The following is a 256122-nucleotide window of genomic DNA, read 5'->3' as shown; positions in this document are numbered from 1 at the left end:
TATAGCATAAGAATGTAGGAGAGAATCTAAAGCTGGCAGATGCATTGTTGGCATCCAAGTAGAGCTGCAACATATATATCGTTTGTCAAAACCCTCAAAAAGTGAAATATTTCCACAGCTTACTATAAAAAAAATGCTGTATTTGCCTCAAAGGGCACATCCACACTTTATGCTATGGTCATGGTTTGAGTTCAGTTTTGTCTGGAGTTTAGATTTTTGGCCGGAGCTCGACACTGATTTTTGGGACTGAGTTATGCTCGAGTTTAGTCCTGGTTTAGACCACAGCACGTAGTAGGCCAGGCCACTGTCATAAATTGGGATGGTCAAATCACAGAAGCTAATTTGTAGCTCATGTCTTTCAAATACAACGATTTGTCCAGTTGACAGATTTAATTTCGCATTTTGCTATGGATCAGACCTGGACGACTGAGGGATTATACAGACATGTATTTCAAATGTGGAAGTCACCTCCTCTCAACATTTTTCCTATCATTTAGAACAAAATATATAACTTCTTCAACGTCAGAGTTTAGTTTCTTTACTCATAGAGCCCTATGTGTAGCCTATATATTATCATGTAGAGAATCTTTCTTCTAAATGATGGAAGATTGACTGCTGTATTCATACTAGCTCCAATAAAGAGACATAAATGAATATATAATAATTTCATTAAACTAATAAGACTAATCTAACTTTTAAACAACAGTATAGGAAATGAGTTTATAAGAGTGCACGCAAACTAACCATTGAAGAGAATACAGGCACCCAGGCCACATTAAAAACACTCATACCAACTCCTTAATACTTTCCAGTTTGTTTTTAAGTTAGTACACCTAATAAAGTATCCGTGAGTGTATTCCAACTTACCGTAAACTTTTATATGAGTAAGAACAGTGCTTGTAGTCAGTGCGGTACTTTTTCTCTGCACCACCAACTAATTGCATTCGTCTGTTATGCTCAGACTTACACCTCCACATCTGCATATTATGTAAGTTTCCTGCAGCTGGACCCAATGAAGCCAATGGGTTAGCATCCTGCGGTAATGCTCGCGACGTGCCAAAAGAGCGCTGTTGTTTTCATGTTGTAGCCATTAGCCACATTATCTTTAATAACGCTGCCTTCTCCCGGAGACAGAGAAACAAGCCACACGATTTAAGAGTAGAATAGTACTGGTGAAACACACAGCCATGTTTTAAAAGAACACATATAAATACTTTTTTTTTGGAGCCCTTTAAAGGTCCTGTATTACACTAAATTGACTCTTGTGAGCTTTGAGACATGTTATAATGCTGTTACTTCATCAAAGACATACATGGAGATGAGGAAACAGCATTATAACATAGATCAGTAAACAGAGTAATCAGGGTCCTTTAAAGGTGCACTATGGAACTTTTCTGTAGGAGGGGTCCGCCGTTTGGTTTGCTTAGAATGTTCCACAGTATGCGATTAAACTTATCTATCATACATTTGGTCATTTGCAGGTGCTAAAAATACCTTGCATTCTTGTGAGAGTGAGACGGGTCACTTCTCTACTGATCTGACCACTAACTAGATCAATTTAATGCCATATTATGGGACATTTTCAATATTTTTCTGTCCATTGGCTCTATATTTATTTTACCATTATTATAACTAACTGTATTCTACCTTAAAAATGCTCCCCCTGGCTTCGACATTCATTTCTCACCCACACCTTTCTGTGTTAATTTTTTGTGTTCTAACCTTTGCCGTGTTTATTTTCATCCTTGCAACGTACAAGAAAGACTGAGGCAGATTTAAGCTATACTAAGAAGCAGGAGTACAGCTCATTGTGCTTTGGGAAAACAGGGAAAATGTCTAAAGTCTGAAAAGCAGATGTGTGCATGGATGTGATAAAACCATCTTTCGTCACTTTAGTGTCTTTCATATATTTATTAACCAACTGGAGGCTAGTACTTACTACTACGCAAAATAGGGTACTGTATGGCCTGGACAGGTTGAAGGGCAAACGGTCTCATACGTCTATCATAAACTGTATAAAGAAGTGGACTAAGTGAGTGACGTCACCCATAGCGTTCGGCGCCAATCAAATGAAGTTCATCGAGGCTAGAGCATGGGGCAAATTTGGAGCCGAGTTCCATATTTGGAATTATGACCACGAGTATCGGAGCAACTAAAGGGCCAATCTAAAGTGAGACTGATGAAGGTAACGCCCCTTCCTGTCCACACTGCTGGTTTAGCTGGGAGCGAGCACTTAGCAACTCTGCTAATCAAGGAGGAGAGCCTGATTCGTCTGTTATTAATGTTCATATTTTGAATTACGGATACAAAAGCAAAAAAAAAAAAAAACAGGATCATGTAGAACGGGTTATTAAGACCATTTTAAGATCAAGATGAGGAGGCTCACTGGAGCAATTACAGAGGGAGGTGTGGCATTTTTTCAATGTAAAGTGAATTAGAGCCATGATCGTGTTCTCTCTGGAACCCTGCAGCTAACAGATTAGCTATGTTAATTTATACTCACTGTCCATGATATCTGTTTACAATTATTTAACATTCATTCACATAGGTCCATTTAGTTCTACTTATTTAATTGAAAACACATCATCCAGTTGAATAGTGAATGAAAGTGTTATTTCACCCACAGTAATATGAACCATGTGCACATAGTCCCTGGTAGTCACACACTGAACAATACTTTTTGCTAGGGATTTGACTGTAAGTAATAATTACTATAACAAAAAAGTGCAAAGTTTAGGACTAATTACTTGTTAGCGGCATGGTGGCTAGAAGCCACTGGCATTGACTGAAGGATGGGTCAAATGCAGTTTCTCAATTTTGTTACTTAAGATGTAAAAGTGCAGATACAGAGGTAAAACTTACTCAAGTAAAGGAAAACAAAGCAGTAGTATTGTATATTACAAATGAGTATTCAAGTACCTGTTTAAAAGTTACTTTCAGAGTAAAAAGTAAAAGAATTTCAAACAAGTGTTTTCAGTGTCTCATTGATTTAACGTGTTTATTTTTGTTTTCCCAAAGCCGAAACTTGAACTCAAAAGCTTTAGTCGGGATGTTACGAATATGGTAAAAATAACTCCTCAAATCATATAAAAAGTACTTTTTACTTTTCAGTCTACTTACAAAATGTAGTGGAGTAGGAATGTTTCAAATGTAGTTAAGTTAAAGTAAAAAGTACCCACTGTAAAATTTAGTAAAGTACAGATACCTACAAATTCTACTTAAGTACTGTACTTTACTACTTGTACTTCATTACTTACCACCACTGGGATTAGTTAAGTGCATTGTGCAAGTGCACTGATTTACTGGTAGAAGTGGAGGCCACAGGTTTAGAGCACTGATTTCCCCTGAGACCAAGGCCCAAACACAACAGTTTCTTAACTTTTAAACTCAGAAAAACACTATTTTCATTTTAAGAAAACACTGGCAGGTGGACTCTGCTAATCTCAACAGGGCAAAGCTGCACTGCTGCTGACTGTACTACGTTCCAAGACTGTGCTATGTTAGAAGAAAAAAATTGATATTTCCCAAATATTCCATATGAAACACCATACACTTTGGATGCATTTACATGGCTCAAAACTCACTCCTAAGTACTTTATAAAAAACAATATATATTTTTGGCTGAATTAAAGTGTAGCATCGGACATACTATTTTTAACCCTTGCTACCTTGCAATTATTACTAAAATGTTTTTGTCAGAAAATATAGACCTCAACACATGCACTGGTGTGAACAGTCAAACACAAATCAGGTCACTCACACCAGATTCAGTTGTTTAGGTGCAATTTCAGTAATCTGGCAACTCAAGAAATCAGATAATGATCAGATTTTGCATGTGCATATAAACAAATTTCACCTAATCTACTTGCTTCTCTAATTAGGTTTTGAAGATACAATACAGGGACGGCACCATACATTTTTGATTGGAGGAGCTAAGGGTATGCTAAGGTCTCCAATATGTGTGCTCACTTAACATGTAAATATAGAGCCTTTTAATAATGGAAGCGAACCCCCAACCACCTACCAAACAAGTTTAAATGTAGTTAACCCTCTGTGGTAACTTACAAAACCTAATGTGGAATTAATTCTTATTGTAGTCTCATTTTGAACACTCCATGATTGCAATTTGAATAGTTTAGTCAAGCTTGGATGTGCTATGAAAGTGGAATAAAACCTTTGTGGGACCTATGGAGGAGGAGGGAGGCTAGGGCCCCCTCAAGCCCCCCCTCTGGCACCGCACCTGATAAAATACCACATGACCTTGGTATAAATGTGTTTTTCCCAGTTCCAGTCTCTGGGGATATCCTACTACTACCATTACTTCTTTCAGTTGTATGAAAAACAGAAAACGATGTCTTCCTCCTGGGGCTGTCTTGACATGAATGTATTAGGGACCCCCGCCATGCTTTGACCCTCTGCCCCTCCTCCTCCTCCTCCTTTTCTTGTGTGTCTACCCTCAGTCCCAGACAGTTGAGCAGCCTGTGGTTACACCGACTAGGATTATATTATTTGATGGATTAAGTGTCTCTGCCCTCTTGCCTCCAGACTAGTCTCACAGTCATTGGCAAACTGTTCCAAAACTAGAAACCTGTAAATCCTTCGAATAACATGGGCCACTAATAGGACAGCATTTTAAAAGGCTCTCTAATCCTCCGGAACAGCTGGTTTTAGAAATATATGAGTCAAGAGCTACGGTTCATTTTGGTGACTTTTGTGAGAAATGGACTGAAGTAGCTGTGCGCGTTTGTTTTTTTTCTTGTTTTTTTTCTTTTTTTTTTTTCATGAAGTTGAGCAAAACGTGTCTTGCCCCAGTACAAATATATTGTATAAGCAGCTCTTGGGGTCAAAATAAGACTGTTGTGTGCATCTAATTACAAAGCATTTCATCATCTTAGAACCAGAACCTCTGCTGCAGTCTCTGAAAGTTGAGAAAAACACTTATAATCTCATTACGGTGGATGATTAGGATGCATTAGGAAAGGGAGGAATAACTCTGGACTCATGCAAACGATTTAAAATGTGCTAGTTCTGTTTTTCATATTTGTAAAACTGTAAAAATCAGGTACTGTGCCTTTAATAGTCCTTTCTATGCTACGCTTCCTCATGCAAAACTGACTTATTTTTGCCATTTTAATGATGTTGTTTGTGGACCTCAAAGCAACTTGTTCCACTTCATAATGTCATCGGTGGCACTCCAGGAAATGCTCCTCTGTATTTTTAGACTAGACTTCTTCAGAGTTTATGGCTTAAACTACCTTCACTTTGCAGTTGAGCAACTCTGACGCAAGCAGCTATTGCCTTTGGGTTAAGGCAGGATTATGGTGCACTTTATATAAATCTCTTTTAGGAAGTTTTGTGCTCTGCCTTGAAAAAATCCCCGTTGGAAAACCAGCAGCACACAAGAACCCATCACTAGATCTAGAGATATAGGTTTAGTCAGACACTTGCTGAAGAATTTTACGTATTTCCCTTTTTTTCCCCACCCGGTCTATCTAATATAGCCAAACATATGGGATCAAGACATAATATAAGCCAAGTAGTGTCCTTTTTCTCAGCAAAGAGGTTGTGGATCCGATTCCCCAGTCAACTGACCCACAATGGAGTCTGTATACCATCCTATGTACATCTGGTTCTGTCTGGGTACCCCACCTTGTGCCTACCAGCCAAAGTAAGACATCTATGTCTTCTAAACAGAAATTATGGCACATTTTATATTAAATCAGATTTTGGTACCTCAGATCAACAGATGAGTCAGTTATGGAAATGTCCAGCAGTTTTGAGTGAAACGTATAGAAATGGGTGTAATTCCTCATCCACAAACTTGAGGGAGCAGAATATTTTGAAATTTGAAAGTCAAATCAAGACATCAAATAGGTATTTGATTTGATGATGATTAGAAGATGAAAATGTTTTAAAATGAAAATAATATCCAAACATATGATAAATTGCAACGAGGAACGGAGACAAGCTGAGACGATTTGTCCAGTGCCGACCCCAGTGCGTTTATTATCAACAAAAAAGAAGAACATTTACAAAAATAACAGGGACAAATTTAAAACCAACATGGCAAAACAGCCTGTACACACAGCGCCTTTCTCAAGCAGACTGAGGTTGGCTCCTTTTATAGAGCTCCTTCCTCAAGTGGTTACCCCCCACACTCCAGCACAGGTACCAGCAAGTTAACTATATTTTTAAAAGTTAGTCTTGGCAAAAACTATGTTAACCTATATTCAATTAAATTACGAAAATAGAGACTTATATTAATTTACCAGTGGTAAATATAGAAAATGAACTAGACTATTTATTAAAATATTTGGACACTATTTCTCCTCAGAACACAGTTGTCTGCTCCGGACTTTTGACTAAATACCATATTCATTGTTGTAAATAGAGAGACTCTACCCCATGCTTTCAACATTTTATGAATGAATTTAGGCAGTTTTACTCCACCTTGAAATTGCTTAAATCTGTCTGTACTAAGAAAATGTTGTATTCAATGTCTCAGGTCCTTTTGTTTTGATTTTGGTTCTGTGGTCTGGGTATGATGTGCTCCTTTTTTGTGCCTTGCAGAAGCTGTGTTCCCCATGTTGATTGCTTGTTGATTGTTTGTATGTTATTACCTCAACGTGTTTTTGTAATAATAATGTTTAATTTAAAAAAAATTAAAAAACAAGTTGTCTGCCCCGGAACCTTCTTAATGTGTTCCTGCTCCCTGGGGACTCTTTTGGCTGCAACACCCAATATGGCAGACAACACAGGTAAGTGCAAATTCAAACCTTTCAATTAGATGCAGTTAGCCAATGCACTTTTAATAATTTTTGTTATAGGCTGCTTTAACTGTAAGACACTATTTCAGTTAATAAATAAACATTTTAAACTTCTTATGAGTTTGAGGCCTATGTAATGGACTAGCTACGTTACATGAATAATGAAGCTAATGCTAAAAAGTAATTTCACTTTTGCTTATTCGTGCTGACAGACTTTGAACTTTGAAACCGCTTTTGTTTCAGTTTTTGTAATTATAAAGATATTAACTACAAACCAGGACAAAACATCTGCAGTTTGACAGTTAAAAGTCAAATTTCGCAACAAAATTAAAACTGCCCAGCTCAATTTTAAACTTTAGCAATGCTTGTGTTCCCTGGTTTTACTTCTTTTTTATTTATTTCACATGTTTGACATTTCATCATATAGTGCACGAGAGGCCCTCCGAATTGAAGTTGAGTCCAAAACTGGCGATGTGCAAATATTACGAAAGTTTGTGAGGTCAGTGAACGTTGGCTCCATCGCTAATGACGCACGGATGATATAACTCCGGTTAATCCAGATCACCGACAGATAGGAATCTCTCAAATTCAGTACGGATCATATATGCCAAACTAGGTAAACATCAACAACAACATCCTTAAGAAAAAATGTGTGTCCAAAAACTGGGCAACCATACATGTAGCTTCTATTTACCGAGCTTGTTTTATTTGCTTAGCCTATAAAAACAAGAGCGGAGTTTGTCAGCTGCTTTCAGGGTCACGGATCGGGCTTGGCGTCAACAAACCGCAAACACAAGCCCTCAATGCTCACCTCATCTACATGTTTGGCATCCATACATAACGTCCTGATAAATACGAGATGCTAAAATGATAGAGGCACAGTTTGCTCTTGTTAAAATAGTATGTTCTATATAGTGAATGGTGCAGTGTTCTTGTATACAGGTAACATGGCATAAGTCTAGGTTCGTCAGGTGCTCGGATTGCGTTTTTTCTCAACGTAGTGCAGCCACATTTGTTAGAAGATTAAAAAATGAAACTTAAAATAACATCACACCAGAAAAAAAATGTTTTAAAAATGGTTTATGTAAGTATGTATTCATTTTTGGGGCCACAGTAGCTGAAATGTTCCTGCTCTCGACGTACGTGAGCATCATTGTCGGATCCACTGACCACACCGAACCATGGTGTGTTGATGTTGTGATGCCATTAGTGTATGAATATGTGAATGGATGAGTGGTTCCTTCTTTCTTTATCGTAATTTATACAGGGGAACCTAATGAGAGCTCCTTTTCATGGGTGCCCTTTTTAAAATACAATACAAACAGAAAAACAAACAAAACTAATATATAAGTCCATATAAAACATTTAAAAAAACAGTGCAGGTGTGTGTATAAAAGTTTATCACCAGATTATTAAATTGCGTTTGTGTCACCAACATATCCAGTTTTGCTTTTTGTTGAAGTGTATTCCATTTTTGTGAAGCAAAACAGCGAAAAACCCTCTTTCCCGTGTCAGTTTTGGTGCTGCTAGTCCTTAGCCTTTTGCAGTCATGTGATCTGGTATTAAATGTTCAATGTATCAATGATTAACAAGCAGGTGAGGTGTTCTGGCAGTTTTTGAAGTCGTCCTTATAAATACATTTCATACACTGCTGCTATTTTCTCATAGACAGTGATGACCAACCCACTTTTTCATAGACAACACAGTGATGGGCAGAATGAAACAGTGGATCCAACGGTTTCATTGTAAAGTGCTTGGAGTACGTTGAAGCTGGAAAAGCACTATAAAACATGACCATTTATTTTACTTTTATTTTACCAGGAGGTCTTATGAGGTAAATCTTTTTTGAGCGACACCTGCATAGTAAATTTCAGATAGTTTGTCTGAGGTTTTGACAAGCCAATATCTGTTCAAGTAGATGCAGGCTTTTACAGTTTACAGGGTCTGTGAAGAGGACCCTACCCCCTACCCCCATTCACAGTAAGACTCCATGTTTTCCAATGTGTTTTAAACTAGAATAACCCATGTCACTGAATAAATGCAAGATAAATAAGCTTAAAGTCATACTGTGGGACGTTTCAGATAAGTAAATGTAGGTAATAGCATTTGAGCATGTATGTCTGAGTGGGTTTCCCCTTGAACTCACCATTATGCCATTTGTTATCATTAGGTTCTCTACAATACACACACTGCACTGCTTATGATAAGTTGCCCCAGCAGCACTGATGGAGACACAATTGAATGGGAGAAATCAGGTAAGTTTTGGTCGACTCTTTGTTTACTGTGTGTAATTAGATCTCAGTTTGCTGCACTTCGGCTGCTATTCCTCTTGGAGTCCAGGGTAAAATAATGCAATATTAAATACCACTTACACATTCATTCAATATAAGCTGTTAACAATTCAATAAACGTGATTTATTGGCAGTGGACAAAGTGTTACAGCCAAAATTAACCAGACTATCTTATCTACAGGAACACAAAGTCATATATATTGATTTATTACTATATTTTATGATAAGGGCTCTAGTCCTCGATAGTTTCATGTGTCGTTCTGTCTGCCTGCTGCCCATTATCGTATGCTGGTGCAAGAGTTTTGGCTGCTCCAGTATTCCTCTAACCTAGATTAGTCAGACTGTGGTGTTAATATTTGATGTAGTAAAATTATAGTCAGTAGGTTACGCAACACACCGAATACTTGCAAGTGTTAAGTAAACATCATTTTTATATTGACACAATGAAACACTATTTTTTGAAGCAGATATGAATATGTTTGTGCAAAATAAAATAACTTGTGGACCAGTTCTACATATGCGTTCTCCTATAAGCATCTGGTGAACAGAATGGACCAATCATATTTTAATATCAATGTTTGTCTTTTCTTCTAATAAGACAAGTAATGCAAAAAGTGAAGTGTCTCTTACCAGCTGCTGTGGAGTGTGAGACGGAAACATCAGGATGACTAACAAGATCTGAGGAAGAAAAGGGAATGCGGCAATATCTGACCATTGTAAAAGGGAAAATCATGTACTGGGATAAGGCAAAATAGTAGGAACAAAGGAGCATAAGTACAAAGGATACAGGAGGACATTGGAATCAGGGAGCAGGGTGTACAGACCGTCAACAGAGACGAAAGGGCATTTACTTTGACTCACACATAGGACTCATTGTTTCAGAAAAAAAAAAAAAAAAAAAACATCGGGGGAGGCATAGACAGTCTTTTGGAGCAGTTTTATTAGAAGAAAACACAAAAGTTGACAGAATGAACCTGTTTCCTAATGTAAGTAGAGTTGGCCATTGATGCAAGCAGAATTTAGAATATTTCTGAATATGTATGTGTTACAGTGCATAGTGACTAGAGATTGTATATATAAATGGACATAGGTAACCTGCTAGCCACAACGTTCCAAATCGGAAGTGAGAATGGACACGCTTCCAGCTCCATCAACACCAGTTCCAGTTCACTTTACATTAGAAAACTGTCACCCCTCTTTGCATAACTACTACTGTCAGGCTTGTCATTTTGGTTTTAAAATGTTTGGATTGACCCACTCTATATGATCCTTTTTTTTCTTTTTTAAATATCACTATTGTATCAGAAGAGGAAGAGGCATTACCTTCAACATCCAGCTCCGGATTGGCTCTTTGGTTGCTATGACACTCGCGGTCGGAATTCCTAATGTGGAACTTCCTAATGTAGCCTCGATGAGCTTAATTTGTCTGGAGCCAAATACTATGGGTGACACTCCCTCAGTCCACTTCTTTATACAGTCTATGATAGTGACCTTAAGTGCCATAAAAGTACCATTGATGCTGCTCTCCTTGAGTATTATTATTATTAAATCGCCTCTATATGCAAGTTACAGTTCTGGTTCAATTACAGTTACTGCGTGTCTGGAACCTCCTTAACAGTTACTAACAATTCATTTGGGTGAGTGGGCAGAACATATTGCATTTTGCTTAAGTTAAATCCAGTCAAAACATATTATACTTCAGGAACGCATACCATGCAGTAGTCCAAACACGTCTAATAATATTCATCTCTCAGGCTCAGATCTCATCACTGAAGCAGCGCGCATACACATAAACCGTAACTTGGGAAGCCATTAAATCATCCCGTGGCCACTGAGGAATGTATATTAAGGCGAAAGCATTTTTAGATGAGACAGTAGAGCGCAGGATGGGGACATTTTATATGCCTGTTTTGGAGATGGAGTAAAGGCCTTGCTTTGTTTTAGAGGGTCTGTTAATGGTTTGAATTAGCACTGCAAATCCAGGACTTGGATGGTGAATATTCTCAGCAGAGCATGGTAGTCGTCGTGACAGCAAAGCTAAACACAGGAGCCACTGTGCTGGAATAAACAGCAGAAAGTGAAAACAATAGTAAATACATGAGCAGAGTGTTAGTGAGAAGCAAATGTTGTGTCTTGAAAGTTTTAATAAACGTTATGAATCATATTCCAAATAGACTGAGCTCACTTACCTCAGTAACTCCAAAAATAAGGACCAAACCGTACAGTATGGGGATTTCAATAGACTATGCAGCCTGTGTACTGTATGCATGCCAACATGTGCATTTGAGAGCCCAAATTTAGACTTCAAAAAGGATCAAGAATAAACAAGATTAAGTGTGTGTGATAATACAGCTTCAGATATCAGGTAGGAACAGGCTCTAGTTGTCAAATTTATATACAATACAATGCAGTATATATGCAGAGTGTGTAAAGAAAATTAAAATATTGTGTGATTATTTTACCTTTGAGAAATCACGTTGTCTTGTAAATAAAACTCATTTGGTTTGGTAGTCAAAGACAGTGTTAGAAAACATTTCATGTAAACCTTTTTGTTCCCTTTTGGTTGCTAATCGTGTTAAGATGTGTTTGTAATGTAAGTGAAGATGGATGCAATCAGACCATACAGTTGGCTTTCAGATCCCTCTCCTTTGAAATGTATCACACCTTGTATTGTTTTGACTCCACATGTTACATCCAGAGGTGATCAAGATCATGAAGCCTCCAGGAGCTTGTCTGGCCACTCCTCAGTAGGAGTGTCACATCCTTACTTTGAAATGTATGTCCTCTGGTCATCTCAAACTATATAAACCTGGGGATTTCCATCATTCAGGGTCTGACATTCGGGGGAGATGCTGTCAGAACTATTTCTTGCAAGAAATAAGCTCTTGTCTTTGCTTCAACATTCATCAGAGCCTGCAAAAGAGTCTTATTTCCACAACAAGTGTTTACACTGTACATTCTGTATTGCCTTTGTCAGTAATACCACCAATACAATGAAAGCTTTTCAAGGTTATACATTTTCCAATGTAACTATGACTATTGTGAGTTTTTAGCTATGTTAGAATGTTGTTACCTGCTCAGAAACATACTTGGAGTTGTGTTTTGTTTCATTCACACGTTTGAATAACACACATTTACATCGCCAAAGCTCAAAATGCACTGTTCCACCTTGTGATGTCATGAAGTGGTAGTTTTCATATTAACAATTACCTTTTACCTTTTGTTTAGTAGAGATTGGCAGTTCCAGGGCTGAAATCATACAAGCGGTTCTAAGGAAGGATTAAAGGTATATGGAGTGTACTTTATGTATTTTTTTGTATTACCACATGACATCACAAGGTGGAACACAGTGTTTTCCGGTTGAAAGAAGAACTCAACCTAAATATGCAGTTTGTGTGTTAAACATGTGTGAATGAAACAAAACACAAGTCCAAGTATGTTTGTAATGAGGAAACAACATTAAAACATAGAACATGAAATGGTGTAATATGGGCCCTTTACCCACTGTAGTTGCTTTTGGCAGGGCATGGATGTTCAGTGGCTTCTTCTCTCAGACAAACCAAAACACACATGGTGATAGCAACACTATAGGGATATAGCAGTACATTTTAGTGTTACTATTTACAATAGTGAAATCATTAATGCCCTTTCATTACTTATTGTTATCTACAATGTTACAGTATGGGACTACTTTTATGAAATCACACGTTCTGAATAATAAAGATGACATAACCAGGCAAATAAAAAAGCCCCTTACGTGAATTGTACTGTTACGCAAAATTGATTTTTTCAGAGCTTTTAACCATGTTATATTTGTTTCCCCTTCTCATTTACCCTCTCGTTTTCATGGGGATTATTTTAAGTTTGAGCAGTCTTTAATAATTTATTTTCGATTATTATTATTATTGCCAATCATTCACCGTTTTCACTGCCACCACCATACACACTGATACACGTAGGATTCAGCAGTGTTGCATAGTCGTTTTGGTACAATAAAAAAAAAAAAGAAAACGCTACTCGCTATTGTGATCTGCAACTACCCATAGTTGAGGAGGATCCGACAGCTGCATGGCGCTTTGTTGTGATGACATTTACTGCGACGTCAGCCCCCATTGGGCACTGCAATTCCTAACGTAGAAATCAGCAGACATGTTTCTTTAATTATGTCATTTTAGATGAATATTGTAATGTAAAATGTAGAAATCATAACGTAATGATCCACTGGTGTCATAGATTATAACAATGAAGCAGACATAAGCACAACAGGTCTGCTTTAATTTTGCTTTTAAACCTGTCACGATTATTATTTCTTAGTTCTTAGAATAATCGCTGTTTTTTAACCTAATAATCTTGACATCCCTACACTGTAAATACCATTTCAGCTTCTGTCAAGTTACAGGAATCCCAATGTCCTAAGAGCAGTGGTGTATGGAGTTTTTTTTTACAGATTACAGATACAGAGGTAATAATTTACTTAAGTAAAAGTGATGAGATGAAAGTATTTTTGTACACATTTAAAAATGTTCTTTAAGAATAAAAAACAAAAGAATTTCTTGCTAATTTGTTGAAGTGTTAAATGCAGTAGTACTGATTAAAAATTAGCCAGTAGCAATACCTATTTATTTTTGTTTGCTCAAAGCTGAAGCTGGAACTCAAACACTTTAGTCTATATCTTACCACAAACATGGTAAAATAACCCCTCAAATCATATGGAAAAGTACTTTTTACTTTTCAGTCCTGTTCACAAATGTAGTGGAGCAGAAAGTACAGATAGTTTCTCTCAGATGTAGTGAGTAAAGATACCTAAAAATCTTACTTAAGTACAATACTTTACTACTTTGCACTTTGTTACCTTCCATCACGGCCTAAGAGACATCTCACCTCATAGAATATAATACTATAATCTGAGACACATGCTGTATAGAGTAAAGAGGCCGCTGGATAAAACCTGAAACCAGCTGGAGCCATTTGAAATTTGAAATCACAATACAAAAATGTCAGTGATCTCATAACCTATACAAAACAAATGTGTCCCGCTGCTGTTGAACTAGTTTATGCCGTAGCTAATGAAAAGGTACAGCATTAAAAGGCTCTGAGTGCGACTCCCTGGAGAGAGCCTTCCACACAGAGTGCGATTGTACCGGCGCTGGCTCCTCTCTGTGAATGAGTGCGTCCCGAGCCCTCAGCGCTGACAGCAGAACAACAAACAAGTGGACTGTTTTATGGAGCGGCACTGTGGCGGTGAGGTAAGTGGAAAAACAGGGCTACCCACATGTACTGCTACTACTACTGCTACTTTTAATGAGTCTTTAAAACCCAACACTGTTACGTCTGTACTCGTATTTACTCAGCACTTTGGTAGCACAGACAGTGGAATCTGTCAAGTTGAATTAGTATAGGTTTGTAGACCTTTAGTTGTTAAATCGATTATTCGGTCGATGGTGTTTCTGTCGATCAAAATGTGTTTTAGTCAAATAATCACTGTATTTCGTCAACAAGGATTAATATGGGGTAACAGCAGAAAGAAGTTAGTGACGTTAGATGTGGTATTTTTGGTTATTTAAATGTAAAACGGCAGATTAAACTCATGAGGCAGAAGTTTCCTAGTACTTTTTTTCTGCATGAATAGTACTTTTTGCACGAACTCCCATGCAGGTGTAGTCTTGTGAGTGCAGTTTGGGTCAAATACATAGAGATACGTAATAGTTATGACAGTTTTTGACACACTCCCTTTTTAATCATATCTTTAGTCGATCAAGAATTTCTTTAGTTGACTACAGCTCTGTGAATTAGACACTGAGCTCTTTTTTTTTTCTCTCAGCGATCATTTTCGGAAACCCATTTGGATCGCGCTCAAATCGTGCCAAGTTTTTGTTTAGAACAGCTACTGACTTGAAACATGTGAAACTTTCTCCGCTAGCCTCCAAAGTGTCCTGTCTTTCTTTGCCCCTTTTTAGGCTTGAAGGCACCATTTATATTTGTACAAAGTTTCCCTGAGTTAAGCCTGTCTGACCTATTACCCAAAGTCCCACAAAACACGGTTTGTTCAAGTTGCGCTTTTAAAAAACTAGAACACGTTTTTTGCCAGATGTTGTTCCTTGTTTCTTTCCATATAAAAAGTCATGTTTAGATGAAATGGACTGGAGTAATGGCACAGAGGGTTGTTGGTGTCCAGTGAAGCTGTAGACATGTTCTGTTCTGCTGACGTCTGCGGTGGACACTTCTCGGACAGCACGAGGTTTGGTTTCCCTGCCTCGTGTCTGTCTGCTGTGAACCATAAAGAGCTGTTACTGTCTTGTGTGTTAGTCATCACACCGTGTACTGGTACTGGAAGTGGAACAGGACGTACAGGAGAAGTGCTTCTTTCATAAACATTTCAAATGGTAAAGGGTCACATTTATATAGCACTTCTTCTACCTTCAAGACTCTTTATATCAAGGAATCACTTACCTGTTCACTCATCATACACCAGTATACGCAGACATGTAGTATTTCATCACCATCTTCATCGTCATCATCATTGTTGTCAATCCAAAACATGTACAACAGGTACAACCCTCCAGTGAAGGTAGTGCAGACTACGCCTAGCAACGAGGTCACAGAAATGGGTCCCCGAACACGACACTGCGGCGACCGCTGCTTCTGATGAGATGCCCCGGTATCATTGAAGGATAGCTCAAAATTTTCCTACAGGGACAATAAAGAGTATCTTAATCATCAACTTTATCTTCATCACCATCTTCATCATCATTATAAGCTTTATCATCATCTTTTTCATTATCATCTTCATCATCAACCCCATCATTTTCAACATTATCAACCTCATTATAATCATCATCTTCTTCAATATAATCTTCATCAGCAAGTTCATCATCATCTTCATCAACTTCATCATCTTCATCATCATCTTCATCATCAACTTAATGATCTTCATTATCAATGTCATCATCTTCTCCATCATCAACTTCATTGATCGTTAAAATCATCATCAACTTCATCTTCATCATCAACTTTATGTTCTTCATTATAATCATCAACATCTTCTCCATCATCAACTTTATTGATCATTATAAATCATCATCATCGTCGTCATCGTCATCATCAACTTCACCATCATCATCAACTTCACCGTCATCAACTTGATCATCATCATCAACTTCATCATCAGCTTGATCATTGTCATAATCTGTGTCATCAACATCTCATGGTGTTCATTATCACCATCTTCATCATCATTCTTATGAAGTTCATCATTTTCATCTCATCATATCAATACACTACAAAATGCTGCATAAAGAACTCTTGCTTGACTAATGTAAAACTAAACTCTAATAAATGCTCGTATATGTCGTATACCATTACACTGACTTCAACATAAAAAGAAACTGCAATTTATATTAAGCATCTAAATTGTAGGATGACCTAGGGAGGACGTCTGACAAAAACAAACATTAATTATAAACATGTGAGGAAGTTGATTTGCTGCAAAACTATCTGAAAATACAGTTGATCAATCTTTATGGCATATTGGATTTGTTTCACTCCCCCTACTGGCACAATCTGCTATTACAGCCCACTAAGGACATCTCAACCTAATACTTTCTGAATATCTTCATAATACCGTTGCATATACATTGACTTGTGCAAACACTGTCAAAAATAAAACATTCTTACGAGTGTTAACATTAAGCCTTTTATTATATCATTTACTTATACTTAAATGAGCATGATCCTATGTCTTTAAAAGTATAGGTGTATACATTGTAATAACATCAGTATATGGTAATGCCCAATTCTTAGTGACATGTGACACACCTTAATGTATAAAAATACATATCAGCGACGGAACATGTATGTTTTTTTTTATTGACGAAACAAAACTATTGGAAAAATGAAAAACATCTTCTTTAGTTTTAATGCTGGCCACTTTACAATTCCACCCTGTTCTTTTGGCGTCAACCCAAACCATAATTGTGTGTTTGTGAGCGTACACTTATGTAACTCTTTTTGTAATTTAAGCATATATTTTTCTATTTCACACACCCACATGATCTCAGTATTGCTTAAATGGTCACTGTTGGTACATTTGCAGCCACCAAATTGAGGATCAAGACTGGGAGGGCATCCAGCATAGCAGATGTGAATGTCTAATTAAACTTATTATATTGTTCACACCATAGACTGTATAAAGAAGTGGACTGAGTGAGTGTACGTCAAATGAAGCTCATCCAGACTAGCAGTCGTAGGGCAAATTTGGAGCATAGTTGCATATTAGGAATTCTAATCACGAGTATCATAGCAACCAATGAGCCAATCCAGAGCGAGGATGTTGAATGTAACACCCCTTTTGAGTTACGGAAGCAATAGTGAAATAAAAACATCAGGATCATGTAGCGTGGGTTCATACCAACATTTTAAGAACGAAATGACGAGTCTGACAGCAGCAGTTAGACGGAGAGGGGCCACCGTTTTTTAATGTAAAGTGAATTGGAGCCAGAGTTGATGGAGCCGGAAGCGCAACCCATGATCACTTCCTGTTTAGAACATGGCGGCTTCCAGGTTAGCTACAGTATGTCCATTTGTTTATAGAGTCTATGGTTCAGACACTAAGTTTGCTTTAGAATTTGGCACTTTGGTAATAATGTAGTCATTCAAAAGATATGGATGCTTTTCCGTCCAAAACCTGGATAAAGGATTGGACCTAAAACCTTGTGGTTGATGGCAAAGCGCTGGAACCATACGTACGTCTATACCATTGTGTTTGTAACATGTCACTGACCTTTCGGTAATAGTGGCTGCATGACTAAAAACAAACACAAAAATCTGCTACTCTTTATCCTGGTGTCTGAAAGGGCAAATAAGGTCAAAGTTCATGTAGGTACACACATCCAAAGACTCAACATTAAAATGAATGTATTTGCTATATTTGAAAACATACTTACAATAACATATCTTCTATAGAATAAACATTGTGTGAGTCATCTCAAACAAAACAGAGCCTTACACATTTAACCAGCCAAATATTTGACATCTCTGACGTCCAGCAGAGACTCACGTTTATTTTCCAGTCCTCAGTCATGGGCAGTGTTAACACAAGTGTCAGGGCCCCTACACACATACAGGAGCGCTCCGAGGGGCCAAGCCACGGAACAAATATCAAATACACACATTATTCAGAACTGACGGCGGCATGACGTCACAAAGCGGTACCAAACACTGTGAGTAAGGCCTGTATACTCGGACATGCAGGTACAAGTATTCATGTAGTATTTATTGTACACGGGTATAAAAAGACAGCAGAATGGCCCACAAAGCCAGCGACATCACATTAGAAAAGTGACAGTTCACAGTAGATATAGATCACAGAGTAGTGTTTGGAGCAGTGAATGCGATGGAGTCTGGTGAGGACTTGGCTGTGGGTAAACGTCTGGTTTCAAGATGTTCATTTTCATATATACATAATCACTATACTAAAATACTCTTATAGGTCTTATATACCAATACATTGCATCATTTGTTTTCCATTCTCTGTGGTGGTTCTGAAGCTACTTTTAAAGAGTTTCCGCTTCCTGTTATCTGCAATATTTTCAGTAGTTTTCCCCATTCATAAGATATATTTTTTTGTTTAAACGTTTCGCTATGGCAACGGTCCAACTTTGCCACTATTCAAAAATCGCTAAATTGACCAACACGGCTGCCAGTCTCCGGCAATGGGCTCTCCACAAATCACTCTCACATTATTCTGTTTTATTGAATTCATTTATTTCCATAGTTGATGTTAGTTCATTATGTGTATTTAAAATGTGCTATAGAAATAAAGTAGACTGGACACTACATTTGCATTTGGGTAAAGCGGAAAAAAATGTCACAAAAGCAGTATGCGCTGATTGTAGATGAACTGAACCACTAACTAGTTTTACATAATTTATTTTGACACATTTAACTCAAAGCATTACTGTACGTACTGTGTATACACCAAAAAGTGCTACTCACAATTTGATGAAAAACTGTAGTAATCTTAATGCAAAAAGACAATATTAATATATCCCCACAGCGAAAGTCTCACTCCTCAGACTCCATACCGGACTGTTAGCTGTAGCGTATTATTAGCTCTATACACAGCTGAACTTATAGGTTGAACATGTCCAGGACTTCAGTTTCATGCATAATAAAGACACCCTGCAATTCACTGGATCAACACCAGGTGGCGGGCTTGCTCTGCGCTGTACACCACTCCAGCTGTGTGGAGTCAACTGTCAAGTCATGTCAGGGGGAGAAGGGGGGGGACATGCATAGGGCAACGATACACGAGGAATCATATATATGCTCTCTTAAATATGTATTTATATTGCTTTTCGGAATGTGCGCTTCAGTACCGCTCCCTGTTAAAAAATATATCTCCAACTGTACAATATGATTCAGAACAGACATGGGCCTGTGTGCTGCTGTGCTTTTAAAACTCAGGCTCAATCACAATGCGTTTTAAAGATAGAGAGTTGCTTCTTCCCAGCTTTTATTTACTGATTCCGGTGAACAATGTCGTGAAGTAAAAAGTACTAAAAAGAATCAGGGTAATAAGGGACACGACTCTCGATATCTGAATAGCGAAATATACCAAAAAATATAAAATTGGGGTTTCAGAGCTCAAGTTGGGTCTTAAAGAAATCATTTGAAATACTCAGTCAGTGTAAAGAATGTGCCGCCAGAGAGAAATCCTGATGTTTAAATTAAGATGTTTATAATGAGGCAATAATAACAGTTCTCGTGACAAATCCGCTAAATCCACAAAATCACCAGCGTCCATGTTTAAAATGTATTAGCAGCGATTAGCACACATTACATTTTGCATAAGAATTTGTGGATCAATGCTAATCTGTAATATTATAGTCTAAAATATGCATAATGCTTTAATCCTAGGTAATCCTGATTTGGATGCTATTACAACATATGGACATGAGTCTCTGATCTATGTTATAATGTCGTTTCCTCATCACAAATATACCTGGAGTTGTGTTTTGTTTCAATCATATTTGTTTAAAACACACAAATCCTGCATATTGATGATGAGTTTTTCTCAACACCGTGTTCCACCTTGTGATGTCATGTGGTAATACAGGAAGTGCTTGACTGTGTTTTTAAACTCCATACACCTTCAATAGAATCATTTGGATTAATTCAGTTCTGGAAATGCCAAACTCTCCGTAATAAAAAGTAAAAAGCAGCTGTTCGTGACATCAGGTGTCAGGTGTAAACAAACTAATAAAGGATTTCTCAAGTATGTATGAATGAAACAAAACACAGCTCTGGGTATGTTTTTGATGAGGAAACAACATTATAACATATCTTAAAGCTCACAAGAGTAAATTTTGCACAATATAAGACCTGATTACTGTGGAACCTGTCTGGTTGGGGGGGTCAGCCACAAGGAGATGCAATTGTTTCACCTGGAACGCTCCAGAGTATGCCATAAAACTTGTATTGATTTATTTTGTTTATATGGCTCAAAAATACCTTCAAATCTCCTGCATTCTCATTGTGTGCAGTGTCACCTCTCCACAGAAATGACTAGTACATTGGCCATACTCATTTGACTCACTTGATTACTGTATTTTCCGGACTATAAATCACATCTTAGTATAAGTCGCACCCCTGGCCAAACTATGAAAAAAGTGCGACTTATACTCAAATGCAATTTATATGTGGAATATATGTTTTTTTCTTAATTTTTATGCATTTTTTGGCTGGTGCGACTTATACTCCAGTGCAAGTTATACTCCGGAAAATAAGGTTAATGCCATACTTTGAAACATACTAGGGAAAGCAATAACATCTCCATGGAGACAATAATACATTGGCTGACAGTCCACCAAAAACGTATATTATCATGTAAAAATCTGGTAACTGAACGCTTCTGGGTAATGAATATTATGGGGAAAAAAATAAAATAAAATACAAATATGTTCATTCTTTTTTCTTCTTTTTTTCCTTTTTTTTGCTGATTTGATTTAACTCTGCTACAGCCTTTGTGATAAAACCTCTGTTGGCATATGCTTTATAGTCAGTACAATCCAAAAACAACTCCCATCTTTCCCACCTTTGTGATTGAGCCTAACCCAGCCCAGTTAAGAAGCTCCCACTTGTCCTTGGCTGTTTCCTCGCCCTTTCTTCTCCCGTCCCCCCTCCTCTTCTCTTTCCTCTTCCTTCCTTTGGCACCCTCCCTCTCCCCACAGTGTTGCCGGCGAGACTGGCATTTCTCTCGCAGCGGGGGGGACCTTCTGCACCCAGCCCGACCCCCCGCGGTGCAGGAGCGAGCGGGGTGGGTAGCAGCGGTGGAGGGCTGCGCGTTTGACTGGCAGTAATGAACACGTGAGAGGAATCCCTACACCTATACCGCCAACATGGATCACATAACGTACAGTGGCCCAGGAGGATCAGTGTAATAAAAGAGTCACAACATAAATAATTGCAATTTTAAAGCAAGGGGTCTACTGAACGGACTGGGTATCCTGGGGGCTAATATTGCTGATGGACAGGGGAAGTGATTCTGTTGTCTGACATTTGTTTAATACGGGGGCAGGTCGGTTGAGCAAATCGTGTTAAATGTGAATATACAATGAATTGAGAGCGTTTATTTGGGCTGGTCAGGACCTCTAAGACTTGAGGTCAAACATCTATAAGCACAGGTCTGCAAGGAGTAATGAAGGAGTGTTTTAAATATTGATGCACAGAGATCTTTTGACCTTACTCCTCCAGCGCTCAAGAATAAATATTGGTTTATCATAGAAAGTAACTGTAAGACTTAAGTGAGTGAAATCGTTTTGGAAGCTGAAAGTCTCATGATTTTGTGACTAATATTATCATTTGGAAAGTAGTTTTCAGTGGTGGAAGTACAAGGAGTAAAGTACTGTACTTAAGTAGAATTTTTAGGTATCTGTACATTTTTGAATGGATACTTTTTACTTTTACTTCACTACATTTGAGAGAAGGCATCTCTAATTTCTATTCCACTACATGTTTGAGCTTGACTGAAAAGTAAAAAGTACTTTTCATATGATTTGAGGAGTTATTTTTACTATGTTTGTGGTAACATCTTGAATAAAGTTTTTTTAGTTCAAACTTCGGTTTTGAGCAAATAAAATAAATACACAAAATTCATAAGAAAAGTTTTTTAAAAAGTATCCATACTGCTACTGTTGGCCAAAATATGTATAATTTTTAAATCAATATCACCACATTTAACACTTTAACAAATTAACAGCACTTGTGTGAAATACTTTTACTTTTTACTAATTTTTGCATTACTTTTTTTTAAACGGGTACTTAAATCATTTTTGTAGATTTTTCCATGTGATACTTTTACTTTTACTTGAGTAACTTTTTACCTTTGTATCTGCTCTTTTACTTAAGTTACCAAATTGAGTACTTCATCCACCTCTGGTAGTTTCAGTGACAGTGAGAAAAACTATTTTTTAACTGTGATGAAATTCTTCCATTTGACAAAATAATGACTATGGATGTCACAATATTAAATGACAGTTTTCTGATCACTGTGAGAAGAGGTTATTGGCACCATGACCAAACAACCGGAAAATCCTAAATTGACTTTAGAAGCAAAACATACTTATTTTTGCTTCCAAACCATCAAGATTATGTTTTGTTTTGTTTTTGTTTTTACGATTCTAGTAAAATTTTTAGTTTTTCCATTCTTGTTAAATCTGCTAGCAAAACTAGCAAATTGAACCAGAATGGACACTTAGCAGAAACAGTGTTGGTGCTGCTATGGTAACACGCTTTTCCATTAGCATTTCATTCCATACACAATTTTACAATCATGCCACGGAAACTGGACCAATAATTGTAATAGGAAACCATTTCTGTTCATGTTGTGAGGTTTCATGAGCCTTCCGAGCTGCCGTACGTGCATCTCCATAAACCCTCCTCATGTGACTCATTCATCTGTTTGGATTAGACTAATTGTTGCCAGTCTATATTAAATTAGCCTGACATTTGGCAGTGCTTTGCTCATATTATCTCCACTATAATGACTATCCGAAGAATAAATCAAACACCTGTCCCCTCACTGACCAATTACTCTATGAATTACTGCGAGGGGTCTAAAAATACACCCGGACCACCAGATAGAGGCTGGATTAGGCTGAGTCTGGGGCTTCCACTTCAATTAAAGGTAATGTCCCACACTTCCTAGGCCTGCTGCCAAAGTGAGCCGTGTCAAGGACAAGTGGAGAACTTCTGTCTGGCAAAACAAGCCTCGCATCCCTCTGGTGGCATGGTACGGGCTTGGTCATTATGGCATGGTTTGGCTTCTCCACAGTGACACAACAATATTTCTTGATTATTATATTTGGATAAAGATTTAGGTATCTATCCATTTTCTTTGGTACTTGTACCTAAATCAGACATGTTTATAATAATAATTTTTTGTTCCCCTCCAAACCCACTTCTGTATTAATCCACCACAAAAAATAATGGTATAATTCCTTAATTTTTTTTTTATTCAGGGATAAAATTAAATTGTAATAAAACTATAGTAACTCTCCCAGGATCAGTAGGCATCAAAGCTTGCTATCAATATCTTGTAATTGTAGTGGTATCCTCCCCAAGATAAAGCAAACAATACTAGAATCAATACTGAAATGAGCAGTGCTGCAGGTTCCAGTAACATGCATACAAGTAGACAAGTAGACTACACAGTTTGAAGCCCAAATCTTGACAAAAAGTGCTAACCACTCTGCCATCAAAAATTACAAATGAGATTTTATGTTTGGTATCATTTTAGACATGCAAGTTCAGAAACTTTGCTTCAATTTTAGTAATCTAACGTTTCTTTGCGTTACTGTCACTGTAAAATGTGTAAGTACCACTCTTAGCTACAAGTTTTCTGTACCAGACCGTGCCATATTGAGCCAGTAAGTACCATTCCAATGACAGAAGGGTGGAAAAGTTCATCAGTCACTGCGTTTGTCCTACGCTAACACAGACGGTGGGATTCATAGTAATGCTTCACTCATCCTCGCCAGCTCAGGTCCATCTGAAGCTGAGCAGTGGGGCTGTGTACAGGAAAGATGAGCAGGAGGTACGGGGCCTGCAGGGGAACGGGTACGTGGTCACATGTGGGGATGCAGCTCGGGCATGGGGGGCGTGGACATGGCTGGCCGTGGTTCAATTCCCCGGCTCTTCATGAAAGACAGCAGCTGGTCGGGGATCTCGGCCAGGACGTCTTTAGCCAAACGCGCCATGCTCAGGACCTGGTTTCCTGATCGGTCGATGTAGTCTCTGAACGGAACAAACTGTAAAAAATAACATCACAAATTAGATTTTTACTGACTGTTTAAAGGGGACAGAATATATATATTTTTTTGCCTTCTTTGCCTCGATGGTAAGTATAATGTCACCAATTTACATGCAGTTGAAACCAGAAGATTAAATACACTATATGAAAAGACACATGTGCTTTTTGCTTTTTTTTTCTCACTGTCTGACATGAAATCAGACTAAACCTTTACTGTTTTAGGTCAGTTAGGATTACCAAAATTATTTCTATTTGCTAAATGCCAGAATAATGAGAGAGGGATTGTTTTTTTTTAGATAATTATTCATTATTTTCTTCAAAGTAAGATGTTTACATACATTTCATTAATATTTCATTAATATTTGGATCAAATGTTTTAGATATTGTTCCACAATATTTAGCAAATAGAAATAATTTTGGTAATCCTAATGGGTCTACTAATGGCCTACTAATATTTTTTTATTAATTATAGAGTCTATTCCTAATAAAACAAGTCACCAAACATTGGCACATTCAGTTCAATTATCCAGGTAAGTTCCAGAACACACAATACTTTGGTAAAGTATAAGCAAAAAGATAATAAAAGTTTCAGCAGCTGCATTAACAAACTAAGACAATGTGTTCTCATGCATTAGAAGCTGCTTCCTCAAAGTGAATCAAAGTAGACATGTTTGGGCATTGGACTCGAACAGGTTGCTTTGACATAAATTCTTGATCTCGTACGTGCCGTTCCCAGCAATTAAGCCAAAGGAATGATTTTAAACAAAACACAGGCAATGTATTCAAACAGATTCAAATTTATGCTGAACTTTCAAGGTTGATTTTTCTTTGTTTTTTTTAAGTGGAGTATAAATATTTCCACGGGGCTAAAGTATAGTAGCATCAGCCTTAGAAGTGGCGGTGTTTTCATTAATCTCTGCTCCATGGCTAATTGGACATATGGACTGTTCTGCATGTGCATATGTAAGTGTATGGTTTTTAATGAGGTCGTACTCTAAGTTTGGTAACACAGCTTGCTCCAAATTAAAATCCTGACATATATTTCCGAACATTTTTATGTGGGTGTGCTGTTGACCTGCAGAGAATCTTATTAATTTCACAAAACAACGCAACATTATTAATAGTATGTGTTTACGGACATAATATTGGATTTTAATCTTTCTTCCTTTTTCACTTTTTGCAACACTCTGCAGGTGTTGTGGACAAAACGCCAGAAAATGAATTCTGTCTGACAACCACCATTACTCAGACAAGGTTGGCGTATTACCTTAACTATTATATACACTATGCACTCTGGTGGGAGGCTTGTATCCATGGAGATGTTGTGGCTTTGCATGTAACATTCCGCAGTATGGCATCAAACATATTTACATTACAGTCAGTGGAGAGGCGTGCATGAATATATGTTTTTCAAGGTATTTCTCAGCAATAAAAATACCTTGAAAAACATATATTTGTACAGTGAGCGTGCACACCTCTCCACTGATCTAACCTGTAACTTAGCACCTGCTTGAATCCCTAAAAATAAACAAGTTGCATGTCAAACTGTTGAGGAAAACTTCTATGGAAACAGGCAGGTCCATAAAAGTGACATAGTACACTTTAAAGTTAAGTTCTTTCTCTAAACCCATAATGAAAATTGATCTACCATCAAACTGAATATTCATGTTCCCTTTTCTGATCCCTATTGCAGTTCAATCAGCGTTTTCTCCATTGCGACGCTCATTCTCAGATAGAACAGCATAGACTTTTGCCAAATGACACAATTACTTTTTAAGGGTACGACCCACAAGTATATAAAGTTGATTGGTGGTCATAATTGTAACGGAAAGGTGTCTAAGTTCGCATTGAGGTGAGTTGAATTATTTGCGTAATGCGGTGACATAACATCATAACAAGCAGAGAGTGTGCGCTGATAGCAGACAGCTGTAATATGTGGGTGGTGTTTGGATCAATACTAATAAATTGTGCAGTAGGTGGTTTGACTGACTTGCATGAGACATCATTGTATCTGAAAGGCAAACCGCGCATGACCTTAAAGGAGAGAAAACTATGGATAAGGATTGATCACTGAAGACAGCTAACTTCATTGCACACACTAAAACATGACTAATCTTTCTTTTCCTTCTTAAATAGTTGCTTTTATTGAAATTGGAAAACATAAAATAAACAGCCTATTAAAATTCTAAATAATTTAATAAAAGCCTACCAATTATTTGTATATGTAGAATACTCATCTTTAAATATCTATTCATTTTAGCGTGACTGTGTAAAAACCTCATACAGACACAATTGGACAGGAAGTAGTGACGCTAACAGGGAGCCTATTTGTCTGTTACAACGGCTGAATATATAATAGGACATAGCTAACCTGCTAGTCGCCGCGTTCCAAATAGGAAGTGATCATGGGCGCACTTCCAGCTCCATTGACTCTGGCTTCAATTCACTTTACATTGAAAAACTGTCGCCCCTCTTTCTATAACTGCTGCGGTGAACCTCGTCATTTTGGTCTTAAAATGTTTATACTGACCCGCTCTACATGATCCTGGTGTTTTTTATTTCGCTAATTTGTCTGTGACTCAGGATATGAATATTAATGATGCTGAATAATGATACTGCAGTGACATCATGCTGGGGGTGTTCTACATTTGTCTCTGTGGTGGAATTTCAACAGTTAACACGGAAACACAATGCAAACACTGTCAAAAAGATGTAAGATTGTCTGAAAATCAAGTAAAAATACAAGATTTATTGTGTGAGAGCAGTATAAATCATCTCACCTGTTGTAGTCTCAGTTAATTCAATTCTTTATGATCAGATTGTGGTAAAAAAAAAAAAAAAAAAAAAGCCCAGATTACAGTCTAACAGAGCGTCAGACAGAATAGTGCCTACAGTTAGCTTCACACCTCCAGGGAATGTTGATGACATCAGCTGCGAAGTATCAGTAGAAAGATAGTGACCCTCGCTAAGCTGAGTTCTGCAGTTTGGCCTTTATTATATGAGTTAAAGTAATCTTGGCAGAATAAAAACACACATAGTTAAAACTGTAAAGTCAACACTCTTGTATCTTATTATAACAGCACATTCTGTTGTTTCGGGGGCATTTAAATCATGGTTGTGTAGCACTTGTGATACCAGATGTATTAGGAGTCTTTGCAAACTCCAGCATAATATCAAGTTCAATAAGATGCTCTTATCTGCGGCCAGGCGCTTTACTTCCTCTTTCCTTTAAAACGCATTAGAAGATGAATGTTCGGTATTGTTGCCAGATCTGTTTTATCTTTGCTGATGAGAGTTTTGTAAACGTAGTGGATTTTAAATGAAAAGTGCTTACTGATATTTGATAAAAAAAAAAAAGATCTTGTGGGCAAATTCTGAACGCATTTATCTTTATGGAGCAGATGGACTCATTTGACCCATTGACTTTGCGCACAAATAGTTCTGTTGTGGATATATTTTACGCTTCAGTTTTAAAGCGTTAACACTATTACGCATTCCAGTTGTATGACCATGCAATTATCACAGAGTTTTGGAAAGCATACATGTGTAGGGTATTGGGTGTACGCATTTAATATTGTTCATGTGTTTTGACCATAAATTGGATAAAGAAGTGGACTAAGTGAATGTGACGTCACCCATAGCGTTCGGCTTCAGTCAAATGAAGCTCATCAAGGCTATAGTTATAAGTTATAGGGGCGAATCTGGAACAGAGATACATATTTGGACTTCTGGCCGTGAGTATCATAGCAACCAAAGAGCCAATCTGGAGCGAAGTTGTTGAAGGTAATGCTCCTTGCTTAGTAACACTGTCAATCAAACCTACGTGAGCGACGTCGGGGAAAGAAGGAGCCTGATTTATCTGTTATTGATGTTCATATCTTGAGTTATGGACACAATAGCGAAATAGAAATACCAGCATCATGTAGAGTGGGTTAATACGAACATTTTAAGAGCAAAATCAGAGTCAATTCAGCCAGAAGTGTGCCCGTGTTCAGTATAGACCAGTATAGCTCGCCTAGACTTTTATTCTTTTTTTTGCCATAAAAATCATGTTAACGTATCAGAATATACAGCATTTTTTTCACATAACTACCTCTATTTTACATATCCATCCAAATTTTTTCTTTGATGAATCGAATAAGTGACTGGGAAAATCCCCGCGGCACCTACGCTCTCATTCGTCATCTTCGAGAGACAATGGAGGCAGATTACTGTAATGACAGTAAAATATTTAAAGAGCCCCATGCCTCTGCTTTGAGATGCCATTTGAATTTACATGATAGAACAATAGGTTGCGGAGTTACGGTAATGAAAATTTTGCAACTGCGCTCTATCGGCGACGTTAGCATCTGCCACTATAGGGTTAATTTGCTGATTCACTTCTGTAAAAGATAAACACAAAGCGCTCTAGAATCATCAGGCAAGCAAACAAAATACCAGGAAAAACCCAGGTCACTTTGACACCACTTCACAGCCAAGCCACAGAAACTTATTACGGCAAAGCTTAGTGAAACCTACTACTGACACCTTTTGTTGTTAAAGTAACTGCTTTTGTATGTGACACTTGGTTGCTATGCCGACGAGTTGAAGGTTGTATTCGTCCGTCACTGGGGGTTTTGAAAAACTGGCTCGAGGAGTTGAGCCTGCTGTTGTTTTGCTCTTGTTTTGGCGTGGGTTATGGCCTTCAGTAGCCCTTCTGCTCAGAAAATAAACAACCAGGAGAAATTTGGCGTATTTTCTTAAACCAGAACGCTACAGTATGTTATTTTTGCAGTGCGTATTTGAGAATGTGGATGAATGTTATTTTCATGGTGACTAGAAAGCAGATCAGTCTTTGTGATGACCACTGGGGGACATTGGGGATAGTGCTGTTAGTAAATGGGTTAAGTGTCTTGCTCAAGGACAAAATGGGTCTGACCCAAGAGTTCAATTAATGTTTAATGAATCCTGTAATAATATGGTAATGTGATTATATGGAGCCATGCAGAGTACTTAACATTTCTGACCCCCACCCACCATGTTAAAACACAGATTAACTGGTATTTAACCTGGCATTTGGCCTTTATCTTCTTCTGCATTCACTGTAGCAGAGATATCACTACAACAATGTGTCTTTTTATAGTCCAAGCACCGATGACTTTGTTCATTGTCCCCTGGAGACCGCCGCCGCATATTGGCGTTGTTGGCAGGATGTGTACAACAGAGTTATGACGGGTACCTGTACAATATCTCTCTCAGCGAGGCGCCCTCTGGAGGATACTCTCACGTCGTCTCCATCCAGCTCCTCCATGGCTGCGAAGAGGAAAGAGAAGTGACTCAGGAGTGGCTCAAGTACTGGATGTTCTGTTTTCATGGTTCTTAATGAAATCAGAAAGTGTGCAGGGAGTGGGATAGGCATTCACGGTGGGAAAAGTCCCGCACCAAATCTGTCACACTCAGAGCAATCCAATGCAGAATTTCACCCGAGGTCGAGCGGAGTCTAAAAATACTCCCCGACTGGTCATTGGTGGGCACGGTGGTGAATACGTTCAAACATCGCAGTCCCATTGGAGCAGACCCCTTACATGGTCTGAATACATCAGGAAGGAAGGTATAAGGAGCTTTGGAAACGAAACATAAAGGAAATGACAAAAGCTCCTTATAGAAGCTCTAAATCCGAACATTCAACACACTTATCCTACACAGCTGGTCCATTCACTTTCACTCATAAAAAACAAAAAAAAAGGTTGTATAGATATTTTCCTTCTATTTACAGTATGGCTTCATATGCCACACAAAGGAATACACAAATACTACCCCACAGTGAAAGCAACAGAATGTAACTTTCTGAAGGTGGCACATCAACAGCATTATTTCACGGATATAGAAAGTTAAAACCATTCTGTGAAACCTCTGTGGAGATGAGGTTTATGCCATAGTGTTGAATCTATAGCCACAGGAACTCAATTTCCATGGAAAGGAGCAGGAGGAGGTTGTGTAAAAAATACACAGTGGGGCTTTAAAAACAGCAGATGAGGTAGATTTCACAATGTATGTATGATTTATTTTAGTAGTACAATGTTGTATTTCTTAAGAAGGGCAGGTTTGCTATCTTTCCACAACAAATGATAGTGAAAGGAGTAGGTATTGTCACCGGTCGCAAAACAGGAAGTTATTATGGTGCACTTGTTGGTCTAACCCATAAAATATAATGTAAAAAGTAATCTGAAGGTAGAGAAAATGATACTTTCACCATCTGGGACGATGAGAAGAAACAGACAAGAACTCTTCACGTCTTATAGATATCTTATAGACTTGGCGTTGCTCTTATACAGACTCATTGAGCGCTAAAAGCTGTAGCTCTCTGTCGTTTTAGTTGTGTAAAAATAGCTCTCCGGGAAAAAAGGTTGGAAACTCCTGCTTTAGATGGCCTGTGTGATTTGAGGACTTGAAGATTTTCTTGCTGGCAGGGACACTCACAAATACACAAGTGCACACGGGGTTCTACAGAAATCTCAGATAGAAAAGATTGACTCCTATCTACCCACACACTTGATTGCACAACAGGAACTGACATCACAAACATTAAGGGCTGCAAGATATTTTACCATGAAATTGAAATCATGAGTTATGTAGTAACAAAAAGCAAATCGCAAGGAATTATTTTTGCCAACATAATTTATTTTGCAACAAACAAATTACCCATTCTTATTATGTAAAAAAAAACAAAAAACAAACTGCTAATCCTGTAGTTTACACCTCTAAAACACGTTCTAATGTGCATACGATTCTTTTAATAGTTCACTCAAATGTCAAAGCTATTGTGTGTGTGTCAAAATAGAAATGCTCATTATAAAAAAAAAAAAAAAACGTAAAGCAAAATTGTGTGGGACAGTAGAGGCTGAACATTCCTATCCACTATCTGTACTTTAAGCCCATATATCCTATAACTGAGTCTTGAGTATATTTGGTGAACTGATGAGAAAATGATACATGTCTCACTCTCCAAATACTGAAGAACCTAACTGCAGTTATGAGTTACAATATTATCTGCAGAGAACTAATGTTTCAATGTCTCAAGTGCTAATTTTTGTAAATATCCTTAGATTTGTTCTGTCATAAATTCTGTAGATATGTTGCAGTACTGTGATTACTTCACTGTCAATTATTTTTGTAATCTGCTGAGCAATAAAGCACTTGTTACATATTCTGCTGTATTGTCTTACTGCATTTGGTAATTAAAATGCCCATTGGGTCAAAATAAAATCAAAGTAATCAAAGTAAAAAAATCTGTTTTGGGTAAAAATAAAATAAAATAAATAAAAAAAATAAATAAAAAAAAAATGCTTTGGGTTACAGTAAAAAAAATCTGATTTGGGTCAAATAAATACATTAATTAATAAAATCAGTTTTGGGTCAAAAAATAAATACAACAAAAAATGCTTTGGGTTACAGTAAAAAATTTGATTTGGGTCAAAGCAAAAAAAGTCCATTGGATCAAACAAAAAAATCTGTTTTGGGTCCAAGTAAAAAATGTCCATTGGCTCAAAGCAGAAAATCTTGTTTGGGTCAAAGTAAAACACGTGCTTTGGATCACAATAAAACTACTAAAACTTTCAATTAAACTAAAACTTTCAGTTAAAGTAAAAACATCCAACAATCCAAATAATCACATGATGCAAAGTAAACATTCCCCTTTCTCTGTGTTTGATGTTTACTTTGAACTAAATATAAAAAGTATTTTGAAGGGTGAACTCGAATAATTATACGTAAAAAAAACTCTGTGAAGGTTTTTAAGTTTGGTTAAACGAGACACTTTTTTTTACTATGCACACGGTGACTTTCTTACATATGTTTTCAGCTTGGACAAAAATAGCGTATGGGGGTCTGCCTTGTGTCTTGTGGATTGCACTCAGGGTGGAGGTGTCTTCACAAACACCACCTGTACTCCGGACCGGCTCTGGCCAGATCCTTAGACACAAAGTGGCTCAGGCAGCAAGTGCTGTCACTGGAACGGGTGGCTGAGCTTGACGTGGGGTCAAGGCAACACGGCAGCACGGCAGAATACTGAGCAGGGACGGGAGCGATCTGAGAGGGATAATAACATCTACCTTCTGTCCACACATTGTCCGCTGCTTTATTCTGATACATGCTCACACTGCAAAACTGGATGCAGAATAGTCTTCATTTGATCTGTTTTCAATATACTAATGCTAAAATTTGTGCATTATTTTTCCTATACGTCAATGTTTCTCAAACTGTGGTGTGCGTACTACTGGTGGTACATTAGCTTCTTCATGTGGTACTTAGGCAGCTCTTCAGGATGCAGGCTGGCCTAATTCAGAGTTAATTTTATCTACTTTTTGAGCTTGTTTGGGTGATTTCTTGCTTAGAACTATAGTGGGAATTACGTAGCCCACTTTTAGACCTGGTTTAGATTTGGTGGTACTCAGAAAGTGAAATATTTTCCATTGTTACCTCTTGTCATCTTTGTCGGATAACATTCGTTTATGTCATAATCTCAGATGGAGGGGTCCACATAACTTTATGAGAGAGTCACGATTTTTGAAAGAATGTCCCTGAAAATCTGCAGATGTTGAAGATCATGTTTGTTTGTTTTTCATAGGGATTTTTTTGTGAATCTATAAGTCTTTTCAAATAAAAAAATGGGCCTTTTATGACTGAATAATGCCACCAGTGCTTCAGTAAAAGTCCTCTAAGATATTAAACATCATGCACATTTTTGTTTTATATATAGGCCAATGCACAAACAACAAAAACCCTTGCCTCATCTCCACCGTAGAAGCAACAAAATCAGCCACCTCAGCCTCTCGTTCCCTTCTTTTTCCCATCCAAGTATATGTATATTTTTCCTGACAAATATTTCAATGATACTTTGACAGAATCCTCTTATAGTATCTCTAACTGCCAAGCTCCAAGCGCCAAAATCTGCCCAACTTATTTACCAGCTTCAACACTATGCAGTATAATACAGCATGTGGGTTTGAACTACACCCTTATAACTCTATTCTATTCACACACACTCATTATTAAATCCCCAGAGTTTCAATGTGAGGACTCTATAGAATGAAGAAACACAGCCGAGGTCTAACTCAAAACAAAGCCGGAAAAGGCAATTAGGTCTGAAAGTACAAGGTCCAGACACACACAGAGGAGCACCCACAATGCAGCTATTAGCTACAGTGACCCCTTGACCCCTCCACACGACCAAGCCACAATCCCTCTGTTCGATTGCGTAAACTGAGAAAAAAAAAGGGAAAAAAAGCTGGCCCATCCACACAATGATGAGGTGCTAAGTCTCCACGGCTGGCTGGGCAGTGACACAGGCTAACAGCGAGAGGAAGAACATTGATCCATGGACTTGAAGAGGCTGCAGCACTCTTGACTTTGAGCTCTAACTCTTCCTCCAGTCTAACAGCAAGGAGCTGTTATAAAGGCGGTGTTGTAAGTCTTACTGTGGGCTCACATTTGAGTCATGTAAATGTCACTTACATTTGTACTGTGTTGTATACATTTGTACACATTTTTATGTCATGGGAAACAAAGTTTCTCTAGTTAACTTTTAGTTGACATTTCTGGGTTGCAAAAACATTCTTTCCCAGTTAAGTTTAGGGTTAAGGTATACTTTATTGTCCCGTACTATTGATTCATACATCCAGTACTGCTGGGGCAGCTTGTTAGGAACAGTTGGCAGGAGCAGAGCAGTACTCAGGACATAGCTGAAGGATTAGTCTATCTGCTTTTATGCATTTTTAAGGTATACACTTTAAAGAAGTAGCAATCACAAGCAATCCAGTTTTAAAAGATATAAAAGATATAAAGATATAAAACTTCAGTCATACAAAAGTTTACAAAAGGCTATAATTACATAACAACAATACGTTCAATCATATAGACTCATTCAAGCAGAAATACAGACGCAGAATACTTTACTGCTTGCTGTTTTTGTAGCTGGAATATTTTTTCATCGTGATAAGGAATTAAACTCAGTTTCTCAATACCTCAAATGGCAAAGAAGAATATTCATATAATGGAACATTGTTAAAGGCCAGCAGCATCTGCTTCTGTTTATCCAGGGAGGCAAACAAGTGACACCACATGGTCAGGTTACAAGTCAGATCTGTGGTGTTCAGGTTTTTTATTTTGTTTTGTTTTGTTTTTCTTTTGCGTAAAACACACAAAGACAGTATGTTGACTAAAACAAAAGCATTTTTTTGTCTTTTTTCATTTTGGTTGTGTTTATTGCACTAAAAACATGCATGCTTACTTCTTTTTCTATCTATCACAGAGAATGTTTCAAAGTAATGTTTTAACTTCAAATGACCATAGAATCATGCAGGTGCAATGTCACCTACACACTGCACCTTTAATAAATGCAAGTTAAAAAGTCCTATATTACACACAATTAACTCATGTTATAATATTGTTCCCTCCTGAAAAACTGGAGTTGTATTTTGTTTCATTCACATGTGTTTGAGTAACACTTTATTATTAGTCTGTCCACATCTCCAAAGCTCAAAATGCTCTGTTCCACCTTGTGATGTCATGAAGTGGTAGTTTTGAAGTTAACAGCTGCCTTTTACCTTTAGCTCAGTAGAGAACAGAGGCTGAAATAATTTAAAAAACAGCTCTTCCTGTATTACCACATGACATCACAAGGTGGAACAGAGTGTTTTCTGTTTGAGAGAAGAACATAGTCTAAATATAGAGGATTTGTGTGTTAAACATGTGTGAATGAAACTAAACACAACTCCAGGTATGTTTGTGATGAACATAGATCAGAAAATAGCATAATATGGGCCCTTTAATAATTTACAACTGATAAAAGCTGTACTACAAAGCATTTTCACCCATGAACCTTAAATAACTTATAATAACCAGACATGCAAATATCAAACAAATGAATCCAACAAAGCAGAATTCATGTTTTTCTTCACTTTGCAAAGGTTAGGTTAATCACTGTTAAACCTCTTTCTCAAAGTTAAAAGGTCAACAATATCCCACAGCACATCTAACCAAACACAAATCAGCCGTAACACCGCGCATAAAGTTAGCCACTAATTACATACAATTAGAGGAGGAATTCATACACGTCTTATGGGATACGATTCCTACTGTGGTGACATTTTGCATTGGAAAGGTCAACATCTCCGTACAACCTGAACATTTCATTAAAACTGCTCATTCTGTCCACATACAGGGCAGGAATAATAGGGTCCGGGTCAAGTCAAGGGTTTGGACTGAAAGAGCAAGAAATGATGCAAATCTGCAGCTGGGGTTACAGTGGTACAGGGGAATTATGTGAATCAGCGGAAACAAATGAAACAGAACCTTACCGTCGAACTCAGCCGGCCCCACTCCAACTATTATAATGGACAGAGGAAGAGAAGAGGCCTGAGGAAGCATGAAAAATATGTCACTTTGTGTAATACAGAACTGTGCACGCAGAGATATTTTTGCTTTATTTTTTATTTTTTAGTGTATTTGATATCATGGCAGAAACTCGGGAGAAAGTCTATATTTGGTTTGAACGAGGAAGAAAGAATGCTGTTATTAAGAAGTATTCAGGCTTGGGAATTATACTTAATACTTAATAATTAAACAGTTTGGGGGGTTTATTTGTTCCTTATGAAGTAAGCTGTGTTGGATGAAGTACTCAATTTTGTTAAGTAAAAGTACTGATACAGAGGTTAAAAGTTTCTCAAGTAAAAGTATCACATGAAAACAAGTGTTAAATGTAGTGATATTTATTTAAAGAAAAAAAAAAGATACATATTCTGGTAAACCATAATAAAACGAATACATTTTTTAAGCTTTCTTATGAATTTTGTGTTTTTGTGTCGAAGCTTGAACTTGAAAACTTTAATCAAAATGTTACCACAAACGTGGTAAAAATAACTTCTCAAATCATATGAAAAGTACTTTTTACTTTCAGTCCAGTTTAACAATGTAGTGGAAAGTACAGATACTGCTCTCAAATGTAGTGAAAGTAAAAAGTATCCTCTGTAAAATGTACTTAAGTAAAATACAGATACCGAAAAATTCTACTTAAGTACAATACCTTATTACTTTACTTTATTAACGCTAATAGTTGTATCATAATGAAACAGAATAAAAAACAATTAATAAAATACAGTATGTTATTATATTTTTCACTCAGACTAAAACAGTTGCTTAGGCTTAGTTACTTTAAGGAATGTATTTTTGGTTAACTTTTGATGTAAATACATTGTGACATTATATTTAGCTAATTCACTAATTAAGTAATTGATTGTTACGCTAACTACAATCCAAAGCGTCTCATCTTCACAAAACAATTACAAATGCCGGCACAGTGTTGAATGTAAATTGCTCATTTTCACACACGCAGACGGTATAAGCGCTCCCCGTAGGCCCATCGAGAGAATCTTCATACCATAAATGTCTTGTACTTGAGTTATCACCGCTCCATCACTTTTATGTTTACATTTAAGAGAGCCCCGTCTTGTCTGTGGAGTGTCGGCTATTATCATCAAGCATCTCTACATCATTCAGAGCAGAACACTTGTGACAAACCAAGGTGAGGCTATGGGAGGCAAAGTGAATCTGATTGGTTTGTAATATGTTCCCCGCTAATGAATTAATCAAGACTGGCAAGACAGGTTTTTCAAAACGACTGCACCGTGGATTTAATTATGATGGTAAAAATGTAACAAGGGAGTTAATTTAATCCTAAATTTAATAAAGCCAGAGCTGCGATCACATTTTTACACCGCGGGGTAAGCAATGTGACAAAACAACATTAAACTGTGATCTGATTCCACAATGTTCTGCCATTTAAATTTCAGTCCTTTTTGTCACACGACGTCTACTCTTCCCCACATGCTGCTCCTAATGGAGAGCGACAAGTGGATGTAACCAATCATAAATCATAAATCATTGCCTCTAAAAGGACCTGTATCCATAGACTGAATATATAAATGGACATAGCTAACCTGCTAGATGCCACGTTCCAAATAGGAAGTGAGCGTGGGTGTGCTTCCAGCTCCATCAACTCTGGCTATGATTCACTTTCTACTGAAAAACTGTTACCCCTCTTTTTGTAACTGCTGCTGTCAGACTCGTCATTTTGGTCTTAACATGTTCATATTAACCCACTCTACATGATCCTGGTATTTATGTATGTATGTATGTATGTATTTATTTATTTTTATTTTTATTGATGTATTTTTTTAAATTAATTCATTAATTTTTTTTTATTTTTTTTTACAGTGGATACTTTTTACTTTTACTTCACTACATTTGAGAGCAGATATCTGTACTTTCTGCTCCACGACATTTTTGAACTGGACTGAAAAGTAAAAAGTACTTTTCATATGATTTTATTTACAGTAATTACATTTTTTACAGCAAACAAAAATAAATACACAAAATGTATAAGAAAAAAATAACAGATTGATTCACATCGCTACTGTTGACCAAAATCTATATTATTTATTAATGTAATGTAATGTAATGTAATTAAATTTAATTAAATTTTGTTTCATTTTATTTTATTGTGTTCATAAATCAAAATATGAACATTAATAATAATAGATCAATCAGTTGCCTTCTTTCCCCGAGGTCGCAGTGTTAGCAGCAGGTTTGATTGACAATGTTAAAGTAGCGGTATGGACAGGAAGGAGCTTTACCTTCAATAACCTCACTCTGGATTGGCTCTTTGGTTGCTATGATACACGTGGTCAGAATTAATCTCCAAATTCGCCCCTATAACTGCTAGCGTCGATGAACTTCATTTAACCCGACGCTATGGGTGATGTCACACTCGCTTAGTCCACTTCTTTATGCATCTATAACTGTACCAGATTTTTCCCCATGTATTTGAGCAAAACTTGTCTTGCCTCAGTACAAATATAAGCAGCTCTTGAGATCAAAGTGAGTCTGCTGTGTACTGTCTGCATCTATCTACTGCATGCATCTATTATTGTCATTATAAAGTAGCATGCTTGTTGTTGTTAGCTTTCCCATCATAGCAAAACTGCGCACTGGTCTCTGAGAGTTGTGAAAATCTCTTACAATATAATATAATATAATATCTGCATTGAACTGGACACTTTATAATTACTACCTGTCACCTTAATAAGTCATGTTTGCACTGTTGTTCTGATGTTATTGCATATATCTACCTCTATGACCTCTATTTTATTTTTAAGCATATCTTTTTTAACTTTATGCATGCCCTTATTTGTATTTATAATAGCTATATTTCTACTTTTTTATATTATTATTATTATTATTCAGTGTTTTATGTTGCACTTTATCACTGAAGAAAGTCCCTAATATGTGAAGTTGTGTTCACTGACAATGGCAATAAAAGTCTTCTGATTCTGATCATAAACTCATCAAGGTGAATAATTAGGATGTTAAGGTAAGTGAGGAATAACTTTGGACCACTGCAAACCCTTTAAAATGAAATAGTTCTGTTTTTCACCTTTTTAGTCAGGTACAATGTCTTTAAGGTGTGAAAAACAAATGTGCAAGAATAAGGACGAGGAAATGTATTGGATTTTAATCAAATAAATCCAGTCCGTGGTTTAGAGGAGACTTTGGAGGAATAAATCTGACCTATATATATATATTTGTGATAAACGTCACTGATTAACAATGTGCCTAATCCATGTTATTGCATCTTATCTCTTTTATATTATGATATCATTTTGCATTTGTCATGATTTCACTGGTATAAGTCTTTTTTTTTCGTCCATATATTTGAAAGAGCGCACTCACGTTGACCACGGCCTCTTTGGTCTGCACCATGTCTGAGATGACTCCGTCTGTGATCATGAGGAGGACAAAGTACTGCGATCCGTCTGTGATCTCTGCCGCACAGCTGAGCACACACAAAACAACAACACCAGAAGAGAGGTTAGAACAGAAGAGAACATCAGGAGCATGTGGGTTATAGAAAGGACAGCACATGGTTGACTGGCTCAGGGCGAAGTCATGCATAATCAATAGAGCTGTACAGGAGAGCGGGACATTATCACAAAATGTTTAACTGGTGTTATAAGGAAGAAATGAAGTACAAAAAGAAAAATGAAAAAAGTGTGAGTGTCCTTGCCTCACCACAGATTTGTAACTTGGCCTTGTGCTGTCACCTGCTTGACTCCATGGTAATAGGTACAGCAAATGGCATACTGTGGAACATTCACCAAGCAATAACGTTTCCATGGAGCCAAGCAGGTGACAGACCCCCCCATTCACAATAGTTCTCCTGTAAAGCCCCTATATTACGCTGTTTTCTGTTATGTTATAATGTTGTTTTCGCATCAAAAAACTACCCGGAGCTGTGTTTTGTTTTGTTCACACACTCTGTTCCACCTTGTGATGTCATCAGGTAATACAGGAAGTGCTCCACTGTGTTTTTAAACTGCATACTCCTTCGCTAGAATCATTTGGATGATTTCAGCTCCTGGAATTTACAATCTTTACTGAATTAAAAGGTAAAATGCAGCTGTTAACTTGAAAACTACCACTGCATGACATCACAAGGTGGAAGAGAGCATTTTGAGCTTTGGAGATATATAAGTGGAAGTTTGCTCTGTTTTTAATATAGCAAAAGCAACTCTCTCTCAACTTCTGCCGTGGAAGATGGTTAGCTTCGTAGCGAACTTGATTTAAATTCTGAAGTTAAGTTAGCTGTAGAAAATCAATGTATCTATAGGGGACAAGATAATCTACACGGTGTGACTAATAAGCAAAAAACACTTTGCTATACAGTGATTGCTGCAAGTAAAGACAAGCTAAAACTAAATAAATATCAGGGTCCCAGAGATAAGCTCACGGGGGTGTATCTTTACAAATGCATAGGGAGTTTAGTCAGCCAGAAGGGACTTGGAGCTGAGAGTGTTTGAGTATTGAAAATAAAGTTTTGTAGGTCTCACAGGGGAGCTCTGAGCACATGTCCCGGCCTGTCACAGTGAGAGGAGGCTCATGGGAAAACAGAGGGACAGGCTGAAGGGACTGTCTCTTGCCAAACTATATGTAGATCCAATATAACTGATCATTTCACCTTAAAACAAGTACTAACTTTAATTTTAATGGAAGAGTTAACTGCAATATTATTTGACAGAGTCTGGCAAGTCATCATGGAAATTATGTTTTTATGTTCCACAGTACGGCTTTAAATCTGTCTTTAATTCAGGTTTTTTAAGTAGCCAGGCTTGCTAGTGTCTTCTTCGGTGATAGACAGTAGCTTAGTTGGTAGAGTGTTTGTCCACTGCGCTGAAGGTTGGTGGTTCGACTCCTTCTCGACATAAACATCATCAGTTGAGCGATCAGATCCACTAATCCACAGGTTGGCGGTGCAATTCCAGCTCCCACAGATGAATGCTGTCATTGTGTCCTTGGGCAAGATGCTCAACCCACCTGTGTTTGCGTAACCAGGTGTGTGAATGTGTGTGTGAATGAGTGAGTGGTTCCTTCATGTAAAGTACTTTGAGTGCCTTGAAAGTTGAAAAGCGCTATATAAAAACCTGACCATTTACCAGAGATACACTGCCTGTCCAAAAAAAAAAAAGTCGCCACCAAAAAAATGGTCACACACTCTAATATTTGGTTGGACCGCCTTAAACTTTGATTACGCTGTGACATTGTTTCAATTTCGCTTCTGCAGTGTCACAAGATTTATTTCCATCCAGTGTTGCATTAATTTTTCACCAAGATCTTCCATTGATTATGGTAAAGTCTGACCGCTGCACAAAGTCTTCTCCAGCACATCCCAAAGATTCTCAATGGGGTTAAGGTCTGGACTCTGTGGTGGACAATCCATGTGTGAAAATGATGTCTCACGCTCCTGAACCACTCTTTCACAATTTGAGCCCGATGAATCCTGGTATTGTCATCTTAGAATATACCCGTGCCATCAGGGAAGAAAAAATCCATTGATGGAATAACCTGGTCATTCAGTATATTCAGGTGTCAGCTGATCTCATTCTTTGAGCACAGACATTTGCTGAACCTAGACCTGACCAACTGACGGAGACTCGTTCCTATTTGCTTGGTTAAATCCAGGTGGCGACTTTTTTTTGGCCGGGCAGTGTATGTTTTATGCTATATACAGTGGAACGTTTCAGGCAAAACAATAATATATCAATGGAGATAAGCAGATCCTCCATCAGAAAAGTCACATAACGCACCTTTAAATCTAAAATAAATTCATGTTATACTTTACTAACGCATTACATACTGTTACAGCCACCCTATATGCATCAGACCTAAAAGCTTTGTAATACCACATAGAAGTTCAAATGTACTCCCTCCTACATGCCATGGCAACCACTTCTCCTCCAGGACGGGGGAGCATTGAGTTGTTTACCGCCTAAAAATCTCCAACCTTGAGCTACTGAGAGGCCCTTCAAAAATAACAAGCACAGGAAAAAAAAAAAACAGCACTGCTCTCTCCACAGTCCTTACAGAGATCAGCAAAATCTTCGATTCCTTTGTCTGAGAGATATAAGATGGATGAAGCGTCTTTCCACGTCCTTCACCTTATAATGCTGCTGGATAGTTTTAAAAAAGATGGAGTGGAACGGGTAGTGTATTCAATTTCAATATCAAAGCGGTGAAATAAGTAGGTGAAATATATCTTTTTTTTATCTAGTTCACATACACGTAAACAATCTTATATATCGAACATGATCCAGTGGTTTCTTTGGCACAGTCTCTGCACTATTCTTGATAATAAGACAATTTTATGATGTCATTTTTATCTCTGTGTAGTTGTATTTGCATGTCTCTATCTATTCAGTGTGTTAAAAAGACATTTAAAAACAAAACGTTCCAGCTCCCATCCAGAAGCTTTTTTCAGATAAATGCTATGAATCTCAAATGGTTGGTAAATGATCACTGGTCACATTTTTATTTATATATAGCACTTTTCCACCTTCAAGGCACTCAAAGCACTTTACATCAAGGAATCATCCATTCACGCACATGTTCTCACACCAGTGTACACAGATCCTAGGGGCGAGGTGGGCTAAGTGACAGCATTCGCCAGCCTGTGGGTCAATCGATCTGACCAACCAACGATGTTTATGTCGAGAGCTGGATTCGAACCGCCAACCTTCGGATCAGTGGACAAACTACGAAGGGAGTGTTTGTCCACTGTCACATGTCTGTAAACAGTTGTGGTCTTGGTAGAGGCAGAGGTAGATGTCTAAAATCAAAACGTGTTGGCTCCCGTGTCGAAGCCATTTTCAAACGCTACCATTCTCAAATAGCTGGATCCATATTTTCGTTTTTGATTAGAAATTTTGTAGCTTATTGTATTGAAGTCCTATTTTAGGCATATTTTGGACGAATACAGTCTAAATTTAAACCTGAAAAAGTCTTGGTTATAGATTTGGTACTACTCCAACCTTTTTAGACATCTTGAGAGTCGCTAACTAAAACGTAGGCGCAACCTAGGCACAAACGTATTTACAAACTGAAAATCTGAATTCTCCCAAATCAAAATGTAGCAAAAATTCACATCTGAAGCTTTGCCTTTAGAGACTTAAAACATGTACTAACAGAAAGCTTTAGGGACTTTTTTTTTCCTCATGTAGCAATTAATTTCCTAATAAATGCTCCCACGTGAGGCATGGGGGATTTGACTAATAGCCAGCGGGATTTTGAACCTCATCTTTGATCCTACTCGGATTGGCATGCCCCCGTAAATAAACTCTTTAATCTGTCGCTCCAACAAGCTGTGACTCATGCTATTCATTACTGCCTCTCGTTAATCAGGCCTAGTACACAGAAGAACACAGAAGAACACAGAAGAGACGCTGCATCTCGTTTGGATGGGGTTTTGGAGGTGATGGAAACGAAACTCACTTGGCCACTTTGTTGATGACGGGGGCGAAGTTGGTGGGGCCGTACAGCTGGACCGTTCGCAGGCTCTGGAAGTAGGACTCTAGCACGCCCTCGATACCCACGCAGTTTGGGTTCTCACTGTCCCCGTTCTGACAAAAAATACAATATGAAAAGGAAATGAGTCAGATTGGAAGATATGTAGCAGTATTGTGCATTATCTGTATCAATAAATCTATGGGCCCCAATTATAAACTCAAGATTGCTTCAAGGTTGTTTGGTTAACATGATGTACTTTCTTAAACGGGCCGTAACTGAAGAAGCCACTTGGATGAGCGGTGAAAAGTCTTCAAACTTTGTCCCGTTGACACCATAGAATTTTCTTTTGTTATGGAACCTACCTGTACAACTGAGAGATCACTGGATTTTGTAATAAGCTAAACTAAAATCAATATTGTTGGTATCATTTTCTAAATATGTGTCATTATCTCACTTAACATCACTAGACACAACCATTGTTACTATTACCTGACAACTTCAGTCTCATAGAACAAGAACCAGGGGTGGAAGGTAATGAAGCACAAGTAATAAAGTACATTACTTGGTGTAAGTACAATTTTAGTAGTGAAGTAACTTTTTACAGTGGATACTTTTTACTTTTACTTCACTACATTTGAGAGCAGATATCTGTACTTTCTGTTCCATGACATTTTTGAACTGGAATAAAGTAAAAATAACTTTTCATATGATTTTATTTAATTAAAGTTTTTACAGCAAACAAAAATAAATTAACAAAATCCATTAAAAAATCACATTGCTACTGTTGACCAAAATCTGTATTATTTATTTATTTTATTTTATTTTTTTAATTGTATTTTATTTTACTTATTTTTTTCAATATCACTATATTTAACACTTAAAAGAATTAACAACACTTACACTAAAAGTACATTTATTAAACAGCTACTTAATTACTTTAACATGTGATACTTTTACTTGAGTACAAAACTGAGTGATCCACCACTGACAGGGACACAGCACATCTCTCCCCTTACTCACAAGTCCAGTCGACCCTCACCCCCACGCTGTCAACATAAACACATGAGCATGGACATACAGACTAACAAGATCATATTCACACTTTAGAACCACACACGTGAAACGCAGCTAACACGCCACCACACCCAGACTCAAGGACGCAAACAGCATAAAAGAAAAACAAAAGAGATCTGTAAAAGCACTGGACCTGCAGGTGCAGCTGGCATTGAAAATCCTCTTGAAATGCCACTTTATCCATAATCCATTTGTTTATATTCCAGCATCTGTCACAAGTGAGTTTTGTGTCTGTCGGCTATATCTAGGCTGATGACGTACTCTGTTATGTGTTGAGAGGGACGGGGAATTAAACGTTGGCCACTAAAACGCTAAAGTTCTAAAAAGAATAGTTTTTGCATCGTTTTTTTCAACTAAAACTACAAGATGAAAACATTGCAAGAACCATATTCAAATAATCATATAGCATTTCCTATCAAAAAACCCCAAAACATCTCTTAACTCACTTTACAGAAAGGTAAACACAAACTGACATGACAGAGAGCCCTGGAACAGTGGAAGGCTTTGTGTTCACAGATGTCTTTCAAAACAACAATTCTAATAGGAAAGTGAAGGATAAAGTAAAGAAACCAGCAGAGCAAAGTCTTTTTTCGAAAGTTAATTAAACTTTTTCTGCCAATCTGGAGCCATTGTTCTGGTCTAAGATAACAGCGTCTTTATCATGGTATTGAAGAGTGCCCGCTGCATGTCCATTATGGTTCTCATCAGAAACTGCCTCTGGGACGATAGACCTCTGGAATAGTTTAGCACTATCCCCATTACAGCTTGAGTTCAGTCGCTTTCACATCACGGCTACCTTGAGTACAGTAGGAGTGGCAGTGGGAACGCACCCTCAATCTATAAGTAACTTTGTGTCATAGTTTTGGAGAAAAAAACATTTATATTTCAGTTTGCTTGACTTCTATTTATCAAGCCCTGCATTATTAATGGGGGCACAGTTCTCTTGGCAAGCATAAACAAACACAGACACACTGAGATGATGTGGATGAGGAGGGTGTGTCTCCTGCTTGTCTCCTGGAGCAGAATGCCTGGCCTGCGTCTCCCTCAGGAGTCTGAAGGAGGAAGTGAAGGGGATGCTGGGAGATCCCGCTGACAGCAGATGAGACAACTTTTCAACTTGAGAGAGCAGCTGCAGTCACAGCGCCACTCGAGGTTGGACCCCGCCCGGCCCGACCTGATCCCTGTGTGTGTGTGTGTGTGTGTGGAGGTGCCATACACTAGGGGCCAATGGGGGCCGCTGTGTGCCTTACCAGTGGAAACGCATGAGAGATTTTGCCGTCGGGGGGCAGCTTAGCCCCAAAGCCGTAGGCAGGGAAGAGCTTGTCACTGTCGTAGTCCTGGATAATCTCGCCCACTGCTTTCAGGGCCATGGCGTAAGCGTTCATCTGGTACGGGCTCATATAATGCAGAGAGGTGGGCTGTGAAGGATTACCTGGAAAAACAAACATATAAACATGTATGAGAAGTGCATTATGACATTTTTTATCTGCTACGAGATCTGCATGAAACGTACTGGCATTTGGAGCTGGGACATTGCCTCGAGAAACAAGAAAACAACTAACCCATTCATGTTTTTCATTTCAAAGGGGTGAATACAATTACGTAACCAAGCAACACACTGGGATAATGTGATAGAAATCAGTCACTGCCAGATGTGTGGATTTGGAGATATGTTTACTCAGCTATGTGTATTCAATCACTGATACCATGAAATTCATGATGAAAGTCCTCTTCAATCTAATATTGTAACTCAGTAGTATCCAGAAAACTTCAAAACTGTTTACCAGATGTGAAATGTACTTTTTCGTGCAGTTTAGCCAGTGCTGATCACGGCACAATAGGCAAATATCACGTTCATCAAGCTCCCATTTTAACGAACAACTGACATGAACAGTGCGCAATAAGAAAACTCCAGATTTTGTAATAGCTAATCATAGAGACTGAAGCAAATTAACATGTGTTTGTTCCTAAAATTAAAAAGAAAGTTATTTGAAGTAATTAAAACAAATACTAATAGTGATTATTCTGTCGCTCCATTTTCACAGTTAAGGCTAATTAAAAAAGCCCAAGTATAATTATGTTATTATTCTGACTAAAAGTTATGAGCAAAATTATAGATTAAACTATAAAATTATAAAATGAGAGCTTTAAATCTCCAATGCGTAACATTTCAGCCAACATATGCCACTGTGAGAGGACTTGCTTGTCAAAGAGGCTTGTAACTTGTTAGTACGGAGAATGTTTCGAAGTACGCGGCAACTACCAGAAGTACTACATGGTGGGCCCTTAATGCAATACATAAATATGTCATACATTTATTTATTTATTTTTACCACTGTTTGATGGCTGTATTTAATTATAAAGCATTTTATCATCCACAAACAAGGAAGTAATGCTGGTGCGGTGTTAGCATGCTAGTTGTTGCTAACAGTGGCGTGACGGAAAAACTCCAAACCTGTCAAGATCCCAGTTTGCTTCGTGTTTTTGTGCTGTTTTCCCTCTCCCTTCTGTGTCAGAGCCAGGAGCTGGGCGGAGACTCAGGCTCCTCCCATGCACTAATTGCCAATTAAGCTGCACCTGGGGAGGACAAAGGGAGCCAGGACCTGACACTCAGCGCCAGATCGTCTGTGTATTCACAGTGGTACAGCTCTGCTCGGCTCAGTCTCTTGTTTTTGCATTTTGACACTCATTTCTACATTGCATGTTTTTGCTCCTCATCAGATCCCGCTCCCTGGACCTACTCAGCTCCTCTGTCTCTGACCCAGCTCTCCACGACCTGTACAAACCTCACACCCTCTGATCCAGCTCACCTCTACCAGTACTGCTCACCTCATCTCTGACCCTGCTGCCCACGATCTACTCCTTGACTACTGCAAACAACCCCGCTCAACTATCATTGTCAAACTATTCCCCGAGTTCTGTCTCTTTGGTCCCTCATCAGTCATTACAACAAAAACTCACGCTTGAAAACTTAAGTATATATTTTGGGAATCTGTACTTTTACATTTTACTCTTTATGTACATTTTTAAACAGGTACTTTAATACTTTTACTTAACTGGATTTTTTCATTTGATACTTTTACTTTCAGTTGTGTGTTTTGTTTTTTTGTTGGTTTTTTTGCTCTAGTATCTGTACTTTTACTTGAGACAATTGAGTACTTCATCCAACACTGGTGAGGAATAACTTAATATTGCATAATAAAAATCAAATAGTTAGTAGTATCACACATGTCAAAAAGATACAATGTCATTAAAGTATTTTACCTTGAATATAAGGTTAATACCCTGGTGGTGTGAAACTGCTTTAGTTCAAGAAATATCTAATTTAATACTTGACAAGCCATTTTTTATTTTTTATTTTTTTGACCTGCTACTTGCTGTGAAAAGTTTCCGGGATGGCCTAGATTACAAACATCAAAAATCTGACAACAATGTAAATATTCATCATTCTTTTTTTCAAATACATTTCTGCTCCACTTTTATTTATTCTCTCCATCACTAGAACAAAGGATGAAAAAAAACAACACACTCTGATTTGATTATGCTTGATGGCTGCATGCTACAGTCACACCTCCCGCTAATACATTTGAATACTAATCAAAACCCGCTCCCCACAGTGCCACAGGTGCTCCACGTGCTATCGGCCGCCGAAAAAACCCACACATTAACGGGGCCCTGAACGCACCGCACGGCTCACCGCTTCTCTCAGCGGGCGACGCTAACCCACAGCTCTATAGAGAAAAGATAAAAGCAGAGGTGCAAACAATAACATGCACGCAGATGCTAAATGACTGTACACGCCGTCACAGTTATTACAGAAACAAGAGCCGATCCGAAAGAACTCGGAGAATGGGAAAAGGGATGTAAATGAAAACAAAAGAAGTGAAGCATTCAGAGGTAAAGTGGGTGGGAGAATGAATCTTTTATGCTGGCAGGTGGGCTATTAGGTCAGAGATGGAGGACTGCGCACAAAGCGAATCAAACCTGTTGTAGTGAATGTTTGGAGCTGATAGAAGTTTGAAAATTGGAAATGAGTTGGTTTGGGGACATTCGCTTACAGTGTGGCTTCCAACTTTTGCTTTGAAGTTATAATGATTATTGCAGCATGCCAGATGATTTATCTATGATTTATCTTATGAAAAACACTTCTGCACATGTTTATTTTAATTTGATGTATACTTGATGACGAAGCGTGCGTCAGGGATTGAACAGAAACACAGATTTTGAAGTGTTCAATGTAACTTTTGTGCTTATCACTTGGTTTTCCTGGAATATTCTACAGTAAGGCATTAAACGTATCTGTCTTTACAGGTCAGATATGTGGAATTGCGAGCTCATTCACCATTAGAATGCATTTGTTTTTTTAAAGATGTGGAAAAAACTCTAAACATACCCCGTGCTGCCCCTCAAAAAAAGAACGAAAAAGACCAAGGTGGGCCAGCCAATATAAAAACGCCGATGCACTGAGCAATACAACCCCGTACAAGGCCGTCGGAGCTAGAACTGTCCCAGCCCTAACGAAACAAACAACTAGTCAGCACACCAGGGCACACACTATTTAAAAGCTCCTGGGTGCGGGAAACAAAAAGGACCAGGAGCAAAACTACAAAAAGAATACTTCACTAAATATATACAAAAAATTGGCAAAAATTCTAATTCAACTAATGACTAACTAGAAATATGGTGTGAAATTTGATTCACAGCATCCACTGCAGCAGAAACTCGGAGATATGCATACTTTACAACACAGAGCTCAAGTGGTGCCGGCAAACACAGAGTGAAAAGTAAAGGAGGAACAACACGTGGAAAAAGCCCTCTCTGCTTGTGGATAGCCAAAGAGGGCTTCAATAGATCTAAGAGAGCTAAAAAACAGGACAACAGGGAATCTGAACCCAGAAGGAAAGGTGAGAACTATTCCTTACACAGCGGGTGTGTCTGAAAAACTTCAGAGAATTTTCAGACAGCATGAGATTCCTGTCTCTTTCAAACCCACAAACACTTTAAGACAAAAACTGGTTCACCTTAAGGACAAAACCCCGAGCCATAAACAAAGTAATGTAGTCCTTTCCATTCAGTGTAGTGAAGAGTGCAGTGAGCGTTACATTGGAGAAACTAAACAGCTTCTCCATAAGGGGATGTACCTACACTGGCGGGAGAGTTCCTCTGGACCCCAGTCCGCCGTGCATCTCTATGTCAAAGCCACTAACCAGTCCTTTGAAGATAGTGAAGTTCAGATCTTAGCTAGAGAGGGGAGTTAAAGAAGCTATTTTTGTTAGGAAAAAGAATCCTGAGGGGCCTAAGACATCTCTCCCCCATCTACAACTCCACCCTCAGACCCAGAACAATGAGAACAATAGCAGGGTCGTTAAGGGCTGAATAGGTTAGTCTCATCTGAAACTGGAGACAATAGATATTTACAGTTTCAGTGTAGTTAGCTCCTCCCTTCAGATAGATATAAGGCAGTCTCCACCAGCAATCTGACCAGAACTGAAGAAGATGATTGGATGAGCAGCTAAAGTGTCTTAACTCTTACAATGATTTGTCCAGTTGACATATTTAAACTTCATCTTTTGCAAATAGAAATAAGAAAAATATAAGTGAAAATAGGACTAACTTCTATGATCTAAAACTAGGAAAAAAAACACTACCAGAATATGCGCAATTTAAAATATATATACTGTACAGGGGAAAAAGTTGCACCTTTAACTCTCCTCTCAAACCATTTCTTTTTTTTTTTCTTTGGCTAAGATCTGTACCTCACTATCTTCAAAGGAGTGGTTAGTGGCTTTGAGATGGGGAATATACCGGCATTTTTGTTAAGAAAGACAATCTATTTTTGAACAAAGGAGAATGAGGGGCTTAGACATCATTTATCCTCATTTATAACTCAGACCTAAATCAAAAAAGGAAAACAACAGGGCTAACCAGTATGCTAAAACATATGAGGGCAACCATTAGGGGCCTGAATGATTACGCTAAATATGGATCAGTGTTCACCAGTAATCTTACCAGAACTGAAGAAGCGGCTTGGATGAGCATCTTCAATCAATCAATAACTTTTGTCCAGTTAACAGATTTGATTATTTTCTTTTACTATGGATCATACCTGGATGATTGGGGGATTACACAGAGGTAAAAAAGTGTCCAAATGTAACACAGGAGATGGATTACCAACCAGATGTTTTTGCACATTTACTATAAATAATTGCTCTATAAAATCCCTTTAGGAGTTAAGACTAATTTTATACTATCATAATGAAATCTACATGCTAAAGTTCAGACATAAAAACTACACTGGAGCTAAGCGTTACATTCAGCATATTGTTAAACTGAGCAGTGACATGTTGTAACCGCTCCACTCTGTGTTTTTAAAGTTTGACTGCATCTCCAGCTCCAGTTTCAATCTCACATTGAAGAGTTCCCAAAGTCTGATTTTCATTTGATTTGTCTTGTCTTGTGCTGTGACAGTGACAGCTCCCTCAAGTCAGAACATTGCATATGTCCCTGTATGAACTGGTTCTTCTCCATGTCACTATTGCAGCAATCATCCCCATTACCGGAAGCGACAGACATCCGCAGTCACTTACCATTGGATGCTGTGAAGTCAATAGCCACTGTGAAGTTGAGCTGTGTTCTGGAGCAAAGAGAGAATAAAAAATTTAAATGGTTAAAAAAAAAATTACATACCCAGTAAAAAAATCAAATAACTAGCTAAAGTAGATCACAAAAACATCTGATGGCATGTGTTATGTTTTATAATAACTCTAATAACTTTCAAACGCTATTTCCTGATCTGATCTGATGTTATAATGTAGTTTTCTCATCAAAAACATCACTGGAGTTGTGTTTTGTTTCATTCACATATGCTTAACACACAAATCCTGCATATTCTTCTCTCGAAACGCTCTGTTCCATCTTGTGATGCCATGAGGTAATACAGGAAGTGCTCCACCGTGTTTTTAAACTCCATACAGCTTCACTAGAATTATTTGGATCATTTCAGCCCTGGAACTGCCAATCTCTACTGAAAAAACGCTAAAACGTAGCTGAAACTTAAAAACTACCGCTTCACGACATCACAAGGTGGAACAGAGCATTTTGAGCTTTGGAGATGTAAACTAATAATAAGGTAAAGGCATTATAACATGGCTTACAGCTCACAAGAGTCAATTTTGCATAATATAGGACCTTTAAAAAAATCTCTTCCTACATAAATTTCCTCATCAAAACCAGCGCAGTCAGGAACAATCCAAAATGAATCCGATTACTCGATGATGGAACTGTATACATGACATTTCAATAATTTGATAACGCCAGAAATCAGATAATGATCAGGTTTTTGGTGTGCAAGTACAGCAAGTGATGGTACATGATCTATTACACTCTATGTGCTCAGTCCTGAGTCTGTCTACGGGTAGCGGTTCAGTGTCTCATTAGTATGGAAAGCCAATATTTTCCTCGCCATTTTGGAGATCTAATTAGCCAGCGCAAATTAAACCAGTAATTAAAAGTGAGCGCAGTGAATAAATTAGTTATTTACAAACAAGAATGAACAAAAAAAGGCATTATTCCCGACAGAGAACTTATATAAACTGGAATCTCACAATGGGATGTGTGGAAATTGAAATCGTGAACACATTGCACAGACCCAAGCTGCTAGAGATTCTGGGTGTGTAGGAAGTTTGTTAAAATTCCACTCACCCCCCACGGATGAAGTCCACAAAGGTGTATTCTGACTCCACTTTGAAGGACAGGAGTGTCACCTGGAACATAAAAACACTATTGCCAAGAAAGTAAGACAATACAACGTAAACATTTACTTTAATGATTTTGGAACAACGTTGGTGACAACAAAAGAGCAGAGTGGGATAAGACAGAAAAGTACTTGATGTGTGACAGTGTTATTTACGTAGGTTGGGTTCATGTAACATCAAGCTAAACTTTCCAAAGCTACTTGTCAAAGCCTGATCTTGTCAGAACTCAGAAGCTATGGGCAGGGTCTGGATGGTACTTGGATGGGAGATACGGTGGGGCATCTATGGCAAAACTGTTGCTGTGTCCTTAGGCAAGACACTTCATGAGTGCTTACCTCTGCCTAGTATGGACTGAGTGAATAATGCGTGAAACTGTGAAGCGACTTTAAGTGTCTTGAAAAGCACTATATACTGTAAGACTAACGCATTATTGTTATTATTAAACATTTAAAGTTGAGGTGGATGGGCAGTTAACATTTCTATGCAATATTTTTTAAGATCTTTTGACCACGTTTGAAGTGAATATCACCATTTTTGAGCCTATCCAAATGAAACAAAACAGGTATAAAGTCTCTTTCAGCAAAATAAAGTAAAGTTGAATAATTTTCTCCCAATAAAACATTGTTCTCTTGCACAGCATATGATTATTATCTTACAAATTGGATCTGGTCTATGTCACGAAGGTTTGAATATGATGGGTATTTCTTTCAAAAGTAATAATTGCTCATACAGTGACCCCTATCCTTTATCTGAAATTACATTTTCAACCTAAAACTTATGAGTACCAATATGAAATGATTTGGGTTTGTCGTGTTCTATTGTTACAAACTTTATGAAGATTTTTTAGCAATAGGTAAATCCAGATCTTTTTTTTTTTTAGTTAAAAGTTTGGCCTGTTTTGAGCTTAGTCTAAAATTGTGATTCTTAGCCATAAGACTTGGACCATGAGCGCCACCTTGAGGGCCACATAAATAATATAACATTGTTTCCAGGTCACTTTGTATTGAAAAAGTTTGTCCCTGATATAAAAGAGCTAAGAAGCATTAGTCCAAAAATCCCATTCTTTTGAGTACTTTCAAAGCAAACTCATTTAGACCTTTGCGTTTGTGTGTAGTCGTGTTGTCCAAAGATACCAGACATTCGTTAGAAATGCCAGACAGTGTACTCTTTTCACTCTCCATGAGTAGTGCATCAATAATAGAGGTCTTCTAAAACGCAACAAGGTGATTTGATTAAAAATACATTGGCCAAAATGTATCTTTGTATGGCCTTAAATGGACGTATGTAGTTTCACAATAATGGATTACGTTATACAACAAATGATAAGGAAATGAAATAGTTGGAGTTTTATCATGCCTTTTCATCATTATGTCTTTTCATTAGTCACTATTTATTTAGATTTTCCAGTATGCTTGTTGATGAACACATGCGCTGTCATTAACCCAGTGACAATATACATAATTTGCAAAGCACTGCCCAGGCAATTATATATCAAGGGCTCTGGTGCTTCTGAAATCACTGAGTTTCATAATACTAAAAATTAGCTTTATTCTGTTGGAGAGAGTAGTGTGTTTGTGTTTGTTCACTGATCCAAAGCTTGGCAGTTCAAATCCCGCTCGCGACATAAACATCATTAGTGGCGCAGGCAGATCCACTGACCCACAGGTTGGCGGTGCGATTCCAGCTCCCACAGATGAATAGTGTCGTTCTGTCCTTGGGCAAGACACTTAACCCACCTTGCGTCTGTATGAATGGGTGAGTGGTTCCTTTGAGTGTCTTGAAGGTCTAAAAATACAACCATTTACCATTCCTACAAATTCAAAATGTCCAGTTTGTAATAATGTGGTTTTTATTACATTTGTAAACCAGTTTGTTTGGATTAGATTTGGATTTGGGCATTGCTTTTCACACTAGTATGGTCAAACTCCACTTATCCCATGTCTCCAGAGGTATCAGCCCGGTTTCCAATTAGGTTTATTTATAATTGTGGTTCTTGGAGCATCACAGCTTTAACTTTTTCATTTTTTATCTTCTGGCTCCTGCGCAAAATATATACTCAAATGATTTCACCAAAACATGTATTTGTACTGTCAAAAGAAAGAAACAAAGCAAGAACTTATTGAGAGCTTGTTTTGTCAGTTCAACCTTGAATTTAACACAAAAAAAAAAGATCTTATCTAACCAGCAATATTTGTACATCAGAGCGAGCTAATAATTACAAAACTCCCCTCAAAGCTGTCTATTGTCTGATGCCCAAAGTTTACGAAAGCAAAAGTTTGAATCGAATAGACAAAATAAGAACTGACAATCTCAAGAACAACATAATTATCCACTCCAGGGCTCCCCAAATACCTCTGTCAACATAATTAAAGTTACTCACTGTTTGTGCTTCTCTATATAAGAACACACACTGCCAGGAAATTATACCAATCAGAAAAGGTAACATCCAACTCTCTTCACTGTGACACTACACTTATAAGAATAAGAATAATAATGTCATGGATTTATATAGTGCTGTTTTGAACAAGAAAATGACTATATCACTCCACACATTCGGCATAAGTATCAAACTATAGTATCAAACTAAATGATGGATATGGCTAATGATCTGCACCAACTGCCTCTCAAACTACTACCAATCAGTCATGGAAAACATTATAAGGTGGGTTAAGTGTCATGCCCAAGAGCACAACAACGGTGCTCGCTAGCGGAGTAAAAAGGCGCATTAAACCGGGGCGAGGGGGCTTTTTTACTCTCACACACCTGGAATACTGCCTTGAAAAAGTCTGACTGCAGATGGCACTGTCGTCCTGCCTCCACTGGTACGAAAACAGCGCCAAAACTTGTTTAAATCAGCGACCGGACAGCGACCGGACACAGCGCCATCATGTGACCACTCTGAGGAAGACCGCTAGTGAGCAGTTGAAATGTTCAGGTATGAAAACAAACTAAAGCTTGGTCTGAAAAAAATATTCTATTAAAATGATCCGAAGACCAGATGAACCTCTTTGGATTAACAAATTAGTGCCGTTGCCAAAGGGATAAACAATTCCAAACTAAATATTCAGTCTTTGGAAGGGTGAAAAGTACTCAAAACACAGCTTGTACTCAACAGTCGTGCCACTTGTACAGCTGTTATAGCCCTTATATTGTAAATGAAGTTATTTGAACATGAACATTTGACAAGTATAAGAATTTTAGTGAAATGATAAACTAGGAAAAACACCTGGGTTTGGAATTGTTTATCAAATATCTATTAAAAGGTCCATATTACATTGTTTTCTGATCTATGTTATAATGTTTCCTCATCACAAACATACCTGGACACATGTTTAACACACGAACTCTGCATATTTAGGCTGAGCTCTTCTCAAACAGAAAACACTCTGTTCCACCTTGTGATGTCATGTGGTAATACGGGAAGTGCTCTATTGTGTTTTTAAACTCCGTACACCTTCACTAGAATTATTTGGATTATTACAGCCCTGGAATTGCCACTTATCTCTCCTGAACTAAAGGTCAAAGGTAGCTGTTAACTTGAAAACCACCACTTCATGACATCATAAGGTGGAACAGAGCATTTTGAGCTTTGACAGACTAATAATAAGGGGTTACTCTGAGTGAATGAAACAAAACACAACTCCAGGTATGTTTTTGAGGAGGTAACAACATTATAACCTGGCTTAAAGCTTAAAGTTTTGTGTAATATAATAATGTAAATCAAATGTTCAAGCCTTTTTTTAGAATACATTGTGAAAATGCACATAACAGGTGTTCATAACGTTGTGCCTGAAGTCCACGCAAGGCTTCAAACACAGATCTTACTCGCGTCAGCTGCAAAGTGTCCAAAAAATGTCAAAACAAGTTGCAAATATACTCACCGTCCCGGAATTAATATATTTCTTCTTTTTGCCCTTTTTCTTGGGATTCAAAACCTGCGGGGAGACAGAGCAAAGACTGATTGAGTGGGTACTTGTAGAAGCACTTCATACCTTGGCCGGTGTTTAATAATGAGCATGAATAATTCAACAGGTCGTGGAGGATGGCGTTTTGTGTGCAAGAAGGGAGGAGGGGAGCGGAGATGGACCCGGGTGAGCAGATTACACTGTCCCTTCACATTCTTGACTCTATCTGTTTGAAGGGGGGGGGGGGGGGGGGGGGGGGGGCTCATAAACAGCCTCATCAGGGGATCCCATCTTCGTTTGCTCTGATGAAAAAGCAGCTATAGATTTGGTAATTAAAAGCCTATAGAGGGGAATGTATTTTGACTTTCCAGGGGATTAATTAATTAAACGCTTGCTTGCTTGCTGCTGTGATGTTGCATAGAGTACAAATAATGCGTGGCAAATCGCAGCTAGCAAAGAAATGGCATTAATATTACTTTTTTAATAAGTATAAAACTGTTGTGCGGTACAATATTGACACAACATGCAGTACTCTTTTTTCATCTTTGAAGTGGGAAGATTGGTCTCTCACATTTTTTAATTTTAAATGTAACTCCTCGCGGTTTAAATCACATCAGTTTGATTGCATTATCTTACCAGAGATGCAGCAATAATCTCTATTTCATGGTATTACAATATTAGAAGTCCCTTTACACTTTGTTTAAATGATAATACTATTTAAAACCCACTTAAAAACAACAACAACCCCATAAAGTGCGATTAAAACCACAGAGCCTATTATCACAAAAAGGCAGATGAACTCAACATGTGTCACTATTTTCTAAAGGTATTCAAAAAGTAAAGTCAGTACAGAATAGTGTGCGTGTGTGGAGGGGGTCAGAAGAAATAGGGTTTTTCAGATGATAAAGGTTACTCAAGCGTGCGTGAATCACTCAAGATACAATTGCAACTGAGTTAATGAAGAGAAGCCATGGTTAAAAGCTCTTTAAAAAATCGTGCGTACTGTGCAAACACTTAAACACAAAGTAGCATTTCTAACACACCATTATAATGTCATAAAATGCTGATATTGTTAAACACAGGCAGAAAAAACACACCCTATTGGCGTTTTTCAGATTCTAGAGAGTGATGATGACATACTCCCAGATGATTGGCATGAGTCAGTTTTCCTATTAATTGCAATTTTCCATCAACTATCCACAAGGTAGCAAAAGACGAAGTTTAAATCTGTCAGCTGGACAAATCGTTGTAGGAGTGAAGACTTTTCGCTGCTCATCCAAGCCGCTTCTTCAGTTCTGGTCGCTGGTGGACACTGCCTTATATCTATCTGAAGGGAGGAGCTAACTACACTGAAATTGTAAACAGCTATTGTTTCCAGTTTCAACCTTTAATGGCCCTCCTATTGTTCTCTTTTGTTTCTTTTACATACTGTACTTAAAGACTTACTACTTTAGATAGATATGGATGGATATAAGGCAGTGTCCACCAGTAATCTGACCAGAACTGAAGAAGTGATTTGGATGAGCAGCGAAACATCTTCACTCCTACAACGATTTTTCCAGTTGACAGATTTAAACTTTGTCTTTTGCGATGGATCAGACCTGGACAACTGAGGGATTACACAGATATCCATAAGGTATATTTGCACATGTTGAATTTAGTTATTTCTCTTGACCCAAACCCTTGCTACTGCAGCAAAAATCTCCATCTGCATCTGTATAAAACATTATTGCTGCATTTCAGATGACATCACAACATTCTATAGGCCAATAATGTTTAATACAGATGTGGGTAGTTAAAAGGAATATAGCTCAAATGCATATTTTTCTTGTAATATAGTCAGTTTTGGGGTCTAGTCACTAATAGGAATGATCAGGTTCAACATTTGTGCATTTACCTTTCAGATATTTCATGGTAAAGCATAATGTAAGTATAATTAATAGGAAAATCTAGCTCTTGCCCCCATCTGAGAGTGTGACATCACATACTAGAGTCTGAAAAACATCAGTTGACCTATAGAACGTTGTGAAACCCACCAGTACAATCCTGTGTCATCTGGAATGTCTCAGTGTAATAGCTCTGTGGCTTGGATTTTATTTCCATCTAATGACATCCCAGAGGCTTCATAAAGTTCAAAAATCTGGACTTTTAAAAATATATTGAACCACAAAGTTCATGTCCACATTTCTCACATAAGCTTTATATTTTATGACAGCATCTGCCTCTAATCATCTATTCACACCGTGTGGACTCATTTTGGAGGAGAATTTACTAAACAATAAAAGCTTTGATGCAGCTGCCACCTGTCATATGTACTGTACTGGTCTTTTGTCTGAGATCAGGGGAAGTGAAATGCTGGCAGTGAGGATGTTTTGTGACACAAACCTCTCATTTTCTACTTTGAAATGTTCACCTTTGTAAAATAGAAAGGCAGAAAAGGCAAATAATTTGGGCACTTTTTGAAGGAGAAAGCTGCCAGAAGCTGTTAGCGTTTGCAGCAAGTGATGAAGCCACTTTTTAAAACGTGGAAATGATCAAAGTTGAAAATGATGAAAAGGTCTGGGGGAAATTTGTAGAGGTGAGGAAGAAAAAAAAGACAATTTGCATGAAATTATTTGGAGAGAAATGAGATAAAAGGAAATTGGAAGTCTTTTGGTGAAAATGTGCACGATGAACACCTTGTACACATAAGAATATATAAAATATTTCCAAATGTTACCAATTAAGACTTAAGTGATAGTAATGGTTTTGCTGTTTCCTCCATTATATGTATTAATCTCCATATTCCATATATATTTTGCATACTTCCAATAGCTTTAGAATGAGGGCGACATTCTGAAGTAAACAATGGGGCGAGTGTTTGTCCTCTGATCCAAAGACGGTAACTGCTCTCAACGTAAACATCATGGTTTGAGCTGGCAGATCCACTGGCACACAGGTTGGCCGTGCAATTCCAGCTCCCATAGATGAATATTGTCATTGTGTCCTTGGGCTTAATATAGCTGAACTGCTGCTGCGTTCAAAACAGGAAGTCATCATGGGTGCACTTCTGCCTGCATTGACTCGGCCCCTGTCTCTGTAACTGCTGCTGTCAGGTTCATCAGTTTGGTCTTAAAATGTTCATATTAACCCGCTCTACATGATTTTGGTATTTTTGTTTTGCTATTGTGTCCGTAAATCTAAATATGAACATTAATAAGAGACAAATCAGCTGCCTTCTTTCCCTGAGGTCACTCCTGTTAGCATTAGCAACAGGTTTAATTGACCAGCGGTGCAGATGGGCAGGGGTGTTACCTTTAGCACCTTTGCTCTTTGGCTGCTATGATACTCGTGGTCAGAATTCCAAATATGAAACTTCGACCGCTACTATAACTTAAGCCTCGATGTGCTTCATTTGACTGAAGCTGAACGCTATGGGTGACGTCACTTAGTCCACTTCTTTATACAGTCTGTGTCTGAAACCCAGCTATAGCAATGGGTTTATGGGTTCTATTAGTGTCCCTTTCATAATCTCATTTATATTGGCGTGAATGTATCTCAGTTTCTCTAAATATCAGCCCAATGTGTACAGTGAATACATTTACATCATCAGAAAGAATGAGCTGATTAGAACAATCTGTAACCCAGTATTTGTTATTTTGTGTGTGTTACATGCATCAACAGAAATCTGATCATCATAAACACCTGGTGATATGTGTAAGTTATTCAGTGGATTTTAGAGAAACTGCTCTATTTGGAAGACAACTTTAAAACTTTCAAACTTTAACATGTTAATTTTCCTTTTTTGGCACATCAGTTTACCCCATTTTCACATTTATCCTTGTCAAAGTCCAATGAGGTTCATTCTGTCTTCCGTTAATTTATTTTAATAGATTCTTTTTCCAGACCAAGGTTTAGTTTGTTTTGATACCTGTTTTGACAGTTTCGACTGCTCACTTCTTCTTCAGAGTGGTCACGTGATGTTGCTGTGATGTGTCAGCTTATTTAAACAGGTTTTGCATCTGTATTTTAAACTGGGACGAGGGAGCTTTTTTACTCTCACACACCTGGAATACTGTCCTGAAGAAGTTGGACTGCAGAAAACTGTCTAAATCAGCTGAATGGACACGTCACAGCGACATCACGTGACCACTCTGAGAAAGAACCGCTAATGAGCAGTCAGATATGAAAACAAACTAAACCTTGCTCTGGAAAAAGAATCTGTTATGATAAAATTTGAATAATAACTAATGATCAGATTTTGTTGTGCATGTAAACACCGTGTGATTCCCAGTTGCAGAAATTGTTCTAGTCCAAAAATACAAACGTCTGACCTCATACACGTTGAACTGGTTCTGGCCCCGGGATAGTTCTCTGTAGCTGGTGGTGAACTCCCCGATGAAATCATGACTGTAGACACACACACACAAAAACCAAATCAAAACCAAACATATTCAGACAAATCATTTATCTTTTCTCTCTGCATATCTGTCTGTCAGCACCTGCCTACTCCTGTCTCTCTTCCTCATATTCTGCCCAAATTTTCGCCCACTCTGCGTTAGGTAAAAGTCACACTCGAGTGAATCATTCTGTCAGAGCCTGTCCATATACAGGGTCCTACCTTCCATCTCTGTCCCAGTCGTACACGTCCACCTTCACCGTCCTGCAAAACACAAAAGATTCTTATTAAAATTTCTTCATCAGTGACCAGCCAGTCCCTTGTGCATTCAGTTTCAATCCAGAAGAGTATGGAATTGGACTGTACATCGTGAAAAACCTCTATCCAAACTTGGGACAATCCAACCGCAGCAGCTAATTTGTATCACGTTTCTTGTTTCATTAAAATCAAAATATATAAAACTTCTTGACATAGCTCCCATTCTTGGTATTATCACTTTAAATTAATTTCTAAATATTTTTTCCATAATTCAATTCAACTGTGCACAAATATGTATTCCATAAATGACATATAGTTTTAGAATGAAGTCGTGTTTCATTTTTTGGTATTTAACATTTATTTGAGTTTTTTATTTTATTTATTTATTTATTTTTTTCAGAGACAGTTCATAAAGATGTTGGCATAAAAGTAAAATGACACCTTTAACTTTACTTTCAATCTAAAAAATATATATATATATGCAGTTTAATGCTGTAATCCCAAGTGTGTCCTGTGGTGTGACATGAAAAATCTAAAAAGACAGTTATATAGATGAAATGGTTGTTTAATTCTAATGTTTAAAAGTTGGCATCATTTCTATGTAAAGCCTGAAAGAAGCGGCAGATGAGTTTGTTTAAATGAGTTTTTGTAACACACGTTTGGACTATTGTATTTTGTTAATGGTGTTTTATAAGCCCACTAAATTCTCGGCATTCTTTGTATGAAGGACACAATAATAAAGTCTAATTAAAATCAATCAAATATACAAAACACAGAAGGAGCTTGTTGGCCCCGTATGCACCAGGAAGAGCTCTGGGGTTAAGGGTTTAAGCTACAGGTCAAAAGAAACTGATTTTTTTAATTGTCTAGTATATTCTTTAAGATTGGACACTGACATAACTAAACTAACACTATAGACATATTAAGTCATTTATCAGAATTTTTTGACATGGAAAATTTGTAGTGAATGTTGAATGTGATGTTAAAATGTGTCATTTTAAAAGAATTACACAAAAAATGTTACAACCCTTATGATATGGCTTTCTTACAATGGTTGTAGAACGGACTTTTGGATTTTATTACATTGTGTGTCACACGGCAGGACATAAAAAAAAGCATCACACCCCCAAATCTCAAGTATCCATAACTTTTTTAACATGAAAGAAATAAGTTAGAGTTTGGTGTTTTGCTTGTTGATTCTTCCTGCTTGCTTCTTAGGCTTCTGTGTTGTCCATGCATTTTTCTGATTGGCTGAAAGACCTACACGTCGTTGTAAAGTTTTGTAAAGTTTTGTCAAATCGTGTGGTCTTGGCTGGCCAGATAACATGAAACACATACTTGGACGTATGTTTTTATAAGTCCAGTTCCATAGGCTCCAAGTAAAACAATGTGTGTAAATGTCTACACACTTTCCATAACTTAAAACACAATAATTGCACGCTTCCGATCTTGCCCCATAATCAGATTCCTAAAAACTACTGCTAAGATGAGCCAACAGTTCTTTAGAGGAAATCATTAAGGAGAATCATTAACTCAGTAGGGATATAATAATACTATTAGGGCTGATTGTCTTGAGACCTGCGGTTATATGCTTTCATAATGTGTCCAGCTGTTACAGGAAGTTACTCACCAACTTAGTCTCAAGTGCTTTAAAACAAGAGCTGCAATCTTAAAAACTGCACTTCACTTTTTTCACTTTTTTAAGTCTCGCAAGAAACTTTCCAGATTGGATTATTTGTAATGCTGTAATGGTTCTATTATTCATCAAATATGACAAAGTGATGATGGAAAAGTTTTTCTTTTGTTTACATAATGAGTCATATGTCGTAGAACTGCTTTTCTTGGAATTCTTGTGCGTTATGATTAAATAGGGTGAGGTATTATAAGTACATTTTACTTCAGTCTAAACTCATGTTATGTACAACCTTATACAAGTTGAATGTTTGATTTTGAATGTAATGATGGAAAAAAAAAAATAAATAAATAAATACAACATCAAATATCAGTGTTTTAAATAATACGTTTTATATTTTTTGTCTTCTTGTGACAGAGACAAGTATAAATATCTCAGTGTTGTTAGAGGTGACAGGAGAGGCACATGAATCAACTTTGACAATAGAGTTTCAAGTCAAAGGGCCTGTACCTCATTTCAAAACATGCGTCAGGAACATGTTTGAATTAGTGATAGGCATTTCCCCTCTTTTATGGGATTTGTAATTGTGAAGGAAGAGATTCCATCAGGTAGAGAGATGAAGATGATGATGGAGTTACAGACAGCAGGCACATACATGGTGTTTCAAGGATGTTTTTTCCCAGTACTTATAGCCCGAGAAGGGTCCTATATATTAACTCATTTTCCATAGCTGTTTACCATTAGTACACTGAGGTAGAATGCATGAGTAAAAAGATGCTTGCAGTCACTGAAAAGATGTATTATGATGTATCAACCTGAAAATGAAGAGCCGTATCGTGTAACCGAAGTAGCAGGTTCCAGTGTGGACGTCTTAAAATAAGCATCTGTCACCTCAATGCTTAAGACACAAAGTATTCCACACAAGGTTTAAAAGTACAGTAATAAAACTAAAATCATGCTTTCAGGATTTGAATCTTTTGTATCTGTTCATTTCAGAGAGCTGTTCAAAAGACTGGCTCTTTTAATATTTAATTCTATGACAGAAGCCAATGTGAGAACTCAATTAATCGACAAACTAATCACACAGAGGAATGACCACGACTGGGATTTGTTTGAAATGGTTCAAACTGAGAGAGAGTGGGAGAAGGTTAAACTTTGAAATGATACAGAATAGAAGAGTTGACTCATTCACAACCGTCTCATTACTAGTTTTATATTATTATATATTATACTAGAATATTTTTCCTCGCCCACTTTGTCCCGTCCACCACTGTGATATTGCTCCATGACACAGGATAGTGTACTGTCTGGGATAGTACCATGCAGTTGTTTCCTTACAGCTCTCCAATTTCTCGCCATTTGCATTTTTCTTGCAATTGAAAATATACCATGACGGAATCAAGTGTCAAGCAGTTGATTTCCCATGATTCTTAATAACAATGTGCCTGATTGAATGAAAAAAGTGACCCGAAAAACGCTCACTAAAATGAAAACAGTCTCATTTATTCTTTTTTTTTTGTTAATGAAAAGCTTTTATGTTACAATGGTTGCTGTAAAGAACAATTACCTTAACAAAAATTAATTAAAATCAAGTATTAGTGTTGTTGTCGTCTTCATAAGTGATTTTTGGAGTAAATTGATTCCATTTTTGACCTTTTACACTATTTAAGGGCTCACTATACTTCAACAGGAGATCAGTAGCGTTGTCGGTGGAGCTTTTACCCACTGACGAAAAAGTGGGTGGTTTAAACCTAATGTATGCCAGCGTATGGATGTGAATGTACAGTGTAGAATATATATATAATAAAAACCCCTCTATATAACTATGACCAATTACTTTTCACAGTGTATGATAATAGTTCGTAAATGTAGTCTTGATTTTGTGTTTACCCTGTTGCCGTGGGAGACCGGGTCAGTCTCAATAACACCAGTGCTGGTCCTTTACACATCAAGACCGACTGCTGGCATTATTCTGACTGCCCCGGCAACTGATGATGTCACTGCACAAATGACACGTTTGATTGGCTCTCACTGCACACCGCGACCAAGAGGATTCCCCGTTTCTGAATGTAGGCTACGGTCATTAATCATACAACAGTTCATAGTAGAGTGGTGGAGAGTGTTTGCTGCAGGACTCCAGCAGAGAACAGAAGGGCTGTTCATTATATGAAGACTTCAGTGATATGGTGCTATGAATAAAATATGTTACACTTGGACAATTCTGTGGACAATTTTCTCTGCATTTTCTTATATGTCACTCATGCCTCATACGAGCGGATATATGTTACTGGACCGTTACTATTTTTAAATAGCTTTTAAGAGCTTTTAACAATATCATAATGGTTTCTCTTCATAGTTGACTTACCTGCACCTGTATTTTGATTGATTCATGCATGTTGGTGTAATCATGTCTTATCCTGCATTTGAGGCTTGACTACTCCAAAAATGACAAATATACTTGCAATTATTCAAATGATTTAGACTCTGGATCATAAACATATAGTTAAAAATGTAAAATGTTGCATAGGCATTCTTTAAATAAATAAATAAATAAAAATTTGCTGTACTTTGACAACTGCGAGGTTTCACATAATCCAAGATGATCCAAGATAAACCAAAATATAAATTAAAGCAAAAGTCTAACACATTTTTAATAGAAAACTGTATATGTTTGTCAAAGACTTGTTTTGCACTTGGAGTTATTAACGGTGTCAGGCATTTGGTGGGAGTTCAGGGCAGTAGTGGGACGACCATAGACTACTAAGTGGACTGAGTGTGACGTCATAATAGTCACACTCCAGTCAAATGAAGCCCAACAAGCCGAGCTGTTACAGGGAAAAAACGAAATGGAGACCTCTGGCTCCAAATTCACATTACTGGTTTAGCCGGGGGTGAGGCATTTAGCCACGCTGTCGATCTAACCTGTTACTAACGCTAGGGGGAGCGACCTCAGGGAAAGAAGGCAGCGGATTTGTCTTATTAATTCATATCTTGAATTATGGACATAATAGCAAAAATAGAAATACCAGGATCGCGTAGAATGGGGTTAATACAAACATTTATGACCAAAATGGCGAGCCTGACAGCAGCAGTTACAGAGAGAGGGGCACAGTTGTAAAATGATTTGGAGCCAGAGTCAGTGGAGCTGGAAGCACGCCCACGATCACTTCCTAGTTGTAACGTGCCAGCTAGCAGGTACAGTCTATAGGTAGGACTGGACAATTTGGGAAAAATATCTAATTAGATCTAATTAGATTTGTGATTTAGGTTTTAATAATAGGATTCTGTTCAAAGTTAACATTTTAAACAGAAGAACTGACAAAAAGAGAATATGAACTGACAAACTAATACAAGAATCACATTTCAGGACATGTACAGATCTAAACTACTGGGTTTTTATGCAGAATAAGACAAGATATTTTGTTGTTTGTCAAGAAAACAATGGCACTTAAACAATTTCAGCCTTTAATTTTAATAATAAGGATTAATAAGGAACAAAAACAAAAGTATAAATCAGCTGTGATATTTCTGGTTGGACCCGGAAGTGACATAATCTCTTAACAACTGTTTACTGAGTGTGCCCACCTGTCATAGTCTCCATTGCACAGCGCTCGCACTGGGATGGTGAAGGGCTGCCACACTGGGTTCAGCGTGTTCTTGATTACCTCCGTCTTGTGGCAGATGGTGAACCTGTCCACATACGACAAATACCACACAACATACGCATCAGTCTATCCCCGGTGTCCACATGACGACGTGACGAGAAATTATGGACTTTTATTACCAAACGTATTATCGCAGGGTGCAGAGCTCGGGGAAAGTAATAATCCTATAACTTTAGATTGGACTCAATGGGAGGCAGATGTGCTGAGAAACTGACAGTCTACTACACTAAAAAGATACTTTTCTTACTTACTTTTCATTCAAGAGCTCATAAGGCTGGATTTAAAGGCTGAGGAGTGAGCGGGGTGATGGAATAAGAGAATCATTATCAAAGAATGTTACATGCTGTATGTCCAGACATATAAGTCGAATAAAGAGATCTGGAGATATAAAACTAGACCGCACAGTGTTATTAGCAGTCCCAAGGAAATTATAGGCTTTCTTGTGTTGGTTAGCTATACTATTAGGAAGATAATTAAAGCTGCGGTACTGGATTTTTGCAGAAGGAAAAAGTAGGTATTTAAATCTTCCTAACTCGTCCCTAGCTCTCTCAAACCCTTTAGCACATTTTTAATATCCACATGCATACATTTTCGGGTGTGGGCATGGCTTTAGAGCAGCTTTTTTTCAACAAAGTGAAACTGGTGTGAACGGCCCAAGCGCAGCCAATCACGGCGCTGCTTTGGCGCTTACTTATGACTAATTATTCTTAGTGGCAGACAGTGAGCAGCGGTCTCATTTTGTCAGATAAGTTCTGTTTGTACAATATACAATATACTTCTTAGAGGGCGGGAACACAAAATTGACTTGTTTTCATGAAAGGTCAGGTACCCGAGCTCTAAACTGCATAAGAAGTTGTTAATGGGATGGGTATTGATAGAGGGTAGATTACGAGATAAGGTAAGACATGGTGTTACATGTAAGCACTGTTCCATTCTGTGTGCTGCTCCTGCTTCTCCTCTGCTCTTTGTGTGAAGGTGCTGTGGGGCAGGATGTGGTTGGAGATCCCTGATTGGCGAGCTGTCAGCCAATCAGAGCGAGGAGGGGAACTTTCAAAAGAAGAGCTGTGTTCTGCCAGTTTTCTGAAAACTAAAAGGCACTTGGGTGTGTATACTAGTCTACATATCCTTCTTAAACATTTACATGTGTTTTATTTCCAGTAGCTAAATATGTGCTGCCTACATTTGTTTTTGAATCAGGCAGTGGTGTGGACAGCTGGTGTGAAGGACCCCTCCCCTCCAGGTGCACTGTGGGTGTGCTGAGGCAGCAGTTTTACAGACTAAAAGACTAAAAGTTAGTGAAGTTCAGTTTATATAAAGTACAAAACAATGTATGAAGAACCCAGAGGAAGATCGTTTTGGGAACAGGAATTTTTAGGGAGGACCTGAAATATGCCACCATTTTAGACCATTGGATCTGCAGATGAAATAGTGAAACTGGACGTGTATAATTCTGCAGACAGGACACACCTCAGAGAGACAGAGGACAGAGAGGACGCACCTCAGAGGGACAGAGGACAGAGAGGACGCACCTCAGAGGGACAGAGGACAGAGAGGACGCACCTCAGAGGACAGAGAGGACACACCTCAGAGGGACAGCAGGTGAGTCTGTTTATTACTTAGGCTGTTTTTGGTTGTGACTCGTCCTTTTGTCTCTAAACATCAGATGATGTGATTATAGTAGTAAATCTAATTCATTTTGTAGGATATTTTTAATATAGACTATTTTTTTATCGTAGAATACTTTTCTTATCTACTGAAATCAGCTAGGTTGAAGACAAATGCAATTTATTTAGATAAGCACCTGGCTTTAATATTTACCACTTCCTCTGCAGACTGTGCTCTCCAAGCTAACTGCTAACGCGCTAACTGCTAACGCGCTAACTGCTAACGCGCTAACTGCTAACGCGCTAACTGCTAACGCGTTAACTGCTAACGCGCTAACTGCTAAGGAGCCACTCTTAGCATAACAGTGACTGTTATGTTACTTTCACCACGGTCACTCTTTCACACATGTGGACATGCTGTGCCTCTTTTAAAAGCTCTGAACTGCTCTGTTCAGTCGCTAAATGTGTTTGTCAATTATAATAAGTACCAATGCAGCACAAGCAAATAATCATCAGCGCCATTTAGCAACGTTAGCATGCTATTATTGTAAACACAAGCACTGCGCTGGTGTCCTCTGTGAACTATAAACACCTTTAGATTCCTAAATATTTGTATATTTCATGTGACAGTCACATGTGTCACAGCTGAGCTTAATGTGCAGAACAGTGAATGTGCAGCTTTATGTCCAGAGCCACTGCTCTGTGGAGAGATGAGCTGTGAGTCATACAAGAGGCAGCACAGCTACAGTGGTATCGGCTCTTGGTATCGGCAGCCCATTGACGGGTACGTACTGGCACCCGATACTGGTATCAGTATCTGTGCATCCTACTGATTAATATGAGCATTTATGTGAAATCACAGCATCCAAAGTTTGGCCATAAACATAAAAATAATGTGATCCTAAAATCCTCTCTTACTTAATATTCAGTCCTTCCAAATGATCTGATGATTATAAATCTGATTTTATGTTCAGGTTGTTTCTCTTATGCAACTCTTAACTTTTATCACTACTTTGTGCTTCTTGAGTGATGTGATTTTGAAATAAGTGTACTCTTGCTTAAGTACATCGTTTGGCTACTCTATCCAATTCTGCATTTTATGACATAAAAAAACTGAAATGTTAAGCCCACTTCAGTCTACTGGAACAAATTAAAATGCATCAGAATTTTTTTATTTCTCTGGCAGACCCCCCTACCTTACAAGTCTATTTTAGGTTACTTAGCTCAGGCTTTTGATTTCTTTCTTCTCTTAGTCGAGGTTATTCAGTTAGGCTTTGTTTTGTTATACTTTGATTTTGTTCTGTTGGCACAATTGGCACGGGCCTCCTCCTACCATTTTATGTAAAATACACTGTTCCAATATAAAACAACTAGGAACTTGGAAAAGAGTGATAAAACAGTTTGTAACTCACGTTCCATCCTCGTTGCTCCGGTAGAAGACCAGGAAGGGATCAGACTTGCCAAAAAAGTCCTTTTTGTCCAGTTTGTTGGCACACAGTTGCATGGTGGCGATGTCCTGCACCACAAACACACATGCACATGGTTATCTCACATTAGCTCAATCTGCCACTGACGCAACCTCATTATTAACTTTGCAACTTGTTTACTGTTTCCTGCAAACTCTGTATTGTGGTAACAATATATCTTTTGAGCATGTGGGTGCTATTTAAAAATAAGAAGTCATTCGAATTGGGTTGAATTGTTGAGTAATGTGAATTTCCATATAAATAAATGAGTTAATTTGTTCTGGTGGCAAATCTACAGACTGTTCCACTGTTTGTAATGAGGACACAGGGATTCTATAGGGTACCATTCAGTGCAGTAGCTCCAATGCAATTTAAAAAATAGGGTAGATAGCATTAGCCAACAAACATTACAAACTATTTTATTTTTGTTGTCATATTAAATTGAATGGGATAGAATGATGATATCAGCTCGAGGCTGTGTGGGCAGCTGTACTAAACGCATCACTCCTGGAAGGGCCTATTAAGACAGCTTTAGAGTCCAAATGCTGTTTTTGTTTTATTTTTCTAATATATTTTTACTCACACATTGTATAAATAAGTGGACTAAATGACTGTGATCTCCCCCATAGCTATTGGATCCACTCAAATGAAGCTAGCAGTTATAGGGGCGAATTTCGAGACAAGTTCGTTATGTGGAATTCCGACCACAAATATCAAAGCAACCAAAGAGCCAATCCGGAGCAAGGCTGTTGAAGGTAACGCTCCTTCCTGTCCACACCGCTGGTTTAGCAGGCAAATAGCAACACTGTCAATCAAACCTGTTGAGAACGCTAGCAGGAATGACCTTGGGGAAAGAAGGCTACTGATTTGTCTGTTAATAATGCTCATATCTTGATTTATGCACACAATGGCCAAATAAAAATACCAGGATCATGAAGAATGCGTTAATACGAACATTTTAAGACAAGCCTAACAGTTACAGATAGAGGGGTGATAGTTTTTCTGTAGAAAGTAAATTGGAGCCAGAGTCGATTGAGTCGGAAGCACTGGCGGCATTTTGCCACTTATCTTTTATTAGAACATTAGCTTCTTGTAGCTAATAGTAATTAACGTATACTTTTCAGTGTCCTTACTTTTGCCAGTTACAAGATGCTATGTCATTAAACATGCATCTTTGCTGTTTAAGGTACTCTTTTTATACTTTAAAGGCTCAAAGGCATCGTGTTAACACCAGTAAGAGCATAATTTGAACAGCTACCATCCATAAGGGCTCTCCAGCTTTAGATTTAAATTACACTTTATGAGGAAGTGGCTTCTTATGTAAGAGTTGCACAGACGTGGGATTGCCTCATCCATATGTATATAGCTTTGAGTACAGCTGTTAATGAGGACACCACAGAGGACAGACAGACGGGGAGAAGACACAGGGGGAGGAGAGACAGACAGGGCCAGACCACAGACTGTATAAAGAAGTGGACAAAGTGAGTGTGACATCATCCACGGTGTTCGGCTCCAGTCAAATGAAGCTCATCGGGGCTAGCAGTTATAGGGGCGAATGTGGAGCCAAGTTGCGTATTAGGAATTAATCATATCAATCAAAGAGCCAATTCGGAGCGAGGCTGTTGAGGGTGACGCCCCGTCCTGCCTGCACTCCTAGTCTGGCAGGGACTGGGCGCTTAGCAACATTGTCAATCAAACTTGTTGCTAATGCTAGAGAGAGCATGATTTGTCTGTTATTTATGTTCATATCTTGAATTACACGCACAATAGCGAAACAAAAATACCAGGATCATGTAGACATTTTAAGACCAAAACGATGAGCCCGACAGCAGCAGTTGCGGAGAGAGGAGTGACAGTAAAGTGAATTGGAGCCAAAGTAAATGGAGCCGGATCTGGAACATGGTGGCTAGCAGGTTGGCCATGTCCATTTATATATACAGTCTATGGGACAGACAGATTGGAGAAGGAGGGATAGACGGGGAACAGACAAGCTGCCAGGAGGAAGAGACAGATGCGGGGAAATGGAGAGGAGAGACGGAGAAACAGACAGAGGGTGGGGAGACAGGTGGGGATAGACATGGGGTATGCAAGGGGAGGGACAGGCAGGGACAGACATGATGACAGGGGGAGGAGAGAAAGATGGATGGACAGAGGGATAGTAAGAGTCAGAGGAGAGACAAACAAAGGGACAGGTGTAGGAGAGACAGAAGTACAGACACAGAGACAGAAGCAGCACAGACCAACAAACTGCACTAATTATGCATTTTACTCTTAGCCTGGAGTGGATGTGCTCAAGGGAAAGCTAAACTCATCACACAGATCACACTCGTCAAGCGCTTGTCTTAAATGACGGAACGTTAAGATCCTAAGCGCTGAAAATTCCCATAGTCACTGAAGTAAACATGGCTAACACCAGGCTAAGGCAGTTTCATTACATCCATAAATTTGGCTCTGTTTCTGTTATGTAATGAGATTTGAGATTTGGCTTTGTAGTAGTGCCACAACAGGGATTTGGGAAATGCTTAAGATAACACTTTAGTTCAAGTTGCCGGTTTTGTGGTGGTGAGAGGGTAAATGGCCACATGGGTACAGGTCATCTAGGTGAAACTATTTCCTATTATTATGTGTAGAAATATAGACGAAGTGTTTTCTAAATACAAGTAGTATGTCCCTAATGAGGATGAATTTCAGTTTCTTCACAATACCTACCTTTTTCTGCCTCCTCCTTGTCTTTATGGAGATGTTATTGCTTTAATTGGAGCGTTCCACAGTATGCCATTACATTTATTTTTCTTGTATTACAGTTATTAAAAGTCCTATATACTCTGCAAAATTGACTCTTGTGAGCTTTGAGCCATGTCAGAATGTTGTTGCCTCATCAAAAGCATACCTGGAGTTGTGTTTTGTTTCACACATATTTGAGTAACCCACTGTCACGGCCCCATCCTTAGATGTATTGCCGTGCGTTATTATTTTATGCGCAGGTGGAGTTGGTTGGTGCAGTCCCAGTGTGTGCGTCAAGGCCCCGATGCACTGCATCTTTTAAAAGCTTGTGTACGCCAGAAGCTCGTGCTGGTGCATCCTGCTCCCAGCCGGTCACCTGCACGTCCCGCACTTCTTTTTATTACTTTGATTTGCAACATTCAACATTGCAGACATACCTTTCACATCACACACTCGCACTTACACACCTGGACATTTACAGACATTCATACCTCATTAAAATTGCTTTAAAGTTAATTAAGTTGGCAAATAAACACTTTATTTCATTGAATATGTGGTTTTGTGTATTTTCTGTTTCTGTCATGGCTTGGAGCCGGGTTATGACACCCATTATTATTAGTCTGTCTCCATTTCCAAAGCTCAAAGTGCTCTGTTCCACCTTGTGATGTCATGAATCAATAGTTTTCACCTTTACATTTTGTTCAGTAGAGAAGAGTAGAGACTGGAAATTGTGTGAAAGTATCAAAATGATTCTAGTGAAGGTGTTATGTTTTTGATGAGGAAAACATAATATAGACTCTTTAATCAGGCTAGTATTTTATTCAATACAGATCTTAAGTGTAACGTTGTGTGGTAGTATGAACTTCTTGTCTTTATAGTGGTAGACTAGTTTAATGCCATCTGAAAAGTTGTATAGTGTACCTTAATATAACATCGTATTAAGATGACTACATATGTATGCAGGGAAGCAGAGAAGAGAAAGTGTTTTTAATTATTTTTAATGAGGAATGGCTCCAGTAGCCAAAAAATCTCCATAAATTACCAGTGGAGAAGTTCAATTAGATTGGAAGTTAGTTCCAAAAGTTCCCGAAGTGCCTTACAACACCACAAGTTTTAATCTGGTGTGTCCATGTTATTGAAAAGGCCAAAATAATCCATAATGAACAATATTTTTAAACTAATTGCAATGATCTATCGAAACATGTTTTTGAGAGTGCAAATCTATTAGTGAAATAGTTTGACAGTACAGTGAATGTGTGTGTGTGTGTGTGTACGTATACTGACCCGACAATTACTGAGCTCCTCTGCTGTTAAGATAATGACTCCACACTTCTTCCCGGGAATCCCACTATAACAATAGCACAGATGGATAGAGAGATAGACAGAGAGAGAGAAAGAGAGAGACAGAAAGAGAGAGCGTTAGTCAGTGCCACCATTTTCATACATTATTCAAATGCCCGGCAGCTGCCAATCACGGCTCTGAGCTGTTCCGGCAAGAGGTGACATTCCGTGGTGGAAGATTGTCATATTGAGGAAAAATATGTTCTTGGGGAAAAAAATCTCTGCCATTCCATCACAGTGCCATCTGCCTTTTTATAATCATACCAAACAAAAAAGTGATTAGAAAACTGACTTTCAGAAGACATCACAACACAACACTGTATCCAGTTATAGAATGATGAAAGTACAATATAATCAACTGAGAAAACTGGCTCTTGCCCCCCATCTGGGAGTATGACACCATCACATTCACAAATCTAAAAGCGTATTTGTTTACCATGAGTGCTGGAAGGCGTCATTACATTGTATAGTGTAGGCCGCATCATTATGGCAGCTGCGGGATAAGTGACTTGCTCAAGGGCAGCGCAGCAATGTTCATAAAAGAGCTGCATTATTGCCTTGCTCACAGTTATAATATCAATTTACATATGGAGCTCTGTTGTGCAGTGAAATAACAATTGCATCCGACTCGGGTGATATGAGAAGCGGGTCTGGCTGTGCAATGCTATTCTTGAAACTTGAAACAGCTGTGGTACAAATGATGGGTTTTATTTTGTGGATTTCAAACCAACAGTAGACTTATTGTTGAGTATTCATTCAGCTCAATACAGGATGTTTTGAAGTTGTCAGATTTTTAGATTGTATTTTTTCACACTTTGTTCTGGTTTTGTAAGGCTATTTATTTATTTTATTTTGTCGCAACCAGAAATACAACATTGTACAACACCTCACAGTGAAAACAGAAGTAACCACTAACCTTTACTGAGTGAAATAAGAGAATTATGTCAGAAAACTACCCTGAAAAGTAAAATTTTTCAGAAAATTCGCAAGTAAATAACTACTACCTATGCTTAATATACCAAAAATATAAAGTTATTTTCATTAATATTTTGTTCTGTACTATTTTAAAGGTGCACTGTGTAACATTTCTTGTGGATCTGCCACTGTGTTTATGGAAATGTGGTTGTTTTGAAAGGGATGTTTCACAGTATGACATTAAGCTTATTTATCTCCATAGAGACAAGCGTGACGCCACCAGGTCACAAGTCATATCTGTGGAGAGACATTACCAATAACTAAATGCAAGATATAGATATATTTAATGCCATACTGTGACTTTAAGTAGAAGCTAATACATTTCAACCATTTTCAAAACCAAGTTGACTTTCCGTCTTCATTTTATGCTGAAAAACAGTCAAAAAATGTACTTGGCATCCCCAGCCCCAGCAGTCGAGGGCTTTAGACTCTCAGATCTCACTGTCTGAAATGGAATTAGTCGTTTGTTGTTGTTCTATTGTGTGCGACAGTTTGACGGCTGTGATTGATGGCTAGCTGTCAGCTGTACCCCTCTGGACATCTGCTTATTGAATATAAAGTCTTTTAATCATTTAGGGCTAAACTATGATAATAGGCGCATCAAAAGAGTTTTAAAGTTTTGACAATACAAACAAATCTTCAGTCTCTGCTACTTGAGGAAGTACATTTGGCACAGCGCTGGAGAGACGTGCTTTGTTCTATACAAGTGGATTTTTGAAACTTCCTGTTATTCTCTTTCGACACTTCAAAAACTTTTTCTCTCTACAAAGTAATTCAAGGTGCTCAATATTTCAGCTGCTCTTGACCATGAATCCTGGCTCTGAGTTGGAGATATTCTCACATTCTGATCCTGACAAGATGTTTCTGTTGAATTGAAGAACGGGTCAAATGGCATATAGAATTATGGGGCTGATAAATGTGTCTTTAAAGGTAGTGTATGGAGGATTCTGTTTTAAATAAAATATTAACCCCATAGAATAGTAATTGGCTGCAGTTGCAAGGTCTTTCTAGTGCTTTAAAATTACATTAAGGACATGCAAACTGCACAATTGGATATGAGTAAGTCGAGGGACCATGATCAGAAAGAAATCCCATAATTTTGCTATTTACGTTTCATTTAAATATTTTTAGATCAGATTAAAACAGATCATAATTAGATCTGTGTTAGATATCAAAAATGTGATAATAATAATTAGTCATTTTGGTTGGGCATGTGACTATAGTGATAATAACGAATGGGGATCCAGGAAGAAAAAAAATTGACAATGATACACAATTTACACAAAAATTCCCCCCCCAAAAACCCAAAACGATGTTGTTTACATTTAGAGAGAAAAGCCACAACTGCTACAGACCCAAAAGGTTCTCTCTATGGTGTAACATATTCTCAGTATATGAGCGCTAATGGCATCCTAGTTTCAGCAGTGATTCATTACTTTTAAAAGGTACAACTATGGTACAAACTGAATGTACTACCAGTAGTGAAAAACAGTATCTAGAATTGGTTCTCCGAGAACAAGTTTTAATGCTTTATGGATCCTGGGAGGGCATGATGGAGCTGGAACAGTTAGATGTCAAGCCAGCAAGTAGTTTAACATCATATTTGCCCAAAAATTATGAATCAACACTGTATTAGTGTTGTCCCAATACTATCTAACCAAACCGACTGTATATATAAATGGACATAGCTAACTTGCTAAGCCGCCACATTCCTAATAGGAATTGATCATGGACCTAAACTTCAAATTCACCTATTATTACCACCAGCTTCATTTGACTGGAGTTGAACGCTATGGGTGATATCACACTCCCTTAGTCCACTTCTTTATACAGTCTATGAACCAAACTTGATTTTGATACTGAGAAACGGATTTGATATTGATACTAAAGATACTACAAACAATAGACCGTATTTTCCGGACTATACGTTTTTTCATAGTTTGGCCGGGGGTGCGACTTATACTCAGATGTGACTTATATGTGAAATTATTAAAATATATCATTTCATTGTTACTGTTACACAGACAACCGCACAAGGGCACTCTAGGCTTGTGTACTAATATGACAGCCACACAGAAGGGAAAGCGGCACTTCATTTACCTGGTGGAGTTGTTTAGAAGTGACACCGAGGATGAAGTATTCAATGGATTTAGTGATCTGGAGTGAGATTGAGAGTAAACTTATTTATTTTTTATGCGTTAGTTATCTGATTAATTGTTAATATCTTACATTAACATACCAGACCTGTGTTCAGTTCTGTCTATGCTTCATGTAACTGAATAAATATAAATGTGTTATGTTAGCGTGCTGTACTGATATTCAGGCTGTTGTTCTCTATTTTATTGTTATTATAATTTTCCTTTAAAGATAAAATGCTTGTTGTTGGTCTTGGATTTTGTAAAATAAATTTCCCCAAAAATGCAAATTATAGTCCAGTGCAACTTATATATAGGTTTTTTTCTTTATTATTATGTATTTTCTCGCTGGTATGACTTATACTCCAGAGTGACGTGTAGTCTGGAAAATATGGTACTGTAATTTTCATCACAACATCCTTATACTATGTTTACGATGAAAGCTCAAGACCATTCTAAAACTCTAAAAGTCTATTTTGTCCTGTCTATGTGATTATTTTTGCCCAAATGAGTATCTGATTTCTGATACTTTCTTCAATCTTATGTTCAAATCAACTATGAAGCACTTCACTTCGTAATTCAAAAGTGACACGTCATTGTGGACTTCTAAACAACTTTGTCACACTTCGCCGCCGTCAGCAGTTCAAATGAAGACGTTCTGTTGTTATTTGTTAAGGAGAGGTGACATTTGTTCCGCAGCTGAGCAGAGCAGAGCTAATGCACTGTCACTCTCCTCTATCAAACTCCCTTTTAAACACTCAAGGTTAACTTCCTCATGGATGGGCCTTTTTGTTTCTACACTTTCAAGCATTAAATCCCACTTTTCTGGCCTGAAGTGCAGTGAAAGAACCATTCACTGGGCCTTCACAATCAAAAGACAGAGAAATTGGACCGAAAACCTCCTCGGAGATGCTCGGGAGAAAATGAAAGTGCGTGGAAGGAGAGAGGGGAGACTTTAGTGACAGAGAGTGCACAGAGCAACAGCTTTATTACAGGAACAGACTTAAAACTGTGGACCAGAGGGAGGTTAGGGACAGACAGGGGCCAAAACCTGCACATAGGATTACAGCTGTGTGATTGTTGGCTGTCACGCACTATAAAACTTTCCTCCCTATAGAGATGTTGTTGCCGTGCCATGTACTTTCCACAGTACGGCATTCAACGTATCTATCTTGTGTTTATTTAATTACTTGTGTGTATTGCTTAAACATTGCTTGCATTCTTGCTGTGTGCAGATCTGACCTGTAACCTGGCCTTGCTGCGTCACCTGCTTGTCTCAGTGGAGATAGATAAGTTTAATGCCCTATTGTGGAACATTGCAAGAAAGGTAATAACAGCTCCTCCACCAGAAAAGTCACACAGTACAGGTCTAGGTGTAGGTCTTTTTGAATGTGTTCTACCTGTGTAAAGATGTCGTTTCTAGATACTCGACTTCCATATCAGCAAATCTTTGTCTTTATCGTAAAAACAAACATTTGTAACTTAAGTGTCTTGCCCAAGGACACAACGACAGCATTCATCTGAGCTGGAATCGCAACGCCAACCTGTGGGTCAGTGGATCTGGTCGCCCAACCAATGATTTTTATGTCGAGAACTTCGGATCAGTAGCCAAACTCTCTACCAACTGAACCTTAAATGCTATTTAACTAGTAGTTTGTGTAATCCCTCAGTCGTCCAAGTCTGATCCATGGCAAAAGACAAAGTTTAAATCTGTCAACTGGACAAATCGTTGTAGGAGTGAAGATGTTCTGAGCTGAACTGAAGGACTAAAGAAGAACAGAAGAAGCGGCTTGGATGAGCAGCAAAACATCTTCATTCCTGCAACAATTTGTCCATTTCACAGATTTAAACTTCATCTTTTGCCGTTTAACTCGTAGCTTCCACCATTTTGATTTTCCCTCATATTGTTTATATTATATGGCCTGTGGAATGGAAAGTTTCACTGACCACAAAATACTGCATACTTTATGTTTATGCAATGTATGTTTCACTATATATAAAGGTGATTTGAATGGTCACAGAACTAATCCGAAATTCAATTACACAAAGGCTTAACGATAGTGTGAAATGAATATATGTACTATATTTAGACCTTAAAATATTATGGTTATCAGATGCCTCGAGAAAAAAAAAGACTACACACAACATAATGAATTCACCATTTACTGTGAGGATAAAGCACCTAGTGACAGGTTAATTTATACATGCATTAGCAGAGTAGGGCATTTTTCAAACTGTACAATAGAACTGCCAGTGCTCGAACTTTGAGCTTCAGACAGTGAATTATAGGAGTTAAAGGGAGAGCCATAATTATCCCCAAAATGGCTAAGCAAAGGGAAGGAGACAAAACATTTGCTTTTATTCAGAAATCCAAATCTTTTATTATATATCTGAGGAGAAATTTACATACAATTTACCCAAACAAGAAGTGATTAAATACAAAAGACACACATTTATGCCAGGGGAAAAAATGAAATTTGCATCTTTCTGGTTAAACAACACTGAAAAGTTTTGTGCTGCCTCTGCAATTTCAAGTAGTTGGTGACATCACAAAAGACTGCCCTGATTACAGCCAGTTGTTTCTGATTGCAAACACCTGGCTGCAGGGGCGGAGTTTGAAGTGCGGATATCTGTTAAACCAATCACACTATTCCTCATATGTCCAGACCATGCCCCTCCACCCTCCTTCTTTCCCTCCTAGACTTCTGGTGGGAGTGGGAAGTAGGAATCCCATTTATTTCAGTGGAGCATTTGGGAAAAGTTTTGCTGCTAAAATATGTTATAAAGTAGGTTGATTTGGTTAAACTGTTCAGTGTTCATGTGCACCAACAAGTCAACACTGCACTGATTCTCTGGGAGGCTTTAAAACAGCTTTGTTGTCCCTATAGAACTTATTTGCTGTCAAGATCGGCGGCCCCATTGAAAATAATACACCCTGAATGACGATGGCGCTGCCCACGGCAACTTTGGGAATAAGGTGGATAGAGAAAACATATGCGATTTTCTCTTTCGCTCTCTATGGACAGCATATACTGCAGCAGCAAAGGCAGCACTATCAATGATTAATGACAGGCTGCAGGTGCTGGGGCTTAGGTAATGATGATTCAGATCAGAGAGAGTCCTTTTAGGTTTGAAACAACTGGATTTAGTATCTGAACTGGCAACCCAAATGAGAGACTCATGTGAGGCTCATCCAGTTTTCTAATTGGACACTTTGACAATTGTGTTTTGTGTTGTGAACAAGGATATTCCCCTAGGAATTCAGTCCTTCTTTAAATTAAGAAGTAGTCGTTATAACTTATGAGGTTTGCTTGACTTTAAATCTAATAACATAAGAACTAATGTTAGGCAAAGATCTGTGTCTGTTTTAGGAATAAGACTTTGGAATGATCTCAGTGATGAATATAAGTTAATAAAAAAATAATAATAATTAATTCAAATCAATTCATACTTTCACATACATTGCAGTAGGTTATATGAGCCAGGAGATCTGTGTTTAAGATATTGATTTAAGTAAATACATTTTGTTATGTTACTGTATTGTGGAGCTATGTGTTGGTCAGGCTGGTCTTAAGGACGTGGGACATAAGCATGTGGCTTCAGCCCAATCCTTTTTTGGTTGTAATTAATGAAGAAAATGTTTTGTTTTGCCTTGAAAAAATAAAAAATAAAAAATGTAAACAACCAAAATAAAATTTATTAATTCATTTACTTATCTTGAGAACCAAAAAAAATAAAATAAAAAATGTTGTCTAATTAATAATAAAACGCATTACTATTACGACTAGTAAAAGTTATATTTGATTTAAACATGTTTACCTCATATCTAGGGGCACAGGTTTCCTTTAATGTGCTCCTTTAAGGCTTATTCTGTCAGGCTAAATGATCTGGTAAACTGTTTCAGAAAATTAAAATACAATCTTCATAGGGGAAAATAACAGCACTTTCCCACTTTGGTTCTGAACAAAGAAAACAATGATTTGGCAGTGTGTTTTGTCATAGCTCCAGGGGCTCACTCATGTTTGATGCATTTTTCAGCTTCAGCAAAAACTCCCAGAATGTTGCACGAACAAAGTGCAAGCATCCAAGAAACTATATGAAACTCATTCAAACGTTTAGCCAAGAGTGTTCCCATAGCAATAACATGGTTTGATTTAAAGAAGTAGTTTTAGCTAATTTCGGGGAAGGCCAGATGAACCTTTAGGGGCTGTTACTGTGTATTGTAGTTTTCTGAGCCAAAGCTAAAGATAAGACTTCAAACTGCATATTAAAAGAAACACTGGCATACTAGGAACGTTATTTGCCAGAACTGTGCATTTTGTTGCCCAACCCTAAGGTTCTCTTCTGTAAACTGTACATATAAATAGACATAACTAACCTGCTAGCCGCTGCTCTTTAAATAGGAAGTGATCACTTGTGCGCTTCCAGCTACATCGACTCTGGCTACAATTCACTTTGTATTGAAAAACTGTCACCCCTTTCTCCATAACTGCTGCTGTCAGACTCGTCATTTTGGTCTTAAAATTGCCATATTAATCAGCGCTACATGATAATGGTGTTTTTACTTAGCTATTTTGTCCGTAAATCAAGATATGAACACAATAACAGATCAATGAAGTGCATTCATCCCCCGAGGTCACTCCCAGTAGCATTAGCAACAGGTTTGATTGACAGCGCTGCTATGTACCCGCTCCCTGCTAAACCAGCGGTGCGGGCAGGAAGGAACGTTGCCTTCAACAGCCTCGCTCAAGATAGGATACTGACGCAAATAGGGAACATGGCTCTAAATTCGCCCCTGTAACTGCTAACCTCAACAAGCGTGATTTGACTGGAGCCGAACGCTACGGGTGACGTCACACTGACCTTAATTCACTTCTTTATACGCTCTATGTTCTCACCACAAAAAATGCCGAAAACAATACTTTAGACGTTACGGTGGCTTGTGCTCTTACCTCACAGCATAAGTGGTTCCATTCCCAAACCCACCACGAGTTTTCGTGTTCTCCTCATTTCTGGGTAGGTTTTATCCTTTGTGTGACTAACTTTATGAAATCAAACTTCAAGAATGGTTAAGTAAAGTTAACGTGATTCTAACAGCCAAAACTTTACCTTTTAAGTTGACTTTTATGGAGTAACCTTAACCCTAAAATTTCAACTAAGAATCACTCTACTAACGATTCATGATTGTGTCGTCATAGGTCATAGAATTTTCATTTAAATACTAATGTTACTAAAGTATTCTGACACAACATTGAGCTGTTCCACGTCTTCTTTGTTTACATTTTTATTATATTGTTTTAGCATCTCTATGGACGTTGTAGCCATGTTAAGCTTGAAGTTTGATCCTGAGCTCTAAAGCTACAATTATACCTAAAACCCATCCATCAAACCTCACTATTTTGACTGGTGCATGCTATTGCTACTGCCATCACTTTATGCAGTACTCCGTGCTCCAGCTCAGAGTAGAGCCAGACTGACACATCAACATCCGCTCTTTTGTAGAACATGACAACCAGCAGCAAACCAAACAAATCATGCATGACAACTCCTTTATCCCTCAACCTCCTCTGTTCTTCCTCACTCATAAAAACACACTAAAGACACTTAATATGGAGGTACTCATGCTAGTGTCATGTTTTGTTGGTGTCCAGGTAAAGACAGAATTCTGATTTGAAACAAGGATCTCACTGGGATAGTCCGAGATTATTCATCACTCTGCGGCGTGTGGGCAAAGCTTCATTATTTCTCACCGCTGATGCCATTTGTGAACTCAAGAAACAAAAAAATGAACCTTTTAAATGTGTTATTTTATTATATAGCAGTCTATCTATAGTAGTCTGTTAAAGGGTAAGGGAAAAGAAGTCTGTGTAATCCCTCAATTGTCCAAGTATGATCCATAGCAAAAGGAAAATTCAAATCTGGCAGCTGGACTAACGTTTTAGAGCTTAGAGTTTTAGAATGGCAAAATGTCTTCAGTTCTGGTCAAATTGCTGGTGAAAAGTGTCTTATATCTATCTGAAGGGAAGAGCTAACTACACTGACGCTAACACACCTATCTGTATTCAGTTTCTGTTTGTTAGCAGCTGTGGTACAAGTTAGGACAGTTCTTTCGCACCCTCTTTATAGTCCATTTCCAAACCGAATGTAGAAGGAACTGGCTGGTGAGGCAATAGTTTTCCACTAATAATAAAAATAATAATGATGCCTTTTACTGAAGCTACGACAACGCTCTACAGTCCCACGTTTTTATTTGACTATATCTCGTCCCTTTGCAGCTGTAAATCTACAAAAAAGCCATACGTTAGCAAAGTAGCTGAAATGTTCCTTGGTATATCTGTGCCATAGTTGCCATAAGATTCCACTCTAATATCCAGGATACTGTCATTCCCCATATCTTGGTTTCTCTGTGCGCTTGTAAACATCATATCCAGAATACTGTCAAACAGGTTAACACTCAATAAAAAAAAGTCATAAACACGCAAGTCTTTTTCCTCAAATCGGCTGTAGCTGTGACAGTTCTGACAGGTTTAATATGTAATTGCATCTGACGTCCTCCTCAATATACATTTATGTACATATAGTATTTACGCTGTTGTTTATGTGTGCATCTCATTACGGCGGCACGAAAAAAACTAATGTTGATTTACGATGCATTCAGACATTGGAATATTCGGAATAGGCAAGAGAGAATAAATAGATCTTCCGGCTTGGCAATTAGCATGGCAGCAATATCTATCTGTCACACTGCGTCCCTGGAACAGCTTGGGCGTATATATGTTCTCTTCTGCGGTCTTATTTCTCTGTGGGGTTGAAACGTTCTGGGGTTTTGAAAAGGTAGAGGTCTGGGCCATGTGAAACAAGAGATGACCCTGGATATTTCAAGCCTGTCCCACTTGAGGTGCGATTCAAAAATGGGGAGTAAAGGTTATATTCAACCAATGTTCTGAGTCATTTTCAATTTATTACGCGTAGTTCTGAGCTTTATGTAGAGGTACGACTGAGAACTATAACTACGCTAACAAAAGCTGTGGTAATTCTTAAATCCTACGTCGTACAAGGTGAACTATGTAACTTTTGTGGTGGGGGAGCTTGTCTCCATGGAGATGTTATTGCTTTGCTTGAAAAGCTCCCCAGTATGTCATTCATTGTTTCCTTCTTGTCTTTATTCAACAGCAAGTGAATCATTTTTAAAAATATTACTGAGGTTGCCTCTCCACAGATCTACCTCTACCTAAGCCTTGTGGTTTCACTTACTCATTTCCATGATAGATACATTTAATGCACATGTGTCAAACTCAAGGCCCACGTGCCAAATGTGGCCCACTGTGTCATTTTATGTGGCCCACGACAAGGTTATGACTGCCTTAAAATGTCAGTTTATCAGGAGATGCGCAGTTATACAGACATATTTTTTATATTTATGGACATGCATATGACATTTTTAACCCGAATAAGTAATAAATACAGAAACAGTTAATGAACAGGTTAAAAAAGTTGTTAATTTTACATTACATCCGGCCCTTTGAGGGGAACTATTTTGCTGATGTGGCCCTCGGTGAAAATGGGCTTGATACCCCTAGTTTAATGCCTGAAAAGTTCCACATTATGGCATTCATTGTAAGACAGTTTTGTCTCAGTTTACAGGCTGGAAAGTTCAGAGTCCAAAACTTTTTTAGTTTTTTTGTCCTCCTGATCCTTAGCAAACTCGAAGAAAATTTCTACATTCTAACTTTGGGGGTTTAATAAATCCTTTATAGTCCCTGTGAGTGGACTTAAATTGCTTTTATGGCCGATGGGACAAACTTAATACAAAGGACAGCATAGTCAAAAGGGTTATTTTATTCCATATTATTTTCTTTTTAACTGTTCAAACTTCTACCATTCTGAAACACACAAACTAAACATAATAAGGATCGAACAATTGTGGTTTTCATCCAGGGACAGTACGCTAACCCATGTCTTTCTCAGCTTTGTATAATTGGAATATTTTTTTCCGATTAGTGGGATACTGCTTTTTTTCAAAGTGCTTCAAAAAACGTCTTTCTTGTTGAAGCCCAGTTTGAGAGGCACTTGCTTTATACCACCGCTTCATCCATCAGTTCCCTTTTTCTGACACACAAAAGGGGAGAACCAAACCATTTTAACGGGGTTACCTGAATCAAAATGCGCTTGACCCATATCACGCAGCGCATCAGTGCTATCAAACACAACCTCAACCAACTCCTGTCTAATTAGAGGGAGAAGAATGTCGGCTCGTTCATGATTAAAGCAGAAGAGGAACATGTTAGGAACCAAAATGAGGCCATGGCTAAGAGAGGGGGATGAAAGAGTGACGAAACCAGAGCACAATCCACACACATGGCAACCTCAGAACGCGCTTCTCGCTCGCTCTTCCTCACTCTCGCTGCCTCTCTGTTGTGCTCCGAGAGGCGTGACGTAGCGGGGAGAATGCGCTGGATTCTCCACCGGCTGCAGCTCAAGTTGACGAATTATTTATGACTTTATGTGCACAGTGTGTCTAAGAGCCGCGAGTAAAGCCGACGGGCAGCCAACAAGTCTCAACAACAAGCACGACCTGAATTGTAATCAGAACTTTTATTGTTATGACTCACCAAAAGTACAGTGTCTCCCTTGCTCCCACTGTTTAGGTCACTTTGGGATTTACCAATGTAAGTTTTGTAAGAACATTTTGTACATTTTTAGCTTAAAGGTGTAATATGTAACTTTTCTGGTGGGGTATCTGCAGCTGCTCGTCTCTAAAAATGTTCCACAGTATGGTATTAAACATAATCTCCATGGAGACAAGCAAGTGGCATCAGAAAATTTAGATATCGTACCTTTAAAGCTGACTTATTTGGAGTAATTTGTGCATTTTTGAGCAATCTTTAATCTTATTTTCAAGACGTCATGTTGCCGATCAACCTCCATCTTCACCTCCACTGGCATACACCTCTGCTCTGTACTTACTTCTCCAATTAAATATTTTTAATGAGGGATGTACGTAGGATCTGGCAGCATCATTTCAGTACAAATGAAAAGACAACTGTGGCTCGCTGGTGTGACCTGCAAATCGGAGATGCTGAAAGAAGCTACATGGTCCATTGGGCACAGCAAAGAGTCAACGGACTTGTTTCTTTTATTAAGTCATTTTAGGTGAATATTCCAATTTAAAATGTTGAAATTATAACAATGGTCCAAGGGTGTCATAGATTATAACTTTATAGCAGATGCAGGCACAATGTGTGTTCTTTAAATTTTGCTTTCCTTGACTGTTTTACATATCCTGTCAACAATAATTCAACAAACATGTTATGTGCAAATGCAGCGGTGGAAGAAGTACTCGACTGTGTTACTTAAGTAAAAGTACAGATACCACAGTGAAAAAATACTGCTGTGGTGTCTGTACTTTTAAAAATGTACTTAAAGAGCAAAAGTATTTCACATGGATTTTGAGGTCTTACAGAGCTTCAAATGTAGTGATTTTGATAAAGATTTGTGCTGAATTTTGTTCAACAGAAACAATAGAATCAATATTTTTTTCATTTTTTTTTTTTTTTTATATAATTTTGTTTGCTCAAATTATGAACGTGTTAAAAAATAAAATAAAAATCTGACTTTTCAGCAGGTCTCAAACAAAAATGAAAAATATTTTTACTCTACAGTCCAGTCCAAAAATATAGTGAAGTATAAAGTACAAATACCTGCTCTCAAATAGTGTAGTGAAGTAAAAGTAAAAAGTACAAATATCTACAATTTATACTTTACTTTGTTACATTCCACCACTGTGCAAATGCAATCATATGTAAAAGTATTATAAAAGTGGTAGAGGCTTTCAAAAAGTACTACAGCTGAGTTAACTGCATATTTGATAGACCGAATGCGAAACTCTGACAGAAGTTTAAACTTTGAAGTAATTCGAACAATTCTCCGTGGTAAAACTGGTCAATCGTAACATCCTTCTAAAATAACAGTGTGAATAGTAGCAGCGCAATTGAAAAGCGCAGAAGAAAGAGGCTTAAGTGGACATCATTGGACAGAGGCGAGCTTTGTTTCCTGATAGAAGTAAGGCTAAACGCAGGTCAGTCATTTCTAAAGTCAATGTCTGCATTTCTCAGGCTGCTCTGGGAATAAAACCACACTATTTTTTACGGCTTTCTGGTTCATTGATTCAGGGCTTTTTTAAACCCAAGGCTGTATGCAAATGATGAATGTGGTTAAACAAAGTGCAGCAGAACAAAATGGCAGTCATTAGTTTACGCTAGAGTTTGGAACTTAATAATTGGAAAAAGTTCTAAAGTATCTGAGCAAAGTATGTCTTGGTCCTGTATGTATATATTGTACAAGCAGATCTTGAGGTCAAAATAAGTCAGCTGTGCACTGTCTGTATCTAGTCACAAAGCATCCGAGAACCAGGATGTGTGCAGTTAGCATGCTGGTTGCTGTCTCTGAAAGTGGAGTGACAGTAGCTCAATTGGTAGAGCGTTTGCCCTCTGATCTGAAGGTTGGCAGTTCAAATCCTTCACAGTGCAAATCCAGCTCACACAGATGAAGATGATGAGTTGTTGTGTCCTTGGGCAAGACACTTAACCCACCTTGCCCCCAGTATGAATGGAGAGTGGTTCCTTGATGTAAAGCGGGAGCCTCAAACTCACGGCCCGGGAGCCAATTGCGGCCCGCAAGACGATATTTTGTGGCCCGCAGGACAATATGAAAGCTTAATGTGAGTGTGGCATTACCATGTTGAGTGTACTCCAGTCACAAAAGATCCAACAAATAACAATGTATATCCATAAAATCCACAAGAATTGGCATATTTCCTCACGTATGTTGAAAACCGCGATGACTTTTGAGAAGATTTTAACAAAGCTTTTTCTGTGGAATACCTGATGCGGCCCTGCTTCACCCAGACTGTGCCTCCTGCGGCCCCCAGATAATTTGAGTTTGAGAAAAATGTGATTTTTTTAACCAAAATTTCTAGACTAAAACTAGTTCTGTATCATGACCGTTACCACTCTATTGATCGATCAAGATTTGAAATGGTCTGTTTCACTGTTTGATTTTCCAGCTTTCTGTTGGTTAAATCAATGGTCTTGTTAAGCCCCAAGAAGCAACTGGTGTTGTGATTTTGGGCTTTAAAAAAATAAATGGAATTGAACTGAAACTGTTATTCTATATTGTGTATTGAACTGCTTTTGATAAATAGATTCATGAACATAGACTTTAAATATACCTCAGCTTAATTAAACACGTATTTACTGCCACAAGCTGACAGACTTGTCAGTTAGCACAGGCCGATAGCTGCAATCAATTTAAATTAGACTAAGTGCACAGAACGATACAGAGGTTTGAATTGCTCGGCTTATAAGAAAGAAAAAAGAAAAACAAAAGAAACGTAGAGGCTGAACTGAAAGATTATCACTGTAAAAACAAAGATTTAACGACGCCATGTTACGCAACTTTGTGATCTATATTATAATATTGTTTGCTCATCAAAAATACACCTGGAGTTGTGGTTTTTTTGTTTCATTTACACATTTTTAACACACAATCCTCGCATATTCAGCCAGAGTTACCAGTTCATGACATCACAAGGTGGAACAGAGCATTTTTGAGCTTTGGAGATATAGACAAACTAATAAATGAGGGTTACTCAAACATGTGCGAATGAAACAAAACACAACTCCAAGTATGTTTTGGAGGAGGTAATAACATTCTAACATGATTTAAAGCTCACAAGAGTCAATTCCGTGTAATATAAGAACCTTAAGTTACTGTCGTATCCCTAGCACGCTGGATTAAAACTAAACTTGCTCTGGGCTGTGTTGCGATAGCTTCAAGTGCAATAATAATCTCCTAACCCCCATCTAAGTTTAAAGCAGATAGGGGTCGAAAGATTAAATGTTTTCAGAGATATACTCAAATAGATTTTTAGGAAGGTCACAGGTCCCCAGGTATAATTATAGCAGAGGACGACACGATGGGGGGTACCAGCTGAGTTATTACACCGGTGAGCATAAAACATGAGCTCATCAGACTGAACATCAGAGACTGAATAGGACTCATCCATATGCAACGTGTCTCCGTCCTCAGCCCAACTGTCAGTCAGTGCTGCCAACCCGAGCTGTCAGTCATCCTCGTCAGGAGCATCCACACACATGCGCACACAGCTGGATTTGGACACGGGAACTTTAGATAACAGGAACAACAGAAGAGGAAGGGAAGGCTAATAAATCATTATGGTGGACAAAGACTTGGTGATGTGGATACATGCCTGGACTCTGTTTTCTGTTGAGAAAGTCAGCTAAAGTCACTCTTAAACCTCAGTTGCAAGCAGGAATTTGTTGTTGTAATGGTTTTCCTGTATCATTAGCAATAGGCGATGCGATTGGACAAATTTTTGTTAGTGAAAAACAAACGTCTACATTCAGGGAGGGCACAGAATTCATCTCGTAAGTACCATGTTTTAAAAGTGCTATATTCGTCAAACTGTTTTTTTCACTTGCACACTAAGTCTCCCTCGCCTTTGCTCTCTGCTCTAAGTAATAATAATAATAATAATACATTTTATTTATATAGCGCTTTTTAGGACACTCAAAGTCGCTTCACAGTGGATACAATAATAAAATATCACAAAAATTTACAACATAGAAGTCACTCCCCCTTCAGAGCGCTATCCCACTAATGAAACTACTGCACATCACGTTCAAGTTGTTATGTACAGTTTTGTATTTCAATGGAGAATTGTCATGTGGAAGCATGGGTGACGTGGTGACGTGGATAGAATCGCACTGCTAACTGAAAGAGTTCTACAGAGATCGCTAAATTACTAAAACATGCGTGGATGACATCTAAAACTCCTTCAGGCACGTTTTGACAAAGGAATGACGTTTTAACATCGTAGAAAGCTAAAAAATAAAATGACTTTGCATAATACCTTCTTTCATGAGATCCACTTTATGAAAACATCTAAGAATCTTGAGTAGCCAGAAGATTCACACTTTTATCTTGTAGAACTTTTTTTTAGGCAAACACCGGTGTCAAAGCAAACTAAATAAAATATGCACATTTTAAATCTAAGCAACAATTTTAGACACAGTGGGGCCATTTCTTCATTGTTTTGTGTCCAAACACATCCACCGCCTCTTAAGCATATTTAAAACCCTCCAAAAATTACCCCCAAAAGTACTTTAGTAAATGCGTAGTTTGTACAGGCGAGAGAATTGTTCCAGATGCGCTGTTGGCTGAGGACACTGTAGAGGACACATCATGCATCACGATAGCTGTTAGCTGTTTTTGCCTTTATAAAAAGGCCAGACAAATGACAAAGATTAACAAGACCGTGCAAAAAATAGGAATAGTAATAACTTCCTTGATAAATTCAGATCGAGTCAACATTAAACAGTGAAGAACGCTTGAGTAATCCTGGTTTGTCCTGAATTTGACGTATAAATGCTCAGTAAATGTCTGTCCACACCTATCTCATGTTCCCACCTATGGTCAGTCCTATACATAGTGTTGTAGTGCTTTTTTTGTTTAGTTTTTTAAAATAATTTTTGTTGTTTTTTCTTATGAAACCTTCAGGCTCTGTTGAATAATATGCAAACCTGTTATATGCACTTTAAACTTTTTTTGTCCTGCCTGTGAAAAGTGTTCTCTCAAGGCCAAAACTAAAACTTTAAAACAGCCTTATGTATAACCGGCGCGTCTACATGTGCCCTAAATCCACTTTGGTAAACCTGAATATGAACACAGGCCCTCAGTACAAAGTGTGGTTTAATTATTTAGAGCTTTACTTTAGCTGCGGCTCTTGTCTTAAGTATTTTATGTAATTGATGTTGTTAATCTTGGGTAGGTGCACTCCTCCACGCGGTAATGATGACACAGAACAGCTACGGCCGTCCCCGCAGACCAACGCTAATGCTAACTCAACACAGAGAAACACTTAGGCTAGGCTCAGGCTTGCTCACATCTCTGCTAATTGTATCAGATGGAGCGCCTTCCGCGGCTCTCTTGCGATGCTAGGGAGATGATGCCAAAAGCAAACCGGAATACAATTAAACGAGAGCCATAAAGATGAGATATGAGCGCTAACACGAGGAGATTCACTGATACTTTTCGAGCGTGTAGTGCAGCCAAATGAATGCAACTGTCTTCTGTTCCGACGTGGTAGGAGGAACAGCGTATGCTTGCCATTTGGAAAGGATTATGGGATTATTACAATGCTTTTAATATAGAAAACAGGCGTAAATGAAGTTATAAATATACTTGAGATGAAAGTTATATTTGAAGCTGTTTTTAAAGAAGCACTATGTAATTTTTTGTGTTGGAGGGTCCGTCACCTGCTTGTCTCTCTAAAAAAAAATACCTTAAAACATGCATTTGTATTATGAATGGGCTCACATCTCTAAAGTCTCCATAGAAAGAAGTAGTTTAATACCATACTGTGGAATATTCCATTAATCAGAATCAGAATCAGAAGACTTTTATTGCCATAGTCTGTGAACACAGTTCACAGACTAGGAACTTGATACGGTGAAAAAGTGCAACATAAACACACTGAATAAATACAAATACAAATAAGGGCATGCACAAAGTTAAAAAGATATGCTTAAAAAATCAAATGAAATACTTAAAGGGAGAAAATATGTACAATAGCAGCATCAGAACAACAGTGCAAAGTGGCTTTTTAAAGTGACCGGTGTTATAAAGTGTCCAGTTTAGTGCAGATATTATAAAGTGTCCATGAGACAAACAGCAGAGGGGAAGAAACTGTTCTTATGGCGAGAGGTTCTGGTCCCAATGGACCGTAGCCTCCTGCCAGAGGGAAGTGGCTCAAATAGTCCATGTCCAGGGTGAGAAGTGTCAGCTGCTATACGGCAGCTGACACTTCTCAACAAGCAAAACAAGCAAGTGAACATTGCAAAAATCAAAGGTATACTGTCTAAACATCAACTGGAGAGATGTATCCATACGTTTGTCTCCAGTAGGTTAGACTACTATAACACCCTGCTCACTGGCCTCTCCAAACAAGCTTTAAGACAGCTGCAGTAAAACCAGAATGCTGCTGCTTGGGTCCTGAGTCGAACTGTGAAGTATGAGCACATAAGTCCTGTGCTTAGGTCTCTGCACTGGCTTCCTGTGGCTCAGAGAATAGACTTTAAAGCAGCTCTGCTTCTGAACAACTTTATCCATGGCCTTGCACCAAAGTACATCTCTGACATGTTAGTGCAATATGAACCATCTCACACTCTGAGGACTTCAGGGACCGACCTTCTGCCGGTGCCCAGAGTCAGGACTAAACATGAGTCAATATGAGTCAAAACGGTTTTGTTTAGCTGTGCATAGGACTGAAAGTTTTTATTCTGCACTCTTCCTTCTTTAATGTAAATTTAATGATGATTATTTATGTTTCAATTTGTTTGTATTGTGCGTTTAATGTCTTAATTTCTTAAAGTACAAATAAACTTGCCTTGCCTTGCCTTCTTTTTTCCAAGTGGATAGACAATAGAGTATACCTTATCATAATGATTTGGGTTGCCTATGAGATAATTCAACAAATTCCTTACAAAGACTAAAAATGGAGAAAAGGGCAGACTCCATATGGTCTCAAAATTGTTCATTCAGTTCAGAACTTGTATCAAGAAGGACATAGCCTTGCCATCAATCAGGGCTGCCACATAAATACGAACCAGCACAACACACACATTGAACACATTCAAATGTCCTGAGCAGAATACAACTTATACTAAATAAGCCATGGTAAAACGTATAGCCACTGCTTTCCAAAGTAGTCATTCCAACTTCACATTAGCATAACGCGACACCGACAAAGCCCTAAGGTGTAATTCCACAGCGACAGGGCTAAGTATAGTCTTAGAATGCCTCTCGGAGCGCGGATCACATCTGAATTTTGGTGTTGTAGCTGGATGTAATGGTACTAAAGAGCACTGTGAAAGTCTTGCAGATTGGTCCAGACGAGACCCCAACACAGCAGCAGATGGTGGGGCACAGCGAAGCGGACATGGACCCCCGGAGGACATTTATGTGGAAGACAGACATTTTGACTGAGAATGATACCACTGCTAACAATAACAGTTGGACCAAAATGTGTTATGTTGCAAATTCAAGTCTATCACTGCATCATCACTGCTCATTCTGTACTTATGTTTTCTATCTTAGAAGCAATAAGTGTATTTTAATGTTTATATATGGCATGTGCCTGATGATGATTGATCAAAATAACTGTCTGATCAGCAACATAGCAACATAAAATAATCGTTTATGTATTCTTTAAAGTGGGACGCTAGCGGGAGTGACCTCAAGGAAAGCCTGATTGGTCTGTTATTAATGTTCACATCTTGATTTACACACCAAATGCCCAAATAAAGACACCAGGATCATGTAGCACAGATTATTAACAATATTTGACAAGCCTGACAGCAGCAGTTACAGAGTGAGGAGCGAAAGTTTTTCAATAGATAGTGAATTGGAACGCAGCAGCTAGCAGGTTAGCGGTGTTCATTTATATGTACACTATACTGGGGGGAGAAGGGGCCGGGTCTAAGGTGTAAGGGATACTGAGATTGGTCTACTATTTCAAACTCCAGCCCTGCAGCCAGGTATTTGTAATCAGAAACACCTGTCTGCAATCAGGGCAGTCTTGCGTGATGTCACCAAGCACTTACAATTGCATACATTTTCTACCAGAAAGCTGCAAATATGTCTAGTTTGCCAAAAAAAATAAAAAACAAATAAATCAATAACTAGGAGCAGTAGACGTTCTTAAAACACCATATACACAGTTTAGTAGTGAATGTGTTTTTAGGATTCTCCAGTTTCACCAAATGAAACATTGCTTAATGAAGGTCAGACTAGTCAGTTGGCTGTTCAGCTTCGTGACTCCCCTACCACCCCAGCACAACCTTTGCAGAGAAGCGATCAGTTTTCACTTTTTCAGGCCATTTTAATTTAAACCACCAAACTCTTGGGGGAAAGAATCCTATTTCTTGACTTCCAATGCATCACTTGTCATTCCCTTCTGCATGATAATACTTTCCTTGCATACATTTGCCTAATAGAATACACTTGCCTCCATGTCAGGCCAGATGATTTAAGTAGAAGTTGAAAATCATAAAAAAAAAAAAAAAAAAAAAAAAAAAAGAAGAAGCTATAAAGACACTCAATGTTGAATTGAAATAAAATAAAAAAGTAAATTAATTTCCAAATTTCATAATTAGGCAGGAAACAACAACAACGAGAAGACAGTTTTATCTAATACTTTTATCTTTTAGCTCATTTTGAGTCTCTGGTTCCATTTAGAATAACGAAACTACTGCACGTTGCATCAGGTTTGTCAAGTTGCTACTGTTTTGTATCATGTTTTGTATATTTATGGAGCATTATTGTAAGGGAGCATGGATGATGTAGACTTAAGAGCTGAGTATTGTACAAAATCTTACAGCTAAACGTAAGAAGAGATTGAACAGAGCCCAGGAGAGTTTGCTAAATTACTGAAACATGCATGGATGGGAACAACATTATAACATGGTAGAAATCCTGAAAATGCATAATACTCTCTGTAAAAATGTTCATGGGTATCTGCCAAACATTGCATTTCCATTCTAATATATAATTTTATACAGATTTCAGTGGAGACATGAGCATCTTCTGGTCCATCTGATTATTTTTGATCAAACTGCCTGGCTGACATTTCTTGCATTGTAAGGGATAATTTGAAATATGTCTCCATTTTAGCTCAATTCACAAAGTTCTTGGCTTTACTCGCCTCTTGATTAGATTGGTCTTTGATTTGCCAGTGCTTAATTGATGCAACAATCGTGTACAAAATTCCACCATGTACCAAAATTGTACTCCAAATTTGTTATTGGCAATTTTTTCTATACGCATTTCAAAAACAAATTTCCAAAGTACATATTATCAAAACTTCATTCCCTACACACTTAAAGATTGACAGTAAACCAGTACAATATTTGGGTCCTTGCCATGAGAAGGTGGTGCTGTCCCTCCTTATCCCTCCTGACTACTGTAGACGGTTCTCATTATTTCAGTATTTCAGGAGATGTTAGCAGGTTTTCTCAGTCACAGCTTTAGCAGAGTTCTCCTGTCCACCGAATGCTCAGATGAGGAACAATAAATCAGCTACAATCTGCCACTGCATCCGCCTCTCACTGGATGTTATTTCAGGACAGATACGTCTTGACAATTGTTGAGATTGTTGTGAGTGCTGGTAAAATGTGTTATATGAACACTTGTAGACAGTTTGTTTGGGTACTTTTGCTCAGTCTTTTTATGTAATCTTATATAACACTGATAATAATAATGGTGATAATAATAATGGTGATAATGATGATAATGATAATGATAATGATGATGATAATAATGTATTGGATTCACACAGTGCCTTTCAAAACACCCAAAGCACTTTCCATTGCATTATTCATTCTCTCTTTAGCCACAGCTGGGTTAGACTGTCTAAACCACCAAAACACACACACTCTTCACATTAATACTTGACAAGGTAGGTGAAGTGTCTTGCCTAAGGACACGATGACAGTTTCCACTCGAGCCACTGCTGCCCCACGGTTGCACCTGTTATTCCCAGCGGTCTCCCATCCCACGTACATACAACACTTCTCGAATACTTTTTTCAGTCTGTTTTTGAAAGAAATAACGCCACCCACTAGATTATTTTTAGTTATATACATGACCCAAGCTAAACGTGCTGTTGGCAGGGTAAAAATAAATAAATACATGAATAAATAAAAGTGTAGGCAATGGTTTGGGTGGTAGGTTGCTGGTTCAATTCCAACTTCTAACAAAATGTACAGCAGTCACATCCCTGAACCACAGAAACAACTTGCATATCACTGATTAAGAAAATAAAACTGAAGAACGAAGTAAGTACAGAGCAGTGGGCGAAAGGGGACTCATAGGGAATATTTTCACCTTGAAAATAAGCGATTAAAGATTGCGCAGACATGCACGAATCACTCCAAAAACAACTTGGAGAGTGTAAATGAGATGGAGAAACAACTACAACATGGTTAAAAGCTCTCAAAAGTCGATTTTGCATAATAGGTCTGCTTTAATTGGCAGGTTCAAACATTTTCTCCGACAAAACTCAACATCTCCTCTGCAATCTTTCCAGTCATTTCTTCCAACTTTTGTCCAGACAGAATCTTTTACTTTCCCGTCCTATTAGAGCGTGTGTTGACGCCTCTGACAGTAACAATATCAGCTGCAATCTGGCTCCACTCTGCACCTTTCACCGAGCGCCAAAGTGCCATTTTGCTCCGTCACCGTATATTTCCTGACAAATACTAGTAGGCGTGTGGTGATTTTGTCCTGCCCTCAATTACTCACCATGGCCCCTGCACCACGATAGACTGACCATGTCTCGCTGGCTCATGCCCAGACAGGTACCGTGCTGTTTTTCACTCAAACACGGTCACTCTGACAGCTTATTTAGCAGAGCGTCCCCTGTCATCAATCTACATCTGTGAGTGTACCAGCCCCTCACACTCCTAATAGGCTGGGCTCATTCTGCCAGATTACTTTTACAAATGGGTGATTTGTCTGGTTTTCGCTCGCTTGGGCATAGCAAGTGCTGATGAAGTGAAGAAGTTATAAAGTGGAGGTAAACTTGAGGGTTTTGTTGCTATGCATAATGGACTAGTGATGGGCTACACCAGCATTTTTTGTATAAAAACTGTAGACAAAAAAAAGACACTCGCATATATATAAACTCTCAATTTTAAATAATACAAAAGGAGCCATATTACACTATTTTCTGGTCTATGTTATAATGTTTGTATGTTTCCTCATCACAAACATACCTGGAGTTGTGTTTTGTTTCATTCACATATGTTTTCCACCTTGTGATTTCATGTGGTAATACAGGAAGCACCCCACTGTGATTTTAAACTCCACACACTTGACTAGAATCATTTGGATGATTTCACCCCTAGAATTGCCCATCTCTAGTGAGCAAAAGGTAAAAGGTAGCAGTTGATTTGAAAACTACCGCCTCGTGACATCACAAGGTGGAACGGAGCAGTTTGAGCTTTGGAAATGCAGAGAAACTAATAATACAGGGTTATTCAAACATGTGTGAATGAATCAAAACAAATCTTTTGGTATGTTTTTGATGAGATAATGACATTCCAACATGGCTAAAAGTTCATGTGACTCAATTTTGTGTAATATAGGAGCTTTAAGTATCAATATTTTTGCATGACAATCAATACTTTTCAACATCTCTCAGGTCGATAAATATAAATATTTGGTATTGATCCGCCCATCATTAAATGCAACATTGTATATCCCTTTTACATTCAGCTAGTCTGCAGAAGGTATGAGGGCAGAAGGCCATGTTGGGAGTTCAGTATGTTTACACTGTGACATATAAAGTCGATTAATGAGATAAACTAATACTAATACTAATGAAAAAAAAAAACAAAACCGTGCAGTATATTGCTATGGAAAGTTTAGAAAATGTATAATAGACCAAAAAGTCTGTGCTAATTTAAAAATAAATAAAAAGTTCAGTCCTTCAACTGGTTAGATTTTTTCCACCAACATCTGTCTGTCCAGTTTGCTCCATCCATGCCCTTGCCATCGTTCCTATATCCAAGTATATACCCCTCACCTCTCCTTTGTGTATATAGGCTACTTCCCCATTGTGCGAAGAGTTTAAAAATACCTGCAGTAGGTGGTCTTCTTGTACGGGCACCACCACAACGCCTCCTGCTGAGCACTCCATTTAAATGCTCAAAAGGCTATATTTTGGATCATTGTTATACTTTTAACGCCTCGGCTAATAGCCCCCCTCGGTTGTCATGGTAACACTCAGGTGAGTGCTGGGAAAAGGAGTACTTAGTTGGGCACACCGCATGAAGCCTGTTTCTAAAACTGTTGACCTATAAAAGTGCACTCCCACCAGCGGGAGGAGGCTGTATATGTTTGCTTTGGATTGAGTGAATGTATTTGTTTGTGCGAGGGCCTTTGTGAACGTGCGGAGGATAGAGGATACACATCGATCCTCCTGCATAAGTATTTTTGTACATATGGAAGTGTCATGTTGTGTGGAGCCTCTCACAGTGGGAGAAGACTGAGACCTGACAGCACAAAGAGGACCCTTTTTTGTAAAACTCCAAAAATCAATACTTCTACTATCCAGCTGCTCAATGTGTTTAAAATGTCAATTGAGGTTAAAAAAAAAAATAGATTGAATTAAACAGAATGCTAAGATTCTCTCCACTGTGAATGACAAACGGACACATTTTTATAAAGCACTTTTCCACTTTGAAGACGCTCAAAGCGCTTTACATCAAGGAACCACTCACCCATTCATACACCAGTGTACACAGACTCTGGGGACAAGGTTGGTTAAGTGTCTTGCCCAAGGACACAACAACAGTTTTCATTTGCGTGAGCTTGAATTGAACTGCCAACCTTCAGATCAGCAGACAAACCCTCTACCAACTGAGCTACTGTCTATATGTGTCTCCAGCTCTCCCTGCCTGACTGACTTGTCACCCTCCTCCCTCTCTCCTCCCTCTCTCCCCTTCTCCCTCCCTCTGTCTCTCTCTCCGTGTCCCTCCTGTGTGTGTGTGTGTGTGTGTGTGTGTGTGTGTGTGTGATCCATCAGTGCTCCAGACAGCTGTCTATTCCCCGCAGGCACTGACCGCATCTGACGGCCATCTGAGTGGAATAGTGATGGTGCAGCTAGGGAAAGGGTTTGCATTACTGTTTATTTGTTTGTTTTTCTTTTATGTGTTATTATTTTCAGTATCATTTTTGCATCTGGAGTTATGTGGAAGGAAACTGAGGAAAGAGATATTAAAGTGACAAAGGCTCTGGGTGTTATGGCTCCAAGCCTTTAACTCTTTGCCCCTTTTCGTGTGTGTGTTATGTTTTCGCTTTTCCCATAGAATCCTGGCTGTGTGAGTCCTCACTGTGGATTGGGAGGACTGTTTTCCCACATGGCCAATCCTGTGTCTTACCTGCAGCCGCCTCCCCTCTTTAAGGAGATTCAACAGACCTGCTCTGGGCTGCTGGTGTCTGTGTCTATCTTTGTGTGTTTGAGATACTAGTTTACTTCTGTTTAAGTGTCTCTTGTTGTTTTGTCACTTGGTTCTGTTTGTAGGTTTATGTGACTCGTTTATTTTGGGGCACTCGTATTTTGGTATTATGTGTCCCTCATTTTTAATAGGCGTGACGTTTCTTTTGAGATGCCAAACTTGTTATTTTTGGTTTCGTGGTTTAGGCCCTTTGTTTATACATTTGTGTAAATTTTTTAAACCACTTTTGTTACTTTACCTTTTACAATCCTATTCATTAAATTACAATTTTATTTATACCATTTTAACATCTTGTTTTTTGTTACTTCTCTAACCCTGGCAGAGCTGCGCTGTAACAATGGGCCCTGGTGCAGAGGCAGTAATATGACAGTTCTGTATTTCAGCTGTGGACTGGATTTAAAGAAAATGCTGTTGATACATTTATCAGTGTGTGTGTTGGCAGATATAACGCTACTATTATTGTTGTCACAATTTATAAAATGAAAATAGATAATTATGCATGTTCATTTGATTGTGCTTTGTGAAATAAAAATTTTCACTGAATGCCTAAAGCATGAACTAGGATATTCCAGTTTTCCCATTTGGATTTTAGAATTAACTTCTGTCCTGTTATTGCTAACATTACAACATAACATGGTATTTTTCTATATTGATTTTTCTCCATCTGTTTCTGTACCTGGTGAAAAGTGAGTCATGGTTTAGTTAGCAGTTAAAACTTCTATCTTGGTTTATTTAAAACCAAATTTACAGATTTAAAAAAATGGAAATTAGTGGCATATCCTGCAATTTATGTTATGTACGGACGCGTAGAACTGACAAACATGGATTAAATATTAAACAAGTTTTTTTGTTAAAGAGAAAAAAACATTAAGTGAAAAGAATAACATTTTCTCATTAAAAAATATTCATTACAGGGACTTTATTTTAACATGAAATGTTTTATGGTTTAACAACATCAGTTTCAAAGGACTGAATGGGGTCAGTCATTTTAGGCAGGTAAGAGCACACGACCTGTATAATCTGTGGAAATACACAGGGGAAGATCAGCCAAACCCAAGGCTTATCAATTTGCTTATGTATAATAACAGGATAGGCTACATGACACGCTACTCATCCAACTTGTAGGCTTACTGTAATAAGCACTGGGCCTACCTTTTAGACGTCATGCCAATGCTACCAAAGAGTGCACGAGCCTTCGCCTGGATAGAGATCCAAAATGAGCCATAGGCTTGGGACACGTGTGTGCATATTTTTGTTCTGCTTGACTGAAATCAGCATGTTTCTGATACGTGAAGTTGGAGCAGCTTGGGTTCTACATATGTTCAGCTCCCTGTTCTGTGGAGCATTACAGGGAGCTTCTTGCCACAGCGCCCACACAGCCTAATGGAGGCCTGGAGTCTGGAGAAACCTACAGGTCCTTTTTGGTGCGATGACCATAGCCATAACCAATGATGTTCAAATTGAGAGTGGGATGTATTTGTAATAACAAAGTCTGTAAATATGTTCAATCCATGCTTGTCAGTTCTATGTTTCCATATTTATGAAATAGACAAAACTCATGGTAACTGTACTGGCTTCACTTTATGTTTTTCTACGGATTCGGAGGAGATGTCAGGAGCAGGTATCAGGGGATCAGAGCAGTCTTTCTTTGTGTCCCAGCTCTGGACTACAGAGCATTAGTTGTTCCTGTCAGAGACTACAAGATGCTTTGTCACTGTGGAGTGTGAAGTGAAGTGATATCTTGAGTTATGTTCTGTCTGCTACTTTTTGGGTTCAGCGTGTGTTATCAGAGGAGCATTGTGGTGTTTGTGACGACTTCAAAAAAGAAACTACTATACAGAATGTTGTTTGAATATATGAGTGGAAGTGCAGTTAATTTCATTCAAAATTTCTATAATGATCTAAACTTTTAGACTAAACTATTTTATTTTCCCAAGAAGTTAGAACCTGAGAGGTGAGTGGGACTGTTCAGGGGCCTTATGTCTTTTGTGCCAATACTGCATAGAAACATTCCATACCATATTAGTGTTAGTTTTCTACATTAACAGTTACTTATTTAATAGTTTCTAGCAGCTAACTTCTAAGACAGTTTGAAGCACGCTAAAATAAGCACAGAATATCACTGAATTTGGTGTCCTCTCACCAGAATGTAGGCTTTAAGTTTTAATTCTGTAGTTTCTGGCAGATACTCAACCATCTTGTTCTCTTCAAAATACTTTGAAGAAATAAATTTTTGGACAAAGTGATTTTGGGTGGAGTGGTGGACAAAAGCCTAACTGAAGCATAACATGGTTTTTTTCTTTTTAATGGAGATATTTCTTGGAATGTTCTACAGTTTGAGTCTAAATGTAGTATTTATTCAGTAAAACATGCTATCACTCAAAAGCACCTCAAGAAACATGCATTGTATACATTACATACACAGATATTTACAGCATGGTTGTCTTTTCACTGATCTGACCTGTAACTTGGCCTTGTCATCACGGCAATAGACAGGTTTCATGCCATAATGTGTCATTTCACAAGCAGGTGGTGAACAAAACAAAACAATACAAAACAATATATGCAAATAACACCATGTGACAACTTAAGTGAACTACAATTTTGCAACAATCTGAAAAGGGCATTTAAGAAGGGGACAAGGAAGAACTTAGTAACGGGCAACGTATTTTGAAAAGCAGTTTGAGGTGATTTAGGAGGGACTTTAAAGGTGCACTGTGTAACCTTTTCAGTCCACCACCTGCTTGTCTCCATGGAGATGTTATCACTAAACCTAAAGTGTGAAACAGTATGGCATAAAACATATCTATGTCCATGGAGCAGGCGGCACCACCAGTCCAAGGCACCTGTCAAATCTGTGGCAAACTGAGCTCACGCAGTAAAAATAAAACGCTTTTTTCATGATATTTTGCGGCGTTATAACACCAGTGCTGAAACAAATGCTACAATGATAGTTTTACTGTTGAACTTTAAAGAGAAAGCAATAACAACTTCATGGAGACGAGCAAGTGGAGGACCTCAAAACGTACATAGTGACCTTCAATAGAAACTAGAGTATAAAGGTGTTACATAATAAGACTGAAGAAAATCACCCAATTGAAACAGTTTAATCCTCCACGCTTTTTACCGGACCAACTATAGATCAGATATGGTCGATGGTTTTGATGCCAGAGGATCCCACCTGTCACACTAGACTGTCCCCATTAATCAAAGAGCCTGCTATTAAAAAGCCAGGACGTCTGATATGAAACCTTTGACCATTTTCTCATCCCTCTCTCCAAGGAGAATCCCATCAGCCCATGAGCTGAAACATGATTAATCACATGGGAGGGGTGACAGCTATGTGGCAACTTTAAGTAATTGTCCTTGTCCTTAAGAGTCAATCTAATTTAAAGGAATGACATAGGTATAAATCACATTTGTCCCCAGGTATTGTGAATATAATATCATATAAGGGCCTTGGGTGCTGCTCTGGTCAAAATGATAGAATAATGGGCGAGATGGGTCGTGAATATGTTTTGCAGCACAAGATGTAATTGGATGTCAGGATTCATTTTTTACTTGTCAACATTTATTTGGATTTGTGTCAAGCATAATTTTTCATTACACAGTCATTATATGGGGAAAATGTCATGAATTAATGCTAATTGATTCAGAAATGGCAGAAAAATGTGCAAGGACTGGACGACATGATGGAAGATTTCAACATATAAACATTTGATGAATATTGCATTTCCATTTTAATCAGGCAGTTTTTGGTAGAAACCCCGAGATAATAATTTATACTGGAGTTATATTTGAAAACAGGAAAATTTTACAAAAGTTGTGCTGGTTCAATTACAACTTTTCTTATGGTTCAGAGGTCTAGGCTTGATACAAAAATGCCAACTTGATATTGATTTATGATTGATAGATAGAATTACTCATACCACAACGATAATTTTAAAATGTCTCTAAAATACATCTAAAATTTTAAAGACAAAATGTTTCTTTAATGTTACCACCTGACCTTAGACTAGTTCCATGTCCAAACTACACAGAAATGTTCATATTAGCTGACCTCTTTCATCACCCTCTTAGATCATGTTTTAGGTCATCCTTCCTCTGAAACAGCATCATAACTTGTCAGATAACTGGGGCTGTGTTGAAGACTTCACTGTCAGTCCATGTAGTTCATAAAATCATTCACACCCAGTACTGTGGAGTCTTGTGCTCAGTCTTTTCAAGTTATTTTGAGCGCTTAACGCCTGTACTTGAATACATGTAAGATAGAAAAGTCTATTGCCGTACTGTGGAACCTTCCAGGCAAAACAACAGCATCTCCATTAAGACAAGCAGGTGGCGTGAGGTCCCATAGTGCATCTTTCATATTTGCTGATTTTTAACACAGCAATTCTATACCACCTGTTTGCATTTTCTTCCTTGTACAACCAATAACAGCAAGAGCACAAAAAGCACTCATTGTTAAGCTAAACAGCAAGTTGAATGTTCAATATTTGTGAGTCCACAAACTCACAAGAATCCATCTGCCCTGGCTCCTGCTTTTGAGTTATGGCCCGGACCACAAGTGATTCAGACCAATCACAGAGCAGTATTGTGGTTTGGGTGAAGTGGTCAAAGGAACCAAAACAAACAGGGCGAGACTGATGGATGCCCTTCTGCCTATTTTAGCAGAAATATGGACAATTTAGTTTTTGAAAAACATGCAGAGGGTAAGTGCTTTGTGGATGGGAAAGCTGTCTGCTCTTTTCTCTCAACTAAATTTAACAAAGTTCAAGTTTGATTTCTCGGCTTGTTTTGCTGTTGTGAAGCTCGGCCCAATCTGTTTCAAATATTGGCCATGATGTTCCACCTTTTCTGGGTCGGTTCAGTGAGAGCTGCTCCAGATTGTGTAGAACTCAATTCTGAGAGCTACACATATCAGTCTGACATGAGACAGATCATTTGCTGTTGGATGAGCACAGAACATTTATACCTATATATTCCTCTTTTCAAGTCCAATAGCTTTCATGTGCCCTTTGTCCTCCAACTGTCCCCTGTGTGGCCCAGCCTGTGGCCTTTGGTGTGACCAGAGCTGAGTGCCTGCATGGTCTGTGTGTGCCCGATAAGCCTCTGAAAACATGTCAATACTAACACTGGCAGGGGACATCTCCAGGGGCCCACGCAGAGGCCCCCAGCCGACCTGACTCATTACCAAGTCCCACTAAAGTCAGAGCTGATTCACACGCCATGCTGCCCAGCCATTCACGCACAGCAACTACACAACAACTATTACAGCAGCATACAGACAGACAGACTGTTGTCAGGCTGAGGTTTAATTATACAAGCTGCTTTATGTACGGCTCTGTTGTTAGTTCAGCTAAACCTTCGTCCCAGACCAAAGCCAAGCAAACTTTCTGTGGATAAACATTTGAAACGTGAAAGCTGGCACTGGCTGCACTGTGACGGGGAAATACAAATAGAGGCAGAGTGAAGTTTACTTTGTGTGACCTTGTGCTGGTATTTTCATGTTGTTCACGTCGGATGATAATCTGAGCCACAAAGTTACTCAGAGGTGGCCTTGCAGATTATGTTCAGCAATAGCAACCTGGTTTATGATTCTGTTGCCTTAGGTGTTTTATCATGTAATGTTTTCATACAAATAGGCATTTTATGTGTAAAAATTTACAAAATTGCCTATTTTGGGGAGGTACAAAACTGAAACATGGATAGAGCCAGGTTTAAATGTCTTTGTATTTTTTATATCTCATATGTCTACAAAATGAAGAGAGGGGATTTTGGAGCTCTTAATTATTTTATGAGCAAAGTAGATCTTACTGAAAATTGATGTAAAATTAGTCTAATATTTTGTAGTAAAAAATGTGAAAATCATAACTAGTTAGCTTTGGACCTCACTTTTTACAACTTTCAGCGACCAGAGCGGAGTTTCGCAATCCGGGTAAAGCTGACAACAACTAGCATGCTAACACGCACTTCCTTATTCCAGGCAATAAAAGCTAGCTTCCACATTAGGTGTAATCAGAGCCACGAAGTTACAGATGGCCTTGCATAAGTGATGTGTTTGGTTTCTTGTGCATATGAAGGATGATTTCTAAGTCTACAAAGTACCACCTCAAACTTAGAGTGATGAAAGATGCGCCAATAAAAAGACACCTTCCTTTTCGACTTTCCCTTCCTCACTTGACACATCATTAGCGGCACAGAGTTACATTTAGTTTGGCATTTCTGCACTGAAGCCACATAACTACTCACTCTCTGTGTTTGTGGTATGCTCATTAAATGGTTATGGTCTGTAAGTTAAAGGTTCACTATGTAACTTTACTGAGGGAGGATTGCCATGGAGATGTTATTACTGTGCCTAGGATGTTCCACAGCATATGCATACAGTGTGAAAAGTAGTGGACGATGTGAGTGTGACGTCAGCCATAGCGTTCAGCTCCAAACAAATGAAGCTCATCGAGGCTAGCAAAAGGCGAATTTGGAGCCAATTTGCATATTAGGAATTCCGACCGTGAGTATCATAGCAACCAAAGAGCCCATCCAGAGCGAGGCTGTTGAAAGTAACGCCCTGCCTGCACCATTGGTTTAGCAGGGGGCGGGTGCTTAGCAACGCTGTCAATCAAACCTGTTGCGGGAGTGACCTCAGGGAAAGAAGGTGCGTGATTTGTCTGTTACTAAGCTACGGACACAATAGCAAAATAAAAATACCAGGATCATGTAGAGGGGGTCAATATGAACATTTTAGGACCAAAAAATTAGCATGACAGAAGAAGTTACTGATAGAGGGGGGTTACAATTTTTCAATGTAGAGTGAATTGGAGCCGGAAATGCGCCCATGATCACTTCCTATTTGGAGCGCGGTGGCTAGCAGTTTAGCTATGTCATTCATCTTTTTACGTGGAACAGGTCCTGCCACACGGCCAAGTTACAGGTTAGGTCTGCAGAGAGGCGACCCTACTCAAGAATTTTTATGGTATTTTTTAGCAATGTAAACGCTTAACTGAATAAATGCAAGATATAACTTTAGTGCTATACTGTGGAGCATTTCGTGCCAAGCATAACACAAGCTGGTGGCAGACTCCTCATCAGAAAAGGTACATAGTGTACATTTAATACATCTGGATTCTTTGCAGGGTGTAACTGACTTTCAGCAGGTATAGATGTTGCAACACACAAATAAATGTCACTGGGAAAGCGAATTCACATGAGAACTTGTAACACAATCTAAAAACAAGTTTGTATCTTTTATTCCCCCGAATGCTGAGTCACTGACTGAAGCGTTCACAAAAGACATTTATCTTATTCTCAAACAAATCCCGCTGATGGATTTACACCAAACTACAATCGATCCTCTGGGCAGGAAATCAAATACAAAGCTGAGGTGTGAATTTAAAAACAATTTGCTGTGAGGAAAATGAAAAAAAAAAAAAGCTAATGGGAGACGAATATATTAGTGTTTCTAATTCATTCAAGGTTTAATTTTTTTTTATAAAGAACATCATGAGAAGTAAACAAACTGCAATTAAATTAGACCACATTGGGGGAAAAAAAACCCAACTTATTTTCAAGGTTTTGCCGGAGGCTTGGGCTAAAACTGAAGTTAACATTATTGTTGCGGTTGCTCCATGTTTTGAGCCCGACTTAGCTAGAGTAAGTATCTAGAATTAGTGATAATACTCTGGAAATGATTATGATTTAGATCTAATACTAATACCAGTGTGTTTTGTATTAACTTGAGATAAAGAATTTAACCTTGGTGTATAGAGCATATCTTTATTTTCACTCCAGACTAGCTTGAACTGATCTAAAACTTGAACACATATGCAGATATATAAAAAGTATTAACATTTAGTTTAAGCAACAAAAGTTTTTGACACATTTTCAGTACTGATATTTTTTGCATAAGAATCTGTACTTTTCCATACCTCAGTCAGTATCAATATAGCAATAATTTGATATTGATCTGCATCATTATCCAGAACATCAGGAGCTGGCTGATGTGCCTCCATCTGTTGGATGCCACAGATAGAAGTCACAAGTAAATTCATGTTATTGTCTACAAGTTCCAAGTCAAGTCCCAAGTTAAATCCTTTCTTCTTTGCAGCACAAGCAAAATAAGACTTGCCTTTTTTTTTTTTTACTGGCTAATGGCAATTTAGTTGATTTCTCTTTCATGAGAAGCCTCCATTATTCTCATGTCAAATGGCTCAAGTCTCAAGTTGATTCTGAGATCATTGTTGTTCAAGTCGATCCTAAAGTCTTGTCTCATGTTGGATTGCATTTGTTGTTTCTCAAGTTCTTATGATGATGTTTCTCAAAGTAAAATCATTTATGCCACTGGCTGCAAAAAGACATATCACTATCTCCCTGTCCTGTTTCCTAAGTCCTGTGCTCAGGTCTCTGCACTGGCTCCTGTGGCTCAGAGAATAAACTTTAAAGCAGCTCTGATCGTGAACAAGTCTCTCCATGGATTAGCACCAAAGTACATCTCCCACATGTTAGTGCCACATGAACCATCTCACACTCTGAGGACTTCAGGGACCGGCCTCCTGCTGGTGCCCGGAGTCAGAACTAAACATGGGGAAACAGTGTTTCAGTTTTATGCAGCTAAAACCTGGAACAGTCTTCCTGAAGATGTGAGACAGGCCTCTACTTTGACAATGTTTAAATCCAGGCTCAAAAAGGTTCTGTTTAACTGTGCAGCTGAAAAGTTTTTATTCTGCACTCTTCTCCTTTAATGGTAATTTTATGATGATTATTTATGTTTTGATTTGCTTTTATTGTGATTCTAATGTCTTTCTTATTCTGTGTAATACTTTGAATCACTTTGTGTATGAATTGTGTTATACAAATAAAGTTGCCTTGACTTGCCTTGCCCTTGCTCTCTGACAATACACTGTCAAACTGAACATCATTGGAATAATGCTTAGAAATCCTGGTAAAGCATCTATTATTGAGATAACAAAGGCTGTTTAGGCAGCAGAAGTGCCGGACAAGAAACTAACCATCTACCCACATCTGTACTTCAGATGTATGCCCAAAACATAAGAGGAAAACATGAAAAAAAACAATAATATGCTAATATCACCCTGTTCACTCACAAAGGCAGTGTTTTGTATGCATAGAATAGAAACTATACAGCTGCTATCTGTGCCTTCTTTTCCTATACTGATGTTCTATAGAATGTGTGTGATAACTGCTTTTGTAATGGGTTCTGTGCAACCAGACAAAGAGGCAAACCTTGTCTCTACCAGAGAATGGGTTTAGGAGACCTTTTTGACCCTTCATCTTGCTCTGTTCTTTGCTATTGGGAGTACACAGTGTTATCTAGTCCTAGAAAAGTGCAGGAACATGACACACAATATAATCTATAGAGTGTGTGGTTGTAGCAATATAGAAGAAAACAAAAACACGGAAATGGATTTTTGCAATTTTCAGCTCTCGACATGTATGGAAATATCAAAGGGCGTTTTTGCACATGGGAACAGGAAAAACACACAGCAACATTTTGTTTTGTGGGTGATGTACTTGGTTGTGTGTGGACTATTTTCAAGAACCAATGAGCATGTCCCTGAGTACGGCTTCACTGGAGCAGATCCCTAACAGCAGTGAGGTTTGGAGACAGGGCCAAGAGGTCAGCACCGGTCTTTCCAAAGTCCACACATCAGGAACACATCAAACTACTGGCTCAGAATAAAAGGTTAGTGTTAAAACTGGCACTGCAACTTTTCTGGTGGGACGTCTGCCACCTGCTTGTCTCTACAGACGTGTTTTTGCTTTGCCTGGAATGTCATTTAACATAACTGTCTGGCATTTATTTATTTGCAATATCTTTGGAAAAAAGTGTCATCACTCGGTTGTTTCCGTGGAGGTAGGTTAAGTTTAATGCCATACTTTGGGACATTCCAGGAGAAGCAATAACATGTATATGAAGTGGCAGATGCTAAATTAGAGTTGAATGCCCCTCTGACTGTTTAAAATTTGGAAGATGTGCAGTTTTCCTGATTCTGCATTTACTATAACTGATTTTCCACCCATATAAAATGTATATATTTCCAAAATTCACATAGGAAAAGCACATAACAAATGAGACTTTATCCCCGTTTCCATCTAACCGTTCGAGTGCACAGCTGAGTGTTGATTACCTGGTTACAAAGCTGCTGTCTTCTATGTCGTAACACCGCTAATCCTACAGAGTGGGCGCCGAGCACAGTCTGTTTAGTTTAACTTGCCCAGAGACGCGCTTTGTCTTTTATTTACCCGTTTGACGTACATATTTTTGTCATGTCCACAAATTAGCCATTTCTTTAAATTGTATTAATGCCATGGATATGTTTTTTCCACAAAGCTAAAGCCTGCTGTTTCAGTCTTTTTGGCAAAGTACTGCACTGAAGATGAAAAAGAACGATCACCGAAGTCTCGCAACTTGTCCACAATGCCGGCGCGAGCATAAACTTTCCCGGCATTACTCACAAATGAAGATTAGACAGCGCACATTTATCTCTGGCCATGTTATTAGTCAGCCAACATTGTTTTTAGCTTTAACCTCAGACTCATTATGCGGTGCAAGAACGTTTGTTAATCTGTGCACGTATGGAGCATTTTGACCAACAACAACCAGAGATTATTTGACGGGATTATTTTTAGCTTTGTCCATTTCTTGTGTCCACTCTGGTCCAGTGCAGGTATGTAGTCTGATGGTTATGTAGGTTTTATATTCACTTCATGAATTAATGCGGCTTTAACTGTTTTCCACTGCGCTTAAATCAAAATCTGAAGCAAGCAAATAAACTTTTATGCGATTAAGGGTTCTAAAAGCGATATACAAAATGCGCAGTTATGGAAAGAGCTGCAATTTATGTTCAAAATTGATAAAACTTATACAAGAATCCCGTGCATTCCACAACACGAACACTTTGAATAACTTGAAGTAGCCATACCAATCAAATACTGTTGTTGCATGGAACTTTAAAATGGTCTACGCCAAGTTGCTATAGAGAAATAATTTACAACAGTAATAATAATTTTCAAAGCTGCTATGTATCTGTCAACAAACTTTACCATCTACCTCCGCACCCATTATCGTTAGCTTTGTGGAACCTAATAAAACATTTGGTTGAATGATGCCACGACCCGATCCTGCTTGTTCCTAACAAAACACATTACATCATTTAAACCAGCTGAGTTTAAACAGAGTGCATTAGGCTCATGTTGTTCTCCACAACGCAGAGCCTATCAATAAATACGGAATGAGAGATGCAAAAGTGAGACTCTGCGTAACACCGTTTCTCAATTCCCAAGTCCAAACTAATTATTTATGGAGACAATTTGCATCAGAATTATTCAATATGTCACGGTTTTTAGACGTGGGGAGAGGGAAGTTGGAAGATGGAAGATGGAAGGTGTTGGGGGACGACTTACGATAGAGTTCTTTGCACACGTCCTCCTGTTGAACCGATGATTTCTCCAAGGGTGCAGAAGGTCTGACCCAGAAAGTCCTACAGGGGGAGCAGAAGATAGTGGGAGTAAGATTTAATTGCGAGACGGGGTCAGAGATGGCAAGGGTACAGGGACGCGTTGTGCAAAAAATGGTTAAATACAGATTCATGCAAGTCTGATGGAGCAGTTGTGATGTAATGAAGGTTTAGGCAGAGCAGGTGTGGATGAGTACATTGAGATACAGGGTTTCAGAGGAGAGGAGGGGTAAGCTTTGAAATGTAAATGTGTTAATGTGTATACTACTGTGACCTACTCAGCCCACGTTGTTTGTGTTGCAATTTTACAGTCTACGTTAAAGCCGCGCTGTGTCACTTTTCGGAAGTGTATACGCCATAAACTTGTCATCATGTTTATGCTTGACCTGGAATGTAAACCCCCTCCCGGTCATGTGACAGGTCGTATCTGTGAAGAGCAGAGCTGGCTCACAGTAAGGTATTGTTTTAGCAGTAAAAACACCTGGAATTGAATTAATGCAACATGGATATGTGCAGAAAAGTTACACTGTGTCCCTTAAAACATAACAAAAATCTGCAAAAAACTTTTAATAACACTTCAGAATATAATGGAAACTTTAACAATTAAGGTTTTATTTCCATTTCCACAGAGAGGGAGAGTTTCACTTTCATATCATATACTCCCTCTGCGGCTTTTAAAGGTCCTGTATTACACAAAATTGACTTGTGAAGTTTAAGCCATGCTACAATATTATTACCTCTTCCAAACGTACCTGGAGATGTGTTTTGTTTCATTCACATATGTTTGAGTAACCCTGCATAACTCGTGTGATTATATCTCCAAAGCTCTAAATACTCTGTTCCACCTTGTGATGTCATGTAGTGGTAGTTTTCAAGTTAACAGCTACATTTTACATAGCAAAAGCCAAAGTAAAATCTGTCAACTGGACAAAAAGTTGTACGAGACGTTTTGCTGCTCATCCAAGCCATTTCTTCACTTATTCAGTTGGATGAGCAGCAAAAACGTCTTCACTCCTACAACATTTTGTCCAGCTGACAGACTTTACTTTGGCTTTTCCTGTGGATCAGACCTGGACGACTGTGGGATGACACAAACAGCTACTTTTTACCTTTATTTCAGTAGAGATGGGCAACTCCAGCGCTGAAATTATGCAAATGATTTTAGTGAAGGTGTATGGAGTTTTAAAACATAGTGGAGCACTTCCTGTATAACGACATGACATCACAAGGTGGAACACAGTGTTTTCAGTTTGAGAGAAGAATTCAGCCTAAAGATGCAGGGTTAAACATGTATGAGTTAAACAAAACACAACTCCAGGTATATTTATGATGAGGAAACAACATTATAGATATAGATCACAAAATAGCGTAATGTCTGCCCTATGTGTCCTTAAAATTGTGTAATATTATATTTATATGATCTTGTGTTGACAATTTGTTGTCCCACATCATTACTGTAAATATCTCTTTACTTACAATGACCTCCCTTCTATTCTTGATCTTTTGTTCTCATTCTGTATCCATAATTTCACTCCAAGAGACCAGCGGCCCTTTCTTTGTCAATACTTGGTTTGTGCTCGTCAACGAAATCGAGCTTCAGCCAATCACGCGCAATCCAATAACGATTAAGGTCTGCTTTGATCTCTTATGGTAAACAGATAGTATTCAGCTCCATTGATTACCCAGACAGTCATTACTGCTACTGTTATAGGTGATTTAAGTGTCCCCAGTCAATCATGCATGTCCAAAATATCGACATAGATTTGAGCCCGTCGCACACCAGGCATTTCCCCCATCTCTATGTCTGTTGGGACACATACTGGGAAGACTATTTGATTGTATTTACTTCAGGCGTGAAAATAATGACTTGTTACCAGGCCAAATTGATCTTTGACTTAATTGATCCATCCATTTCCAGCAATGCTCCAATTCTGATCAAAAGTATATGTTTGCGGCATCAAAATTAAAGCATAACCAATGGTCCTCAGATTAATGTTGTTCAATTTGAGCAAAAGTTTAGGAGTTTCGATGTAGGAGGTATACTCAAAATTTATTTCACCGTGGTAAAGTGTGGGAAAAATAATACATATTTACAAAAAATAACTGTGCTCAACCTAAGCAAAAAAGCAACAGAAATTATGAAACTGAGGAGAAAACCCACGTGTACCCTGGCTACACTGATGTCTCCCCGAACGTCTAATTGGCACCGCTTATATACCCCCGTACACAGGAAGCACCTCCCCGGTATACACTATATTCGTCACACATACACGTTCTTACTCACTATCTCTCTGGGCCCAAGTCCCTTAACTAAATAGTGTTTAAAAATACACTATAAACACTTAGCTAAAATTAAGTCTATTTTATCTTTTTTGGATTTTGAGCGCGTGATGCATGCTTTTATTTCCTCTCGTTTGGACTACTGCAATGCACTTTATGTAGGAATTAACCAAAATGCACTTTATCGCTTCCAGTTCAGTCCAAAACGCTGCTGCCCGGCTTTTAACAGGAAATAAAAAACATGAAGACATCACTCCAGTTCTTGGGTCTCCCTGTTCATTTTAGAATTGATTTTAAGATTTTATTGTTTGTTTTTAAAGCTTTGCATGGACTGGCCCTGGATTACATTTCGAACCTCATCCAAATTTATACTCTGGTGCGCGCAGGTGCGAGGTCCGAGGGCCAGCTCCCGCTCGTGGTGCCTAAGACGAGACTTAAAACCAGAGGAGACAGAGCCTTGTCTGTGGCTGGTCCTAAGTCTCGTCTTAAGACCCACTTTTACTCTCTGGCTTTTAACTCTGCATGAGTTGTATGGTCCTCTGTTGTCTTTTATTGATTTGTTCCTATTGATTTTATTTGCTTGTTTTATTTGATTTTATTGTTTTATTGGTAATTGTTTTATTGCTTTTATATACATATTTATTATTTTAATTTTGCTATTTGATTTTAGTTTAAATGTTGATTTATTTAACTAGTTGTTTTTATTTATAATGTATTTGTGCAGCACTTTGGAAACTGCATTTGTTTGTGAAATGTGCTATATAAATAAAGTGGATTGGATTGGATTTAAAACATTGAAATAAAATACATAAAACATTGAAACAAAATAACCAAACAAACTTAAGCCAGTTCTCCTCTCCACATGGTCCGGCCCAAGCCTATAAACATGGTCGACATAGGGCTTTGTCTGGACCATGTGGAGATTTAGGGAATTGGATGAATGTATTAAACTGAACTGACAAAATAACTGAACTGACTACATTCAACAAAATAAAATATCTTTAGAGTAATGTGTGTGTGTGTGGTGATTAAATTAAAGGTAAACTAACTGAAAAACTAAACTAAACTAACTCGGAATAGTTCTGCTCAGTTGTAGATTGGAAAATTATTGAAAGTGAACAAACGTGTGAATAAACAAAATGATGGTAATATTAAAAGGGACAAAGGCCCACTTTGTGACAATATGACATATGTTTTTTTGTTTTTTTGTCTAATTATTGCTTGGTTTGAGAGGATAGTGCCATGGATCTATAATAATACCATAGATATTAAGAAGTACTATAGCTTTTGGGAACATCAGCCTAGAAAGATTACTGCACAGTGCATTTTTTGGGAGTTCAAACTGCCAAACTGCCCATGTTCGGCTGACAGAGCATCCACAGCTTTTACAAAGGTTGGGTTTTAAAGGGATTCTTCTGTATGTAAACATGAACCAACACGATGTTTTTTTATTTTTTTTATTTTAAATCCCCAAAAAATCCTAAAAGTAAGCTGTGTAATATTTAACCTAGCCCCGCACTAAGTCCGTTCTAGCTCTGCTTTAGCTGCTATCGCTCTGATTGGTCAGAAATGATCACATGGTCCACATTTCTGACATCACACGTTGGGGCGGCGTGAGTCCAGTAAGTTCAATCTTACTGTGAGCCGATGTGGCAGATCTGACGTGCAACATTATACCACCTGGTTGTCTTCATTGAGAGCAACAAGTTGAATGCTGTACTGCGGAACATTCCTGACACAGTTACAACATCTGTTTGTATTATTGGATCCCATTAACAATTGGGTATTTTGCATTTGGCATTATAAAAAAAAAAGACTTCAACTTCAACTCAAGACTATTCTAAAATTCCTCTTCATGTAAACCCAAACGCAACTGGAGTTTGTCTTAAAACGTAAAGATAAAAAATTAAATACAAAAGTTGCTGAATCTTTTATATAGATTGGGATGTTGACAATCCACTTGAGTCTGATTGGTTGTGTCCCACATGTTATACAACTTTAGGCCTTTGTATGTGCCAGCTGTTGGCTCGTGCATTCATTCATCATACAGTATAATTAGGCTACGGGCTCCCAGGAGACAACCCAACCAACCCAACCTTCAAAGCCTTATATGAGGAGCAGCGACGTGCCTCATGCATTTGAGAATATACATGAGACAGGAGCCAACACAAATAAAACACCAACAAGAACTGTCGCCGTTTGATAACATTTGAGAAGTTATTATAGATGACGCTGATGTGGTAAAATGTCAAAATCTCAAATTTATCTTGAAGTTTTAGTTAAACTTTATATGAACAATAGGGTTGCCATTTATCAAAGTGCATATGACAGGTTTGTGATTTTCTCATTATTACTTTGTTTGGTGAGTTAGTACCTAATAACATTTTAAAAAAGTAAGTAATGCAGAGTTTTAAAAAGGAATACCTCTATCTATGTTGTCAATTTACAAATGTACACACAAGGAACGTGTTTTTTGGACAATTTAAACATTCGCTTAACAGAATTTAAAGTTCGGAATTACCTCAAGGTAGGTCTTTGTATGTTAAAGGTACTTTCATTGATTTGGTCTAAGTGTAACTTTGCAGAGGCTAACTTGATTTCATTCACAGAAGAGGATTCAAATGATTTCTGGAGATAAATGTCTGAATGATTAAATAGACATCTCCCCAGGAACATCGCTCCAGGAAGCCATCAGTTTCAGAGGCAGGTGCTGGGCCCTGCTGGAGACGAGGGAACAGCTGCTCTACTCTGAGTGACAGAGGTCCTCAACATACAGGAGGAGCCAGACGCATCTCCAGAGGAACAAGGTCAGACACTCTGGTATTCATAATGAGCATGTGCCTCTGAAAAAGCTCTGAAGTCAAGCACAAAATCTGTTTGTTTCTCTTTGAATGACAAGTTCAGAAATCTGTTGTCGCCAGCCCATTTTGTGGACCCTAACAAAAGAATCAACAATAGGGTAGATGATTGACACAGGGGTCTGAATGGTGTATTCAGAAAATTGCTGTAAGAAGTGAGCTTGTCTTCTAGACGTAGTACACTTTCAGCTGTCTTAATCCTGTAATAAACAAGTCAGTTTCACATTGAGTTTTGTGCCAGAATTTCAAGGTCCTGCATCACCATTTGCGACATTTGCTACATTGCCAATTCAAACTAAAGGCTCACTTATGCTACGTTCTCACTGCATCCGGATACATGTGTCCTGGGGAGCTCTCTGCGTTGTTCTGTAGGTCCATTTGTCCTCAGAGCTTGGAGATGCGTAGCAGCAGAATGTACATGTGCTAACTGAGACAGTGGAAGCAGACTTTATTAAACAGTCCCTATGATAAACAAATATGATGACATAAACGGATCTGTTTACGTATAAAATTGAGCAAAAATTAACCTTAAGGTCTCATTTTATGTCAGGGTTCTACAAAAACTTCTAAAAGTATATTAAATTCTTCACGCTTTACTCCTAAATGTTACCTTTGTTTCCTCCGCACAGAGCTTTTCAGAGTTGAGTGTCTCTCGGTTATGTGGTGGTAAAAATAAGTTATACATATATGCAAATTAGAGCTAGGGTCACGTTATGAACACCCCATGTGGTTAAAACATATTTTGTCAGTGATGTTACTCTGTTTAATTGAGTTTGGAGGTTGCTGTGAAATCAACAGGGATGCTGATTATACTAACGCTGCTATTAAACTTTCATTAAACCTGTATCTAATGTTATTGTTGTTCCACTTTGCATAAGAACTTAATATATGGTCCTATCTCACTTTCTGTAAACCCACACTCTCCAAAGCCAGTCACGCCGTGCTACTCCTTCTGGGTTGCATAAATCAGATGCTTGTTCTCCCATTGATTATTTTTTAAAGAGCTTTCGATGCCCACAATGAACACTACCTTAGGCTTTTTCCGATTCAATCGACACTTTTGTTGAGTAAAAGATGCTAGATGTTCTTACAGCTTGCCCACCCATAACAAAATGGCGTATGGTTAGAAAAAAAAAAAAAAAAAGCTTGGTCGATATCAATGTTTCAGAGAGTTAAACACATCTACTTGCATTAAAAGCACACTATGTAACTTTTCTGGTGGAGGGTCTGTCACCTGCTTGTGAAGATGTCATTGCTATGATTGGAATGTTTCACAGTACAACAGATATATTGAGAAAAGCGGACGTCACCAGGCAAAGACTGCCAGATCTGTGGAGAGGCGATCCCCGCTCTCAGTTTTTCAAAACTGTATATGTCAGGGGTGTCAAACTCATTTTCACAGAGGGCCACATCAACAAAATCCGTTGCTCTCAAAGGACCAGATGTAACTTTAAGACAGTATAAATGTAACTAAATGTAAACAAATGTAATGTAAAATAAATGCGACTACTTTTTAATCTTGTTAATTAAATATTACATACGGATTTGCATAGATATGAAAAAATGGCTGTGTAACTGTGCATCTCCTGATAAACTATTTTAAGACAGTCATATCTTTTAATTTACTTTTGTGGACCACATAAAATGACGTGGCGGGCCACATTTGGCCCACGGGCCTTGAGTTTGACACATGCGGTATATGTAAATTTACATAGCTAACCTGGTAGCCGCCATGTTTCAAATAGAAAGTGAGCACCAGTTCACTTTACGCTGAAAAACTGAAACTGAAACCCTCTTTCTGTAACTATTGTGTCTGTAAATCAAGATATGAACATTAATACCAGACCAATGAGGCACCTTCTTTCCCTGAGGTTGCTCCCATTAGCAACAGGTTTGACTGACAGATTGGCTCTTTGGTTGATATGATGCTCTTAGTCAGAATTCCAAATATGGAACTCCAAATTCTCCCTGTAACTGGTAGCATCGATGAGCTTCATTTGTCTGGAGCCGAACGCTACGGGTGATGTCACACTCAGTCCACTGCTTTATACAGTCTGTTTGCTTTTTGGAAACAAACAGGTGGCAAACCCCTTACCAGAAACATTACATAGTGCACCTTTAATATTTGGAAGACCGTAATTTGAACTGAACAATCACATTTGCATTTGTTTCAGAAGATGTTTGTCATGGTCTAAAAGGGTAAGTAGGTTTCATACAGAAGATTTAACCATGTATATGTTAATTGCTAGTTGATTGCAATTTTGACTGAAATCTGATCTTGCTGCTCGGTAAATGGTAATAAAATGCTAGATTCTGCTTCCACAAAAAGACTATTGTGACGCAGTTTGACCTCTAACAGCAGCATACACACTGTTGTAGACATACTACTTAGTTCTGGATTGATGTGTTGTTCTGTGTCGCCTGAGTCCATGTTAAAATGAGCCTAAACAAACAGTACAATGGAAAAGGCAGCTGCGGTGGCATCGCAGCAGCATTTTTTAGCGTCCCCGATGTCGTGTGATAAAAAAGTGAGAAGAAAATCACAAACACAAGTGTCATAAATCAAACGCTGCCAAAATGAAAGGATCACCGTTGAGATCTATGGAAAATACAATGATGGATACATGCAATACAGGGCTCACGGGTACAATCCGTTAGCTTACCTTCTGCTCACATGATTGGGTTTGTGGAGAGGGAAAAGACAAATAGTGTTTAGATAACACCAAAGTGGAATACATCTTTAGTTTTTCTATTTATAACAACAACTACACACGTGCAGGGAAAAGTGGTAACATAAGTTTCCATGTAAACATATCTTGAGTAATTTAAATTTTATTTAGTTTAAATCTGTTGTGATTCTCACAACCCATACAGACTTTAACATTTGAATAAAAATCAGTATCAGTAGTTGATTATGAATATTCATCTTAGCTTGTAATAGTGCAATAATAAGAACATGAAGTCATCATCGAAACATGTCCAGATATTACATCATTGCTTCCCAATTTTGTCTTACATAGAAGAATGACTAAATTAGTATGACGTCTGATTTCTGTTGTAATAGTGGTAATCCTAGTACTAGTAAAACAGTAGCAGTACATTTAAAACACTGCATTTTGAATGCTTCAGTCTCTGTATATTTATAGCAGTAATCACGTGATACGTACGTATTTGGAAATGTTACAACTCCTGGAATCCACATTGTATCTGCAAAAAAATAACAGAATAAGAAAGTGAGGTCGTCCCAGGAGATTTTGAACAACACATCCCACTGTCTCCTTCCATAGTGGCCTATTTAAAGTTCTTTTGTGGCTGCAAGGGAATCATCACATTAGATCATATAACCTAGTGCACATATGCCTATTTTGGCAACTGTGAGACAAACATTTCAGTACTGCTTTGGTACAGAAGACCAGTATTTGATACATATGTTATGAGTTGAAAGCATGCAGAGTCTTCAGTGCTTTAACACCTGCAGATCTTTTAGTGATGGTCAGTTTTACAGTAATGAAAGATAGCTAATTTTTATTTTGCAGCACAGTGTGGGACAGAAGTCAAACAGATCTGCATTCATACTGCACAGGGGGTTTGAGTAGCAGCAGGTGGTGGCTCCAGCAGGTGTGTGATATTAGTGTTATGCTCATTAGAATAAGAAAGAGTTTGTGTGTCTGCTTCACGCTCACTAAATTGTTGCCGAGGACCTCCCTGAACCAGCGGCACATTTGTGCTTCTTGATTAGGGCTCTGGAGATGCCTGGCTGATTTTCTCTATTGATTCAAGAGAAAGTAGATGAAAAGAATGGCCGAGGCGTAACACTGGCTCTAATTTAATCAGTGGCAGATTGCAAGTGGCCTACGTTAAGTGTCCTTGCTGGAATCTTCTTGTGTGATTGAAAATCCCGGTATCTAAATTTATCTTTGATTGGTCTATTCATTTATCTTAATGGAGCAAAATTACCTCTTCACCTCAGCGAAGACCTGCAGAGACCGGATTTATTCAAATGTAATCAAGGCTAAGGCAGCGCGACCTGTTGTCGCAACTGTTTCCTGAGAATAACAGATGAATTAAGACTATGGGGGTACTCACACATCAAACCTGAGGTTCTGTTTCTCTTCGAAGAAGAAATCCAGGACAAACTTCCTGACAAAGTCGGGGTTCCGTGTGTTATCGATCACTTCTGTCCGGCCAAACTACAACACAAGTAAACAGGTGAGATGATGGATGAGTGAATAAATGTTATTCAGCCAAAAGGACAAAGTCTGAATGATATTCATGAGATTCAGCAGCAGCGCTTATTACCACTCTAACATTTCATACTAAAAATGTATTTTCTGAAGAAATAAGGTTTGTATTACACTGGGGTTTACATACAGAGTAAAGACCAGGATGTGTCCCAGGAGAAATCAGCCGGCCCCACCAACACCTTGCCCTATCCGGGGCTGTCCCAGGCTGTCCCCTCCTGGAATGCCTGTCTCTCCATCTCTCAAACAATCACAACGTAATCCACCAGTATGGTGTGCTCCGACACCACACCGTAATGAGCTATTGATCTGAACAGTGCCTCGGCACAGCCTCCACATCTCAGGCCTGTCTTTAGTGCCTAGCGCACATAATCCAGGCTATCAAGTGCGTCCCCAGCCTATCCATTACTGGGCCTCAGCGGAGACCAGCGGACCTTACCTGTGTATCGACCACTGGGAAATTCCCCGGATACTTTCACCGTGTGTTTCTATTCTGGTCTGGAGGACTGAGGTGTAACCTCACTCAGCCTGATTGGTTAATAGGTGTTGTGTGATGTGCTGCAGGTTAGAGGGGTGTTGTCACAAGGTCCAATGTTTTCTGGTGCTGCCCGTCGCTTGATTTCCACTTGATCATTTTCAAAAGGCAAAGCACAACAATATATTATAGCCCCATCCACCATCTGTCACCTGAACTCATTTTATATGACACTGCTCTTTATGACCACTTAAATATAGAACCAGATTTTGTTACGTGTCCGCCTCAGAGCATCATGTCCTTTACTGTAATATCCTCACTACTCCACCTCATTAGCACATGCTGACAAAACATGCTGTTTGGTGCTACTATACTTAGCTGCTGTCAATGAAAGGCATCATCTAAAGGCAGAGGTACAAAGCATGGCGTGATCAAAGAGCTGTCGTAGATAGGTGCACACTCCACTTTCTGAAGTTTCTGTTCACTGGTGATGACGACAACACAAAGAACTGGTCCACATCAGGAGGCCTTTCTACACAGCATCAGATGGATGTTGTTCTGTGCACTGGATTAGCAGTACAGTTTTATTCTCTGACATGTGGTGAAGGGTCACATTTAGATTGCACTTAAAAGTCTTGCCCAAGGACATAAGAGGGAGCTGGCATGAGCGGGAGTTGAACCTTTGGATCAGTGGTGGACACTCACTGTAGCTATAGCCACTGTAGGTTTGTTTAATTCCTTCATTACATAATTTAAACTCAGATCCAAAGAGTACTTCAGCTAGGTACTCCAGATAAAATGGCTTGGAGTTCAGAGTTCGTACACTATTCAATTTTTTTTTATCAGATCTCAACACAATTTTAGGTAGCATGACAATGTTTAAACTGGGCTCCACATTAAAGTAGTGCTGTGACGTGTATAGAAAAATACAAGTTGTGGCCATCTGCTCATAGCATTAATGTGAATCGTATGTTCAATATTTGTCAAGAGGTGAAGGGTCCTAGTGCTGCTGAAGACAGTTTGTTGCTTTGTGCAAACAGTAATAAAGGACAGTAAGATTTTTCAACATTATTGCAGATTTAGAACAGTTTTTGTGGTTCAAATATGCTCTCAGGTTATTTTGTCAGTGGCCTGATGAGTAGTTTCAATATTATCATCTATTTTACTTCAGCAATATATCGTACTTCTAAATTTGTTATTGCGACACGTCTAGGTATACACTCTGGGGAACCGGGACAGCATGATTGTGTTTTCCTGAACAAATAACGACATCCACCAAAGTCAGAAAAGTTTTGCGTCAATAGTCACTGAATTTAACAAAGCAAATTTCAATGACAAAGAGCAAATAGTGAACTTCTAGACTGTGAACTAGCAATTAAACAAACTGCATCCCGGGGGTTGAGAGGATTTCTTTGCTCAGAAATGCTGAGGTCAATGATAACGGTAAATAACAGCACAACAGCACGTTCCTTCCTCAAACAGAGTGACTGCCACCCAATTTACTGATTTTGAATTCTACCTGGTGATCCAACGAATGTGTAGGATCACAATATCAACAAGTACCTCGCAATTTTATTCAGTAAACATCTGTTTTTTCCCCCTACACAAAAACACGATCATATAACAGCCCTGACCTTTCTGTCAAATAGAGTGTGGGGGCTGTGATTTATGGCATCAAAAACATTGATTTTACAAAATGGATTGCCGACTTTTGACAATATTTAGCCAAACTGATCCATGGTGCCATTTTCGTGAGAGCACATGTTTGCCATAATTATCACCGTACCCAGCCAGCCACATGAAAAAGCTACACAACAGATACATTAGTTTTCTGTATCAGCACCTCTACGCTCGGCTGCCCTGTGTTGACTTCCTCTGCGAGAGATTAGCGTTCATCTTGTTTGAGCATTGAAATTGGAGTTTTCCATAACTACGCGACACAATAGGTGTATTAGCAGAATGCATTGTGAGTGGCTCCTTTGTGGAGATTTGCTCACCGATGCAACGTAGCGTCTAAAGTTAGCGTCAGGGAGCGTATTAGCGTGCTTGGAGTAGAGTGCCAGAAGGATTTGGGGATGTTTTTATTTTGCTGAATGGAAATAAGCAGGTCATTTGATTGGGGAGAAATATATTTAGTTATTTTCACCTCAGAAGACCTTTTTGAGAGAGCGCTGATAGAATAGACCACAAGATATGAATAATCACAATCCAGTAATGCAAGTTTTAATATAATCTGCATCTGAAATCTTGTGAAGAAGGTTGTGAAAGCCTAATGGGTTTCTGAGATTCTAATGCATCCCTCACTGACCACATACTTTAATAACCATAATAAATGTTGATAAAAGTGTCTGTACAACATTTTTGTCTATGTAGCAGAACAAAATTAGTTTTGCCCCAGTACAGATATATTGTGAAAGCAGCTCTTGGGGTCAAAATGAGGCCACTGTGTGCTGTTTGTATCTAATGATAAATTGTCTAATCATCTGAGAACCAAGAAGTTCGCTGTTAAAAGAGCTGGCTTTACTGTGATGGTAAAACTCCAGTTTGGTCTCTGAAAGTTGTGAAACATTCATTGTGGTGAATAATTAGTATGGTATCAATGCATTTGGAAAGGCTGGATCACTGCAAACTGAACTGGTTCGGTTTAGGTTTTTATGTTTTTAAGATCAGGCACAGTGTCTTTAATCATGTAAGTAAAACACTTCTGGAATTCGCTTTAGTTAACAATATTTTCAACTTGAGCTTTTCAAACTTCTCAAAATTCACAGTCTTTTGGTCTGAGAGTTTTGCTCTTAAGAGTTTAACTTCCAGTCACTGTACAGAGCTATGAAGGTCAAAGGTTAGGCCTTACGTCTTTTGGGATTTGGAATCCATGCCAATTAGGAAGAAGATCAGAGGAGCCCCATTTTCAGCCTTTTTTCTGTCCAATGCCCTGATTATTGCAATTGTTAACACCATGATCAGATATGATTTTAGCCAATTGATAATCTAATCTCATACATCAGTAGTGAGCGGTGACTTTTATGAGTAGGAAAGCAGACTTTGTGTGAACGTCACCATTTAGTCTACAACAATTAATAAGACCACTTTTCAAACTATACTGCAAATAAGTATATTTATTTTTACATATACTGTTGTTCACTACTTCAGTAATATTGTTATCTCAGTAATTATTATTATGCATCTAGACACTATATGAGTAACATATGACAGCTCTACACGTATGTAATGTACTACACATAACGCACATTCATGAAGAGATACTAACAACGACTGGTCACACAGGTGCATGTAGGCTATAATAAGTCTAATAAGTCCTCGTGTGAGTCTTTCCTGTCGCTTCACAAACAGATGGTTCCTCTGCAGCCTCTGTCACTCCACTGCTCTATCTGGATCCTCCATTTCACACACATTAGCCATGAATCTAGCTCACTGTATGACTAACATCTAATCATTACAAATACAAAGCTAAAAGCAAGTTATTTTAGTCACTTGTGTTGAAAGTTGGCGCTGCTGTTGTTGTCTTCTGCTGCTCATGTGCACTTACTAGAAATCTCCTCATGAGTCTGATTCCCATGGATCTATAATATGGGTCTATTCATCGCTTTTTGAGCTGGTCTGCAATATGCATGTGTAAGCCTCTAAAACAACCTGTTGGCCTCTCTGGTTTTAAAAGCACATACAGAGAGTGTGGTGCAGCATGGCCTCTGTAGCAGAAGACACTGTTTGCCTTGACTGCCCTGACCACATGCCACTGTCATACATATATTTCCAAACACGCCCCATCACCAAACAAAGGATTTACCAGCTTGGGTTTGGAGCACAATTATCGACTCTGAGTTTGAACAATGTTTACTTGGCTGATTGCATTATATTCATGTTGTGTTTTGATTACTGGTTCTTAGAATAAAGAGGTGTGCAGGGCCTGGAGGAGAGGGGATCAGCGCTGCCCCACACCTGACTAACACACCGCGCATCGACTTATAATCTGCTAACAATAAATAAACCAACAAAAGGCAGATGGCTCAGCAAAGTTCTGTGAGAAGATAAAGGTGAGGAGATGGAGATAGGCCATGAGCGAAAGATAAAAGATATATTTGATGTAACTGAGAACCATGTGTATCTGCTGCTGACACAGGGCAGATACAACATCACTCTGGATATAATGACACCATTAACATCTCTCACTTTTGTTACAAAGGCGAGGTATGTTTTTTTCAAGTTTCTACTGACACAAGCATTGGTTTGAAATTAAGATTTTCTTCTGCGCTCCTTTCATTATCAGACAAAAAATAAGTGCACAGCATGAACCGTAAGTTCATACACATATAAAGAATGTGAAAGATACAAGAACAAAGAGAATCCTCCAGGGAATGGTAACAGAGATCTATGAGACAGAACTGAATGTATAGGATTTTATCATTATCATTTTGCCTTTGAGCAAGACACTTTGCCCTTCTTGTTTGTATGAATGTATTTACAGAGAATAAAGCTTTTAAAATCCTGAATAGATGTGTTGATGTGTTTGTGTGGCTGAGAGACTACAGAGCGAGTGAATTCAAACACAATACTCACCTCCCTCCATTCTTTAGTGCCCACCGCCTGCAGGTACAGCACAACCACTGCAAAAGACAAAGTGACAGGAGACTAGTTAAAGAAAGGGAAGCAGACAGGTGACTCAATGATGTCAGTAAATAAAAGCTGACATGTGATGAAACTCGAGGGAGGAATCAGCAGGACTCGTATGGATTTCCATTAGAAGAGGCACAGCATGATTCCCTGTCGATACCAGGAATGGATCAGACCACCAGTCTACCTTTGTGAAAGAGAGATTCAAATGCAACCTGTGTTCACTGTGCCTCCAAAGATAAACAACATAAATAACACTGCATTATCCTGGACACATCAGGACATAATGATGAACCTGTCAGACTAACACCTGTCAACAGAAATCCATTGTACTATACATTCTTTTATGGATTGTTTTTATCTACGTTTGCATAGTCTTGACATTTCACATTGTATTACTTAAAATGATGCATGAGTATGTCAAAAAGGTGTGTATACAAAGTAGCAGCATAGACATAAAAGGCCCATTGAGGTGAGTAGCGGTGTAGAATTAGGAAAACCAGACACAGGGTAGGTATGTCGCAGACTTAGTTTTGACATAGAGCCATTACACAGTCTTTTGTCAATGCAGCGTTTTATTCATTTAGTGTCAGTAGTCAACAATTTTTGCCAATTGCATCAGAGGAAACTAAACGCTATGGTTTGAGTATATTTTGCACTGTGTCCACTTACTCTGTGGCGAATAACTGCCAAAGTCATTTTTCAATGTTTTTGGGACATACAAAAATAAACTGCCTATGTCAACAAGATGACTGGGGCGGTTTGTGTTTTTGGACTGTAACAATCTTTCTGAGAATGAGGCCAATGACCTAGAGATGCAGCAGAGTCTGAGAATAGAATGAGACCAAAAACTCAACTTGGACAAAACTTGAGTTGGGTTGTTATGATACGAGGCTGAGGTATGTATAAAAAGGTGTGAATTCCAACTGCAAACTGCACTGAACTAATCAGTTTTTTCTTCCTGAACGTGCTTAAGAAAAGAAATTCTAGTGTTGCAACTCACAGTTCAAGAAAAGGAAGATAATAGAAGCATGCACTCAAAAATTAAGACAGATAACTATGACTATGGCTGTGTACAGTGCAACCCGACCAGCTAAAGGGACTTCAGTGTAAAGGTCTTTTTTGCCAACTTCCACCCAAAATAACAACTGCAAAGCTCACGAATATCAGCCCTTTCTATTGTCAACTAAAGTTATTTATGTTTTGTTGCGTGTTGTGTTCTAATAATACATTTGTCCCGTGCCGCAGCTGCTTGCATAAAATAAATCACTGACTGAAATTACCTATGAATGTTTTGATCTTTAGCGCCTTTCCCTAATGACTGCAGCTCCTAAATTTAGCCGTATGCATAACTCGCCCAAACAGTCCCCCAGCACAACCAGTCCCCAGGCTCTTCTCGGTTAGATATGTGTGGTATAGAATTGGAGAAGCAATCAATCTCTGCATTTGAGCCTCAAAGAACTCTTGTCACACTGTCAACGACATTGCATATCAATACCCATTGCTAATCGCCTCGAGGTTCCAGCATGTTCGGTTTAGACAGTGCAGAGACTACAGTGGGTTTGGTTAATGGAGAAAATAAACCACACAATCGCAAAAGGTAAGTATCTCATCAACTGTAAAAATGTACAGCAAATGTAATCAAATAAAATGAATAATAAAAACAAAATAGAAAAATCAATAGAAAAATATGTCTGCTGTATCTGCTGAAGAAATAAATTTATCAAATGACTGATTAGGAAAAAAAAAACCAAACAGACAAAAAAAATAACAGAAAACAATCCAAATTAAAATATTCATAACAATCTGTTCAACTAAATTGCATTTTGAAATCACAAGACAAATTAATTTGGGGAAAGTGAAGATGAGAAAAGCAGGATGATTGTGATTATCATTCATCAGTAGTATGACTTTGAACTATAAAATTGATAATGATTTTATTTCTTCACAGCTGCATACTCGTTGTGTTGGCAATCGTGCTGCAGGTAAATAACTTTCTATTGTAGATTCTCTTTTTATGAGTGTTCCCAACGAATCTCTGAAGTTTATACAAGAGTCGGCCAGGTTCTCGACAAAGAAACGGAGCACACAAAGTAATAATACCCTTATTTTAATAGTCTTTTTTCAGACCAAGGTTTATTTTGTTTTTATACCAGTTTATACCAGACAGTTTCGACTCGTTACATTGCTGTTGCTGTGACGTGTCTGGTCAGCTGACAAGTGGTAGGGGCAGGACAGCGCCATCTGCAGTCCGACTTCTTAAGAATTAGCTATGAAAACAAACGAAACCTTGGTCTGAAAAAAGTATTAAAATAGATGATTGGATGACCCTCATTAAATAATGTATCCTGCTATTAAAATATTAAATTCTATTATAGCACACACAGATTCATTATATATGACAACTAAGTGGAGTCTACCTTTATTACTATATTGGAGGGTTTCAGACGACATCACAACATTCAGGTCAGTAATATTTAATACAGATGAGGGGCTAAGGGATTGTGACGTCACCCATAGCGTTCAGCTCCAGCCAAATGAAGCTAATCGAGGCTTGTGGTTATAGGGGCGAATTTGGAGACTAGTTCCATATTTGAAACTCTGAGTACCATAGCAACCAAACAGCCAATCTGGAGCAAGGCTGTTGAAGGGAGCAGGCACTTAGCAACACTGTCAGTCAAACTTGTTGCTAGGGGAAAGAAGGCACCTCATTTGTCTGTCTATTAATGTTCATACCTTGATTTACGGACATAATAGTGAAATAAAAACACCAAAATCATGTAGAGCGGGTTAATACAAACATTTTAAGACTAAAATGACAAGCCTCACTGGAGCAGTTACAGAGAGAGGGGCTATAAAATTTCAATGTAAAGTGAATTGGAGCCAGTAAAATGAAATGGAGTCTATTTGGAATGTGGTGGCTAGTGCGTTAGCTATGTCCATTTACACAAATAGTGTATGGGGGTAGCTAAAATTATATTGTAATGCAGTTTTTTTTGCTGTAATACAGTGAGTTCTTGAGTCTAGTCACTAATAGAAATGATCTGGTTCAACATTTATGCATTTATCTTTTGGATATTTTATGGCAAAGTTCAATGGAAAAATTTTAAGGATGCCAACTTGTATAGGTTTTCAATTCCCCCCCATATATTCCATTACATCTGGGACCCCTTGAATTCTTATGCGACCAAGAATCATTGTAATACATTGGCAATCCACCTAGATGAGAGAAAGCTATCGATCTTTGTTCATGAGAAGCTGTAGCGCTAATAACTCTGGCAGACCAAGCAGCCAAAATGCCCAAACAATACCATTCTAATTCTTTGTTTGGAAGAATAACAGAATTACGGCTTTGAGACCACCATAAAAGAAATGGTTTTGCATGACTTCTCTTTTGTTCCAATATAACTTCTCCCATCGGTTGGCAAATGTGGGCACAGCAAAAGCCCAATTATAGCACAAACACTGCAGCGATAAGCAATAAACAAACAAAGCAGGCAAAACTGTCTTGGGGGAGCGTTTAATAAAAGTGTTTGTGCCATGTGTGCGGACAGCCACCCTCAACTCAAGTGTGGACATCAGCTCTAATGAACTTGAGCCTGTCTGCTGCACCGCATGATTAAAACCACATTCAGCTTCTTAATGAGCAATTAACAAAGCGGAGATAACGGCGAGGGGCAGCGGCGTACGATCTCGGGGCATTGTGTAGAGGGAATGCCGTACTGTTAGTCAAGATGTTCGACATATGCAAACATACAACGAGCTACAGAGTGGTTGGATAGGGCATAGGAATAAAGGGGGGCAAAAAATATTCAAACATAGATAATATATGGTTTGAAGTAGGTGATAAAATTTCAGATATTTAATTTATGCAATATTTAAATTATACTTTGCAATGCCATAATGCTGGGACTATGTGAGGACCCCATGCATATCTATGGCTTAATGTTTAGCAGTTACCATGCTGGCATAATACACATATTAGCAAACACAGCCTGATACGTTTTTAAATTGTCTGTAAACTCTAGAAAAAATGTAACCGCTAGCTAGCTTGTCACTAATGTTATTTGAGGAGATGTTCATGTTTAGACGTGTTTAACAGTACAAAATAAGCTTTGCTGTTGGAGTTTTTATGGTCAGATTGTGTTAAGACAAAGTGCAGATTAAAGTATAGCTTCAGACAGAGCAGTGTTTCTAGTTAGCGTCATCTTAAAATAAACATGTCACATTTATGCAGCCTATTGGCCCAAGTTCTTAATCCAGAATGATAGTTATGTATGAGAATTTTTGTTTGTTTGCTCTTTGTTATTATTATTATTTTTTTATTATTATTATTATTTTTAATTTAAAACATTTGTGAATGGCAGTACAATACATGATATCGTACTGCCATTCCCAAACTGCTCTCTCAAGTCATTTGCCTATTATGTAAAGCCTTGTTCAATGTATAGAGAGTCGTTATAGAACAATATGTCAAGAGCACTCAGATGTACTTGATGCCTGACGGAGTTTCAAGTTTGACCTTCAGGGGGCGACATACCATAATAGCTGGTAATTTGATATTAATGAAGTCATTAGAATGTAAAATTGATAACATTAGCTTATCTAACCCTGCAGTGGTAATTATATATGTAATGGGCAGAGCTGTACAACAAAACACTGTTATATAAAAAAGTAGAATCTGTAAAACTGTAACTGGAAAAATACAATGATAAATATAATGTCATACAGTGGAACATTCAAGGTAAAGGAATAGCATCTCCATGGAGGCAAGCAGTTGGCAGATTAAAATTTGTATCTTTTCTGATCAATTGAATGATTTAATCTGTTCTAGGTACTGTTATTGTGGAAAATTAAAGTTGGGTTATCTAATTTTCAAGCTTTTCCACCTTCAAGGCACTAAAAATAGCTTTACATCAAGGAACCATTCACTCATTCACACCTCAATGTATGCAGACGTTAGGGGCAAGGTAGGTTGTGTCTTTGGAGCTGGAATTGCAGTGCCAACCCGTGGGACAGTGAATCTTACCGCTTATATCGAGAGCAGGATTTGAACCACCAAACTTTGGATCAGTGGACAAATACTCTACCAACTGAGTTACTGTGGCCACCAATATTAAGCTAGTCCCTAACTCACAAACACTTAGGCACATCGCTAGTATTTACATGCAAAAAAGTATTTAACTACTTGCACAGCTTTAGAACAGCTTTTTCAGACCAACCTTGGACAGCCAGCTTTCATCCCAAAGTGTCTATAGTGACTCATATGGCTCAAGTTTTCAATAAATAAAACATTTTCTAATTAGATGAAGTTAGTGTGTATACATCTGATGTTTGTCTGCTTTTACGATATACGTTCTGTAGAAAATAACAGAATATACACATTTATGAGAAAAAAAAGTCTTCTAGCAATATCATTTTTGAAAGGATTAAAATGATTCCCTATTTCGTATAATATAGCCAGTAAGCATTAACATTTTAATGAACCTTATTGGCATTTTAATCTCAGTTGCCTGTAACATTTATGGTAATCTCAGTATGCTGTTTGAATGGTCTCAGAGGTGATCCCTGCCTCCAGACCTTCTCCTACCACAATAATGACCCTCTCAGACTGAAGCTCGGTTATTTCCCTGCCCGGTCCATCCTATCAAATTGTCCCCAGCTAAGCACCAGTGTGTGGGCTTCTGCGAGGAGTCTGACGGATGACCTGCTTCATGGAAAGTGACTGTAGAAGGAAGAGCCCATCTGGTCAGCAACGATCGCACCAATCTCTCACCAAATCGCACCACAACCTCTGCCCACTACATACTACAGATTAACTAACTGAACGGCGCTGCGCAGGTGATGACATAGATGAACGAATTGAGAACAAATTGTGTTAAGTCCTCTGGTGGTTTGATAGCTTACAGGCTAAAATGGGCCAATAGCGCACGGCAACATCAGTAACAGTAGTCTGGTAATGAGGCCCATGTGACTTTGAATTAGATTTTCATTTGACGGGCATGTGCAATATTTTTGTTGTATTTAGTCGTGACCGGTCGAGGAGGTTGTAATTAAACTTCAAAGGTCATGTGGGATTTGTTGGAAATAAGAAATCCAAAAACAAGCCTGAACGAGTCAACAAAAAAGTAATGAAATGTCAGTCTGAATTAAGATGGTGAATTACATACATTTAAGAGTCCATTTTGTGGATAAATGGGTTCTACGTGTTTTATATCCATTATTGAAAAGCTGAAAAATTGAATTCTATCCTAATGATATTTTAGTGAACAGTATCAACCAGGGAAATATGACTTACTTCAAGCAACAAGGTTCATATCTAATGTGTAAGGTTCAAAAGTGTTTCTCATATTTGAACATTTTATTGGTATATCAGTAGCTCTTTTGTTAGCGTGTTTGTCCATTGAGCTGAAAGTTGGCGGTTCGAATCCCGCCCTCGACATAAACGACACTGGTCCAACGGTTAGATCCACTGACCTATAGGTTGGCAGTGCGATTCCAGCTCCTGACAGGTGAATACTGGTGTTTTGTCCTTGGGCAAGACACTTTACCCGCCTTGTCCCCAGTGTTATTGCATATTGGTGTATGAATGTGATGTAAAGCGTTTTGCGTGCTTTGAAGGTGTTCCGGGCATGTCCCATCGGGAGGAGGCCCCGGGGAAGACCTAGGACACGCTGGAGGGAGTATGTCTCTCGGCTGGCCTGGGAACGCCTTGGGGTCCCACCGGAGGAGCTGGAGGTGGGGGAAGTCTGGGAGTCCCTGCTTAGACTGCTGCCCCCACGACCAGGCCCCGGATAAGCAGAAGAAAATGGATGGATTACCATTTTAAAAAAAGTCATAAATTTACCTTGTTAGGACAACTAAAATATGGACAATTGACCAATCCTCTGGCTAGCGAATCCTGATAATGAACCTAGCTCATGATCTAGAGGTGGAGCCAAACTTTGATCACCCACTGCTACTGATAGGTTGCCCCAGCGGTAATGAAGAATGAGTCAAATGCAATGGACCCACTTTTCTTCACTACAGAGACAATAAAGTGGACATCAACTGACAAGCCTTAGTTCAAGTGTAACTGATAAAAACAAAGGCAATTTTATAAACCTGCCATTTGATTTCTTGAGAGTCATATTCTGTCATGCTTATTAGACTGAAGCAGAATTAAAATGCATTAGTATGGTAATGCATTGGCGATCAATAAATAAATCTTTTCCTTGGAGTCATTTTCACTCAAATGTATGACAGCTATTACTTCCCGACTTACCGATGTACAGCACAACTCTAGCAGATGCCTTGTCTAACTCCACTGACTTGTTAAAACCATTTTTGTGAAACTTGTGCTTCCCGTCTGCTCCGAACAGCTCCCATCACAAATGTCACAGTGGCAAATCTCCTACAAGAGTACTTTATGTAACATTCACAAGGTTAAAAATAGCCCGGGTTTTCAGAAAGTTCAATCCGTCGACCTGAAGCCCACAACATGAAATAAAGAAGATGGCAATGTTAATAATTAATGTGATTTCCTTCCTATTAAACATGTAACAGGATGTCCTATGTTTACTGAGCACAGGAATCCTGCTGGAGTTAGCCACCTTCGTCCTGTAGCCAACTGTCAGAGCATCGGATAGGTACCTCCCTAGAGAGGCCCTTACAGAAAGTCGCACTCTGCTGCTAATGTGAACTGCAGCCCACCTGTGCATGAATAAATCAGCCAAACAAATGGGCTGCGTAAATCACTGCTTTGCTTAAACACTTGTCTGCTCAGAAGTCCCATTTTAGCCATGCTTGGGTAAAAAATGGTTATTATATGAAACCAAAAGATCCAATGGACTATATTTTCTTGTTCTGGATGATGGCTATTATTGTTAGAATGTTGAACACAAGAATACAAAGTAGAGACTAACCACTGACTGTGCATAGTGCAAGACTTCAGCAATAGTAGGGTTCAAAGGAATGTAGTGTAGGCTAAGGCTGCGTTAGGGTTAGGTGTAAGAGTAGGGTTAGGTGTTAGGGTTATGGGTTATGGTACAGTTAGGGTAGGGTTATTTTTATGATTAGGGTAGGGTTAGGTATTATTGGCAAATCAGGGTAGGGTTAGCGTAAGGGTTAGGGTAAGGTTGGGCTATGGGTTAGGGCAGTGGTTCTCAAATAGTGGGGCGCGCCCCCCTGGTGAGATACCGGGGGGGGGGGGTCACTCTATGACACTGTAGTACTGTACGCGCTGTACGCAGCGCGCACGCAGCGCGCACAGCAAAGAGCAGGAGAGAGTGAACAGATCGTGACACAGGGCAGTGAACAAGAAACACTTTTGCTAAAGACACACATTTTAACAGGGATGAAAATAAAAGGCGGATATAGGCGGAGGTAAAGTCACCCGAAAAATAAGACGAGGAGGAAGTCTGATGAAGAGTATGGAGCACTTGGCTTCACCGTGACTCCGGAGGGACACGAGGACAGACCGGTGTCTGCTGTGTCTGAAAATGTTGGCAGCGGACAGTATGAAGCCAAATAAGTTAAGGTGCCACCTCATTACACCTCACTCACGCTGATAAGATGCTGGAGTTTTTTCAGGATAAACGTGCCAAATATTAACAACAATCATCTACTTTGTAAATGTCACTTAAAGCAGCAAGCACTGAGCATCATATAAGGTGGCGTGCCAAATTGTTAAATTACTTGTTTTAATTTGATATTTATTTAATTTTAATGTATTATTTTGAAATTTATTTAATTTTAATTTATTCATTTGATTTTTATTTAATGTTATTTTTTTATTTAATATTTAATAAAATGTCATTATATCATTTCATTTCTTTTATTTTTTCGGGGGGGGGGGGGGCGACATTTTTTCTTCTTTATGGGGGGGCATGATAGAAAATAATTGAGAAGCACTGGGTTAGGGTTATGTCATGGGTTAAGGGTTAGGGGCATTAAGGTTACAATAGGGTTAGGATTAGGTGTTAGGGTAGGTTTAGGGTTAATGCCATACCCATTATTCCACCAGAGATAGGGAAAGACACACAGGGCACAGTATGTTTTACCATATTTTATGTGACCTAGTCATCTACCTTTTAGGTTAAGTCTTCATTTAAACATTCACAAACCATTTATTTGTATGGATCGTTGAAAAAATTAATATGAAAAATGTGGAGAAAATATATTTTGTTTTTTAACTGAAATGGATATCCCCAAATGGCTAGTGTACTAGCATGACTACAGTCTCAGCTTTGCTCACATTTCGTGTTTTTCCTCTGTGTTTCCAAAACAAGACCATAAAGTCCTCCCACTCTTTCCCGAGGCACAGTTAAGCACCATTTGGTAAATGGCCTGTCATACCAAAATCTGGGACACACCAGTAAACACTGCTGTACTCTGCATGTCTTCCACTGATGCACTTTTCAACTACATCCTTCTGTGTGGAATCTGTCTCATTTCAACAGTCTTCTTCACAAATATGTTAATGACCAGAGCAACACATCTGTGTAGCCTGTGGAATATAGATCAGTTTGAAATAGGATCAGATAAAGTAAGGCATTAGCAGTAGCACCAGAATATTAATAGTTTTAATGCTATGACTTATGGCCACTGCCAAATAGGCAGTCCTATATTCAGCATGTACAACGTCTTCTGCATGTTGAGCTACAGCGTTGCCACTGTATCTTTTGCTGGATTGTTACACCAGAACTCAATTGCTGTGCACAATACAAACTTCCAGTTGAAACCACCTTCTAATCATCAGCGTCTCCTTTGATTCATATGAAAGAAAAAGTCCATCAAGACCTTCCCTTTCCCTTTGCACCAACCCCGAGGCACCATGTTCCCCGTTTCCATTCGTCTGTGGGGTTAATTGGACCCATTTTTCTCTGATCGTTCAGAACTATAGACTGTCATCTCTGCATTCACCCGAGCTTGCTCCATTGCGGGGTTCTTGCCTCCACCATCTTGGATTAGCTCCAGAGGGAAAATCTCATCAGAGTATAGGCAGGAGTAGGCAGCCTGCCAGAGGGTACTACCTGCGCAGATGAAACAAGGGGGAGTGGGCGCACAGGGAGGACCGCATCAGGACAAGATAGAATACTATAGGATCAGAAATACAATGGGTGAGGATGGATAATAGGGGCAAAATTGTACATAGCACTGGAAGCAAATAGAGCAGAGATTGTCTTGGAAAATGGTGGGAGAGGCAGGGTACACACACAGCTTGTTTGGACAAGACAAATTGCTCATGGGGCTATATTTCTTTTGCTTCCCTCTGGTTCCACTATATGGCATTTAACTAGTCTATCTTGTATTTAGTCAGTCATAGGGGTTTTAATGCTAAATAAACACCTGACAGGTAACTTGAGTTGGTGCTGTCATGGAAGTAGATAAATGTAATGCCATACTGAAATACTTTCTTGGTAAAGTGATAATAAAATCTTCATAGATTTGGGGAAACTTGCACCTTTAAATGTCCAGTGGTGGGAGGTAACGAAGTATAAGTAGTAAAGTGCTGTACTCAAGTCGAATTTTTAGGCATCTGTACTTTACTGAAGTAAATTTTACAGTAGATACCTTTACTTCACTACATTTGAAAGCTGGTGTCTGTACTTTTTACTCCACAACATGTTTGAACCTGACTGGATTTGAGGGGTTATTTTTACCGTGTTCGTAACATCTTGGCTAAAGTTTTTGAGTTCAAGCTTTGGCTTTGAGCAAACAAAAATAAACACACAGAATTCATATGAAACGTATCCATATTACCACTGCTCACCAAAATATGTATTTTAATTTTTTTTTTTATCAATATCACTACATGTAACACACACAAATTAACTACACTTGTGTGAAATACTTTTTACTCTTAAATGGGTATTTAATTTTTTTTTTCTAAGTAGATTTTTTCATGTGATAATTTTATTTGAGTAACTTTTTACCTCTGTATCTGTATTTTTTCTTTAGAAACAAAATTGAGTACTTCATCCACCACTGTAAATGTCTGTATGAAGTCAACATAACATACTACAATGTAGTACAGCACTATATCCAGTCTCTATCCATTAAGTGTTTGTGAAATTTGAAAGTCTGAAAGACAAAAGCAGTTTGTAGCTTGATCTTCTTTATGTTTTTATTTATTTGTTTATTTTTGTATACTATTCCACTATGACCGCAATACAAATGCATAAAAAATAAATTCCACCTCATTCTCAACACATTTTAACATAAATTTATTTCACTGTAACTTGAAGAACTATAAGGAAATCCCTTATTTCACTGAGCTCAATGTTGTAAAACAGATTTCCCCTTGAGCTATAAAAGTAATAAAGCAGAAAACACACTGCCATTCAAAAATAACCTCTAGAATTTCTACCAGCTGAACGAAAGAAGAAACAGGAGCAGATATGGTTGGACATAATGGTAATCCGGGGATAGAATAGTCAAAGGAGGTAGATTTGAGCCTGGAAGAGAAGATTGTGGTTTTAAGGGGCTCGCCTCTCTGAAATCCCAGGCAGCTGCACCCCTGCCTGGGCTGAGGATCGCGGCACGCTCCCTCTAATCGATTGATCCAGAGCAGCCAGGGGATCAGGGGGAGCCAGCCCTTTTGAGAACCTGCTCTTCTGAGGCTGCTCACCTGGGGCCAATTTAAGGAGATAGCTTGCCTAGAGGAGATTAGCAACGCCACACTGCCTCAGCAAGACCCACCAAGGCATGAAAGTACCTCTACAGGAACAATAGGAAAACTATGGGGGGATGTTTTGGGATTGAGTAAGGAGCAAATAAACGGATGTTATTTTGAACACTTTCTTTTCACTTACCTCTACTATACTGTATGTTGCAACCATCATCCATCCCAACTTCACAGGAGCAGCAGAACTTTCAGCCACCACAGTCATCGCCTTTCCTCTTAACTACGAATCTATAGGTCTCTAGGCTACGACGGAGTTATTTCCACGTTACATGCACATGATGCTCTGTCTGTGGTATCACTGATGTCTCTACTTGATGAAACTAACATTTTATAAACCATTAATTGCACCTCATTAATTTGTCTGTCTGCCAATTCCCTTGATTGTGTGAGAGATCATTTTGAACTTGACAGTAAACTTTTAATGGATGTAGTTTGCTAATTGGTTTGCAACTAATTAAAGATCAAATTAGGTGTATAAGAGATAAGATTTTATCTGTTAAGTTCTCCCATAAGTCGAGTCCTAAGCTTGCCTCTTCACTACGGTCTATGATTTTATAGTCACCACTGCAGAGATATTTAAATTCCAAAGGTAAGAATCAATTATTAAACACATGTATTTTTTTTTTTTTTTTTTACTAGATTATTTTTTCAGACCAAGGTTTAGTTCGTTTTCATATCTCAGAGTGGTCATGATGAGCGTGATGTTGCTGTGTCATGTACGGTCAACGGATTTAAGCAGTTTGGAGCTGTCTTCCTGCCAATGAAGGGAAAACAACAGCGCCATCTGCAGTCCGACTTCCTCAGGACGATATTCCAGGTGTGTGAGAGTAAAAAGCCCCCCTCTTCCTGGTTTACAGTCCAAACAGCAGTCCAGTCCAAACATTTTAAAGAATTTTTATCATTCCTTTATCGAAAGTTTGTTGACATTTTCTTTTATTTATTGATTTCATGGGTCGTCTGTGAGAGATGAGTAGCATTTGAACCATATAGTCAATGCAGTATGTGTGGTAAAATCAGTGGAGTTCAGACGGAGGACATGACCTCTGTGTGGAGACAAAGGGTGCTCCAAAAGAGTAAGGTCACACTGAGTCAGCGTAACCGTGTGCTGCTCTTACAGTTTGTGCAAATGTCCTCTGGGAGACGATATGTCACCCCACAACAAAAGACCAACCAACCACTATGCTAAATCTTTTATTCCTTCTGCCATAAAACTTTTAAATGGAGCGTAAAATTGCCTATCTGTCCCTTGATGCACTGAGGTTTGAATGTATGGTGTGAGTTGTGTATGTACATGATTTTTATTTATGGTTTGTGCACGACCAGAGATCTGAAACCTGAACTGTCCCTTGGGATTAATAAAGTTGATGTGATTGAAGTGATTGATTGATGGAAACTATTGGGTCCTCCACAAGGGAAATGACATAGTCCATTTTTCACAGCACATGTTAGGTGCTTGCCCAGGTCTGAGGATGACTGCAGGCTCAACATTGAAACAAATTGAACAAATGACCTGGAGGTGGGAGGTAGAGTTTCTGGTGTGTTCTGCCATATGAGCTATTGTGGAGCTGATGTGGAACAAGGCTTCTTAAGTTCAATATTAAATGTCAAAGTTACAAGTTACAAGCTACAGGCCATTAGTGAAAGTACAATTACTCTAAAATAAAAACGTAGTAAAGCTGCATACAATACCTCCATATTTGACAAGTTGTCCATGTTAATCGCTAAAACTGTCCTTATTTAGCATTAAAAGCTAGTGACCCTTTGAATTAACATCAATAATTTGTCCTTCCTGTCATATGTTGCTGATTCAGAAAGAGCCTTGAGTTGTATTTTGTGAAGTGCAGATAATTAAGCTCTAGTAGTGCCGTGTTGCAGTGAAGCTTGCTTTAATTGGGCCATGTGTTCCCTCCGGAGCAGACTGGTCAGAGAGTGAGAGGGGGTACAACTTTCCCTGCCCTAGCGCTGTCTCTAGTTAGGCACCCCCATGACTTTACTTTGCTGGAAAAACATATATCCAGGACTGCAGGACTGGTATTTGAGCCAATTTAAGTGTAGTTATTTTAAAGTTTTATCAAGTTATCGGATTAATTTAGCTTTTTTGCTTTTCACTTCTTCAATACTTTGCAAAGATGAGTCTGGACACCACTGAAGTTCAGCTGGGTGTGATTAATATGTCGGTTAATATCACATATTTCTGCTGAATTAGTGGGAATAGGACTAAACTAAGGTGAGAGGAATGTGATTTTGTTATTAAATGAAAAATGACCAATGAGCTCCTTCATTTCACATGTCAATAAAAAAAAAAGAAAAAGATTGCACAGCCGTGTTCAGTCGGCTGAGCTGTAAAAACATGCACATGGTTATCATTGCTTGTGTCTGATCTATGGCTACAATCCATGACACTCTATCTTTATGTTATAATTTGCGCATTTTAAATCTTAAAATTAATCTAAAACGACTTAATAAAAAAAACAAAGTCATCACAACAAAGAATAGGTGTATGCCGGTGGGGGTGAAAACAGGAGTTGATCGGCAATATGGCGTCTTGAAAATAAGTGATTAAAGATTGCTTAAACAGGCATGAATCACTCCAAAAACAACTCAGAGATGGTAAATGAGAAGGGGAAACAACTATAACATGGTTAACAGCTCTAAAAAGTTGATTTTGCATAATAGGTCTGCTTTAAGTATTTGTTCATGCTTTATTAAGGCTATTAAAAGTAGAGTTTATTATAAAGTGTTAAGTAGTATTATGTGGAAATGCTGGCCCTAAATGATTCCCACATCATATTACTGTGACCCACTTCTTACTGACTATAAGAGCCATGTGGTCCGGATGATACCCAATGGACAGTGGCCATTTTGGAGCTGGCCCTGACAGACAGCTGGTCACTCTCACAGTCATGTACTGTGGGCTATATGGAGTTGTTGGTTTAGCTAACTATATCAGAAGAGATCACCAGATGTTTGGGGATTTTAGAACCTGGGTCCCACTTCAATAACTACCTCATTAACTTGTCATTTTCTGATAAGTAATGTGATTGCAATTAAATGTGTTATATGTGTTTTAAAAAGTAGGATTCTGTTCAGAGTGCACAGTGTCAGGACTAAACATGGGGGATCAGTTTCAGTTTTATGCAGCTTAAGATAAAGAGGATGCTTCGCACATTGTATTTTTTTAAGTCAGGTTCATTGGAGAGGGCATGCGTAATGCTCCTCAAAATCAAAAATAGAAAAACTCCCGCACTGTCGATCTTGCAAAAAGTGAGTTTTATTTACAGTGGGGTAGCAGGCAAATGGTTAGTTTTCCACAGCTAAAACCTGGAGCAGTCTTCCTGAAGATGTGAGTCAGGCTTCTACTTTGACAATGTTTAAATCCAGGCTCAAAACAGTTCTGTTTAGCTGTGCATATGATTGAAAGGTTTTTATTCTGCACTCTTCATTTTTAATGTTAATTTTATGTTTGATTGTTTTGATTTATTTGTATTGTGGTTTTAATGTCTTTCTTATTCTGTGAAGCACTTTGAATTACTTATAACCATTAGAGTGAAGACAGAAATAAGAACTGATAAATGAATACAAGAATCCCACATACTTCAGAACATGTTTGTAAAGGTCTAAACAACAGGTGTGACAAGATTTGTCTATGTTTTTGCAAACATTTTACTATCAAATTAATTGCAGCCTTTGCAGTTTGATGACTGAGCCAACTCAGATTTGATTAGTATATATTTTGTAGCCCTAGTAACAACCTGTAGGATAATCTCATGAAGCTGCACTTACAATGTTCAGGTTAAGTTTGTTGCACAAAAAAGTTGCTCATAGATGTTCATTGTACTTTAGTGGTACTGAATACTTAGACAGAGAAAACCAAATAAAAACAAGTAAAAGTATCACATGACAAAATCTACCTAAGTACCTGTTTAAAAATGTATTTAAAAAGTGAAAATTAAAAATATTTCACACATGTATTGAAGCTGTATTAGGCTTTAAATGTAGTGATTTTGATAAAGATTTGTGCTGAATTTTCAAGTCAATCCTTTTATTCTAGCTGTTTTCACTTGTTTATTTGTTGTTATATTTTTGTTTGCTCCAATATGAACTAGATATATAAAAATATACTCTCAGCCTTTTCAGCACATCTTAGACAATAATGAAAACTACCGTACTTTTATTTGTCAGTCCAGTTCAAAATGTAGTGAGATAGAAAATATAGATACCTGCTCTCAACTGTAGTGAAGTATAAGTAAGTATCCATTTTAACTGTACTTAAATATAAAATAAGCAGCATTATTAAGTACAGCCCATAGAATTATGAACATACTTGCACTTGGCTGGCTATGTATCTGACTATATATATATTTTCTGGTCCTTTTACAGAATCAGGTATTACGGTAAGCTTTATGTCACCAATAAATGTTTTATATTTCAGGTTCACGGACAGTTCACGTTTTTACCTGGAGATATTTTTGTCTCTTTTGCGGACATCTAGATAATTCATGTTGTGTATGTAGCTTGTTGAAACTCCTAAGATAAAAAATAAATAAAAGTTTGCGTAATTCAATGTAACTACTTATAATACAGTTAACCTCGGTGTGTCAATCTCTGTCAGCATTACCTCATTCAGTCCCATGGAGAATTCTAACTCCATTCTGAGCTATGAGCGGTTAGCGTACAGGATTAGAGCAATTAAAAATACACAATATTCTGCCGCCGGTATCTGCTCCCATGCACAGTAATTATTCAGACTACATCCTCTGATTAATTCATACATTTAATGCGTCCACTTATTTATTTATCAGCGCTATCTTGAGTTGGAGCTGCTTTGAGTCATCGGATGTTACGGTATACCTTCCTATTTTAAACGGGGCAAAATGGACAGAGAGGCTCGTGCGGGTCGGCGGGTGAGCTCACATCTCCTTGGGGTGCATGCGGGTAATTAGGGATCAGTGACCTTTAAACCTCTGACTCAGGTCTGCTCCATGAGAGAAAGAGACAAAACAGACAGCGTGATGAGTTTTTCTGATGGAGTTGGAAGTAGCAGCAGGTGGAGGCATCAGGGAACAATCAGTACACATGTTTTAGTCTGTTAACGCACATACTTATGTCACGTGACTGGAGAATTAATACAATTTTTATTTGATATGTAATTGATAATCTTTATTTTTAGCATATATGAATTACATTTGAATTAGAGAAAAGTATAATTTCCGCCTCGTCTGGCCAGCGTCTATAATAGGCCTTCAAGATAACGCGATTTCAGAATCAATGACCCAATTTACACCATATTCCTTGGACCTATGTAGGCTCTATTAGTAGTTGGTACGTCTGGATTTTCCTTTCTTTTAACTGCCCGCCAATAGCAATTCAACCTCAACAGAGTGCCTGCCTGGTTACTACTCAAATGGGAGACCACTGGGAATATCAGGTGCCCCAGCGGAGAGGAGTATTTCTGCTCAGACTGTCATTATGTGTAAATGAGTAAGTAAAGTGTATTTATACAGCATTTTTCACAGACATAGGTCACAAAGTGCGTCGTTGTGGTTGGTAAATGAGTGATTGATGATGGTGGAAGCGGCGTTCGTCGGTTTACCCTTATTACCTCTAGCTATGGCTACAGGAAATAGCGTAACACCGAGCTAGTATTGAGTGAGTGAATAATGAAATATAAAGCATTTCTGAGTGTTAAATGGATTATGAATATTATACTTCAATCTCTTTGTCAACACCAAAAGAACAAAGAGAGGAGCTATACCACAAAATGAAGTTTAACCAACTGAATAACCAAATAAATGTAAATATAAAATATGATTCAAAATATTCTAGTAGAACAGTTCTACTACAACAGTTCAGCCCTTGCTCCTTCCTTTATGTGTCATTTTAAGGCTATTTGTAGAGACTGCAGTGATATTTGCTTCATCAGTGTCTGCTATTTGCAAATCTACCCCCCACGCTGCTTCTCTCTCTCCCTGACCCTCTACTTCTCTCTTTGTCTCACTCCCGCTCTCCTTCTCTTTCACTCTCTATCTCTTTCTCTTTAATCAGCTCCACGGATCATGTGGCTCTCCAGGGGGTAGTGAGTGTCCAGATTGGGTCAGGAATAGTGTGATTCTGCTCTCATCATCATCATTATCATCAGCATGAGAAGACCACTCCAAAGATCATCTGCTCTATGGGCAGGTCTCACTATACTATTGAGTTGTTCTGTATGTGCCCTTCTTCAAGCAGCTGTCTCCTGACATTACAGCACGCAGTGACTACATGACCACATTTCGTTTAAAACCAAACTGAATAAACTACAATTCATTCAGTTCCATTTATTTATAAGTTATGTCTGTGCAATCCTTCAGTTGTCCAGGTCTGATCCACAGTAAAAGAGAATTTCAAATCCAGTGTGTCCAGTTGACAGATTTGACAAAAAAGGCAGTGTCCACCAGTAATATGACCAGAACTAAAGAAGCAGCTTGGATGAGCAGCGAAACGTCTTCACTCCTACAACTTTTTGTCCAGTTTATAAATTTAAATTTTTCTTTTGGTATTTACAAGTTTAGTTTTAATTGTAGGATTCTGTATTTGAGTGCAGAAACATGTCACATATATAGAATAATATGACCTGCTATAAGGATCACATGAAGAACTTCGCCTACAATCAAAGAGTGAAGCATTAAAAGTTTGATAAAGTTGATAAGCTGCAGTGATGCCAATTAGGCCTGTCACTATAACACATAAAGTAAATATAGATAATAAACGATAATCCATCAACCCATTTTCTTCTGTTTACCGGGGCCAGGTTGCAGGGGCAGCAGTCTAAGCAGGGACTCCCAGACTTCCCCACCCCAGACATGTCCTCCAGCTCCTCCAGTGGGATCCCAAGGCATTCCCAGGCCAGCCGAGAGACATAGTCCCTCCAGCGTGTCCTGGGTCTTTCCCGGAGCCTCCTCCCGGTGGGACATGCCCAGAACATCTCCCTAGGGAGGCGTCCGGGAGGCATCCTGAACAGATGCCTGAGCCACCTCAGCTGGTTCCTCTCGACGTGTAGGAGCAGCGGCTCTACTCCAAGCTCCTCTCATGTGACCGAGCTCACCCTATCTCCAAGGGAGCCCCCAGCCACCCTGCGGAGGAAACCCATTTTGGCCGCTTGTATCCGCGACCTTGCCCTTTTGGTCCTCACCCAGAGCTCATGACCATAGGTGAGGGTAGGAACGTAGATTGACCGGTAAATCGAGAGCTTTGCCTTTCGACTCAGTTCCTTCTTTACCACAACGGACCGATACAGTGACCGCTTCACTGCAGACGCTCCATCCTTCCCTCACTTGTGAACAAGACCCTGAGATACTTGAACTGCTCCACTTGAGGCACCACCCACCCCAAGAGGGCAAGTCACCTTTTTCCTGTCGAGAACCATGGCCTCGGATTTGGAGGAGCTGATTCTCATCCCAGCCGCTTCACACTCGGCTGCATAAACGATAATATTGAAACCAGAAGTCTAAAAATGGCGGATTACTCAAACATGAATAAAACAACACACAACTCCAGCTATTTCTGGATATTTGTGACACTACCATCTCATAACAACTATCACTGCTACCTTTCAACATCCCACTCACATTCAGGACGTATTGGCTCTCCCTTTAAAACTCAACACAATCAACTTTAGCAATCAACACAATACAATGTTATTCCATCCAAAATGTTTAAATTAAATGTAAGCATTGTTGTGGAAAGTTATGGACCTGTCTTAGGGGAATGCTTTGTTTTGCATCTTGGCCGAATCATTCGACATCCAAACATAATGAAACTCTAAAGTTATGCAAAATTTTGTGGAGTCATGGAACAACAGAGTAGCATTAATATTCATGAATTGTTTGCATATTAAAAAGAGAAGACTGTTTCCCATGAGTCACTCTTTTATATTTGCAAACTCTGCTCCTACAGCTAATTTAATTCCAAACCTTTATTTCGCATTCTTAATGGTAATAAAATGATTTTTATTTTATTGTTTCATAACTATGCACAGGACTAAGGCTTACTGGATTAAGGGGGAAAGGCTTTCATTAGTAACTATTTTCTCTCCTATTTTCAGAAAACGTAAGCATAAAAGAACTTAAATGCACTTGTTGAACATATTTTTGGTATTTCATTTAACTTATGTCAACAGAATTTCAATTTTAAGTAAAAATTAAACACTAAGGCATTCTTCTTAGCTAATTGCAACATTGTTGCTCTTTTTTCTCTCTTCTTTTTAGTATTTATAAAGTACCAATTAATCTTTTTTTCTGGGGAAAACTATTTAAGTATTTATCCATTAATTATTTAAGTGGTGTTAATTAGGGCAGCTATTAGCAATAGATGCTTTGTTTATACATGATAATCTTAAAAAGCTGCAGTAAGTGTTAACATGGCTAATAGCTATAAATTATAGCTAAATAATGACTAACATACCAATTACCAGTTACCAGGTACAAATAAGTGGACCCTAAAAATGTTCAAATGTTTTAATTCAAATTGCCTTTAATAATTCTGGTTGCCATGGTAATTTTATTGCTAATTGAAATTCACTGCTGTATCATGCATATAAAATGAGCTTGAATCTCACTGTATCCCTTATTACTTCATTCAACCTGACTCTTCCATGTTACACTCTCCATCTTCAAACTGGGGCAGTCTTCCTTACTTTTGACCGACTTACTATTCAAGAACTACTTTTAAATATTTCATTTTCTCATGCAGAGACTACTCAGCCCCACTCTCGATTTCTCAATGTACTGTTTTCTTCATTTTGACCATATGAAGTCTGCTCTTGTTTCATAGCTTTATATCTCCTCCACTGCAGTTTTAATAGAGGGGCTCCTGGCCTCTATAAGCCTGGGGTCAGCACATTGCTCTGCAGTGCTCTTTTAAAAAGCGTTAGATCATTCTCAAACTGGAGTTCATGACAGAGGGCTCTTAACTCCCTCTTCAGTCGGCCCGCAGAGAGACAACACTCCTACTGCATGAGCTGACTCACAGTCCCACACACGTCCATGTAACGCACAGGGTTCTTTAAGTTAACATAGGACAGCACAACACAAGCAGCTATTAATATAATGTGCATGAATGTTTTTTTTATATATTGAAAACCTGAACATTTTACAGATTAAAAAATCTGTATTGAAAATTTGTCAAACCCAGCCTAAGTGCATCAGTCTCCAAACTCAATAGACTGAAGAATGAAGAAATAGCTCCGATCTTAAAATTTAACATGCATGGTAGAGTCAACAGTTAAAGTAAAATCCTAATTGTCTCTTTAAAAATATTGGTGACCAATGGTGATAAGATACGACTATAGCCACAGCTGCTCCAGGAAGCAAGGCTGCCAATCTGTGCCATGTGTCCATCTGACCAAGCACACATCACCTTCAAGATGGGTGAAGTGTCTTTCCTAAGCATACAACTACAGGACTTATTCCAAGTGGGAATAGTTCCGTGCCCTAACCACTGAGACATTGTTGCCTTAACTGTTACCGATGAGTCAAACAAAACAGAACGTCAGGTGTTTGATGAGGAAACATTAGCACATGTCACCAAGCACTTGATTCAGACAAAGACATGACCTTTAAAACCCATAAAAGAAGTATTTCTTCTTCATATTTTCTAAATAACAGTGTGATGCTTCTTCAGTTCCAGTCATGGGCTTGAGTTAAAATCCACAAAAAGGGCCTGAGGTGTACACCAGAATGATGACATCATAGGGCTGACACACAGAGACAAACATTAACTCATCCATTCAACAGAAGAAGAGTCACCATTTTGCCTCATAGTATTTGGACAGTGCAAGGTTGAAGATGACGTCTAACAACGTCTCATTGCTTAATGGCAAGGGCACCCGTTACTTTTCTTTTAAATTTGGCTTCTTATGAAGTGTATTGAATGATAGTATCATAACACATTACATCAAAAACTGTCTGTTCATTCTGGTAACTGTGTGGCAACTAGCTTTAATTACTATATTTACTTAATGAAATACTGTGCCAGTGGCAGCCTCCTCATTGCCATATGCTAGACTCTGCTGTTACAAAATATTTCTGAATGTTGAATAGAGCCTGGTCTAATATAGTTATTAGGAACTAACAATACAGAAAATGAATGTAGTTGCATTTTGCAATAACCATAGTAAAATAAACACACAATACGCACAATAAAAATATATTTTAATTTAAATATATATTTTGACAATCCTAACTCATAATAGCAATTCTGTCATGTCAAATGTGAAATATATGTCAACACCCATAATTATTTACCATTCCCCCATGTTTCCCCATCCTTTGCATTTACATTGCATAACCTCTATTCCCAAAGTGCGCATATACCCTTTTGAAGTATATAATCATTTTTTGAAAATCTGCAGATCTGCCTTTGAAATGGGCTGATGGGTAGTAGCAGGAGTGCATTGTCTCCACAAGATTTTAATGGCATGAGACACCCATGCACGTCGATAAAAACTCTACCAGCAAATGATGTTATGTAAGGCAAGTGGGCCGCTCCGTAGTGCTTTAGACAGCTGCGGAAAATAGATATAAAAGTAGTTTCTGGAGCTCAAGATCTGAATATCAGCCGTAATGGACCAGTATTTTCACACGACCTCTCCATCAATACATTTCTGTGCTAAAGGAAAAAGGTCATATTCAGATTGGAGAGTGATATTAATGTGAGTCCCTTTGTGCAAAGCTATGGCTCATTGTTACATATATATGAGGACACATGCAAACTAAACTAAATTTTTGTCTGAGTGGGAATCAATCCTACGACTTTTATGGTTGGTGCACGAGTGCTCTAACCACTGAGTCCACTGAATTTAGAATTATATTACATAAAAATCAGCTCATTCTGGTCACTGGCAACTAGTCTTTATTACTGCATACAGCTTAATGAAATCACTCACATAAATCGATTTTTTCCCGGATGACCTTTCCTTTAATACATTCATACGTGAGGAAAAAGGTCAAATTCAGACTGAAGAATTATATTAATATGAATTCCATTGTCTGTTGTGCTATGGATCTTTACGACATGTTTGTATACTATCTATGAACAGATTTTTTTTCAAAGCGCTCCTAATCTCATCAGAGTCGTCATTCCTTCTCGGCAGGAATCTGAAGTCACTCAAAGTAATGCAATAGTTATTTGCATGTATCCAAGGGTAACGATATCATAGCCGAGGTCACGCATGCCCAGAATGCTCTATGTTAGAATATGGACCACCGTGGAATGCACAAGGACGGCAGAGGGGTCATTGACAATACTGATTTTGAGTTTGGCCTTAAGACTGCTTGTTAAGGTTGCAGGCAGGTCTCATTATTAGAGGTCACTGGATTGTAAATCGATGCCACAACCAGGTTATTTGTCCCATTGTTCTACGATGTATTGTCAGAGGGGAAAGGGCTGTGCAGCTAAATTACTAGAGCTAAACAATAGGGATCATTTAAAACAGTAACAATGAGCAAGTACAAGTTTATATAGCGCTTTTCCATCTTCAAGACACTCAAAGTGCTTTTAAATCAAGGAACCACTCACCCATTCACACACATATTCACGCACCAGTGTACACAGACGCTGCGGGCAAGGTGGGTTAAGCATTTGACAACAGTAGTTTTTGGTTGTTTTTTATTTTTATTTTAATACTGTATGGTACTAGCTTTAGCTGTGTATATCCACAGCCTGCAACAAAACCATGATTAACTTGAGGCTTTTGTCCTTCAGTTGAAAACAATTACAACAACAAAAGTACGGTAGGTTAGAAACTTAAGCAAATAAGTAACAAAATTAGTTTTATGATGGTAAATAGTGCCATTTTCTACCTCCAATGGGTACTCAAAGGGCTTTACATCAAGAAATCACTCAGCCATTCTTGTTCACATTCAGACACTATTGTATGCAGTGTTGTGGAATTTCTCATAGTAAAAAAACTTAAAAATATAAAATCAACAGAGAAGTTGTCTTGAATCAAAAAGTATGGTTTACTGAATCAGTTGTGCACAGTCGTCAAAGAGCTTTTCTCCCTAGTAGTGTCATCTTAACCTCAGCTGACAAATGAAAATACGTACAGTGTATTTATACCATCAAAACAATCATACCTGTTTAGTCTAGTTAAAGTGGAGTTGGAGTTGGAGGCCGCTAGACGCACAAACAAGAGATACACCCATACATAACAACACATGGTATTAAGAAGGTTAGGTCAAAAAGATCCATAACAATCCAAATAAAGATTTAAGGTCAAGAAAGTCATAACAGCAGACACTGCGGGCAAGGTGGGGAAGTGTCTTACCCCTGAATGTTCTACCAACTATATTTATCCTACGAGTGGAATTCAAACCACTAACCTCCAGCTCAGTGGAAATACACTCAACCAACTAAACCAATAGCACCCATTTAAACTAACCAATCTAATGTACCATGATCTAACCACGATCTAAATCAGGGGTGTCCAAATCATGGCTCGGGGGCCAAATGCGGCCCTCAGACTCATTTTTATTGGCCCTCAGACCTTCAAGTGAACTGGCCCAATTGATCATAATCAGTACTTTTTATGGCAAATTTTAGTAATCCTACCTATATAACCTAAATAACATCACATTGCATTGTCATACAGGCCTAATATTAACATGTCAAGCCTTATTTAAAGTATGAAGTCAAAACTATGTTAAATACAACATCTGAATTATCCATTGTATTGACCAAGATATGGCCCTCGGTGAAAAGAGTTTGGGCACCCCTGATCTAAATTAACCAAAATGCTAAACACCAAAATACAATAAAAGCTAAAATATTGAAAAGATAGTAGAAGGCTTCTGAAGATGTATCTCAGAAACCTTCAAAGTCTGACAGGGGGTTGCACACTTTCCTCAAATTCAGCACGAAGCCAGCACTTGTGAGACAGCACTTTAAACACTGCTGCTGCTGCTGAGCAAGAAGATTCACTCAAAGTTTATAGTCGGGAGAGACATGAACTACACTCTCTTGTTCAATGTAATTTTACCACAGGAGAACAGGCACCATTTTCTGTCCTTGAAGATACTAAATATGGAGAAATACGAACCAAAATTGGCTTGATATGCAAATTTTGTTATTATTGCATTGTTGGGAGGAGAGTGAGGCTAGAGTGTTTGCTAGGCGTATTTGCATGTTTACAGTCACACCTCCAGTGATTAGCGCTAGCACAGATGGTCAGTATCTGTTGAGCGCAGCTTGATATTTGATAAGTCCATCCTGAGGGACTGAGCCATGTGCCGATAACACACCACTGGACCACACCAACGCGGTATACCAGGGGGATTATGAGGCAGTTACTGGGAACATTTTGCACGTTGCTTAAAATGTTAAATGTAGATTTGGTTTCAAAAATGTGATTTCGGAAAGCGGGAATGTTAAAATATTTGCTGTGTTTGTAGATAGAAACTCGAGCAGTGGTTTCATCTTCAAAGACTTCTGATTGGAATGGCTTTGAGAGAACTACCATCAATATTGTATTAGATTAACATTGAGAAGGCAATTTACAAATCAACGTATGTGTTATAATAATTTTTTTCCTTCTCATTTACCCACTTGAAGCTGAATAACATGAGAGGAGCAATATTCAGAGCCAACTTCCATTAATTAAAGTGCATTGCATTAGCTTTAATGCAAGGGCTCCATTAATTACAGTCTATGTACCAAACTCCACTCACCTGTACTGTATGTAAACACATCACCTTGACTGAGGGTGACAATGTCAACGGCAAACATGGAGGACCAAATTAAATTAAAAACACACATACATCAAATATTTACAGCTAAGATTGTAAGCATAAACAGCTGCTACATTGATAGCAAGGACACAAATGATGCAAAACTGTTTTGTTTTTTTTACTTTTCAACATGTTTTATTGTTGTCCCCTCGTCTTTGTATTGCATTTTGCTTCATTTACGATTGTTTCATTAATCCATTAATCTAAAATTGTCCTCGGAGAAGACAAAAATGCTATGTTTCCATTTTGCCTTATTGTTGCGTCACAAGTAAAAATCTACATTTCCCCTGTACAGTTTTTGAGTACATAAACCATAAATGCACTTGTTATGTGCTCAAATTATGTCCCCAGCAAACACATGGGTCTATTAGCATAGCATTAACATGGCCTAATATCTTCATTTGTTTCTTTTCTAACAGTTCATTCCCATTGCTGACAGCAGAAGGCGCTCTAATGCCTAAACACCAATCAATAGAAAAGTACGTGTTGTGTTTTCTCCAAATGTAGACATTATTTTAAGTTAGACAATGTGAAAAACTAATCCCAAGGTGACCAAAAGCACGTTTCAGGGAGAAATAAAGGAAAAAGTATACATCATATAAGTCATAAATCACCCAAAGGGTTTTAATGTTTTTTTTGCTTTTAAAAGAAGAATGACAGGCCGAGATGGAGTTTTTCCTTACCGCATAGACACATCCATTGATTGCTGGGTATTGTTTGTGTGAGTAGGTATGGAAGGTAGCAGGTAATTTGATGGTGGACTAACAGAAAGTGAAATTAAATTTACACAATGATAAAGGCTAGGTGAGACAATGTCCCCAAGGACACGCTCTGAGTCATCCATAAATGAAATGAGGAGCTGAGTGTGGCGTTCATAAAGACACATGCTTTCACAGGAGCAGCAGAGCAGACGCAATAACTTAAGTGCTACATATTTTACTACAGTGCGTATTTTGATACATTTTGTTTTAGACTGTGGCAGTAATGGTAGTAATGATATTAATAAAATTAGGACAGTTAACTGAATACAAATTTGATATAGTAATTGTCAGTTATTGTCAATAGTTTTTGTTGTTTAGGAGTAGTGAAAGTAGTTCATGAAGTGCAGCTTGGTAAAGATATACACATCAACCTCATCAGAATCATGACCAAAAGGCTGAAGTTAAAATTACTTATAATCCCTAAACCAGCTAGCAGGTTAGCTACGTCCATTTACATATACAGTCTATGACCTATAACCTCATTAAACAATATATCATCAGAATTCCAGGCATACATTTACTGTATGAAATTATGGTTGAAAATCCAAAATCAATACAAGGAAAAAAGGAAGGATTTTGCTAGATATCGCCAAGTTATTTCAGATGTTCACCGATGGGTTTTTTTTTTTTTTTGTTTTTTTTTGCAAAGCATTCATTTCTGATTCATTATAGCTCTTTACCAAGGACACTAATTATTCTGTTCAGAGCACTTGGCAGAGACGCTCGCTCAATACCTCGAAATCAATTGTTTCACACATCCGCTTTTTTCAGGGTAAATTAAGTGTATTTATTTAGTCTCTTTTATGAAATAGGCTTTTATTTGAAATGCAGCAAATGATGTCTTAGCTTTTCACGAGTCAAATGAAACAACGTATCCTCGAAATAGATGTGAACCAATTGTTGTTTATTTGTCTTGAAGCAAAATGCTGCCATAATTGCAAAGAGCGTGAACATGAGGCAAAAAGACGCGTTTAGTCAAATAACATCATTTAGTGGAGGAAATCATCAGAAATAAGAGTCACTCATGTCTCAGTGGTTTGTTTTTTGCTGCTGGTTGTCGCAAAATATTGAATGCATCATTAAAATAAAGGGCATTCGCATTTGTTGGATTTCATCTTATAAAGCGAAAATGTAGTAAATTTGAACATTCGAACAGTTACAACATTATTGATCAGGACTGTTACGAAGAAGTCTCTCATAATTTGATACAGGAATTTTGGGTACGTCATCATTATATTATATTTTGCTTCATTCATGATTCTTTCATTAATTGCTTAATCTAAAATTGTCTTCCGAGAAAACAAAAATCCTCTGTTTCCATTTTGCCTAGATTGTTGCGTCACAGGTAAAAATCCACATTTCTCCTGCACAGTTTTTAAGTATAGAAACCATTAATGGACTCAAACTGTGTTCACAAAAAAAGGCATAGTCAAAGCACAGCACTGACGTGTCCTAAGATCTTCATTTGTTTCTTTTCTAATAATTCATTGCCCAGTCCTAATCTCAAGGTGACTAAAAGCACATTTAAGGGATCATTTGTCTTGTTTGCTGTTGTTTTTAGCAGCTTCTTGTCGCAAAATATTGAAAACATCATTCAAATCAAGGACATTTGTTGGATTTCATCTTATTATCAAGCAAAATTGTAATACATTTGAAAATTTTAACAGCTAAATTATTATTAATCAGGGTTGTTACGCAGAAGTCTCTCATAATTTAAATCAGGAATTTTGGTTACTTGATTTAGTGGGAAAATCTCATCATGATTACATTTGAGATTTATTTTTTACTGCCACCTGTTTGTCCCCAAGGAAATATTATTGCTTTGCTTGGAATATTTTACACGTTAAATGTATCTGCCTTTGAGGAAACAAGCAAGTTACACCAACAGGCCAAGTTAGGGGTCAGATCTGTGAAGAGGCGAGCCAACTCACAGTAAAAATGCATCTTTTATATAGTATTTATGTGAGTGATAAAACAACTGTGACTGATTAAATGCAATGTAGATATGGTTAATGTCATATTGTGGAACATTTCAAGCAAAGCAATAACCTCTCCATAGAGAAAAGTAGGAGGTGCACCCCCAAGAAGAAGTGGAAGAAGAAGAAGAAGAAGGCAACGACGAACAAGATAACAAAGAAGAAGAAGAGAAAGAAGGAGAAGACAACAACGACAAAGAAGATAACAAAAAAGAAGGAGAAGACGACAACAACAAACAAGATAATAAAGAAGGAGAAGACGACAACAACAAATAAGATAATAAAGAAGAAGGAGAAGACGACAACAATGAAGAAGATAACAAAGAAGTAGGAGAAGACGACAACGACGAAGAAGATAATAAAGAAGAAGACGACAACGACGAAGAAGATAACAAAGAAGAAGGAGAAGACGACAACGATGAAGAAGATAATGAAGAAGAAGAAAAAGAAGAAGGGACATACCAACAATTCAATTTGTCATTTTTTATAATTATGCATCCATATTAAGAACAACCATAATCTATGTAAAACTATGCCCCTTTAAGTATTTAAGTTTTCTATCTGTCTCCCTATACAGAGCTGCTCAGTCTGATCCTTGTGCGATTCCATTATCAGTAGAGATGGAAAGAGCGTGACTGACAGCGTGCCCATGTCTACCCTCTACTCCGTGACACCCACCCCCTTCATAAAGTCAATGACTTCCTTCCTGTGTGCGGTGATTGTGTTAATGCAGCGGCAGCCTTCACTCTGTTTACTTTCCCCTGACAGGACCTGTAGTTAGGGCTGACAAACGAGGTGCCAGAGGTGAACAGCAGGGGGCAGACCTCTCAATCACGTTGCACAGAAGATGCACGATTTAACTAATTTAGATTTTAGGAGTTTAGAGAGTAGATGACATGAATTTGGACTACACCAAAATAAACTTCTGTGAACATTTGGTCACTTAGTTATGTTGCTGACTAGGAGCAAGAATTAGTTTTATTCACACATAAATAAAACTCCATACTTCTTCACAGGGTTCATCAAAGGTGAACTGTGTAACGTTTCTGGTGGAGGGTCCACTACCTTCTTGTCTCATCAAAAGTTTATAGCTTCACCTTATTTATATTTAATTTATTCAACTTTACACATTTGTATTGCCACTTGCTTATCTCCAGGAAGATTTAAAGCAGACTTTTTAGAGCTTTTAACCATGTTCCCCTCATCATTTACTCATCCAAAGTTGTATTTGGAGTGATTCATGCATGTTTGAACAATCTTTAATGGCTTATTTTCAAGACGCCATATTGTCTATCAATCCCCATTTTCTCCGCCATCGGCATACGCCCACTACTCTCTACTTTCTTCGTTCTCCAATTTTACTTTTTTAATCCATGATATGCACAGGATTCGGCAGCACTGTGTAGTCATTTTGGTATAAATGAAAACAAAATCCAAGTTATACAGAGTGGGTGAAGAGCAGAAGTGTCTCTACCGTTATCTGCAGCTGTCCATGGTTGTAATGATGGACAGTGACGTCAGCTCACATTGGGCACCACAGTTTTCTGATGCGGAAATTAGCAGCCTTGTTTCTTTCATTACATTATTTTAGATGAATATTGCAATTTAAAATGTGCAAATTATAACATAATGATACACTGATGCACAGTCGGTCTTCTGTAATGTTATGTTGCTAAAACTACTTTCCTGATTGATAGCAAAAGACCATATTTACATCTGTCAACTGGACAAATCGTTGTAGTCCAGTTGACAGATTTAATTTTCGTCTTTTGCTACGGACCAGACCTGGGTGACTGAAGGATTACACAGACATATTTTCCTGATTCAGTGCCCAGTTGCGAGTAGAGGGAAAGTTTTTCATCACTTAATAACTGGGGAGCAACAAAATGCAACTAGATACTGACTTGCCATAGTGTCAACTTCAGAGGGTAGAGTCTGGTCTCGAACCAGCGACCTCAGGTTTCAAAGGCATGCAGGGAATCAGTTATGGAATCAGTTATACAACCACTTACACAGAAGAGGCTGGGTTGGACTTTAAAGTTTAAAGTTTGTTTCTCTGTTCACCCAGTCAATTAAATTGGTGTCAGCTCTGAAGCATGGTGCTGGTGTGTTCAGTGAATGTGAATGTTGTGAGTTTGAATGGAGTGAAACATGGCAAAAGTTAAAAAGGTTACAGATTAAGAGCAAATTTAAAGCTTTTAAAAGTTTAGAGTCAGTGGAGTTAAGAAATAGTGACTTAAAAGTGTAACGTGGCCTCATCTGCTGGTTGTTTCTATACCAGAGAATAAGATATCCTATAGAGAGGGCTGTTTTTCACAAGTCAATGGTAAACTGTTATGTGGACTTTACTTACAAAACTATAAGAATTACAGATGTGAAAAATACAGCATTTCCTTAGTCCAAACACTAAAGAGACTAATTTTCAGTCAAAGGGTTGAACACTTGAAACCAGACAGTTTTGGCAGAGAAAAATATGCAGAGTAGGGGGTGCCTCTTGGAATAAAATCAAATAAAAAGGCTTTAGTTAACACCTTTTCCCATTTCAAGAACAAAATGGACAAATGTATTCCATTTTTTTTGTTGTTGTTTTGTTTTTTTTCTCCTTCTCACACATCCAAGTGCAGATGTCCTGGATGTTCTCTCACTCTTGACACATACAGCCACATTAATGCGTTCTAAACATCAGAATATGACTCAGAAGAGCTGGGTGTTCCATATCTCCAATGCCAAGTAGAATAAGTGAGCTAATATGTGCAAGTCTTTCTGCTGAAAATGAAGTTGAACTGATCACGACCTTGCTGACTAAGGACAGCATCATTAACGCAAACCGAACAGCTTTGGGAGAAATTATGTCATCTTGGAATGGCTGGAGGTTTATAAATAAGCTTATGATCTGAGAAAAGCAGCAGTGATCCATAATGCAGTGGTAATGGTGGTTACATTTACACAGGCACTTATAGGAAGCATTTGGCCTTGGGGACAAAACAAACTTTAAGATGGAGGAGGTAGATATAATCCTATCTGCAAACAAAAATATGCTGTACTGCTCCTGTAGGGTTTGTAAAGTGATTAACGACACTGGAAGCACATCACTATCTTGCTACGAGCCATCTATCTTCATAATTGAAGTTGCATATAAAACAGTAATGAAGCTTCTTCTACTTACCTTCAAAAGAAAACACACATAGATCACTGTTTAAGATTTTTGTTCATAATAAACCGCCATATTGATCTAAAATGCTGAACTGACTCTCTCATGTCATCACAACAAAGGGAAATGGAAAATAGTCACATTTTCATATAGAGCTTTTCCACCTTCAAGCCACTGAAAATGCTTTACATCAAGGAACCACTCACCCATTTACACACACATTCATACATCAACATACGCAAACAGTGTAGGTGAGGTGGGTTAAGTGTCTTGCCCAAGGACACAACAAGAGCATTCATCTATGGGAGCTGAAATCACACGGCCAATCGGTGGGTCAATTGAACTGTACACTCTACCAATGTTTATGTCGAGAGCCGGATCAGTGGATAAACACTCAAAGAGACTCACTTTTCAGACTATACTGCAGGACAGCAGCAAGCAGCATTTTTTTTTAAGTGAATATACATTATTCGAGTCTTTTTTGGTCATTGGTAGTAGGTGTAAATGAAAATTTTCACGCCTCAAATGCTGGACATAACAGCATCCCTCAAACATGCATGAATCAATCAAAATGCCACTATGAGTACACTTATGATGATAAACCATTAGTAACATGTAGTGATGGGACTTTCGGCTCTTTTATGGGATCTGAATCTTTTGGATCCAATCTTTTCAAAGAGTCGTTCAAAAGACAAGAGAGAACTCATTTTATCAACAAACTAATCACAGCAAGAAACAGCGAACGCTTAAATGTGTTTGAAATGGTTCAACCTCAGAGTGGGAGAGCGGTTACCCTTTAAAATTATGCTGAATCTAAATAAAACAATAATAATATTTGTAAAACTGTTATTATGATTCCAAATATGCTTTTTGTGCACAAAGCTCTCACTCGTGTCACTCGCTCTGCTTCTGTGATGATTCTTGTGTCAGTTCAGTGTTAATCAGTATAAAATGCAAACTAATTAGAAAAAAAGTGATTCAACTCTTCAAGCCAACTGTTCACGTTAAGGAACCATTCAAAAGAGCCGACTTGTTCACGAACGTCACATCATTAATAACATGTTTAAACTCTTAGTACCAAAATGCCTAACTTTAAATGTCTACAAGGCCCAATACAGAAAAGACAGTACAATAGTGCAGAAATGTATAACTCGTTTGAACATGTAAAGTGCGTTTGCTGAAGTTCACAATAACTTGTTCTGCATCTATATTCAGGGAACCAATTCTCCAGAAATCCACTTATGTTATTTTTGTGACATTTTGCATATATCACAAAAGCACTTACATTTAAGCTTTGCCAAGATTGCTTTTTTTCCATTACAACTGCTTTTCGGTGAAGCGTGTGATAAAGAACATGGAGTTTGAAGTTTGCAGCTTGAAGTGTTCTGTCTTTTTAAGCTCATTGTTAACTAAGGTAAGGTAAGGTCGCTGATCGAACCAATTGGATGTGGTCTGCTGATTTATTGATTCGAGGAGATGTGATTTGTGGGTGAAGGATCGGTTTCTCTTTGGCCTCTCATTGGCAGTTGGAAAATGGAGGAGATAGGATTGAAATCGCAAACTGAAAAACAATGTAAACACTTTAGTTCAGATGGGTTAGTGTATATCAATGAGGGACATTCACTTAGCCATTTAAACAATTAAAACATGGCAATTATGTTCAACTATGGGCAACAAAATGTATGGAATATAACCACGTAAAAGAATGTACATGGTTATTGGGCATTCATGGGCATTCAGGTCAAACCGCTAGTCACTACATAGTATATATTTATGTCCTATATGTTTTCTATCTGTCCAAAGAAATTACTATACAAGATTAAAAGAAAAACACAATAAGTCTACTAAAAACAGGCTTTGTGAAAATACAGTTTAAAACGTATTTCATTTTATGCTTTGCAAGTAAATAATGGTGCAATAATGTGGATTTTTATGAGCTTTTATGAGCACTCCTAAAAATATACAACTACAAGACCCAGTATATCTCTTATCCCCAACCCTTCTCTTCTTAGCCTGCGTTTTTCAGCTATAGCATTTAAGCAACAGGGTAGCAGTCACTGTTAGCCACATCTGTTTGTGCCGCCCCCAGAGCGCTACCTATCAGTCCCACAATGCATCTGTGTCCAGTCCCAGCATCACACTCCAACAGCCAAGACCACCATGCCTGCATCAGATCAATCCAAACCCTAAAATGTGAGAATTTCAGAGCAAAACTGTGTTCGAATTTGAAAAAACTTCAAAGCAGAGCAGTTAGCAATTCCAAGAAAACAGTTTGGCTCCGGTGACAGAAAAAAGGTTTTCTTGTGCGGAAACATGACAAGTTTCAAGGTTTCAAAGGTTGCAAAGCTTTTTCAATTTCAAGCAGTTTTCTCTACTGTTGAGTCACCCTTTTTGTGTTTCTTCACTAGAAGAATGAAGTTACTACTCAGTAATTGCTCTGAAGTGGTCAATTTTGCTTCCGTTGTCACCAGCCAAATAGCTAAATATTAAAGAGAGGGACTTTTAGAGGCTTTCTACCATTTTATAATGTTGTTTCCTCATCAAAAACATTCCTGAAGAGGTTTTACATGCCATCCATGTCCATGTTTGAGTTATTTAGCGATATCTCCAGGGCCTTTGTCTAATGCCTTATGGTTAGTAGTACGATCCTGCCCAAAGCTCGGGCCACAAACCTACATCACCCAGGCTAATACACAGCAATTTTTTATACATGCATGATACAAAACAATACACTACAACGCCATAAACCTGATGTGATGTGTAGTAGTTTCAGTTAGTTTCACTTTAGTAAAACAATAGATTGGTATTGATAGTGCTTTGAAGGGGGAGTGATTTAGCACTGGGAGCGGGAACTCAGAGCATCAAAAATGAATCTCAATTTTGCTGAACATGTTTATGTGTTTGTTTGTTTTCCACGAGGTGATCAGAATATGTTATGTGTTGGCAAAACAGAAGTATAATACCCCCTCTTTAAACCATTAGATGTTACATATAGAATATGCAAATATACAGAACAGCAATACAAAGCAGTCTGTATACAAAAAATATATAGTTTAGTGCAGTAATATAGAAGGTGCAGAGATATAGCAGGAGCCAGATTTAGAGGTAGAACATAACAAAGTAAAAGTAGAAAAGTGCTATACTTAAGACAAGATTTTAGGTTTCTCTACTTTATTTATGTGAACTTAAAGTGGATACTTTTTACTTTATCTTCACTACATTTGAGAGAAGGTGCTGTGTATGTAGAGACTGAAAAGTAAAAGTTTTTATTTTAATTTTTATTATGATTATTATTATAGATTGAGACTTGCTGAAGAGGCAGAGGGGTTTTATTTTTGTAGTCATAATTTGAGTAACAAAAATACAAATAAAACCAGCCAGAGAAATGATTGATTCAGTTGTTTCTAATGAATAAAATTCAGCACAAATCTGTATCAAAATCACTAAAGAAATCCCTTTTTTTTTTTTTTTTTTACTATTTAAGTACATTTTTAAACAGGCACTTTTTTCATGTGATACTTTTACTTGAGTATATTGTGCCATTATATCTGTACTTTTTCTTAAACTGAGTACTTCTTCCACCACTGTCCAGATTCCAGAAGTTAATAAACTTCTCTTTACTTTCCGAGTCACCCTAATTTGAGCAGGAGTCATGTTGGAAGGGCTTCAGAAGCTGTGCTGAAATCACAGCTTGTGCCATTGTCTATATGGAAATAGCTGAAGTCACTTGTGATAAATGCTGGATCAAACAATACCAGTAAAAGCATTGCAATTGTAAAAATGCCACTTATGTTCCATCTCCCACTCTCCTACAGAATATATGACACTGCCAGACCAATTTGAATCTCAAACTAAATCAAATGCAGTCCAACTTCCTGTCTCATCAAAAATTATGTGATATTTTTATATTAGTCTGTGAAGTAATTTAAACAAAAAACACATTTCATTGAGTAACCATAACCATGACATAAATAAAACATTCGCTGCAATAAATGTCGTAATACAACACTTACTTATTTCAGTTACAATGTGTGTTGTGCAGTGAGTCAAAGATATAAAGTTGATAGACTGAGCCACAAAATATTGTTAGTTTATCATTTATTCCACACTAAAGATGCACTATGTAACTTTTCTGGCAGAGAGTTTGCCATCTGTTTGTCACCATGGAGATGTTAGTGCTTTTCTTGGAGCTCAATTCGAGTACAGGTGTTTTTATTGGTAAAAGTGAGCTTCTCCATTGATTAGACCAGTAACTTCACTCAGTGGCGCCACCTGCGTGTATCTGTGGAAATAGATTTGTTTAATGCCATACTGTGACACCTCTGGTAAAGGTTCATTGTTTACCTGCATTACAAGTTTCAACTACTTTCTACAGCTTTCATCCAAATCGTCACGTGATGGTGTAGTGACATGTTTTGTAGGCTGGTTTTGCCAGATTGGTTAACCATTTAGCGCCCCCTACTGTCTGACACGCAATAAACTGTGACGTGGGAGCATACACCTTATCACACACATGCGTCCTACAATCATAGACAAGCCGTCAGACAGCGGGGCCGTAAGCTTACCCTAGCCGAATGTAGCCGAAAGACGTAAAACAGCAAAAACAAACGCTTCTGTCTGACAAAAATAATCGCTAACTTTATACTGTGAAACATTCCAGGCAGAGCAATAGCATCACCGTGGAGACAATCCACCATAACAGGTATATAGCGCACCTGTAAGTCTAGATAATCATCATGACAGACTTATCATTGCAGGCTAATGCCACAATTTCCTAAACCTGATACATGACTCCTTTAAATGTCACTTATACTTTCCTCCATCTTCCTTCCTCTTTACCTCTTCAAAGACATCTGATTTAAACTTCCATATGCTCGCACTCTGAACTCCCGACCGTTCCTCCTCGGCTTGGCTCCGGTCGGATACGCTCCTTAGCTTCCTCATTCCTCTAATTCTGGGCCTGTCATCCACAACCACACCACATTAAATCTAACTCCAACCCCTCCTGTGACCTTCCCATGACATTGATACTCACTCTCTCTCTCTCTTTCTCTTTCTTTCTCTTTCTCCCCCCTCCCCCCTTCTCCCTCTCTCCTCAATTCTGCACTTGTTTTTTAATCTCGCACGCCCTATCACATCCTGGTATTTTATCAGTGCAGGTGTCAGCCATTGATAGCTTTGACCTTCTTATTTAGCTGTGGAAATGCCCATACAGAGCAGGCACAATTTATTACATTGGCTTCTTTTTAGTCTTATTGGAGAATGCATTGCTAGTAGGAACCCCCTAGAAAATTTAAAGGAGCACGGCGTAACTTTTCTGGTGGATGGTCCATTACCTGCCTTGTCTCCATACTTCGCCTGTAAAGAATTACACTTAACTCTATGATTATGGCGAGATCTGTGGAGAGAACCTGCATGTTTTTCGCCATAAAAGCATATATAATTGAATGAAGAGGTATCTTTAATGCTGCACTGTGGAATATTTCAAGCAAAGCAAGAATTCTGAATTGTAAATCTGCTGGTATTCGTGAGTTTCAGCTTTGTCTTATATGATTTTTCCTTTTAAAACATATAATATTTTATTCTGAAAACCACAGAGCGACTGGGGACATACTTATTAAAAAGTATAAGGTGTGTTACGTTGTGTTGCTCTATTCTCCTGCCAGTCAGATTTAAAAAAAAAGCACCCTCTTGTTTTACTCTTTGACACATTCCTTGTTAGCTTCCCATCTACCTTCTGCCCTGTGGCTTTAGCTTTGCCCAGGTAGAATCGTGACCTCCTTCTCTTGTGGAAATTGCAATTGGAAGTTGAATTGGTGCGCTTCACTTGACGGACAGTGTTGTTAGCTGTATTCCAAGTATAACAGAGGCAATCACGGCAAGCAGTGCGTGTCCAATAAAATCTACAATCATGGAGGGTCAAAAGTATAATCAAATTGTTTTTAAATATAGCCAAATAATCCTGTGTTCCCTTCACTTGTGCTTGTTTGTACTACAAGCATGGTAGCATGGTAGCAAGCATGTAGCATGGTTTCAGTCACAGTGTAGTATACATTAGTACACCCTACTGGGCACTGAGGTTCCAAGCGTCTCATTAACTAGTGTTGTTGTCCTCTGTTATGGAGGTCATGCCACGCTCTCAGCATGTGCTTTTACAACTGGAGAGCCGTATGTGGACTGAGTACCACGGCCAGCTCAAACAGCGCTATAAACCCATATTATAGATCCATGGGAGTCGGAGATTTCTACTAAGTGCACATGTGCAGAAGGAAACGACAACAACAGCAGCACCAGTGATGAAAATAACTCACTTTTAGTTTTGCGTCTGTAATGATTAGATGTTAGTTAGTAATACAGGCAGTTATTTAATCAAACAGTGAGGTAGTTTCAGGGCTGGTTTATGTGAAATGGAGGATCTGGATGGAGCAGTGGAGTGACAGAGGCTTGACAGGATCCGCGAGTTTATGAAGCGACATTGTCAGTTGAATAACGGGACTATTACACGTGTGTGGAGGAAAATCTGGCAGTTCTGGACCTACTCTGCTTCAGAAATATACAGGACGTTTCTTCAGGAAAAATATGGATTTGATTTCCATCTGTGAGAGCTGAGTGTGAGCGTTCTGGTCTAACGCAGGGCTATGTGTAAAGTGACGTTTGTGACTCGTCTGGACTTATTATAGGCTACATGCTCCTGCCTGACCAGTTGTTTGTATCTCTTCATGAATGTATGTTATATATGTCAGTAAAAACAAATATACTAATTTACTAGTTTGTTTAAAAAGCGGTATTTGTTATCGACTAAATATCCGTAAAAGTCACTGTATGCTACGGTAGTGTGTCTGAAGGTGTATTTGTATCTATATTCAATTATATGCAATAATAATGCCACTAGACTCAAGTTGATGACATCATTGTACTATTTAATTTATCTTGATCTGTGAACTTTTAAAATATTGGTTGACGCAAATATACTCCTTCACCAATGTAATGTGTTGCAATAGTGTTCCTTAACCAGTTCAATAAGATACCCATCAACAAATAAAAAGTCCACATCAGATTCAACAGCAATACAATGTGTGAATATGATACTCATAAAACAGCAAATAAACATATGACTTTTGCCACAGCAGAAACAAGAGCACAGCAAAAATGCATCTTAGACAATAATGTTGCAAAACAGAATTGAGACCATAGACTGTATATATAAATGGACATAGCTAATCTGCTAGCCACCTTGTTCCAGCTAGAAAGTGAGCATGGCCACGCTTCCGCTGGCATCAACTCTGGCTCCAATTCACTTTCCATTGAAAAACTGTGGCCCCTCTCTTTGTAACTGCTGCTGTCAGGCTCGTCATTTTGCTCTTAAAATGTTTGTATTAACCCGCTCTACATGATCTATGGTATTTTTATTTCACTATTGTGTCCCTAAATCAAGATATGAACATTAATAACTGACGAATCATGCGCCTTCTTACCCTGAGGTCACTCCCACTAGCGTTAGCAAAAGGTTTGATAGACAGCGTTGCTAAGTGCCCACTCGATGCTAAACCAGCAGTGAAGGCGGGAAGGTCTCCAGAAACATCCACGCTCTGTATTGGCTCTTTGGTTGCTATGATACTTGTGGCCAGAATTCCATAATATGGAACTCGGCTCCAAATTCGCCCCCATAACTGCTCTAGCCTTGATGAGTTTTACTTGATTGGAGTCGACAGCTATGGGAGATGTGACATTTTCCACATCCAGAAAGTTACATACTGCATCTTTAACTGAAATTATTGTATTAAAAAGTATAACCAAATACTGGAATGTGATACCAGCTCTTAACAGCCATATCGGAGCGTTCACCCTGCTCTTCTCTTAACTATATTCCAAGTATTTCCTGACAGTAAGTGAGATGTACATACCTGGATCTGACTTGGAAAAGGTGTCCACGTCCAGCAGGCTTCTGTCAGGGGAAAAAAAGAAAAATGTAAATTAGATTCTGTGTGTGCGGCTGTGGTCGGGTTTCGTGTAAGACAATGTATTAATATATTCATTCATTTCCATTCCCCAAAATACTCTTTATCCCGAGGTTTTCTACTGAACACACTCTGAAAGTCCCAGCTAAGCCTCCAAGTTCTGGCACATTTAAATAAAGCTTTCTTACTGTAACGGTCCGGGAGACAGCCGCGAGGAGATGGGCTAAACTACACAATGGGTTTGGAGGTTAAAAGTTTAATTGTGTAGAAAATGTATGCAAAATTAATTTAGTTGATAAAGTGTCATTATACTGGTAACATTCACATCATAATTATATTGTAGTTACTTTTTATGCGTTTCTTAATTTTTATTCAGCCTTGTCTGGTCCGAACTCGCTTTTACTTTGAAATAGGCTTGCAAAGTTACCCCGACAATAATGACTGCTGTTTTCAAACACCGAACAATTCATATGAAAAACGAAGAATAAAAAACCTCCATTTTGGTTACGTCATAGACAAAATATGTATGTAAATATTTATGCAGAAACTGGCCCTTTTTGAATGCATTTTCTTCAGATCATTCTTTGGGTTGCCTGAGTAAATGGTGGACACATTTGATTGGCTTTTGGTTAAGTCAGAAGCAGTGTGTGTGAAAATGTGTGAGGCCAATTCCTGTCAGACACGACTCAATTTAAGGTGTGAACGTAAAAATGGGATCCAGATTTCAGAAATTCATCTGGAAATGCACATCCCTGGTCTTTCCTCTGCTCATTATTTTTAACTCCTGGATATAAAAACTAAACTTAAAGGAATTACAACATTCTATCTATATTTTGGGTCTAATTAAAACTGTATTATGTCACTTTTCTGGTGGGAGGTCTACCACTTGCAGGTTTTATTGTAGAATTTATTGCTTTGCCTGAAATGTTCCACACTATGACATTAAACGTATCTATCTCACATTTATTGGATATGGTATTTTACAACAAAAACGAATAATAAATGTGAAAAACATACATTCTTAAAGTATGTGGGGTCGTCTCATAACAGATTGGAGGTGAGACTATATATGTCTAGTATGTTCCATGTGTCTGTAAAAGTCTATGTGTATTTTAGAGGTTATAAAACTCACTTTATCTCACTGCAATAAAGGCAGTTTCCAGGTCGGAACCTTTTTGACGCTATACTGCACATAATAGAGACATCCCATAATATCACAAGAGGGCAGTGAACATCATATAGGCGTGTGTTTAATCATCAAATTGTAGTGTATTGATTTGGTAATATGTAATGACTCCTGAAGCAATCATCTCAGCTCTAGTCCTTGAAAAACATTGTAACCTTGCTTGCCTCAGTAGTTTTTCTAATGCAAAAACCGGTCAAGATATTTTAAAGCAGACCTATCATACAAAATCGCCTTTTTCAAGCTTTTAACCGCATTATAGTTGTTTCCCCTTCTCATTTACCCCCTCGAAGTTGTTTTTAGAGTGATTCGTGCATGTTTGACCAATCTTTAATCATTTATTTTCCAGACGCCATATTGCCAATCAACCCCATTTTCACCGCCATCGACATGCGCCCACTGCCTTGTACGTACTTCATTCTCCAATTTTACTTTCTTGATTGGTGATGCGATTTGGTGCAAATGGAAATGAGATCTGCAGGTATTGTTAAAAGGATCCGACTGCTACACTGCTCTTTGTTGTGATGACGTGGACTGTTTCTTTTATTAAGTCGTTTTAGATAAATACTGCGATTTAAAAGCTGCGAATTATGACATTATGATCCATGGGTGTCATAGATTATAATTATATAGCAGACACAAGCACAATAGGTCTTCTTGTGCTTGTGATTAGAATGCAAACCCTAACCAGGAAAGAGAGCTGCAAATAGCATGTGGCTAGTGACCTGAAAACTGTTTTTAAAAATAAAGCTCCACATATATTGAACCTTATCATTTGTTAGGAACTGGCGCTTCAAATCTGCAATATTATTCTCATGACTTAATGTCTCTTCAACTGGGAAGAGCCACAACCAGTGGAGTTGAATAACCATTGGCACCACTTTCTGAGCTTATTGCAAAAAAAACCCCAAAACATTTCACTTTGTTTATTTATACTAACAGAGAAGACATTGAACTTTTTCCTAGTTTTTGTTTCATGTGTATAGACCATGTATTTACAGATTTGACCGTAAACCAGGTTAACAAATTTGCAATCTGACAGTTTAACAGCACATTTCACCAATAGGAGTCTGGTCTGTCTCTGCAGGTCTGTGCACAGTCGCCCCCGACAACATCACTGTTATTGTCACTACTTCCTGTCCAGTTTTATCTCTATGAAGTATTTGCAGAATCACACTAAAATTAATAAATAATTAAAGATCAGACAGTGGAAAGAGAGCTGTGGGTGAATGTCACTGACAACATGTTAAAAACTACACAAATAAAATAAATACTTCTCTGGAGGATACTGTGGTTAGAAAGAGAGATGTTTGTGTCGCAATGCTAATTTTGAGGCATAATAAATCTTAAAACAAAGTCACAAACTGAACTGTTCTACATATACAAATAATTGGATAGTCTTTACATTTAATTAATTTGAATTATAATAGGTTGTTTGTTTATGTTTTCCAATTTTAATGAAAGTAACTGTTAGCTCTAAGACACAGTGAGCTAACTAGCATGCTACTGTGCACAAAGCCTATTTTGAAGTATATGCAATCCAGGACCATACACTGTATATATAAATGGACATAGCTAACCTAGCTGGCATGTTCCAAATAGGAAGTGATCACGGGCGCACTTCCAGCTCCATCGACTCTAGTTCGCTTTACATTGGAAAAAAAGTCGCCCTTCTCTCTGTAACTGCTACTGTCAGGCTCGTCATTTTGGTCCTAAAATGTTCATATTAACCAGCTCTACATGATCCTGGTATTTTTATTTTGCTATTGTGTCCGTAAATCAAGATATGAACATTAACAAGAGACAAATCGGGCACTGTCTTTCCCCAAGGTAGCTCCCCCTAGCAACAAGCAACAGGTTTGATTGACAGCGTTGCTAAGCACTCGCTCCCTGCCAAACTAATGATGCAGGTGAAAAACGAGTTACTTTCAACAGCCTTGCTCCGGATTGGCTCTTTGGTTGCTATGATACTCGTGGTCTGAATTCCAAATATGGAAATTGGCTCCAAATTCACCCCTCGATGGCTAATCTCGACAAGCTTCATTTGGCTTAAGCTGAACACTATGGGTGACGTCACATTCCCTTAGTCGACTTCTTTACACAGTCTATGTCCAGAACGTTGTCATGTCATGTGAACACAACCCATTCTGGCCAAGCTTTTAGAGATAAAAATATAGCACAATTTTAATCATATTATTTTCTGGGGGCTACTAAACACAGTAATTTGGATTTTTTATGTTTATTTACTTTGGTATTTGGTATTATATTGGTCTATCAGTGCACTTTTCTTGTAATTGAGAAATCTCCGCATATGAATTTGTTGAGCGTTGAATACTGAAAACCATTTCTTCCTTTTTCCTCAAATATATTGGAGTTTCTGTGGCCAGCGGTGGTTTTCGCCCACAGGTGTCGGCCATGTCTCAGGAGGCACTTTTGCAGGTGGAACATCCATCCATTATTCAGGAGTAGAAATGGACAAGCTCCTGCAGAGAGAGGTGCAGCTGGTCCTATCACTGCTCCCTCATCCAAGCATCCCCCTACCCCACGTTTACCATCACAGCGGTGTAACGGTCAAGTGAACGGCCAGACAAACTGGAGAGGGGCTGGGTTGGTCCTACAATCAGTACAATGCTGGAATAAAGGCTTCACTGTTTTTATTTATATGTCTGTAATTACTATGGTTTCATCCATTCCAGTTTGTTTTGTGTCAGTGAGCACACACTTTTCCTATATCCTATACAAATACATGTAATCTGTGCCCCAGTCTTATCTCCCAGACTTTAGATGACCGAAGAACTTGTTTGTTTGTCTAGTGCATGACTGATTCCACAGCTTTACTGGCCTGATACAAAAGGAGCAAGAGTGTAAATACAGAGGATTTAGTTTGGGTTTACCAGACTATTCTAAACTCACAGAGGTCTATAGCACAAATATATCAAATAAAAGCCTTGTGTACCAAAATATTGCCACCATTTTGTTTGTTTTTTTCAAAGATATTCTTGTTTTAAGTCAATAATAAGATAGACTTTTGTAGATGAATACTACAGTTAACCTCAATTTGGTGAAAAATCTCTCTCAACTTGGCTTCGCTTCACACTGTCCATATTAACTCGACGAAACCCAAACCCCATACAAAAGACACAAAACCTCCAGTGTAATATCATCAGTAGCATAATAATCTTGTCAATAGAATTCGGCGTGCAAGTGCAAAAGTTTAAAATTGAGTAGCTGGAGGCGGATTAGCCCGGAGCCAAGCCGTAGGCCGGGAGAGGTCAAAGTTCACACACGAAAGGCAGCACCTCTGTGTCTCTGTCTATTTTCTCTGTCTATTAAGATCTTAGAAGATATTTTTACATCAAACAACCCCCCAAGGCAGCTGTTTAAAAGGTAACAAATGTCATATAAACGTATTTCACAAGTTCTTCCCTTAAAGCTGCACTATGTCACTTTTTGTGGGGAGATGTTATAGCTTTGCCTGCAATATCCCACACTATGACATTAAACTTAACTACGGAACTGTAACTTGGCCTGGTCACATCACCTCCTTGTCTATTTAGAGATAGATACATTTAATACTATATTGTGGAGAATTCCAGGTAAAGCAATGACATCTCCATGGAGACAAGCAGCAAAGTTACATAGTGCACCTTTAATGGCACATCATTTTGATTTTGAGAGCCATAAAAACAGAGAAACAGTTCCTCTGCAAACATATTTTTTGTCTAAACATAAGTGAAACTCATTTAAACTATATCCTTCCCTCACAGTTTAGTGTTATTAATGTTTAAAACAAATCTGGCTTAAAACCCCATATTCATAGTCTCAGGGGATTTGCTCTGCTCCTCCAATCCTTCTATTAAATGTATTTAAAGAAACCGAAAATGCCACTGCAATTAAGCTGTTCATTTACCTGCCAGTCAACTCAAGCGAACAAATGCATTAATAGATGCCTCTGCTTTTTAACCAATGAACTCTACTCTTGGCAGCAAGTAAAAGACAGCCATGGCAAGCAGAGCCGTTCAAATAAACGCTTCTTAGGCTGCATTTCTGTTAAACCCGAGCCAACAAATTAACATATCACCTGTGCATATAATGGCGTAACTGTGGCAGAGTGGTTTGCGTTCTTCTCCCAGCGAGTTGGGAATTCTTTGAGCCGAATCAAGACGTTCTGTCTCCTCATACCCAGCTCTATTTTTTTGTGTGGGTGTGGACGCAGGCTCCCACTACCTACACTAAAGGACACACATCTTTTGTACAGGTGAGTGAACAGTTCTCTGAAGCGAGGGATGTCACTATATTCAATTTTAGCGTTAAGAAATTATTGTGAAAAGGAACAATGTACAATTATTTACAAAAATTGGCACTATAAACAACATTTCTTTCAGTCTCATGGTCTAACCTGTTTCTACTATGTGATCAGTTCATTCAGAATGATAAAAAAGTACTTTACATTTATTTTGTGTGCGTATATATAAATTGAAGTACTTTTAAAATGACAACAATTACACGTTGTGTCTTACTAGTATCTGAAAAATCACAATTAGACTATTGATTTACCACATTATCTTTACATTCCTATGTACAGGCTCAATGCACTATAGAAAACAACAAAACCATGAAATTATTGAGAAAATATAGTTACCATATGTCTTCTTTAAATCTGTGGTTTGCTGGATTATTCACCTATAATTAAGAGTCTCCTTCAACACCCGTCTCTTTCAATATATTCGTTTTTTGTTTTGTTTTGTTTTTTTACATTAATTTGCCAGTTTAACCACGATACAATCTGGAAAAAGAAATACTTGTGTTTGTGAATGTAGCTGTGGCGATATATTTCCCTGTCCCAATCACCGTTACGCACCAACAATTGCCAAACTCAGCCAAACTCACCTCTATCTCCTAAACGAAAATATTATTTAAAAACCTGCACGTTCGCTCCACTTTACAAGTCTGCTTCTCTACTGTATAACACTTCTTTATTCTGCGCTTCATGGCACTGATAAAGCACTTTCATTGAACGAGTGGATTTATATTGGACCATTGTTCCCATTCGCTATTACAACTGTAACTGTAAATGGACAGTACTCGGAGCTAACGCACTTTTACGCACTTACCGGCACGACACTGTAACTTCTATTTTAGTTGCAGGGACTCTGGTGTTGAGAGGATCAAATTCCCCTATTGAAGCCATCATCTCGACCCACGACGCGCGCAGAGCATCCACGGACACACACACTTCACGGCGAGAAAAGCCCAGAGAGGGGAAAAGGAGCGGTTAAACGTAGATGTGGTATACAGCCTATTTAGCGATCGGTGGTGCGCGCTCGCTGTAGATCCATCCGCGGTGTGCAGCTGGTGGGGTCCTCGGCTCTGGAGCGGCGGAGGAGGGAGCGGCAAAGATACGCGCGGACAGGGAGGAGAGAAAGTTGTGATTTAAAGTTCATTCATCCTCCTCCGTGCGTCCGCGATGTCCGCCCAGTGTGCCAGAGGAGGAGGAAGATGAGGAGGAGGAGAGCAGAGCCACTGGGAGATGCCTATGGTATACAAACAGGCGCGCGTAACCAGGGGTGGCTGTCTTATTCCAGGTAGAAGCTTTGATACGGGTGAAGCGTGGCACAGGTTCCAAACGGGAGAGTTTGGATCAGGAAATGCGCAATTACGCACACTTTTTTGGTGACGTGTTTGTATGTGTTTATTAAAGTAGGCCTACTGTCAAACTGGTTCACTCCTTTAGGTTTATACATTAACTTGAATATGTTTTATTTACAAGGATGAGGCAAAACTGAATTTTGAGGAGAAGAGACACGAGTTGGGCCCAGAGAGAACGAGAGGGGACGAGATTTTGATACTTGATATGTACAATTTTGACCTCACAATTTTTGGATTAGTATTGTAGAATTTTGCTGTGATCATAGCACTGCTCAAATCCCTCTAATCATTGATTTGGCATCAATTTAATTTATTTTATATCATCTTGTGAAAATCATGTCCATATACATCTTGTCCAGTCGCAGATGGCAATTTGGCTCACATGAGATAAAGACTAAATCAAAGAGGAGTAATGATTTGTAATGTCTTAGCGTCAATAAACAAGTTAATCCTTACATGTTGAACTATGAACTATAAATCAATTGTAACCATTTCACTTGGTAATGGTATGTGGAGGTCATTCTAGTGAACAACACAGTCTTCAGTCTTGTCTATCAGTCTTACTACTAATTTCATGATAACTGACAAATGAGGTTAATTCATTAATCAATCCTATTTCTGTCTCATAACCAAATAAGAAGAAGGTTCCTGATGACTCATCAGCTCAAGACGAGTATCACAAATTAGATTTTATTTATTACAGATGTAAATAAAACAAAATGGCGTCATATTCTGATTTACAGTTTCTGTTTTGGCTTTCTTTTCTTCAACAACCAAACTAAATCATATCTGGGTGTCTCAGTGGCACAGGGTGAAAAGAACAAAATAAGCGCATGCATTTTATATAGCATTTTTCAAAGGAATTTAAACATGTTTTATAACTGAGCTTGAATAGAGAACAAAGAATTACTGACGAAAAAAAAAAAAGTAGGAGTAAGGGACAGTTTCTTTCCCATGGCTTTCACTCTCTTAAAGGGCCCATATTACAATATTTTCTGATGTACGTTATAATGTTGTTTCCTCATCAAAAACATACCTGGAGTGGTGTTTTGTTTCATTCAACAAGTTTAACACAAATCCTGCATTTATTTATTCATTTGAGTTCTTCTCTCAAACAGAAAACACTCTGTTCCACCTTGTGATGTCATCTGGTAATACAGAAAGCGCTCCAAAGTGTCTACTAATCAAAAGATAAATGTAGCTGTTAACATAAAGAAACTACTACTACATGACATCACAAGGTGGAACAGAGCATTTTGATCCTTGGAGATGTAGACAGCCTAATAATCCAGGATTATTCAAACATTCAACAACTCCAGGTATGTTTTTGAGGAGGTAACAACAGTATAACATACCTTAAAGAGTCAATGTTGCATAATATGGGACCTTAAAATGTGTACTTAATGGTCTTTAACATGCTTTATAGTTGTAAATGTAACGTATATGTTAATTTTATAAACACTATACTAGCTCTTCTATACATAGTAACTGTCAACTGTTCATTTTTATCTAGTGCTTGTTCGATGACACTCTGGTTAGATGCTAAACTCCATTTTGTTGCACTGTACTTGTCAAAATACAGCAAATACATACAGAAAATATAGATTCATAACTCCATTCTTTTCACCCAACCCCCTCAGCTACATCAGAGCCGGACACATGAGCAGTAGATCTCTCTTCATAAATAATACAGAGCTGTTACAAAGTGTTTGAGCCTGACCTTTGCCACTCAGAACAAAACAGATTCAAGTGTAGGCCTGAGTACTTTATAGTCTCCTCACAACCAGCATCAGTCAAAAGCAGTTTAAGATGGGACACTTTAAGTTAGAATATATCTACTATTTCAAAATATTTCATTATGATGAGTAGTCTGTTACGCAGTTTTTGTCACAGAAAGTCACATACAGCAAATGGAGCAGATAAGGTAGGTGACGTGTCTTGCTCAGAGACACAGAAACAGCGTGATTCAAACTGGAGACAGTCGTTAAGTAGCTATTAGGGGTCAACTATTTAAATTTACTTCCAAATCAGAAACAAATGTGTGTAATTAAAGCAAAACGGGGCAGGTTGAGTGGTAGAGTATTCACCCTCGAACGAGAAAGTTGTCGGATTTGACTCCTGCGTGGACCTGTGCATACTGTCTGTGTGTCCTTGAGCAAGACACATAATCCACTTTGTCCATGTAAGGATGTGTTCTTGTGCTTTAACATCCAATCACCACCAACTGATGCTAACTTAAAGCGATTTGGACCTAATTGTTAGTTACTCCGGTTTGGCTTTCATGAAATTTGTAAAACGTGCTTATAAACTCATCGCGGTGAGTAATTAGGATGGTCAAAACACACAGGAACATGAGGAATACGCTGACTCTGGATGAACTAGCACAGGTTTAAGACAGTAGCAAACAGGTACAGAATCTCAAAGATGCATTTCAAATTTTGGCTTTCATCAATTATTCTTGAATTTGCACTTTTTATTTGTTTATAAAGAAAATCCATACAAATGTACATATTACATAACATATCCACAGAAGGCTCGGAACATATCTTTAATAAATGTGTGGCATTCTCACTAGACTAGAAGTAGGCCAGAGCATGTATAATTCATAACTGTGAAATTCAGCGCATATCCCTGAAATCGCCTTCAATAAAGATCACATATTAATGGATAAAAACGTTTGGAAGTATTTTATTTTTAAATATTTTATGTATAATCTACTGCTTTTGAATTTGAATAGTTTGGGAACGCACAACAACACCTTTTTATCTTGTTTTTGTCATCAGCGATTCTGCGATTTGAAAGGGGGAAAGGTCTCTGAGTTTTTGGAGAGGTTTTTTTGCATATTGTGTATTGACATGTAAAGTAGTGAAACTTATCCGAGGCTGCAGTTCACTGGAGCAGAGAATAACCTAATGATCAATTTGTGTTAGGAGGCTATTCCCAAGTGTTCTCATAAAAGGCCAATATATAGAATGTTATGAGAAAGGTACTGCATATACACCAATTGTTTGTGTGGTCATTAATAAAGAGTTTTATTCAGACATGGTAGTAGTTCTGCGTGGTTAAAAGGCTCATATTACGCTATTTTCTGATCTATGTTATAATGTAGTGAGGTGAAAGGCAGTCTGTTGTCTTATTGTCTTGTATAATGAATTTAAACTTTATAATCAAAGTAAAATAGAAATTCTGCCGAAACACGAGGTACACATATGATGGGAAATTCTCACAGTATGTTCTTATCTTTCGTGTTTGTGTCATCATATTTGTGTTTGCTGAGGTGTCACAGAGAATTAGGATCAACTAATGTGACCCACCAGCCAAAGGTCACCACTGTCATGTTTGAAGTCAAAGCGCTAGGCATGGCACTATATTTCACGTTTATCTTTTAAATAGTCCTGAAAGAAATGCTTTACTGTACAGTGCCAGTGCACGCAAGAGTTACTACTTCACATCATCTGCTTGTCTCAATGGAGATGTTAATGCATTGCTTTAAATATTTCATAATATGGCATTAAACATATTTCTCTTGTATTTTTTTCATTATGGGTGCTTTTATTATCTTGAAAAACATGCATTCCAGAAGTGAGCAGCATAACCTGTTCGTAGATATGACTTGTAACTTGGCCTGGTTGCACCACCTGCTTGTCTCTATGGGGACAGATGCGTGTACTGTGATACTGTGGAATATTTGAGGCGAAGTAATAACATCTTTGTGTAAATAACGGGGTGGCAATAGGCTGGGTTCACTTGAAATCACAACATTGTAGATTCTGTATAGTTTAAAACTGAGCGGCAGGACAGGTGAGTGAATTATGTGGTGGAATTTTATGGTTTAACTGTCAGATTGGAGATGTGGCTAATGGTTAATATCTCTATAATTATTGGGCCTACGCACATTAAACAAAAACTGGCGCAAAATGGCAAAACGGTCTCTTCTCTGTAGGCATTAATAAACCTGCAGAAAGCAGTGCTGTGATTGTTGTCAGTTGAAAGTTCTTAAAGTCGGAAGTGTATATCCCAAGTTTGTGGAGTCAATCCTGAACAACGCTAAACAGTAAATCCTTCATATAGTTACTTTGACTCTTGCCCACCATCTGAGTTTATGACATCATCAGCCTATGACGCAATCCACGTACGTTTTCTGTGAAGTGTAGTACGCTGATCGAAAGTTACTCCATCCAAACTCCTCCCTGTCTGCTGATATGCTGGTTGGGGCGCTTCATAACAACTAGGCTGGAAAATGCATGTTTTATGTATGTTCAGAATATGGACTATAATCATGTTATTATGTTTAGCCTTTTTCTGTAAATAGGTCATAGATCACTCACAGTCTGTCTCTCCAAACAGAAAGTACTTTGTTTTCTTTTAGAGGATTCTACACAGACAGCGTCAATAGTACATCCATCAGGTATACTCATTTGGCCTGTGAGAAAGTGCCAGAGCCATTCAGTGCTGTCTGTATTATTATATATCATGTTCACATGGCAGGGATTATTTGGAGAATGGATTTTCTTTCTTCTCTTTGCATCTCTCTGCACAGGACTGAACATTGGCTTTCCCTGTATTTGGACAGAACCTTATCATTTTAATCCCATATCAGTAATACTTCACAGGCTGCTACTTTCCATAGCATCAGCTCCTAAATGTCGATTTTGCATGATAGGCGCCATAGGTGGGTACTTTTGGTAGCTGCAGTGTTGATAGAAATATGTATATAGTTTATTGCTTTGGTGTATATAAATATGTATCCTCAAATTCAATGAAGCTTTTAGGTAAAATGGTGGTACGTGTACTATTATTTTACATAAAAACTGTGTATTTATAGACAACATAAATGAGGTCAATAGTCATTTGATCTAGTTGTTTGATAAGATACTCATCTCTTCAGCATTTTACCCTTTGCAGATTATTCATGAGGTTGCCCCAGGATAACATTCAAATTCACAATTCCATATACTGTATTATATATTTAACCAGGCAAAACGTTATGAACAAATTCTTATTTACAGTGTTGGGTGAATTCATCTACTCATACATGTTTTTGGAGTGCCTTTTGATGCCTATTTTACCACAGGCAGGTATTACCATATGTGCATTTAGCATATTGAAAATAGAAAGTGAAGGTTGCCAAAAGGGGTTTTACAATGTTGCATCAATCTTTTAGTCTAATTCAGGTGGGGTAATATGTTTTATATGATCAGCAGATTGCAGAAGATAAGTCATATATATTTTAGCTAAGGGAATTTTACCAACTGACTAATCCAATTGCCTATAAATCATTCATTGTGCTCAAGACTTACTATAAAACCTTACACACTACATAAAAGATGATGGCAGACCTGTGCTGTGATCACTTGAAATATGATGATTGCAAAGTTCAGAGCCGTTGGAGATTTATGGCCAAACAGCTGTATTTCATCGCTTCATTATTTTGCTAAATTTTCTGCCACCGTGAAAATGATGGAGATTGGGTGAAGCCAGATGGGTCCAGTACTGCGATTTGGGAGAAATGGGCTAAAGAGAGCGTAGCATCGTAATCTAGCGTGAATAGGAGACGGAGCTTAGGCTTCGTGTGGCAGTACAAGTGGCTCTCGGCTCCTGTCTGTGCTCTGATTGCCTGTAGCCGGGGTTGCCGATCCACTCAATTTTGCAGCTGATCAGGCAGAAATTGAAATTTGCACTGGCTAAAGAAAGAAGCCCAGAGAGTGGAGAGAAAGGACTTAGAGGAAGAAGATGGATGGAGCAAACAGCTGGTCTTAAAGAGCCCATATTGCTAGTTTCTGATCTATGTTAAAATGTTGTTTTCTCATAAAACATACCTGGAGTTGTGTTTTGTTTCACTCACATGTTGTAGGTGTATGTCCCATACACCTTCACTAGGATCTGTCATAATGACTGGCTAATCGGACCAAGAGACGCAAGACTCGGGGAAGATTTACAGTGTTTATTTACAGGTGGTGAAAATACAGTCAATAATGTGGGTTGATCAGGCGATGGGTCAGGGGCAAGGTGCAGGTCAGGATCCAAGGACAGGACGGGGTGTGCAGAAGAGACGGTGCGGGCGACGCTGAAGCGGGGAGCAGGATGCGAGCCGGAGTCCGGGAAACTGGGGTGAGGAGGCGGAGACAGGTTGACCAGAGCCAGGGAGAGGAGCAGAGTGCAGAGTGGGGTCCAGAAGCGTGGAATGCAGAGACGAGACAAGACTGTACCAGGACTGGGAAGCAGGAGCAGAGCCGGGAGTGCGGAAGCTGGGACAGTCCAGAGAGCAGGATCTGAAGAGTAACATACAGATTCCAATAAGCAAGGTAACGGGAGCAAAACACCAAAAAACTAGAGCAAGCTAGATAATCACGTTGACACACGGACGATCTGGCACCGAGAGTCTGGTCTGGACTCCTCTTATCCACGGCAGGTCACTGGTCCGGACGGGCTTGAGTTCAGAGACGTGGAAGGTCGGATGGATGCGCAGAGAGGGTGGAAGCTGGAGCTGAACTGCAGATGGGTTGACGATCTTGGTGATGGTGAAGGGACCTAGGAACCGAGGGGACAGTTTACGAGAGTCGGTCTTGAGGGGGATGGTCCAGGAAGCCAGCCACACCGATTGACCAGGCCAGTAATCGGGAGCGGGGACATGGTGCCGATCTGCAGCCGCCTTGGTACGCTCCCCGGCACGGAGGAGTGCGGCCCTGGTCCTGCCCCAGACTCGTCGGCAGCGCTGGAGGTGGTGCTGGACAGATGGAACCGCCAGGTCTGCTTCTTCCGAGGGAAAGAGCCAGAGCTGGTATCCCAGCGAAGCTTTGAATGGTGAGACGCCCATTGCCGAACTGACGAGAGAGTTTTGGCCGTACTCGATCCAGGGGAGGAAGTTGCTCCAGGCTGCCGGGTTGGAGGATGTCATGCACCGCAGGGCTGTCTTTAGATCCTGGTTGGTCAGCTCGGTCTGTCCGTTGGATTGGAGATGGAAGCCTGAAGTGAGGCTCACGGACGTGCCCAGTCCCTCACAGAAAGCGCGCCACACCTGGGAGGTGAATTGTGGCCCGTGGTCCGATACTATATCGACGGGGATCCCGTGGAGGCAGAATACATGGTGGGTGAGGATATCGGCAGTCTCCTTGGCAGAGGGAAGCTTCGGTAGGGCAACAAAATGGACAGCCTTAGAAAAGCAGTCAACGATGGTCAGGATGACCATGTTGCCCTGTGACGGGGGAAGGCCGGTAACGAAATCTACCGCTACATGGGTAACCAATGAGGTATTTACCCCCCTTTAGGGTAAGTCATCGTGCACATCATCAAAATTAAGTGCCCCTGCTATGAGTAGCTCCAGATCCCATTAGCGAGCAGCAGATTTATTTTCATTTTTGCCAAAATGGCAACGTGATGCCAAACCCATTATCAATAATATACAATTGTAGAACCAAGTAAGCAAGGCATAAATTGGAGCAATGACATCTTGAATGCAGGAGAATAAAGATTACTCAAATATCCACACATCACTCTAAATACAACTTTGACTGGCTAAATTAGATGAAAACACAATTATAACATGGTGTAAAGCTCTAAATGGGTCAGATTTGCAATATGTCTCCCTTCAGAGTGCTTTTACACTTGTCGTTATTTGGGCTAAAAATTGAATCAATCTAGTCCAGGTTTAAATCTGGGTTTAGTGCTGGTCCCCATTTTGATGTGGTGAATGTCTGAAGCCTGAAAGCATCCTAAGATTGGGAGTGCGCCAAGTGAAGTTAGAAAGCTGCAACAGGCAATTTGAGTAGATCACACACAGTATTCTATAGACTAGATAGCACAGGAAAGGTAGAAGTATGAGTCATTTTGTGTCATTTTCTCGTATTTCCCATGCATTTGTCTCCATTTCAGAAAGTATGTCGGAAAAGAAAGTAAAAGTTCCAAGTTTCATAAGGTTGAATCCTTTTAGAGGTCAATGAAATGTACAGTCCCTTGTCCTTTGGATACATGTCCACTTGTGCAATAAAAGCCATCAGTAAAGACTAGTGATGGGACTTTTGGCTTCTTTGTGGGATCCGAATCTTTTGGATCTGTTCCTTTCAAACAGCCATTCAAAACTCTGGCTCTTTTACTATTTATTTATATGACAGAAGCTAACGTGAGAACTCATTTTAGCTTCAAACTAATAAAACAAAGAAATGACAAAGATTTGTTTAAATGGTTCATTCATCAAAGTTATGAAACTCTAAATAAAATGTTGCACTACAATAATAATAGACTAATAATTTTGTAAAAAACTAACTGTTATTATAACGTTTTTATGCACAAAGCTCTCACTCGTGTCGCCTGCTCTGCTTCTCTGCTGATTCTTCTGTTTCAGTTTAATCAGTATAAAATGCATAAATATTGGAAAGAAAATACCTGATTCTTTTAAAAAAAAATGTAAAAGGTTATAATGCAACTTTAACAGCCTTATATCTTAAACTGACTTATTTTAGTGTGATGTTTAGACAATGGTTTAAAAGTGGAAGTGATCAAAAATCTTCATCTTAAATACCTTTAATCCTCCTGGAAGAATGAGGGATTTCTTTGACATTCCTGGAGTTGTTTGTTTCATTTGCATACATTGCGTAAATATATGCAGTGATTAGCCCATCTCCTTCTGCAGCTCTCAGAATTTCCCCCCACTGGTGTTTGTCAATTTATAAAAACTCATTAAGCTCCTCTGTGTTTTGTTATTATTGAAAATTATGTGTTAAGTGATTCTGATCATTTCATTACTTGAACTTTTGGATTTCTTTACTCCTCAGTGCATGTTGCTATTTCAAAAGGGAGGTGACTTGTTTTCCACATACAACTACAATAGCAAATCTAGGTGTACATAAATACTTAAAAGTAGAAATGTTTCAATGTAGTCATGCGGACACGCTGAGACAGAAACTAGTCAATTCTAAGGACAAGACACCCAGATAAAAACAGAGCAAAGTAGTGTATTTAATCCACTGTAGTGAAAAAGGATGCAAAGAGCCTTACTTTGAAGATGTCTGTGTAATCCCTCAATTCAATTCTGTCAATCTGACTAAAGTTTTACTGTGAAGACGCTTTGTCATTCATCCAAGTGTTTTTTTCAGTTCTGGTCAGATTGCTGGTGGATCCTGCCTTACATCTATCTGAAGGGAGGAGCTAACTACTCTGAAACTGTTGTTGTTGTTTATAGTTTCTGTTTGTTAGCTAGGTTGATTGAAATTCACTAAGCATGAACTGTGCTCGAGCCATATTTTGCATAATCGTTCAGGCCTTTATGTGTGCTCTTACACCTATTAGCATACTGTCTATCACTATTGTTTTCTTTGTCTTGATTTAGGTCTGAGTATGGAGCTATAAATAGTAGATAAATCATGTCTAAGCTCCCTATTCCTGTTCAAAGATGGATTGCCTTAGTGTCTTTTTAACTTCCCTCTCAAACCATTTATTTTCTTTGGCTAAGACCTGTACCTCACTATCTTCAATGAATTGATTAGTGGCTTTGAGATGGAAAGGTACAGCAGATTGGGGTCCCGAGCTGCTCTTACTACGGTGTTTGTACATTCTCTTATGGAGCAGTTTTGTTTCACCAATATAACCCTCGCACACAGCATTCACCACACTGAATGGAGTAGACCACATTACTTTGCTTCTGGCTCAATGATGGACTGAGGAGCAGAGGACCTTATGATTTGATGGACTGGATGCTGTTCCTGATCGGTAAGCGTGGTTTATTCTGCTATTGACTTAATTGTGGGTCAAATGTGTATTATGTGTAATCATTAGCATTAGCTAATGCCAATCTGCAGTAACAGAGCAGCTGGGTGTGCAGATACAGATTCCTCTCAGTGTGTATTGGTCATTGAATACTGTCACTTTGAACGGCATAAAAACATACAACGACATAAAAACGAAGAAAAGGAACAGACTTTGCTGTGAAAATGACATGAGAGTGGCCAAGGTGAAGCCATGCATTTCTGACCTGGTCTCTCAAAGGCAACAGAAGTCACACTGATTTTCAGTAAATATTCATTATTGTAGCCTAATGGAAATTAGATGATGAGTGTGTGTTAAAATGTGAAAAATAATAAAAAGCATAAATACAGTGAACACAAGTTCATTATTGGAATACATAATACAATACAAAATTTAAATAATTTCAGTGTGGTAGTATTAAAAAAGGTCATGTCTTTGTTAAAAGGTATGTATGTAATTTGTTGTGAGTTTATGCATTGTATTGGTTTTATTCTTTGAACACAGTGATGTTAATACACGGTTTATTTTGTGCACCAGTAAAACATACATATGTCTTGAATTTGAAAAAAATTATATTTTATTTTTCAATAAAGAAGGGTTCAGTGAATGTGCATATGGAACCGGTGGGGTTCAGTACCTCCAACAAGGTTAAGAACCACTGCTCTAGAGAGACAGATCAGAGTGCATAAGATCAAATGACCAGAGGAGCAGGAGACATGTCAGTGGTGTTATTCCCCCTCTTAGTTCTCCTCTCCCTCTCCTCTGTCTTCATGATCGGATATCGGCCGGCTGATGGGAGACGAAGTGGACACTGGGAGGCGAGTGGGCTCTGGCAGCTAATTATCGCTCAAGCCCAAATCCTGTTTAGTCTCCTCTCTCCTCTGCAGTTGCTCCGAGCTGGTGTCTGACACGAACACAGTCAAGGAAGCAGATCATATCTCCCTTTTTAGACCCTCTCGACCCACTCTCCCCTTATTATATTTGATGTCTCTCCTCCGAGCCCGCATGAGTCACTAATAATTAAAGCTAGGTCCTCTCCGTTCTACAGACAGTGCAGGAGATATTGGTGTTTTTGGATAAACAGTGGCCTTATTGAAAAGGGTTGCGGGATTAAAAATAAACTGCTACATGTGATTGGAAACAGTGGAAAACAAGCAAATGGTTTCAGAAATAATTTAGTTATATAACGTTCCGGTAATTCCCAAAAGCCCAGACTAATAACATTACCACCTCTACATTAGATAAAAATATACACTTTCTTGGATGAAAGTGAGGAAACAAGATTTCTAAATTCTATGAGTTTGCAGAGCAGAGGCAGAGGGCACAGTGTGGTTACATAATGTATACATGGTCAGTAAAGGTATAGGACATAAACACCAGGGATGTGTGGGCGGGTATTTGTCACATTATGGGGATTAAAATCTGTTTTTCTGGGTTTCAGATGACATCACAACATTCTATAGGTCAATAATATTACAAGACGTTAATGGGTCTAGTCACTAATAGACATGATCAAGTTCAGCATTTATGAATTTACCTTTTAGATATTTCATGGCAAAGTACAATGTAATCTAACCTATGGTCGTAAGCTTTGGGTAATGACCGAAAGGACAAGATAGCAGATACAAGCAGACGAAATGGGTTTCCTCCACAGGGTGGCTGGGTGCTCCCTTTGAGATAGTGTGAGCAGCTCGGTCATACAGGAGGAGCTTGGAGTAGACCCTCTGCTCATACACGTCAAGAGGAGCCAGCTGAGGTGGCTCAAGCATCTGTTCAAGATGCCTCCTGGACACCTCCCTAGGGAGGTGTTCCACGCATGTTCCACCAGGAGGAGGCCCGGGGAAGTCCGAGGACACGCTGGAGGGACTCTGTCTCTCAGCTGGCCTGGGAATGTCTTGTGGTCCCACCGGAGGAGCTGGAGGACATGTCTGGGGTGTGGGAAGTCTGGGAGTCCCTGCTTAGACTGCTGCCCCTGCAACCCGACCCTGGAGAAGCAGAAGAAAATGGATGGATGGATGAAGTACAATGTTATCAATAGGGACCCACCAATACACACTCACTTCACAGGAACCCACCTCCTTTAAGGGGAAAAACAATCTGGCCCATGCAATATAAATTCTCTATTATTAGATCAACAACATGGGTAAAGTTCAGATACAGGTAAAATGGGTTATGGTTTAGGTTAAAGTTAGGCAAGTAGTTACTATGATGAAGAGTACGGCCAGTCTCCAGGAAATGAATGTAAATCAATGTAATGTCCTCAAGAAGGATGGAAACCCAACATGTGTGTGTTTTCACTTAAAGGTGCAGTTTTCATAATTTTCATGCTGGAGGGTACACCACCTAGTTGTCACCATTGAGATGTGATTACTTTGCTTGAAATGTTCCACACTATGGCATTTAACACATGTAGCTATACATAGAAAAGCAGGTGATGCCACTGGGCCAAGATATGGATCAGAAACAAGACAAGCTCAGTCACAGCATCAGTCAAATGCAAGATAGGAACATTCCGTACAAAACTGGGAACATTTCGGGCAAAGCAATATGATCTCCATGGATACTGAAAGCAAAAAGCGTTATATGCATAACCATTTACCATTTTAGATTATGCAAAAAAGTCAGTGCTGAGAAAGCATCACCTCCCTCTCCCCAGACACTTCCCCCGGCTCTTCTGAGTGCATGAATCATGTAATTGTAAAAAAAATAAATAAATAAAATGTGTTTGTGATATCTCTATAAGCAAGTGTAACGAATATTAATTAGGCTACCTTCTAATGAGCTGTTAATGGTGAACACCTGTGCAGTGGAGGGATATGCGTCAGTGATGAGGCGCAGGTGGTTAAGACTTCACCAGCGCAGTCACATCCACCCAAATGAATACACTGGTTAAAGCTGTTGAAAGAAAACAGACAGTGGGCTCTTGATGTAAGAGCCTAAAGATGACTCACTCTCATTATAGTAATTATACAATATTCACACGTCATATGCCCATTTATGCCCCATTTAACCATCTCGCCAGATAAAATTAGAATGTTAAATCGTTTAAATGTCACTTGTCTGAGGAAAAATCCATACAGTAGTAACAGGGATGTGCAACATGTGGTGTGGGGCTCACCTTGATACATGATCAAAAATGATATATCATAAGGACTTGATAAAAAATAAATAATAAATTCAAAAAAATAAAACATTAACGGGCCTGTACCTGTTTTTTCCATGTATTTGAGCAGAATTTGTCTTGCCCAAGTACAAATATATTGCATAAGCTGCTCTTGAGGTCAAAATAAGTCCTCTATGTACTGTTTCAAATATTCACTGTCCAATAATCAGGAAGTGCATAGTTAGCATGCTCGTTGTTAGTTACTGTGATGGTAAAACTCTGCCCTGGAGAGTTGTGGAAAGTATTTAGAAACACAATGTGGTGAATAATTAATTACGATGCTTGGAATGTAACTATTTTAAATGAACAAGTCCTGTTTTTCACATCTCAAGACAGTAAAGTTGCAGGTACAGTGCTTTTAACTGCTCACCTGACAGCAAGAAGGACCCAGATTCAAATACTGGGCTGAGTGGGTTAATCCTGGCTTCCCACATGATCTCAAAACAGACACAGTGAGCTATTCCTTCAGCTAGGTACTCCTGACAAAGATGTATTACTAGCTCGAGATCTGGAGATGGGCTCAGGGCGTTACATAGTGATCGCCCACTGCTCCTGAACTTTTCCTATGGGGACTGCAGTGTAGCTACTAGTAAGTCCGTTACATAGGCCTAAGCTTAAAGTAAATGTGTAAAAATGACAAGTTTTAAAATGCTTATTCCTGAATTCAGTGTTTGTTGTTGCAGTTAAGAAGTAACCTGTAAAAGAAAAGAAGTACAAGTACTGCATAGTAATTGAAATGTTACTTATCTCTTGTGTTTGAAATTTTAGGTGTTGCAGCCAAAAGAGTCCCCGGGTACTTTAAGAAGGTTCTGGGGCAGACAACTATGTGTTTAGAAGAAGGGGTGTTCCAAAGTTTTAGTCATTTAACATGTACTGTTTCTAATTTTAACACTGCTAACTTAGTAAAGATACAGATTTTTGTAGTAAGGATTTGACACTTTTCTTGCTAAGGTTGACTTTTTAAAATATTGTTAAACTTACCTGTACTTATCTGTCTTAGAGTATGGGACGGGCCAATTAAGGGAGGTGCTCTATAACCTCAGTCGGATCTAGAAAGGTGCTGTTTTAAAATTGTCCCTGTTATTTTTATAAATAATCTTATTTTTTGTTGCTAATAAACGCACTTGGGTCTTGACTGGACAGATTGTCTCAGCTTGAGCTATTACAGGGACAATAAAGGCTTTTTAAAGAGAAAAGAAGAGAAGAAGAGAGAGAAGATTATGAACTTGATACTTGAGAGGACAGTACTAATATGGTAATTCAAAGTGTATTTACATTGTATTTTTTGACACATTTATTTCATACAGGAACCATGGTTACATATGTTCCATATGACAACTTCACCAGGCCAAGTTACAGGCCAGATCTCCAGTCCAGTCAAAGTAAGAATGCATGTTTTCTTTTTGATAAAACACCTGAAATTTAATAAATGCAAGAAAGATAAGTTTAAAGAACACCTACAGTGCTTGTGTCTGCTCCATAGTTATAATTTACAACACCCGTGGATCATTATGTTAGAATTTGCACATTTCCAATTGCAATATTAATCTAAAATGACTTAAAAAAAAAAAAAAAAAAAAAAATAGAAAGAAGTACACTGACTTCCACTTTGCTGTAAATGTCATCACAGCAACGAGTTAGGATGTTAGCAAGTAGCAGATTTTTTTTTCATTTGTACCAAAATGACTACGCGACGCTGCTGAATCCTATGTGTATCAATGATTAAGAAAACAAAATTGGAGAACGAAGTAAGTAAACAGCAATGGGCGTATACCAGTGGCAGTGAAAACGGGGGTTGACCGATAATATGGTGTCTTGAAATAAGCGATTAACATGCACAGATCACTCCAAAAACAACTTTGAGAGGCTAAATGAGAAGGAGAAACAATTTTAACATGATTAAAAGTTCTGAAAAGTTGATTTTGCGTGATAGGTCTGCTGTAATGCCGTTTAATTCCATGTGAAGCAATAACATCTCCATGAGAAAAAGCAGATAACGAATCCTCAACCAAGAAAGTTCCTTAGTGCAAATTTAGTATAAAGTGCTGTGTTCTTACTTAACCAAAGCTCTAATAAACCAAGACTTTTAAAACCCACTGATTAAATACCCATAGATTAAACCTGAGACGGACAATTGAATCATTTGCTTTGAAGCTCTGCCAAATGTCAGTTAATTGCGTAAGAGTGTTTGAAATAGAACTGCCACTCAGGAAAAGAAGCACAAGGTTTCAGTCCAAATGAGAGAAGAAAGTGCGGAGTGGGTGTCAACAGCAGGTCATGGGCACAAAAACAACCTGTTAGCACTAATAACATCACTGAGAGATATTTTTAAAAGCAGAAGAAGTGGGCAGCAGAGTGCAATGGATCGCTCAGAGGGACTGCCTGAGGTGGGCTGGAGGAAGGAAGACGCCTCTCTGAAATACCAGGTTCATTAGGTTCACTCGAGAAGGCGTTTAGGTGCATTTTGGATTCGGGATTTTTAATACGATAATGTTTGCAAAGTGGATTTGAAAATGGCTCATTTCACATAAAAGTAGCTCAAAATAATGTGAAAATCTTGCAGGTGACAGTAGTTTGACAGTTTTGGTGGTTTATGCAGTGGTGGATGAAGAACTCAATTTTGATACTTAAGTAAAAGTACATGTACAGAGGTCAAAAGTTACTCAGGTAAAAGTATTGCATGTACCTGTTTAAAAGAGTAAAAAGTACACGTATTTCACAAGTGTTGTTAACCTGTTAAACTGTTAAATGTGGTGATATTGACTTAAAAATGATTCATATTTTGGTCAACAGCAGCAATACAAATTAATTTAGTAATTTTTCTTATCAATTTTGTGTTGTTTTTTTTTGTTTTTGTTTTTGTTTTTTTGTTGTTTTTTTTTGCTCAAAGCCGAAGCCAGAACTTGAAAACTTTAGTCAGGATGTTATGAACAACATGGTAAAAATAGCCCCACACATCATATGAAGTAAATGTAGTGGAGCAGAAAGTACAGATACTGCTCTCAAATGTAGTGAAGTAAAAGTAAAAAGTATCCACTGTAAAATGTATTTAATATCTTCCACCGCTGGACCTATAATTATGAATTTTTAGGCAAATTTTCAGTCACATCTAGTTTACTCAAACACTAAATAAGAGATCGCATAAGAAGCAAGAAATTCAAACCTGGCTCTCTTCATGTTTCTGTTTTGAATGTCCCAAGTCCTGTCAATTTTGGCAGTTTTTACACATATAGTGCCTTATTTTTTATATAAAAACATGACATAATGATTTTTTGCTTACATTTATGTGAGTAAACTACAGAAGAAGTTTCAAATTGTCATTTGTGAATTTAAGATTTTTTCCTGTTCACCTGAAGTGTCTCGCCTTAAATTAATGTTTAAATTATCAGAAAATTGTGTTGTGCGCAATTGCATTTCAGAAGGAATTTTTGTGTACAGGCACAGATAGATTTTAAAGTTTGTGCAAAATAGAATTTTCTGAGCTTTTAACCATGTTATAACATTGTAAATTCATCAGAAACATAGCTTCATAGACAATTGTTTGATGAATAAATAAGTGTAGATGAATAAGTCCAGTTGCAAAAAATGCAAAAATTGCAAAAAATGCAATTGTGAATTTTCCAGAATTGTTATGTCACTGAATATGTATTTTTGAGTATGTGTAACACTACACTTAGAACAATGCAAGTCCAGCTTTGCAGACTAGTACCATCAGAAATAACAGTGGGTGTTCAAAGATTGTAAAGACTTTTTTTCCCCAGACGTCCACCTATGAAAAAAAAAATGCCATTTATTGATATTATGAGCAAATAAAAAGAGCATTTGTGCATCACATTCAGATATTATTCAAATACATGCTTTTGAGTTGTTCTGGTAATTTCCTATCTGATAAAAATGTATTTATGTATGCTGCTGATTCCACACGCACTGTTCAGATGACTGATGCTGTTTGAAGACCTACCTGTGTCTCCGCTCTCACAATACGCTCTGATTGGAGCACGATAAGCCTGTCAGTCTCCTCATTCACATCTCCACTGTTCCCACAAATAAACAGGCCGTATGTGTTCGCTGATTAGCCGGAGACAAGAGCAGCACGAGGAGGAGATGCAGTAATTAGAGTGTGGGGAGAAGTTCCTCTGGTTTATCTCACAATCACTGTATGTGGAATAAAGCCTGTGGAAGATGTAAAGATCTGTCCATAAATAAGCAGGATGGTGGAGTGATTTGAACTTATCTTGGAAAACAACAATAAGATAGATACTGTACTTTAAAAGAAAAAAAAAGTATGTATGTATGTATATTCAACAATGCATCTTTTTACCTGGGATAGAATGAATGCAGATAAATCTAATGTCATACTGAGGAATATTCCAGGAAAAGCAATAATAATATCTCCATGGAGTCAAGCAGGTCTATGGCATTTTTATCTCAAGACTAGTCAAATGTACTCAAACATTAATTATACTTGATTTAAGCTACTTCTCAAGCAGAAAATATATTTAGTAGATATAATTATTTGTCTCTCCGGTGTATAATTATTCCATATTGTTTCATAAAAGCTCTAAATTCTTCAGCGCAATGATACAAACTTAGGAGCTGTATAAATTGAATCTTACTTTGACGTCTCTTGTCTCAATGTGTTTCACTAAGACGTCACTTGAATGAGTTTAATAATCTGGCAATAAACTTTAATTCTCACACCTGCACCTGCTTTTAATGTTGGACTTATGAACTCATTTGTTGTTTGTTTTTTTTGTTTGTACATAGTTTCTTCTGTATTTTGAACAGGGTAAGCAGTAATCGTTCATGGGACATTTTATATAATCATGATAATCGCCAACAAAAATAATCATCATTATTTCACCAGAATGTGCAGAATAAACCTACGTATGCAAGACGTTTTCTTCTAGGTCAGTGTTGTTTTGACAGTTGTTTAAATATGGAATCTACTCATAATATCAACAAAATAATGATTCATATCCAAAATACTGCCAGCAATTTTAATAAATATTGTGATATAATCTTTAATCGCAATTATTTTGGTCATGATAATCGTGTCTCTAAATGTCAATATCGTCCCATGTCTACAGGTATGATAAAGATTTAAAAAAAGACAAACAAAAAGTATCGACATGGTAAAACTCTATATATTTTGTTAAAGATTTGATTTATTCAGTTCACAGGCAACACACCATGTCAGTCACTACACACACGCTCTGTATTCAATAACTGTTCTTTGCCTTTTCCGTCACGCACATTTTAGTTTATATCTGTGTGACACAAGCTAAGATTTGTGTCACATAGTTTATTCATGCTGAACACAGTTTTCCTGATGTGCCCAGCAGCCCCTGAACACATCACCAGTGCGTTGTGGGAATTCTGTGTACAAAAAATAGCATCTCTGAGGTACTATTTATAGCTGAACGGTTTCTATGAGCACGTTCCCAGTTCTCGCTGTAGCCTGTGTGTACCACTTCTGATCCCCCCCCCCCTTAACCCCCCTCTCACATACCCCTCACAGCCCCCCGTCACCCCCCACCTCCTCCCCGCTGCTCTCATGGCGGTTTGAAGTGGCTTTGATGATGTGACAGTCTATTTGATTTGTTCAGTGTCCGAGGGGCCTGGAGCAACCGGGCTGCTGGGGGACAAGTGCCAGCTCTGAGCCCCACCAGACCCCCGCCACACATGCCTCCTTTAGAAACGCACAGACACAGCTGCATCCACCCACACTTGAGCCAGTATTACGTCACTCTGCAATATTTGGCTGGTGAAGTGTCTTGCTCAACGGCACGACGATGACCATAGTAGAAAGCACGCACGACAAACCTGGCAAAAGATAGATTACAGATAAGACAAGGTTACCTCTGCACCAAAAGTTGTGTGGACTCAAATGAATCAGTGGGAGCCGTGCAAGAACCATTCTCAGGGGTCTGACGTCTCAAACCTCATGACAATCCAGCATCAACTAGTTTCAATCTTTACCTATTATTTAGTTTTATAAGATCTTTTAGTGCCAATGAAACTCAGCAGCCGTTGGTGGAGGGGTGAGGTCAAAGCGGACGCAGAGACCACACAGGAGCAGTTATTGTTTGGAGGTCCAGGCAGGATCAGTACGTGAGGGGAATTAAAAATGTTTGACGCAGACGTGATCTAGAGTCAGTGAATCACAGCAGAGCCAGTAAACAGGGCACTTTATAATAGAGTGTTAATAGGAGGATATTGTGCTACTAGGCTGTATTCAGTGTATTGTTATGCTTCCTGCTTTGTGTTCCATGGAAATGTTGTTCTTTTGGCAAAAAAAAATTCCACAGTATGGCATCACACAGCTTTTTCAGAATATTCCGAAGTGTGGTTTTCACTTTCTATTTCCACAGAATTATGAAAGTTAAGTGATGCTGATTTAAACACAAGATTATAACACTTTATAGAATGTTGTTCAGTGAATTATAACACATAGAATAAAGTGATTTTCAGATCTGTAATACCTTCTTTCTACTCCAGGCACTGCTAGACAATTTACATACAAGATAACAAACTTTTATTATTGTCGTTGTTGTTGTTGTTGTTGTTGTTGTTGTTGTTGTTGTTTTTTGTTTTGTTTTTTTTTGGTGTGTGTGTTGTTGTTTTTTTCAGATTTACATAAGCATGCATGATAGGGTCAGAGATATAAGGTCAAAGGTCCGTGACTCTGTGTGTGGAGGGAAGAGGCACGAGCTGAAAAAAAAAAAAACACTTAAAAACTCTCCTTTATATGGTGCTAAATATAAGCTTCTTGTCATTTTGGAACAAGACACCCACAAGCTGTCACTTTTATTTTCACAGTTTTGCGCTGGACAGTGATGATTAATTCGTCTCCGGTTTTCTCCGTGAGAGGGACAGAGAGAAACATGCGGACAAGGCTGTTCTACTGCTGCCCTCTTGTGTTCAGACCGTGAAATTACATTAGGATGTACAAATCATTGCCTGATCCAAAAGTCAGTGAGTTTTAATATAGGCTAGTAAGTTGTTGTATGGCATAGCTGCATGTTTGCCTAGTTTGCTCTAAAATTACCCAAAAAGGATTAGGACCCGTAGGTTAATACACTTTAAAGATCATATACCCAGTTTGTTTAGTAGCAAAAAAGTTTGTGTTTAGTTCCATTTTAAATACTGTTTCATTAACATACAAGAAAACGAAGTGGCATTTAGGGCCAAAAACAAGTATTTTAGAATTAAATTGTCTTTAAAATAGATTTATATTTTTCAAGAAGTGATTTGTTGATTCCAGTCCAAGTAACTTCTAATAAAGTCTGAATTTGAATTCATGCACAAATTGCCACTTAACAGGACGATCTGACTTTCAACAATTATTTGACACAGTTCTATCTGCTTCACTGAATGTGATCTTGATCCACATCACTGCTCAGACAGGACCAGGACATGAGAGTCTAACACTGAGCAGCGCTTATCATGACTGTCCAGCAGATGGCGATAAAGGATAAGATCTTATAATGAAACCGGGTAAAACACTTGCACACTGTGGGGGTTGCCTCTTGAGAAATGATATTTACAGTCATAAGCTGCGTAGAAACATATTTATAATTGGAATTAATAATTCAATAAATACACAGCGAGAATATCAGATAGATCAGAGCTGTTGTGAAGAGCAGACTGTGCACATGCACAGGACAAACACAGGCCTGTTAATGAGATGTTACAAAGAGGCTCCACAACAGCCCTGCGGTTAAAAAGTATTCAAGCATCCAAATGGAGAAATCCACCAAGGAGCATACTCCACACAGACAAGCCCCAGTCTCAGAATTGAACCCTAGACCTTCTTGATATTGGGGCCACAGTGATTGCTTTAGTACTTCAGCTCTCAGATGCCCCATCTTCTCTGATCTCAGAAGCTAAACAGGTTTGGGCCTGGTTAGTTCTCAGAGAAGGAAAAATACTTTGAATATTTAGTTAGAGAATACTGAATACCTGCATAAAAATGTATTTTGTTACTGCAATCAGAATACTTTGACATTGAGCAGCATTATATTAAATTGTAACAAAATGTGACATAGGATTAATTAACAGTTTTGTGTTTAATTGTACTGCCTAGTGGACTGTGCCATTATTTGTCTCAAATTAGAGACAGAACAGTGTTGGTTAATGCAGTGAATGAGCGTGTTTTTAAGCCTGAATTCCAAAATCAATTAACCCCATGTATTCCTTTCATTTTAGGAAAGTAAATGTATTCTGAATACCACCAACTGAAAAAGTAACAGTACCGAGATAATACTGGAGTTAATCGAAATCAGTATTTTGAAGAGGCCAATGTAGTTTTTGTTTCTATTTAGTTACTAACACTGTTGTTACTGGATGTTCTGAGAATACCAGGTTCCACCTTGGATGAATGTGGTTCAATGTGTTTGTGTGACTGGTGTTGGACACAGGGGCGGATGGTGCTGATTGGCAGCCTTTGCTTCCGTCATTCTAACAACTACCAGGTGTGGAGTGAATCAACATTGCAACACCTTTAAATTTAAAAAGGCTTTATAAATCAAACAGCTTATTATTAGCTTGACAGTTGTAGGACAAATACCAGTCTGGTTATATTTTTGTACATATTTATTGTAGTGTTGTAATGTTCACAATGTAAAATGCATGGGTGTGTGTCTATATCCAAAGGTTGGCAGTTCAAATCTCACTCTTGACATAAACATCATTGGTAGAGCGGTCAAATTCACTGACCCACAGGTTGGCGGTTTCCAGCTCCCACAGATAAATGCTCTCCTTTTGGCAAGACACTTAACCGGCCTTGCCCCCAGTGTCTTTGTACACGGTGTATGTGTGTGTGTGTGTGAATAGGTGAGTGTTTCCTTGCTGTAAAGTGCTTTGGGTGGTAAGACACTATATAAATATGTGAGCATGGATAAGTTATCATTGTAAATACTGCATCAGAATATAGATCACTGTCATTGTATCACTTTGTGTGCGTGCATGCATTGACACTGATTCCGCCCCGGTCCCCTGTGGTCGATCACAGCTGTCACCGAGGAAGAGGAGCGGGGCTGAGTGCTAAGGACGTGGATCCATGTTTGTTTGGACAGCAGAGGTGTGCTCACTGATCCTACATGACACACACTGCATTATTGATACACACTGAGGAGGAGACCTGAGCCAAGTGGACTCTGTCTGCGGAGGACAGCCTTCTGAGGATAGAAAGAGAGAAAAGAGGAGGAAAGTACTCACTCAATCACTACTAAAGTATAAGACACTGAGGGAAAGCGAGCAAAAATATGACAGCTGTTTTTTTAATGTAATGTCTTAAACGGTAACTTTCATGGTGGAGGTTTACACATTTGCTTGTCTCTGTACGATGTTATTTCTTTGTCTGGAGTCTTCCACAGTATCATCATCATGAAGACAAATACAAGTGATGCACCAGGCCAAGTTACAGGTCAGATCTGTGCAGAGGCGACCCCGTTATCAGTAAGAATGCATGTTTTCCAGTGGTAAATTGTTACATTTTTATATAGCGCTTTTCCGCTTTCAAGACACTCAAAGTGCTTTATATCAAGGAACCACTCACTCAAGAGGGGCAAAGGACACAATGACAGTATTCATCTGTGGGTCAGTGGACTGTAGAGAGCGGGATTCGAACTGCCAACCTTTGGATCAATGGACAGCCAAGGCATTTTCTTAGCAATAAACCTGCAGCGATAAAATAAATGCAGGATAAATACTGTATGTTCATTTAAATACTGGCAAACAATCCAAAAAAAGTAACATAGTAAAGAATTAATGTATCCATGTTCCACCATATCCCAGCACCCACAAACTGGTAGTGGAAAAGTTACACAGTACAGCTTTAAGTGTTTGATCATCTCCTATTCATCACCATCAGGATTTTTTGCTCAAGTCTGAACCAAGAGATGACAAACTGACACTTATTCAAACACCAAAACAGTTGAAGCATTTTGAAATTTCAAAGTGTGACTGGTACGCCGGGCCAGTATTCCGTCACGCTGCACAGTGTTGATAAGTCTGAGAGAAGTGTCTTGCCCAAAAGCACAATGACAGTCTTTACTGGTCAGAATTGCACCACCAACTGTTTAGTTGTAACACGCTCAAACGGAAATGTTCAAAAACTGTGACATCGAGGAAGATATTTTTAGTTTTGTAGGGTTTATAGCTACAATGTTGGGTACTCCAGTAATCGGTGACCTCTTGGTGACCTTATGTTTCTTTTTTGCAATTAAACCTTTAAAAAATATTGCCGTTAATTCACACATTAATATTTGTAGTAAGTACTTGTGTCTTTTCTCCTCATACAATTCTTCTTGCAAATCCGTGTGTAGATTTCCCCTCCCGGTGCAGTCCAGCGCTCCCCCTCTCAGTCCAGAGTCTTGACCCACTTTGAGCTTGTTGCTTCAGGGCAGACCACATGTTTTTAATGGACACCAGGAAGTATCCGGCTCCCTCACAACAGAGACATGTGGACATGAAGAGAGCAGCGCAGTTCTCTTTCATGTAGAGATGCTGTCAGGGTGCTTTGTAGATATGTCTTTTCATGGCACGCACGGTTACATAATAAAGACACAGAATTTACTTTTAATGAAGAGCAGCCTATTAACTTAATGTGTGTTCAGACTTTTTTTTTTTTTTTATATGTCCACTTCATAAAATCTCCTCCAGTTCTTTTTTTCGACTTGATACATTTTTACCTTAGTATATTTTGTGGCAACCATCACTGACCCTAGAAATGGTTCTTTTTATTGTAGAGATATTTTCTGTAAATACCAAGGCCTTTTATTCATTACAAGGAATATTGATCCTGCCTGACATCATATTTTAGATCCTGAAAATGCACACAAAGCTTTCTGCACATAACAGTTGAATCACAGGTTTGACTGTGACTTGAACTACAACATAGCCTTCACTTGGTGCTGTTGGAAACTAGTGCTTTGTGCGTAATCCTCCCGAACTAAGAGCTCTAGGCATTCTGTGGTTGTTTGCTGTTAAAAAGCATACTTTTATAAGCCTTTAATATGCACACATCAATGATTAGACTATTAAATTTTAAATATCCTGATCTGACTGTCTTTTGTGTTTTTAATATGTTCAGGAAAAGTGGTTTAAAGACATTATAAACCCTAAAAGACCCACATTTGGCCCAGGAGCTTCACGTTAAGCTTGTACAGCTCATTCTCCTCATCACGCCACTCTTGTTCACTTCTCTCCTATCTACCACTGAACGTGCATCTGCCCAATTCCCAATTCAAGGTGAGTAGCGGCGAGGACGCGCTTTGATGCAAATTCGCTGCTGTTTCTGCTGCTGCTGTGGCGCGCGCGTACGTGCCTGCGCTCCGTGCCTGCCTGTCATCAGTACAACATCAGCATCTTCCGGGGAGCGCGCGCGGGGAAGAGGAGGAGGAGGACGACGGAGCGCTCGACAGAAAGCGAGAAGAGGAGCCAAACCGAGCCGATAATGGAGTCGAGGCGGTGGAGGCTGCGCGCGGACAGGACTGTGTGACACCGCGCGGCTCTTTTCATCCACGGAGTCTTTGTGTGTTTTTTATTTTAGGGGGAGACGGTGAGGATCGGCGGAGAAGGAGAGAAAAAGAGGGGAGCACCCCGCGCGGATGCTGGGGACGCAGAGAGGGACGGAGGCTGCACCGCTGGCGCTGTTTGATGGGCTCCATGTCAGCGACACAACGCTACGATGAACCGCACATTTGAAGCTGTTCACAAAAAGACACACGCTCTGAAGCTCCTTGTGGTATTTTTTCTTCATCATTGATGGGCCCTGAGGAGACGCGCCTCGGAGCGCTATGTTGAATCACTGGTGCTGGTCAATTATTTAGTAGAGCTATAGGTAACGCGGGGCTGTGTGCATGTAGCGGCGTCTGTGCGGCTCCGTACGGCTGAGTGGCATCATTAGTGTTGTGTTAGGTTATGTAGGCCCATTCAAGCCTGTGTGGAAAAGGCGTGGGTTTTTTCTTCGTTTTTTTCTTATTATTTTTTTTTTTTTTTTTTACATTGAGATCTTACACAAAGACCAAACATGTTGCCTTCGCAAGAAGCCTCCAAGATCTACCATGACAACTACATGCGCAACTCGCGTGCCATCGGCGTGCTGTGGGCCATCTTCACCATCTGCTTCGCCATCGTCAACGTGGTGGTGTTCATTCAGCCCTACTGGATCGGCGACAGCGTCAACACGCCGCAGGCCGGATACTTCGGCCTGTTCCACTACTGCGTGGGCACGGGGCCGTCGCCCAGTCGCGAGCTGACGTGCGTGGGCAGTTTCTCCGACTTCAGCTCCATCCCGTCCGGAGCCTTCAAAGCGGCGTCGGTCTTCGTGCTGCTGTCCATGGTGCTGATCCTCAGCTGCATCGCATGCATGGCGCTCTTCTTCTTCTGCAACACCTCCACCGTGTACAAGACGTGCGCGTGGATGCAGCTGCTGTGCGGTAAGTGACGCTCTGCCATTGTGTGCGCTCTGAGCTGATGGGAGCTGCTTTGGCAAATGGACAGGCATTTATAATAGGAACAGTAGGCTGCTTTATTCATAAGACGGAAATATGTCATTGTGATGGTCCAGGTTTGAATCATAACACAGAATACAACTGGTACCACTGTCTTATTCCAGTGACATTTCACCAGTACACATATGGACCTAGAGCATCATATTCTCCTTCCTACGTGTTTACATTGCTTCATGAAGAGGCAGTTCTGTAAAATAAGGTGAAAACAATGTGTGAATTTCACATGGTCAAATAGTTGTGTAAAATACTGTTGTGCAGTGTTGACTGTACAGTGAACTGCCGGTAACTCCACATAATGAACAGCCTTTATCAGACTATGAATTATATATTAGGCGATTTACACACAAAAAATGCAGAAAGGAGAAAACATGATTCCAAATAGACCTGACCGTAATGCACTATTGTGTGTGAGAACGTGCATAGGGAACCCCCTGATATGAATCATCATCTCATCGAGGTGTTCCCCAAATTTAGTTTATGTATCGTACAATTTAAGAGTCACCAATAATAGCACAGTTATATAATGTGTAATAAAACATAATGTGATGACAAAAAGACAATGATGACTCAAAAAGTTTTGTTGTGCTTTTAGACTTTGTGTACTTGGGGTGCATTCATACTCGTCCGGTTTAGTCCTGATGGTTTGGTCCTGTTCTAGCCTTAGTTTAGTTCCTGGTTATTTCATGTTATTTCATTAAAACGACTGTCCTCATGAAGCATCTTAATAGTCAATAAACAAATGACTCATATAGTGACACCAGTATATTGCTTAGGGTAATTGCTTAGGGTAATTTGGTGAATGCATTAATAAAGCACTACCATAAGAGTATTTGAATCTGTATATGAACCATAAATAAAGTGTGGAACATTTGGGCAACAGTAGCACAGGGTGTTTATCCATTGATCTGAGGCTTAGTGGTTCGAATCCCGCTCTGTGAATGTGTGTGAGTGGGTGAGTGGTTCATTGGTGTAAAGCACTTTCAGTGGCTTGGTGGAAAAGCGCTGTATAAAAACTGGCCATTTATATGTTATGAACCTTGGGTAAGTATGAAAGTGATTTAAACAAATGATGCTATTAGTAAAGTAACACAAAGTATTCATGTTTTTATGTTACTATACATAAAACCCCTATAAACTCACTTGTATTAGGTAAGCAGTTCGGTTCCTAATTCATCATAATGGGTGTGATTAAAATGGGCCCGGTGAAAAGAACTCTGATACTGAAACAAATGCCAAATCTAATGACCATTGCTATGCTTGTCAGAACAATTGCAATTACATATTCATGCAAAATCACTCATCCCCGGTTGTGTAACTCTTCAGAAATACTCCGCAGGTAATGCTGGGCAGACAAATCAAACATGGATTACTTTTTTACTTTACAGACGAAAAAAAAAAGTCATTTTCTGAAAATAGAAAAGGGGTATTAACTACACCACTATATGCAAGCACACAATGTATTAACTACACCACTATATGCAAGCACACAATGTATTAACTACACCACTACATACAAACACACAATGGGAACAACCAATCAGGAAACAGCATTAGAATGAACACAAAACAACTTCAGTGATGTATTTACTGACTTTACTTACTCAAAAAGAGTATGTTTTTCATAATAAGGCAACATATAAAGTACAATGTTTTTGTTTTTTTAATAGATTTTGTGATGAAACTTTTAAGCATGGATTCTCCTGAATTCCTATACTACATTATTCCAGAAGATAAGGACATGTTCCTCCAAAAGTGATTTCAGAATACCATGAAACAATGATCTGAATGAGAATAAGCTAGTGTTGTCCCACTTTAGGATAGATTTGGTTTTATTGCTGCATATGTGGGTTTGAACATGTGTATTTGGGAGATTAAATTGTATTGTATGCTCTTTCAGATCATGTTTTAAATAAATGAAGAGGGGAAGAGGGGATTGTTTGGTTTGGGCTCGGCAGTCAAATCCAAATAGACTAACGGATTCATCAGAATATAAAGTGATACATTGCATTTTATATATATATATATATATATATATATATATATATATATATATATATATATATATATATATATATATATATATATATATATATATATATATATATATATAGATATAGATATAGATATAGATATATAGATATATATATATATATATATATATATATATATATATATATATATATATATATATATATATATATATATGAGTTATGATCTGGGTGGAGTCAGTGTTTGATGAAGGGACCTAGGAAGCAGAGGCAGTGTATTTAATAAAATATACAGTCACCATATAATGAAATATGATACTTTGTTTATGAACTGCTTTTCCCACAGTACACCCGCAGACTGTGTGTACACACCATAGACCAAAATAATATCTGAATATGAGATTGTATTGTATTACTTCATGTATAGTGTGTCCTCATCTAATGCTACATCTGCAGTTGGGTAAGAAATGCACTAAACTGTTTCCAGGCATTTCACTGTGGAGTGTTGTGTGGGCAAAGAATTGTATGATATGAACTCAGTGGTTCTTTTTATCAAGCCTATTTAAAGGTGCTCTATGTAACCTTTATGTTGGGGGACTGCAACCTGCTTGTCTCCATGGAGATGTTATTGCTTTGCCTGGAATATTCCAAAGTATGATTTTAAACGTATCTATCTCATGGAGACAAGCAGATAACTGAACAGTTGCAGGTCAGATCTAATCTGGCTCACACCAGATTGGTTTGTGTATCACTCTGAATTGAGTTCTCCACATTTATCAATCTGGAGTGGCTCCTACTGAAAGCAATTGGAAAAATGTGGAACGTCATGATGAATATTTGAATCTGACTAGTCACAACAGCAGAACAAGCCAAAAATCTAACTTTTGTTACAACCAGTTGAGAGAAAACTGCGTCTTCCCTGTGCACAAATGCAGAAAGCCTTTACCTTTTGCACATTTTTCACAAATAAAACATTCTGTATTTTCACTCAAATAGGCTGAAGTACATCTGTCGGCATCGTCATGTTTGTTTTGGTTCACTTGAGCGCTTCGCCTTATGCTTCTGCACAAGCCTCGGTGCTGCTCTGCGATTGGTGCGCCCGCTACTGAGCGAATTTGAACCTTACAGTGTCAATATGGATTCCCCTTCAGTTTGTGAACTCACAAGTATGGCAAGAATCTATTTTGCTGTGCAAGGTTAGATCAGCTCTGTGGAGAAGCGAGTCTGCTCTCAGCAAGAATGCAGCACTTAAGGCAATAAAAGTGTAATTGATTAAATGCAAGATTGATAAATTGTAAGCAATACCATGGAAAATTCTAAGCAAACCACTAATATCTTCATGGAGAAAAGCAGATGGCAGACCCCCACCAGAAAAGTTACACAGTGCACCTTTAATCCAAATGTTCAGAGGTCACTTTTGATCACAAACCATACATGCTTACTACTGCAAAAAATTAAACAGTAATATGACTTTAAAATTCCACACATCGCCAGTCTAAATATACTGTTATACTTCACTCACTTACTCATTTGTTTTATTAGGTTATTATAATTGGTTACGGCCCATATAAAAACCATAAATGTTTGATATTCGCTAGATAGTAATCCTGAAATGCCATTATTCTGCTACAAACGTAAGGTGCAGTCAGAAATGCAGTGTAGTTCTGCAGTAGGCTTATGTGCACAAAGGCCACAGCTGGTGTTGTTGTAGTCTTCATTAGAGCACTCGTACCGATTTCCCTTTCACGCCATTGCCCCTGACACCAGATCTGCTCAAAGATTTTCACTAGGATCTGCTAATCTCACTATCGTCAGCAATACCTCAGCGCTATTGGATACATGGGATACCGCACCTGGGCTATCCGATGCAAATTCCTTCATTCACTATAGTAATATTGGCCGGTGTATGGGGGCAGGTGAAGGCTTAGCGCACACGGACTGGCGCTATTCTGAGGCGCGATTGCAGGTCGATTGGATTAGTGTTCGCAGCCAGGTGAACGTTTGTCTGTACTGTCGGATTACTCTGTGCTCAACAATATGTGCACAAGAGCTTTCCCCACATGTGTGATAGTGAAGACTGCTGGTGAGGTTACACTGCCATTGTTGGTGCTAGTAAGCTAATGGTTAGAGTTGAGGACGATGGAAGGCTTAGAGCTAGATATGGGGTATTAATTGCTAAGAAATAACAAATTTAGATGACTATATCACCTTTTATTGTTTTGAAAATGCTATATTTTCCTCCCCTTGCATCCCCCGGCTCCCATGTCACTCCCCTTCAGAGCGCCATCACAACACAATCAGTCTGCTTTTCCCTAATGAAACTACTGCACATTGTATCAGGTTTGTCAAATTGCACTGCGTTATTTTGTATATGGGTAACGTAGCCTTGTGGGGTTAGTCTTGGACAGGATCGTATTGGCAAACCTCAAGGAGGGTTCGAATAGTGCCAAGGAGAGATCGCTAGATTATTCAAACATGCATGGCCAACATATAGGGATGTTTTTTGATGAGGGACAATGTTATGATATGATAGAAAGCTCCTAAAAGTCGATTTTGTGTAACACCCCCCTTAACATGAACATTTTCTTGGGTAGCACAGCCTCTTTTACTATGTTTCATTAACACAATAACACATTTTGGGAGTTGAAAGTGAAGTGCGATTGAAGTGTCTGACAACTGAAGCAACAGGGCAGCATTGTGGTTTGGGTGGAAAACAAACGTGTCCAAAAAAAACCCTAACAGCAAAAACATGGCGGCACTGACAGATGTAAATAGGCAATTTTAGCAGAAATTCTGACTTAAAAAACACATAAAAAACAGAAAAGCGCTTTATGGATTTATGGATAGGAAAGAACCCTGTGCTTTTCAAACTCTACTTGCACTGTTGTGACGCTTCGCCCAATCAGCTTGAAGTATTCATCTGAACGTTCCGCCTTTTCCGGATCAGTGGGAGCCATCAGACGTTGATAATGAGTACAGACACAATTCAGGATAAATCTACCAGGATAAAAAAATCAAGTAAAAAAACAGAAGACTATGAAAGAATATGCTGGCGTATGTATTTTAATGTTGGTATTGCCAATTTTTTTTTTTTTTTTTTAACCATACCTCTTGCGTTGTACAGCTAAGCAAAATAAATCCACACTGGGTCATAACACAATTAAGCTCCCAGCTGTTTTAATGTCTTTCCATTATCAAACATAAACCTGCATGTTTTTCCACGCCGTATATTTGGTATTCCCATGCATGAGCGGGGGACATGTTCGGTCACGGTTCATGTCACAGCCCATTAACCACAATGGCGTCCCACAATCCTCCGCTCACTGACGGACACATGCTAAATGAGATTTATGTGGCGCGATGGCGGATAAATGACTGTAATGACCGTAAGACCTTTAGTCGACATAAAGCAGCATTAGGGTTGGGGGAATAGGCTAGCATGTGAACGGCTGGGACAAACTCTAGAAAAGCCAATTAAGTCAATGTTTGGGGTAAATTACAACCTGTTAGTGTATTGTTAGTGTATTGTTCCTTAAGCCTTAAAATATGGAAACTATCTAAAGAGTAAAGAGCCTCAAAGCTAATTGCTCCATACCTGGCAGCAGTGAGCTATGTTTATGTAGCCAGAACTGACATATGTGAAGTTGCAAATCTGCGCAATTAGCTCCTCTGACCACCACTAATCCCTCATACACATGACAGACGAAAAGTCTTGCCTAATGACATGATAATAACATGCACTGTTTGGAGCTGGGATCAGTCCACTTACCCTTGGGTTAGTGGGCAAACACTTGGGTTCAGTTCTCAGTATATAGTCTAGTCTAGCTTCTCAAACTGTGGTATGTGGACAACTGGTGGTAACTGGGCTGTGTCTGATGGTACTCGGATTTAGCAGTTCAAATATTTGCTGAATTTAGAATACATTTTATTTTTTGGCCTGCTTTGGGTTATTAAAACATGGACAGTATTTCAAGAATATGCAAAATTGGATACTTTGATGCCACAAACGCAATTTAATAATCTGGTAATGAACTTTATACTCACACCTGCACCTGTTTTTTATGTTTTAAATTGACTCATATAGTTTTTTGTTTTGTTTGTTTATTTGTTTGAATTTTCAGGTATGTCCAAACTGTGGCCTGGGGGCCAAATGCGGCCCTCAGACCAATTTTTCTTGGCCCTCAAGTTTCCAGGTGAATTAGCCCAAATTACCTTAAACAGTACTTTTTTTTACTGTACATTTCTGAAAATCTATTTTAACAAGCCTGTATCAAATATTTAATGTGCCCCACTGAGGATATAAGCATGAATAAAGGTCTAGCGGTTCATGTTTAACTTCACTGTATTGGTGGCTAGTCTATGGCCCTCAATCGGCCCTCAGCTTTGTTTGTATTTTTATATTTGGCCCTTAATGAGAAAAGTTTGGACACCCCTGGTCTAAGTGCTCTCACTGGGTCTGCCTGTATAAATAAAGATAAATAAATAAAACCTCCAGCCAGGTACTCCTGATCAGGAACCTGGCTCAAGATCTGGAAATGTGTGCTGCACTGCGGTCACCCACTGCTCCTTCAGCACCTTCATTAGACCAGATGTAGGTGTGGTGGATATAGAGGATACATTTTGTGGGCCACTCTAGTACTAGTAACATTTCTTGAACTGGTAAAAACATATTTTTTCCATGTTATACTAGTATTAATGGGTACATTTACTTGTGTTTGTTCCGATGCTGGACACTCTAAAAAGACAATGCAGTACAGTGTGGGAGTCGAACCACCAGCTGAGCCAAGCAACACGAAAAGATCAGCACTTTTTTTTTCTTTCTGTATTGTTTTTTTTTTTTTCCTCTTCTCATCTGCCCACTCGATGCCCCATTCTGCCGACTACGATAAAAGCAGCTGCAGCCTCTATAACGGAATCAGCACGAATTTAGGGAAAAGAGCCGAGGTAGTAAAGACGTGGCTCCCCAAACTGAAAACCTGAGCACAGTAATCGATGGCAGAGGGAGGATACTAAAACAAGATGGCCGTACACTTCCCTGTGCAGTGGGATCATATAGAGGAAATGCATTATGGAGAAAGTGATGATTCAGCTGTATATAATGTGCTCGATCAGTATGAGCGCGTTCATACGTCCATCAGCAGCTATAGATGAAAGTATGGGAGAGAGAGAGATAAGTGAAACGCTCTAATGTCAAACGCTATGTAACCGTATCTGGGGCTATCACTTAAAAGATCATGCAATATTAAGGCTTGATAACTCATTGATTTTTGTTTCAATTTCAGTGCTGCTTCAAGTACCAACTTTAGGATGTGGACATATCGGGCTTTTAAAGGTCCTATATTGCACAAAATAGGTTCTGGTGAGTTCCAAGCCATGTTAGACTGTTGTTACCTCATCAAAAACATACCTGGAGTTGTGTTTTGTTTCTTTCATACATGTTTGAGTAAACCAGCATTATTAGTTTGGCTACATCTCCAAAGATCAAAATGCTGTGTTCCACCTTGTGATGTAGTGGTAGTTTTCAAGTTAACAGCTACCTTTTACCTTCAGTTCAGTAGAGATTGGCAATTTCAGGACTGAAATCATCCAAAAGACTTTAGTGAAGGTGTATGGAGTTTAAAAACATAGAGTACTTCCTGTATCACCACATGACATCACAAGGTGGAACAGAGAGTGTTACATTTGAGACAAGTACACAATCTAAATATGCAGGGTTTGTGTTTTAAACATGTGTGGATGAGACAAATCACAACTCCAGGTATGGTTTGATAAAGAACCAACATTATAACATAGAAATAGAAATAGAAAATAGCATAATATAGGCCCTTTAAACATGCTTTTGGACAACTTTTTTAATTTTACATTTCCTGACTGAAAATCATGTCTAAAAAGCACATTTTAAAACTATAACTCCACTGTTTAGATACAGGTCCCAAAGTCCCAAAGGGAAAGAGCATTGGCAAAATGAATACAGTCTTTTAGTGGAAATGCTCAGAACAATTTAGGTGATGGGTTATGGACTTAAAAACTGTGCAGGATACTTCCGGATTTTAATCTATTATATAACTATCTGGGGAAAATTGAAACTGAGTGATTCTGAATGCTCAGAACCAGAGGACCTAGCCATTAGGAACACTGAAACCTTTGTGAATAAGGCAAAATGAGTGTTTTTGGTCTTATAACATGGTTTTAAAGTCCATTTGATGCCTCCTTTAAGTTTTGACCTTATTTATTACTGTATTTTGGCAGTAACTTAAAGCAACACTGTGTATGATTCCTGCTGGTGGGTACGTATGATCATCTCCATGGAGACAAGCAGGTGGTGAACCCAGACCAGAAAAGTTACAAATCAGGTCTGTGGAGAGACAACTTCCCCTGTGCTTTTTCAAGAAGCAATCCCTTTATTTCAGTCAATTCTTTGGCTAAAATTGTACACAGTTTTAATCTGATTTTGCCTATTAAATGGAAGCAAATATCGGGTGGCGCTAACAATGAAAACATAATAAAAACAAATGTTCTTTAGCTACAGAGCGGTGACGTTGCACAGGTGTTGGCTGAGGGCCTAAAGCTGTCCACCCGCCCAGAGAGGAGCGTTTAATCAGAGGCTGGTCCCGCTGGGTCCAGCAGCACGTCTCCTAGCTCTGCTCCCTGACAGAATGGACCACAGCACACACCATACACGCATAGGCCAGTCTGAACACACAAATACTCATAATGATTTTGTTTGGGGTTTTTTTTGTGGTGGTCTCTAGGCTATAGGAGCAGAATGCCAGGCTCATCTCCACCAGTACGCTCAGAACAAGTGAAGCTACCAACTTTTCTAGTGAAGGGTCTATTAGCTGCTTGTCCAGATGGTGATATTTGCTTTGACAGTATAACATTAATTGTATCTATTTCCATGGAGACACACAGGTGTAGCCATCAGGCCAACCATACTCTTTTCCAAATTATTACTTTTAGCAATGAGAACACCTGTGAATGAATGAAAAATAAGATAGTTTAGGACATTCCAGGCAAAACAATAACATCTTTAGGGAGATGAGTAGGTGATGAACCCTGCAGCAGAAAAGTTGCACAGTGAACCTTTAAAGGGCCCGTATTACACTATTTTGTGATCTAATAATATTGTTTCCTCATCAAAACAGAACTGGAGTTGTATTTTGTGAGTTCTCCTCTCCAACAGAAAACTCTTTGTTCCACCTTGTGATGTCATATGTCACAGGAAGTGCTCCACTGTGTTTTTAAACTCCATACACCTTCACTTGAATCATTTGGATAATTTCATCCCTGGAATTGCCAATCTCTACTGAACAAAAGATAAAACGTAGCTGTTAACTTGAACACTACCACTTCATGACATCACAAGGTGGAACAGAGCATTTTGATCATTGGAGATATAGACGGACTAATAATAAAGGGTTACTCAAACATGTGTGAATGAAACAGAATACAGCTCCAGGCATGTTTTTGAGGAGGTAACAGCATTATAACGTGGATTAAAGCTCACAACAGTCACTTTGAAGTAATATAGGATCTTCAATATTTAGTGCATTTGTTCCACATAAAATCAGAGCAGAGAATTCCTATAGGCTGTCATTTTAAATTGACTCACGGCCTACAAAGTGACTAGAGACCTTGCTGACCAAATGCCACAGGGCCTCTTGCTCCTCTGTCTTTGTCTGCTACAATAAACAGTAGAAGGTCACAGCCCATTGTATCTCAGCTCTAAGTAATGGTCTCTAAACTAATATGGAAGCCGTCCCTACATGATGCCCCTCTTGATGTGCCCTTGTCTGGAGAGGATGAGGGATGATTGAATGCTGTGTGCCAGGACGCTGTGATGCGACAACGCCTTGGCAGAGTCCACAGCTCAGCATGTCCTGGACACTACAGACAGTCAATGAGCCAGCGCAGCCTTCCTTGTTCACTCAGAGTCAGACGGGACAGAGGACACGGGACAGAGGACACAAGACAGGAAATTAATCTAATCTTAGCACTGGAGAGATACAGTAATGTGCAGTTAAAGGTGCACTATGGAACCTTACTGCTGGGGTTATCTATCTTGCATTTATTAAATTACAGATTTTATTGCATATACACATAGAAAAACATGTATTACTGTAAGCTGCTTGTCTCCATGGATGGATATAAGTTTAATGGCATTCTGTGGAACTTTCCAGGTAAAACAATAACATCACTGAACATTCTTTATGGAGATAGATAGGATTTATTCCATACTGTGGAAGATTATAGCCACCCAGCTCTATGAAGGCTGCTCCAGACCAAATAAGAGTGGGGTTTGAGGAGATGCCAGCCTGCTCTGAGTGAGGATGTATGTTTTTCTACATTTGTTGCAACACCTCCCGCAAAATTATTTTATTTTTATTTTGGGGTTTTTCAAGGGGGTTTATAAGGCTTTTTTTATGGGGGTTTAACAATAACAAGCTTGAAAAGATGATGGGAGGTTTGTAAATAGACTTAAATAATCTCAGGCAGTGGTTCTTAAACTTTTTACAATAAGTACCTCCTAATATTTTGCCTTCCAGGTACCACCAGATCTGAACCCAGACTTTATCTAGCCAAACTTGGGCAAACTTGGGCAAGCAACGATCTAAATCAGGGGTGTCCAAACTTTTCTCATTAAGGGCCACATACAAAAACACAGACGAAGCTGAGGGCTGATTGAGGGCCATACACTGGTCGCCAATACAGTGAATACTTCAAATCTGTGTTATTATTACAAGTTAAACTAAACCATTAGACCTTTGTTCATGCTTACATCCTCAGTGGGACACATTAAATATTTGAGATGGGTAGTAAGGAGATTTTCAGAAATGTACAGTAAAAAGTACTGTTTAAGGTTACATGGGCCAATTCACCTGGAAGCTTGAGGGCAAAGAAAAATTGGTCTGAGGGCCACATTTGGCCTCCGGGCCACAGTTTTGGTTTGCCTAGTCTAAATAGTAATTAGCCCAAAAGAGGACAACACATTTATAAACTCTCTCTAAATTAAACAAATACTCACACTCCAAAAGCAGCCTACATACCACTGTTTAGGAATCACTGCTACAGGGTTTCTCAAGAAGTGGTGCAAGTACCACAAGAGGTTAGGGAATCACCAGGGAAACTAGAGCAGCTTAGCCTAGATAGTATTCCAAGCACAGTTCACTTGAAAGCACAGTACTTTCCAAGACGTGAAAGAATAATGGGGTCGGCATGTAAACGAGTCACTACAGACAAGTTGCGGGCCATTAGCAAACCAACCAGAGGCTAACCGCTAGCAGGTGATGCTAGCTCCCCCAGAACTGTCTGCGCTCGAGGGGATTCTGAGTAATGGGGTGACTTTACAGAACTCTCAGCCTGAGCAGCAGAACACGGGGTGCACTAGATTTGGCAAATGTTACAACGGGTCATGTACTGAACAGTAAATAAACTTCAAGGACAAAAAGGACCATGTGTGTCCTCTGATCTGATCTCAAGGCAGATTTAGTTCCAAGTGTTAGTGCTAGTTTAAAATGAGCAGCCACTGTGGCCTGTATTAAAACGGCAAATATAGTGGCGCTTACCCTGTGTATTACATTCCAACATATAAACTGATCTTTGACGTATCACAGCATAAACAGTGAAATAATATAATAAGTATAAGGAAAATTAGGGACATCATTGTGGTTAGAATAAAATATGAACCCTCCAAAAACATAAAGATTAGGTCAATTTGGGCAACAACACAAGTTTTGAGTCTGTATTTGTTCACTTTTTTGCACTAAAAATCTGTGCAAAAGCTGTATTAGTACAACAAACAAAAATCCATAATCACTTTGTTTGTTGTAACTTGGAGAGAACATAGAGTGTTGCTACGGATATATTGCAGTGGCATCATGCTGGGGGTGACCTGCATGTATGTCTATGGAGGAATGTTCAGGAGTTACCATGGTGACACAATGCACATATTAGCAAACAGCCAAAAACGTTTTAAGATCTCTCTTTAATTAAAATTCAAGAAAAAATACAAAATGGATTTAAACAACACATTTTCAGGAGCCTGTGATCAATACGAGTGTTCCTGGTCCTGTTTAGGTATATAATTTTCAACAAAAAAGGTGAGAGTGACTAAAACTGTTGGCTAATACTAGCTAGCTTGTGACTATACACAACAACACAGATCAGCTTACGTGTTGTAGTTCCAGTTAAGTTGGCCCTACCTGGTCAGATTGCATTAATATAAACCTCAGATTAAAATCTAACAAAGCCTCAGACAGAGCATGCCTACTGTTAGCATCACACACCCAGGGAATGTTGATGACATCAGCTGCAAAGTATAAATTTTGGGGTTCAATGTTTTGTTGCCACATAATTTAGTTATGAGTCAGTTCCTGTTTATGACTTGTGGTTTGGAACTTAGTTTGAAACCTCACGTGAACCTCCTTCACTGCTGAGCTGTTCTTTTCTTTTTATTGCACATTGACATCTTAAAGGGACGAGATTTTGAACCAAGTCACGAACATATTTTAGCTTGAACTGCTAGCTTCGTCTGCTTAGTTCTTTCTGTCATTCTGATATTGCACCACCACACCATAATTGTCTGGGATAGTCTCATTCAGTTGTTTCCACATGGTTCACATGCATCTCCGCCTCTTTTGTGTTTTGTGTTTTGTTTTGGGGGGTTTTCTCATTCATTATCACGCACCATGACAAAGACTGAACTGCCTGGGACTCTGTCAGACAGTTGTTATCCCATGATTCTTAGTGAACAAAAGGACATTTCTCTTAACCAGAAGAAATGAAAATCAGGTTTTTCTTTAGTTACATTGTGACCTACTGCTTATTTAGATGTAAGGATATGATCTTTTAATGATTTTCTTCATCAAATATTTCAGTGAAACATTATATCTTAAAGTCCTTTGTGGAAACACTCACAACATACTTTCAGTAGAAAACGTGAATGGGTTGTGCGTGTACATTGACGTGTTATACCTACAAGTGCAGTCCACATGCGCCTCTTCACGTGAGTGCGTAAGCATCTGTAAATGAAGTGAATTATTAATGAGCCCGTTTCTGTGCTGTGGAGCCACTATGGGGGTTCCTCCTGACTTCCCCCTTCTCCCTGCTGCATGGGTAAGCTCTGCATGCATCATATGTGTGCCAGCACATGTATGTGGATAAATGCCTCCACGTGATGCTCTGCTCTTGAGAATAGTTTAAGATATAAAGGTGTTTTTCATTAAATAGTTGCAATTTTGTGAGTTTTTATGTTTATGTCAATGAAAAATCTTTTGAGATCATGTTCTTGAATATATTAGCTCCAACAAAGAAGTTATGAATTCTCCCATGTTAGTTCTTTGGTTGGACTGTTAGTTATTTTGTTGGATATAATAAACAATACTGAATGGCCAGTAAGGCCATACAAATGTACTGCACAAAACAATCTCTTAAAGGAGCACTGTGTAACTTTCTTGAGGTGGCACATCACCTGCATTATTATATGGATAAGTTATGCCATACTGTGGAATATTATAGCCCTGGCCAAATAAGAGTCAGGTTTGTGGAGATGCAAGCCCACTCAGAGTAAGGATGATTTTCTCAGTTTTTCATAAAAACATCTAAAATGAAAAATAAACAATTGTTTTAGTCTATTTTAGGCAAAGATGATAGAAAGATGTTTATTGAGTCATAACAAGTAATGTTAAGATGCAAACTATGGTATAGGGGTTTGGTCACAGTGTGCCACATTCTTAAAGGTATAAGATCCTGGCTCTTACACATATGTCTCTCCTTGCTCTTCATCTCATTCCTCGCTGCTTAGTGTTGAGTCAAACAAAATCTATATATTGTTAAGTAACCTCTCTAAACATGCATCGTGAATGTAATTTGGTTGTCCTTTGCTGCATCCGTGTTCCTGTTATTGCTCATTTATCTTGTGTACTCTGGAGCCGGTTTGGGGGTTCCTGTGGTTTCCCCCTCTCGCTGCAGTGCCGATGCTTGAATGTGTGTGTCATATGTGTGCCAGTGCACGTATGTGGATAAACTCCCATGCACGCCTCCATGCTGCAGTGCTCAGAGCTATATATAGCACACAAAGGGAGAACGTTTCCCGGGGGATCTCCCAGCTCACTCATTCACTCGCCCCTTCACAGTCGAGATTTCTGCCTTCTGCTCTTCCCTCCAAACAGCCATGTTTTAATTATCAGCTGCTTAATAAATAATTCCAAAGTCACCGGGGTGTTTCCATAAATAGTCGTGCAGCTGAATAATGGATTCTTTTGACCCCCTCGCAGTGGCATTGTCGCAGCGTGAGAGGTGGAGAGATGCCCTGCAGCCACTGGAAATGATGAACTGTGGACAAATGAGAGAATTCTTTATTTGTACATATTGTCCTTTAACTACTCTGGTCTATGTGGGACTTGTATTATGCTCATTTGGAATTTGGAGGACAACCTTAGGTTTATCTTCTGGCATTCTGCAGGAATGGGTTTGGGCTCCCGCTCATTCAATAAAATCTTTCAAGACATAACACAGGAATATATAGCACACTTTAGACTTAAGTGTACTCAGTTCAATCTTTTCAGTGCTACACAGAGTCAAATTTTGTTAGTTTGTAACACAGTATGGTGCCTAACCTCCGTAACACATTTTACACTTACATCCCAAAAGTGAAATCAGCTGCGTTTTTATTCATGGATTGGTCCTAACACTAACTTTGAACCCATTATGTAGGTATTTTTTTGTATTCTGTGTAGGGTTGTCAAAATTCAGATACTAATCGATTAGAACTAGTATTGAAACTAGACTAATTTGAACAAGTATCCATGCAGGATCTTGAGCTGTATCAGAACAAATATAACCACACAGACTAGTACACGCCCATGGACTATTGGAACCTACCTGTAATGAGTGAGGAATTACAAAGATATAACACCACATGGTAATATAAAAAGAAAGTAATATGATTTCTTTCTTTATCTTTATTAATACAGGGGAACCCAATGAGAGCACTTGGGCTCTCTTTTTCATGGGTTTAAAATACAATACAAACAGAAAAACTAGTATATTAGTCCATATAAAACAATAAAAACAGGTGCAGAAATAATGTGTGTTAAATTATTAAATTGCGACTATGTCACCAGCATATCTGGTTTTGCTTTTCCTTGAAGTGTATTCCATTTTTGTGAAGCAAAACAGCTAAAAACCCTCTTTCCCGTGTCAGTTTTGGTGCTGCTAGTCCTTAGCCTTATGCAGTCATGTGATCTGGTAATAAATGTTCCGGTATCAATCATTAACAAGCAGGTGATGTATTCTGGCAGTTTTTAGTAGTCCCTTATAGATACATCTTATACAGTGCTGCTATCTTCTAACAGACAGTGATGACCAACCCACTTTTTCATAGAGAAAACAGTGATGAGTTTGATCACCTGTAATAAAACAAAGGGCAGAGTGAAAGAATGGATCCAACGGTTTCAAAGCAGAGGCCGAGGTCTGCATGTACCACATCCTCATAATTCAATACGGAAAGAAAGGTTGCTTACACTGTTTCTTCTTTGTAATTTATTGGGATAGAATGTTGAAAATCACATTCAGTTTTTTTTTTACTATCTTCAGAATCTGTATTGAGTATCAAGTCTATTCCTTGGTATCGTGACAACAATAATTATATGTCCAAACTGAAACTCAAGCATGTACAGAAGGCCAGAGGACATAAATAGTCCGTACTGTTAATTTCTAGAAGGAATAGAAGTTTGCATTGCTGTTGCAACAAGTAAAAAATGCTCTCTTCCCGAACAGTTTGGCCATCACACAAATCACTGTCTTCCTTAAGTGTGTATGTGCATTAGGCCTTTTCCATACTCAGAAAGTGGTAGAGAAAACTGTAATGTTAAAGTCTTCTGCTTGGATTTAGATTCAGCATTCAAAAGGCCACAATATGAGACCCGTGGACATGTGCTACTGCTCGCTGACATTAAGGTGTAACTTTGCTGGTGTAATATAACCCCTGAGGATAGTTTTTGCATTTGTTCTATGCTAAACAGTACCATGCTCTAGTTATACTGGTACACTGTCTATATCTCCAACACTTTATGGAAGCATTTTCGATGGTAAAAGAGGTAATCATCTGGACACTGTTTGTGAAATCAAAACATTGCAACTGGCACCTGGAAGTCATTTTCAGTCTGAACGTATTGGCCTGAGAAGTAGAATTTAAACTGCCCTGACCTATTTTCAGAAAAAAAAGAAGTGGGAAATTCAAATGGGGTGATAAACATGCAAAAACAAGGTCAGTATTTGTTTTGTTGGAACACTACATACAGTTAAACAAATGTAGTGTAATCAAAATCCCACTGCCTGAATTAACAGTCATTTTTTTCATGTTGATACCATAAAAATGTAGTTTCTTTGGCTATAATATTCCACAATATGGCATAAAACTGGACTTTCTATTTCCATGGAATCAAACAGGTGACATACCAACTCCAGAAAGTTACGCATTGTTCCTTTAATTCATTCATTCAAGTTGAATTGTTGTTTATAATTGCTAAAAATTGCATAACATCTTGATATGGTGTTAAACTTTGCACACACTGGAGTTTGTTGGCATCTGTTAACATCTATAAACACCATAAGCTTTATATAGTGCACCATGGAGTGAATTGTAGGTTTTGGCCACAGCCCTAGTGCTAATGTATGCTAATATATGAGCGCAAGCATCGCCTAGCTAGCAGCTAAAAATAAAATGCTACAATACAGCTACGAAGCGCAGATCGAAGGACAACCTAGGCTTGAGAGCTCCATGCCAAGTGGGGCAGTGAACCCTGTGGTGGGCCTGTGTAAAGTGCCACCTCAGCACCATTCACACCATATACACCCCCCCATTCCTTCTCCCACCCAAAACCAGCGTCCATTAGACTGATGGAAAATGGCTAACCCCAGCTCCGGACAGTCTTATTACGTTATCGCGAGGACATGGGGGGTTCCTAATGTGGGCATGTTGACACCTTTCCACTCTGCCGCGCCGTGTCTGGCTGCAGTTCACTTCCAGAGGTGAGCCAGGGACTGGAGCTGCCACGGGAGGTTACCCACGGATATAAATAGCCCTGTTGTTAGGCTTTGGGCTTCTGAGGAAGACTTCCAAAAAGATAACAGGCAAACAACAACACAGGAAAGCCCCATAAAGTAGCGAGGTTTCAATGAATGTGAACGGAACTGAAAACCACCAAAACATGCCGCATCTAACGACATTATATAGAGATCTACTGGTATTTATAATAGTAATAATGCTGTAGATACTCAAAATGCTTTACAACACATTATTCATTCACTCAGTACTCAGTAGAGATAAGCTTCTCCTGCGGCCACAGCTGCCAGACGGATGCAACTGCGCCATCGGCTGCTCCAACCCCCACCATTCACTCACACACACAGTACAGTTATAGGCAAGGTGGGTTCAGGGACTTCTTGACAATTGATACTACAACATGTGCTGGTCAAAGCAGGGGTCAAACTGCAGGGGTCTTGGAATATTCAACAGTGTGGCATTATTGCTCTGGCCTGTTTATGTTTTTAATGCTCTGTGTTTGTTGGTGTGACTGAAGTGCTGTGGAAAGTATATCTATCTTTTTAACTTGTATTTATTCACTTATTGGGGTATTCATAGCAAAAAAAAAAATACCTTGACTAATAGTTATGTATTCTTACAATGAGTAGTAGAGTCATCTCCATAGATCTGATCTGTAACTTGGAACATTCCAGGCAAAGCAATTGGTGATAGAAGTTTAATGGCACACTGTCCAACATTCCAGCGAAAGTAATTCCATCTGAATCGACAATACACAAATGAACAGTGTAACATTTTAAATCGTAGGACTGCACCCCTCTCTGATCCAGTTGACTCCACCATCCGAATGCGGTGGATTCGGAAGCTGTTCTGATCCAAAATACATAACACACATTCATATATAGCACTCCGGTGATATTTTGGGAACACTTACGTAACCGCGTTTGGCTCAGATGAAACAAGATGTGTGTGGACATGCAGATAAGAAAGTCTGACAAAATCCTTATGTAATGACTCTATAAATATCCAAAACAGTTATAAATAAATAGTCTTTTATTTGTAGTATTTTGAGCTTTGATTTCTTGACAGGCCAGTGACAAGCAGTGATCAGACTCAATGAAAGAATTTATAAAGACAAAGAAGCAGGTGATATTGTGGATCGTAACATCAGCTTTCTCTGTGCTTGGTTGCTTGAACCCTTCCCCCGCTCTGATATGTTTGAAGTTCCTCCCTCAGACTGGGGTGTGCAGCAGGGTCCTGAGGAGAGGAGCTTCTGAAAGAGCCTCTGTGCTCTGATAGTAGGGAGGTACGGGTTATTTTTAGATCTACGGAGTCCACAACCCGATGAAGACGAAGAGATGAAGGCCAAAGGAGCAGTGGGCAGTATGTCTGTGGAGAAGGAATAGGGTGGTGGGCACAGTTGTGAACTGATGGAGTGAATTTAGGATTTGACTGAGAAAAATCATGACCGTTACTGTTGATACTCTTTAGTGGGGAAACTAAATGCAAAAAGAGAAGCTACTTTTATGATGGGTAGTGGAGATTACTTTAAAAAGATCTAAAAAAAATAAAATAAAATGTAATCACTTCAGAACGCTGCTGCTTGGTTCCTCAATAGAACCAGGAAGTACAAGCTCAAAAGTCCTGTGCTCAGGTCTGTGCACTGGCTCCTGTGGCTCAGAGAATAGACTTTAAAGCATCTCCATTGCCTAGCGCCAGAGTATATCTCCCACATGTTAGAGTCATATGAACTCTCTCACACTTTGGAGACTTCAGGGAGCGGCCTCCTGCCGGTGCCGAGAGTCAGGACTAAACATGAGGAATCAGCGTTTCAGTTTTATGCAGTTAAAACCTGGAACAGTCTTGAAGATGTGAGACAGGCCTCTACTTTGACAATGTTTAAACCCAAGCTCAAAACGGTTCTGTTTAGCTGTGCATATGACTGAAAGGGTTTTATTCTGCACTCTTTTCTTTTAAGGTTAATTTTATGATAATTATAACTTGATTTGTTGTATTATGAATGTCTTTCTTATTCTATAAAGCACTTTGAGTTACCTTGTGTACCAATTGTGCTATACAAATAAACTTGCCTTGCCTAGGCTGGAATTATTAAGTAACAAAATGTCCTCTGCTTATAATAAAATTGTGTGTAATTAAGGGGAGGAAACCTAATAATCCTGTAGTTTAGACCACAAACATGTTTTGAAATGCACGGGAGTCTTGTATTCGTTTATCAGTTCATATTTCATTCTTAAGATATCTCCAACATTAAAGATGGACTATGGAAGTTTTCTGGTAGAAGGTTCTCCACCCGCTCATTTCCTTGGAAATGTTAAATTCTTTGCTTGGAATGTCCTACAGTATGGTTTTAAAATATCTCTCTTGTATTTATTCAATTACATGTATTGTTTTGTATTGGTAAAGTTAATGTGGTACTGCAGAACATTACAGATAAAGCAAAAACAAGTGGCAGATCCTCCATCAGAAACATTACACAGAGCAGCTTTTAGCGTCCTGTATTATGCAAAATTGACTCTTGTGAGCTTTAAGCCATGTTTAAATGTTGTTACCTTCTCAAAAACATACCTGGAGTCACGTTATGTTTCATTCACACATGTCTGAGTAACACTCGTTTATTAGTCTGCCTACATCCCCAAAGCTCAAAATGTTCCGTTGCACCTTGTGATGTCATGAAACTGCAGTTTTCAAGTTAACAGCTACCTTTTACATTTGGTTCAATAGAGACTGACAATCCCAGTGCTGAAGTCATCCAAATGTTTCCAGTAAATGTGTATGGAGTTTAAAAACACAGTGGAGCACTTCCTGTATTACCACATGACATCACAAGGTGGAACAAAGTGTTTTCTGTTTGAGAGAAGAACTCCTAATCGTGTAGGATTTGCGTGTTAAACATGTGTGAGTGAAACAAAACACTACTCCAGGTACGTTTTTGATGAGGATACAACACCATAACAAATATCTGAAAATAGCATGATATAGGCCCTTTAAGGCTGCTAGAAAAGAAATGTAAATCAAATCACAATTGCAATACTTAATACACAGAAAATATCACATAGAATCACATCAATTTTTTCATCTCTACATGCACATAAACTTGAATGGTACGCGTAATGTGTTTTAGCAAATTGTTTCACTTTCATTTCTTTATTTTCACTAAAGACTGCTTGCGGTCCGGCTGAATGTGTTACACCGTACTTCCATTAGTCATAAGGTTCCCTCAGAAGACCCTGCCTACGCCCACAGCCCATCCATCACGGTGAGGAGGAGGTGGGCAGCGGACTCATGCTAGATCTGGGATGGATGTGGCATTAACATTAGCAATAATAGCATGTGTGTGTGAATATATTAAGAGCCTCATTCCAAGTGGAGATATGAAAACTGTCCAGCCCTTCTCCAAATGATAATGAGATTCTAATGAGAAACTCTAATAGTGATTATGCTGTAAGTAATGGGACGATAGAAACGCAACGGAAGTAATCTTTGGGGAAATCAGCATATTATGAGCTGCTTTTATGACCGCTGTATGAGATTGGAACATGGATGAAGGATGAAGACAGTGTTAAGACAATATTATGGTAATGAGCGTCAGGTAGCGTGGTTTATGGATTTTTGATGGATGCGTCTCCGGCTGGCACAACACCAAGCAAAATTATTGAGTCTGGGATTTCCTGGAAGATCCTCTCCATAATCAGCATTAGCAGTTCATTGGCCTTTGGCTTTGATAGAGCCCATCTATTATAACTGAAAGGATTCCAGACAAAAAAGTTAATCAAGATAGACAGTAGCTGGTCTAGCAGTGCACAATTTGGGATAAATATCAAATTGCTAATGCTAATGTTTAATAGGTTCAGAGCATACATTTTATAGGGTACATTTTAGCATATTAACACTTTTGAGAAGACTATTATGAAATTCTAAACTAATACAAGAGTCTTATACATTTCAAAACTTTTATTTTGTACCTTGCAGCAAAAATGCAGCAATATCTGATAAAGATTTTGATTCTACTGCATTTAATTTGAAATATAAATTTATTCTCTTAAATAGGGATACATGTTTCTCAGTCTCTGTAGTACCAAATCTCAGAAGGCTGTCTCCAACATTCATTTTTTAACAAGTATACACAGTATTACTTGTTAATATGGATGCTATTTTAAATGCCCAAATGGTAGTTTTGATTAGAAAAAAGTGAAGTGCTTAAGTGCTTTTGAAATTTACATCTGGTTAAACTATCTGTGTATATTCTATGTAATATAGTTCAAATTGAGTGGATTGTCATATATGTTCAAATCAATTAGCATGTTTACAACTGTAATGGTGATTTATTCTTGATTTAACACTGGATGTTGTCCTTTGGTGGTTTGGTTCACAGTTATCCAATCAGAAAGCAGAATGAGCCTCACATGAGCCTCATTTGTATCCACTTGGTTTAAACCTAAAAGGACTCACTCTGATCTGTCTCCTATATGCAGGTTTTTGTTAGGACACAGAGGACACAGGCCACATACCCTCCCTTTAAGTACAGAATAGTGGTGCGACATGTGTCATATACAGTAGTGCAGGTTCCCCTTGTCCCGGTCCTGACAGCCCCAGCCTCAGCTTACTGCAGTCCACAGAAACACAATCCGGCTCCATCAGCTCCCTGGAGCACTGTGCTGTGATGAATGAGCACGGGGGGAGAGTATAGATTACCATTTCTGTTGTAGCATCAACATGGCATGTTTGCATTTCTCTAGAGGCATTTGTTCTGCTACTGCGTACCTGGTTACAGGATATTTTGTCAGCATGTTTATTATTTTCCATATAAGAACGTCTTGGGAAGCTCAAAACCTGTGCAGATGGCAAAAAAGCAGCAATAGAGTGCCTGTAGTGTTGTGTGTGCAAACATTTTTACAACCTATGATGTGGAGATTGATATCACCAGTAAAACAATTATTATAACTGTATTTATCCTTTGTTTTACAATGATATTCCAAGGAAGATTCTTTTGTACAAGTAATGATAGTAGGAAAAACAGAAGCACATTGAATACAGTAAGTGAACACAGAATTGAGAGAAATAAGTTCAGATGCCTTGTCCTCCCAAGAGACTAGTTCAAGAATCTAAAGTGAAACAAAATACATTTTTACTATACACAATGGCTCAAAGGGTCATTATTTCGGTGCATGATTTGAACAATGGGCTAACTGAAAGTATGAAGAATTGTAAAGGTGGAGCGATTTTTTTTTAGATTGAAGCTAATAGAAAGTAATGGCACAAACATTGCTTTTCACCCATTTCACATTATCATGATTTCCTTGTAAATCTCATAATTTCTTACAATTGATTTAGGACTATTGAAAAGGTAGGACATTATCTATATAAGTAAGGCAAAGGACAGTGGTGGAACTGGCAACCAAGGTACATGGATGGTCATGATTAAGTAATGTACTTAACTAATTTTACTACAAACTCACCAAATTCAAAAAGCTCTCAATAACCACAATACATACTTGTGCTTACCTTATTTGAGCAGTGAGTCCCTAACCTGTAATTGTCTCTTTCCTCCCATCATGCTGCAGGAGTGTGCCTGGTTCTGGGCTGCATGATTTTCCCTGACGGCTGGGATGCAGAGGTGATCCGGGACATGTGCGGGGAGCAGACGGGGAAGTACTCCCTGGGCGACTGCTCCGTGCGCTGGGCCTACATGCTGGCCATCATGGGCATCCTGGACGCTCTCATCCTGTCCTTCTTGGCCTTCGTCCTGGGAAACCGCCAGACAGACTTTTACCTGGATGACCTGCAGACAGACAACAAAGGTAAACAGTAAAGGAATATGTTCTTACTCCAGTACTATAACTCATCCTTGTGTAATAGATCAGTCACCATTTTCATCTGTCCTATCTTATCCTAGCTCTTATGTATATATATATATATATATATATATATATATATATATATATATATATATATATATATATATATATATATATAAACTATTATTATTAACCTATTACTATATATATTGTAAATTTACTTATATTTATTTACTTGCATGCAAATATAACTTTTTGTTCCTATTTTGCACATTTTTTAAAATTACTATTCTATTTGCTGTTCGCTATGAAGAACTATCCATGAGCTATTATTTCCAAGTCATTTCCCTGATTTCTTTGAGTCAAAGCGCAGTGGTTGACGCTTCAGTCTCACATCAAGAATATCCTGGGTTCAACTGTCCAGTGGTGTGGGGCCTTTCTGTGTGGAGGTTGCATGTTCTCCCCTCGCCTGCGTAGGTTTCCTTTGAGTGCAGAAAACAAGTACAATAAGCTTTCTTGGGCCAGGACTCCCCTGAAAATGAAATTCCAAGTCTCAGTGGGACTTTCCTGATTTAATAAAGAATACAAGGGTACACTGTTGGTCCCCAGAAACATTTATTGCCAGTAATTGTCAATTATAGGAATCCAAGAACATCTGCTTTCCATAACGCTACGTTTTATACAGTTTATTGTAGCCTAGAGAGGAAGATTAACTTAGTTGCAGTGATGCAATGACAGGAAAGTATGAGGGGATCCTAGCCAGTGGGAGGTAAGAAGAGGAGATGTAAGGCTGAAGTTTTTGCTGCTGCGGCATTATTAGCCCCAATGAGGTTTGCAGCATTTATGTTTAACAGCCAAATGACACGATTGCACTTATTGGAATTAGATGACAGCTATAGGATGTAGTTACAAGGTAGGATTCCAATCAAGTAATAATAATCAGCTTTTTTGGTGCCCCCTACATTTTTTAGAGGAGTAGGGTTTTTCCGTCGTATGTGACGCGTGCTATCGCTGACCTGAGTTAGTCCAGCCAAACGGCCCTGAGAGCTGCTGTGAGCTTTGGAGGAGCAGAGGGGAGTCCTGGGAGCCCGCTGACAGTTTCACCGTCTTGCATCAGAACTCTCCAATCCCATTGTTTCAGCTGCGCAAAAAAGAGAGGAGTGGAATAGACGACAGAAGCAGAGAGAAAAGCCAAAATAGTGAGGTGGAAAAGGGCTTACAGCAGAATTATGTGTTTGACTTGACACTGTGTTCATGTAGAAAACAAACAGAGATACAGCAGCTCGGAGACGGAGGAAGAGAGCAGCAGAACAGTGACATAAGATGTCTCGCTCCTCCGACAGTCTCTCTCCGTGATGGTTTCCATGGTAACTGGAGATATTCCAGAGCGTGGGCGTGTCTTTTCTTCTCATCTGATTAACCTCACTGACAGGCTCCATCATTTTACACACTTAATGCAAGAGTATCACCAGTTTTGTTGTATCGCAGCTCATATTTATTCTTTAAGTTAACCGATTCCATCAAAATGCAGAGAAGAGAAACTTCAAAAGCAGAAATCAATCAATACACACTGGTATGAAGGTATAATTTTAGTAAAAAGGCTTTTTTTTTGTTTTTGATTTTTTTTTATAATAATGATGATAATGTACATTGTTAGATAACATGCAATCTTCTTTGCCCTGTCCATGTACATTACTGACACTTTTTTCTTTTGTTTCTGTTGCAGATTTTGCCGTGTCGAGGGTGAGTCAACATTATGTATCTATGTTGTTAAAATCATTTGACAGAAAGAATGGCAAGTACCACTCCACAGCTCATGAGGATTTATTCAGGCTATATGTGTTGTTACATAGATGGAGACAAGGATATGAGTTAAAATGAGAAACCTCTAAACTTTAACATCTTCAAGAATATCAGACAGTTCCTGCACTGTGGTGCAGTAGCTCAGTGGTTCAGCTGTAGAACATATGTACAAACTCATCAACTCTTAGACTCAGAGTCTGTCAATGTTCAAATGTCTTGTCTCATTATTTCCAACCTGCTCCTTGAATAATCTACTGGGTTCAAAGGGTTTGTTGATCAAATCATAAAAAATAAAAAATAATTAAAAAAAAAATCCCTCCATGCCTGATTTCTAATGTCTTGAAAACATAAAAACAGAACTAGTTCATCTGAAATAGTTTGCAGCAGTTAAAACATATTCTTCACTTTTCAATTGCATTTCGAGCATCATAATTATTCACCGCAATTTTATAAGCACGCTTCACAACTTTTAGTAGCCAAAGTAAAGGCTTTAGGCATCATGCCACTGCTAACAACAACTAGCCTGCTAACAGCTCAACAGTGTTACTTTCTAGTTCAGAGCTGATAAAAACACTTTATAATTAGATGCTGATAGCACACAGGAGATACTTTTACATTAGATCTTTACTGAGGCATAACAGAATTGACTTAATTACATTAAAAAACGTTATCGCTTTAAACCAGTTTTACATTCATGTTAGGTCACGTAAAGTGAATAAAAGAACTACATGTGACTAAGTGTGCTGTTCTTTTGCCGACAGATCGAGGTGCGGGACAGAAGAGAGCCGCGGTACGGTGTGCAGCGCCTTCACTGAGTGCAGCCCACACCCACAAGGCCCCACCATCCTCCTGTGTGTCCTCTGCCCCCCTCCAACTATCAGGATCTCACCCAAGCTAATGCACACACAAGTGTACAGGATTCTGTATCATAGGAAAACAACTCAACTCACTGGGATAAACTATATTTTGGAGAAAAAAATCTACAAGGTTGTACAGTTCATTTGAAACAAGTTTCTCAACAGATACCTTTATGAAAAAAAAAAAAAAAGATTTGTGTGAGAATTTCAATCCTTATGATGAAGAACCATAATGTCCTGATTTTGTCAAGTATTCCTTTATTTAAAACATGTTTTTAGAAGAAGTTCAGTTGTCCATAGTATGTTAATACTTTAGAAAAGGTTGAACTGAGGGTGGCATTTTAATAGCAAGGACCACCAAGTGTTTGGACAGGGACCCATATGGCTCTTCATCTAAGGACACAAGTGAGAGGAGTACCCCATTGCAGCTTTACCGAACATCTCTGGGAGATTCTCTATTGTACATATGAAACCATGTAAATAACATTTCTGCTGACAACAAAACCTCATCTGGCTGTAAGGCATCAGAGTATAGTACTTCTACCCTTGGTTTCCATGTTCCTTCTGCCAGAAGAGCATTCCAATATGTGCAGATCCATTGTATCATATGACTCCTAAGTGGGATTCAGAATAGACTAAACCAAACTGGGATTTTCAGTTGTAGTCCACACCTATAGACAGAGCAGGTCACTGTGTTACTTCAGTACACAAAAATGTGATTTTGTGTTTGCTTTAAGTCCTAATTGTAGACCCCAACAGTAGACATGGATAGTCAAGTCACTCATGTTTCTTATAGATTACTACTGTCACTGGTGTCAGGAGTTTACTCTGCAGATGTCCGAAGACTATAGCCCTTTACAGACTTCAGCTCTGGACTGTCAGATCAGGCAATAGTGAAAGTGAAACATTACAAGGTATAGTGTATTTTTCTGACCTCCAGGGGGCATCCTCAGGTGTTCTTAGCACAAGTTGAGGTAAGATGATTGATATCTGTAAAAGGCTTGCAAAAAATCCCTGGATTTGCCTTCTATCAGTGGGAAGCCCCAAGTGCTGCATCATCTTAAGGTGCTGTCTCGTACCTATGTTTGCCACTTTCGATATTTCAACAGTAAATCTCTTTATACTTAACTTATTAACATGAGGGCATTTCATAGCCCTCACACACTCATGTAGTCATTGTTGTAGTGTAATGAACATCAGGCAATTGCAAATATTTGTGGATACAGTTAAGTTGGGAAAATGTGTGAGAACTAGGAAGCTGAAATTTGGAGAGTTCTTTTAGTATAGGAAAACAATGGTCTTCACTTAGAATATGTAAAAGCACGAAGCCCGGTCTTGATAGATTTATGCAGCTGATGTTTTGCCACAAACCTGCAGTAACCTTAAAGCCCTCCAGGGGGTTGTCGGACAGTGGAACTGTCGATTACATGACCGTAATTTGAGAAAGAATCATTACGTTGCATAAAGTTTCTAATGAGACTGTGGTTTATTCACATGTGGTAGACAGCCCTGGTTTGTAATGTTTGGTGACTAACGCTAACTTCCCATTGAGCATTTGAGCCACTGTTCCTCACAGTACCAGCCTTTAGAATACTGATCTTCTATTCAGGAACTCTGGAAGGGTCTATTGCCACAAATCAGACTGTAAAATGCACATTTGGACATATTAATGAACAAGTATCCATTAGTATTTCAAAAAGACTTTCAAAGCAGGTTTCCTTGCTAAGAACCTCCTGAGATGCCCCCTTCATGTTTCACCATGGAGGTGTTTTTGCACAGTGCCAGAACAGTTTTTTATCTGTCCTGGCTTAACAATACTCTGAGCTTTCTTATGCTGTGACGGCCTTAAAGACACCAAGCAGAAGTGTTAGAATAATGGTCTTATCCCTTATAGATTAGTAATATTATTTATTTGTGTAGCACCACCAAAAACAAGATGCTATGACTGTGAAATTTAACTCAGATAGTCACACCCACAACAGTCGAATTTGATGTAGCATTGAAGCACCAGTGACATATACGTTTACAAGTACGTTGTAAATGCTGCAAAACTGGTTATGAAAAAGTTGACCAGTCGGTGACACAAAAGCCAGAGTCGACAGGCAGCTTACACAGATTCAAATTAACTATTCTTAAAGACACCAACCTTTTTTATCAAGAGTTGCCTTCATTCTAAACATTTACAAAACACTTTGAGACTTTTGAGAGATTACTTCAGCACAAACTATTGCAACACAGAGGGACAGATAAGATTTTATGTTTCTTTTTGTTATTTTTCCATTACTGGGATGGTACAACTTTGGAAAACAAGAATGGTGGATGACCTTTTACTTCCACAAAGACAATAGGCCTGAATGAATCGTTAATTTTCCAAGCTGCATTTTTGACAGGATTTTGGGTTGAATCATGTTTAGGGAAGGCCTTAACTATGTACATTATCTCTAAGGTCACCATAACATGCCTCTTTGAACTGTATTGGACATATGAACTCAAACTCAAGAGACTCATTTTACCAGATTAACAATTTTATGCATTTTCAGAGTGTGGAGGAGTCAAAATCATGTATTTAACGCTAGGCCTATGTGTGTCCAAACCCCATACTAAATCATGAGACAGTAGCTAGATGTCCTGTGTGTTCTTGACCGTAAGCTGGCAAGCTCTCAGGAAGCTGTTTACTCTGTACTGTATTAAAGGCTCATTGTGAAACCAATCATGACTCAAATCTAAGCGTACTCCATTCTGAACTAAAGTATGGGCCTTTAACAGACGTCTACCAATGCTGTCCATGCACGCTCTGCACAGACCTTACCTAGAAAAATTGTGCTCTTGGCTTTTTTCAACCACCGTAGGGTAGGAGTACTGGGCCCTCATTAAAACATTTCTACTTTAACCCTAAACTAGGCTGGCTGGCCACTCAAATCCAAATCTTTGTGTTATCGCAAGCAAATTCAGTACAGAGATACAGCCTACAGGAAATCTTAAACTTCCGAAAAACGAATCCTGAAGTCAAATTCCCTAATCAATTTTGAGTAAACTTGATTATGTTTACAGGATTTTAACAAATAGATATTTATGGGTGGCTAGCCAGGCTATTCTTAACCAACTTTACCAGATAAAGAAAAAATACAAATGATTGAATATCTACAGACCTCTTTTACTTGGTATTGCAAGACTTGTTTTTGCTTTTGATATGTTTGTGAGAAAAGGCGTGCACTCGCTGACAGATCAGCATGGGGATTTTTTATACCTGAAGTTTGCATTAACCAATGTCTCTCATACATTATGTATTGTGACTAAGACATCTACAGTGATCCTATAGTGTGTGTCTCTCATACGGAAATACTTTGATGGGCCCAGGACTTATTTTATGAAACTAAAGGCGTGCGATTGGTCTGGTCTACTCTCTGGGTCTCTGCTCCTGAGGACTTGATGATGAACTAAAAAAAAACAAAAAAAAAAACAACCTTAACAAGGAACTTACAATACCTTAACCCTGATGAGCACATCTTTGTACCACAACAGGTGCCTCGAAGAACTCTTGATTTCATTCAGATGTGGTGCAGAACCAGCAAAACAAGTAGTGACACTGTAGTTTTTTCTACTGAAGACTACCACTGAGCTCGGAGTCTAGAGGGAGGTTTTTCTGCAAGATATGAGGTCAATTCAGTGTCAAAAAGTGAAAAGATGTTTTTCCAAATTGTGTTTTTGATATGATGCTAGTTCAAACATTAGCACTTTTTTAAGTAATCGGACCCCAATGCTGAATTCACCTCGATCTCAAACTCTCCAAAAGACATGAAGAATATTTAATAGCAAATACATGGAGTCGATGAGAAGTCATTTTTCAATTTCGAGCAACAAACTCATACTTGTTGCATATGTAAATGTCATTGATATGTCAATGATTCCATTCATAGTTTTTATCATGCAATATCATGTATAAAGACATATTGTTAGGGGTGGGAGTGGGAGGGGCGAAGAAGATTAATGTCCAGTGACTTATGTTATGATACTAGTTGAATTTCTGTTAATTCTCCTACGATGCAGATGTTGCCAAAATACCATCAACTGTCATGTGTTAACCATGAGAAAAAAGAACATTTTTTTGTATCACAAAAGAATGATATACTGATATTTGTCAAGTATTTATGAAGAGACTTTTGTTTTACGTGTTGCTATGGAAACCTTCCTTTCTGTTCTGGATTACTTTTGATGTATTTTGGTATGATGTATGATGATTGTTGTTCTGTCACATCAGACTTCTCATCTCCCGATTGGATTTTTGACTCACTTCTGAATGACTGCTTGTTGAAGTCTCAACACTCCCCACAAGTCTATGGAGGAAGTGGCTTGATTGTGGACAGTGGGCCTGGAAATCTGAAACAGGCTTGTTGCTTTTCATGGATTATAATGACATGCTTTTGATTTAATGATTATATTGCCTAATTAATTTGTGAATAGTATTCCAACTCACCATGATAACAATTTCTGTTACTGAAACACATTTTGAGAAGGTCGAAATAAAGATATTTTACATTCAAAGTGGTGCCAGTTCTGAGTGTCTAGGATGCAACGGGAAGAGGATGTATTCCTTCCCACTTCTGCTTGTAAGCCACTGAAAACGGTTTGATGTAAAAATGCATATAATGACTGAAGGAGCTTTAGTTCTAATAGTTATTTAAAGGGGACATATGTATAATTGTTGCTATAACATCTTCTATTAACTTACTGACATATTTTGATTGGTTCATCCATGTTGAAAGCTTGAGGGCTCAGAAAATAGCTGTTTTCACCTACTCCTATCTGCACTCACTTCTCTGTTCTTACTTGGGATTATTCCAGACTCTGGGTCATCCAAAAAGGTCACATAGAAATTTTTCAACACTAAAGAGTTGGGGCCTCTTTGCTTTGCGGTTTTGGAAATATATTACAGTTTAACAAGAGCAAAATGCGTAATACCGTAATTATATACTATGTTAATAACTAAATACCCCCAAGAAACTCAATGTCTTCTTTAAATCAGTGGACTTACTATTAGCCAAGATCTTCAATCTGTTTGCATTATACCACTATCTCTTTCAATCAACAGCTTTCCTGCAAATAACACAATCCACTGCAAAAGTTTGAATAAAAACCCTTTTATTTTCTTCTTTTTCTGAAAATCTCACCATTCTCCTCTGGCCACGGTTATGCTAGCCTACTTTCCTGTTGTGTTAATACGTGTGTAATTAGCAGTGAAGCCAGAGCGCCCACTTGAACTGTGCTGAGGTGAGTCACGCACCCAAAAATATCCGGAGATGCACGCTAACTGGGTGGCATTACAGAGACTGCAGCTAATGCTAACACAAAGAGCACAGAGCCAGCTTCATGACCTGCTCTGTGGACGTGCGAACATGTTAGCTGCCAACACATATTCTATTTTGTCTATTACTACACGCTTTGCCTGAATCTGTAAACATATTGAGCACAAAGAATGTTGCATTTAACTCACCACAGATTGCTGGATGATTTTCCTGATGAGTTTTACCTGTGGAAGAGTCTGTGTGGTCTTCAGAAGGAAGCGCTTACACAACTTACCTCAAAGACAATAGCAGAACAGCCAACCTCCCACGTAAGCCAGCATGTGCCATACCACAACCTGCGACGGGAAGTCATTTATCAAGATGAGGCTGTTAACGTTTATGACTGTTGCTAACCAGAGAATACAAAACACTAGGAAAACCTTCTTAATAGAAAATATGCAAAGAATGACATCTGTTTCATTTAATAGCATTTAAAGGAACCGCATGTACCAGCGTTTCACAGTAAGAAGAAGCACATGGAAGGGGACACATATAAGGTTTTCTCACTCTCATGGGCGCCGCCATCGTCATTTGGGTTGTATTATTTTGCATGGGGCTCCTGATCTTGACAATAAGTTCTACATGGGCTATAAAGCTGTTTTAAAGCCTCCAAAGAATCGGTGGAGAATCGGTGGTGCACATGAGCATTTTACACTAATCAACATACGTATTATGTATCATATTATAACGACAAAACTTTTACCAAATTCTCCATTGAACTGAATGGGATTCCCACATAACCAGAAGTGCCACCACAAAGTAAGCTTCATTTAGTAACATTTATGGCAAAAGTGGGCGGATTAGGTCAGTATGAGCAGCATATGTGCCTATGATTGGCTGCAGGTGCAAGCCATCATGTCCATCCATCCATTTTCTTCCGCTTATCCGGAGCCAGGTTGTGGGGGCAGCAGTCTAGGCAGGGACTCCCAGACTTCCCTCACCCCGGACAAGTCCTCCAGCTCCTCTGGTGGGACCCCAAGGCATTCCCAGGCCAGCCGAGAGACATAGTCCCTTCGGCGTGTCCTGGGTCCCTCCTCCCGGTGGGACATGCCTGGAACACCTCCCTAGGGAGGTGTCCAGGAGGCATCCTGAGCAGATGCCCGAGCCACCTCAGCCGGCGCCTCTCTACGTGTAGGAGCAGCGGCTCTACTTTGAGCTCCTCCCATGTGACTGAGCTCCTCACCCTATCTCTAAGGGAACGCCTAGCCACCCTGCGGAGGAAACCCATTTCGGCTGCTTGTATCCGCGATCTTGTCCTTTTGGTCATTCCCCAGAGCACATGACCATAGGTGAGGGTAGGAACGTAGATTTACCAGTAAATCAAGAGCTTTGCCTTTCGACTCAGTTCCTTCTTCACCACAATGGTCCGATACAGCGACCTCTATCATGTCCAATGTTGTTGTAATCAAGAATTAATCAGCATTATAATTGTTATCAGTTAAAGCTATATTTAATTTGAACATGTTTACCTCATATCTGGGGACACAGACATATCATGTCCATAGAATTTAAACTCAAAATCTTACATGCAGTTCCTTTAATAATATGTGACAACAATAAAGATAGTATTATATATAGGTGTAGTTTTGACAAGAAAGACATCGATGGGTCAGTAGTGATGTAGTGACTTAAACATTTGCCTGTAAACTGAAGGGTAACCTGTTCCGTTCTCAAAAACATGAGCCCTCTGTATGTGACAGGCAGTGTGCAACATGCATGTATGGGGACTTTTCTGAATTTCTTATAGATTGGGACCAGCAGGATTATATTATATACATGGGGAACATATTTACTGGAGAACATAGGTACCTTTTTAAATGCGATGTACCTAACTGGAGTACACAGACACCGAAAGAACATGCAACACACTGACTGATACATCTGACATGCTTCGAGTAACTGTTAGATAACACTGAGGCGACACTGCACAAAGCCGGTGTGGCCCTGAGCAGCTTCCAGTGCCTGACCGCATCGTGAGGGGAGAGGCGGCAGTGGTTTCCAGTTGGAGTGGTCCGTGCACCATGCACTCTCTGCAGCTCCTTCATGTCTGTTTGTTTCACTGCACTCAGAGCTGTCCCGGGCCTACACACTGCCCTCCGGAAGGAAGAGGCAAACCACTAACTCTCCACCAAGAAGGTCAGTGAAGAAGAGAGACCACACAGAAAAGTCTTTATAAGATCAGATATGTCATGGATTTCACAGGCCTTCCATTTGTTTATGTCATTGTCATGTTCGGAGTTTATTATTTTTAGAGCATCCACCTCCTGTATTTGCAGAAACTCCCAAGGCTTTGTAGTGGAAACAAAAACAGATTTTGAGAGTTGCAGTGTTTAGCGCATATTTGATTTTGTGATCACTGTTTAAACCAATTTTGTGCACACAGGAGTCAACGTCAGCATAAAGACTTATATTTTCATGTTGTCAGCAAACATAAAACGTCTTATATTAGAGTCAGCAGATCTGCAGAGGGGCGGGGCAAGGAAAGGTTGTTTTTTTCCCATAATACTACAAAATATAATGCTATCAACATTCAAAAGCTAACAAAAATGTTTCAATCGGTTTGTGGAATGACAGAAAACAGTTTAGCAGGTTCTGCAACTCTAGCATGAACCAACTTGCTCTGACCTTGTGAGAAAGTTTGTAAGGGCCAGTTTATTATGTCATGGCAGGATACCCAAACAGAAGATGAGACTTTGTACAAGTACAATTAAGAGCTTGGTGTTAAAGGAAAAATACAATGGTATAAAGCCTGCAGATACTACTACATGCTTCAAAGACCTATGTTCTGAACAGACAATACCCGTTTGGTTCAATACCCGTTTGGTTCAATACCTGTTTGGTTCAATACCTGTTTGGTTCAATACCCAGCTCTAGATCTGGATTGAAATCTGAACATATTAACTCCAGTATCACAAGACAGAAAATGGCCAGAGCATATAATGTTTTTTTCACTCATCAGTTTCATTTGCAGATTGTGTGGCTGGGGTCATGCTCTAGATCAAATACAGCTGTGATAGTTGACCATCTCTAGACCAGCGGATATCTTTATGCCACACATGTGAACCGCTATTGCCGAGGTAACAGTTAGCACGCACGGGTACACAGCCAACATGTAAACACTGGTCAGACATGACTGCAAATGCGCAGAAATCTTTACCTCCTGTTCACTGAAAGAGGCTATAAATATAAGAGACCAGTCACAGTACCATTATAACAGGGACTCTCACAAAGAAAGCTGACATATTTCTCAATAAAGGCAAATATATCTTGTTCTCTGCCACCATGTTTGGGACTGTAAGAAGTTATAGTGGTGCTCAGCTGGTCCTGCTGTCTGTCTGCTTCTGTGTCATTCTGCTGCTGGACACTCACTACACCGAAGCCGCTCTGTACCACATGAAAGGTACGTTTTATTCTCATCTACGCCTGAGTATGTGTGACTGTAGTCTAGAACCAGCAGATAAAATGATAGAAAGAATACTCTAAGTAGTATTTTAGCAAAAGTGAGTTGTGCTATGATCCTAAACCTTGGTTGTAATGATAACTGTGGAAGGCAGGGTTGTACTGACAAAAAATAACATAAATAAAGTAAAGATGTTCAGATATTTGTGTTGACTAATAACAGTTTAACAAAGATATGTCCTAATATTAAAAAAAAATCCAAGCTCCCATTGAAACTTTGTGTCATAACTAACACTGTACCGAAGGTATAAGTTGGTTGGGGCAGGTTTTAAGATGGTCACAAATATGTATTGGAGGGTCATGTGAGTCATAATTAGTCTAAAAGCTTTCTCACTTTAATTCACTGTTTGCAAATATTTTACCAACCTGCATGTAGAGGACAAACCCACTGTCCCACCTGGAGGTTATGCAGACTCCAAATAGAAAGAGCACATTTTGGACAGCATTTGTGTACTCTGTCTCAGATTTATGAGTCCACATTATGAGCTGCTCAGTTTGTAGTTTTGCCCGAGGTTGCTGCATTCTGCACAGCTCACAGAAATCAATGCAGTGCTGTGACGTGTTTGGGCTGCAGGGAAGACCTCTGGTGTCCTATGGTCTGACCGCACCCTCCCAGTGGGACTGTTCAGGGTCCGGTATGTGCTGATATTGATCCCTGCTCAAGGTGACAGAGCATCCCATGGAGACAGCGCGCTCGCAGGGACATAGAGGGGACAGTGGACATGGTCACTTAGCTCACCTCTTCAGCAGGACTCTACTGCTGAAAAAGCTTTGTACAGGCTCTGTGCTAGACTGTTTTTGGGGGCCCTTAGTTTGCCAAAATAGTTTTTCCAGAAAAGCAGAAACACAAAAAATATTATTCATGTTAACATTGCCTATTTTGAATATTTTTAAATGTAAATTAATTAAAGCTGCATTACCCGACTGCTAAAAGAGCACATTTTGTTTTGTAAAAGCAAAATTTGCACGCTACTTATTCTAATAATTAAACATTTTATTGATCACAAACATGTACGAAAGCTCCACGTATGACGCTTTGGGATGAGAGCTGATTGGCTATGCAAGGGTGGTCCTCCCTGCTTCATTTTTCTGCCTGAAAAAGCTGCTCTCTAACTGAGCTAGTGGCCAAAAAATGTATGCATGTGAATTCTAGCAAAGAGCTCCAGAGAGTTTAGATAGATTTAAACTTCCTTGTATCACAGTTTATCATGTACCCGAGCTTTAAAGCATTAGCACATTCATTATCTCAACCACATTCAACATTTTGGGCCCCCTAGTGGCTGGTGTGGCTCTGTGTATTTGCAAATTCTTCCTATGTCAGGAAATAACATTGATCTCTACTGCTGCCATGCTTGAGGGTTTGTTCTTGGATGGTTACAGTAAAGGCAGTGTTATTATAAAATACCCAATGCCTAGTTCTGAACTGAAGAAGCGACTTGGATGAGCAGCGACGTGTCTTCACTCCTACAACGTTTTGTCCAGTTGACAGATTTTTTTATATATATATATATATATATATATATATATATATATATATTTTTTTTTTTTTTTTTTTTTTTTTTTTTTTTTTTTTGCTATAAAACCATTTATAGTTTAGATTAGATGATATGCATGTTTTCTCATTGTTGCTATGTGTCTCTTGAAAGGCACCATAAGTGAACTAACAAAATGCCTGTGTTAACATGAATTGAACAAAATGGCCTCAGACTGATAAAGCTGATTCATCCCAGCCACTGTGACCCCATAACAATCAATCAAACAAATTAGTCTGCACAATATATTTCTATCATTTAGTCATCAAAGAGATAAAAAAAATGTTCAGACTTGTTCCAAGAAAGGGTATAGCTTTTAAACTGCAGCCTATAGTATAAAAAATATTGCCTATACCAGTTTTTCTGTCTGAAAAAATATCTCCCTTCCCATGCAAGGTGTTGATTTTGTAGGCTGTACTTTACAAAGGTGTCAGGAGATATATTTTAAAAATGCCTTAAGTTTGAATGTGCAATACACTCTCATTATAATACTTAAAAGGCCCATATTAGACAATTTTCTGATCTATGTAACTCAAACATATGTGAATGAAACAAATACAACTCCAGGTATGTTTTTGAGAAGCTAACAATATTATAACATCGCTGAAAACAAAACTTACAGTTTTGTGTAATGTAGGACCTTCAAATCGATTCCAGTTTATTTATTGGATTAGTAAGCATGCTGTTTCTATTACAGGTATTTGTTCACACAAGGACAAGTTCTACAAACCAGGAGAGACTTTTCGTCGCGGTTGTGACAAGTGCTTCTGCCATGAGTTTGGGGCCTACTGCATTACGTAAGCAAATATATCTGTGCATTATGCATTAGCTTTTTCTGTGTATAATTTTATTTTTATTTTTTTCTTAGTCAAACGAAACCCACATCATGGCCCAACAAGTGTCACCGTGTCAGGACCAAGTGTGGCTACAGGGTGGTGTACAAGGAGAAGCCGCTGGTGGAGTGCAGGGCCTACAGCTGGATTGGATGAACAATATGACAATATATTTTTATAAAAAACACTTTAGTGCCTCTGTGGGCTCTGAACAAACTTCGCTGTGAAATGTCAGTGTTAAGTATTTCCAACAGCACAAAGTTGGGTGAGTTAGTCCAGTGGAGACTACTAGTGGCAGAACAGAAAAACTACATTTATGTTTTGGCTAATGATGTCATGGGTATTTGTGTGCTGTCAGTGTTTGGGTTTAGAGAGCAAAAGAGAGTTAATATTTCTGCTCTTCTCTGCAAGCTGTTCCGCTCTACCAAATGATTATTGTGAATAGTTATTGTTAACTACTTTATTTTATTTTGAACTACTCTATTTTATATATACTGAACACATAAGTATGTAACAATTTGTAATAACAAGTAATTCAATCTTAGTAAGCGTTAGGGGTTAAGGAGGGCATGCTTTTCATGAGGTAAATTGCGTGTTTATTCCTGTTGAATAAAGTGTTATCTTTTGTTTTTTGGGGACCTGAATGGTTTAAAGTTGCCATCTGTAATTAGATTGGTCGACCTGGCCTTGTTATATTCTCACATACTAGATGCTGCTGTTTGGTCTGACAAAAAAAGACACAGGTGATATGAAGGTACATTTGTTCCAAAAAGTCTGAACATGTAAATGTTGATTTTTACGCTGGCAAATAAAAAATATATTTTAAAAAATGTACATTTACAAATTTTTTGTTTTATACTTACAATTATCGTTTTATGTTTACAAATTTCGTTTTACGCTTACAAATATTGCTTTACATTTACAAATTTGTAATTTTGCACGTACAAATCTGAAAATTACGATCTCACCGTTTTGAGATATTTGTTGCGCCAAGTTTGTCTCAAAAAGATTCGTGAGCTCACTGACTGAAGACAGCAGGGGGCGGGGCTAGAGGGGGCCGGGGTTGCTGTGGCAACGGCTAAACTGGTTGATATACAGTAAAGGAGCTAACCCGAATTCAGACAGTACGTCACCTTTATGTGATATGATGATGTGCATTATTGACCTTTTATTAAGTTGTATGCCAAGGTAAATTGCATAGATAATGCCAGTGTGGCTACAAGTTTTTCAGAAAACGACGTTAGCATTAGCGAGCGCCTGATGCTAGTGGACTTTTCTTTTTTTTTTTTTTTTACTAAATTTGTAAGTGTAAATTTTTTATTTATTTATTTTAATTTGCTAGTGTACAAATCAACATTTACACATTCAAACTTTTTGGAACAAATGTACCTTCATAATTTTCTAGCAGTGCAGCACTACATCAAACTGGCATCATGATTTACTAGCACTGAGGTAAATGACATATGCCCACCAGGGGGCGCAGACACACACACACACACACACACACACACCCCCACACACACCCCCACACACACACACACACACACACACACACCCACACACCTACATTGGGGGACCCTATAAAAGCTGTCACATGCACATCTCAGGACTCTCTGTCCTTTCCGGAGAGTCTGTTACTTTATTGTTCACTTTACCTGTGGAACTCATTAAACTCTTCTGACTTTATGTTTCAGTCTCTTGGTCCTCTTTGACGCTTACACCAGAAATGAACATTCTTACATTATTCTTATTATTGCGATAATAATTTCTAATGATAATAATGTACTGCAAAATACACCTGAGTTGCCAGTGCTGGAAAGGTTTTTAAACGTGAACCACACGGCCTTTACAGATCTTTATTCAGATTTAATAGTTTCTGTAGCCTATATATTTTATGGGAAAATATTAACTGATGAAAAACTTTTAATTATGTAGGCTAAGTAAACAAAAAAGTTTTGATATAGCAAAATTTTAGATTTTTTTCCTATTTACCTCACCTTGTTTTAGTTTTTAGCCTATTCAATCAAACTTAAACATATTCAAAGGCAATTATATATATATATATATATATATATATATATATATATATATATATATATATATATATATATATATATATATATATATATGTGTCTTCTAACCAAACGGACAACACATGCCAGAGTAGTGAGTGATGACCTCAAGGGTGTTGTGCAAACTATGGAATTACTATTTACTAGTCACCTGGAAAATCCATACTATACACCTCTGTATTTTTAAACAGGGTATCGGTCTGGGCACCACTCCCTCATCGTGCCTCGAGCCAGACAGTAGGCTACCGTGCAATCAGATTCGTTTCAGTGATGCATGAAACAAAGTTGCTCATTGGTCACCTATCAACATAAGGAAAATTGTCTCACCTCAAAGTTTTGTGTGTTGCTCATTGAAACCCACTGAGACACAGGGAGAAACATGCAAACTGCACACATAAAGGCCCTATGTGCAGTGTACACAAATGATAAAATAGTGATGTCTTAATCAGAAAAAACAGGTAATGGAAGAAGTATTATTAGTTTGTAACGTTTCTATATATTTCACAACTATTCCACTGAACAAAGTGCATTGAACACAAAAGACAAAAACTGTGAACTTTATTTCAAGTAACTTTATTTATTCTCTCGATTGGTATTTGGCAAGAATCACAAAAACAACATGTGTGCTTCAAGAATTTTATGGGAAAGATTAATTTGTTTGTTCTCTTTAGCTTGGTTAGTGAATCATCGGAACATGTTCTTTTGAGCACGTTTGGGAAGGGGTGGCAAAAGCACATTAATTTAGCTCAGTGCTTCTCAAATAGTGGGGCCCGCTATCAAGTTTATTGATTTTATTTAATTTAAATAGATTAATTTGATATTTATTTTATTTGAATGTATTATTTTGATATTTATTTAATTTGAATGTATTAATGTGACATTGATTTAATTTTAATGTATTATTTTGATATTTATTTAAGTTTAATGTAATCATTTGATATTTATTTTAAAAAAAAGTTATGTATTAAGTTGATTTTTATTTAATTTTATTTTTTCATTATCAGTAATCAGTTGGTTAAAAATGTCTATAGTTTAAATGAGGATTACATTTTTTATGAATTTCAGGGAAATTGATGCATTTTACATATTTTCTGTTACAGATTAAAAAAAATTGTGTGTGTGGGGGGGGTCATATTTTTGCAGATTTCTTTTATTTTTCTATCTTTTATTTTTTGGTCCACACTAAAACACAAGAACCACACTATTTACAACAAAACTACAGAATAATAACTAATACATACATATATGTATATATGTATTTTAGGGACATTTTCAGAAGGGTCATGTGATGGTGTAGAGACCTGTTTTGTACGCTGCTTACATAGTTTTGCCAGACAGTAGGGGAAGACCCCTACTGCATCCCACAGCATCTTGTTTGTCTGTTGGCTCTTTGTATTTGAAAATTTAAAAAACAAACAGGTTCAAGGAGTGTATCACACACATGAGATAAGGCACTAAACAGCAGAGTAGGGTACGCACCCTATGGGGGTGAAAATGTGTCATATTAAGTTATTGATGCAGCACAAACAATGAATTCAAAATCTCTGATTTTTCCACAATGCATAATTTGTATATGTATATATGTGGCATGTGTGGTAATTCCAAATCAGAGAATAAATTACAATTTTGAGTTCAAAGCTATGAATAGATTTTTCATGGAATCTGTAAAGCATTGGTGAAGAATGCATAAATTAGGCGATCCACAAATTCAGATCACAAACATAAAATATGTTTTTACATATATATACATACGCAAATTAGATTTTAAAAGCATTAATCTATAAATGCAAGTCAGCCATTGCAAAAAAAGTCTGAAGCGGAAGCGTACACCCCTACTGTTTGGCATTTTATCCTGTGTGTGAAAAGAAGCAGGCTCCCTCGCCACAATTTATGCTCCTTGGACCTGCTCCTTCTTTTTTTCCAAGCAGAAAAATCATGGATTTCAAGCAATGGCAACCACCCTCTGTGGTCATACCAATTAAGCAATTTAAATCAATTCAATTTAAATTTATATCCTTGTGGGTACCTGGTGAGGACCTTTCCCCATTCAAAGTCCTTCAAATCAGGAAGGAATTGTTTGTCTGAAACCCATGAATAGACAAACAAAAAACAGTGGGATGCAGTCCTGGAGAAGGCATCATCCCCCTACTGTCTGACAAAACCATGTAAGCCGTCAGCAAAACTTATCACTACACCATGACGTGACCCTTCTGAGGAAGGCTACAGGAAGTAGCTGAAACATGTAAAGCAGCTAAACACAGCCCTGTCTGACAGAACACCTACTATTATACTAATATTAATACTTTTTTTCTTTTTCTTTCACACACCTATGTACAATATGATACAATGTCATAGTTAGTTGGGAGTGCCAGGTCAGAAATGACAGAATGCGGGAGATGAATGGTCTGAAGGCTCTTGCAATAGCAACCGAGAGGGTAGCAAGAGGAGCAGAGAGGACCTTAGCAGGAGGAGCAACGCGGGGCTTAGCAAAAGGAACAGAGTAACCAATAGGGAGGGGCTTAGCAAGAGGAGCAGGGCGGAACTTAGCAAGAGGAGCAGGGCAGGGCTTAGCAGGAGGAGCAGGGCGGGGCTTAGCAAGAGGAGCAGGGCACAGCTTAGCAGGAGGAGCAGAGGGGTACCTGGCATGCCTAGCAGGAGGAGCAGAGAGGGGCATAGCAGGAGGAGCAGAGGGTAGCTTTGCACGCCTAGCGATAGAGGCAAAGAGGGGCATAGGAAGAGGATCCAAGAAAGGTTTAAGAGGGGGAGGGGGGGGGGGGGGGGGGAGGAGTGAGGAACTCAACAAGTGGAGCAGCAAGAGAATTTACACAAGGAGGAATGATGAGCTTAGGAAGAGGAGCAGAGAGGTAATTTGGACGCCTAGCCGGAGGAGCTGAGGTGAGCCTTAGCCGCCAATGAGGATCAGAGTAGGGCAAAGTAGGAGCAGCAGGGTTGGAGAGAGAATGAGAAGTAAGGAGAGGAATAGCAGGAGCAGCAGAGGTGGGCATAGCAGGACCGGCAGGGAGGGGCATAACAGGAGCAGGGAGGGGCATAGCAGAAGCAGGAGAGGTGGACATAGCAGTAGTAGCAGGAGGAGTAATGCGAGGCTTAGCAAAAGGAAGGAAGGAGTATGTGTGTTTGCAGGAGTGCATGTGTGTATGTTTGTGTGAATGTTTGTGTAAATGCGTATACGAGTGTGTCCGTGAGTGTGTGAGGACTTAGCTTAGCTTATGTGAGGACGTGTGCAGGAGTTCTGGACGTACGGAGCAGAGCTGGGCTTTGTCTCACACAGATCTGTGGAGAGAAACATTTGTGTCACACACCAATGCTGCAAACAGGGCTCACATACAAGAATACAGCAAACCCAACAGAAGGGGCCTAAATGGCAAAACTGTCGAGACCAAAACGCTTTGTTTCTAAAATTTTAGTTTATGCCAAAAGCTGAACGCACATGGCAAAACAGCAATTGTTGACCATTGAAGTTCATTACTATTACAACATTTTAGCACTTTACAGCAGCTCTTTGCATACATATTTTATTAGAAGATACTGTTTTGTTTTTTTAATGTTTTGAAATAATACACTGGTAGTAAGCATTCCCCTGTTTTGTTGTTTTTTTATATGTACTTGGCCTCTCAGTGTCTAACAGTGTCTGCAGTACTAGATCAACAGTGATTTTGATCAACAGTATTTTGATCTAGTATTCTAGAATTTTCAAATGACAGACCACAAAAATTTGAAAAATGAAATCATATCTGAAGTAGTAGTGCAAGAAACACAAATATTCAAATAATGTAGTATTGTCAACAAAAGCTTGTAATCTTACTCACGATGAGAAGAGAAAGTAGACAAACCTTTTACTCAAGTAAGAGTAGTGTTACTTCAATAATAGGCTATTACTCGAGTAAAAGTATGCTGCTAGAAAAGTACTGTGAAATAACTACCATCCATCCATCCATCCATCCATCTTCTTCCGCTTATCCGGGGCCGGGTCGCGGGGGCAGCAGTCTAAGCAGGGACTCCCAGACTTCCCTCACCCCGGACACGTCCTCCAGCTCCTCCGGTGGGACCCCAAGGCGTTCCCAGGCCAGCCGAGAGACATAGTCCCTCCAGCGTGTCCTGGGTTTTCCCCGGGGCCTCCTCCCGGTGGGACATGCCCAGAACACCTCCCTAGGGAGGCGTCCAGGAGGCATCCTGAGCAGATGGCCATGGTTCTCGACCGGAAAAAGGTGATTTGCTCTCTCCGGGTGGGTGATGAGTCTCTGCCCCAAGTGGAGGAGTTCAAGTATCTCGGGGTCTTGTTCACGAGTGAGGGAAGGATGGAGCGTGAGATTGACAGGCGGATCGGTGCAGCGTCTGCAGTGATGCGGTCGCTGTATCGGTCCGTTGTGGTAAAGAAGGAGCTGAGCCGGAAGGCGAAGCTCTCGATTTACCGGTCAATCTACGTTCCTACCCTCACCTATGGTCATGAGCTCTGGGTAATGACCGAAAGGACAAGATCGCGGATACAAGCGGCTGAAATGGGCTTCCTCCGCAGAGTGGCCGGGCGCACCCTTAGGGATAGGGTGAGGAGCTCGGTCACACGGGAGGAGCTCGGAGTAGAGCCGCTGCTCCTACACGTTGAGAGGAACCAGCTGAGGTGGCTCGGGCATCTGCTCAGGAAATAACTACCATTTCTTTAAAAAATTACTAGAGTAAATACAATAGTCTGCAGTATTTGAGTACTGAGTACTACCAGCCTCTTCCTGTGGCCTATACACACAGCCTAATAATTTTGATTTAGTATAAAAAGGAAATGATAAACACACACAGGCGTAAATTTCTTTGAATAAACTCACTGTAAGCAAGCATTTGTTAAAATGGCATTTTGAAGTGGGCCGGGCCCTCCACTTGGCTCCTTGGCTCTGCCTGGCACGGCGCTGGTACAGAGGCATTGATGGCTTGGATGTTCTCCACACCAGCACCCGACGCGGTTTTCACGGTGAAAAACGACTAGGACCATGCATGTGATGAGCAGACAGATGCTGCCTGCAGAGCGCTCTGCTGATGAAAGTCAAGTTGTTAAGGCTGACAGTGAAATGTGCGACAGTTTGAGTGATGTGGGGTGAGTTGAACGTGCTGCAGTCCCGCACTCTGTGGTACATCTGTCACACTAGAGCAGGGGTCACGAAGGGCTATCAGTTTGAGACACTCTTCTGAAATAACACATTTGCTCAGTTTGCCTTTAGTTATACATTATTAATGATAATCATCTATGTGAAGACACTGATCAAGTTAATGATTTCTCACAATCAACAATGACAGCAATGTGGGAAACAGATATCAATATTCAGCACTTTAACTTTATTAATCTTAGTAATTGTAAAATTTCCAGACAATCACTTACATCACTTCATCTCATAGGAAAAATGTCCCATTTTCACCAGCCACAGACAAACCTTTTTAACAAACTGTTGCACCATGTTTCAAAAAGTTATCAATTATGTAATGTTAAAGAAAAATCAGCTTACATATTTTTAATAAATCTCAGTTGCTTTTTGTGACTTTTTCTCCGGTCCCGTGAAAAAAGACTTATCCAAAGCCTTTAGCTCAGGGCTTTTTCTGCCCGTAGTGCGCGTCCCCGTGAGGACTTAGCATGGAGCTAATGTGAAACTTAGTGAAATGTCTCTCCACATCGTGCCGCTTCGTAGTCGCTACAGTCGCCTCGTAGATGAGACACACGAAAGTTTCTTTTACAGTCATAAAATTCGTTGTGAAAGTGATAATTTTTCTGCTGTTTTTGAGGTAATAAAGAAACTGCAGTCAGCGCATCTTCACAGCGCTCGCGAGCTGAGCAGTTTTTTGCCACGCGTACAATACTGACCTTTGAACTGAGTAGGTCAGAGTTCACCTTAACTTTTCTAACCTTCACGCATAATGAATATATTTTTTTAAGATATTGTCATTTTTAAATATATATATAAATGCAACCGCGATTAAAAATAGCTACAGAATAAAATGACATTTTAGATGCAGCTCATTAGTGAGTTGTATTAGTGGGGGGGTTCAACCTGAACTGACTGTATTGTAAAGTTGGAGTCAGTTATACATGTTTTATGCTTATAATGATAATGGTTTTATTTTTGTTTTGATGCATGTGTCAATTTTACATATTTCAATAAATATTCATATGTGTCTACTTCCATAATAAACAATACAAGGAAGGAAAGAAAGGGGCTTGAGTCGTTCTTTTAATTAAAACATGTGGTAACAAAAAAAAGAAAGAAAGAACATTAATAATAATTATAATAATAATAAAAAATAAAAATTCACACTGACTGTTTCCCAAGTATGGGAAACACGCTTACACTGGCACCTAAAACACAAAGAACACCAAAACTATTCTCTCAACAGTTGTATAAAGTGCATGATGAGACTACAGTACAAAGAAGTAACTTGGAAACATAAGAAACATGATCTACATAGCACCTTTAAAAATGACCTGAGCTGGCAGAATGGCTAACGTTTCGGGGACTGCTATGGTCCGGAGCAGAGCCAGGGGTGTCGGAGGCATTGTACAGCTGTAGCCCTTCTCTCGGGGTAATATTCTAACATGGGCAACAGGAAGTTACACAAGTCTGAGGCCTCTTCCAACCTGAAATGGTATTTCTCCACTAGGACGTCGTACAGCTTCCAGGACTTCACAGGACCCACTCTGAGCAAGTCTCCTACTTAAAACAAAAACAAATGAAAGGGAGTGTTCAGTGTATAGATACTGCAATAGAAATACTAGTAGTGGTAATGTTCAGTGACCTCTGCGGTTGAAGTACTCTGCTGAGTATTTTCCCGTCAGTGCAATGGCTGGAGGGATTTTACCCAGCAGCATCATTATCTGAGCTATATGATCTGAAAGAGAGAAGACAATCAATACACTCCTATGGCCTGGTCTATACTATGGGCTCTATCCTGATGCATCAGCATCAGGGGTAATGGCAGGATATATATTGTGCTTTTATGGTTAGATACATATAATTTATACTGAGCACTTTGCTTTAAAAACAACACAGAAGCAGCGATTGTGTAAGGCAAATCACATAAAAAATGATCCAAAAAACTATTTAGTTATAGTTGGGACACTTAAAGGCTATATTATGTAAAAATTACTCTTGTGAGTTCAAGCCATGTTATAATGTTGTTACCTACTCAAAAACGTACTTGGAGTTGTGTTTTGTTTCATTTACACATGTTTGATTAACCCTGTATTATTAGTCAAAATGTTCTGTTCCACCTTGTGATGTCATGTAGTGGTCATTTTTAAGTTAATAGCTAACTTTTACCTTTAGTTCACTAGAGATTGGCATTCTAGGGCTGAAATTATCCCAAATGATTATTGTAAAGGTGTACAGAGTTTAAAAACACAGTGGCGCACTTCCTGTATTGCCACATGACATCACAAGGTGGAACAGAGTGTTTTCTGTTTGAGAGAAGAACTCAGCTTAAATTTGCAGGGTTTGTGTGTTAAACATGCGTGAATGAAACAAAGCACAACTCCAGGTATGTTTGTGATGAGAAAACAACATTATATCAGAAAATAATGTAATATAGGCCCTTTACACATTACCCAACACAGCTGAGTCAGAGCTAAATTTCAAGAGAGGTCCATGACGTTGTGGATGTGAGTGATGTTATTTAGCCTGACAATGAACAGGTGTGAGGTGATACCTTCTTCCAGAGAGCAGGAGTCTGCTGCTCTGGGTTCAAACAGAGAGTCTCCAGTGAGCAGCTCAAAGGTCTATACAAGCATAGGCTCATGTTATATGTCATACTAACAGAATATGGACGTATAGGAATAGTGCTGTATAGTGAAACTGACCATGCAGGCCACACTCCAGATGTCAGCAGGAGGGCCATAGTCCAGCCCCACCAGAACCTCCAGAGAGCGGTACTGCCGGGTCTGGATCTCCTCACAGAAGTGCTTGTACTGCTCAGGAAAGACAGAGACATGTGTATTCTCCATGTACTCCGGTTTCTTTACCACTAAATATGAACAATGTGGGCCACTCTGAAGATGAGACTCTAAATCTTAGTGGGACTAGTGTGATTAAATAAAGAATAACCCAACAAATTCAAATTGGGTTCAAATGTTATTATTAAAAATAATATAAATCAATAATAATAATAAAAAAAAACATCATGAATTACTATATAATGCAGTAAGACTTAGGGTGCTGATACAGAATGAGTCCCTGTTAGAAATATTCAATTAGACAGATGTACAAGGTCTGAATTCCCTGACAGGAAGCTAGTCTTCAGATACTGGATATACTTATGTACTTCTACACATGGCTGCACTGCCTGTTTGAAATCTCTTAAAGCCAATTTACTTAATTACATGTCTGTATTACCGAATGGGGCTACTTGAATCACAAACAGTTTAGTTTCAAGCCCTCCATCTGCAGAAGCTTCCTCAGCACTTGTATCCAGTATAAGATTAATGTAGGAGAAACACATTTGTCTGAAAGCAGGACAGAGCACTGACCACCCAACAGGAGCTGCCCAGGTCAGCAATCTTCACTTCTATCTGCTTCAGACTGTGGAGGGCTGTCTGGTCTCCATCTACACAACAAAAGGAATTATGGATTTTACTTTTATCTGCCTGTACTTATATCAATCTAGAAAGTGTCCACTGTCCAGAGAGCAGGTTTACCCCATAGACAGGAATATTGGGTCAGTTAGTTACCATATAGACAAGTTGGTAGGTGGGCCATTGCCAAATTGGTGTAGATAGGTTGCAACTTGGTAGGTATGAATATTAATGGTTAGTAAGGAGGTAGGCAGTTATATAAGAGGTTCAAGTTAGGTTAGTGAAAATTCAAGAATACGTGCAGCTAAGGTAGATGGACAGATGGGTGAGTTTGGTAAATAAATGGATGCCAGTTCTTGTTATGAAGATATTAAGAGCACCTGACAAGTTGTTGTTGACAGAGTTGATGGAGGAGCAGCCAGTGCCCCCTGGTGGAGAGTTGGTCTGCTTTGCACACAATAGGATGTTCTCTGGTTTGATGTCTGTGTGGATGATCTTACACTGACAGTGGAGATAGGCCAGGCCCTGCAGAACCTATTCAAGCGCACGCACCCACACCCACACCCACCCCCACACACACACACACACACACACAGTTATCACAAATGGGGACATGAATTCAAGTAAAAGTTAGGTAAGTATAGTGACTATGGTTAAGGTTAGGATCAGTGTCCAGGAAATGAATGTAACTCTATGTAATGTCCCCAAGAAGCACGGAAACCGAACATAAGTGTGGGCTGAGTTAAGAGCTTACCTGAGTAAGGACCTGTTTGACCACAGGCCGAGACAGACCAGGTGTCCCACAGCCCAACAGCACACTCCGGAGACTGGGGCCCAGTAGTTCCAGGACTAGGCAAATGTCTGAGTAGACGTGTTAAGGATAAAGTGTCGCATTATGTACTTTTGTGTTTTATTTAAAAGAGATGTAAATAATCGTAGCATTTCTTTCAGTAAGATACGGACTCCATTGACCCCAGCCACTTTGAACTCGTCCAACAGTCGGACTATCCTCTGGCTGTGTGAGTGACGATGTGTGGCACTACCAGCCTGAGGAGATAGGTGGAACAACAGTCAAAAACATTTAGCATGGAGAAATATGGACTGGATTAACGCTAAATGAAGTGAATAATTGTGGTAAATACTATGACTGACACATCGGAGCAGAGTCAGTTCATCTTGTCCCGCCTGAGCAAATCCAGGGCCACTCTTCAGCACCTTGACTGCCACATGTCCACCCGACCTGCACACCAGAACAGGCTCTCAGGAATCCATTTGTCAACACATGTTTTCAACTAACTAATCATTTAAAACTTGCAAAACATAATTTTGTGACTGTGTATTTGTTTGAAAATAGCAAATTTAAGCTTTGTATTCACTATACAGTATTAACGGCAAACATGGAGAAATAAAGTCAAAGGATTAGAACTATCAGTTCAACAGTACCTGAGGTCCAGACAGAGCCAAACTGTCGCATAATATCCCCAGCCCAGTTTGGACAGCACCTGATACCTCCTGTTAAAAACATCACCCATCTGCACTGGATGGTAGCCACCTGAAATTATAAGAGTGTTATAACTATCAGAAAACTGTTTTAAGAGAGCCAATGAAGAGTCTTCTAATGTTGGCGCTCTCTGTTTATGGTCAAACATTACAATATTACTGTTAGGGACATTCCAGCTGTCAGGGTGATTACATTGTTCATATAGTTTTTAAAGATTTCGATGCATAATATCAATCATGCTGACCAACTTTTCTGAGAGATGAGCCACATTATGGGTAGTTGTGACTGACAAGTGCCTGTGTCCTTCAGCCTGGTGAGGCGGACCATATCTACACTGAGTAATAGGTTTCATGTGCCAGCCGCCTCTCACAGGATACTGGACACAAGTGTTTATCTTTGTCTGCTCTGAAACTAAACGTCATCGCTCTGAAGGTTTATGTTCTTTGTGATTATACAAGCTGTTTATGAAATTCACTTTAGTGTGTGACCCGGTTGGAATGAGTGGTAAGTGAAGCAGTAGTAAAGAGGGCTGCACTGAGCTGTACCATAGCAGTACTCTCCAGGGTCCTCTGTCCTCTGTGTGTCCCTGGGCCCCAGCTGCTCCAGGGCCTGTCCCCTGCAAACGCAGAACAGAGAGGAAAATATTACAGATAAATCTGAGGAAAGATAATTTTAAAATGTCAACAACTATTCAGAGGGATACACAATTTGCAGTGTTCCAACGCAAGAGCAATGAACAATCAAAGTGAAACATTAGGGTGGAAAGTGCTCAAAATGGCACATATAAGCTGAAACCCATGAATAGGATAAGACTGAATGAAAAGCAAATGCATAATTAAGTCCAGTCATTCCTAAACCAAAACAATACAAGCACACAGCAAAAACTAAATGAAAGAATAGAAACCAACATTTATTTCTGGTGTGGTCTAAAATACAGATGCTTATCAGACCATGAACCAATATACCATTTACAAGCATTAATTTCCTCAATAGTGGCTGGGCGCTTCTTGGAGGTTGAGGAGCTCAGTCTACTGGTGCAGCTCAGAGTAGAGTTGCTACTCCACCACATAAATAAGCTATCTGAGGATACGCGGACATCATTACTGGATTCTTTGATGGTTTCCGGGTCCAGTGAGATGTTCCTGGAAGAGGAACCTGGAAGTGTTCCTTAAGGACTATGTTGAAATGTGTGTTGTCAGATGGTCCTTTATAAATAATGTGTTTATAGAGAGACCTGCGTAAGCAATTGGCCTGTCTATTTATGACTAAGCTGTGAAAATCAAAACACTGTAGCCCCAAGTTAAATACACTGACTTTTCTGTTTCTTCCATCTTCCATAACAGGTCACACGTGTCTGCACCTCGCACACCTCCTCAGCTGTTTGAGTGGGCAGCAGTGGGTGTCTTGTTTCTGGGTGCTGCTTTTGGACTTTCCCACCGACGGCCCAAAGTGCACACGGAAACTTGTCCCGGTGCCCGACTCGGAGCGGGACACATCGGAAGTCGTGCTATTTCTGACGGAGCCGTAAATCATCGTGGAGTGCCGAGTGGATCTGCCGGAGGGACGATCATGTCGTGTCTGAAAATACTGCCCCCTCCAGCAGACTGATGGATGTGCCACATAGCCTTGTTTTGATCTTATCCAGGTTTAGCGCTGCGCAACCTCGGGACTCAGGTCTGACCACTACTTGAGGAGCTGTTACCCTGGAGAAATTGTGTAATATGTTTTTCTGGTATTCAGTGAAATGATTTGGCAGTAATTGGCATGTGAAAGACATAATAAAACTGAGTGTCACCGTGGATTTAAGAAGATCCAGCATTCTTATTTAGGCCACCAGTTTTGGCTTGACATAGGTAGGCTACAAACATCTGCCAATTCTCTGGAAAAGTAGATAAATCAAGTTTGTATTATTATTATTATTATTATTATTATTATTATTATTATTATTATTAATTTTATTTTTTTAACTTTTTTATTTATTTATTTTTGTTCTATACCATTTTTCACTTGCAGGGCTCTCCCCAAAAAAGGAGGCAATGGGGAAGCTTCATATAAAAAAAATTAAGTGCTGTACATCACAATCAGTTTTTATATTAAACAAGCTGATGAAGATTTAGGGCTATGAAGTTGTAATGTAACAATCACTATTGTCTCTATACTCTCTCTGCACAACAAGTCAATAATATTCATAAAATGCTGAATAAAACAGAAACAAAAAACCCCCACATTGGCCTATTTAATTTCTGAATCAGAAACTATGTTAACTATGTAACTTTTCTGCCACCTGCTTGATTCCCCTGAGATGCTATTGTTTTGTCTGGAATGCCCATAGTATTAAACTTGTCTATCACAGAGACAAGGTGACACTATCAGGCCAAGTCACAGGTCCGATCTGTGGAGAGGAGACCCAGTGTAGAATTTGCATGGCGTTAATTTGCTGTTGTATCTGCTGGTCTTGTACATTTTAGGTCAGTGGGTGCATGTTATTCTCAGCAATGTAAAAAGCAGCATGCATTTTGTCATATTTACATTGTACATTGACATTTCTAAAATAAATAATAATTATAAAGTAAAATAGTATAACAATATGAAGACTAGAACATACTTTTTAACATTGTTTTGTCCTGTATTGTTCATTCACTAGTTACTGCATGAATAAATGTCTAGCAGTTATTTGTACTCACATGGGATGCATTTGCTCCATGCTTCTGTAGTGAGTGTCCACCTTTCAACAGCAGACCACTTACTTACACCCCAGGCTCTTACTGCACCTTTGAAGACCCAGCTGATTTGTTTTTAGAGGTGGGGGTCTCACACTTGAGCCGTCCGTATCTAAACATGGAAACCCCCTTATATCCTCCCTCTTCCTGATTTACACCAGCTCTTAGCCTGGATGCCTCCGAACAGAGCCAAGCTTATCGCGGAGTGAAGGCAGATGAGAGAGGAGCAGAGGTGGGTTGAAATGAACGGCTGAAAAGTGTGGTGTCGCGTGAGGGCATACAGAGCAGAACAGCTGCAAGGTCTTTTTCATACGCTTGACCCTGTGGTACTGGGATCATGCGTGGATAAAAATAACACAAGAATGGGTGTTCCGCCGGTTGACGTGAGACAAAGTGGAGCAATAAAGCTTGGAGAAGGGATTGTGTTGTTGTTGTTGACCTTGGTGTTACTGTGGGTTGAGTGTCTATGTGAAGTTTGCATGTTCTGCCTGTGTCTAGGTAGATATTCATAGTTAGCTAATCCGTCAACTAGGTACTCCTAATTCCAGACCAAGATCCAGGCTCAAGCTCTGGAAATGGGTCTCAGGGGGCACTGCGGTCGCCCGAAGACAGTGGAATGAGGGGTCAAATTCTTGTGCAATTAAATACGTGAATAGAGTAATGTGAACTTGGTTAGGCCCAATAACTGAACAATAATAATAATAATGTATTGGATTCATACAGTGCATTATTCATTCACTCCATATTTCGTGGTGGTAAGTTACTACTGTATAGCCACAGCTGCCCCAGGATAGACTGATGGAAGCAAGGCTGCCAATGTGCACCATCGGCTCATCTGACCACCACAAATCATTTATTCATACATATTCCTGGTAATACAACTTGGTGCGAGCAGGAATCAAACCTCTGACCTCTGGGTTAGTGGACAAGTATAATAAACACTGAGCTACTGGGCCATATTGTCTACAAAATAAATCAATAGTAAGCAATGAGAGGTTGGGAAGGCCCTTTATCGTGTAATTACAATTTCAACACCAATAATGATTAACTCTTTTTGTATCCATCCGTGGTTTATTTCAGACGGTAGGCCAGTAAGTTTTTTTTATTGCATCACTTCTTTTGTGAGAAGTTGAAAGTAGCTCAAACTGCACCATGCTGAAGTGTGAAGAGATGCTGGAAAAGCTCCAACACCCAGAAGGCCCCCGTGCCGACAGCTCACTGTTAACACCTGTGTGAGCTGGCACCTGATGACAGGCTCAAGGGCTGCTGGGAAATGAAGTGCAGAGACAGTGAGATACGCTGCTGGTGAGAACAGATACTGGGTCACGTGAACTACATTTGATACATTGGCATTATATGATTTAAAAAAAACTGACTGAAAGACTTAAGCCTCTGGGAAAGAGGATGGAACTGCAAAAGAACCAATTTATTTCTAATGACCAGGTGCATCGGACTAGGGGGTAAAAGGTATCATTTACCCAGGGCCCAGTTGAGGGAGGAGCCCCTCACAAAGTCATTAATGTGCATTTTAATGTGCTCACAAAGATGATTTTTACCCAGGGCCCAGAATTTGGCGCTATACCTCCTGACTTATTACTAATCCCTCAATTGCTGTATATGTAACCAAAACTGATTGAGAGTCAAAGCATTTAATAATAATAATAATAATAATAATAATGATAATAATAATAAAAACTGCAAGCAGTGATAAAGGCCCTCGCCACCCCTTGCGACCGTGGGGTACATGCCACCATGGAGTTCTTGCCTTTCGTTCCCACTTACATTGCCCCTCCCCTCAAAATTATTCCACTTCCAAAGAGAGCATTTCTGACATTTTCATGTGTAGCAAATTTCAATAGTCTATGACAAAGTCATTTTTTTCATCCCAGTTAACAAAAACCCATGTATTTCAAAGAGAAATGTCAGATGTTGCCATGGCAACGCACTTTTAAATGGAACTATTTTCTCATTGGATTTTTTGTTCAGTATGGGGATATCCATGCCAAATTTCAAATGTTTTTGACAATGTAAAATTTTTTGGATCCCATTCGCAATTTCAAGGGGGCGCTGTGGAGCAATGGATTGTCTCAGTTATGTAAATTGTATATCATTAGGTTCAGATCAACAGTCTTACCAAAATGTATATTAATGCCGGTTTACAGGGCACAGCACGTTTGAGTTAAGTGCAAGTAAATACTTAACGTCATTTTTGTTTGCATGTTGGCCACACTGACATTTTATGACTTAGCAAAATCCAAAAGAGTTGCTTATATTCCCACATGGGTCTAGTTCATTTTGACCAATTTGCAAGTTTCTTGAATGAACATCCATTGTGTAAAAAATTCAAATGTGAGAGTTAAAATTTTGAAAAAAAATGGGTTCCGCCCACAATGGCCGACTTCCTGTAGGGTTTAGGGTGGGGTCATAATATAATTTTTTACTTGTCTTGACATGTTCTATGTTTGTACCAAATTTAATAAGATAAGATAAGATATGCCTTTATTAGTCCCACAGTGGGGAAATTCCAATATTGCACTGCACAGTTCAAGAACAGCAGGAAAATGGTAACATGCGATAAAACAAGATAAAAGATAATTGCTTAAAATAATTTAAAAATAAACTTAAAAAATAAACTAAAAATAGACTGTAATGTAACACACTGTTTCTTAATATGTACAATAAATGTAACAGTGCAGCATATAAATAGAATAGTGACTTCAGTAGATTTACATGGTATTAATTTGTCTATGATAATAAAGGTCTCTCATTGCCGTAATGTATTTTTATTTTTGAGGTGGTCTGTGGTCATGCTGCATCACATCCATCCAAGTTAAATGGTTTATTAAAAGAATCAAATTACCGCATTTACATTTCTGTTATACGACTTTTAATTAAGTGCTTTAGCCACTTATACAATGAAAATGACAAAAATCTTGCTCATGACCTGTGTAGTATGTTAATGTTATTGGAAGTATAAATATTTATTTTTAACTATGGCAAAACATGAGCTTCCAACCAAACCAAGACAACTGTAAACTCCAATGTTGAAAACACACTTAACATTTTTATGATAAAGTTCTGACTTGTATTATGAGTACAAGCCATTGTGTGAAGCTTTTGCTGTGACTGAGTGAGATTGTCCTACTGTGTCTGGGAGACAGTCCGTTAACTCTTTTTCAGTTTATGACACGATCATTTGATTTTTACAACTCATAAACTAGTGACAGTCAATGACCAATACACACTGAGAGGAATCTGTATCTGCACACCCAGCTGCTCTATTACTGTACATTTACATAACATATCAAAACACAATATATAATGTGTATTTGTATATAAAATATATTCAAAACAAGTGATATGGGTCAAAATAAATATATATTTACAAACCACACACTGCAAACAGTGAACAAACACACACTGGAAACTAATAATACACTGTACATGTGACAGTCATTCTGTGACAGAGGTTGGAGGATCGAGTCCCGCTCGGACCAACTTCTGTCATTGTGTCCTTAGGCAAGACACTTCACCCAAGTGTGTGCGTGATGATTGGTGGTGGTCGGGGGCGCAGATTGGCATTTGCTAATGCTAATAATTACACATAATACACATTTGACCCACAATTAAGTCAATAGCAGAATAAACCACACTTACCGATCAGGAACAGCATCCAGTCCATCAAATCATAAGGTCCTCTGCTCCTGAGTCCATCATGAGATCTTCACTCGGTTCCACGAACCGCTCCAGGTCCGAGATGCCTCTAGTTAAACTTGTACAAACATCCACAGTGTCCTCGGTCGCGTACTTCATTTGTTTTGTCCGTTTCGTCATGTTTAAAACGCAAAACTACTGCAAAACAGTGCGTAAAATTACGCAATAACGCGCGCGTAATTTTACGCGCGAATCTTTGCCCGAGGGCGGGCCGTCGGAACATTAAGGGGTTAAACACTTAGAATCTTCAGCGAGTTTTCACTCCACATCGGCCACATCTATGGCGTCATCGGCTAAAACTCTGATAGCGGCTCATGAGGAGCCTGTCAATGACGTGGATAAGCTGCGCAAATACGTATGTGAATCACATAATTGTCTGGAGCAGCTCGTCCCCGGTCACACTCACTGACTCACACTGAAAAATAGCGCAGAATGAATTGTTGTGTGTTTATTTTATTTTCAACTCCGGTTCGATTTTTTTGTGCGCAGCACAGATTTTCTGTGCGCGGAGACCGTGTCAGCAGTGCGCAATTGAGCACGCGCGCAGCTTGGAGGGAACAGTGGTCAGGTGTCTCTATTTTTAACCAATCTGATACCAGTTAACGGTAAAGAAGGGAATATATTGTCATTTGTTTAGCTAAAAATACAGAAAACCATGCATATAATGAGTATAAGGCAAAAATACACCAGCAGAAGTCCCTGAGATTATATAGTGACCCACACATGTGAGTAGAGAATTGACAATGTTTAGCGCTCTTTTCACCATGTAAAACCATAACAACAAACCTAAAATTTAAATCAAAACAAGATAACCGCTGTCATGGTAACCAGATACATTCCATGGTTGCTAATAGTTGCATATATAAGCCCTTACATTCCGATTTTCTGCCATTTTCTCTCTGCACTCGGAGAGAAGCTAAGCTAAGCTAACTAGCTAATAGCATCAAGCTAATCGGCTAATTCTTCGTTTGTTTTTCAGCGGATCTGGAACTCAACGGGTCTCATATTCAACCACTTCAGCTCTCAGCATGTCCCAGGTCAGATTACTTTATTTTTTACTATATTTTACCTATGTTTAAACATTTAATTTATATACAAAATATTAAATATATTCTGTTTAACGCTAGTAGTTATTAGCTCACTGTGAGAGTCAAATGTTGCTCCCTTGATGTCCGTGCAAATTGTCTAGAGTTGGCCTCAAATTGTATTAATAAGATTAAGAGTAACCCAAGAAATTTGTCAAGTAGCAAAAAGTATTTATATGAAGTATCTGGGGAAACTACTACTGAAGAGCGGTGCAAGAAACACAAATGTTCAGATCATTTCATATCGTCAACATAAATCTTTTGTCACTTGTTGACTGTTACTTCAAACTAAATATTACTTAAGTAGGAGTGAAGAAACGGTTGTTCAAATAGTAAAATGTAACTGAGTACTACACATCTCTGCTTATAGACTTCCTCACAGTGGGAAAAGTCATAGGTGCAGGGCTGGAGAGGCTTCTATTTATTCAACATAAGTGACATCATAATAATTGTGATAGGCCTGGTCTAGACTCAATGTGGGTTATGGGTCAGGTGTCTCTATTTTTAACAAATTTGATACCTGTTAACGGTAAAGAAGGAAATATATTGTCATTTGTTTAGCTAAAAATGCAGAATTCACGCATATAATGAGCATAAGGCAAAAATACTCCAGCAGAAGTCCCTGAGATTATATAGTGACCCACACATGAGTAGAGAATGTTTAGCGCTCTTTTCACAATGTAAAACCATAACAACAAACCTAAAATTAAATCAAAACAAGTTAGTAGCTGTCATGGTAACCAGATACATTCCATGGTTGCTAATAGTTGCATATATAAGCCCTTACATTCTGATTTTCTGCCATTTTCTCTCTGCACTCGGAGAGAGAAGCTAAGCTAGTTAGCTAATAGCATCAAGCTAATCGGCTAATTCTTCGTTTGTTTTTTAGCGGATCTTGAACTCAACGGGCCTCAAATTCAGCCACTTCAGCTCTCAGCATGTCCCAGGTCAGATGACTTTACATTTTTATTATACTTTACCTATGTTTAGACATTTAATTTATGTACAAAATATTAAATATATTCTGTTAAACGCTAGTAGTTATTGGCTAACTGTGAGTCAAATGTTGCTGTCACTTGATGTCCGTGCAAATTGGGTAGAGTTGGCCACAAATTGTATTAACAAATTTCTTGGGTTATTCTTAATCATATTAAGTAGTAAAGAGTATTTATACTAATAATTATTTGGGGGAAACTACTACTGAAGAGCGGTGCAAGAAACACAAATGTTCAGATCATTTCATATTGTCAACATAAAGCTTTTGTCACTTGTTGACTGTTACTTCAAAGTAAATATTAAGTTGACGTAAAGATACGGTTGTTCAAAAAGTAAAATGTAACTGAGTATTACACATCTCTGCTTATAGACTTCCTCACAGTGGGAAATGTCATAGGTGCAGGGCTGGTGAGGCTTCTATTTATTCAACATAAGTGACATCATAATAATTGTGATACCTGTTAACAATAAAGAAAGGAATATATTGTCATTTGTTTAGCTAAAATTAAGAAAACCTTGCATATAATGAGCATAAGGCAAAAATACATCAGCAGAAGTCCCTGTGATTATATAGTGACCCATACGTGAGTCAAGAATTGACAGTGTTTAGCGCTCTTTTCACCATGTAAAACCATAACAACAAACCTAAAATTAAATCAAAACAAGTTAGTAGCTGTCATGGTAACCAGATACATTCCATGGTTGCTAATAGTTGCATATATAAGCCCTTACATTCTGATTTTCTGCCATTTTCTCTCTGCACTCGGAGAGAGAAGCTAAGATAAGCTAACTAGCTAATAGCATCAAGCTAATCGGCTAATTCTTTGTTTGTTTTTCAGCGGATCTTGAACTCAACGGGTCTCATATTCAACCACTTCAGCTCTCAGCATGTCCCAGGTCAGATGGGACCTTTACCTACGCTTAGACATTTAATTTATATGCAAAATATTAAATATATTCTGTTTTATTCTGTTTTATTCCTTTCTATCAGATAGGCCACAACAGGTTAAGTTTAACTCAGCTCTGTCTAACACAACCATGTGCAGCACTGGGGCACCCCAGGGCGCAGTCAGTTCTCCATTTTTGTTTACATTCTATACCAATGATTGTGTTAGTTCTGAATCATGCCAGTATATCTTGAAATTTTCTGATGATACTGTCCTACTCAGCCTGTTGACAAAGACATCTGATGTAAAGTTTCATGGTGTTGCTGTAGAGAAGCTTGTGGCCTGGTGTGACTCACACAAACTGCAGATTAATACAAAAAAAACAGTAGAAATGGTGATTGACCCCAGAGCAGCTGGTGACCATGGCCCAGTGACCATTCATGGCCATAACATAGAGCAGGTGAGCTCCTTTAAGTATCTGGGAGTCCATATTGACAGATCTGTGCTGGAACACACAGGTGACCACTGTCTGCAGCAGAATACACCAGCGCCTCCATTTTCTGTGCAGGCTCAGATTATTTGGTGTCAGTAGTAATATTATGCTAATTTTCTACAGAGCTACCATTGAGTCGGTGCTAAGATATGGAATCACCAGCTGGTTTGGAAACTTGCTGGTCAAATCAAAAACCCAAATTTTAAATCTGGTGAGGACAGCAGGGAAAAGTATGGGCTGTGCAAATTGGGTAGAGTTGGCCACAAATTGTATTAATGAGATTAAGGGTAACCCAAGAAATTTGTCAAGTAGCAAAGAGTATTCATATGTAGTATTTGAGGAAACTACTACTGAAGAGCGGTGCAAGAAACACAAATGTTCAGATCATTTCATATCGTCAACATAAAGCTTTTGTCACTTGTTGACTGTTACTTCAAACTAAATATTACTTAAGTAGGAGTGAAGAGACGGTTGTTCAAAAAGTAAAATGCAACTGAGTACTACACGTCTCTGCTTATAGACTTCCTCACAGTGGGAAGAGTAACCAAAACTGTATACTCCAGTACTGTTACTTCAAACTGTAGATGTGCTCATAGAAGTTTGTTTTTCAGGGGTTGTGGTTGTTGATGGATGTTTGGTCACAGGACGGACTTTTTACATCCCAGAGGAGCCGTTGGAGGAGCCTCTAATCCCAGAGGGGCCTAGTTCATTTTGTCCCATTTGCAATTTTTTTGAATGAAAATTCACAGTGTAAAAAATTCAAATGTGAGAGTTACAATTTTGAAAAAAAGTTGTCTGTGTAGACCCTCAGTCGTCCAGGTCTGATCCATAGCAAACAACGAAGTTAAATCTGTCAACTGGACAAATCTTGGACAAGATTTGTCCAGTTGACGGATTTAACTTCGTCGTTTGTTAATTTTGAGAAAATGGGGTTCCGCTCACAATGGCCGACTTCCTGTAGGGTTTAGGGTGGGGTCATAATATAATTTTTTACTTGTCTTGACATGTTCTATGTTTATACCAAATTTCATTTGTCTACGATGACAAAGGTCTCTCATTGCCGTAATGTATTTTGATTTTTGAGGTAGCGCTATTGAGTCATTTTGATATGTACATTTTTTTGAACATCAAAATAATACATTTTTCACCAACCTTGAATTGTGGGTCCAATAAAATTGACTTTTCATTAACGTTCAGGGGGTCAAAAATGACTTCAATCCGACAAGAATAATAATAGTAATGGAATTTTTTTTCCACACATTATTTTTTTCCCAAACCATCACAGCTACAGTCATGTGTCTTTGTCACATTGTGCCCCATCACAAATAAGGCCCCTATGAATTTTTTCATAAGTCCACCAGAAATAGATTGTCTTCCATGAATTTTTGAAGATTAAATTTAGAGCCATTTTGTGAGAGTGCCTTGATTTGCATATCATTGCGTTCAGCTCACAAATGTGCATAAACACTGTATTAGTATTTTCCCAACTAAAAATGTGTGAAAGAGAAATATTTTATTGAAATATTCAAAAAATTGCGATTTTGTTGAAAATTCACCCTGACTACACCCAAAAATTCACCCTGTAATGAAAACTGTGAGGAGATGTCCTGAATGCGAGGGTGTGCACTTTTGTCATTCCCGGGTTTGATCCAATATGGCCGACTTCCT

General features: G+C 38.7%; 3 protein-coding genes across 4 annotated transcripts; 1 reads left to right on the top strand and 2 right to left on the bottom strand.

The window, feature by feature from the left end:
• Window positions 1–24183: 24183 nt before the first annotated feature.
• LOC117373448 (copine-9-like) lies at window positions 24184–169870 on the bottom strand. Of its 2 annotated transcripts, none has more exons than XM_033969478.2 (21): window positions 169791–169870; window positions 163440–163480; window positions 124160–124206; window positions 118955–119058; window positions 118036–118075; window positions 117532–117534; window positions 109678–109754; window positions 72987–73050; window positions 68925–69028; window positions 65829–65933; window positions 60575–60616; window positions 60288–60363; window positions 55951–56004; window positions 52017–52078; window positions 50903–50949; window positions 45566–45747; window positions 43227–43354; window positions 39135–39237; window positions 35705–35762; window positions 29587–29660; window positions 24184–24366 (listed from the first exon to the last, which is right to left on the bottom strand). In XM_033969478.2, the coding sequence occupies exons 1-21, from the start codon at window positions 169868–169870 to the stop codon at window positions 24184–24186; spliced, it is 1674 nt and encodes a 557-aa protein (XP_033825369.1). The 2 variants fall into 2 exon arrangements, with proteins under 2 accessions (XP_033825369.1, XP_055078781.1); XM_055222806.1 differs by having other exon boundaries at window positions 60288–60383; window positions 60574–60616; window positions 169791–169867.
• A 25341-nt stretch (window positions 169871–195211) lies between these two features.
• On the top strand, window positions 195212–225151 carry lhfpl4a (LHFPL tetraspan subfamily member 4a). Its single transcript, XM_033970378.2, has 4 exons — window positions 195212–195675; window positions 218367–218603; window positions 220327–220343; window positions 221165–225151. Exons 1-4 carry the CDS (start codon window positions 195267–195269, stop codon window positions 221216–221218), a joined length of 717 nt encoding a protein of 238 aa, XP_033826269.1. The 5' UTR covers window positions 195212–195266; the 3' UTR covers window positions 221219–225151.
• Window positions 225152–240834: 15683 nt separating this feature from the next.
• On the bottom strand, window positions 240835–247489 carry si:ch211-220i18.4 (SRSF protein kinase 3). Its single transcript, XM_055222958.1, has 12 exons — window positions 247244–247489; window positions 245105–245175; window positions 244502–244610; window positions 244211–244298; window positions 244018–244105; window positions 243813–243919; window positions 243439–243592; window positions 243014–243090; window positions 242348–242455; window positions 242197–242266; window positions 241288–241380; window positions 240835–241202 (listed from the first exon to the last, which is right to left on the bottom strand). Exons 1-12 carry the CDS (start codon window positions 247261–247263, stop codon window positions 241012–241014), a joined length of 1176 nt encoding a protein of 391 aa, XP_055078933.1. The 5' UTR covers window positions 247264–247489; the 3' UTR covers window positions 240835–241011.
• Window positions 247490–256122: the final 8633 nt, after the last annotated feature.

Source organism: Periophthalmus magnuspinnatus, chromosome 7 (genome assembly GCF_009829125.3).
Source record: "Periophthalmus magnuspinnatus isolate fPerMag1 chromosome 7, fPerMag1.2.pri, whole genome shotgun sequence".
Taxonomy (NCBI): Eukaryota; Metazoa; Chordata; class Actinopteri; order Gobiiformes; family Gobiidae; genus Periophthalmus; species Periophthalmus magnuspinnatus.
This window is presented reverse-complemented; position numbering and strand designations above follow the sequence as displayed.

What these genes read in the sequence shown, in the direction of transcription:
- LOC117373448 (XM_055222806.1), bottom strand. Translation starts at nt 169,867, where the DNA reads ATGGCTTCAATAGGGGAATTTGATCCTCTCAACACCAGAGTCCCTGCA. An exon ending in ACCAGTTCAACGTGTATGAG is followed by an intron (nt 56,005 to 60,287) that starts GTCAGACGTTTG and finishes GTCTCCCCGCAG; the next exon opens with GTTTTGAATCCCAAGAAAAA. An exon ending in CTGAGAGAGATATTGTACAG is followed by an intron (nt 24,367 to 29,586) that starts GTACCCGTCATA and finishes TATTTTTTACAG; the next exon opens with TTTGTTCCGTTCAGAGACTA.
- lhfpl4a (XM_033970378.2), top strand. Translation starts at nt 195,267, where the DNA reads ATGTTGCCTTCGCAAGAAGCCTCCAAGATCTACCATGACAACTACATG. An exon ending in GTGGATGCAGCTGCTGTGCG is followed by an intron (nt 195,676 to 218,366) that starts GTAAGTGACGCT and finishes ATCATGCTGCAG; the next exon opens with GAGTGTGCCTGGTTCTGGGC.
- si:ch211-220i18.4 (XM_055222958.1), bottom strand. Translation starts at nt 247,263, where the DNA reads ATGGAGCAAATGCATCCCAT. An exon ending in TGTCAACAACAACTTGTCAG is followed by an intron (nt 243,091 to 243,438) that starts GTGCTCTTAATA and finishes TTTGTTGTGTAG; the next exon opens with ATGGAGACCAGACAGCCCTC. An exon ending in TCTGGAGTGTGGCCTGCATG is followed by an intron (nt 242,267 to 242,347) that starts GTCAGTTTCACT and finishes ATGCTTGTATAG; the next exon opens with ACCTTTGAGCTGCTCACTGG.